The sequence below is a fragment of the Peromyscus eremicus genome, chromosome 12 (genome assembly GCF_949786415.1).
Source record: "Peromyscus eremicus chromosome 12, PerEre_H2_v1, whole genome shotgun sequence".
NCBI lineage: Eukaryota > Metazoa > Chordata > Mammalia > Rodentia > Cricetidae > Peromyscus > Peromyscus eremicus.
This window is the reverse complement of record NC_081428.1, coordinates 3,873,388-4,142,142: the sequence shown is the minus strand read 5'-3', so window position 1 is coordinate 4,142,142 and position 268,755 is coordinate 3,873,388. Positions and strand designations below refer to the sequence as shown.

General features: G+C 44.8%; 4 protein-coding genes, 1 long non-coding RNA gene and 1 other non-coding gene across 12 annotated transcripts; 4 read left to right on the top strand and 2 right to left on the bottom strand.

The window, feature by feature from the left end:
- The first annotated feature begins 37,107 nt into the window (after window positions 1–37,107).
- On the top strand, window positions 37,108–45,026 carry Ripply3 (ripply transcriptional repressor 3). Its single transcript, XM_059277826.1, has 4 exons — window positions 37,108–37,211; window positions 37,956–38,028; window positions 43,180–43,247; window positions 44,669–45,026. Exons 1-4 carry the CDS (start codon window positions 37,108–37,110, stop codon window positions 44,961–44,963), a joined length of 540 nt encoding a protein of 179 aa, XP_059133809.1. The 3' UTR covers window positions 44,964–45,026.
- Window positions 45,027–52,317: 7,291 nt separating this feature from the next.
- On the top strand, window positions 52,318–74,606 carry LOC131922577 (uncharacterized). The gene is made up of 4 exons (XR_009382331.1): window positions 52,318–53,443; window positions 54,558–54,723; window positions 57,170–57,320; window positions 74,358–74,606. It is a non-coding gene; the product is annotated as an uncharacterized LOC131922577 (long non-coding RNA).
- An 11,558-nt stretch (window positions 74,607–86,164) lies between these two features.
- On the bottom strand, window positions 86,165–91,911 carry Pigp (phosphatidylinositol glycan anchor biosynthesis class P). The gene is made up of 5 exons (XM_059277160.1): window positions 91,741–91,911; window positions 91,293–91,400; window positions 89,159–89,231; window positions 86,811–86,929; window positions 86,165–86,451 (listed from the first exon to the last, which is right to left on the bottom strand). The coding sequence occupies exons 2-5, from the start codon at window positions 91,372–91,374 to the stop codon at window positions 86,321–86,323; spliced, it is 405 nt and encodes a 134-aa protein (XP_059133143.1). The 5' UTR covers window positions 91,375–91,400; window positions 91,741–91,911; the 3' UTR covers window positions 86,165–86,320.
- Window positions 91,912–92,121: 210 nt separating this feature from the next.
- On the top strand, window positions 92,122–180,728 carry Ttc3 (tetratricopeptide repeat domain 3). 4 transcript variants are annotated; one of them, XM_059277157.1, is made up of 36 exons: window positions 103,539–105,992; window positions 106,297–106,339; window positions 106,734–106,884; window positions 107,326–107,413; window positions 109,515–109,607; window positions 110,476–110,596; window positions 112,529–112,614; window positions 114,095–114,189; window positions 115,362–115,424; window positions 126,320–126,374; window positions 131,553–131,715; window positions 132,680–132,725; window positions 133,836–133,959; window positions 134,963–135,026; window positions 139,200–139,260; window positions 139,485–139,566; window positions 141,518–141,652; window positions 142,154–142,234; window positions 144,547–144,659; window positions 147,529–147,649; window positions 149,859–149,981; window positions 150,881–150,982; window positions 152,290–152,382; window positions 152,964–153,028; window positions 153,944–154,080; window positions 155,660–155,986; window positions 158,171–158,422; window positions 160,524–160,570; window positions 161,896–161,952; window positions 163,209–163,279; window positions 167,890–168,051; window positions 170,232–171,273; window positions 172,197–172,262; window positions 176,202–176,351; window positions 179,499–179,638; window positions 180,228–180,728. In XM_059277157.1, the coding sequence occupies exons 1-36, from the start codon at window positions 105,849–105,851 to the stop codon at window positions 180,310–180,312; spliced, it is 4,848 nt and encodes a 1,615-aa protein (XP_059133140.1). In that variant the 5' UTR covers window positions 103,539–105,848; the 3' UTR covers window positions 180,313–180,728. The 4 variants fall into 4 exon arrangements, with proteins under 4 accessions (XP_059133142.1, XP_059133140.1, XP_059133141.1 ...); XM_059277158.1 differs by having other exon boundaries at window positions 103,540–105,992; window positions 109,515–109,568; window positions 167,887–168,051; XM_059277156.1 differs by having other exon boundaries at window positions 103,540–105,992; window positions 167,887–168,051.
- LOC131922996 (U1 spliceosomal RNA) lies at window positions 155,369–155,530 on the top strand. The gene has a single exon (XR_009382457.1). It is a non-coding gene; the product is annotated as a U1 spliceosomal RNA (small nuclear RNA).
- Window positions 180,729–214,016: 33,288 nt separating the features above from the next.
- On the bottom strand, window positions 214,017–242,448 carry Vps26c (VPS26 endosomal protein sorting factor C). Of its 4 annotated transcripts, none has more exons than XM_059277796.1 (8): window positions 242,127–242,443; window positions 232,851–232,994; window positions 231,191–231,340; window positions 226,027–226,107; window positions 222,305–222,379; window positions 218,675–218,825; window positions 217,321–217,473; window positions 214,017–215,028 (listed from the first exon to the last, which is right to left on the bottom strand). In XM_059277796.1, exons 1-8 carry the CDS (start codon window positions 242,181–242,183, stop codon window positions 214,946–214,948), a joined length of 894 nt encoding a protein of 297 aa, XP_059133779.1. In that variant the 5' UTR covers window positions 242,184–242,443; the 3' UTR covers window positions 214,017–214,945. The 4 variants fall into 4 exon arrangements, with proteins under 4 accessions (XP_059133779.1, XP_059133780.1, XP_059133782.1 ...); XM_059277797.1 differs by lacking the exon at window positions 242,127–242,443 and adding an exon at window positions 236,209–236,807; XM_059277798.1 differs by lacking the exon at window positions 214,017–215,028 and adding an exon at window positions 215,904–217,044 and having other exon boundaries at window positions 242,127–242,448.
- Window positions 242,449–268,755: the final 26,307 nt, after the last annotated feature.

Sequence of the window (268,755 nt, the reverse complement as noted above, 5' to 3'; positions counted from 1 at the left end):
GGTGGTGGCACATGCTTTTAATCCCAGCACTCAGGAGGCAGAGGCAGGTGGATCTCTGTGAGTTTGAGGCCAGCCTGGTCTACAGAGTGAGATCCAGGACAGGCAAAGCTACACAGAGAAACCTTGTCTAGAAACGCACAGAACCCCAGACTTTTAGTCAGATGGTATAGCAACAATAGATTTAACGGGAGTGTCCAAAAACAAATGACTGGGCTCATAAACAAGGTGCACGTCACTGAGAACAAGAAGACGGGGCTGGAGAGATGGCTCAGAGGTTAAGAGCACTGGCTGCTCTTCCAGAGGACCTGAGTTCAATTCTCAGCAACCACATGGTGGCTCACAACCATCTGTAATGAGATCTGGTGCCCTCTTCTGGCATGTAGGCAGAATACTGTATACATAATAAATAAATAAATCTTAAAAAAAAATAGATGAGGTCAAGCTGAAAATTTAAAAGAAGAAGAAGAAGAAGAAGAAGAAGAAGAAGAAGAAGAAGAAGAAGAAGAAGACAGACTAAGGGATGCAAAGAGTGCACTCCCCTAGTGGAAGGGAATTCCTGCAGGGAACTAGTTTGTGCTGGATAGTTACATGTCAACTTTATAAACCAGAGACACTGAAGGGAGCTTCAATTGAGAAAATGCCTTCTTAGGATTAGGCTTTAGGCAAGCCTGGAGGGCAGTGGTTCTCAGCCTTCCTAATGCTGCAACCCTTTAGTACATTCTTCAGGTTGTAGTGACCTCTACACACACATAAACTTGGGGAGGAAAGGGTTGTTTCAGCCTACGTCACCAACGGAAGCCAAGGCCGGAGACTGAAACGGAAACCGTGCTCACTGTCACTTACCGCGGCTTACTCTGCTGCCTCTCCTCTATGGCGCAGGCCCACTTACCCAGGGCTGGCACAGCCCACAGTGCCGTGCCCCCACAGAGCTACATCTCTATTCTGATTCGCTTTTATTTTTACTGTGTATTAAAAGAAAACACAGAGCTGACTGAAAATACTTTTCTGATCCCCAGATAAGAAAACATTAACTAAGATACCAAGAACACTGGGCCACCCAGATGACCTAGCCTGATGATCCGAGTTCAGTCCCTGAGACCCACATTGTAGAAGGGGAAAAAATTCTCATAATTTGTCCTTTGACCTCCACACATATGCTGTTGCATGTGTTCTCTCTCTCTCTCTCTCTCTCTCTCTCTCTCTCTCTCTCTCTCACACACACACACACACACACACACACACACACACACACTTAAAAACTACCAAGAACACTGATTACAAAGGAAATGGTGAATACACTGAAATTAAGATGGTCGGGCTGGAGAGATGGCTCTGCAGATAAGAGCACTGGCAGCTCTTCCAGAGGACCCGGGTTCAGTTCCCGCACCCACACTGCGGCTCACAGCTGTCTGTCACTGCAGCACTGGCAGCTCTTCCAGAGGACCCGGGTTCAATTCCTGCACCCACACTGTGGCTCACAGCTGTCTGTGACTGCAGCTCCAAGGGATCCAACACCCTTTTCTGGCTTCTTGGAAACCAGGTACACACCTGGTACACAGACGTACATGTAAGCAAAACACATACAGACATAAGAGAAAAACTTCTAAAAATAAACGTAAATCAAGGCCCTCCGTTTATTTAGAGGCACTATTAACAAGGGACACACTCTGACAGGAGAGGGAGCATCTAAACAGAAGTAATGGATAAAGGGTTCAGATCTGGAGTAAACCAAGAATGCCCAATTGTAAGAAGAAGAAGATAAAAGGTACGCTAGGCGTGACGAGCATGTCACAGGCAGATGACTGACAGCCTGATGCTCAGCTCCCAGACGTTGGGAAATACAATCCTGGTGAGAACCGGTTTAAACCCACCTGCTAGCCCTGTGAGTTCACTTCCGTCCCCACTGCAGCAGCACTGTGCTGACCAGGTTTTCACCAGACAATAGAAACAGACAGAGAGGACCCGCTGGAGCTTGGTGAGGGTGCAGGGGGCCAATGAGCAGGATGCAGACACCTCTGCCTAGAGACAGATGTGCAGGGCAGCCACTGAGAGCAGCTGACTCTGCCACCACCACAGGGCTGGGCAGAGAGAAGGGGCAGTCCCCTTAGCTCCAGGGCTCAGGTCACATGATGGAAATCAGAGCCCACCAGTCTCTCCAGAGGAAGCTGGAACTCCAGAGGACCAAGACACCAGCAGGGGAAGGACGGAGAAAGCTCCCTCCCTGTTCTTGTGGCCTAAGAGCCCTGTGACTACAGCTCCCTGGAATCCAATGGCGGAGGCTTTGGCACCCATGCAGTGGAGGCAAGGGCATGAGATGGGGGACAGCCAGCCTCTGAGCGTTCTGAAATGACTCCAGGACTCTTTCAACGTTCCAAGTCCCGTTTCTAGTCCAGTGTTTATGGGAACTGTGGCCATCCTAACTCATACACTGAAGTCCTAACCCTGGAACTTCACAAGTAGCCACTGTTATGCCCAGATTGCAGGGACCCCCAAAAGACCACCACGGAGACCGAATCCCACATGTAAAAGCAAAGAGCCTTTATTTCAAGCTCCAGAGCTTGGTCCCTCTGTCTGTTCAACACAGCAGTGAGAGCAGAGAGCCCTGAGCTCAGGTGGGGCAGAGTTTTTAATCATAGCAGAGGTTTGGGTGAGGGGATTTCTAGCTGACAATTGTCTAGGGGTATCTGTAAAACAGAAATAGGTGTGTGCTAGACTCAGGGACATCTGGTCACCTTATCTAATGGTTAGAATGTTTGGGATGTCAGGTACTTCCTCACCCCTGGGTAGATCCCTGGGTGGTGTCAGCTTAAGGCTTTTCCTGGATCTGGGTGTTTCCTGCCAGTAAGCCTGTCACAGAAGCTGTGTCTGTGCCCCTAAGTCTGTCATGGCAGCTGTGTGGTCAAGCTGTTTTGGGACCCCTCCACAGCCATATTTAGAGGTAAAGCCTGAGAAGAGGCAATTAAGGTAAAATGAAGGCATATGAGTGCCCCCCTAATCCAGCAAGTGTGAACAGTGTCCTTACAAAGGACATAGACAGGCAGAGGATACAGAGATATCATCTCTACCCAAGGAGAGGAGCCTCAGACAGAAATCAACCCTGGCTGCCCCTCCATCCTGGATTTCTAGCTCCCACACCCTGCGGTACTTTGTTGCAGCGACCTCGAAGATGGGTGCCTTTGAACCACCAGGCCTGGGTGAGTCTTTGCTCCAACCTCCCTCCCAATATTCATTATCTGCCTTAAGGATCCCGCCCACCCTGCTGGCTTCAGCCACCCCCACCCCCACCACCACTGTGAAGCTTCCTGTCCCAGGCTTCAGTGCCACATTGTCACCTCCACACCTGTACACTCGCATAGCCAGATGGCATTTCAAAGGCAACTTGAATGAAACCAAATGCATTTTTCTCCAACAAGTTGGCTCTTGATCTCTTCTCTGTAGTCTGCGCTTGCAATGGTGTAGTCTCCGTTATGCTATCGACCAGAATTTAGTCATGTTGGAGCCCTAACTTCCTCTTGCCCCCCATAACGTGTTTCTACAGCAGGATGGCGACCACGTTTAATCTTCCCACTCCACTCCTAGAAATGAACAAAACGGCACCTCCTTGGTGGTGCCCTTCTGCAGTCCTGCCACTTCGTCATCCAGCTAGCCTACATTTGACTTCCTAGAGAGCCGGCTCAGATCCTGCTGATCCCTGACCTCGGGAGCTCTGGCATTCAAGACCATACACTCCTGTTCATTCACTCGCCGCTCCACATTCACCTGTACCCACCACACACCTGGCGCTGTGCCAGTCATTTCATACACTCGGGCCTCTCAGTGAGCTTGTGCTGTGACTTGATGCTGTTTGTCCCTGAAGAGTCATGTGCTACAGCAGCACTTCTCAACCTGTGGGTCATGACCCCCTTGGGGACCCTTTTACAGGCGTCGCCTAGGACCATCAGAAAACACAGATATTTACATTATGATTCATAACAGTAGCAAACTTACAGTTATGAAGCAGCAATGAAAATACTTTTATGGTTGCGGGGGGTGGGGGTGGGGAGTCACCACAGCATTAAAGGGTCACAGCATCAGGAAGGTTGAGAACCACTGTGCTGGAGGCCTGGTCCCCAGGGCCGCAGTAATGGGGGCAATGGAACATTTAAGTCAGAACCAGCAGCATGCATGTCCAACCTTCTTACCTTGCGGCAGACACTTTCATCGCAAAGCTTCACACTTCAGAACTGGACAGTTACCAGGAAATAAAAAATCATCTCACAGTGTTGTCAGTAGTTTATGATTTTGTGTTGGGCTGCATTCATAGCTGTCCTGGGGCTGCAGGATGGACCTGCCCACCTAGAAGAAGGCAGGTAGGTCATGGGGGATTGCTATCCCCAGAGAGGATTAATGTAATGCCCACCGGACTCAGGTCAGCTCTCTCAGAGTTTGATGTTGCACATGCCTGTTTCCCTCTCTGTTTCCCAGAGAGCCCTGCAGAGGCCAGACTGACTGACGGGGCTGCCTAACCTTGGCCTTCAGACCCAAAACTGTCAGCTGAATAAACTTCATTTATTCATTACCCAGCATCCAGTTTTTGTTACAATAACATGAAACAGAGAGGCATAGTGACTCAAGCTGCATGGGAGGCTGAGGTAGAGGATCATTTCAGCCCAGAGGGTCAAGACCAGTTTGGGCACAGAAGGAGCTCCCTCCATCAAAAAATAAAATGAAATAACAGAAAACCGATATACTCTGCAAGATGGTTATTATGGCCATCCTCTTGCAGAGGATAAAAGTGGAATTTAGAATAACTTACGCCAGGTCTCAACACCCAGTGAGGAAGCTAAGGCATGAATTTATGGCTTTCCAGCTCCCTGGATAAGTGCCATCTGCGGGCAAAGAATGTGCTGCTGTACATGGCAACCCACAAAGACGAGAATCAACAGCCAAGAGCCAAGACATGTACAGTGGCTCAGGAGGTAAATGCACTTGCCACACAAACTGGAAGATCTGAGTTCAATCCCTGGAACCGACATAAAAGACTTTACCATAATCGTCCTCTGTCCTTCAACACATGCTGTTGGCACTCACAGTTGCTGACACACATGTATACACTTCATCATCATCCTCATCATCAAGATCCACAAGCCAACCTTACAGAAGGTTAGGGACAGCCTTTTGTATCCAGGTTAGAGGAGCTGGGACTGTCCCTAACTTGGGCACACCCAAAAGCTGTGGGTGGGAATTATCAAGGTCACCTGGGGAAACACTTAGCTCTGAAAGTGCAAGTGCATGCTGTAAGGAAGAGGAAGCCTGGGATGGGCTTTCTGTACAGTAGCTGCATGTCAGTAATTCACTACCGGCTGCAGGAACTTCAAGTAATGGGAAACTAAAGTTAAGAATTAAAGGTCTCGGCAGCCAGGAGTGGTGGCTCGTTGCCTATAATCCTACTGTTCAGGAGACAGGAGTATCACTGTCAGTTTGAGGCCAGCCTTGGCTACATAGTAAGTGCCCAGGTGGCCTAGCATAGAGTAAGACCCTGTCTGAAAAAGAAAAACTTTTAAATTAACTAATTAAAAGCTTAATGCCAGGCACAGTGGTATGTGTCTATGACCCCAGCACTCAGGAGGTGGAGGCTAGCCCAGACTACAAAGGGAGTGCCAGGCCAGCCTGAAACATAATGAGAAACTTGCTTAAAAAATAAGGCTGGCACAATGGCTCAGCAGGTGTGGTGGTTTGAATGAGGATGGCCCCCAGAGGTTCATATATTTGAATGCTTAGTCATAAGGGAATGGAACTGTTTGGGGAGGATTAGGAGGTGTGGCCTTGTTGGGGGAGGTGTGTCACTGGGAGTGAGCAATGGGGTTTCAAAAGCCTATAGGCCCAGTACCCCCCCCCTCTCTCTCTCTCTCTCTCTGTCTCTCTCTCTCTCCCCTCCTCCCTCCCTCTCTCCCTCCCTCCCTGTAGACCAGGATGTAAAGCTCTCAGCTATTGCTCCAGTGCCTGTCTGCTCCCTGCCATTATGGTAATGAGTTAATCCTCTAAAACCATAAGAAAGCCTCAGTTAATTAAATGCTTTCTTTATAGGAGCTGCCGTGGCCGTGGTGTCTCTTCACAGCAACAGAATAGTGACGAAGACAGTGACAGAGCAGCTTGCTGAGCAAACCTAGCAACTTAAGCTCAATCCCAGGAACCCACATGAACATGGGAGACGAGAACCAACTCCATAAATGTGACCTCTGACCTTCAAGAGCAGCGGCACATGGGTGCACACACATTAATTAATTAAATGAAAATTTGAAACACAATGTGGAATCCTGGGTTGGATCCTAGACCAGAAGAAAAGGACAGTAGTGGGGAAATTGGTGAAACCTGGAACCCGCAGTTCAGTTCATGTGTTGCACTAACATTATTGAGTTAGGATTGATCAATCATGATTGTGTAAGATGTCAACATTGGTGGAAGCGGAGAAGAGTTGAGAAAGGACTCTCAGTACTACTTTGGCAACTCTTTTGTAAGTCTAGCATGATTTCATTAGCACTCCTTTTCTGTTCCTAAATACTATGTGGCTGTAAGCAAGCTACTTCATCTGGCTGGGTCCCACTTTTTCACCTATTAAATTAATAATAATAATAATAATAATAATAGTAATGAAGCTGAGCCGTGGTGATGCATGCCTTTAATCCCAGCACTCAGGAGGCAGAGGCAGGGGGGAATCTCTGAGTTCAAAGCTAGCCTGTTCTACAAAGTGAGTTCCAGGACTATACAGAGAAACCCGGCCTCAAAAAAACAAAAATAAATGAAATGAAATGAAAGCCAGGCATGCTGATGGAGGCATGCAGTCTTACTCAGGAGGCTGAGGTGGGAGGATCAGGCATTAGAGGCCAGCCTGGGCCACAGAGATAGCCTCTCATCCTGAGTCAGCAGGACGGTTTCATGGGTAAAGAGCTTGCTGTGCAGGCCGATGGCCTGAGTTCAACCCCCTAGAACTCGTGTAAGGGTACAAGGGGTGAATGAACTCTACAAGGTTGCTCTGACCTTTACATGTACCACCATGGGATGCATGCACCCATGTACATTTTTTTTTTTAATTTATTTTTGGTTTTTCAAGACAGGGTTTTTCTGTGTAACAGCTCTGGCTGTCCTGGAACTAGCTCTGTAAACCAGGCTGGCCTCACACTCACAGAGATCCATCTGCCTCTGCCTCCCAAGTGCTGGAATTAAAAATGTGCATCACCACTGCCCAGCCATGTACATTTTTTGTAAAGAAATCACATGGGGTAGGAGAGATGGCTTGGCAGTTAAGAAAGCACAGTGCTCTTGCAAAGGGCCCAGATTCCATTCCCAGCATCCACATGGTGGCTCACAACCATCCATAACACCAGTTCCAAGGGATCAGTTGGCCTCTTCTGGTCTCTGCAGGAATGCATGCATGCTGTGGGATGGTCTGTATGGCAAATGTGTTGCTGATTGGTCAATAAATAAAACACTGATTGGCCATTGGCTTGGCAGGAAGTATAGGCGGGACAAGGAGGAGAAAAAAGCTGGGAAGTGGAAGGCTGAGTCAGAGAGACACTGCTAGCCGCCAGGATGACAAACAGCATGTGAAGATGCCGGTAAACCACACGCCATATGGCAAGGTATAGATTAATGGAAATGGATTAATTTAAGCTATAAGAACAGTTAGCAAGAAGCCTGCCATGGCCATACAGTTTGTAACCAGTATAAGTCTCTGTGTTTACTTGGTTGGGTCTGAGGGGCTGTGGGACTGGCAGGTGACAGAGATTTGTCCTGACTGTGGGCCAGGCAGGAAAACTTTAGCTACACATGCACATGACACACACATACATATATTCAGGGAAACACTCTTCACATAAAATAAAAATTTTAAAATAAAAGAAATATTACTTTTGGGCCGTGGTGGCGCACGCCTTTAATCCCAGCACTTGGGAGGCAGAGCCAGGGGGATCTCTGTGAGTTCGAGGCCAGCCTGGTCTACAGAGCTAGATCCAGGACAGGTACCAAAACTAGACAGAGAAACCCTGTCTCGAAAAACCAAAAAAAAAAAAAAAAAAAAAAAAAAAAAAAAAAAAAAAAAAATATTGCTTTAAAAAAAGAAAACCTCCCAATCTCAATTTTTTAAAGGAGAAACACAAACTTAGTTTCCAGTTGCTTCCCTCTGCACCCCCCACTCTGGCGCTCAGATCCCTACACAGCTGCAGGACGACTGACTCAGTTTGCTAGGCATCTTCACATCCCTGGCGTCTCCACACCCCTGGTGTTCAGCACTATGCCTGCACCAGTGAGTGCTCAACACAAGTTTCTGCAACTAAACCTCCATTTTTTTTTTCTCCCAAGTAGGCACAACTGACATCTCTTTTACTTACTCGGCTACTAGAAAGCAAAGTGCTCACAAAACTTTGTACACTGCAAGTAAATCCATCTTCACCCAGCAGGGGAGAGTGGACGGACCTTTACAACTACAAGTTGGCACCTGGGTGGAGGAGGGAGGCCCCATCCAAACAATCAGAGGGGACCTGGGGGTGCGGGGTGAACAGAACACAGCTTCCTGGTGAGAGCCCAGAGCTCACTTCCTCCTGCCCACCTTCCAGCATTCAAGGGTTTCCAAATCAAAACCCCCTTCGTGGATGGTGGATGGAGCTGAAAAAGGGTGAACCCCAATCCAATTTCCTCAACAGGGGTGAGGTGTCCCCCACATTCATAAACTGTAAACACAGGTGCCCAGAGAAGCTGACTACTGAAGAGGCAGAGAACATGATGCAGCTGGATTGAGCTGGCTTCCAGATTTTGGCCCTGAAAAAAATGATAGTATCCAGACCCGGTAGAGCAAAGCCAAAGGGTCCCCGCTGTGAAGAAATTATTCCTGTCTATAAATAACTCCCCCTACGGGGACAAACAGAAACATCAAAGGCTGGACACTCCAGCAGGAGCCAGGCTGGGCTGGCCGGGAGCCCCTGGGGAACTAGAAAGGGAGTGTGTCCCCAGCGGGAGCCACCGTCAGCAGGCAGCACGTACCTCTAAGGCCCGGGGGTCCACGGCCCCTCACGGGTGCTCCTGGCCCACGGTGCTCCTGGCCCACGGTGCTGCTGGCCCACGCTACCGGCAGCTCCAGAGCCGGTAAATCGGCGAAATGCACGGGAGTGGGGCGGTGCGTCTTCACCAACCACGACGCAGGTGGCGGCCTCGTGAGCAGGAACGGACCCTGGGAAAGGGCCAGATCCCTGTGGCCCCAGATCCTGGCCACACCCCAGCCAGGCTCGGGCAGTGCCAGGGCTACCTCTGGCCACTCTCGGCTGAGACTTGAGACACCCCCAGGGCCCGCTGCACACAGGGTCGCTCCTCAGAAGTGTGACCTGCCCTACAGGGGGGCGAAGGGTCCCTGCTTGTCCTTTAGGCTGCTGGCCTCAGAGGTCACAACGTCACCCCCCTGTGGGAGCCTGCAGCGCCCTACTGACCCTGTAATGGATCGCTTGTGCACCTGTGCCTGCGTGCCTTCGTGAGAACCCTCTGCGGCGGACGCTAGGACTGTTTCCCGGCACACTAATAAACCCTGTGGAAAGTTTTGCTGAACCGGTGAGGGAGAAGCCAGCCCCTCTGGAGAAGTTCCTCCTCCCTCCTCTCAGCTGAGAGGAGGAGGTTCTGACTTAACACTCTCCACCTTCCCCTTCTCACCCTAGGGATGGGGGGCCTGAGAGGGTCTTGATTCTGACCTCTGAACCCTGATTCCTTCATTTTCAGGTCAACAGTTTCAAGAAGCCCCCACCCCATGTTTCCAGACTCGAGAATTTTGTGTGCTACTACTGCTACTGGGAACTGAACTTCAGAGTCTCAGGCACCCTAGGTACACTGCTACTACTATACATACACACACACACACACACACACACACACACACACACAAACACCTTTGTGTTATTATTTTCAAACAAGGTCTTAACTAGGTGATATGGGGGACTATGGGGAGGGATAGAACACAGGTGATATGGGGGACTATGGGGAGGGATAGAATACAGGTGATATGGGGGACTATGGGGAGGGATAGAATACAGGTGATATGGGGGACTATGGGGAGGGATAATAGAATACAGGTGATGGGGGGAAGAACTATGGGGACAGATAGGAGAATACAGGTGATGGGGGGGAAGACTACAGGAAGGGAGGTTTAGTTGGAGAGGGACGGAGGGGTAGGTATGAGGAGGAGATGGGGAACAGAAAACTAACACTAAGGATATTTAGGAAACCCAAATGGAAACCTATTATTTTATGTATATTTGTTACTTTTCTGATAAAACATGTCTTCAGATGCAAGCATGAAGCAGATGGTGAACTGGAAATGGGGTGAGGCTATGAAGTCTCAAAGCGTACTTCCTCCAGCAAGACCACACTTTTTAACCTCCCCAAACAGCACCACCAACTGGGTACCACGAGTTCAAATACATGAGCCTATGAGGGGCATTTCTAATTCAAACCACCACAGTAAGCCTCGTGTGTGTGTGTGTGTATGTGTGTGTGTGTGTGTGTGTGTGTGTGGTGTGTGTGTCTGTCTGTCTGTCTGTCTGTGTGTGTGTGTGTGTGTGTTCCTCCTGAAGCCATAGGTTAACAAATAAAAACCCCAGTGCCAGGTACAGGACACCTCCCCTTGAGTTGTCGGTCAGAAGTGTCCCAGAGCCCCCCAAATGACACAAGCTATTGCTGTGTTCTTGACTGACCCTCAGCACCTGACGGTAAGACCCTATTGCTGAAGACGACACATAGTGGTCACTGGACGTGGAGAAATCAAGTTAGTACTGACCAGGGAGTTTACTCCTGCTAGCTGGCTTTCATAGTGCTAGAAGGTACTATGTAGGCTGCATAGGGGGAAATTCATAAATAGTCATCCCAGCTTCGAACCCTGTAATCTGTAATAATGAGCGGTGTGGCAAGATATACCCATGCATGAACTAGTGGCTCAGATGTTAGGGAGATAATTAGCCACTTTCTGATTGGATTTAAGCCAATCTCCACGGGAGGAAAGGTACACCTGGTACTGTGAATCTCACCAAGAAGCCACAGTTGAGAAGTCACAAGCCCCAGGAGTGAAGCGCTGGCTGCTATTCTGCTGAATGGAAATAGTATCAAGCCACCCTCCAAATTCTCACCCTGCACCCATAGATCAGAGCAGCTCCCAGACCTCAGAGTCGCTTCCTTGTGCAGTGGACAGCAGTTAATACAAAATTCACAAGTGGTCAAACAAAGTGCAGAGAGTAAGTGCAATGGAGTGCTCTACCACAAATGTGACGTCCATATACAGTACAGCGTATCACACACACACACACACACACACACACACACACACACACACACACGTATGAAGTGTAATGGCACACAGGACCTGAGAGTTAATATTAGTAATTAAGATTGCAGTAAAACACCTGTGAGGAGCTGGAACGATGGCTCAGCGGTTCAAGGCATTGCCTGCTTTTTGCAGATGACCCAGGTTCAATTCCCAGCACACACATGGTGGCTCACAACCATGTAACTCCAGTTCCAGGGGATCTTCTGGCCTCTACAGGCACACAAGTGGTGCACAGACATATATGTAGGCAAGACACCAAAACACATAAAGTAAAAATAAACAAATCTTTGAAAACAGACAAGAAGCCGTGACTGCAGCAGCCATCCAAGGAAACGTGGAGTACTTGGAAGTGCAACCAATACATGTGACATGGCTTTTGAATTTATTGTTATTCATACATTGTGACACTGTGGAAAGACAAACGGTACATATGCTCCTGACATCGAATGCTCACACGAAAATAATGCTCAACTCTTTTCCAAAGTATCAGCATTGACCCACATGCCCATTATCAGTGATCTTTGTTTTCAACTCAGTAATTTTAGGCCTTCCTGCCTCTCCTCCCTCCCCCCACCCCATGCGCCATTCAGATTTTAGATTTCTACTGATTTTCACAACTGCTCTGGAGACTGATGAATCTCTGCACAGAAAGCTTCACACTGTGGTGCTTGGGGAAATCTCATGGCAATGCACCAGCTAATTACAAATACCTCATTGTCCAAGCTCTAAATTTAGGTCAGAGCAGGCCCTAGGATAATGGCAGGCGCGTTATTAACCTGCAAAGTCTGATGTAAGCTGGGGGTGGGGCCTTCCTAGTACCACAGGCTCCTTTGCACAAAGCACACACCTGCTTACGGAGAGCATGGCTATGTGCACATCTCTGTTCTCACCTCCAGTGTTCCTAACCGCCTTGCGTTTAAATCAGCCCTTCTCCTCACAGACCGTAACACTTACACTTCTTTATTTGGTAGTCATAATCTAGGCACTTACCTTAAAAATGTTAACAAAGGAGTAACAATATTTTATTTATTTATTGGTTTTTCAAGGCAGTGTTTCTCTGCAGCTTTGGCTGTCCTGGAACTTGCTTTATAGACTAGGCCTCAAACTCAGAGATCCACCTGCCTTTGCCTCTGCCTCTACCTCCCAAGTGCTGGGATTAAAGGCCTGTGCCATCACTGCCCGGCTGAATAATATTTTTAAAAGAGGAATTTTCTAAGTTGGGGAATGTTTAAATGTTCAACATTGAGAATACGTTCTGCAAATGTTGGTGCATGCAGAATAGTACAGAATGATTTGAAATTAAGCTACAGAGATCATGACCCTTCATCCATAAGCATTCAGGGTGTATTTTCTAAGAATGTTTCTCTTACTCAAGCATGCTGCAGTAACTGAATTCAGATTTAAATTGCCCCACAGCTGACATCTGCCAGCTCTGAGATTTTCCCAAGAGTATCACATTGAGCCTGCTGTGGCTTGGAAGTAGCCCCCCCAAAGTCACTTGTTAATTCTCACTTGGGGAGGTGGTTCTTAAGGGGAGGGGTGTTAGGTCATGAAGACCCTAATGAAGGTCATAAAACTGTCCATTTCATGAATGGTTTTAGGCAGGTCTAGGGGGTGGTGCGGTTAGTTCTCCTGGAGGTGGCTTTTCTGTACAGTGACCTTTCTCCACTATACGGTGACATTTCGGGTTATACATTTTGGGCACGTGAAGTCAGTTCCACCCTCACTGGTAATGCTGACTTTGATCATACTGTGTAGCTGTATCCATGGGGTGACACTCTGGAACTGTGATATTCTTTATCCCTCAATTATCTTTTTCACCCGATGGTTGTCACACCTGTGATTTGTCTGAACCCACGACTGTCTTACTGAGCTGTTCCTCCAGCATTTCCTTGTATACATTTGTTTACATTTGTGTACATTTGTTTACATTTGTATACATTTGTTTACTATCAGTCAGAAACGTTTCTTCTACCCTGTTCATCTTTTGTTTTCAAGTTTCCTTTGCTTTTCACACTCACCCATGAGTGGTGGACTTGGTTTTCTTCTTCCATTCTAGTGGGGGGGAGCATTGAGGCATGTGGGGGGGAGCATTGAGGCATGTGGGTATGTCTGCATGGGAGGGCACATGCATGTAGGTGTGCCTGCACAGGGGGGCACATGTATGTGGAAGCCAATCCTCAATCATTCTTCCACCTTACTCATTGAGGAAGGATCTCTCAATCAAACCCAGGGCTCATTGATATGGCTAGTCTTCCTAGTCTGCTTGCTCTGGTGATCCCCTGCCCCTGCCTTTACCCACAAGGCCTTCACGTAGGATCTGGGGCTCTGGACTCCAGTGCTCGCCCTGGCGTGGCAAATGCATGACCTCCTAACCACTCCCCAGCCCCAGTCTTTTACACTCAGTGCTATTATTCAATATCGCCACCATTCAGTCTCATTCTCAGGCTGTGCCAGGCTGGCCCACGCAGGCTGGCCCACGCAGGCAGGCAGGCCTGCCCACGCAGGCTTGCCCACGCAGGCCTGCCCACGCAGGCCGGCCCACGCAGGCTTGCCCACGCAGGCTTGCCCACGCAGGCTTGCCCACGCAGGCTTGCCCACGCAGGCTTGCCCATGCCCTTCTAGACTCTCCCCATCATTTGTTTAGGCATCTCTGTGCTTTCTGGAAGGAGCCATTCCTGGCTCATCTCTCACTGTCCCTGAAGGAGGCATTTCTCCAAGGACCTCTGGCCCCTTTCCACAGACAATGATATTTAAAAACAAGATATGGGCCCAGAGAATGCCCTTTGCTACGGGTGGCCCTGTTCCCAGGCTCATAGAAATAGCTGCTCAAAAATAAATCCAAATGAACCGGGCAGTGGTGGCGCACACCTTTAATCCCAGCACTCAGGAGGCAGAGGCAGCCAGATCTCTATGAGTTTGAGGCCAGCCTGCTGGTCTACAAAGTGAGTTCCAGGACAGCCAGGGTTTTTACACACAGAAACCCTGTCTCAAAAAAGCAAAACAAAACAAAAAACAAACAAACAAACAAAAAACTTTTCCATTCCAATCTACAGGGTCCCCCTTTTCTCCTAGTGAGGCCCCTCGTTCCCAACACTATCATTCAACTTAATGGTTTACTTAAAACTTAATACACACACACACACATAAAAAAAATACTTAGAAAATTGCTGCATCAGACCATAACCAACTACCAAGTTCAAGGCCCTCTGCAGCTTTGTTGCCTAATTGACAATCAGAAGGCTGTGAGCACAAGTTCCTAGGAAAGATACATGTGTTGAAGAGTCTTCGGGCTGGTTGGTCAGAGCTTCATGGTTGTGGAGAGTTGGAAGGATATAGTTCAAAACCCAAAATGATCCTGGGCTTTTTTTAGTCCCTTAACAACCTTTTACCACACACCTGTTCTCCTACTGTCCTCCTGACTATGGTGGGACCTTTGGAATGTGCCGACTTAGCAGACCACCAGCTTCCGGCAACCCAGAAGCTAAAATCCCCATGAGCCAATCGGAGGCCTGGAGCAGAGAACTCTCCTCCGCTCTGTAGCCTGCCCACCCGAGGTCCCTGTCAGAACCTCTAGCACTCGGCCTCCTCCTCTCACATCAACTCTGTCTGTGTGGTGGAAGACATGTTGTCACCCCTGGAACAGTGCATAGATGTTTTGCAAATAGAGCTCCTTAGAAGGTAAGGCCCTCTGGAGAAACCTATCCACTTGGCAAGGACCTATGGATACCATACGGCCAACTCCTGCGCTAATCCTAGGGAACTCATGGGCTTCAGGCCTCTGTAACTTTCTTTATGCTTATTCTTACAGTAACTCTTAGTTTTGCTTTATTAGTTGTGATCGTGCCTGAGTTTACTGGGAACAAAAGCCCATACAGAAAATGTCTCTGATCTGTTACAGAAACTTGTTTCTCCAGTCGCCCCTGGCTGCCTGTGCAGTAATCCTGAGTAAGCAGGAGGATCTCACTAAGGTTAATGATTATTGCTTATTTAATTCCAACAAGAGATAAATATACTCTAAAGAACTTAAGAACAAGGAAAACAGTTTCTTAAAAGATGACATTAAAAACTTATAGGAACATATAAGGAAAAGATATAGGACATGAAAGGTCAGACATTTCTCTGGCGCCAGAACACGAACACTTAGATATTTTTCCAATATTATCAATAAAGGATTCTAAAACTCCCATTTCCCTTAAAGAAAAGTACAAGTAGAAACTGCCAGAAAGAATAAGAAATTTAGTCTCAATAGTTAAAGAGTTAGGTATTAATGATTACTATTTTGAGAACTTATAAAGAAGAGGATTATAACTAATTCACATAATAAAGGTGATATACAGATCACTTAGAAACTGGTATACAGGGCTGGAGAGATGGCTCAGCGGTTAAGAGCACTGCCTGCTCTTCCAGAGGACCTGGGTTCAATTCCCAGCACCCACATGGCAGCTCACAACTGTCTGTAACTCCAGTTCCAGAGAACCCTCACACAGACATACATGCAGACAAAACACCAATGCACATAAAATAAAAATAAATAAATTATTAAAAAAAAAAAAGAAACTGGTATACACCTGAAAATGATGTCCTAAGCATCAATAATATACTCCGCTGATTTCAAATTGTTAAGAACTGATCATAGGGCTTAAATCTCTTACTTTGTAATCGGATGTTTCCTGCTGGCTAGAGCACAGTATGAATAAGATGTGCCTAGCTAGATATAAATATTTGGCTTATATTGTAATGATATGGCGTAAAGGACAATGACATCAAGGAAGTGGGAAAAAAGAGAAACTAAAATGTTAATGATCCTTGGAAAACGATTAAAGAGAAATGATTTGAAACTGCTCGTGCTTGGATGCATTAGGACTTTATAAAGACAGCCTGAGCTAGTCCGGCCTCAGTCTCAAAGACAACAGGTGGTCAGACTCTCCGTTCTTCGCCGACTCCGTCCCTGGCACAAGAACCCGCTGGAGCTGGACTCCGGCATCTGTGCTGCCAGTCTCCTCCTGCTCAAGGCAATCTTGCTGTTTTTTGTTTGTTTATTTTTGTTTTTTCGAGACAGGGTTTCTCTGTGTAGCTTTGGAGCCTTTCCTGGATCTCACTCTGTAGTCCAGGCTGTCCTCGAACTCACAGAGATCCACCTGGCTCTGCCTCCCGAGTGCTGGGATTAAAGGCATGTGCCACCACCGCCGGGCTAATCTTGCTAATTTTTAAAATATTTATTTATTTTGGTGAGTGGGTTTGGGAGGAAGGCTGGAGGGGCGGGAGGAGGGGGATCTGTGATTGGTATGTAAAATGAATAAAAAAAAATTCTTAGAAAAAAATGATAGAAAAAACATTTATTTATTTTATGTATATGACTGACCAGAAGAGGGAATCAGATCCCATTACAGGTGGTTGCAAGCCACCATGTGGGTGCTGGGATTTGAGCTCAAGACCTCTGGAAGAGCAGCCAGTGCCCTTAGCCGCTGAGCCATCTCTCCAGCCCTGTGGGGCGTTTACCCAACCACCCCCACAGTTCCCCAGAGTTTTCTTGAGTGCGAGCAGCAGGAAATATTAGATAGAAGGATTTATTGCGGAGAGTATCGCGGAGATAAACAGATAGAAAATAAAGGATAGCCTCGAGAGGGCCTGGAACCTATTCCAACGGGCCCCGACTGTCTCTGCCCCAGGGTTTTTATAGAGACGCCAAGGGGTGGAGCAAAAGACCTCCTCCCCCAGCACAGGCAAGTGCAGACCATCTCAGACACCTGCACTCAGGCCCGTGGTCTAATCATTCTCTATGAGGACCTGCTGGGTAAAGCCACGAGGAACCCGAGAACGGGCTCCCACACAGCCCCCTATCAACCTTGCCACTTTTAGAAATGCCATGCATGCCTCACCACAAAGGACTGAAGGTAAGAGACACTGCCCCTCCACATTATGTTCCCCACCCTGTAGTCACACCCTTACTGTCACACCCAGCACCACTCAAGATGCCGACATCTAGGATACCTTCGCTTCCTCTGCAAACAGTTCCCTGAGGCACTGCAACTACCTGATCTAGCCTCTTTCCATCCATCCCGAGATGAACAGAAGCACAGCAGAGACCTGACACGCTGCAGTTCCAGGGGATCTGGTGCCCTCTCCTGGCCACTGCGGGCACTGCATGCATACGGTGTGCTCGTATGCTGCAAGCAAACACTCACACACATAAAATAAAACCTTTTTAAAAAGGAAATGCGCAGCCGGACGGTGGTGGCGCACGCCTTTGATCCCAGCACTCGGGAGGCAGAGCCAGGCGGATCTCTGTGAGTTCGAGGCCAGCCTGGGCTACCAAGTGAGTTCCAGGAAAGGCGCAAAGCTACACAGAGAAACCTTGTCTCGAAAAACCAAAAAAAAAAAAAAAAAAAGGAAATGCAGAGTTACCTGGACATAGTGGCACATGCCTTTAGTTCAGCATTTTGGAGGCAGAGGCAAGTGGCTCTATATGAGTTCAAGGCCAATCTTTTCTAGATATTAAGTTCCAGACTAGGCAAGGCTAAAAAGAGAGACCATGTCCCCTCCCATCTCTTGCAAAAAGGAGGAGAAAGAGGAGGAGAAAGAATGAAAGATAAAATGCGAAGGTTTTTTGTTTTTGTTTTTCAAGACAGGGTTTCTTTGTGTATCCCTGACTGTCCTAGAACTCGCTCTGTAGACCAGGCTGGCCCAAACTCTGAGATCCTTCTGCCTCTGCCTCCCGAGTGCTGGGATTAAAGGTGTGTACCACCACTTCCCAGCTGCAAAAATTTGTTTTTAGATGATCTTCCTTACTTACAAGCAAGGGCATTTTCAAACAGAATATGAAGTTACTTGTACTTTGTTTACCTCTCATTTTTTCTTTTTTTTTTTTAAGATTTATTTATTATGTATACAGAAGAAGGTGCCAGATCTCATTACAGATGGTTGTGAGCCACCACGTGGATGCTGGGAATTGAACTCAGGACCTCTGGAAGAGCAGTCGGTGCTCTTAACCTCTGAGCCATCTCTCCAGCACCCTCATTTTCTTTTTTTAAATGGTGTCTCGTCCCTCACCCAGGCTGGCCTCTGCCCTAGCTAGGTTTCTGTTGCCATGATAAAATATCCTAACTGTGATAGAATGAATGAAAGTGGCCCCCATAGGCTCATATATTTGAATATGTTGTCCCTAGTTGGTGGAATTGTTTGGGGAGGATTAGGTCTGGCCTTGTTGGAGAAGGTGTGTCACTGGGGGTGGGGTGAAGTTTTAAAAGAATGGAAGGATCCCCAGTGGATCAAGATGTGTGCTCTCAGCTCTTCCCTCTCTACCATCACAGACTCTAACCCTAAGACGCTGGAAGCCAAATTAACTGCTTTCTTTTGTAAGCATTTACAAATGGAGTTTGTAAATCGGTCATGGAGTTTTATCCCAGCAATAAGAAGAAACTAAGACAAGGACTTATTGTAGGGACTTAGCAGAGTCACTGTATGGGGCAGACACTAGAACAAACAGCTGCTTTTCAAAAGTACTCTGACCTTGAAGGAACCTTGTGGAAAACAGTGACTGTTTTGCTGAAGGAGCTTTGCGGCCATTCAATGGTTAGCATTCAGATCCACCCAGGCCCACCCAGCATCCTGATGTCACCCTACCTAAAGTCCCCTTTAACAAAAAACCTCCCTCTCCTCTTCTCTCTCCCTTTCTCTCTCTCACCATGAGGCAGCACACACCTCTTCTCTTCCTTTCTTCCCTTTTCTCTTCCTCTTCTCTCCTCAGACCCCGCCCATTTTCTCTTTCTCCTCCCCCCTCCCCCCTTCATAAAACTTTCCACATGGATGACGGGTCTGCATGGTGTGAGTAACTTCCCGCTGTGCCCCCTTGGCCACCACCTGCTGTGTCTGTGTGACATGTCTCTGTCACCCACTGTGGGGCACCTTGGCTCCACCCATCAGGGTCGCCATGCCATGACTTTGGTCACAAGACGCTCAGGCACACTTGATGCTCTTGATTAGTGTGGATTGCACACAATAAAAATAAAGGACTAGAGTCAGGGAGGCATGTGATGCTCTCCTTCAGTAAGACATGTGAATTAAGATTAGGGACCGTGGTATGAGGAAATACTCTATGCTGTGGGATGTATGGCAAATGTGTTGGTGATTAATCAATAAAACACTGATTGGCTGTTGGCTAGGCAGGAAGTATAGGCGGGGCAAGGAGGAAAATAAAGCTGGGAAGTGGAAGGCTGAGTCAGAGAGACACTGCCAGCCGCCACCATGACAAGCTGCATGTGAAGATCCTGGTAAGCCACGAGCCATGTGGCAAGGGATAGATTTATGGAAATGAATTAATTTAAACTGTAAGAACAGTTAGCAAGAAGCCTGCCACGGCCATACAGTTTGTAACCAATATAAGTCTCTGTGTTTACTTGGTCGGGTCTCAGTGGCTGTGGGACTGGCAGGTGAGAGAGATTTGCTTTGACTGTGGGCCAGGCAGGAAAACTCAAGCTACAAATGGCGTCCAACATGGTGGCAAGAGTTTCCACCTAAAACCTGAAAAAAGATTCTAAAACGGAGCTAAAAACAGCTTCCTAATTGTCTCTCTCAAATGAGCGGCAGCTGCCGGTTTGAGCTACTGACGGGTTCCTAGAGTGTGTGCTCGACCTGCATTCCCCTATGGCAGGAATGAGGCCTCTGCAAGTGGCACATTAAGCTGCATGGTGGAATTAGACTTTGCTGTACAAAACAAAAAAAGAGGTTTCTGGGCTACACTCTGCTTGGATAAAAGCATAGACCCACGATTGCTCCCAGGGCTGGTGGTAAAGTACCACCGCCATGTGGGGAAGCTGAGGTGGGTGGAACCAGCAGCCACAGCTGCTGCAGTTTAAAGCAATAAATTCACAATAAGACAGATTCAGATGTAATAGTTTACAATGTATGTAAAAATGTACGTAGGCTTGAAAGAGAGAAAAAGGAATATATACAGTTATATAAAGAAATAAACAGTTTTTAAAAATAAAGTCTTTAAAGAGACAGTAAATGTAGTATAAAAAAAAGCCACGTAAAAAATGGATATTACACAGAGAATCTGGATTGTGTTGTCTTTGGGATTTTTAACTGCAGAAAAACATTTGATTGTAAAAGCTGTTCAGTTATGCCAAAATGTATATTTTAAAGATACCTTGACTTCAAAATTTGGATATAAGGATATGTTACTTTGGAAAGGAGTCTCTGCTTTTGTTCCCACAGAAAGCCAAAGGCTATGGATTTGTTCAAGATTAAGATACATCAGGTTTGACCAGCCAAGACCCCCTGAAAGGTCTCCGATGACACCATGGCCCAGATGATCCAACATCCAGAATGGTTTGAAGGCATCTGGCTCAGACGATACAGCCTCATGGACTATTCCATAATTCTAAAATTTTCTTTGTTTCCCCATAAGATACAGCGCCCCCCTCCAGCAGGAAGTAGTAAGAGAAGCTACGCCCAAATTCCCAAATTATATGTAATTTTACTTTGTTAAGGTTAAAATCTTCCTTTTTGAAAAAAAAAAGGGGGAAGTGCTGTGGGATGTATGGCAAATGTGTTGGTGATTAATCAATAAAACACTGATTGGCTGTTGGCTAGGCAGGAAGTATAGGCGGGGCAAGGAGGAAAATAAAGCTGGGAAGTGGAAGGCTGAGTCAGAGAGACACTGCCAGCCGCCACCATGACAAGCTGCATGTGAAGATCCTGGTAAGCCACGAGCCATGTGGCAAGGGATAGATTTATGGAAATGAATTAATTTAAACTGTAAGAACAGTTAGCAAGAAGCCTGCCACAGCCATACAGTTTGTAACCAATATAAGTCTCTGTGTTTACTTGGTCGGGTCTGAGTGGCTGTGGGACTGGCAGGTGAGAGAGATTTGCTTTGACTGTGGGCCAGGCAGGAAAACTCAAGCTACAACTCTATGTAACAATCAATAGGCCTTTGTATGGCTGTTCAGGGGTTCAGTCCATCAGAAGAGTCTGGACCTTCCTACTGCCACATAGGCTTTAAAACTTCATCTTGGGAATGCCTTTTTTCTTCAACCGACCCGCAGTACATGGATGCACCCCAACAATGACCAAAAGCAACTTGGAGAGCAAAGGGTTTATTTCAGTTTACAACCCTCAAGTCTCACTCCATCACTGAAGCAGAAGCCATGGAAGGGAGCTGCTTGCTGGCTTGCTCTCCATGGCTTGCTCAGCCTGCTTATACAGTCCAGGACCACCAGCCCAGGGGTGGCACCACCCACAGTGAGATGGGCCCTCTCACATCAATCAAGACAATATCCCACGGTCTCGCCTAGGGGCCAATCTCATGGGGGCATTTTCTCCATTAAGATCCCCTCTTCCTCATAGGTCTACGTTTGTGTCCAGTACACAAAACCCAACCAGCACAGCTTCCAACTCACTAAGGAGCCAGGCTGGCCCTGAACCCCAATCCTGTTCCCACCTCCCCAGTGCTAGGATTGTACGCATGTTCATCTTTCTGGGATTAAATCTGCTCAAGCATCTAAATGTATAGCCCTAACTACAACACATCATTTCACAGAAACCAAACTAACATTTACAGACAATCACCAAGCCTTTGGAGCACTAGCCGACTATAGCATGCTGCAGAAACAAAGAGGAGTTCTAACTTCCCCTGGCCAACTTGTGCAAATGGTCAACAGAGAGTGGAAATGTTCTACATATTTGCCCAAATAATCAGCTATGTAAAAAAATATATATTTTAGAACCGGAGAGATGTCTCGGTGGTTAAGAGCACTGGCTGCTCTTATAGAGGATCCAAGTTTTGATTCCCAGCACCCACATGGCAGCTCACACACCTGTAACTCCAGTTCCAGAGGATCAGTCTCTTCTGGCTGCCACAGGCACCAGGCACACAATTTCAAAGCCCTGGCACCCACATAAAAAGCTGGACATGGCCACACAAGCACCCGGAACCCCAACATGTGGGATGGAGGGAAGCAGAGAAAGGAAGATGGCTGGAACTTGCTGGCTGCCAGCTCCAGATCAGTAAGGGCCCTACCTCAAGGGAATAAGGCAGGGAGTGAGAGACCAGGACACCAAATACCCTCCTCTGGGTTCCTTGGGAATGCAGGAGCCAGAGTATCCCACAGTGAGTTCCTGGGAAACAATGATCTAAATGAGTAAGAATTAAAACTAGACAAATGACTTTGTCTGTTGGTGGGGGAGGGGTCCCACACTGAAGACAGAACCCTAACAGACGGTTCTAACTTGTGCTAAAAAGCATCAGGAGGCAAACTCTATTTTTTTTTTTTTGGAGCTGAGGATCGAACCCAGGGCCTTGCGCTTGCTAGGCAAGCGCTCTACCACTGAGCTAAATCCCCAACCCCAGGAGGCGAACTCTTAGATTCCTATTTTTCATCTCAATTCATTGTGAGGGCATGGCCACACAGACATGAGAAAAGCTGGGTGATCCTCATCTTCAATTATATCGACAACTGAGAACTCCAAGCGACTGAACCCAAAACCCTTCTGGCAACATTTCTACAAATTCTGATGTTTATATCAATAAAAAAAAATGCTTGAGATATTTGGAATTTAGTTTATTTTCTTAAATAATAAAAAAAGATGATTTAGATAAAGAGGATGACATCACTCTCGTTGACAGTGTGTTGTTATAAATATTGGTACCCAATCCCCCTGCTTTATTTGAACCAATTCTTCATATTTGAAGAGACTCTAACCTTTCACTCTCTCTCATTGTTTTCAGTATAATTATTTTCTTTTGGGGGTGGGGTTATTGGGGACTGAACCTAGTCCGACTCACACTAGACAAGTCCTTCCCCACAGTTACATCCCCACCCCAGTATAATTGAGCTAAAGATAAATCCCAGGTTTTGGAATGGCAAAGGCATATTTTAAATCTTCCCTCCATTGTCTCATTCAAAATACTCCAAATTTTTACTAGTTCCCCCTTCTCACACAAAAATAATAACCATACAGTATCTGTGTATATCTAGTTTTCTTCCATTTGCCAGTGAAATCTAGAAAATCACGCTATGTCAGGTGATATTTTTCTGCACAACCAAATGGTGCTGCATTGCGGATTCATCCAACCAATCGCAGCTGTGCTGGCACAGACGCTACGCGCAGAGCTCGGGCCCTGCGGGCGACTACACTGCGAAACCAGATCCACACACCAGCCTCCAGGGTAGTAGAGGGTGAAATCACGAGAGCGGGTAAGTGGGCATAGGACAAATGCATACGAGGTGTGCCGGACACCACTAAAATTCCCTTTACGGGAGCAATTCCACCTGGCACCCGCACCGAGGGCTGAGCCTGTTAGCCGAGCCCCAGGGGTGTGGCGAAGCCAGACACCCGAGCGTCTTTCCTTCCGGCTCGCAGAAATCAGACATTACGTCATCGCATGCGCGTGCTCGGCTCCTGTGCCATCTCTTTAAATTGACTGACCCTCCGTCTTCAAGACCCATCTACCTACGAGGAACACTGATCCCTCATCTCTGACGCACGCTGAAAGTGTTTGTGGATCATTTACCAGTTGTCTTTTACATGACTGAGGGCTCTGCTCCCTCTGCGCAGCGGCTTTCTCCCTCTTTCGGGAGGGCGGGAGGCGCTTCCCAGCGACTTCCGGCCCCGCGGCTTCCCGCGCGCGCGCAGTGGCGGCGGAGCGCGGTTCCCCGGATGTGTCCCCACCGGAAGCCCCGCCCCTGCCGCAGTGCAGCCACATTCGCAGTGCTGTGGGCGGTGGCCCTCGCCTCCGCGCCGAGCTGCGGTGTCCAGGCGATATCCCGGCCCGGCTGGCCTGCCCGTCGAGCGACCTCAGCCCGCCGGCGAGTCCCCGCCAGCCGCCGGCGCGGCGCCCCGCTTACCTGGAAGCCCGGGGCTCGGCCGGCGCTCCGCACGGTGGTCGCGCTGAGACCCCGCTGCGCCCCCTGGCGGCCTCCGCGAGCAGCGCGCGGGAATGCGCACTGCGCAAAGCTGCCTGTGCCTCGGGGGCGCGCAGCCAGGCTGCAGTACCCGGCGCTGCGCCCTGCAGCTGCCACCTGGCTCCATAGCGCCCCGGACCCCGCAGAGCCAGCCTTGCCATTTTGCCTCCGGGTACCCTTCCCGCGGCGGCTTTTTTCCAGCACCAGAAGACAGTTGCTCAGTTTCCCCACAGCGTCTAGCGATTCACTTCCTAAGCCAACACCCACGTTATCATGTCCCAGCTGTTGGAGTTGGGAAAGCCCGCCCATTTCCGAGGGCAGCCCCAGGTGGCTGTCTGAGCTGCCCTCATTTCTGCCCATCCAGTTGGATTTGGGCGATGCCCAAATGAGATGCTCCCTCCTCATTTCCCCAGGCTTAAGCAGCTCCCTAGAACAGCGCATCCTAAACTGTTTCCTAGCCTGAACACATCACCCCTTTTCGCCTGAGACATTTTCCCAGAACCCCGGATGTATAGGTATATAAAGTAGTTACACAAATCAAACATTAACGAGCCAAAAATTTCACGGTAATTCTTTGGCATACTTGTAATTTTATCATTTTCTAAAGATGACGGCAAATCTGCGTACTAGTATGCTTGGTAAATCCTGACTGAATGTTTGATACTGTAGAACGTAAGAGTATTGTGCCAGTTAGGTTTCTACTGCTGTGATGAAGAGGAAAGGGTTTATCTCAGCTTGTAGCCCACCCTGAAGGGACGTCAGGGCAAGAAATGGAGGCAGGAATTGATGAAGAGGCCAGGGTGGGGGTGAGAAGTGCTCACTGGCTAGCTCTCCTTGGCTTGCTCAGTTAGCTTTCTAACAACCCAGGATCACTTGCCCAAGTGTAGTGCAACAGTAGTCGGCTGGCAGAGCCTGAAAAAAACGTCAGTCAAGTATATACCCCCAGGGACTTGTCTAAACCAATCTTCTGTTGTTCCGAGATGGTCACCTCCCTGAACCTGTGTAAACTGCCTGATCCTGACTGGCCAGGAGCTTGTTCTATACACCAGGCTGGCCTGGAACTCCCAGAGGCCCTCCTACCTCTGCCTCTGGAGTGCTGGGAGTAAGAGCTTGCGTGCATTATCATGTTCCCTCAAAAGGATTTGAACTATAAAAACATCATGAGCCCGGTATGGTAGCGCACACCTTTAATCCCAGCACTCAGGAGGCAGAGGCAGGCGGATCTCTGTGAGTTCGAGGCCAGTCTAGTCTACAGAGTGAGATCCAGGACAGGCACCAAAACTACACAGAGAAACCCTGTCTCGAAAAACAAAAAACAAAAAACAAAAAACAAAAAAAAAAGTCATGAAATGGTTAGCACATTGGAGCATTGTATTTGGGGCAACGGGACCCATGTTCACTCATATTTGGATCAGAAAAAGTCATCTGTTCCCTTTAAGGTAAGAGCTGAGTTTTACAGCCACAGTCCTTAGACCATTGAGGGCTGAGGGGAGGGCCCAAAACAACTTGACCACACAGCTGCCATGACAGGCGTAGAGGCCCAGACACAGCTTCTGATAGATGACAACTGGACCCAGGAAGAGCCATAAGCTGACCCCACCCAGTGGGGCCTGCATCTAAGAAGAAATACCTGACATTCCAAACATTCCCTATATCCCTAGACAAATGTCAACCAATCAAGGTTCTGAACCTGGAAATCCCCTCACCTCAACCTCTGGTATGATTAAAACCCACCCCACCTGAGCTCAGGGCTCTCTGCTCTTACCACTGCTTTGGACAGACAGACTAAGCTCAGAGCTTGAAAATAAAAGGCTCTTTGCTTTTACATATGGGATTCGGCCTCCGTGGTGGTCTTTTGGGGGTCCCCGCGATCTGGGCATAACAAGGGCATGGCCCTGAAGGGGACGGCAGGGTCCTAGTCCTTTCCCTGGCCTTCCTGGTTCACGATATGAGCGATGTACATGAACGTCCCACTGTTGCTAAGCAACACTACACCAGAGACCCAAAGCAATGCCGCTTCCCCATCTTGGACAGAGCCTTCCAGAGCATGAGTTATATAAACCTTTATACCCTAATTGCCTCAGCCATCTGATTGCAACGCAGAGCTAGTGCGGCCAGCCAGATCTTGTGAGTCCTTTCCATTTGGAGGACCCTGTGGATGAATGTCACTCATCACCTGTGAAAGCCAGGACAAAGACAGAATGATACCTGCTCTGGTGGGCAAGACTGAGAGGCAGGAGTATTTTGATCAGCCTTCATCTGGGCCCTTGGACCCTCTGTGTGCTGCTGGGGAGGAGAAGGGGCCCTGGGAGGAAACCAACTAGGGCCCTGTCCACAAAGGCTACACAGGGTGCGGAGGGAGCCGCGCTGGGTCTCTAGGAGGATGAAGAAGTTACAAGGTAATTTCCAAAACTGAGCCACATTCTCCAGCATCATGGGGCACAGGGTGGAAATCCTTGGTGAAATCCAAAAATACCCGCCCCCAAAAAGGACAGCAACTGTAAACCCTAAGAGCCAATCTTCCAGCCCAGGCCAGACCCCTCCCATCCTCTTCCCCTAGAACCTCACCTGCTGGCCATGAGGTCAGTGGAGAGCTACCACAAACCTTCAGCCTGTCACTTCCCACAGGTGGGCAGTTCCAAGCCCTGACCCAGTTGGCCTTGGGATAAAGCTGGAAAGAACTGGGCAGGCTAATTCTAAATTGAGAATGTGTTTGTGAGTTAAGGTAACCTTAGAGTCTGAAAGCAGAGACGTTGGAAGTCAGTTGTGTAACGAGTTGAATTGTTGAGGCCAGGTCACAGTGGCTCACACATGTAATCCGAGCATTGGGGAAGCTGAGGCAGGAGGATTGCCACAAATTTTGAGAACCTGTCTCAAAAACAATCAAATAAACAAAAGATTAACAAAAGCCTCTGGGCAGTGATGGCACATGCCTTTAATCCCAGCACTCGGGAAGCAGAGGCAGGCGGATCTCTGTGAGTTTGAGAAGAGCCTGGTCCATACAGTGAGTTCCAGGACAGGCTCCAAAGTTACACAAAGAAACTGTCGAAAAACAAAAAACAAAAAACAAAAAACAAAAAAAACAAAAAAAAAACAAAAAAAAAGCCCTAACCTCCAGCACCAAGGAGTATGACCTTTGGATGTCGGATGTCATGTGGCCGGTCATTCAACTGGCGTCTTTTGGTTTGGTTGCTTGGCTTCCTACTGTTTGTAGTACCAGGGTTTGGAAATTGAATCCAAGGCCTTGCACATGCTAACCAGTGCTCTACCACTGACCTGCATTCCCAGCCTTACCAGATGTGTGAGATCAAAAGGCAGCATCTGGAGAAAGCGTCTCAAGGCAGGTGTCATGCCGATCAGAGCGGGGAGAGGCCGAGATGGGGAAGGCTGTGGCCCTACCCAGGTGTGCAATGATGAGACTGGAGAAAGATCTCAAACCAAACAAAACCCCAGCTGAGCTTCCAGACATCCGGGGTGGAGTGAGATAGCAAATCCTACTGACAGCCAGATTTCACCTAAGCGCAGCGACTCTGCTCGCTCTAGGAGTATAATACACTCATGACTGCCTGCAGCTGAGATCTTTCTGTCGCTTTATCTTTGGCATTTATATTGGCATAAACACTTAATGCACATTTTAGTTTCCCAAGGTATATGCTAACTAGTTTGATTTTTCCCCCTTTGTCTTATGGTTTAGGGATACCTTGTTAGAGAGACTTTAAAAAGTTATAAAATTTAATAATCCTAAAAGTTCTGATCAATGAAAATATTTTGTTCCTTGTTATGGTTTGAATGTGTCCCCCCCCCCCAAATTCACTTGCTAGAAACTTCCCAGATCACCTGTTCCTGGCATTTGGAGTTGGAGTATATGCAAGATCGTTAGGTCATCAACGTGGTGGCCAGTGATAGAAGGTGTGACTCCTAAGAGGTGCAGAGAGACACGAGCTGTCACTCTTGCTGTGTGTGGCCATGTGACGCCCTCCACCTTCTTACGATGAAGCAAAAAGGCCAAACCAGGTGCTGGTGCCACTGGCCTTCCCAGCCTCCAGAAACATTACTCGGGCTCAGGTGTTTTCTTAGAACAATGTAAAATGAAGCAAGATGGTCCTTTATATGGTGCCAATTCACACCCACATCAATAATAGCAAATACATCAAGGCATGGTGGTACCGTCTGTAGTCCCAGCTACTCAGGAGTGAGGCAGAAGGATAGTGTATAGTCAGGGTTCTCTAGAGGAACAGAACTGATAGAATGAATATATATGCGGGATTTATTAGAGTGGTTTACAGGCTGGTCCAGCTAGGTCCAACAATGGCTGTCTCCCCACGGGAAGGTCAAGGATCAATAGTTGTTCAGTTCACAAGGCTTGATGTCTCTGTTGGTCATCCCTCTACACTGGAGTCCTGAAGAAGTAGGGTCTCATACAGGAAAGGAATGTCTCAGCATTGGGTAGATAACTCAGTAGCCAGGGGGCAAGCAGACAAAAAGCAGTTCGTCTATGGCCTTCTTATGGGCTGTCACTAGAAAGTGTGGCTGGTCTTCTGACCTCAGAAAAGCCAATCAAGAAAATCCTGCACAGGTGTGCCCAGCCGCAGGGCTTTTAGTTGATCCCAGAAATAGTCAAGTTGACAGCCACGATTAGCCATAACAGCTTGAGCTCAGGAGTTCAAGCTATGCTGGCCAACATAATAAGAACTTGTCTCCAAATTAGGGCTGGAAAGCCAAGTGTGGTGGCTTTAATCCCAGTATTTGGGAGGCAGAGGCAGGCAGTTCTGTGGATTCAAGACCAGCCTGGTCTGTGCAGAGAGTTGTAGGCCAGCCAGAACTGCAAGAGGAAACCCTGTCTCAACTGGGGGATGGGCAGATGATTCCATTTTAAGAGAGCTCACCGCTCAACCATTAGAACTGAGTTCAGATTCTAGCACTCACCAGAGGTAACTCACAAACACCTGTTAACTCCAGCTCCAAGGGATCTAACATGCTCTTTTTGTCTCTCAACAACTCATACACATGTGCACACAGTCTCACACAGACACATAGACAAGACACACACACGTAAATAAAATATGAATAATTTTTAAATATAAATTAATTCAATAAAGTTATCTGGATGTGTGGCTCAGTGGTTGAACACTTGCCTGGCATGCATGAGGCCCTTTGCTAACACTGCAAAAATATTTTTTTTTTTCCCAGACAGGGTGTCTCTATGTAGCTTTGGAGCCTGTCCTGGAACTCACTCTGTAGCCCAGGCTGGCCTCAAACTCACAGAGATCTGCCTGCCTCTGCCTCCTGAGTGCTGGGATTAAAGGCGTGCGCCACCACTGCCCGGCTGCAAAAATAAATGTAAAAGAACCTTACAGTTATATCTTTAAAGATTCCCACTGCTCTCTGGAGCAGGATAGCAATTCCACTCATATGTTCCTATTGCTAATATCCTCTTCCAGCAAGTATCTATTGAGCATCTCATCTTACAAGAGTGGATAGATTTCCAGATGTGTTCATATCTGTTCTGGTTGTCCTCTAGCTAGCATGTTCAGCTTGATAATGACTGTGCTTCCCAACAAATGAGTGTGGTCATGTGATCAGGTTCCCACTAGGACATAAGCAATTTGTGTCATCCCCAAAAATTCATGTCAAAGCCTGATTCTCAATGTGGTCACAGGAGGCACAAGGATCTCTGGGAGTGATTAATTCACAGGGCTGAAGCATCCGGAATGGGGCTAGTGCCTGTGAGTCATTAGGAGCCAAACTTTGGGCATGCCTGTGTGGGAATTCCAAGGTCAGGCTCATTGAGGTGGAAAGACCTGTCTCAGATGCAGATGAAACATTCCATGAACTCGGAACCAAGGCTGAATAAAGACAGAAAAAGAGCTCATCACAGTCGTTCACCTCTCTCTGCCCCCAACTGTGACAGAGTGTAACCCCACTGCACTCTCCTGCTGCCCTGATTTCCTCCCCACAATGGACTCACCACAGTGGAATGTACTTTTTATTGTAAGTCAAAATAAAAGCTCCTTCCTTATGCTGCTTTTGTGGAGCATGTGACCACGGAAACAAGAAAAGTGCCTGGTACTGTCCCTCATTGAAGAAACCCCGTGATTGCCTACCTTCCTCCATCAAAGTAAGAGCTGACATCTGTGGACAGGTTCTCCTCAGATATGGAAGCCAATGGCCCCTTGATCTCTTGATCTCAGAATTCCCAGCCTCCACAATTAAGAGAGTAAATTCTATTGACCATAAACCACCTAGGACACAGGGCTGAAACCATGAGCATAGACTTCCCTCACACACATGGATATACACACAGATATATACGCATATACACACACATACACCCAGTACACAGGGCTGAAACAATCAGCATAGACTTCCCTCACACACATATACACACATATATACACAGGGCTGAAACAGAGTGAGTGTAAATTTCCTTCGCACACATCTACACACAGATATATACACACATACACACACACATATACACCCAGTACACAGTGCCGAAACAGAGTGAGCATAGACTCCCCTCACACACATTACACACACCTCATACCACTTCTTGGAACATAGACATGGAAAAATGCCATCTTGGGTCACAAAGACAGTAGTTGCATCTTCCAAAGGTAGCATAACAAGACAGAAGGAACCTGTAGGCGGCATAGCCCTGTGGAGCCCAGCCTCATGCTACCTGTGGACCCTCCCCAGACTGTGTTTGTGATCTAAGGGCAACCAAACTCAGTCATATACAACACAGAGAGACTGTTCTGGGCTCTGGGAACAAAGAGGTCACACCCTATGTAGGAAGATAAGCACTTCGGGAAAGAAATGTCACCAAAGGCAGACAAAATGTAGACTCCATCATGAGCGTGTAGAACAAAACTCAGCTGTCAACTTGGTCCATCAAGATGGCTCGGTGGGTAGAGGTGCTTGCTGCCAAGCCTGACTGAGTTCAGTCTCTGGGATCCACATGGCAGAAGGGGTGAGTCAGGTCCTGCAAAAGGTCCTGCGACTCCCCACGTGAATGGTGCATCCTCCCTTCAACCAACAAACCAATAAATAAATGTCAAAAAAAAAAAATTGATGGAAGGAAATTGTGACCTACGCTGCAACATGCACAAATTGTGAGAATGTCATGTCAAATGGATGATAGACACCGGTCACAAACAGACAAACACCGTGTGATTCCACTCGTGAGCAACCCACTGAAACCTAGGCTAATCCAGTTCAGAGAGACAGAACGGATGGCGGGTGCCAGAGTTCGGGTGGGGAAGGCCTGGCGGTTGGTCACGTGGTCCACTGTCAAGCAGAGAACAGAGGGAAGTAGGGTGGGGCTATGACCTCAAAGCTTGCCCTCAGGTGACTCACTTGCTCCAGCAAGGCTCTGCCTCCTCAAGATTCTACAACCTCCCCAAACAGCACCACCATCTGGGGACGGAGTTCAAACACCCGAGCTCGGGAGTTTTGTAGCCAAAGCACCACAGAAGTTATTGTTTAAGAATTTCAGTATAACAAGACGAAAAGTTCCATAGGGAGGGGACCATAGGGAAGCAACAGGAAGATGTCAGTGTGCTTGCTCAATGGCACCTTGAAAGGATTAGGAGAGGAAATTTTAAGTTATATACACTTTTAAAAAATAATGTCACATGAAACATTTTAACCTAAAATATATCTCTTATTCCCATGGAACAAATACACTATTGTTTTTAATTTAAGAAAATTATGAGGGCTGACAAGGTGCCTGCCAGGCAGCCTGACAACTAGATTCAATCCCAGGGACCCATGTCGTGGAAGGAGATGAGGGACTCTCCAAAGCTGCCACCTGCCTCCACACAAGCACAGTGACATGGGGGACACACCCTACTCATAAACAGATAAATGGAGGTCAAAAATTATTTTAAATCTTGAAGTTAGAGAGTCACTCAGTGACTTGCTAGCATATATGAGGCCTTGAGTTTGATTCTCAACAGTGAAAGAAATAATAATAATAATAATAATAATAATAATAATAATAACAACAACAACAACATGACAAGTAATAATGTCATCTCACAGCTTCTAAAACAGCTTCCAGAACTGTGCAAGGCTCTGAAGAGCAGGTAACAGGAAATGAGGCTGAACCAAACAGGAGAAAAGGAAATTATCGCTTCCCTGCTTGTCTTCCACACTGTTTATGTAAAAATACTCCACCCTCTTGGATGTTTTGACTTTGGCATCCTCCTCAGAGACCTGCCGGAAACCCTCTGATGAACAACTTTACTCTTTGTCTCTAAGATCTCACTGGAAATCAGTATCTGAGCAAGAGTTTTTAATTAAAGATAAGAGAGCATGAAATAGAATCTCCATTTATTTCCTACTTCATCACCTGAGGTAGGATTGACATCCTTGAAATTCAATAGATTCCCCTAGATTATATGGCCAGGGCCCAGTGAACTTTCTGTCTCTTCTGCCCAATGGCTTCCTCGTGCATGAAGATCTGCCTTGGACTCAAAGTTTGGGAAGTTATTATACTCAGATACTCTGTAACACAAAGGCCTTTACATTCTCAACGACTTTAACTGTAGATTGTTTCTTTTGCTATAATTTATTTGGATATTCCACAGGACTGGGAATCCAAACACAGGGTCCACCTAGGGCCTCTTGAATGCTAAGCAACCTACCACAAAGCTATATCCTAGGCACGTTCTGTATTTAATCCCTGTGTCTGTAGAATGAACTAAAAAACAAACAAGAAAGATTGAAAAGAGGTGCTAGATCATGGCTCAAAAGTAAAGAGCACCGGACGCTCTTGCAAAGAACCCAGGTTCCCAGCGCCCACAGGGTGGCTCACAACCAACTATAACACCAGTTCCAGGAACCTGTCACCCGCTTCTGGCCCCAGTGGGACCAGTCATGCATGTGGTGCACAGTCACACATGGAGGGAAAACATTCATCATATAAAATAAAAATAATCCCTCATCAAGGAACCTTCTCTCTGCAACGGATGGAATCCACAATCAGTCAAAATACAGAGTTGTGCCCAGCTCCAGCTGAGGACACATCTACAAGCCAAGCCCTGCACATAAGGCTCAAGGATATTTTCAAAAGAAGGAGCAGACTGGAAGAATTGGAGGAACAGGGAGTTTGCTGTAAGATTGCTTCCCCTAGAAATGTCAGAAGCTACGCCCACATGACTGTCTAAACATGACCTGAACGCGATGACACCAATGGACATGCTAACATAAATGGGGGCAGGGAGCTCGTGAGGCCTCCACCCTAGACAAAGAACTACAGGCAATGTAAAGAAGGCCGAGAGAGGCAGAAATAGTCTTCCCTGGGGAAGAGCACAGCATTTGGTTATCCAATACCAAGTGGTCAGCCCTGAAAACACAAACAGATAACGTTTATAAATACTGAGCAGGTTATATTGATGTGTGTGTATGTCACAATTAAAGAAAAAGAAGTCGGCCAGGAGGTGGTGTCGCACGCCTTTAAACCCAGCACTCAGGAGGCGGAAGCAGGCGGATCTCTGTGAGTTCAAGGCCAGCCTGGTCTACAGAGTGAGTTCCAGGACAGCCAGAGCTACACAGAGAAACCCTGTCTCAAAAAAAAAAAAAAAAAAAAAAAAAGAAAAAAAAGAAAGAGAAGCCATGAATTTGAAAAAGAGCAATGGGTCCATGAGAGGGTTTGGAGGAAGGAAAGGGAAGGGGGAAATGATGTCATTATATCCCAGCATTCAGGAGGGAGAGGCAGGGGGATCTCTGTGAGTGAGGCCAGCCTGGTCTGCATAGTGAGTTCCAGGACAGCCAGGGCTATGTAGAAAAACCCTATCTCCAAACAAACAAGCAAACGAACAGTCACAACAACAAAAGGTGAACAGTCACAACAACAAAAGGCACATGCCGCTGGGCCGGCGCAGCGGCTCAGTGGGTAAAGCTGTGGGCTGCTTGCTGAGGCAAACCTGGCTCCACAGAGTTGCTCTGGAGTCAATACAACACCTACAGCACACAGAGGGTGAACTTGACTAGTGATGCCTGCCCTGAGAGGGCATCGTCTGCAGAAACCACTTGGACACTTGGACCTCGACTGTTCCTGGGTCTTCTCTGTCTTTCACAGATTTTCAAAGTTTCGTTTATTCAGCATATATTGATGTAAGGAAGAACTTGTGGGTATCTATTTTATACCTTGAACTATAAACAAACATTTTGTTACTCAAACTGTCCAAGTTTTGACCATGGAGATCTTACATTGCTCTTAGCATAAGTAAAAAAACAACAACAAAAGCCAGACGGTGGTGGCGCACGCCTTTAATGCCAGCACTCGGGAGGCAGAGGCAGGCGGATCTCTGTGAGTTCGAGGCCAGCCTGATCTACAGCGTGAGATCCAGGAAAGGCGCAAAGCTACACAGAGAAACCCTGCCTCGAAAAACCAGAAAGAAAAAAAAAAAAAAAAAAAAAAAAAAGACAACAAAAGATTGAAGACCACACAAGCCACTGTGCGCATGCTCCGTGGTGGAGCCTTTGCCTTGACATTTATTCTTGGTGCTGTTCAATCCTGGCTCTCTAACCAGTGATTGGCATCACTTATTTAATCTCTCCGAATGCCAGTTTCTTCTACTTTTTAAACTATTATGCTTGCCCGTGTGTCCAGAGGGCAGGTATGTGCCAGGGGGTACATGTGCCCACGGAGGCAGAAGAGGGCATTAGATCCCCTGGAGTTGGAGTTACAGCCTGCAGAGAACCACCCAATGGAAGTATTTGAAAAGAGCTCTGGAAGGTCAGTTACAGGCTCTTAACCACTGAGTCATGAGGATGAAGCCTCATTTGCAGGCATGGGGTGAGGAGGACAGCCTTAGTACATGCTTCACAAAGAAACACAGCGGCTACATTTATAGATACAGGAACTGGTGACGGGTACCAATGTGGGGGAGAGGACCTGAAGTTATGCAGCTTCCGCACAGGATGATGGAAGGTTCTGGAGATGAAGCAGTGTTGAAAGGCCAGATGAATGTACTTTACATCACCTATGTAAGTGTAGATTAGAAAATGATTAAAACGGTAAATTTGTATTCTATTTTGCCACAGTTAAAAAGTAATATATTCATTGTTGAAAATTTAGAAGACATTTAAAAATTCCTTCAAAATTCTTAGTTACCTGGGCCAACAAAATAACTCAGTGGATATGATGCTTGCCATCAAACCTGACAGCCTAAGTTTGATCCCAGAATCTCCGTGGGGGACAGAGAGGACAGACTCCCACAAGCTGTCCTCTGACCTCCGTATGCATGCCTTGCCCCTACAGATAAATAAATAAACGTAAAAACAAATTGATCCTTAGTAGCCCCTCAGAAACCACATCTAGTCTTTTTAAACCTTGTATCTAGGGGATAGAGAGGTGGTTCAGTGGTTAAGAACAATTGTTCTTCCAGAGGACCTGGGTTCAGTTCCCAGCACCCACATGGCAGCTCACAACTTCGAGTGGTACACAGACATAAATGCAGGCAAAACACACACAAAACAAAATGAATAAATTTAAAATAAAATTAAAAAAATTTTGTATCTATTTTCCCATAGTGTCCAGAACTCTGTAGAGGCCCTGGATTGTATACATAGTATGAGGATAGAAAATAAAGACCTGTTTGAATTGTTTATTTAGTTAGGGTTGGTTTTTTTTTTTTTTCTGTAGACCAGGCTGGTCTCAAACTCAGAGATCCACTTGCCTCTGCCTCCCCAGTGCTGGGATTAAAGGTGTGTACTACCACTGCCCAGTTTAACATGAGTGTATTTTTATTAGCTGTGTAAGTGACTATGATTAGATATATTTTCATCTTCTCTTCAAAAGATGCCTTTAGTGCTTAACTGAAGTCTAACTTCTGGGCTAACAGATGCACATCTGGATGTTTTGTTATTGAAAAAAGAAATCCCTGACACCTTACTGCACTCTCTTATCTTTTGCGATCCCCAAGAGTCCTCCATTGGACTCTAGTGTATAAAGTTTGTCATCTCTCCCTCTTTCCTGTTTGCCTGAGTTGGGGTTAAATATTTCTCAGATTTTAAAGAAACCATACGGGAAACATTTTATTCCCGGACTTCTTCGGCTTTTAAAAAGCAGTCACTTAATTTGAATAATGCAGAGCAAGCCTTAGTCCTCACAGGCAGTCACCTGGCACTGGGGAGCAGGCTACCAGGAAAGGGGGTGCCCAGGGGTCTCGGCTGGCGACTCCCCATCTTAAGGCCCCCAGTGGGTGCGGAGGCTGCACCAGCACCCTCCCCTGGCTTCCTCGGACCCAGGAGTGGCAGCCTCACTCGTGGGGCTGGCCTGGACCCTCGGTGTCACGAGGACTCTGCCCCACACCCGCGACGTCTCGCCGCGCGGAAAGGGAGACATTGGGGGACCCGGAGGGGCGCGCAGCGGGCCGAGGGGCAGGCTAGGTGGGATCATCCCAGATGGGATCGGAGCCCCGAGGGCAGTCACGAGCTGCTCGGCGGCGGGGACCACCTCCGGGGCGCACAGCCGCCACCCGCCCTCCTGGAGGGCAGTGTCTGCGGTCTGTCCGGTCCTGAGCTTCCCGCTCCGCCCGTGACCCCTCCGGGTTTTCTTTTGTCCCTTCTCCACTCTGGACACACACTCCTCCCCGCCGTCCGGAGCAGGCTCTCTTCCTTGAGCCTTCCTAGTCTTCTCCACTCCACCCTCTGCTTCCTCTGTCCCCCTCCCGCGGTCCCCGGCCCTCCCCCTCCCCGGTGGGGCTGCGCAGTTTCCCCGAGTCCCCTCCCCGCCCCGCCCCTGGTTTTAAACCTGGCGCGGTGCGAGCGGGTAGGTGAGCGCGCTCGGCGGGTGAGCGGGACTAGGCGCCGACCGTCGGGCTGCCGGACTCGCGTGCCGCCAGCACCATGAGACCCGAGGCGGCAGCCGGAGCCCCGGAGGCTCGGGGACGCCTCTGCCACTGTCCCGGGGATGATCCCGGGAGGCCACCGCTGCCGCGTGGGCCCGAAAGGTGAGGGTGTCCCCGCGGCCCCCGGTGGAGGTGTACCCAGACGCTGAGTTCCTTAGCCTGAGACCGACTACCGCAAAACTCCTGTCTGAAGTGCAGGGACACGGGGCAAGGAAATGGGCCGACGCTTGTGCGTATTGAGGATCTGAAACATGGGAAGCTGGGGGGCCCTGTGCAAAACTTGCCAAAGGATCCCGCACTCTATCACAACGTGGTTGTCTCTTTGCCCTGTAATAGGACTCAGTGTTTGCCCATCCCTGGGACCCAAGCTATCTTTAAAGTTATGAAGTTTAGGGAAATCAAATTAGGTGGGGAGATAGGGAGGAGGGCACTGCTTGGTGATGGAAAGACAGAGTGCCCTACAGAACGCTGTAGCATCAAGAACCTTCAGTGGCAGAGGTGATGTAGTTGAAACCAACCAGCTGTAATGGGAAATCTTGAAGTATCAATGAGAGAAAAATACCTCGACTAAGAAGTGCCCCAGGAACGGTGTTAGATTTAGAGCGCACCTTCTCAGAGTGTACTTGGGAGCAGAGGACAGAGACTTGAGCCGGAGACAGGAACAGGTAAGGCCCTGGCTGGCCCGCGGGCAGACAGGCCTTACGGGAACATGGTGTGTACAGGGCCTCTTGGTCAAGCATGGTGTGTACAGGGCCTCTTGGTCAAGCAGACACTATACTCTCATAGTAACTTTTTAGGGGCAGCAGAGATGCCCGGGGTTCAGTCTCTCCTGGTGCTTGTTTCCAGTTCCGTCCCAGCTCTGTGGAGACCGTGGATGCCGCTTCCTGCAGATGCCGAGCTGACCAGAACTGGAAGCCCGGTAAGCTAAACTGTGGTTGTTGTAGGTAACAGTCAAGCCAGAAAATGGCACCATGTGTATGGCGATCAAAAAGCAAAACAAAACAGGAAAGGTCTCCTCCACCCCACTTCGATCGGTCTTTTAACCCAGAAGTGCCTGGAGGTCTAGCAGGTATACCGAGCTTGAGCGAGCAGGGGTGCTAATGGGCACATGGGGCTCCTGATTGCTTCTCCATCCTTGAAAAGAAACCACGGCGGACTCAGCTGTTGCATGGTAATTACACAGAGGTGGTGTGTGTGTGTGTGTGTGTGTGTGTGTGTGTGTGTGTGTGTGTGTGTGTGTGTTGGGGGGTTGTTTCTTCTGTAAAGCAGTTGGTGGAGGAGGGAAGGGCAAACCCCAGCCCCCTTAGAGAAAAGCCGAGTGCACATTAGCGGGGCTGTTGGTGCCACGGTGCAAAGAAAGGCAGGCGTCTACCTCAAGTGCCCAGAAGGTGCAGCTAGAAGCCCCCACCCGGCGTCTGGCCCTTTCGGAGCTGATGTCTGTGCAAATACACTCAAGCAGAGGGCTTTGCAGGCAAAGATTAATTACCACAACTATTCCTTTATCTTTGCGTTGTCACTTCATTGCTTTTAACTTAAGGCAATGGCTTGCTTACACTTGTTGTATTTTCAAATATGAATTGACTTTTAAAACAAAGGCGGTAGCCTGAGGGAGGACCATGCATTTTATTTACTTAAAGCCCGTGGGATACAGTTTAATGTACAGATGTGTGTAAGCAAAGTTAGGTGTGGGAACCTAGCCCTCCGCTATTCTTTTGCATTAGTTATTTTCTTTAGATTATTGGGTGCTTTAATTTAAGGATGAAGCAAATAAAATATCAGTCTAATAAGTGATATTTTAGCCCTAATTATTACTGCTCCAAATTTCTAAATGATGGGAGAAATTATTCTTTAAGATTCAAGTTCTTAAAAGTCAGATTTTAAAGGTGAAGTTCACAGATTATTAAATTTCCCTCTAGGTAGAACATGACTGTGGGGTGGTTCGGTTGTGTGCGAATCTATAGGTACTACGTGGTGGCTTTTGCTTCTGTTCTGCCGAGAAAGCCCCTTGTGATGCTAATGTTAAAGCGCAGCCCTTTCTAGTTGACTGCATGTCACACAAAGCAGCTACCTCCAAGATTTGGGTGGGTGGGGGAAGCCTGGTGTTCTGTTGGGGTTGCAGAACTGGCAGCCTTCCCACACCCTTGTCAGGGCGGGACCTGGGATCCACCTCTGGGTCTTGTGTTGTCTCCAGGTTCCAGCTTTACTGGGAGCTAAGATTCCTGGTAAGAGAAAACTTGCTCTTTGTTGGGGTCACAGCCTGTCTCTCTGCAGGCCTCGGTAAATCAGGTTCTCCCAAGTGAGCTGGGTGAGTGTACCTATGACTGGGTTGCAGAGCTTCTAGCTAGTAACAGCCCCTCTTGGCCAGACAGGACAATTCCTCAGCCCTAGTCTCCATGCCATTCTATAGGGGAGTATGAGAGGTACTGAGGCTTGATAACCTGTCCCAGGACGCCCAACAAGCAGATCGAAATTATAATTAGATATAAATTTGATACAAGGCCTTGTTCTTTGATTGGAGGAGCCACCTGTACCCATTTGGTGCCCCTAGAGAGCTGTATCCTCCCCTGGACTGGGAAAAAAAGTAATAGGCCAAATCTTAAGAAAAATTTTTTTTGGTCTTGAGGAACCTGAGGACTGGTATATCTGATGATAAACATATGTTCTATCACTGCGTTGCATGACAGCCCTTAGCCTTGACGTTTCTTGGCCTCAGTGCATTTCCCTCCTGGCTACTTGTCCACACTGCCAGGGCCTAGGCCTGTCTACTATCCAGGCTTCCCACCGTAGCCTGACAGTCAGAGGTCCATGGCTGAAACTCTCTGCTCCAGCCTGTTCTTCTGAGCTTAAGAAGATGCACACGCCTTAAACACAGTGCTTAGCTGGTTTACCTTTCTAGTCCCATTTAATTGCCAAAGTGTGAGTGTTTCAATATTTCCCTCCATGAGAACCGATCTTTTATTAAGATCTTTCTGAAAGCCAGGTGTGGTTGGCTCATGCTTGTAATCCGAGCATGTGGGAAGATCTCTGAAAAGACTGAAGCCAGCCTGGGTTACACGGTGAGACCCTGTCTTAAAAAGTCAAAAAGGAAAAAGAAAACAAGGCGTAAAAGTTAAGAGCATGTATGTTTGTGGGGTTCTACAGCTCATGAACAGGTGTTGCACGTCCCCCAGTCTAGTCAGGACAGGACGCTTGAAGGAAGTAACCTCTCTGGTCAGATGAGCCCTGTGCTCTGCCATCTACCACAGCCTGTGCACTGTTGCCCGCCATGGCCATCTTCAGCTGGACAGGATTGTTTGCAGCGTGAATGCCTCAGTTTAGGGAATGTTTATAATTACAAACAGCTTAATCCAGAAGTTGTCCCCTGTCGTTCTGAAGAATCCACATCCATGTGAAGGATCGTGTTCCAAAGAATCTCGCTTAACTCTTCTTAGCTCTTCACGATGTTAGCATGGAGAAGAAACAGAGCTGACACACTATAATGTCTGCAGGGATATCTTGTAGGCCAGTTTGCTCACAGATTGTTGCACACACACACACACTACATACACACTCATGCACTCAGGTTACCTACAGGACAGAATGGCATGGGGAGCAACCGTATCAAAATCTTCTCCTCGTTGGCAGGCTTCGTCCTGTCCCTAATCTGGTTCTCACTAAACTGTGTGGAATCCAAAAGAACTTGGGTTTTCTTGCCTCCCTCAGCCCGTTTTAGCGCCATGACCCCCCCTGTAGAGCTATCAGAAACCCTAGCCCTTAGGACAGCCTGACTCTGCTTCAAGCCAAATCGGTTCAGGTACGGCGCCCAGAGTCTAGGCAGAATGGGGTGACTCAGGACCACCCCCTCAGCTTCCTGCTTACCCCAACTTATCGTGGACAAGTTCAGCTCCCTGCTGTCTCTGGTCCTCGTGTCCTTTGTCACCTGGTGCTCAGGGCTGTTTCTCTCTCCTCAGCTGCTTACCTGCAAATGGCCACAGGCTTATGGGATGCTGCTGAAGGGCTTGTGGTCACCCTGTCTCTCTTCCCCTCAGCTGTCACTTCTGTTTTTATCCTCTCTTACTGGACTGGTGCCTGTCAACCCTTACTTCAGTCTAGTCCATGTGCAGCTCCCAGCGGCCACCATCCTTAGGATACAGACTGGAGACTGGATTATTGAACCCCTGTCTTAAGAGTTGATCTCCAGAGTCAAACCCAACTATATTCATTAGTGCTCAGACATTTGCCTCTATTTGCAGTCTTCAGGAGCAAGCCCAAACTCAGCACTTAGTACTGCAGAGCTCTGGACTCATTCATTTCACCCTGGGCTTCCTTATCTGTGTCTTGTTTTCCTGCCCTTCTTCAGAGAGAGCAGGTCGATGCTTCACTTTACCAGGAAAGTCCCAGGACTCTACGAGAGTCACATGCCTGGGGAAAGACGGCTCATGTGTGCAAGTAACGTGGTATAAAGCGTGAGATGATACGACTTATCATTCTAAGTAAGGAGGAGGGCCGCAGTGGTTTGTAGTCAGGGATATCCATGACAATATGGCTAAGGCCCTATGCATTCCCATCTTTATCATCGTCATTATTTTGTTTGTTCTGGTTTTGTTTTTGTTTTGTTTTGTTTTGTTTTGTTTTTGTTTGTTTTTGGTTTTTCGAGACAGGGTTTCTCTGTGTAGCTTTGCGCCTTTCCTGGAACTCACTTGGTAGCCCAGGCTGGCCTCGAACTCACAGAGATCCGCCTGGCTCTGCCTCCCGAGTGCTGGGATTAAAGGCATGCGCCACCACCGCCTGGCTTGTTCTGGTTTTTTTTTTTTTTTTTTTTTTTTTTTATGTATACAGCATATATGACAGCAGGCCAGAAGAGGGCACCAGATCTCATTATAGATGGTTGTAAGCCACCATGTGGTTGCTGGGAATTGAACTCAGGACCTCTGGAAGAGCAGTCAGTGCTCTTAACCTCTGAGCCATCTCTCCAGCCCTTGTTCTGGTTTTTTAAAACAGGGTTTCTCTGTGTAGCTTTGGAGCCTGTCCTGGAACTCACTTGGTAGACCAGGCTGGCCTTGAACTCACAGAGATCCACCTGCCTCAGCCTCCCGAGTGCTGGGATTAAAGGCGTGAGCCACCACCACCCAGCTTATCATCATCATTATTAATTATTATTATTGCCATATACTCATTGTACATAGTGCTAGGTTTCATAATGACAATTTTTCCAAACATAAGATGTACATTCTCTTCCTTTTGTCTTCCCTATGGTCTCCCCCGCCCACTAGCATCCTCTCTTCCCCTCCCCTCCCTTCTGCCTTCATGTCTCATGTATATACATGTATGTATATATATTTACACACACACACACACACACACACACACACACACACACACGGTTTATATATCTATATAAAATCTAGGACCTGGGAGTTGGGGAGATGGCTCAGTGGGTAAAGTGATTGCTGTGCAATCATGAGGACCTGAGTTCTAATCCCCAGGACCCATGTACAAAGCCTGGTGTAGCGGTGCACCAAGGACTGAGACGGGAATCCCAGAGCTTACTGGCAAACAAGTGTAGGTAAATAGGTGAACTCCAAGTCCAATGAGAAACTCTGCCTCAAAAATTGTTGGAAAGCCAGGTGGTGGTGGTGCACACCTTTAATCCCAGCAGTCAGGAGGCAGAGGCAGGAGGATCTCTGAGTTCCAGCACAGCCTGGTCTATAGAGACAGCCAGGGCCACACAAAGAAACACTGTCTAGAAAACAAAAACAAACAAACAAACAAAACCCCTTTGTTGAAGAGGGACAAAAAATACTCGATGTGGACCTCTAGTCTCCACACATACTCATGAACAAACATACTTGCACACACACATGCACACAAATACACCATACCACACACATGGGTTTAAGGTCTGAACCCTAGACCATCGTGGATAAACATTCTAGGAAGCAGAACCTGTGACACTGAAATGTTTATAAACTCTAATGTCAGTACTACTAGCAATCATTACAGACTACTTAAGTCGTACCTTGAAAACTTCAAGATGGTACCACAGTAGATCCTTGACTACATCTGTCTTTCTACACATTTGTCTTTACAGTGTGAGCCTTGTGGGACCCAACAGACTGTAGGATCAAAGGGAGCCTTTGGGTTCCAGCACCCTGTCAGGTAATATACTACTTCATGGTAAAAAGCATGTGATTTCTAGACACTGGCACACATTAGCGTTTTCAACAGAGTGAAGTAAACATATTGTCTAGCATTATTTTGTTTCCTTACCAAGGAGTTTCAAGGATATTTTGTTATATTTCTGGAATCTGTTTGTGAGTTCATGCATTTAATGTTTCATTACAAGCTGGGACTGGCCACATGACAAATCCTATTTGCCCTTCCAACTCACTGGCAAATACTTCCATATAATCACCTAACTTTCACACGCACTGGCCTACACCTTGCTCATATTTCTGTTTTAGATGTGTTGATGCGTTTTGCACATGCTCTGTCTGCTGCAGGGCTCCTGCCATACTGGGCATAAGCTGGGCGGGACTGTGCTGTGGGGATTGACCCCAGGGTTTCTGGCAGCTCTCCAGCTCCTGCCCAGAAACACCAGGAGCTTCTCCTGAGTTACATTAATCAAAAATGTCTCCAAGTGTTGCCAAGGGTGTCTGGAGCTGGGGAGCAGGGATCCACTGGGACCTTAGGAAGCTAAGCATCGCCACACAGTTTATAACCAGCATGTTCTCTCTCCCTGTCCTCTGACCAGGAAAGGGGACACTAATTAAATCAGCAATCAATTGACAAACTCTGCTTCCTCAGAAGACCATGGGGGGGGGGGGCAAGAGGGGAGGAGCAAATGAATTAATAAGTGAAAAAAATTAAGAAATTATTGGGGCTATTTTAAAATACTTTTCATAATAACTGGAATCTCCAGTCTGCTAAAACTTGAAACTGGAGATTCCAGTTTTTATATATTTGAACTTTTCCCTTCCTCTTTCTCTCCCTTCTCTCTCCTGCTCCTGTCTTCTCCCTCCCTGGCATGTTCTCCTTTCTCTTCCTCCCCTCTCCTTCTTCTTCATCCTCCCCCTCCTCTTCCCCATCCACCTCTTCCTCCTTCCTCCCTCCCTCTCCCTCTTCCCTCCCTCCCTCTCCCTCTTCCCTTCACCTTTCCCTCTTTTCTCCCTCTCCCTCTCCCCCTCCCTTCTCTCTTTTCTTTCTGTGAGAGGGACCCACCCTCTCCTCCTCCTTTTCAGTCACTCCTCCAGGCCAGAATCTCAGGGGTTTCATTCCTGCCCTCCATGGTGTATGTGCGTGCACATGGGAACAGGACATTTAGGGCTCAGGTCATCCACCTGACGAGAGTGAGCCTTTTAAGATTGGAGCCCAGTCAACGTTAATGTCTTTGCTGTGGGTCTAGGTCGACTAGTGTGAGGTTTATTAGCTAGTCCCTCGGCAGGTGTCCACTTCTGTGTTCTGGTATCTTGAAAAGCACCATGTACACAGAAGGCAGAAATGGGGTATTGAGTGCTTCTGTCAGGAGCTTGGGTCCTTTTTTAGGTTGACTAATGGTTTATTTGTTTCTTTCATGTTAGACTTTACTTACCCCTTTCAAAGCGTCAAGAATACCTGCAGAGTTCTGGGGAAAAAGTTCTGGCCAGCTTCCCAGTGCAAGCCACCATTCATTTCTACAACGATGAATCTGAGTCAGACTCTGAGGAGGAAGAAGAGGAGGCCCAGCCCAGCCATCTTCAGAGCCGGGAGGCAGAAGGACAGGGCAGTGGTCCCGGGGGAAAGGGCAGAGCAGGGCTGACAAGCCTGTCGGAGGAAGGGTGGCTCCGGGGTAAGGGTCAGCTGCGTGCAGAGGGCAGTGAGCGCTCCAGCGAATGAAGTGAGTCTCTCCCGTGCTGGTTCCCTGTCCTGGGGACAGCCTTGCCAGGACTCGGCCTCTTGTCCAGCTTCCTCTGCTGGGAGTTCAGAGGCTGGGACTCCGCTCAGCACCTGCAAAGGCCAGGGACTTCACTTTTACTTTTAATTTTCCTGGTCATGCGTGTGTCTGTGTATGTGCGTGAATGTGTGTGTGTGTGTGTGTGTGTGTGTGTCTGTCTGTCTGTCTGTGTGTGATCCATACCTTTGGGGAAGGTTGTCTGGCAGAGACGTGTGTCAACACAGGCCGTTATCAGGAAGAAGGTGGTCAGATCTCATTCAGCTCTCACTCTGAAAGTTACTCCTTCATGAGCACACCACCCCTCCCTTGCCCAGAGACCCATTATCTAGCCATTCTTGCTTTCATAAAAATAGATATTAACTCCCATCTTAAGGGTTCATTTGGTTACTCAGTACCTGTCTGAAAAAAATATTTTTATTTGTGAAAAAAACCAAAAAAATCGAGACATTGAATAATTTCCACTGGAATAAGAACAAGAAGATACACTCCTTTTAGGGGATAAAATAGATGCTTCTGAGAAGTGGATAAGATCTGTGTGTGTAAGTTGTAAAGGGTTAATTTTTCTTACTTGGTGGCCAGTATGGTTTTGTTATTTGCATGGAATGACACTTTTTAATTAAAGTATCGCAGGTAAAATTACTTTGAATTTTATCATTCTGATAACCCCAGGACTGTGCTCCAAGACTCTCCCCTGATTATCTTAGCTGTCTTCTTGTGTATACCACTTTGTATGAATTTGTACTTGGAATAAATATTTTGCAAGATAGTTTGATAATATAAGATGTTCTTAGAGTGAATTAGTTCCTGTTCTAAAGTTTTAAAGATTTTTTAAAAATATTTAACTCTGTTGAAATGATGTATTTTCACAAATGCAAGAAGAGGCCGGAACAATGGCTTAGTGGGTAAAGGCACTTGCCACCATGCCAGAGGACATAAATTCCTGCTAGTTGTCCTCTGACCTTGAGGCATATACAGTGACATGAGCCCCCCTACCACACAGACAGGATGAATGAATGAATGAAAGCATATGATAACAAACCCCAATACTCCTGGCCTGTCATCCCAGCTTCTTAAGAGGCTGAGGCAGGAGGTGCGCAAGTTCAAAGCCTGCCTTGACTTCAGAGTGGGGTTAAGGTGAGCTGGGTACTCCATGAAACTTTCTCACGAGAAGAGTTAGGGATGTGGCTCAGTGGGACAGTGCTGGCCAAGCATGCCTGAGGCCCCGGGTTCAGTTCATAGTCACACACACACACACACACACACACACACACACACACCAGAAATAAAAGCCTTTTTTTTTTTAATAACCTACATCTTCACTGCCCAAATAACATATTACTATTTAATAAAATCCAAACAATGCAAGTACCATAACCAACCTAGCAATTCAGAAAGTTCCATTACAAGGTAAAAGGCATGCTTAGTTTTCTCCCTTCCCACCTTCAGGTAACATCAGATTGGTTTTACTGGAGACAGGCTCTCACCGTATCTGTTCGGTCTGGAAGTCTCCATGTACACCAGGCCAACCCCAGACCGAAAGACCCCTCGGCTCTTCCTCAAGTGCTGGGGCTAAAATCCCGCTCTGCTTCCCTGCCGAACGATTTTCATTTTCTTTCCTAGCTTTTTTAATTGTTCCATCCATTAAAAACAAATGTCTCTGGGAGCCCTTAAAAGCCAGACACAGACCCCATCCTCTCTCTCTCTGCTCCCCACCACCACTACCATCTTTCTCTCTCTGCCCTCCACATGTGCTTTCCTGCAGACCTGGCTCTCCTCTCCCCTCCCCCCACTTTCCTCCTAATAAAGCTCTGAAAGCTAAAAAAAAAAAAGTCTTCCCCCCTCCCTCCCTCCCTCCCACTCCACTATTCTCCCCCTTCTCTCTCTCTTTTTGAAGGGGCCTCTAGACAAGTGCTCTACTAATGCACTTAAAGTTTCTGAGTAAAACTTTCCCTTAAAGTTCTTTTTTTTTGGGGGGGGGGCGGTTTCAAGCAGGGTTTCTCTGTGTAGTTTTGGTGCCTGTCCTGGAACTCACTCTGTAGCCCAGGCTGGCCTTGAACTCACAGAGATCTGCCTGGCTCTGCCTCCCGAGTGCTGGGATTAAAGGCGTGCGCCACCACTGCCCAGCTAAAGTTCTTTTAAATTTATTTTTTCACATGTTCTGTAGGTGAATTCAGCACCTGACTTCACTGGTGACTGTTACATTGATTCACTAAATGAAATCTCTGGCCTGAAAACTCTATGCTTTTTATTTCTTTTTCTTAGTTTTATTTTATTTGTGTGTGTGCGTGTGCGTGTGTTTGCCTCTGTGCGTACTCACATGTGTGAGTGCAGGCACGTTCACGCCACAGCACAGGTGTGCAGGTGAGAGGATAATCTTGGCTGCCAGTCCTCACCTTTCACCTTGTTTGTGGGGTCTCGTTTATGCCTCGCACAGCAGGCCTGCAGCCAATTAGCCACTGAGGTTCTGCCTGTCTTACTGCAAGCATTGGATCACAGACACACTACAGTGTGTAGATGTATGTGGGTTCTGGGGATCCAAACTAGATCCCCACTGCTGCGGGCCGCAGAAATATGTAGTAGAAATTCAGCTGACTATGACAGGCTATACCTGGAAGAAGCCGAGGGCCTTTCCAGAGGATAAAGCCAAGACTTAAAGAGTCTTGGTGATAATTGGCTTTTGAATATTAGCCATTTCCTGCTATGAATTTCATGTGTGTTATTACAGCTTTCCCATTTGATTCTATGAACTTCTAACAGTGTGACTGATCATTCACTGGGCACAATTTCACCTATACAATTAAAATATTTGTATAACTTCTTCCAACTGTGCTAACAACAGACACAGTCAAGATCCCTAATTTCAGGGCTTTCTGTAATACTCCATTAGCAAGAATCCAGGGCAAAAGCATTTTATCTCAAATTCTTCTCAAACATCCAAGGACAGATGGCAGACAGATAAGCATTCCAGACCACCTGCTAGTCTCCCGAGTTAAGGTAAATACCCATACAGAGACAACTGCCGAAGCCAGGTGGATATTGGGTATATAGCTTTGTTTCTTGTGCAAATCAAGCTTAGATCCTCTTTCTTCCATAGCCCAAGTGGTACCTCTAGACTTCCCGTCTAACAACTAACTCAGATCAAAAGGGGCTTTCACATACCAGGTACATCAAGCCATGACGCAGGCTTCCTAGCTACCAAGCAGACTTGCCCCGCCCAACCAGAAAGTGCCAGAGCCAGAGGATTTCGGATTGCATGTGTATTTAGTCTAGACTGGGGAGAGAGGAGGGGGACGAAGATGGAAGGAACTTAGAACCATGAGAGGACAGGAGGGGAAGGGACAGAGAGGAGCTAAGGACGAGTACAGAATTGAAGCTGTGGAGAGAGACTTTGACTTAGAAGAATAAAGTGAATGGACTAAAGAGCTCCGTGTACTTAGACTGAGTCGACCTCCCTCAGATTAAGTCTCACCACTGGTATCATCTCTTCTGGAAACCCAGGGAAAGGATACTTAGGGGCTGGACACTGCTGCAGGAAAATGTGATGGAATTCAGCTATTACAAAAGCTGCTACTTGGAAAGGTCAAGGACATTTCCGAAGGTCAAGCCATGGCTTAAGAAGTCTTGGTGAGCCGGGCGGTGGTGGGGCACACCTTTAGTACCAGCACTCGGGAGGCAGAGGCAGGCGGATCTCTGTGAGTTCGAGGCCAGCCTGGGCTACAGAGTGAGATCCAGGAAAGGTGCCAAAGCTACACAGAGGAACCCTGTCTCAAAAGAAGTCTTGATGATATTTTAGCTTTTGTATATATATCAGCCGATTCCTGCAATGATTTTCTTGTATGCTATGTATGCTTCCAAGAACTCATAACAGTGTATTTTATCTGAAATACCTATCAAGCAAGCATCCAAGGCCTAATGATCTCCTGAATTAAGGTACATTAAGCTCAGACCCTCCTTTCTTATACAGCCTTAGTGGTATTTATACTAACATTATAGACTTCTAACATTTCCCTAACCACCTCTAGGAATGTAGTTTGAGCACATAAATTCCCTTTTTCTGATATATTAACCAATTTTAGCTCTTAGTTAACCTCCTCCCTTACCACTCCCCTTTTGGGTTGTAAAAGAAAGCCTAATGGTCAATGCCTGAGGAAAACTCTTGTCTGCTTTTATGACCCTGTAAGAATTCAAGCCTGGTGACCTTGCTTTAGCTAAAGTACTGCTATTGCATGGGTATATAACTGTAAACCTCAGAGACTGAGGGAGGATTTGAGGATTCTGACTGGAGAACTAGAAGAATGAGATGGAAGATGAGGAAGAGCCAGATGGGGGAGAACAAGATGAGAAAGACCAAGATGGGGCAGAACTAAGATGAGAGAATTAAGGTAGAACTTAGAGGGGACAGCAGATAAATGTAGAGAGAAATCAGGCAAAAAGGAGCTAGGCATGAGAGCAGAACTGTATCTGTGTAGAAAGAATTTTATCCCAGAGGAATAAAGTAGGCAGACAAAAGAGCTCGGTGTACTTAGATTCTTTGTTACCCCACACTTTCATGGCAAGCATTTTTCCATGGAGCATCTTCCCAGCCCCAAGTTCCACACACTATAACTATTTTATCACTTACTGGCATGTATAAATTGTACATTAGGGTTCAGTGTAGCATTACCATCTGTCTTGGTTTGGGTTTTTATTGCTGTGAAGAGACACTGACCACAGCACTGACCACAAAGAAAACATTTAATTGAAGGTGGTTCACTTACAGTTTCAGAGGTTCAGTCCATTATGATCATGGCAGCACACAGGCAGACGAGGTGCTGGAGCTTAGAGTGCTACATCTTGCAGGCCACAGGAAGTCAACTAACTGTCACACTGAGTGAAGCTTGAGAAGAAGAGACCTAAAAGCCTGCCCCCACAGTGACACACTTCCTCCAACAAGGCCACACCTCCTAATAGTTCCTCTCCGTTTGGGGGCCATTTTCTTTCAAACCACCACACCACCGCATGCACTAATCTGACCTAGCCTCTCTTTACCCACCACCCATTTCCCAACATTTACATTCAGGTGGACTTAAATTTATGCATGTACACACTCACACACTGATGTGCATACACACACACACACGCACACACACACAAGCATGCACACACACACTGGGCGGTCATGTGTACACATATGCATATATGTGGGGTGTGGAGGTCAGGAACTTGCAGGAGCCATTCTGTCCTTCTGCTCTGTGAGTCCTGGGGACCAAACTCAAGCTGTGAGGTCTGGTGGCAAGCGTCTTTATCTGCAGGCCCCAGGCAAACTTGTTCTAGCTTCTATATGTGAGAAAGGACATGTGCCTATGCTTGGCCTATTGCATGTATTAATGTGCTACAAATGACAGGATTTAATTCATCTTTATGAGTGAGTGATATGCCACAGTGTCAATATGCAATATTTTTCTTTAATTTCTAAAAATTAATAAATTTTACATGTAGGGGTATTTTGCTTACATATGTGTCCATACACCACACTCACACCTGGTGCCCTTGGAAAACAGAGAAGGCATTGTATCTGCTAGAACTGGAGCTACAGATAGTTGTGAGTCACCATGTGGGTGTTGGGAATCACACCTGGGTCCTCTGGAAGATCAGCCAGTGCTCTGATCTTCCGCTGAGCATCTCTCCCGTCGAACCTCATATTTTATTTACCCATCCTTCCATGGATAAACACCAAGGCTGATTTCATATTTCAGCTATTGTGAATCGTGCCACAGTCACCACGAGTGTGCAAGTATCTCTCTGCTATGATTAATTTCTTTTGCTTATATCTAGTATTAGATACTTTCACATAGCTGTGAACAGAACACCGGACAAAGACTACTATATGGAGGAAAGGCTTATTTTGTCTCATGGCTTTACTCCACCACTGCAGGGGTAGGTACAGCATCGACAGAGTGTGACAGAGGCTGTTCACACCACAAGAGAACAGGAAGCAGAGAGCACAAAAGGAACCATGGTTACGGGCAGTTATAACGTCAGAGGCCGGTCCCTAGTGACCAACGTCCATCAGATAGACCCTGTGTCCTAAAGGTTTCACAGTCCCAACCCCAAAACAAAACAAACACACAAAACCAGTGCTACTACCTACCTGGAGAACAAGCATTTAGAAATGAGCCCATGGAAACATTTCAGTCATAACATATTCAGTCAATAGGACTGCTGGATCACAGCGTGGGAAATGTGGAGAAAATGTAGTGTCTTTTCTACCAAAGGGTTAAATTCAACAAAACTCCATTTAAAAAAAAAAATCAAGAAGCCTCTTGAGGAGGGCATGGTGGTACATTCCTTTAATCCCAGCACTCTGGAGGAAGAAGTAGGTGGTTCACTGTTTGAGGCCAGGCTGTCTACACATCAAGTTTCATGCCAGGCAAAGCTACAGAGCAAGACTGTGTCTCAAAAAAAAAAAAAAAAAAAAAAAAAGAAAGAAAAAGAAGGAAAAAAAAAAAGGCATCTTGGCAGACTTTCAAACTCCTCCAGGCCTAACCTGACGGAGGGGCTGCATCATCATCCCACCGGCTGCAGGCGGCAGACACAGGCAGTAAAGGGGAAAATTAGCAGTCAGGCTTCCTCCGTCTCTGACTCTGTGGTGATGTGAGCTCCATTCATCATTTCTGGGCCTCCCTTCCTTAACTGGGGCAGTGGCACTCACAGGAGTCGCTCACCCAACCATGGGTCCCCGCCACTGCCCTTCCCTGCCTTTTGCTCCCACACTCACCAGTGTTTTTTCACCGGTTCACCCTGGGCCCCAATCAACAGACTCAGGAGCTTTTCTACTGGTTGAGGTCATCTGTTTATTTTGCCACCGAGGTACGATGTACCTAGCAAAGGGATATCTGCCCTACCGAAGCATTGATGCTTGCTGCAGGAGAGAGTCATGACTCATTTTCACAAAGCTGCTGATGAAGGATCAGCGCACATACACTCATTTGTGGTGACAACCATGTAAAGGGACAGGTCGTTAAACGCCGACGATGGTGTAACCGCCCTAGGAGCAGACTTACCGATAATCTAAAGTACACGCTATTTTAACATTCCATGACATCATCTCCCTGTCGTCATAGCAACTTGATTTGTTTCTGATGTTTTACAGGGATGCTGCACGGCCCCACAGCAATGCCCTGTTGCACTCGCTACAACAGCCATGGTTTTACTTACTTGCTAAGAATGTTACTTTAAGTTTACAAACTTTCCTACGTGTGTGTGGGGGGGGGGGGGGCACAAAGCGATGCCGTGACTTGTGGACGTGATGCAGAGTAACCAAATCATAAGCTAATGAACATAGCCATCAACTCAAATAGTTGTGATTTTTGTAGCAAGAACATTTTTAACTTCTCTTTTAGAAATTTTGAAATGTACAATGCCCTCTTACTGCTGTTTTTAAAAATATGTTTTTGTCTGTGGGTATTTGGCTTACATGTAAGTCTCTGCATCACATGTATGACTCTGCAGAAGCCAGAAGAAGTCACTGGCTCTCCTGGAACTGGAGGTATAAACGATCATGAGCTGTCATGTAGGTGCTGGGAACGGATTCTTGGTGCTCTGGAAGAGCGGCCAGTGCTCTTAACCACTGAGCCATTTCTCCAGCCTCTACAATGCTCTTTTAATAGCTATAGCCATCACATCACACGGGCTGTATTAAAGCCCTTACTCCCCTGTCTGAGGCTTTGCACCCTGGGCAATCATCTCCCTACTTCCTACCTCCATTGTCTAAAACCAACACTCTGCCTTCTGTTTCCATTAATTTGGTGTTTCAGACTCTACAGATGAGCACTAATCTACAGTATTGGTGTCTTAATAACTGGAGCATTTCCATTTTAGCACTGTTATCCAAATCCTCCATTTGTATTTTTTAAAATGAAAGAATGTCTTTCCATTTGCGGCTGAGTCTATGACCACACCTACCTAAATATGTCCAATCCCATCATTTTTTTAAAATAGAGATAAATTTAGTTATCACTATTTGTGTGTGTATGTGTGTGTGTGTGTGTGTGTGTGTGTGTGTGTGTGTAGGGGGCATGTGTATCAAGGCAGGCGTGCAAAGGTCAAAGAGCAATTTTCAAGAGTCGGTTTTCTCCTTCTATCATGGGTTCCAAGGATCAAGTTTAGATCATCTGCGTAGCAAGCACTTTACACACGGGGCCGTCTCGCCAGCTCCATTGACCTCATATGTGAAAGACTGAATAGTACTCCATAGTCAGAACACACACACACACAGTCTCAGCAGCACCTATCTGCTGATGGACACATCACTTGATCCTGTCACTTGGCTACTGTGGTATATGGCAGTGAGCATGGAAGTGTAGATGTCTCTACTTTGAACTGACCTCAGATCTCCTGTGTGGATATGCAGAAAGGGGTAACTGCATCTGTGATTTAAAGGGTGAGAAAAATCAACATTTGGAGGATGTGGAAAATTTAGAACCACATACTCTGATGAAAATATAAAATGGTACAATCATCTTGGGACATAGTTTGGCAGTCTTATTAAAAAGCTAAATATAGTTTATCATGCAACCTAACCATTTTATCCCTAGGAATCTCCCCAAGAGAAACGGAGACATTTTATACAGAAAGACATCCACATGAATGTCTTAAATAGCTCTGTCTATAATAGTCCCAAACCAGAAACAGTTCAAATATACATCAACTGGTAAATGGCTAAGTGAAATGTGGCATCCAAGTCCAAACGCTTTCCATTGTTAGTTTTGCTTTCCATGGTTTTGGTTATCTTAAAGATAGTAAATGGAGGGGCTGGACAGATGGCTCAGCGGTTAAGAGCACTGGCTGTTCTTCCAGAGGTCCAGAGTTCCATTCCCAGCACCCATAAGGTGGCTCACAACCATCCGTAATGAGATCCAGTGCCCTCTTCTGGCCTGCAGGCTGACATACAGGCAGAACACAATAAATAAGTAAATCTTAAAATAATAATAATAATAATAATAATAATAATAATAATAATAATAGGGGCTGGAGAAATGGCTCAGAGGTTAAGAGCACCGACTGCTCTTCCAGAGGTCCTGAGTTCAATTCCCAGCACCCACATGGTGGCTCACAACCATCTGTAATGAGATCTGGTGCCCTCTCCTGTATACATAATAAGTAAATAAATCTTAAAAAAAAATAGTAAATGGACAATTCCAGAAACAACTTGTAGGTTTTAAATTGAGTGCTGTCCTGAGTGTCATGATGAGCCCTCGTTCTGTCCTGCTGTGGTGGAAACTGTCGCTTTGCCCACTATATCCCACGGTCTACGCTGTTAGTCACTCAGCAGCCATCAGGCCATCAGATGCTGAGGCACAGCGGGGCTTTCACATAGGACTTGTGTCCTCCAAGGGTGAGGATGGACTATTGGACATTTATTCAATGAGATATTACTCTGTGAGAAAAGAGACTGGGGAGTGATTCATGAGTGGATGTTGAAAGCGTGCTGAGAGAACCTCTGGAGGCTGTGCAGAATGACTCTTTACATATATATATATGTATGTATACTCCAGACAGAGAGGGAGGAAGACAAGGCGGGGCGTTTATGACAGAACGGAAGAGTGGGCTGCTTGGTGCTGCTGCTGGGACACAATCCATCACAAACAAGCACAAGGACACTACGGGATGTGGATATGTCCTAAAACTGGATTACGGTGACTGCTGTACAAATTAACTAAGGTATTTGTATTATATGAACCAACAGCCAGATATATAATCTATAAATTACAGTCTGAAATATTTAAAACAGCCTAGACTCTTCTATTTAAACATTTTTCTTCAGACACTGAGCTATTTACTACAGATTACTCTTCCTTTTTCTTTCTTTCTCTCTCTTCTCTCTCTCTCTCTCTCTCTCTCTCTCTCTCTCTCTCTCTCTCTCTCTCTCCTCTCCTCTCTCTCTCTCTCTCTCTCTCTTCTCTTTCTTTTTCTGGCCATGACAGAATTTAAGTGTTTAAAAGTAGCTCTAAGGGAAACGTTCTAAACAGAGCATTTCCTAGTTTTGGCTCTGGGGTTTATTTATCAAGGTGCTGTCTTCCAAAGACTTGCAATGACCTCGGAGCCGTCCATCACAGAGAGGTAAAAGGGTCTCAGGTGTACTTTAAGGCTAATGAGTTCAATTCCAAAACAGAACATGAAGAGACGTTGTTGCCCAGTTCAGGTCATCTTGAGGGTAGGTCTTTGTGTCCCGTGTCCCATGTCCAAAGAACATGTCTTAGGTTACTTCAGACTGTTAAACATCATGGTAGGGCCAATATACAAATTTAAGTTAGGCATGAGATCGAGGATTTCTTGCATCAACAATGCGAAATGACAAGAGTCTCCGCTATCTCTTGGGCTCTGTCTGGACTCATCCTATGCCTGCAAATTCAATCATTTTCAAGTAGGGTTTGGTTTGGTTTTTTAATATGCTGCTTCCTTAAATACTTAGTCACTATACACATCATTAAATGATTTTAAAGTGTTTATCTTAAAGTACGCTTTTCATCAACAAAGGCAGATGTGGAAAAGTGAGGTACTCAGAACTGTCCGATAACTTTCAAATATAACGCACCTTCCAAAACCGGCACCAGCCAGCAGCCTCTTTTGGTCTCTTCATCACAAATTTCCAGTACCATAAATTTGCTCCATTTTAATTACATATAAACATCAGTCATGTTTACTCATTTGCATCTGGACTTCTGCACTTGACACAATGTCTGTAAGGGCCCCTCTCCGTGACTTTCTACTGAAGGAACATCGCGTCGCTTCTCCATCTGTTGGTGAATGTTCAGGTTGTCATGAATAATGAGACTATGACATTTTTGATACATCTGTGGTGCACATATGTGGAAGTGTCCCCCGACTGCCTGTCAGTATGGTTAGTTGTGGTAGAAATCATCCTCTTTTGCTAACATCCCCAAAGCCACTTGAAGTGGTTTCACTGTAAACAAACCTAAACGCAGAAATTTCCTGATGTAAACAGACGTTCATCCTTCAGAAGTGACTTGAGCAAACACCATCATAGGCAAAACAATTGCATATCAGTCACAAAGTTACTGGGCTGTGGTGTCTCACAAACACGGCTGCTTCAGAAGACCCCATCCTGTAGGGTTCCTCGGGAAATGCACCCCTGTGAGCTTCCCAGCCTTCCCTGAGGCTTCCATGGTGGAGTCTGATGAACATGGCTTGGACCTGAAAGAAAAAACATGTTTCATTTCTTCTTGAGGTCTAGGAATCTGATTATTCATTTATTTAAGAGTTTGTTCATGTGTGTGCACGTGCTCATGTGTGTACGCGCAGCATGTGGAATGCATACATCAACCTCAGGTGTTCCTCAGGAGTCACTCTCCTTGGAGCTGTTGTTATTGTTGCTTTAAGACTATCTTTTATTATTACTTGACAATTTCATACGTGTATAAAATGGGGTTTTGTTTTTTGAGACAGAATCTGTCAGTGAACCTGGAGCTCACTGAACTCAGCTAGACTGACCAGTGAGCCCCAGGAATCTACTGGTCTCTGTCTGCTTCTCCAGGGCTAGAACTGCATGCGCTTGCCTCCACATCTGGCTTTTTAAAATTCTAGGATCCACTTGAGGTCCTCCTGCTTGTGAGGCAAATACATCACAAACTGAATCATCCTCTCAGCCTGCTACAAATTAACTCATGCTTTGGCTGGAAAAAGCAGTCCAATGGGGCTGGAGCAATGGTGGTTAAAAGCGCTTGCAGTTCTTGCAGAGGGCTGGAGTTCAGTTCCTAGCAACCACATCAAGTCTCATTTCAGTTCCAGGGGATGTGACACCCTCTTCTGTCCTCCACAGGCACCTGCAATGGCTGTTCTTGGTTGTCAACTTGACTATATCTGGAATGAACTACCATCCAGAAATGGAGGGTATACTTGTGATCCAGAGCTTGAGGCAAGAAGACATCTTCTTTTGATCTGGATCTTGAGGCAGGAAGACACATTCCTTTAATTCAGATCTCGAGGCTAGAAGACATAGGCTTTTGATCCAGATCTTGAGGTGGGAAAACACACCTTTAATCTGGGCCACAGCTTCTGCTGGAAGCCTATGAAGGATTCTGCTGTAAGGACAACGGAAGGAGGAAGGATTCATTCCTTCGTCTCCTGCTTGCTGTTGCCTTCTCAGCACATCCAATCCTTCACTGGCATTGGAGCCTACGTCTTCAGGATTCCAGCATCTACAGAAGACCAGCTGAGACCCCCAGCCTTGTGAGACTGAGCAACTACTGGATTCTTGGACTTTCCACTCACAGTCAGCCATTGTTGGACTGCAGCCTGTAAGTCATTCCAATAACTTCCTTTTCTTGGGAGACACAAAATACACCTCTACTCACCCCAGATAGAGACCCTATGACGGACCAACGTATGGATACCACAGAAGTCCAGCTTGGTGAACCAATGAGTTTTATTGGGGTTACTTACAGGAATATGGGTGAGGGGTCACTTACAGGAGCAGAAATCACTCAGAGATAGGTGCATCACCAGAGCCCACCCCAGCATGGGTGACTGTCACAAAGCTGGGTACCGGAAGTATATTGCATGGCCTGCAGGGAGCTCAACAGGTTGGGGACTGACTCAATGACTCTGGACTTGAACCTCTTCAGGCAGCTCAGCTGGTCTCTGCTTCTTCAAGGCAGCTCGCCTGCCCTCCCTGCTCTGCTTGGCAGCTTGGCTTGTCTGAGAGGCCTCTTTGCTGCTTTACTGTTTACCCTGGCACAAAGGGGCACAGTGAATCTGCTCAGTTTCAGGGACTTCCTGAAGCTATTTTGAGTTGTTTAGCTCCCTGCTTAAAGAGCGTCCCTGTAGGATGGAATGTTTCAGTCTCCAAGAAAACTTATATAACAGGGCCAAACATTTATACACATAAAAATTTTTTTATTATTATTATTGTTATTGTTATTGTTTCATGACAGGGTCTCACTATATAGTTTAGGCAGTCCTGGAATTCAGTATGCAAACCAAGCTGGTCTCAAACTCATAGAGATCCACCTTCCTCTGCTTCCAAGTGCTCAGATTAAAGGCGTGTACCTCTATGCCCAGCTCTAAAACTAGTTATTTTTAAAATAACAATAAAAATAAACAGTTCAAGATAATGATTGGCACATGGGCCTGGCTGCCTTTAATTCCTGGGTGACACTTCTCTACTGTTTTATAACTTGGAGACTTGTGCTCTCACCAGGGCCAAAGCTCTTGACTATAGCCAGTTCTTGGGTGGCTATCTGTTCATAAACTACCCTGTGATTAGTACATCTGTGATCTGTGACCTTGGTGTCCGGACCTCAGCCTGGGCATTCTACCCACAATGCTTCAGGAGGGTTTCAATGCACAGGTGACTCAGGCATCTGTCTCAAACGGGCCAAACTTTGCAGGAATCTTTCCCCATCTCTTCCCTTCACAGTCACTGGACTGGGTACACACATTTAGGGAAGACTTGAACAAGGGTTCCTCTAACTTGCTGCCTCCCCAGGGGGCACATTCTGAGACCTCCGAGGCCTTTACACCCTAATATCCCGGGCCACAGAGAGCCCTGTGTTTTTGTTTTTTTTCAGAGCTCCCACTTTTTAGTCTGAACCTTAGGCAGCTCCCGCACCTTCTCCAAGTCTCCAGGGCATTTGCTAGTCTACGGTGCCTCTTGAGGCGCCCATTCATTGTCTTTGTATTAAGTGCTTAGCACGACATTCCCCCATGCCCTAGTGTTCAAATAGAGCACTGTAACTGTAGCTTTTCACAGGGGCTGGAGGGGTGGCTCAGTGGTTAGGAGGACTGGAGCTGGATTGCCAGCATCCACATCAGGTGGCTCACGACTTCCTGTAAGTCCAGCTCCAGGGAATCTAGACCTCTGGTCTCAAGTACCTGTACTCACATGCACAAACCTATCGGGGACTTCGGGGGTCCAGCCCCTCGATAGTCCCCTCCCAGGGTCCGGGAAGAATCTACAACCAGCTGATAATTAATCTTTGAAGAAAATAAATGAATCTATGTACACGAAATTCCTTAGTCCATACACTTTATTATTCTGTCAGTTCTCTCTCTTCAAGCTTATACTCTGCTCTCATTTTTAGCTCCTTTCTTGCCCAATTTCTCCTTACATTTATCTGTTGTCCCCTCCAGGTTCTATCTTAATTCCTTCATCTAGTTCTGCCCCTTCTAGGTTCTCATCCATTTTGTTCTTTCCCCTATCAGCTCCTCTCCCATCTCCTTTTCTCTCATCTTGTTCTTCCCCATCTGGCTCTTCCTCATCTTCCATCTCATTCCTCTAGTAATCTCTTCTAGCCCTTCAATCTAGTTCTTCCCCATCTCAGTTTGTTCCTCTCAAGTTCTTACCCATCTAGTTCTTCCATTCTCTTTTCTCTTCTCCGTCCCTCAAGCCCCGGAAGTCCCGGTATTTATACACTTACAATCAGTAATCCCTTGGCAGTGCAAAGCCAGGCTTCCAGGGTCAAATGGAGGGATGATAAGAATCACATAGGGAGGCAATAACCGTTAATTATCATTTGCAACCCCAAAGGAAGTGACCAATGGGGAAATGAATTAACTAAAGGCTAAATTCAGGTAATATCTAAGAAGAGGGATCTTATGTGCTCAACTATCGTCTTAAACGTGATTAGTAGAAAATGTTAAGAATCTATAAGTTGCTAGGTCAATGGGAGAAAATAAAACTGCCTTCTTTTTTCCTGTGGCTCCTATCTGTCCCAGCTATCTGCTGTTCATCTGCAGGGTGGGGGAAAGTGTGCTCGGTCGATAGGCAGCCTGTGCACAGCTAGATGCCTCTGGTGATAGTTAAAGGGAAGTCTGGAACTAGAGGTAAGATTTGGGAAACGAGGAAGTTAAGCTTAATTGGCACATCCGCCAGGCCTTCTCAGACAGGTAGTCTGGACACTCAAGTCTGTTCTTAGAGAGTACAGAGGTATCTCTGATAAGGTACTTTCCTCCCTCTGGGGATGGACCTGGCCGGATGCTGCTAATGATAATTACAGGGAGGCCTGAACTGGGGTTCTGGCCGTGCATAGCTGTCAGCGCACAAGGTTATCTAAATATTCCTTTAGTAGAGGGGAAATGGTGCCCAAATAATGATGGAAAAGCTACAATAACATACAAGAAACTCATAGCAGGAAATGGCTAATAATCAAAAGCCAAATATCACCAAGGCTCCTTGAGCCTCAGCTTGACCTCTGGAAGGCCCTTGGCTTCTTCCAGATATTAACTTTGTCATAATCAGCTGAAATCCTACTTTGTATATTTTTGCGACTTGTAGCACATACCCACCCACAGACAGTTTCCATATACATTATTAAAAACTAAAAATGAATATTAAAAAGAATGTACCAGATGCTTCTGTTTTGTTTGGTTTTAAAAGTTGCTGTAACATTTTTACTTGCTAGATGGGCTTCTAGCACCTGGCCGTGTGTGTGTGTGTGTGTGTGTGTGTGTGTGTGTGTGTGTGTGTCAGGGAGGAACGTATGCATGACCGTTGGTGCACACGCGACCCAGTGCGTGTGTCAGCGCGCTTCTGAAGACCACACTCTCTGGCCTTGCTGAGGTCGGGTCCGTCTTGTTCCTGCTGTGGGGCTGCACACTGACAATCTAGCTGCTCCCAGCCACTGGGTGACTCCCGTCTCCATCCACCTCACGGTAGGAGTGAGGGCTGAAGATGTGTGCCATTGCATCTGTTTCCTTACGAACTGGACTCGTCAGGCATGTGTGGCTAGTGCCTTTACCCTTTGCCATCCCCCCAGCCCCATTTATTCATTCATTTTAAGCAGTTATACTGATAGGATCCATAGACTTTAGAACTTATCTGAAGTACACAATTTAATGATTGTGTATTCACAGATACATGTAACTATTACCACAAACAGTTATAGAAACTTTTCCCCAAACAATTGCCATATCTTTTAGCTATCAATCTCCTAATCTTCTATTACCCCACTCTGGCCACAACTATACATCTTTTTAAAAATTAATAGAAATAACTTTAAAATTAATAAACAGACTTCATCTTTGTATATTCTCTGTCTCGTCTCTCCGTCTCTCCACCTCTCCACCTTAGGTTTTGAGACAGGGTCTCTCACTGAAACTAGACCTTCCAATTCAACTAAGCTGGCTTGCCAGTGAACCTCATGGACCCCTCTGTCTCTGCCTCCTCAGTGTTGGGATTACAGGTGGACCCACATGTCTGCTTGGCATTGTGTGTGTTTTGGGGGTGGACTCTCAGGTCTTCATCCTTATGCAGCAAGTTTTGTCCATGGAGCCATCTCCCTAACTCTATTCTTGACTCTTTCATATGAATGGAATAAGATACTATGCAGCTCTTGACGAATGAGGTTTTTTGTTTTTTTGGTTTTTCGAGACAGGGTTTCTCTGTGTAGCTTTGTGCCTTTCCTGGAACTCACTCTGTAAACCAGGCTGGCCTCAAACTCACAGAGATCTGCTTGCCTCTGCCTCCCAAGTGCTGAGATTAAAGGTGTGCACCACTACCGCCCGGCTGAATAAGATTTTTATACACAATGTTTTGAAGAGTCACACAAGTTGTAGCATGCATTGGTGCTTTGTTCCTGGGTCTGGCCAAGTAACAGTCCATTGTATTGCTTGCCTATGGATGTTTGTACTATTTCTCTAGATGACTAAAAGTGTGCTGGAGTTTTGCAATCCTGTTATTTCTAAACACGAGGTTACCCCGGCCAAGGGTGGCTAACACTCAGCAAGAGGATTGTCAACGGGATCTCTCTGTGTGCCTCTTCACTAGACTTTTGCGGAAAAAAAAAAAAAAAAAAAAAAAAAAAAAGAGCGTTGGGCTCTCACACTGGCTAGATCCTCCACATGCTTTCTTCTTATCAGCAAATCCTGAGAGAGGAAAGTGGCTTTTTACCTCCTTTAAATAAAGTGAGGAAACATCCTGCTTTCTTCCCGCTCTCCCGCCAGCTTGTAACAAAGTGGACCCTGACACCAGCACACTTATTTTCTGCACACTGGAAGCCACAGAGCTCATGCCATAGCAGTTTTGTTTGTCAGACTGTTTAGTATGATCGGACCTTCGCTAAGCACGTCACTGGAAAAGCTGTGTCAACAGCCTTTGTCTCCTCATCACAGTGTTTAAAATGTGACGAGGAGACAGCATTTGGGACTATGGAAGCCAGCCTTCTGTTTGAGCAACAAAATACCTGCTCTAAGAAGAAACAGTTCGCTTTGCTTACAGTTTCAAAGGTTTTACTTATTTGTTGTGTACATTTGTGCATGCATTTTTGTGTGGACACATGCACATGTGTGCACATACATGTGCAGGCCAATGGTCAGCTTCCAAAGTTTTCTTCCTCCTTGGTTTTTTGAGACAGGGTCTCACCTCCTGGAGTGCTTCAGTTAGGTTAGGCCAGCCAACAAGTGAGTGTCTGTACCCTCTGTCTCCCTAGCACAGGGATTTTGAGTGTACAGTTTCCCTCATGGTTTTGTTTTAACATGTGTTCTAGGGTTTGAACACAACTCTGTGTGGTTGCATGGCTGCTTTACCAACAACCAATATTAACTGAGTACTGAGGCACACTTTCTTAGACCTCCAGCCCCTAAATCATGACATGGAGACTTAATATGAGTTATGAATGCTCAGCCTTATCTTATGCGTGTCCCACTAGTTCTTATAATTTAACCTGTTTCTCTTCATCTACATTTTGCCTCGGGGCTTTTTACCTTTCTTTCATTCTGTATGTTCTATTTTCCATGTCTGACTGGCTGGCCCTGGGTGTCTTGCTGCTTCGGGCCACAGAAATATGAAGTAGGAATTTAGCTAATTATGACAAAAGCTGAATGCCCATGCCCAAAAGCCAAGTCAATGCCCAAGGAGTATTGGTGTTACTTGGATTTTTTCATATGGCAGCTGTTTTCTGCTATGAATTTCATGTGCACTGCCACAGCTTCCCCAATTGGCTCTTTTTCCTAAGAACTTCTAAACAATGAGGACTGATCATTCTTCAGGCACATACAATTAAGGTATTTGGATAACAGCCTCGCAGGCAAGGCTTCCTGCTTCCAGGCCTTTTGTTTCTCCTTTTTAGCACTAGAATCAGATATCTTCTTTAGCTACATCCAAGGATAAGTGACAGACAGAATAAGCATTTCAGAACCCCTGCTAGTCTCCTGAATTAAGGTAAATATCCATACAGAGACATCACCTAAGCCAGGCTGATGTTAGGTACATGGCGTTGATTCTTGTGCAACTTGAGCTCAGACCCTTATTTCTCACACAACCTTAGTGGCACCCCCAGTTTTCCCCTCCAGCAGTTAAGTCAGAACAAAAGGAATTTTTCATACCAGGTGCTATGAGGCAGGTTTCCTAGCAACTGGGCAGACTTATCCCACTCGACCAGAAAGCGGCAGGGCAGAGTATTGCTGATTGTAGGTGGATGGAGACGGATGGCGGGGAAAGGAGAGGAAGAAATGAAGATGGAGATAGGAATGAAGATGAAGAGGAGAACAAGATGAAAAGAACTTAGAACTATGAGAGGACAGGGGGAGAAGGGACGGAGGAGCTAAGGATGAGAACAGAATTGAAGCTGTGCAGACAGAATTTTTTTTTTTCTTGAGACAGGGTTTCTCTGTATAGTTTTGGTGCCTGTCCTGGATCTTGCTCTGTAGACCAGGCTGGCCTTGAACTCACAGAGATCCGCCTGGCTCTGCCTCCCGAGTGCTGGGATTAAAGGTGTACACCACCACCGGCTGGCTTGCAGATAGAATTTTGTATCAGAAGAATAAAGTGAATGGATTGAAGAGCTTGGGGTACTTAGATTCACTCCCTCAGATTATTTCTTGCCATTGGTAGCGTCTCTTCTGGAAACCCTGGGCAAGAACTATTAGAGGCTGGACCCTAACAACCCTTATTATCTCCCTCTCTTTCTCCCTTGTTCTTTCTCTCTCCTCACCTAAATTCTTCCATTTACTATTCTCTCTGCCCACCAGCCCCGCCTATTCCTCTACTGCCTAGCTATTGACCAATCAGCTTTTTATTACACCAATCAAGTGCCTTAGGCAGGCAAGGTAAAACAAATGCAGCACATCTCTAGTAGTTAAACAAATGCAGCATACACAAATGTAACACACCTCTACATAGTTAAACAAATGCAGCATACACAAATGTAACACACCTCTACATAGTTAAACAAATGCGGCATACACAAATGTAACACATCTCTACATAGTTAAACAAATATAGTGTAAATAAATGTAGCAGATATTTGCATAGTTAAATAAATGCAGCATAAACAAAAACAACACATCTCTACATAGTTAAACAAATGCAGCATACACAAATGTAACATCTCTACATAAACAAATGCAGCGTACACAAATGTAACACATCTCTACACAGTTAAACAAATGCAGCATACACAAATGTAACACATCTCTACATAGTTAAACAAATATAGTGTAAATAAATGTAGCAGATCTTTGCATAGTTAAATAAATGCAGCATAAACAAAAACAACACATCTCTACATAGTTAAAGTAATATTCCACAACACAGTACCTACTATCTGCCCAACATGGAGCTGGTTAAGGCTGCACGTAGACAGAAAAGACAGAGTAAGTGGTCAACCTTGGATGTTTACTTGGCCATTGTCTACCTTGTTTTTGAAACAGTCTCCCAAGTGGTGTTGGGAGTTCACTGATTCAGCTAGGCTGGTCGGCCAAGGAGCCCCAAGTATCCACTGGTCTTTGCCTCCACCACTGGAATTACAAGCCCATGGCACTATGCTTGGCTTTCTTACGTGGGTCCTGAGGATCAAACTCAGGTCTTCATGCTTGTGTACCAAGCTCTTTAATGACTTAACTGTCTCCACAGCTCCATCATTTCAGAGGTTATAGGCCATGGTTGCTTGGCCTCACTGCCTCTGGGGCTGAGATAATACAGAACATCTGCTGGAGAGAACGTGCTGGAACACGCTGTTTGCCTTGTGGTGTCTGGGATTCAATAGGAAAAAAAGAAAAGAAACAAGATGAGGCAGAAACCCAAAATCCCCTTGAAGGGCGTGTGCCCAGTGACCTAACTTCCTTCCACAAGGCCCTATGTCCTCAAGGTTCCACCACCTACCAGCAGCGCCATAGGCTTGAGAGTCAAGCCTTCAAAACAGCTTGTAAATATTCACGAGCCCCAAGATTAGCATGAGGTCTTATCTGTGCTCATTTTCTTACTTTCTTAGAGACAAGAATTTTTCTGTGCAGCCAAAGCTCGTCTGGAACTTGCTGTAAAGTTCAAGCTGGTCTTTGAAACATAATCTTCCAGCCTCAGCCTTCTGCATGCTGGAATTACAGGCATGCATTTTTTTCTCTATCAACCCTTGACCTGGTGGCTATTCAGAGCACACTCTCTTCAGATTTCAAGTTCAAATAGATTCTATTTAGTAGAAGAAAGCAGTGTTTCACATTAGTAAAAACAAAAACATAAATAAATAATAAAAACATGCCTTTGTCTCCTGAGATTGGCCGTGACAGTCTAACTCATGGCAGAACTCTGCACTGGCAACTTGTCCAGACAAAACAGTGACTCAGCTCTCACCCAGACATGAGCCCTGAGGAACCCCTGTCCATGGTCTCATGTGTCCTGTTGCAGGCCTTAGCTGAAGCAGGTGCCCTGTAGTAGTTTGAATTGGCCCCCAATAAGGTCATAGGGAGTGGCACTGTTAGGAGGTGTGGCCTTGTTGGAGTGGGTGTGGCCTTGTTGGAGTGGGTGTGGCCTTGTTGGAGTGGGTGTGGCCTTGTTGGAGTGGGTGTGGCCTTGTTGTTGGAGTGGGTGTGGCCTTGTTGTTGGAGTGGGTGTGGCCTTGTTGTTGGAGTGGGTGTGGCCTTGTTGTTGGAGTGGGTGTGGCCTTGTTGTTGGAGTGGGTGTGGCCTTGTTGTTGGAGTGGGTGTGGCCTTGTTGGAGGAAGTGTGTCACTGTGGGGGCGGGGCTTTGAGGTCTGCTATGCTCAAGCTACTGCCTAGTTCAAACCACTTCCTATTGCCTGGAGGTCAAGATGTAGAACTCTCAGCTCCTTCTACAACACCATGTCTGCCTGCATGCTACCATGTCACACCATGATAATAATGGACTAAACCTCTGAAAACGTAAGCTACCCCAGTTAAATATTTATAAGTTGCTGTGGTCGTGGTGTCTCTTCACAGCAATAGAAACTCTAAGACAGGCCCTCTCAGTCCTCTCTTCTTTTGGAACTATCCCTTAGCTCATAAGGAAAACCAAGCTGGGGACATGGCTGAGCCTATCATAGGAGTATAGAGGAGCTGGAGATGGATTGATTCATCTGGCTGTGTGGGGCTGGAGAATCTGCTGAAGTATGTAAGTATAGAAGATGTGGTCACAGAACAAAAGTGGTCACTAAGAGTTCTGTTAGTTAACAGTTCCTGATTCCTTTACATTTTTGATGCCCAGTTGCCTTCCTGTCCTGGGCTGTGCTGAAGGTTCTTGTGTCTTTCCAATGACAGCAGCAACACAGTAATATAATACTTTTTGAATCTTTTCTGTGCGCTGGGTGCTAGTTTGTGCATTTTGCTCATTTCATACCTGTATAGATCTGTGGCATCCCCCCTGACAGCCAAGAAAGTGAAGTTCAAATATGGATATTTGAACTCACATAGAAGACACTTGGAGCTAGCATCTTAGGGCTTCTATTGCTGCAATGAAAAACCATGACCAAAAAGTAAGATGGGGAGGAAAGGGTTTATTTACTTACACTTCCATATCACTGTTCATCACTCAAGGAAATCAGGACAAGAACTCAAACAGGGCAGTATCCTGGAGACAGGAGCTGAAGCAGAGGCCGTGAGGGGAGCTGCTTACTGGCTTACTTTCCATGGCTTGCTCAGCCTGCTTTCTTATAGAACCAGGATCGCCAGCCCAGGGATGGCACCACCCACCATAGGCTGAACTCTCCCGCATTGATCACTAATTGAGAAAATGCCTTACAGCTGGATCTCATGGCGGCATCTCCTCAGCTGAGGCTCCTTCCTCTGATGACTCTAGAGTGTGTCAAGTTGACACACAAAGCCAGCCAGCACAGCCAGTATCCAAGGCCCCGGGCTCTGTTAGTGGTACGGGAGAGGTAGCAGTGGTGGACGCTAAGATTCGGAGCAGGGGCCTGCAGCCCGAGGGAGGACTGCAAAGGAAGAAAGTGGGTGTGTCACTGGTGAAAAAGCATTTTCCCACGGGCAGATCTGTGCCACCACACTTATGCACTGCCACTGTGTCAGAACACAGTCCAAGAACCAAGTCCTACGAGGGGAATTCTGGGTGCTTGTGAGAAAACTCCAAGAAAACAAGACAAGAGTCTTGTGGCCTCAGTTTCTTCAAAACCACAGAACTGTTCTTGGAGTGTGCTTTCGTGGCCCTCAGGAGGAGCAGGTGGGGTGAGTTTACCTCAGATTATTTGTCACAACTGGCCATTGTTACTTGTTATACAGCTCTGTGGAAAAACATGTTTATACCACGTGAGGCTTGTCCTTGTGACTGTAGACTTTACTCGTGATTCTTCTTAACCCTCAGACTATAAATTGTCAGATGCTCTGAATGAAGTTGGCTGCTGCATGAGACTTTAGTCCACCTCATTTTTAAGCTCCACTCTCCCAGGTCCAGTCACCACTTCATCCCGACATCACTGGGGAGGAAAGGAAAATCTGGAGTCAAAAAACCGGAACAAAGTGATTGTCCTCTCCTCCTCAGGCATGGTGGGGTACTACTGGTATGAGAAAGGTGTGGTCAACGATGCTGTGCCAGAGATCTTAGGAACTTGTCCTATGTATGTCTGGTGGTGGGCTCAGCAGTTAGAGCTGTAGCCAAGGGTCAGGCAGATGGTATCTGCTACGTCAGGCAGCTCTGAGGCAGTTACATTGGGCATTTCTTCTTCCACAATAGTTGGTTAATTGGTTCATCTACCTAGGATGGCCAGGCAGCCTTACTCCCCTAGGGGTTACAGGGACATCAGGCTGGGGGTGATCATCTATTCAAAAACTACGATGCTCTATACAAAAATTTCCATCCTGAAAAGTTCTGAGGTAAAGCCACCATCAATTTCATTCTATCTCATACTTTACAGACATAGGTTTGTACTGAGCTTTGCACAGCTGTGTATAGCCATCTGCACATATGTGAGCCATAGGTGAGATGAAGCAAGACCTTCAGGTGCATGGCTTTCTTGAGAATGGGATGAGCCCAACAGACTTGGCATGCCAGGGCTTGATGAGGCATACAGCCCTTCTGAAAAGCCTGCCCAGAATTTCCTCCAGAGGTCATCCTTCCCACTTGCTCTTCCCAGCCCCTCTGCTTAGGGGAAGCAATTGGCTTTCTCTCTAAAGAGCTACCATCTCCTTCCCGAGCTTCAGGGATGGCTCTGGTCTGTACTCAGAAATCAAGGAGGAGGAAGTTTGTGTCCTTAGTTCAAACTGCCTTCTGCCCTGGATCCAAACAAAATGTGGAGCCACATGAAATTGTCATATTCTGACTGCTTTGGCCTCCAAAATGGTACATTCCCATAGACCAACTAAAACATGGGCCTCAAAAAAGATTTTTTTTTCCAGAGCTGAGGACTGAACCCAGGGCCTTGGGCTTGCTAGGCAAGCACTCTACTACTGAGCTAAATCCCCAACCCCAAAGATTTATTTTTATTTTTAATTATATGTCTGTGTGTGTCTGTGTGTGGGTATGTGAATATGAGTGAAGTTGCCCTCAGAGGCCAGAAGATGACATGATCCCCTGGACCTAGAGAACAGGTGGCTGTGGGAACCCAACTCAGGTCCTCTGCAAGAGCAGGAAGTGATCTTAACTGCTTAGCCATCTCTCCAGTCCCAGTACAGGCCTTTTTATTGGAAACATTTGTGGTAGGAAAAGAGAAACAAAATTAAGTAGGCATTTAATGGACCTCTCTAGAGACCACAAAGGGTGTGTGTGTGTGTGTGTGTGTGTGTGTGTGTGTGTGTGTGCAAGAGGAAAAGAAAGATTGATTTTCTGACTGGGTCTACCTATCACTTTTCTATTTAGTTTTTATTATTTTATATTTATTTTCAAGACAGGGTCTCATGTAGCCTAGGCTGGACTTGAACTTTGCTATGTAGTGAGGGTGACTTTGAAGCCCAGATGATCTTATTTTTGAAAAGATGTCTTAGTCTTATCCTTTATCCAAGTTCATTTAGAACTCACTACGTTGCCCAGGCAGGAGTCAAACTCGTGCCCCAGCCTCCTTACAGCTAGGGTTACAGTTGTAGCCACCACACATGGTATTGTCTTTCCTTGATTAATAGTGAACTCTAAGATGGCTGCCACACCATCTGGCTTAGGTGTCCCTAAGCCATGTACCACAACACATGGCTCCCCTCACACAGTATCCTCGCAGGTTTTTTTTTTTTTTTTTTTTTTTTTTTTTGAGACAGGGTTTCTCTCTGTAGCCCTGGCTGTCCTGGAGCTCACACTTTAGACCAGGCTGGCCTCAGACTCAGAGATCTGCCTGCTGGGATTGAAGACGTGTGCCACCACTGCCCAGCTCCCTCATGGTTCTTGATTTTGCTATGTTTTACCTGCCCTTGCCATAAGGGGATGTCCAAACAGTTCCTAACCTTTATTGTAGACTCAGCCCAAGCCGGCTCTCCCCCAAAGTCAGGTTCTCAAACAGCAGGGGCTCCTTTTGGAATCCCACAGACTTGCTGGAATGACCCCATTACTCTCTTATCTCCTACAATGTAGGAGCCCACAGAGACTAGTGAGAACTTACTCAGGGTCAGAGAATCTGAGCTTGCTTTACTCAGCAGGGTTGTGTAAGGGGATGATTTGGTAACAGGCGTGGTTACCAGGTGTTTGGAAGGGTCTACACCTGGCTGTATGTGTGCTTTGATCCTGTAAGGGATAGGTCTTTTGCCTCTCCCCTTGGCATATTATACAAAGCCATTTTCAATAAAGGACAAGGCTGTTGGGTATTGACCCAGGCCCTCCCAAGGCTATCTTGTGTTTCTGTCTTTCTTCTTGTCAGCTAGGTCTCTCTTTCTATCTGATATTTCCTCATTCCTCTCTCCTCCACCTAAGAACCTTTCCAAAAGTGGGAGCTGGACTCCCACACTACAGGAGTATGAGGTCCTTTTGGTCTCCCGACACCCCGTGTTTGGTCTCTGTGAGGCTCAGCTTCTGCCTCACTATCACAGGGCTCATGTTGCACACTTAAATACTGCCTCCTCAGTCTCTCAGTGACACCCACCTTTTCAGGTCTTATCAGTGGGCCTCCTTGGCATTTCCATTCTGGGCCTTCAGAAGAACTTTGGTCAGAGAGTGTAGGGGCCTCCAAATAGAGGAGGGAGCAAGAACTCTGCTGAGCTGTGCTGAGACAAAGCCTGGGCCTAGTCTCTCCTGACCACTGTGGTTTGAGTAAAGGGGAGGACTACCTGTGAGTCTCAGTGATGCTAGCATACTTCATGGCTCGCACCATCCACCTGGCCAACAGTGGCCTGCAGAGCCAAATGACCCTGCTGGTCCCTCTTTCCACACACCCTCCTTTGCTCATGGTTGCTTATTCATTTAAGCTCTCCTCATTCTTTGGGGATGTACTCACCCACCATCTGCTAGATACCATTCTAGGCTCTCAAGGCAGTAAGATGGTTTGTTGGGGTCCATAGAGGTTTCCTAGTGAGATCTGAGCTTGCTTTACACAGCAGTGCTGCATAAGGGCATGGACTGACCACGGGAGTGGTTACCGGGTGTTTGGAAGGGTCTGCACTTGGCTGTGCCATGCGGCATGCTTTGATCTAGCAAGGGGGAGGTCGTTTGCTCCACCTCTTGGCATTCCTTTAAAAGCCCTTTAGTAGAGATGGAAGGGGCTGGTGGGTTTTGACCCAGGCCCTCCCGAGGCGATCCTGTGTTTCTATCTGTCTCTCTCCTCTCTATATTTCTATCTAAATATTTCTCGCTTCTCCCTACTCAAGAGTACCCTGGGGGGAAAAGTGGGAGCAGGTCTCCCATAATGGCTCAGCAGCCAAAAGTCCTTGCTGTGAAGTTCTGATGGCTTGAGTCCAATCCCCAGAATCCAGATACAGGTGGAAGGAGAGAATCAGCTCGACCAAGGTGTCTTCTGACCTCTGCACACATATACCCCGTAGTACACACACACACACACACACACACACACACACACACCAAATGTTGAGGAGAGATGTTCTAAACTATACATTGAAATGTATCCCATGAACAGCAGGTTGGAGAACAAGGGGAACCCCAGCAGAGCGATGTCTGTTAACAAGAATACCAAGCCAGGGCAAAGGCCAGAGGAGTCTCCCAGGCATGTGGACAGCCCTGTGCAAGGGCCCTGAGGCAAACAGGAATCTGGAGAATGAGATGGAGATGCAGCCAGCAGGCTGAGCAGCAGCAGCAGCAGAAGGGAGAGTGGTGGGGAGATGAGGAGGCAGGGGGAGGCCCAGTCACGTGATGACGCAATGTTCACCAGGGCTGTAAGTGGAGAGGGCATAAGGTCTGTGCTGTGAGGCTCCCTCTGCTGTATGGCACAGTGAAGCTGGACAGTCTGGGAAGAGAGTTGGCAAAGAGGAACCTCACAGCAGTGGATGACACCCAGGAGCCTGGATGGAAGCTTGGATGTTTCTCACGGCCAAGACCTTGGGTTTGATGTACCAACAAAAGAAAAGAAAAATCACAAGACATACTCGGGACCAACACAATGGGGCTACGATGGTACCTGCTTCTGTCCTGCCCCTCTTGAAGCAAGCAAAAGCAGCTCTGCCCTGACCTTAGAAGACTCAAGGAAAGAAAGAGAACCACAGTAGGACATCTCAACCAGAGCCCAAGCCCAACCAGGCTTTTCAGAGTGGCTTCGGTGCAGAGGCCAAGCATACAAACTCTCTTGAAGGGATTTTTTTCTTTCCAGGAGACTTAACAACTGAGATAACATGTTGCCAAGATGGAATTTCAGTGGGGGCAAAAAAGGATTTTCTTAAAGACACTAACTGTGTAGCTAGTTGGGAAAAACCAAAGATGAAAAGGACCTTAATAATTTCCCTGAGGGGCTGGAGAGATGGCTCAGAGGTTGGGAGCACTGACTGCTCTTCCAGAGGTCCTGAGTTCAATTCCCAGCAGCCACATGGTGGCTCACAACCATCTGTAATGATATCTGGCACCCTCTTCTGGCATACATGCAGGCAGAACATTGTATGCATAATAAAAAATAAATAAAAAAAATAAATAAATAAATAATTAGAAAAAAAAATAAATAATTTCCCTGAGAATTAAGAGGTCGTAGAAAAGCTGGCTTTGACTGGCCTTCTACCAGCCGATGTTCACGGGCTGTGAACTAAGTGGTAAGGAGTGCTCTTGGCCATGAGCGCAGAGCTGCGAGTCTCCAGTTACCTGCGACTCTCCAAAGGCACAGAAATCAGGCTAGTTGAGGAGGTGTGGTCTCTGTTTTCTCTTTCTGAAAATGCGATGGAGGGGCATTAAACAGGACCCTGCAGAGGACTTTACAGTGTGTCAGCGTCTACAATCTCTCTGCGAGGATACTGTCACCACTGCCCACAGTCTTCGGGAAGCTACTGTGGATCATTCAGACAAGATGATTTAGACTGATCTGGAATTTGGAATTTGAACCAGTTTCATGGTCCTTTTCATTCTCAAAGAATTGGTCTGTGTAAAGAGTTTTTTAAATGAGTTGGAGTTTGAAAGGTAGTTTCTGCCTCCTGGGTGTGCCAGAAGCAGCTTTTACTAGAAGTTTTCTTATCAATTAAGTCTAAGTAAATTCCTAAGAAGTTATGGCTTCTTAGCTATCCAAACCATACTTTGTAACTGCCATGAATCTATTTTGTGATTCTGAAAATAATCACAGAAGACTCAATATGACTTTCTTGAGCAATTAAAGCATAGACTGTGTATTAAATAAGTAAATCATTGGCAATATTTGATTTTACTAATAAGAGTATAAAACAGAGGCTACATGCTTGTAATGCACCACATTTCAGGTGGTGTACACACCTATAATAGCAGCACTTGGAAGCTGAGGCAGGAGGATCATGAGGTCAAGGGTCAAGGTTAACATAGCAAGACCTCATCTCAAAAAAAATAACAATAAAAAGATGATAATGGAAAAAATGCAAAATTGAGGCTACCTTCCCAGGAATTTGGCAGTGGGTAGTAAGAATTTTTTTTTTTTTTCCGTTTTTGAGACAGGGTTTCTCTGTGTAGCTTTGGTGCCTGTCCTGGAATTCACTCTGTAGACCAGGCTGGCCTTGAACTCACAGAGATCCGCCTGGCTCTGCCTCCTGAGTGCTGGGATTAAAAGTGTGCGCCACCACAGCCTGGCTAAGAATTTTTGAAAATTTTATATTATCTTTCTAAACATCTTTCCTAAGGATATAATCATCGATTTTAATATAAAAATATTTTATAATATTTACAAAAAAATCTCAGATATAATAAGGACTTTAGGAAAAAATTACATTGTATCAATATGGACAATAGTATTGTGTATTGTTAAAAGCTCACGATTGTTGGAGAATATTATTTTAAGGTGTGTTACTTTTATTTATGTTGCATTTGTTTAACTCTGTGAAGCTGTGTTACTGTGCCTGTCTAAAACACCTGATAGTCTAATAAAGAACTGAATGGCCAATAGTGAGGCAGGAGAGAGAAATGGCGGGGCTGGCAGGCAGAGAGGATAAATTGAAGGAGAAATCTGGGAGGAGGAAAAAAGAAGTGGCCAGAGAAGGAGAAGGACTCCAGGGGCCAGCCACCCAGCTACACAGCCAGCCACGGGGCAAGACACAAAGAAAGGTATACAGGAATAGAAAAGGAAAAGCCCAGAGGCAAAAGATAGGCAGGATAATTTAAAGTTCAGAAAAGCTGGCTAGAAACTAAGCCAAGCTAAGGCCAGGCTTCATAATTAAGAATAAGCCTCTGTGTGTGATTTATTTGGGAGCTGGGTGGAGGGCCCCACAAAAGAGTAAAAATCAGAAACAACACACAGTGTAGTGACACATGAAGTTATATTTATCATATGACATAACACTTCATTAACTACACATACACAGATGCACACATCCACTAAAAAGTGTTTATTTTGGGATGATTTTAGTATTTCTGTTATTTACTATAGTTTAAATATCTGCATGACACTTCAAAACTAAGTGATGTTAACACTTGACCATGTAATCACATTGAGATTCAGTCATATTATTCTGTGTTCATTATCTCTCTATATATATACATATTTAAAATTCTATCATTATAAAATAACCTTTGCCCAAATCTTAGACTTTTAATCAAGTGCTCTAGGTTTTTTTTTTTTTTTTTTTCACAGTCAATCTGTCCACAGAACACCTTGACGGATTTCACTGTTATCTTTCCATCATCATCGTTATCTGGCTCATGTCGTTGTCATGAAGAACCCAATACAGAGAGTCTGATTGCCTCCTCTGCAGTAACCACCACTGAGGCTGTGGTGACAGGATAAGGATAAGGATCTTTCTGATAAGGAGGAGCCCAGGAGGTGAAAATGAGGGCAAGTTTGGGGATTTCACTTCAATGAAGCCCTTCCCTTTGAAGGGCTGGATATTTGATCTGATTTCCTTTACTTCAGATCTTTAATCCTGGAACAGGTGTGCTGGGGAGGGAGGGGGTTTAAGTCTGATAGCGGGGCTCTGCTGGATTGGTTTGGGGGCCACTTACTGACAGCAATGAACATTTTCTAAGTACCTAAATGAAAGTAGACTGTCATGGGGCAAGCAGGGGGGCAGGTTAACTTGGTTGTTTCTCTGCATTCATTTACAGGAATGTTTGCATGGGGGAAAGAATCCAAAATAAAACAGATTAAAAGTCACCTTTCAAACCTGTCATGCATCTGTGCCTGGTGTGTGGTCCTGCCCAACGTCCAGGATGGCTTAGGGAAGTTATTTCTTTTGGAAAATAAAGTTCAAAAAGGCAGCGATGTCATCAGCTTAGATCACACACTGAGTAACACTGGAGAACTGTCTGTCAGCAGGTCCTGACGTACACTCCTTGTTTTGGCCAGGAAGGGTAGATATTCTCAAGGTTAAGTAAATGTCACCTCTGTCTGCCATATGACTGCTCAGCAGTGTCGGAAAAGCAAAGGTCACAGTTGTTAACCTGGAAATTTCACTTACAAGACAAATGGCCGGGGCAGTCTGTCTCTCAGGTCACCTTGGGTACGTTTCCCATAGTTGTACCAGGTCAGTAGGCGAGTGAAACGCCAGATTCATCACTGATAGAATCTGTGCGAGGCTGACAGTCCTTTAATTTGGGTGCCTGCATGGCCCGAGGCCATTATTTTCAATTGCCTTTTGTCTGTAGCAGCCCATCTGTCTTTCACACACACACCAAATTTAATCTTCAAGGGAGACGATGATGAGATTTTTTTTTTTACCTGAAGTCACCATGACACTAGTTTCAGAAACTGCAGTAACTTCAGGAAAATGTTGACGTCAACAAAATCTGAAAGTCGTTGGGAAGTACTTTCTAGTAATTCTAGGCTATTGCAGGCTCCCCACACGGGTACTTCTAAATACCTGGGTCCTTACCCAATTTACTCCTTCAAATGTATAAGCATTTTTAACTCATCACAAACACTTCTGATCATTTAAATCAGAACTTCTGGACTTTTTTTTTGGAGAGGAGGGCTGATGGGAATTAAACCCTTAGGAGAGAGGCAAAGCTAGACATGAGTTAGCCCATCCAAGCAGACATGATGGAGGAGTACAGAATAGGGAGCTGTTGTGGAATATTAGTTTAAGATGTGTTACATTTGCTTAATGATGCAAAGATGGGTTGCATTTGTTTGTGTTGCATTTGTTTAACTCTGTGAAGCTGTGTTACTGTGCCTGTGTAAAACACCTGATGGTCTAGTAAAGAGCTGGATGGCAAATAGTGAAGCAGGAGAAAGGATAGGCAGGCCTGGTTGGCAGAGAGAATATATAGAAGGAGAAATCTGGGAGGAAAAGAAGAAAGAGCAAGAGAACAAGGAGAGGAGGATGCTAGGGGCCAGCCACACAGCCACATAGTCAGCCATGGAGTAAGAGTGAACGTAAGATATACAGAAGTAAGAAAAGGAAAAAGCCCAGAGACAAAAGGTAGGTGGGGAGTGTGGGGGGGATTATTTAAAGTTCAGAAAAGCTGGCAAGAAACAAGCCAAGCTAAGGCTGGGCATTTATAAGTAATAATAAGCCTCCGTGTCCATGTATTTATTTGGGAGCTGGGTGGCAGGCCCCTCAAAAGAGCACAAAACAAAACAAAACAAAACAAAAAAAACAACTACAGGGAACAGGAAGAGAGCCAGGTTCACTCTGCAGGTATGATATCACACCCATCCTGTCATCCCCTGATTTCGGACATGCTGTGTGTTTCTCTTCTCAGACTCTTAGCCAAACCTCTGTGAACAGGAGTACAAGAGCAGCTGAGGTGTCAACCTTCAGAGATGAGGCAAGCAAATGATGTCTGTTATCCCTCTACCCATCCTTAGAGCCAGGGCTCAGCAGCTCAGCATTCCAGATCGAAGGACCAAAGATGCTCTTCCTTCTCTCCCCAACCTGGGCTACTCCTTCAACCCCATGGACTTTTACCAGAGTTCTCCCACAGAGCTGGTATAGAACCAGTCTTGGAGACAAGAGGAGAGGTCAGACAGTGTCCTTGGCCTAGTTCAGCATGCACACAACAAATGTGAAATGACAGCTGTGAGAGATGTCCCAAAGATGGCAGGTTATGATCACAGGCTGGCACGGTCTGACAGCAAAAGCTGTCCTGAAGAAATCAAAGGTCTGAAGGAAGAAAGGGTAAGCCAAAGGAGGTGGAGGGGTATCCTAAAGAGATAGAAGGCCCAGCCCTGGAAGATGGAGCAGGGCATTTTACGATGCAAAGGAGGCCAGGCCTCCCTTAAAAAATCCTTAACAGTTTTATCTGTTTGCAATGTACAGACAAGAGCTGCTAACAGCTCTGAGAACCACGCAGACAGCCACGTGCATGAGGACCCTGACAACACAGACAACCACGTGTATGGAGGACCCTGAGAACCATGCAGACAGCCACGTGCATGGAGGATCCTGAGAACAATGCAGACAGCCACATGCATGGAGGATCCTGAGAACAATGCAGACAGTCACGTGCATGGAGGACCCTGAGAACAGAGCAGACAGCCACGTGCATGGAGGACCCTGAGAACAGAGCAGACAGCCACGTGCATGGAGGACCCTGAGAACCATGCAGACAGCCACGTGCATGGAGGATCCTGAGAACAATGCAGACAGCCACATGCATGGAGGACCCTGAGAACAGAGCAGACAGCCACGTGCATGGAGGACCCTGACAACACAGACAACCATGTGTATGGAGGATCCTGAGAACAGAGCAGACAGCCACGTGCATGGAGGATCCTGAGAACAATGCAGACAGTCACATGCATGGAGGACCCTGAGAACCATGCAGACAGTCACATGCATGGAGGACCCTAAGAACCATGCAGACAGTCACATGCATGGAGGACCCTGAAAACCATGCAGACAGTCACGTGCATGGAGGACCCTGAGAACAATGCAGATAGTCACGTGCATGGAGGACACTGAGAACCATGCAGATAGTCACGTGCATGGAGGACACTGAGAACCATGCAGATAGTCACATGCATGGAGGACCCTGAGAACCATGCAGACAGTCACATGCATGGAGGACCCTAAGAACCATGCAGACAGTCACATGCATGGAGGACCCTGAAAACCATGCAGACAGTCACGTGCATGGAGGACCCTGAGAACAATGCAGATAGTCACGTGCATGGAGGACACTGAGAACCATGCAGATAGTCACATGCATGGAGGACCCTGAGAACCATGCAGACAGTCACATGAATGGAGGACACTGAGAACCATGCAGACAGCCACATGCATGGAGGACCCTGAGAACCATGCAGACAGTCATGTGCATGGAGGACCCTGAGAACCATGCAGACAGTCATGTGCATGGAGGACCCTGCGTGCTTACATATACATAGCACATAGCAGACAAAAGGGGGTGTTAAGTTAGTACCCTGTCCTTCCCTCCCTCCTTTCTCTTTTCCTCACTTGCTCTTCCTGTTTATTCCTTTCTTTTCTCTTTCTCCTGTCTCTATTTCTTGTCCCACAGCCCTGAGCCGTAGCAGTGGGTGCTCCCAGGAGTGGGGTATTCAGTGTTATGGTTCTGCTGTTCAGATTCTGACATCTTTAATACACTGGCTTCATTCTTAGGTTTGAGGAAATAAATTACTGGATTAATTTAGTTAATTTATTTTGAGACAGCTTCTCACTATGTAGCCCTGGCTGGACTGAACCTTGCTATATAGACTGTTGACCTAGATTTATTTTTTATTTTTATTTTATTATTTTGCACTGTGGATTGAACTCATGATGAATGGACAAACAGTGTACCATGTGAGGTATATCCCCAACTTTTTTTTTAAAAGATGAATTGTAAATTGTGCTTTAGTACAATATTATAGTAAGCTGAAACAGTCTCGAAGATATCAGACCTTAAAACTGGTGGAATTTGTAACTGTTGCTGCCTGAGTTCCTTTTCCTGTGGCTGTGGTAAAATACTGTGACAAAAGCAGCTTAAAGGATAAAGGGCTCATTTTAGTGACAGTTCAATGTGGGGAAGCCAGGGCTGCTGGAGCCTGAAGCAGCTGGCCTCGCTGTACTCACAATCGGAGCAATGAATGCACGTTGCTGCTTGGCTCCCTCTCTCCGTGTACAGGGTCCGGGATCCTAGCCAGGAAATGGTACCATCTACAGAGGACGGGTCTTTTCATCTCAATTAATGCAATCAAGATATTCAGTGAACTGGCTCTGCCGGAGCCCACCTCCCAGGTGACTGGAGAGTCTATCACGTTGACAATGAATTCTAACCATCACAGTTACTGTATCAGGAAAAGGGGGCTTTAAGCATGTGATTGAGTACTATCCTGACAATGACATCAGCCTAGATTATGCAGGGACCCCTGACTCTAATCACGGTGTCCCTGGTAGGAGGAAGGCTAGGGACATTTGACACGTGCCGCAGTGAAGACAGCAAAGAGACCACTGAGGCACCACAGCTAAGAAATGTAGCCCCACAAGGGATGAGTGGTCCCCAAGGCCTCTGCAGCACACTCATCCTTAACCACTCCTTGGTCTTTGTAGAACTGCTCTCGGACTCTTGGTCTCCAGAATGCTCAAGAAGGTGCTGTGAGCAAGCTGCTAACTTCAGAGGACTTGTTAGGGCAGCCACAGGGAACTGGAGGAGACGGGTGAGAGGGGGTGACTATGAAGCGCAGGGTTTGGGACAGTGGTCCCCCACGAGGACAGACAGCAAGCATTCTGAGCCACGTGAGGGAAGAGAGGCTTTCAGCATCTTGTGGATTTCTTGTTCTCCAAACACTGTAAGGTGAATGTGGTTTCACAGACTAAGAACTTGAGGCTCAGAGAGGCAGAGTAACCTACAAAAGGTCACACTGGTGGAAGTAGTGGGGCTGGGTTTTTAACTCGGGCCTGAGAGAGCCAGACTTACACACTCTTTTTACTTCTCTCCTTGGAATTTAGCCATTTTAATGCATGTTCATTTGCTAGTTGAATAAACATGTTGTACCTCGTTATTATTCAAACTTCCAAATTAAAAGTGCATACTATTTCTTTACTTCCTATATTAGCATAAATGGTGATTACTGAGTCATTTCCTGACATTTTGCTCATTCCTTTATTGCTACAGATTGGCCAAAGAAGAAGTACAGTATCTCTGCACTCCCCTTCTTGGAATCACATCCCCAGGGTTGAGGTTTCTTCAGCACGGAGCAACACGTGTGTAAAGCTGGCACTCCTGAGTACAGGTATGTGTGTCTGAGGGAGCGGATGGGAACCGCTCAGGAAGCAACCTCTTGTGCAGATGAAAGGAGATCTGGAGCCTGGAGCCCAGCTCCACCCAGGCTTTTGGTTCTGAAGACCCCACTCACTCCCAGCACGTGGTCCCCAGCCTATCTCATGTCTCCAGGGTGTTTGTTGAAAGTGGAGACTCTAACACCTTCCAGACTTACGAGACCTAGGAACCTGCATTTGAAGGTCTTCTTACATACTTCTTGGCCACGTCAAAGTCGAGAATAGAATTCCAGGCCTTCCTGGAAGTTTGTGGGCTTTGTGGAATCATGAGGAGAGCTACATTAGTTTGGCTTTGTTTGGACTGTAATTAGACAAACCAAAAGGACAGTGGCTGCAGCAACAGAGAAGCAGATTCTGTCTTATCCAAGTAGGTGACAGGTTTTGGGCTCTGCCTTGTTGTTCTGTCTCTGCATGGCTTCTTTATGACATTCTGCAATCCAAGGAGGCATCTCAAATTCACCATTAAATCCACATGCCAGTGAGCAGAAATGAGAGGGCTGAGAAAGGACATGCCCCGTTCCATCTTTTTGTTTTGTTTTGAGACGAAGGCTCACTCTGCAGTCCATGCTGAACTAGAATTCATTCTGTAGCCCACACAGCCTTGAACTTACAACAGTTTTGCCTCAGCCTCTCTTCAAGAGCTGGGATACAGGCATGAGCTGCTGTGCCCAAGCACTCCACATAAGTCCCATGCACTATTTCCCCTTCCCTCCACATTCCCTGAAGAAACTGAGGTCCCACTGCCCTGCTGCAACAGAGAGGGCCTCTAGTTTGGGCTGTGGTATACCAAGTTTAAAATAGGGGGTTATTTCAAAGGGAGGTGGAGGGCAGCATGGAGATGCCAGAGGCCCCTAGACCCCAGCAGCAATCCTGGGTCCTGAGACTGAGGGGGGACAGAGGCTGAGAGAGTGAGTGTGAAGTGCCCAGGCTGGAGCCTTGACCAAGGGTGCTCTGCTGGCCACTACCGGCAATGAGCACTAAGCCTTGTGTCCTTAGAGAAAAAGGCAGTGGTGGACAAATGGGCCCCATGGGCATGCCAAAGTCACGGTGGCAGTGATGATGAACACCACAGACTGAAAAATGTGAACTGTCTTGCTGTGGGATGGTCTGTATGTCAAATGTGTTGCTCTGATTGGTCAATAAATAAAACACTGATTGGCCAGTGGCCAGACAGGAAGTATAGGTGGGACTAACAGGAGAATTGAGAGAACAGGAAGGCGGAGAGAGACACTGCTAGCCACCGCCATGACAAGCAGCATGTGAAGATGCCGGTAAGCCACGAGCCACGTGGCAAAGTATAGATTTATAGAAGTGGGTTAATTTAAGATGTAAGAACTAGATAGCTAGAAGCCTGAGCTAATGGCCAAACAGTTTAAATAATATAAGCGTCTGTGTGTTTATTTTATAAGTGAGCTGTCGGACTGCCGGGGCTTGGTGGGACCTGGAGAGAAAACTCTCCAGCTACACTGTCTTATTGTCTCAGATAAAATGAGCAAACACAACCCACTATTGGGGGGAGGCATGTCCCACAACAAATGATTCTGAAATTCTTGCCAACAGGGCACAGTGGGGCATCAAAACACAGTCAGATTTAGAAAAAATGCAACACTGTTACACTGCATCCCTCTGATTCTGAGGACCAGGGTATGCCTAGTAAAATCCCTGTGCTGATGCGGGTAAGTTGCCTAGAACCTTTGGAAGCTCAGTCTTGTGGCAAATTGTAGCATCTTACAAATACACTCTTGATCCTCTGATCATCCACTAAGACAGAGTCTGTTCAACAAGCTCACCACGCCAATCTTGGTTGGACTGACTGTTCAGTTTGGAGCAAGCAGGAGAGCACCCATGCCACGTGGCTGAAATACTTCTACCTTCTTGGGGACATATTGAGGGAGCCATCCCTGCCACGTCTCTATGTCACACTCTGCGCTCTTGGGAAGAGGTACACTCACCCAGAGGGTGACTGCACTACCAGCTGTTCCCTCCCAGCTTCTTCAGCACGCAGTGGTGGCCTACATCCCCAGGTGTGGCCCAGCTTCATGTCTAGATTAAAGGAAGAGGGCCTGATTTTAGCCTGAACTTCAGGCAGCATTTGGAACTCTGGCTGTATCAGTCATAAGGCGGGCATTGTAATTTCATCCCTGACAGATGTCTATGTCCTTCACGTAAGTGAGTGACTGAATTTCCTAAAGGTCGTGCCAACTCACGGAACAATGAAGAGTTGGCATGGGAGACCGATGTCACAGGGAGAAGGGCCTCCTAGGACAGCTGTAACAGCTGATGTGGCCGACTCACAGCTGCGTGCTATGGCAGGCCCATATAAACAAGATTTCTGACACAGGTGGACAACGTCACAAGTGACAACGTTGGCCACCTACATGACAAGTTTCATGTGGCAGGCACCGAGTAAGGCTTTATAAGGCTTTGGCTGGTGTTGTCCATCTCTGACCAGGTCTCCTATCGCTGTAATTTACAGAGCAAGGTTTGTTACATTTGCAGATACAATTCAAGACAGCTATTAAATGATTGGAGTTAATTCCCCATGTTTATGTGTAAGTCTTGGTCTACATACACACTTGATCCAGAACTATTTTTGTGTGGCCACTGTTCTGAATCCTTGGCTCTCTTGGTCCCTAACTATATTCCCACCACATTGCTGGTGCTCAGAAACTTGTGTGTTAGTAAGGCGTTAAGGTCCATGGCCATGGGCCACATGGGTAGTTATGGACACATCTGCTGTTCTTGTTCATGTGCACCAATCAGATCCGAGAGCTACCTCACAGAACCAATCTTAAAAACACAGCAAAACAAGCTGCGGTCATGCCAAGCCATGAAACCCTGCTAGCTTTATAGCTGGGCAATCTTCTATGTAGACTTTTGATTCCATTCTTCCTATGACTTTTAATCACTGGAAGGGTTTTGTTAACCTTTGTGCCTGGTGGTATTGGTGTTTAATCCCAGCACTCTGGAGGCAGGGACAGGCAGAGCTCTGTGAGTTCAAGGCCAGCCTGGTCTACAGAGTGAGATCTAGAACAGCCAGGATTACACAGAGAGACCCTGTCTCGAAAAACAAACCAAAAACCATTTGTAATATGCTTATAATTGATATTTTTTATTTGGAGTATTTTTATGTTACTTATTACTTAGGCTTATTGCAAAATGCTGTTTCTTGCGAACAGCTTTGTGTGTGTGTGTGTGTGTGTGTGTGTGTGTGTGAGAGAGAGAGAGAGAGAGAGAGAGAGAGAGAGAGAGAGAGAGAGAGAGAGGGTTTCATTGAACCCAGGCTGACCTCAAACTCAGCTAAGCATGACCTTGAACATGGGAATCCTGCCTCTAACTCCCCAGTGCTGGGATTATAAACATATTCCATCACATCTGGCTTTCAGATATCTTTCTTGAATTCTGACACATAGCAGGGGAATGAATTGTGCACCTCAGCTCCACAACTGACACACATCTTCACAAAAACGTCTCTGCTGAAGGTCCAGCTTATTGCAGAGATTTGTGTGTGGGCGGTTCATTGGAAAGCGACAGCAGGGAGCAGGAGTGGGTAGAGGAGGGAGCCAAGCAGCTGGAAGACAAGCCTGAACAGGCCTGGTGAGTCAGCACCGTTGCCATGGCAACCGTGATTCTGTTCTACAGACCTTCAGAGAAGCTGCTGGAACAGGGCTCAGAACTGTCTCCTGGGGGGAGGAAGGGGAGGGGGTGTTTATCTCCTGAAGTCTGTCTATTTTAGGCTTTAGGTAGTTCTGGAGGGGTTAACCCCTTCCTTCTAGGGTGGACTACAAATGGCTCCTGTATGGATCTGATCAAGGCTTGAACATAACTGTTTGGGGCATCGGTACCTGCGACAAGAGGTGCCATATTAGAATACTTGTTCAACCAGGCACAGTGCATGTGATAGACATGCTCTACCCCAGCTCTCCCTCCATTACAGTGCATGTGATAGATCATTCTGAGTATGCAGTTTTCCAGAAGGTTCCTGATGTGTGTTTAGTTCCCGACTGAAGAAGCAGGTATGAGACCCAGCTTCTTCCATAATCCAGGCATTAAAGAGATTTGCAAAATTCTAAGATGATTCTATTTGGGCCACAAATTCTGTGCTGGAAAATACCAGTATTTTTTATGAAGTACATGAGTGCGTGAGTGTGCATGCACATGTGTAGATGCAACCAACCTTCTTATTAAATAAGAAACACAGAACCAATGCAAAGAAGAAATCCAAGAGGTCAGAGCTAAGAGCTAAAACCTTACCCTTCCTCCTGCAGTGGTCCTACCTCTCCGAACTCACTACCCCTGTGTTAATGTCTTTATATAGTGTTCCTGTTCTGCCTTCTCATTGGTTGTAAACCCAACCACATGACCGCCTCGTCACGGCCTGTCTGTATAGGCCTCCAGGTTTTCCTTGCTTGGTATTGAGATTAAAGGCATGTGTGTCCAATAATGGCTGTATCCCTGAACACACAGAGACTTACCCAGCTCTGCATACCAAGTGCTGGGATTACAAGTATACACCACCACTGCCCTGCTTTCCTATGGCTTGCTAATAGCTCTGACCCCCGGGCAACTTTATTAACATACAAATAACATTTTAATACAAATAAAATATCACCATACACATGTGTGTGCATGAGGCCAGACACTATTATTTATTTTTGTTTTTTTGAGACAGGGTTTCTCTGTATAACAAGACACTATTATGTGGTAAGAATGTAATGATTGGCAAAATTAGCTTTACAACTAAAAAGAGATTGGCTTATTTATTTTTTGGTGTGTGTATGAGTACCCACACCACTGCCTGTGTGTGAAAGTCAGAGGACAACTTGTGGGAGTTGGTTCTCTCTTCATCATGTGGGTGGAGATCAGACTCAGGGTGGGAGGTTTGCTGGTAATTACTCTCACCTAATGAACCATCATCTCACTTCCTCTGGTTTATTATTTATAAAAGTAATATATAAAAATCACATGAAAGCTCTTTGGAGGGTTCACTTTTTACAAACTATTCAACAGGTCCTGAGATTATTTAAAGTGGAGAGAAGGCTCACTAAGTTTATCATAACCCTCAAAAAGAAATACAGCCCATAATGTGAAAACAGCCCCTTATAAGGTAGAGACAGAACGACAAGTCGATTTTGAAGCTAAGGTGCCGGGGAGTACTGTGCTTCACTCCCGTTAATTTAAAAACGTTGCCTGCCCATCACTGGTCCTTAGAGAGGACAGAAGAATATTGTGAACATGAGTGGCAGTTTTGATCACTTCCTGCTCTTTCCAAGGTAGCAGCCCCAGTCTTGCTGGACCACTGGCTCAGGGTGAGCAGATAGGACAGTCATTTGCAACCCTGGCTGCATGTTAGAAGACTCGGGAGACACCGTTCTTGGTTGCTTGGCTGTGTAGGGTTCTGCATACAAGACACCATTTATTTATTATTCTACAGAAGAGGGTTTCCTCAATAACCCAGACTATCTCCTTGTGCTTTCTAGAATTGTACACGACCTCAATGCTCTACACAGTACTCATTCAGACAGTATTTGCTTATCTATCAATCAACCTCTAAAAGCTCTTTAAGATAGATTTTTTTAAACATTTATTTATTTATTTATTTATTTATTTATTTATTTATTTATTTATTATGTATAGTGTTCTGCCTGCAAGCATGCCTGCACTGCAGGCCAGAAGAGGGCGCCAGATCTCACTATAGATGGTTGTGAGCCACCATATGGTTGCCGGGAATTGAACTCAGGACCTCTAGAAGAGCAGCCAGTGCTCTTAACCTCTGAGCCATCTCTCCAGCCCTTAAGATAGATTCTTATTACACCCTTCCCATGCTTAAACAGTCCCTGGTCACGGGAAGCACTAATATTTATGTTAGGTAGAGAAGGATGGTTTAGTGGGCACAAGTATATAGTCTGTAAAAGCCTGAGGACCAGAGCTCAGCTCTCCAGCACCCACATAAAAGTAATGACAAGATAGGACACAGAGACAGGGAGAGCCCTGGAAGCTGTGGGCTAGCCTGGTCTAAGTGGCGAAGTTAGGCCAATGGGAAACCCTTTCTCAAATAAAGTGTTCCTGAGGAGATAAGTTACCCTCTGACCTTTACAAACACTGTACATGTGTGCATTCCCACCCACAGGAACACGTGCATGTGTGTGCATACAGACAGACACAAAGTTGATTATAGTACAATGTGGTATTGTAGTCTGTCAATTAAAAACACAACTGAAAATATTTACAATTTTACTTGAACTCAATCTAAGAAATCAACTTTCATGTTTTTACATGTCAATATTGGGTATTAAAAGGAAAGCCAATATAATTATTTTCAAAGTTATTCACCCCAAACTTGTACATGCTTGGTGTTAGGATATTTACACACAGCTCAGTTCTGGGTGTTAAGTTCTCGAGCTCCAAGGAAGAACATCTTGTTTACTTCACTGATGGGAACATCTCTTAATGCTGGGATGGCATCTTCTTGGTAGTTCTTCCACTGTTGATTTTTAGCATAGTTATCTGCAAAAGAAAAGCTCCGCTGAGCCAAGCATTTTCCTTCTGTAATTTCTGTGGCTGGTTAAGACCGCTCGCACTGCCCAGCAGGCTGACAGGAGGCAATGATGAACACCACGCACCAGGAGTTACTCATCTCACGCTGTAACAAAATCCCTAACAAATGCAGGCTGCTCAGATATTTGTTTCCATGGGGATTCTAAGTCCCATCAAGTTGGCAATCAAGATTAACCACCACGCCATGCTTAATATGACAGATTCCTTTGTCTCAATGTGTTTCTGCAGCCTATTGACTGCTTTTCTGACAAAAGTATTAACATCTCACTCCTCTATCCCTCCCTAATTTGATTTATGTATAAACTTACCTGTGAGCGTATGAATGGAGTCGAGTGGAGAGGTACTCATCATGTTAATTCCAAACAAGAGTACATAACCAATGACAACAGCAATAAGAAGGTAGACAGGCAACGCAACAGCCCAGTATCTGCAGGAGCGAACATTAATGCAGGTTAACACATGTTAAGAGGTCGTAATTCCCAAGAGGCACTCACAACACATGCTTTTTGTTTGTCTTTTTCAAGACAGGGTTTCTCTGTGTAACAGCTCTGGCTGTCCTGGAACTCGCTCTGTAGACCAGGCTGGCCTCGAACTCACAGAGATCCACCTGCCTCTGCCTCCCTAGTGCTGGGATTGAAGGCGTGAGCCACCATCACCCAGCCCACAAAACATACTTTAAAAATTTAGATTTTTACTAAAGCAGCAGATGTACATGATAATCCTACAAGGGTTTAGGCTGCATTCACCTGTCTCAGCCAAGCCATCCCAACCCTGGAGTCCACCCAAGCAAGCCCTTTCAACATCTGAGCTGTGTCTTCTGGTACTTATTTCCATATAACATGCCCGCACGATTATTTCTTGATTTCATCAGCTTCAGACATTTTCTCTAGATGTTCTGATATGAAAACGAGGCCTTTCCTTCTCCCACATACGATCTATAGTTACACTACACTTTTATTATGTCAGCACTTAAAAACAACTGACTATATAAACAGCATCTGCAACTGAGAATCTCAGTGTATCTGTTTTCTTCTGGAATTCCAGGTTTCTGTCTGTTTTCCTAGTATCTTTCAATACTTCAGACTCAAATTCTTAATGCTTCTCAATTTCCCTCTCAATATAGTTAAGCTAAGTGCTCTATCTTGCCAGGTTTTACTTACTATTAAAAATCTCCTCCCTATTTTTCCCTTCCTAGAACTTCTAATAGTGTTTATACATTACACTTCCTGTTTTCCATCTCTGCTTTCTCTTCTACCATGTAACAATTGACTTTCTAGGTAGCATTTTAGTTTTAGCATGCTTATAACTTTTCAATTGGTAATTAAAAAAAAACATTTCCTTGGACAGCATGCTGCTCAGGAGCCTTTCTCATCCTTGATGATTAAACTTTTTTTCCTTCTGTAGCTGACATTAGCTCCATTTCCTTTGAGTCTCTTTCTTTTGCATTTGAGGACAGACTTTCTCCTAATGTCTGGGATTTATGACAGTCCATATTTAAGATCCAAGTGATAAGAAGTTGACAGGAAATAAGGTGTGCACATGGGCAGAGATGGCAGAAAGGTCTTTTACCCTGGTCAGCTCTCTCAGCAAGGCACCTCCCATCTTTCTCTGGGAGAGGGCGGTATAGAACTTGAAGCTAAGGGAAGGTGCTAAGGGAGGGACCGGCCCTGGTTATTTAGCCACGCAGATGTTCGCTTATTACAGGCCCCTGTGCTTCCTTTTTACAGGTAATCCCGGTGACCTCCAGACTACAGACTCTCCACCACACTTTCCATAGGATTGAACTATTCTCTGCAGGGGAGGGCAGGGGCGACCTCCAGGCTTAAGGTAAGGAAGGGGAGTCAGCAGGTCAGCTCTTTAAACACATTTCCTGTCCAACGCACAATTACCATTACCAAGAGAGGTTGATGTTTCCAAGATCTGAGGCCATTTTGGAATTCCAGGGCACAAATACTCTTGATGTCTCTCCTCTTCTATCTCAAAGACCATCCCAAAGTTTTGTTAGTATCTTTTGTCTGCTATTCTATTTTATCTCTGTATGCTTACACCTTTAAAAGATTTTTCAGCAACAGTATAACTTTAGAAAGATTTTATGGAGGAAATGGAGACAAATGTGTTTTCACCACCATCTTTAATTAGTGATATATTAATAACCTTAAAGAAACTTTCAGTTTCTGCTGGGGTATGGCTCACTAGTTAAAGCACTTGCCGCTCCAGTGTGAGGACCAGAGTCTGGATCCCCGGAGCGCAGGCACCTGCCGGGTATGTGTGGTGGCAATTCTAGCAGTTGAAGGCAGACACGGGATCCTGGAGCAAGCTGGCTAGCAAGACTATACTGTTTCACTCTGGGTTCAAGTGAGAGACCTTGCCCCCACGATTAAGGTGGAGAAGGATCAAGGGAGACTCCCACATCAACTTGGGACCATTACACGCACATGCAAACATGTTCACCTTCACACACAAATGTGGCCAAACACATGAGAACACCCTCCCACTCCACTACACCTCCCCGACACAAAAATAAAACACAATTTTCAATTTCAACACAATTACTTATGGATTTTAAAACAATAATGATTTAAGGTGTGTTTTAGAGAAGACTATGATCCTTCAAAATGGTACAGTTTTACCCTTATTAAAGAAATATTAAACTTACTTCTGAGGCCAGTAAGTCAAGCCTAGGGAGTTTAACCAAGATTCAGGAATGAAAGCCCATACAATATAAAGTACTGCAGGATAAAGAGGGTAGGGAAGAGAGAAAAGTTAGTAAGGCATAATCCAGTTTATATGGTTCAGATACAACAAGAATCCTCCCGAGGCATGCTCGACTCTCAGATTTCAGCATCTTTAGCTTCTTGTTTGTACCATTCTTGTAATACTTACCATAATTACCATATTAATAAGTTTTTAGTCTTAGTTCTCACACTGTATTAAACAGTCAAAGGACACATTGCTTCTTAGCAACTGCTATTTTTACAGCATCTAGTGAGTTGCTTCTACATGCTATACATTCAATACTTCTCCACAGGTCAGATGTCATTTCATTTAGTTGCTTAAAGGGGAACTTGTCCCCTCTGGTTCTGACTGTCTACATATGATCTTCCTTTCCTTAATACTGAGTCTATGGCCTCCTTTTTGGCTGTCTCTGTGTAGTGACAATACGCAGGCTCTGAACTTCTCTGCATTTAACCCTCAAACAGTCCTGAGATACGTGTGTAAATTTTATACAAGGGTTGTGGTAAAGACAAGTTTCAAACTACATCAGTGATGATGGGTCATTTTTTCCTTAAGAATAAAACATTACAGAGCTTAGTATGTCAAGACTGTGGAATACAATGAATCCTGAAGAGATTCTTCTGCTTTCCTTATGCATTGGTGCTGAACAAGGATGGTTAAACTGATCTTTTCCCTACACTGTGGTAAGTGTTAATGACTGGGCACTAAAAGACAGCATACAGTACAGAAGGACCTTCTTATGCTCCTTATCCAGACTCTCCAACCATGGATGAAAACTCAATGAAAGCAGACAAGGCTTGGCTGTTTTGCTTCCCTGGCTTGTAACACTGCCTGGAACACAGTAAGTGCTTAATAAATTCTTGAATTAATTTTTTGACACTCATTTAACTGGTTTGTATAGTTTCTAATCCTTCAAATACTCTTTGAATAGGTATTTACAAAATAGTAGCTAACACCTATTAAACATTGTTTCTTTGCATTAAGTACTTTACATAAAATACCCGAGTTAATACGAGAGTCAATAAAGGCAGTAAAGTCCACCAGTATGCCTGTGTTCTAATTCCAGTCCTACTGTTTATTAGCTTTGTGGCTTTGAGCAAGTTACTTAAGCCCAGTATTCTCATCTTCAAATTGAGGACACCAATACAGTGCCTACTTCTCAGGATCACCTCATGCAAAACATCAACAATGAACATTATCAATAACCTGAGTAAGTCAAACACTCTTAGGCCACACAAGGAATCCATGAAAAAGCCAGGATTTGAACTCGGTTGTAACTTCTTCATCCCACTGACTTATTCCACTGACCAGGCTGTACAGCCGAGCTAAAACTTTTCAGTTAAGATTTCAGAACGTTGTATTGTGGGCATTTAATTTTCTTCCATTTGGTTGCCTCATACTTTCCCAACATTTTGCGGAGGGACTTTGGTCCTCCCCGTGTGAGTTGGTCACGTTAGTTTTTTAAGCCAGCCTCCATGTTCTCATCTATAAAATGGGCCATTACGGGGATCAGAGTAGATGCAGCATGGTAAAGTGTACATTTTTACACCTGACTTCTCTAGCCACACTCTTCAGCTCCAGCATGCTGCCCTAGAACTATAAACCCCTCACACCCAAACCTTCCTAGGCCTCATTCAGGGACTCTCCCATGGCCATGCCCCATCACCTTATTCTTCTCTGATAAAATTGTCAGGGGGTGACCCGGAGGAAGCTGACCTGACTTCTCAGTCTCCCACTGCTCTCCCAGAGAATTCATCATGCTGCATTACTGTAGGTTTGCTATACTTCTCCACAAGACCGTGACCTCAAGGGCAGGGGCCAGGTTTTACTCACTTTAGTGTCTAGCCTGGTGCTGGATAAAAATCGGAGACTAAACCTAGTACTGGATACATAAACACTGGGCAAACAGCAGATTCCTCCCAGGGCTCCTTAAGAAGAGGCAGAGGTGGAAGGAATCAGCAGCTCACGTGTGCACAGTCTAAGAACACACGCGCATTCTTCCTGGTCCTCGAGGACTAGGAGATGCCCTGGCCATCCGTCACTCCAGTACTTACTGAAGCCAAACTGGGAGCTTAAGAAAAGAACAAAGCCATAAATCGCTCTTTCGGGCAATGGCGACGGGGAATTTTCCACCATCTTCCTTCCCTGTGGCCTGAGACCATCTGCGGAGAAGGAGCACAGTCGTCGTCAGACATCCCCTCCCTTCCCCACCGGTCCCTTACATAACCTCCTCGCAGGGACGCGGACACACTGCGGATGCCCGCGCGCCCCCAACCCCGGCCCCTCCGCGTGCACGCGCGCCCCTGCACGGGGCGGCGGGAGCGCGCGCGGCGGGGAAACTGCGCCGACTCGGGACAGCCCGAGGCGAGGACCAGGCCCGGGCCGGACCGGGGCCGGAATCATGAGGGGCTCGGTCCCCGGAAAGAAACGAGGCCCTCGACCTTGGCTCCTTCGATCACCCACCCACGCCCACCCTTCCCCCCCGCACCAGCCCCTCCGCACTCGGTCCTTCGCGCAGGCGCCGACCAGACTGCCGCAGTGGGAGCAAAAAATAAATAAAAAATCCCGAGGAAAAAGCGGGGGCTCGGAGGCGCCCCTCCGGTTGGCGCAGGCGCACAGCGCGGGGGCTAGCGCAAACTCACCACCCGCCCCCGCCGAGCCGAGGGGGCGGGGCGGCGACTGCGCATGCGCGGCCCCCCTCCCCGCCGGCCCACGTGACCCGCCAGCCTCCGGAGCGGCTGGCCGCTCGCTCGCTCGCTGGCTCTGCGGGTCTAGTTGACGTGGAGGGGCCGGAGGCTGCGGCGGCGGCGGCGGCGGCCCGCGTCCGGGGCTCGCGGGCTGCGGGCCCGGGTGAGTGCAGCTCCAGCGCGCGGCGGGGCTCCCGGAAGTGTCTGCGTGGTCCCGCCGCAGCCGAGATGCCGGGGCATCGGGGCGCTCCACACCTCCCCGCGTGGGTGTGTGGTGAGTGTGGGTCCGCGCGCCGCCGCGCGTCCCGCCGAGGCGGGCAGGCGGGCGCCCGCGCGCGGAGGGGGTGTGGCCGCCCTTGCCCCCCAGTGGGTGTGTCCCCTTTGTCCGGGGGTGGGGTGGGGGGACCCTCGGGTGTCCCGTCACGGTAGGAGTGGGCTTTGGGTGTGCGCATCCCCTAACGCGAGGGGATGACATCCCTGCCGGGCCGCCGGCCGCCGCGTCCTGGGCGCGCGGGGACGCGCCTCTGTGTCCCCGGCTGGCCCGGCTTTGTTCCTGGGCTCGCCCTCCCCTGCGATGGCGTGGGCGTCCTCGTCTCTGTTGGATAGGGTCCCCCCCCAACCTTTGTCACTACCTCCCCTGTGCTGTGCGCGCCCCCCGCCCCCCGGCGCGCGCCCGCCACTGCGGCAGCCTGCAGGGGCGGGCGCGCGGGTGCGTCCTCGCGTGTCCCCAAAGGTGCGCTGCGCAGGGGTCCTGCGGCGCGCGCGGGGTTTGGCTCGCGAGGGCTCTGCAGCGCGCGGGCGCGCGGCCCCCTGGTCTGTGTGCGTGCGCGCTGTTTCCCTGCGTTCTCACGCCCTGATATTGGGGAGGATCAGGGAGGGACGCAGTGCTGCCCCCCACCTCCAGGAGCCTTGGAGGAGCATCCTTTGCTCTCCAGACTGCTGCAGGGGCTGCTGCTGCTGCTGCGGCGCAGGGGTGGCGACGTCACTAAAGCCTGTGCCTCCGTGGCTTGGCGGGGAAGGGGCAGACTAGGGGGACAAAGGACCCAAATGAAGCCGAGTGTGGCCTGGCGCCCGTGCACGGTTGCTTTTGCAGAAGCTTCTAGCTTCTAAACGTCCTTCAGTTGGCCAGTCCTCTCTCAAGTGTACGCTTATGTCTTTTCACCAGGCGGTCTTGCAAACACTGAGTGGTTATTGTAGGGTGTTTTATGGCAGCCATATAAATCTCTGGATTCTGGCAAGGGAACCAGGGCTGAAATCGTACAGGTTTTTACTGCTCTCTCTCGTGCGGTTTTCTCACAGCCACAGCTCTAGTTAGAACACTTATTTCAAAAAAATTGTGTTTTATTGGAAGGAAAACGGGTTTGTTACAACGATACACGGAGAAAGAAAGGAAAAAAAACCCTTTAGGGACTGAATTGGTACTACGGTGCTTGTCAAGGGTTTGTGCTTTGCGCTGAAGGGCTGCGGTTTCTGCCTGTTTCTCTCCTGCTCAATTTCCTTACTGTTGCCTAATTTTCCGGAATACTTCAAAGATTAAACATAGGCAGATCTAACCAAGCCAGACATTTTCTTTATTATTATTATCATTATTATTTGCCAAATTTACTTCAAATCCTCCACAAAAAAACAAAAACAACAAAAAAACCAAAAAAAAAAAAAAACACCAAAAAATCCAAAACACTTGAAAAATTTTGGAGGTGCTGAGAGTTCTCCCCTCCTTACCTGGAGATAGCCACTGTGTTGAGGTTTCTGTGTGTCATTTCCATGCACAATTTATAATTCGGTAATGGTGAATATAAACAATACATAGTATTGGTTTTTAAAGTAAAGGGATAAAAATTGTGTTTTTGCAACTTGCTTTATCACTCAGCATTACATTTTGAGAGATATATATGAATAAATCGAACAATTGTACTTTCTTTGAATTATTATAATTGTTGGTGTAGCACTGCATTGTATGAATATACCATAATTTATTTTATAGTCTGTTCTCGATGGATTTTGGAATTGTTTACAGTCTTTACTCTTTAAAACAGTCCTGCAATGACTACAGTTGTACCTGTTTGTTATGAACACCTTTGGAGTTTCTCTAGGAAGTACACTTAGTCATAGTTTTGCTGGGTGGTAGAACATATGTGTCTTCCATTTAACCAGATATGATAGAGACGCTCTCAAGATGGTTGTACCAGCTTTTACAATCATTGATATTGAGAACATTCATCTCCTCACATGCTTGCTAACAAACTACAGTTTTTTCTTTTCTTTACTGACCATCTTCTTTATGACTTTAGCTTCCTGCTAAATTTGCTTACAGCCTGTCCTCTGTCTAGCCATGTGACAGCAAATGGGTTGATCTCTCACAGCTAATTGGTTCGGTCTTTATTGAATTTGGTCTTCATAGTATTAATTCCAACAAACATTTGTTATGTTATCTAATGTTGCTATGGTTGATGTAAAGATAGAATTTCATGGGATGTTATATGTACCTCTAGTAGCAAGTGAACTGATTTAATTAAAAGCGTTTTAAAGATATGATGTTTTTTTCTTTAAATTCTTTCCTCCTTGATGTAGTAGTTGGTGTATTCAGAATACATGTAACATGTTTGCAGGCTGTGGATTGAAACCATTGAACACTTAAAAATCTACCAGTGGGTCCAAGAGTCAGCCTGACCAGTATTGGATGTGCTCACTTTTCAGAGGTCATTATCCTGAATTCATGTTATTCTTGTATTTTAAACACTTTAATCAGATTTTTGTGTATCGTTCAACACTGAATTGTATGTATGGTTTTTATGTTTGAGTAAGAAACATTATGGGTGTGGTCTTCTGAAACTTGCTTTCACTCAATGCTATATTTCTAAGTTACTAGTACTCAGTGCAGATGTAAGTCATTAATTCTTCACTGCTTGTGTATTACTGGGTGAATAGAATGCAGTTTATGCATTTTCCTGTTGGTGAGCATTTTGGTTATTCTGTTTTCCATAAGAAAAGTAAACAGCACACCCACTTGGAAGAACTGTGGTACAGCTCCAAGTAGGAAAGCAAAAATAATTTAAAATGTTAATATACAATGTGGAAAAACCTCTTTTAATCCCAGCACATCTTCTATCCACTTATTCAGGACATCAGTATCATTGGTTTTTTTCTGTTAATATCAGTGTGTATAATTACTTTTATTCAACTCAACTGTATGGTAAAAGTAGCTATAATACCTAAAACATTTCGACACCTGTTTTTCTTGTGTGGAGTCTGCTGTGGTACATGCATGAGGACAGCGTGAAGTCCTCTCCTTCCACCATGTGCATCTGAGGGATTGAACTCTGGTTGTTAGGGTTGGTGGCACGTGCCCCTAACCACTGAGTCATCTTGCTGGCCCAGTTACACGTTTAGAAGAATCATAGTTTGACTTTAAAATGTCCTTACGATACTCTAGAAATTTATCCTTTGCAATTAAACTCAGTGCTGAACTTCTTTAGACATCCTAGCAGCATGTGGAAAGTACGTAATTTTAAAAAGCATTTTTGGTGCTTTGTGAACAAAAAATAGGGTGGAGTACACAGCATCAGAAGCTGTTTGCTAGGGCGGAATTGCTGGTCCTTAAGGATTACAAATGTTCAACTTCAGGAAGTGATTTCAGATCAGTTTTGAAGTGGTTGTACCAACTTGTGTTTTAGCTCATAGTTTTGTCAACTTACATACTTTGGTCAGCATTATATGAGAGTTACAGTTAACCTGCAACCTATCCAACACTTACCTTAGATTTCTTGTATTTGGCAGTAGTTTGTTATGGTGCATCATTGTGATTTAAATTTGCATTTATTAATGAGATTGAGAATCTTTTCATATATTTATGCATCATGTATTTCCCTTGTGTGAAAAACATGGCCATGCTTTTTTACCCACTTTTTTTTTTTTTGGTTTTTCGAGACAGGGTTTCTCTGTGTAGCTTTGCGCCTTTCCTGGAACTCACTTGGTAGCCCAGCCTTTTTTTTTTTTACCCACTTTTAAAAAATATTGAATTGTCTTTTAAAGCTGATGAATAGTAGCTTTTTTTTTTTTTAATGTACATTGAAAAAACTCAGGTCCTCATGCATTTGACAAAAATTTTCTACCACTAAACTACATCCTAGATCCCAATTCTTAGTTTTAATGTAATCTAATTGGAAATGTCCTTTGCTCTGTGTTTCTTTTTAGACTTTTTTTTAAAAGGTTTATTTTATTTATTCATTTATTATGTATACAGTGTTCTGTCTGCATGTCATGCCAGAAAAGGGCATCAGATCTCATTACAGATGGTTGCGAGCCATTATGTGGTTGCTGGGAATTGAACTCAGGACCTCTGGAAGAGTAGTCAATGCTCTTAACCTCTGAGCTATCTCTCCAGCCCTAGACGTTTTTAAAATGATGCCTTTCTTACTTAAACTCATTTGTGAATGAGGTCGAGTTAGTGATATGCATTCATTTCATCTCATGTGCTCATCCCCTCTGTTCTGTGTACTGAGTCTGCTTCTGCAGAGTCGCACCCCTTGCCTGCCTGCTGAGTTCCTGTGTATCGATCTGTTTCGGGGCTAGTCTTCTGTGTTTCATGTCACCTAACCCTTATCAGTATTTCTGTCCACACTCTCTTAGTTATTGTCACTGTAGCTTTACCTGAAATCTGTTTCTGTGTTTTGGCCAGGCTGGCCTTGAACTCACCGAGTGCTGAGATACAGGCATTCAGCATCACAACTGGCTAAAAACAAACAAACAAACAAACAAAAAAACAAAACCCATTTCTAATATTTGTTAAATGGTCTTGGGTCATTTAATAAATTGAACCTTGTCAGGCACTGTACCATTGAGCTACATTCTTAGCCCCTTAGTCATCTTCATGTATAGGAAAGTCTTGAGTCTTACCTGTTCTTGGACCTTTGACCTTTAAGAATCAGTCGTGAAAAGCCCTCTGGGGCTTAATTGAAAGCAATCCAATCAGTTCTGTGAAGAATTGAAATTGGTTGCTGTTATAAATAATAATCCCCCCACCCCCACCCCTCGTCAAGATTTACTGACAATAATCAGTAAATAAAAATTTACAGCATATTTTAAAATACTGGTTTTTGACTATCTGCTTTGTTTTTTATTTCTCATATTTTGGAATTTCATTGGATTTTCTGTCATTTGCAGTGGTGATGTTTATTTTTTTTCCCCTTTCCAATTATTTTCCTGTTCATGTGTGCAAGCATGTGTGTGTGTGTGTGTGTGTGTGTGTGTGTTCTGGCATACTTTCAAAATTGTGTTCAGTGGAAGTGGTTATGAGTGTTCATTAGAATTGATTATAGTGCACATACAGGTCTCATTCCCAATTTCAAAGGAATTGTAGCATTTGTTGGGAGGTTTTGTAGATAACTATGTCATGTTAGGAAAGACTGCCATTTTTTACATGCTTTTCTGTATTTGTTGAGATTTTGTTTCAACCTTTCTCCAAGCCATTAAGTGAAACTGATTACAAATTATGTTTTTTTTAATATTTTTATTTTATATGTATGGTTGTTTTGCTTGCATATATATCTTGTGTACCACTTCCATGCCTGGTGCCCACAGAGGCCAGAAGAGGGTGTTAGATCCCCTGAAACAGGAGTTACAGGCAGTTATGAGCCACCATGTGGGTGCTGGGAAGTGAACCCATGTCCTCAGCAAGAGCAGCACCCCTGAGCCTTCTCAGGCCTCCAAATAATGGACTTTTTTTTTAGGTTTTTCAAGACAGGGTTTCTCTGTGTAATTTTGGTGCCTGTCCTGGATCTTGCTCTGTAGACCAGGCTGGCCTGAACTCACAGAGACCCACTTGGCTCTGCCTCCTAAGTGCTGGGATTAAAGGCATGCGCCACCGCCGCCCAGCCGCAAATAATGGACTTTAATTAATTTTTTTTTTTTAATTCTTTCTGGAAATAGATCCAAATTGGCCTTAAGGTTTTCTTTTTAATGTACTGCTGGGCTGTTTGATAATGTTTTATTTAGTATTTTGCACCGTTCTATAAACAGATCCCCCCCCCCCCCCATTTTTGAGACAGGGTCTCACTATCTAGCCCTGGCTGGTCTAGACCTCTTGATATAGTTCAGGCTGGACTCAAACTCACAGAGCTGCGTGCCTCTGCTTCTTGAGTGCTGGGAGCAAAGGTGTGTACCCCCACACTTGGCCTCTCATTTTCCTTTTTTGACTGACTGATTTTGATATTAAGGTCACAGCAACCTCCCAAGTGAGGTACTGAGTAGTTAGTTTGGATTGGAGCCATCAGTTTCTTAAAAATTTGATGGAATTTACTTACACAATGACTGAAGTATATCCTTCTTGTGTGTGCACATTTAGCAGCAGCTAAACTGCAGTGGGATTGTTCATGTTTTCTATTTCTTTCAGTTCCCTTTTGGTAGTTTCAAAAATTTGTTTATCCATCAAAAATTTGAAGTTCATTAGTGTCAAATTCATGGCATTTTAATCACTTAAAGATTTTTGCTTTGCATGTCCTGCCTTTATCTCTCTTCTCATTTTGAATATTATCTATACTGCCTCTCTCTCCCCTTCTCTTTTTCTTTTGTTTTGATGACACTGGGGCTTATTTTGTATCCTGTGCTGTCCTGGTACTTAGATAGTCCAGGCTAGCTTCAAACACAGGGTAATCCTACTGCCTCAGCTTCCTGGGTTCTGAGATTACAGGCCTGAGTCACCATAACTGGCTCCTTTTTTTTTTTTTTTTTTTGATTAGTCTTGCCAAAAGTTTATCTACCTTATTAATTTTGGCAAAGGAGTAATTTATCTTTGGCTTTTATTTCATTGTTGTTAAATATGCTGATTTTTTTCATTGTTTTGATTTCTTAACTATATTGTCAGAATGTGGTCTGTAATTTACCTTTCTGAAAACAGTTCTTACTCATGTTTTATGGTCTTGGTAATGTAGCATTTAATAATTGTTTATGAATAATTTTAATGTTTTATGTGCATGTGTGAAGTCTGCATTCTGTAATTGTTATAATCTGTTAGATATAAAGATTAGAAATTGGATTGTTTAGTCTTTATTAGTTTTTGTTCATCCTACTTACCCAAGACTTCTCATGTCTCTTTAGTGTGCCAAACTAGAGTCAAGCTGACCAGGGTTGTCTTTACCTGCTCGTTTGACCAAGCTGATACTTGGCTGCAGTTACTGGATAGTAGTTAGGAGACGAAGAATATTATTAATCCAGGACTTGTTAATGGTCCCAACAGTTTTCCTGTTGTGGATGCTGAGACTCCTTTATTAGATGCATGCAAGCTTGGTTTCTTAGTGTGTTGGACCTGTACCCTATCGTTGTCCAACCTTAAATTGTCTTTAAAGTCTCTCTTTTGGTAGAAATTACCCAGGATATTCTTTTTCTTTTACTTTATTTTAGATTCTTTATAGTTTAGGTGCTTCTTATAGAGAATATATTCTTGGGTTTTTCTTTTTTAGCCTATCAGACAAGATATCTTTTGGTTGTTAGGTTTAGAAACTCCTATAGAGTTCAAATCTCTTGATTGGTGGTCTACTCATTTTTTTTAATCTAAAATCATTTTTATTTTACCCTTGAATTAGAGAAGTCATTTTTATGCAGTTCAAGGCTCTTACATCTCTTATCTGTTAGTATAACAAAGATGTGCATTCTATTGCCAGTTTTATTTATACTTTTTTGAAGAAAATATTATTTTACTTTAGCTGCATTTGATTGTCTATCTTTAGGAGTGTCATTTTACTCCTAAGTTTATTTTTATTTTTTATTTTATTTTAGTTTTTGGTTTTTCAAGACAGGGTTTCTCTGTGTAGCTTTGCGCCTTTCCTGGATCTCGCTCTGTAGACCAGGCTGGCCTCGAACTCACAGAGATCCGCCTGGCTCTGCCTCCCGAGTGCTGGGATCAAAGGCGTGCGCCACCACCGCCCGGCTGGTGTAAGTTTTAATACCAGCAAAGGAGTGCCTTAGCAAGAGGAGAGGTGAACTTGCCAGCTCGAGTCGGGGCCAGCAGGCCAAGCAAAGGCCTTTATTTTCCTTTTATGTGGCTCCCATCAGAAGGTGTGGTCTAGATTTAGGATGGGTCTTCCCACCTCAGATGATTCAAATCAAGAAAATCCCTCACAGGCTACCCAGATGCTTGGATTTTAGTTAATCCAGATTTAGTCATGTTTACATCCAGGATTAGCCATCATTTTTTTTTTTTTTTTAAGATTTATTTATTTATTATGTATACAGTGTTGTGCCTGCATGTATGCTTGCACACCAGAAGAGGGCACCAGATCTTATTATAGATGGCTGTGAGCCACCCTGTGGTTGCTGGGAATTGAACTCAGGACCTCTGGAAGAACAAGAAAGTATTCTTAACCACTGAGCCATCTCTCCAGTCCTAGCCATCACTTAAAAAAAATAGTTATTTGATTTTTTTTTTTTTTACATGTATGTGCTTGTGTGGTGAATATATGCCACATATGTTTACAGGTGCCTTGGAAGCTGGAACAGGGCATTCAGTGCTTTGGTGCTGGCATTCCATTCAGGTGATGTGGATGCTGGGAACTGAACTCTGGTCCTCTGGAAAAGCAAGAAAGTGCTCTTAACCACTGAGCCGTCAGTCTTTCTATCTCTTACTTTTTAAATAAACAGTTTTGATACATGGTCTGTCTTAATTCTGAATTTTGCCTTTCATTAGATCTAGAAGATTGTGAGATTCAAAGTCCTATATTATTTAAATAATGTCTGATTTTTATCTGTTCTTCTGAAGTTTTAACAGGACATATGTGTATTAATTTTTTTCGGGGTCACTTTTCCTCTTTTCATTTCTCGTAGGTGCTAGATAGTTTTAATGAGTTTATCTTCTGATTAACAAGTTTTCCTTTTAACTGCTAGTCTTTTTAATTTATTTTAATTTAACTTTTAAATATTTACATATATATATATATATTCGCTTTTGGCACCTAGCTACCTACTTACCAGTCATCTGTCTATATTGTGTTTGTTGAGACAAGGTCCTGTGGTGTAGCTCTGGTTAACCTTGGACTTGGATTCTCCTACCTCTCCCTCCCGAGTTGCTGAGATTACAGGCATGACCATCATTCCTGGCTTATTTTATTTTTATTTATTTATTTATTTATTTATTTCTTTCCTTGGTTTTTTGAGACAGGTTTCTCTGTGTAGCTTTGGTGCCTTTTCTGGAACTCACTCTGTAGTCCAGGCTGACCTCGAACTCATAGAGATCCGCTTGGCTCTGCCTCCCGAGTGCTGGGATTAAAGGCGTGCACCACCACCACCGCCACCACCACCCAGTAGCTTATTTTATTTTTAAAAGTTCTATGTGATTTCCTTTTCAGTCATATTTAGTCATTCTTTTAGTCTCATGTTGTGTGTTCATTTTTAAATTTGTAGCTGTTCTGTATACTGGATTTGGCCATCTCTTGTCTGAAAATTTGGTGGGGGGTTTCTAACATTATTGCTTCTTTTTTTCTGTTGTCTCTCATGATGGATTGCTCATCCTTGTTTGATGATGATTGGTTTATGAACAATTTGATTCATCTTTGAGAATTTTGAGTCTAACTTGGGAGTACTTTATTTCTGAAAGCATTGTATAAGTTTTGGCTGGGAGTCAGGGAGATTAACTGGACCCATTTTCAAGTTACACACTGGGCTCCTGGTCCAGGGTTTCCTTTCCGGATCCATTATATCTTTTGGTACCACTGCCTCTAGCTTTTAGGTGTCAGTTTAGTTTCTAACTTGAGGTTTTGTTTCTTTTGGGGGGAGAGGGTAGCTTTAAATGTTTTCCTCTATCTATGAATAGACAAAACATCATCATCATCAATCATTAAATCAATGATCTGCCAGACCTCAGGTCACACAGCATTAACCCCAGACTTTGGGAGGCAGAGATAGGTGGATCTCTGTGAGTTCAAGGGCATCTTGGTCTGGTCTACATGATGAGTTCCAAGCTAGGTAGGGCTGCAATAGTGAGATTCTGTCTCAAAATAAAACCACTTTTTCTCCCCATTGGTAGAGTTCTTTAGTATCTAATAAATTCCTTTATTTTAGTATTTAACTATGCTAGTTTTAGTTTGTATTAGAAAAAAATTTATATTAAAACAAGTTTAAAATTAAGCCATAGGTTAAGACATTCTAAAGGAAAATATTAAATAACTCTATAATGTGTTGAGTTTGTTACAATTTATCCTCTAGACCCGTAGTGATGTAACAGATAAATAAGCCTATGATGATCAAGTAATAGGAAAACTGCTTCCAGTGATGTGGGCATGGTTGCTCTAAGCTTACAGAGCAAAGGTGAACTTGGGGGGACCAGGAAATACTTCCTGAACTGAGTGGAACTAGTGGGCATTACTGTGGTTGCAGAATAAAGTTGCTAAGGACTGAACAGCAGCCAAGTGTGACTGAGTGTAGGCCATGTGTCATTGCGTGACGAGGTAGAAGCAGGAGCGGGGTTATAGCAGGTCTCGTCCTGTATATTGTAGGGAAAGAGTGCTCTTTGATGCTAAGGAGAGGCTGTTGAGTGGACCTACCAGTGAGGTGACAGGTTCAGCTTCACGGGATGCTGAGGTGAAAGCAAGCCACCACTTAGGAGATGGCTTGTTGTCTTCTTAGTTCAGAGAAGAGATGAAGGTCTGACCAAGGCATTGGCATTGGGCACAAAGGACGTATGTGGTTCATTCAGGTGGTTTTTGTTTGTTTTTGTTTTTAGAGAAGTAGTGGTGTAATTAAGTTGTGTTGAAATGTTGGCAGTCAATATTACATGCATTTTTGGTTTCCTCCACACTTTTGGTTTGGATAACTATTTGGCATTTAGAGCAGTTAATTGATAAATAGTATATAGAAAGAGGAAAGAACTTGGCTCCTTTTGAGTCTTTTTTTCTTTTGAGGAAAAACAAGTTTGTCTTTGAACTTCCTGAATCTGAGGGGCTTATGAGACATTTTGGTTACGATCTAGTCGCAGTTGACATGGATGTTCTAGAAGTTGAGAGATGTGGCTCAGCCTGGAGAGATTAAGGAATCTTTAGCATTTGGAAATTTGGAATCCAGTGTTTCCTATAGTAGTACTACCTGAGCTAATTTAAATGGTACATAAACATCTGAAGGGTTTTAGTAGTAATCTAATGTGTGTGGAAAAACTTGTATATCAAACCTGTGATCTCGTAGACATTATTGTTTAGGTCACATAAACTCTGTGAAAGGGAAATACTAAGTGAAAATACATACAATGAATGGAAATGGCAAAAACTGGTGCCGCCTTGTAAACGATGACAGTTCAGAAAGTGCTGGTTTGAGCCGTGGGCGTGGTGCATAAGGTCACTCAGAGAGAGAGTGAGATGAGAAGAAAAGAGAGTTGACATTGGGTGGCGGGAATGGAGAAGAAGAGCCCGTGAAGGAGACTGAGGAAGAGCAGCCAGACGAATAGGAGAACCAGAAGATGGTCTTTGGAGTCCATATGAAGAGTGCTCACAAGGAGGAAGTGGTCCACAGTGTCAAGTAAGTTGCAAGCTGAAAAGTGCTCTTTGGATTTAACAATTAAGGTAGACTATTTAGCTGGAATCATCTAAAAATAGATTTTTAAAATTCATCTCCAGTGTTTGTTAATAACAGCTAGTATTTATTGTGTTTCTTAACATGCCTGGTATCGTGAAAGCACTTTACATGTATTAACCGATTAGTCAGGAAGATAGTATTTGTTATTCACACTTGGTGTGTGAATAAACTGAAGCACAGAAAAGTTAAGTAACTTGCCCAAGATCACACACCTGGGCAATGGGAGCATCAGGGTTCCAGTCCACTCAGTCTGGCCCCAGAGTTCACGCTGTTAACCGTTTTGCCACATTGCCTCTCTAGTTAAACAGAATGGAACATTAGAAACCTACACCAGCATTGTAATCACAGTACAGTTGTTGCTGTGTGTGTTACCATGAGATCTGCTGGACTTCAATGATTAGCATCATGTCAGAGTGGCTTGAGTCTGCCGATTGTATTGTAATGTACACCATGGTGGTGACTGTGGGTTATGACAGTTCTTGTCTCTTTCTGTATTCATAGTAAAAAAAATGTGAACTTAAAAGTATATGTTCTGAGGCTAATATATTCCATATTATGTGCCTTATTTTGGGTACTGTGGTGTCTTTATTTTTTCCAGCTATTATGTAAATTCCTTAAACTCTGGAAGTGTTGTTCATGCAGAACAGGTAAATTTCTCAGGTGTTACAGGTGGCCATTTTATTTGTAGTTAGTCATTAATGACCTTATTCAGAATAGAGCAGTTTCCTTCAAATGGTAGAAATGGAACCAAATTGTAGGAACCCAAAAGTGAGTGAAAATGGAGGACTCAGTAGAAAAAGGAAGAAAATTTCTTGGGTAGGTTGAAGAATAGGAGACAATGGGAAAGAAGACAGCTGTAATGATTGCTGGTGTGGTCAGAGAGGAGTTGATCAGTGAGGATTTAAAACTGGCTTAGACAGTCGATACTGGTGTGAGAAGTGGCCCTGGGAAAGAGGAGCCTGGTGAGGTAGGCAGTAACACTCTGAGAAGGCATCATCAGCATAGGCCTTAATATGGCTGGTATGGTGGACTTGGAAGAGGGAAGACTGATTGCCAGTGTTCTTGATAAGGAAAAGTAGCTGCGGTGAATTACTGTGTGTGAAAGAAGAGATCGTGAGGCCAGAGCACTGGGGTTGAGTCTTCCCTCATTTGGTGGCCTTGAGCAAATTACTTAATGGTACTGAAGTGTTTTCCTGTTTGTACAGTAGAGATGGTGATGTGAGTCTACTGTGAAAAGTGACTGTGAGGATTAGTGAGAAGTTGCCTTTAGTATAAAGCACTTGGTACAGTGCTTGCTCTTCACTTTTGATATTGTGAGGTTTTCACAAATCAAACTGAACATATTGCTTGATTGAAAAAATATATGTGTGGATGGTCTATTTAAAGATAAACCTAATAACAGTAGAGTTGGAAGAGACAGGGGAGGGTATGATGATGATGTTGGTGATGGAAAGGAGAGTGTGATTACTTGTCAAGAACTAGAAGTGATGAAATGCTGAGTTTTCAGTGATACTGTAGCTCTAATCTGAAAAATCCTCATTATTGAACTTTCTTTAGGGGAAAAAACAGCCTAAAACTTCACACTAGTCTTCCTCTTCCTCCACTGAAATACATATTAAAAATGTCTTTTGCTTTCTTTAGGGGAAAAACAGCCTAAAACTTCACACTAGTCTTCCTCTTCCTCCACTGAAATACATATTAAAAATGTCTTTTGCTAAAGTGAAGTAGGAGCACTGGCTGTGCTTGTAGTAGTTGAGAGAGTAGCAAGCAGGGATTCTTAGGATGGTAGGTCTGGATGCGTCCGTCCATGGAGAGCAGAGTGTTACAGTGAACCACTCCAACTTTGCCCTCTGCCCAAGAAGAGATTTACTGAGAGATGAATAGGAACTAGGGACATATGAGCAGCTGACAGGAAGTGGTTTCTCAGTAGAGTCAGGATGGTTGAGAATATAGCAGTTTGTATGCTGTGAATGGTTTATTTTAGGGTATGGTATGTAGCGTGTACGGAAGTACACAGTAGGAGAATGTCATTTCTACCTTCAGCAAACACTTTTTAAAGGCATAGTTTGCTAGGCACATACAGAGTAAGATGCCCTTCTACCTAAGGGAGACAGGTATATCATGAGTTCAGAGTAGAGCTGATGAATATGTGAACCTAAAGAAAAGAGAAGTAGAAAAGAAGACGATTAAGCTGTTTAGAAAAAGAACAGTGGATTAGGGATGAGACCTCAGTGTTCTGATTGGAGTTACTTCCCTAGGATACAGGCCCCAGATATTTTTCTGATATACCACAGGGAAAACTGCTGCTGCCCATGCTGCCTTAGGCGATGGTTGATCTGAGTGTGTGTTGTCTCCTTAGGACTGTACACCATGGATGATTTTCCTGAGGGAGACTTCACTTTGGCAGATGATACCTTGTTGGAAGGTTGCCCTTATGAGGATGACTGTATCTGTGCCCCTGACTTTACCACTGATGATTATGTCCGAGTGACTGAGCTCTACTATAATGGAGTGGTAAGTAGGCTTGTTGAAAGTTTTATGTCCCAAAGGCTTTCTACTTGAGAGGAGCTTTTGTGGCATATGAGTATGTGCAGGAAGGTACACATGCTTCTGAGGAGGTGATTTCAGAAGGGAAGGGAAGTAGAGAGTGGAGGTAAGAAGTAGTTGTTTTGACTGGAGATTAACCAAGCTCCTGAGGAGGAGCTGTAGGGACACTCTGCAAACCCCATGAGAATGCCTACAGGAGTGCAGAAACCACAGGTCATACATACTTTCACATTTTACCAGATAAAAATCAGAATGAATTTTCTTCTTTTAGGGTATGCAATATAAAGATTATGCCCAAAGTGAGAAAAATTTAGGTGAGTATGTTAATACTTTAATGCTAATTTATTGAAGACTGTAAAGGGGAGTCTGGCCATTCAGTCACAGCAACATAACAACTTATGATGTGTTTTTAGTTTGATTTGGTGATACAGGCCTGTAATCCCAGCACTTGGGAAGGAGGCTGAGGCAGAGGGATTGGAAGTTCAGGGCCAGCTTTGATCAACATGCTGAGACTCTTGTCTCAGATTAGAAACTGTGATCTTTTTGTTAAGCTAGAATTCAGCCATTACTTAAATATTCTTAATATCTAATAGATTGACTATTTTATTCCTTTAGTTTTTGCCTTTTTATACCTATTTACTTTTTCCCTATTAATGGCATTGATTCATTTGTAAATACTAATTTTAAACTTTTTTAATTTTAATTAAGAATATGACATCTGCAATATATGGTGTAGTAAGCCACTTTCTATCCTGCAAGATTACTGTGACACCATTAAGCTATATATCTTCTGGCCACTTCTTTTTCAACATCAGCACAGTTCTATAATATCAAGATTGCATCCCTGTGTGGAAGCCACGTAAGTTACTATGGAATAATTTTAAGAACTGTGGTAGCACATTGTATGAGGAATATCAAGGAAAATGGGAGGCCTGGGCCTCTTTCTTGAATGCTGTTTAATTTTTTGTTTAGTTGGATAGAAAAAGTAAAGACTTGGGATTTGAATATAAATGAATAATTATTACAGTTTAATGAATTATTTGAATAGAATAGATTGTAAACTTGAAGCTGAGTAAAAAAAAATTAATAAGCTTATTTATAAATACCGTGTTACAGGAAAGATGAAAAGATACAGTGTCTGGTTTGTTTCTTGAACACCTGATGTATTGTTACCTAGAGTAAAGAAAAAGAACTTTCCACATAGTTTAAATAGAACTATAAATATAAAGTTCATATAAATGTAACAATCAGTAAATAAGTACATTTGGGATCCTAATCTTAAAAAAAAATTGTCTTTAAGCCGTTCTCGTGCCGCCGAGATAAGTTTGAAGAAATTACAACATCTTGAGTTGATGGAAGACATTGTGGATTTGGCAAAGAAAGTTGCAGTAAGTGGTAGATGTGGTTCCCATTCATTAGACTGTAAATGATTAGGAGCTGCAGAGACGGTTCAGTGGGTAAGAGTGCTTGCTGTGTGGACTGGGGGGGCCTGAGTTTGGATCCTAACCCCCTGTAAAAAACGTGGCCCTGTAACCTCAACACTGTGGTGAGGGGGTGGAGACAAGAGGCTCCCTGGAGTTTGCTGGCCACCAGCCTACTTCCAGATTCAGTGAGGAGAGACTGTTTCAAAGGTGGGAAGTGATAGAGCAGCATCTGGTGTCATCCTCTGGCCTGCATGTATGCATGCATGTGTAGGTGTGTGCACCACCACACACAAGCTCATGTATCAGACATCTGTGTGCTGTACTGTGTTCCCCCACACACACATGAAAGGAAAAGAGATGAACAGACAAATACAAGGATATAAATACATGATGTTTGTCCTACGTTTCGAGTTTATAGCAGTTAGCAAGACAGTGCTTTATTTTTGTGTCCACGGACATGCTCAGTATTGAAAACGATAAAGCTGATAGACTGGATCCATGCGCCCCAGTGGGTATCAGGATTGCATCTTGCTAAGGAATAGAAGCTGGAACTCATTATAAATGACTGTGAACCCTGGTATATGAATCCTCTGTCATGGGCTCTGAAACTAATGGTGGTCTTTTGACATGAGTACCACGTCAACAGGTAATTTGCATTGGAGATTCTGTCAGGGAAGACTTGAGGTGGCATTCTGTACTATGTCGTGGATCTTCCATATGATTTTTTTTCTTCTTGCAGTTTTTGGTACTGTTCTAGTTGAAGCTTACATTTGGAAAAGGTGTTTTCTGCTAAAATCAGTTGTAATAATATACAGCTGATGAACGAACATTTATTAAAAATCTAGGTGTAATGAACTTCAAAAATCTGTACATTTTATGTTATATAATTTTTTTTTGAGACAGGGTTTCTGTGTGTAACTGCCCTTGCTGTCCTGGAACTCACTCTGTAGACCAGGCTGGCCTCAAACACACAGAGATTCACCTGTCTCTGCCCCCTGAGTGCTGAGATCAAAGGCTTACGCCACTAACGCCTGGCTTACAGTATAATTTTTAACTAGAATCTGTATGGAAGACTATTTCTGAATTATGTTAGAATCTTAAAGGGACCAAATGTCAGTGTTTATGGCAAGTACATTGCTATGTATGTAGAGTAGTGTAGTGAGAAATCACTTAGTGATTGGGGTGCATTCTGAGGACTGAGTCATTAGCTAGATTCACTGTTGTATGAATCTTATAGATTGCACTTAACACCAAGCAAGATGATATTAGCCAACCTCTCGATGTAAACATGAGACAGGGTAAACATGGTTGTATGAGACTGCTGCCAGTACAGTGTGCATACTGTTCTACAGCAGTCTCTCCTTCGATGAGTAGAGTGAGTACTCTAAAATAATTGTAAAATTGTATGGTAGAAAATACCCAACCTAGTAACACGACTGTCCATCATTGTCGAGTACTGCGTGGTGTACTTGTACAGCTGATAGCTCAGGAAGTTTTACTCAAGCATGAGCACAGACTTGTGATCAACGCACTAGGAAATCACAGTTGCTCTAATGTAGTGTAAGTGATAAGTTTTCAGGTTGTTATAGTCTTAGGGAACTTTTGTCCTATCTGTGCTTCCTTGTTAATTCAGACGCCACTGTGTAGCTCATGACCTTCCCTAAAATGTAGGGTTTTGTTTTGTTTTATTAGAAACTCAGTTCCAAGGGTGGGAAGATGGCTCATTGGGTAAAGTGCTTGCCATACAAGTGTGAGAACTGAAGTTTAGCACTAATGTAAATAATTGCTGGGACAGTGTGGTGGCCAGCTTGTACTCTTAGCACTTCAGGGGGCAGAGACTGGATCACCAGAGCAAGCTGGCTAGCTAGATTAGTGAAATGGAGAGCTCTGGGTTTGAGTATAAGGTGGAGAGAAGTCAAAGGAGACATACAGTGTCACCTTCTGGCCCCCACATGCACACGTGTACATATACATGTGTACATAACACACATGCCACCCCCCAAAAGAACTCAATTAAAATTGACAGATTAAAGAAAAATGTGTGGTTTTGTTCTTTATTTTGCAGAATGATTCATTCCTTATTGAAGGTTTATTGAGAATTGGTTATAAAATAGAAAATGTAAGTGTTAAAAATGAGACCCCAGCACACCCATTACAGGTGAATGATAGTCATTCTTGTTGCATGTTTCCCAAATAATGTCTGTATATATCCAGTCTTTTACATGTAGTATTTGGTAATAGCAGTTTCTGCCTATTATATAAATAATCTTATTTTATAGATTTGCCTCTTTTCCCTTTTAAGCCTATCACAAGTTATTCATTTTGTCTTTAGATTATTTGCCTAACATATATTCCTCCAATGAAATTAAGTCCTTGGTATGGGAATTTTTTTTTTTTCAATAATTGCTAGGTAACATTCAGGTGCAAAGATAAGTCTATTTGTAATGTTATTGGGACAGGAATGTCTATATAGTTCCTTCAAGCCTAATACCAACATTGGCAATTCAGCTATTTAATTTCTGAAGTTATTTCAGATCTTAAAAAAAGTAACCTTCTTGTGAACTCCTGAGGAGTACCATTGCACTGATGGTCCTTTTGCCCAGCCATGTGCTTATGTCAGTGTTTGCTGCAGATCATGTGGCCCTGTTCTGAACCCTGTTCTGTGCCTCGAGACTTTGTGCTCAGGATAGGTCCCTAGTTGACATGTGACCCGAGAATCCTCCTCTGCCTTTGTGTTACTACATTCTCCTGCTACCTCAGCAGCCCAGGGTTGTAGACCTCAGCATCCATGTCTGTAACCATTGCAGAAACATTCTTGATCTGCAAGAGTAGCCTAAGGGAGTCTACGTGACTGTTCCTAACTTGTATATTGGAGTCCAGCTGTTCTCCATTGCATGACAGAGTAATGAAAATAAGTATACAAGATGTTTATTAATGATCTGAAATACTGTAGAAGGTAAATTCATAATGCTACATACATTTGAATTAATAGCCATATTCCCTTCTTCATTCCTCTTTTGAAACAGAAAATTTTGGCAATGGAAGAAGCTTTAAATTGGATAAAATATACAGGTGATGTAGCAATTCTACCTAAATTAGGATCAGTTGACAGTTGCTGGCCCATGTTAAGTATTTTCTTTACTGAATGTAAGTATAAGTGCTTTAAATGTTGAGTCTGGTTTAAAGAATATTATTTGGAAAGATAGAATGTGTACAAAGATGATACTTGATTTATCTTAGGAATAGTTAAACATGTTTTTCTTCTGGTATAGTGCTCAAATAAGAGAATTTTAACATTGCAATTAGTCTATTCTCTTATTCTTGTCTCACTGGTTTTGTGCATTATGCTCTTAAAGCTACTACTCCATGGATGTCTTGTTATTATATATAATACTTGAGAGAAAGAGCCCACAGCTGGGGTTCTCTTGTATTGTCATTCATCAGGGAAAGTACAGATCCTAACATGATTTTCATTTTTCTGGTACATCCACTCTTCTTAATGTAAGGTGGAACTTTCTTAAATACTTTTACTTTTAAAGGTATTTTACTGTAAGCATTTGAATATTAGCAGTGTTTTTATGATATAGTTAACAGCCTGAAGACAGGAAACCCGATGAGCAGAAACCTGTTATCTGCACTGAAAAGAGTGCATATTTGTCAGTGGGTTTAGATGCTTTTAACCTTTATGGTCGAATTGTTAAGACACTGGGGGTATATGACATCCAGATGTTTAGGGTTTTGTCCTCATTGCAGCTTTGAGGACTTGTAATAACAGGGAAGGAGCCAAGCATCTGGTTATCATGTATTGGGCACCAGTGTGGGCTCATTACTGATCCTCTCTGGTGTCTGCAAGGTGCTATAGTTGTTCTTGTTTTCAGTAGTAAAGTCAGAATTGGAGGGTTAGATCAGTGGTTCTCAACCCATAGGTTGTGACCCCTTTGGGGTCAAATAACCCTTTCTCAGGGTCGCCTAGGACCATGTGCATATCAGATATTTACGTTATGATTCATAACCAAAATTACAGTTATGAAGTAGCAACAAAAATAATTTCATGGTTGGGGTCACCACAACATGAGAAGCTGTATTACGGACAGGGTCACAACATTAGGAAGGTTGAGAACCACTGGGTTAGGTGATTCTCCACAGTCTAATGAGTACTGGAATCTAGACGAGAACTTACTCATGTTCTCTGAAATCAGAACACAGGTTTTTTTTCCCCAAAAAACTCAGCTCTCTTTCTTAATACTCTGTTTGGTGACCATCCCAGATCTTGCTTGAGTCTTAAATGTTTAAGTATTTCTTTAATCTTGAAAATTAATGATTGGCTAGATAGAAGCTTAGCTATAATTTTGGTGTAGTAAATTTTTAAATCAGATTCTTACAATCCTTTTTATATCGTAGCTTAAAATGCTGAAAATGAGGCTTGATTAACCTGTGGACACAAAGTTGGTTTATCTATTGCATTTTTATTAGTTTACTAAGTTTTTTATTAGAATAGTAGATCATATAACTTCACACTAACTTTTTTTTGTGAAGTCAAATATTAAATAAAACCTTTTAAATACTTCATATGTTACAGTAAGTACATTTCAGAAAATAGTTTTTCAGGTTTTTGTTTTTACACATTTTTATTGAACATGCTCTCTGGCACATTGAAAGTACTTGATACTGTTTGTTAAATTGGCTTTGGTAATTATGGGCCCTAATCACAGTATATTATAAAAGAAGGAAGAGTATTACTCCACTAAGAATATAATAATAAAAATTTAATTGCTAGAAATAAATACAGGTTTATTCACAAAAGCAATGAGTGGTTTTCTGTTATTTTTTACCATATTGATTGGTTGAGGATAAATGTGTATCCTTATTGCTGGATCACTGAGCTACATTGCCAGCCCAATTTTTTATTCTTTAACTATTTAATATATATGTAAGATTACAAAAACATACAAACTATTTAAAATGTTTAATAATAAAATGAACACAATGGACTTACCTGTTTAGCGCAAGAATTAGAGTATCATCAATACCAATTTAGAACTAATACTCTCTTTCACTTTCTCCCGATACAAATCTCAGATAAGTATCATATTACTAAAGTCGTAACTGAAAATTGCAACTTGCTTGAGGAATTTAGAAGGAACAGTTGTATGCAGTGTGTGAAGGTAAGGATACTTACCTTAAATATAGTTGAAGATTTATCTGTTAAAACTTTTTATAGGCATGAGTAATAAAACTAGAGAAAGTAAAATAATGAACTACTATAAAGTGACATGCATAAGGGGAAACGTTAAGGAATTTTGATCTAGAATAGAAGAAATAGTATCTTAATACAGTGAAGAAATACGATTTTCTTTGGTAATATCCCTTACTGAGATGTAAACCATGTGTCACAATTCACTCAGAGAAAGTACTGATTCTTAACTCAATTTTAAAGAAAATATTTAGGAGATGTTTAGTGTTCTATAGAATTTTATAATTAAAGCCATTGGTAATAATTTTCATTAATTAAAAAATATGAATATCTAAAGTAAAAAAATTTGGCTATACTTGTAGCCTCTTTTATATATATTCTTGCTAACCTGTGATGGTATTCTTCGCAGTCAGTCAATATTACCTGTGAGTGTATGATATATATATATAGTATATATATATATATACAATATATATAAAATATATAAAAATATATAATATATATAAATGTATATAATATATATAATATATACAATATATATAAATATATAATATATATATACAACATATATATTATATATCATCTCAATCAATCGAGATACCAAGGATTATTGGATTATACTACACTTGCTAATAACCCAAAGCTACAATTTTACCATTCATCTTATTTTTAGACCACTATACCTTATGGATAAATTTTATTTAAAAGTGTACCTACTATAAAATACTATACATAACGGAAAATTGTTTTATTAATTATTTATATTATGTTGGTTTTAGCTTCAGGTTCAGTGAGAGACCCTGTCTCAAGGGAATAAGGTGGAAAGACATAGAGGACATCATGCATGTACGCTCCTCCACAAGTACACACACACACACACACACGCACGCACGCACGCACGCACGCACGCACGCACACGCACACATGCAGTAACAGTACACATACTTGTCCTTTCTAGATTCCCTCCTCTGACCTTTCCATGCTTGCACAAGAGCATGTCTGTGCATATACTTCCCAACATATAGACACAAATGCATACACTGCACACAAGATGACAGACACATGCTCCTCTCCTCTCCAGACTCCTTGTAATACCCAGCACAGTGTAACGCTATGTGTGTTAGTTGTACTATATTTTAGGGGATAATGACAGAAAAAAGTTCGTGTTTAGTGCATTTTTTCTCAGGTATTTTTATCTGTGCAAGATTGTATCTGCAGATTCAGAAACCATGGATATAGTTTCAGTAATAATGAATATATCAGAATAGTAGAGATTATATTCTCATTTTCTATGTAAATAACCCCATGGTACCCTTAATAGCAAGGATATTGAATATCCTTGAATAATATTGAGTAATAGTGAGAAGATCCACTTCTCCTGGGGGTTGGGTTCTTTTTCTCGATTGTCTTTGGAGGTAACTGATGAGTCTTCTCTCACTTTGGTTTCTCAGCAAGGAGAACTAATGAAAATGAGAGGAAATGAAGAGTTTTCCAAACAGAGATTTGATATAGCTGTTATTTTTTACACCAGAGCCATTGAATATAGGTAAGAGCACAGTGGAACAGCAGAACTCTTCTCTGTGGTAGATCCAGGTAGAGTGTTAGGAGAAGTAGCAGCGAGATGAGCTGTAGACTGTCTTCCATTTGCCATGCAGAGTAGGTTTTCTCTTCTGTAGGTATTAGTAGCAGTGCTGACACCTGAGTACGTGAACCAGCAGGTGTCTCAGGCACCTCAGGCAGGACAGTCCGCTGTTTTCCACAGACTGACTGGAGTCGTGTCTGTTTCCTTCTGTATCAACTACTCCTGCTATACTATTAACTGACTATAGGGAGGGGTGTTTGGACCTCATACTTAAGAAGTTACCGTGTAGGAAGCTTTGCTTTCTTGGGGGAACTTTTTGTTTGTTTGTTTTTTGTTTTCTTCAAAACAGGCTTTCCCTGCATAGCCTTGGCTGTCCTGGAGCTTACTCTGGACTAAGTTGGCCTTGAACTCACAGAGATCTGCCTTCCTCTGACCCCCGAGTGCTGGAATTAAAGGCGTGGACCACCACTGCCTGGCTCTTGGGGAACTTCTAAAGAAAATAGTTGTAGTTGTTGAGAGGGTAGATGTATGCACTCTCTACATACGTTACTCAGAGGCTGGATCATTATGGCTTTCCTCCTGATATATCTTACTCTGTCATTACTGCTCATCTGAGCTGGGCCACCTTATATTTTAGCAGATTTTAGGGGTGCTCTGCAGATTGCCCCTTTCCTACTCTGTTCTTCACAGGGATTGAGGGAATCCAATTGCATGTCATACCTAAAGGCTACAGAATCAGACAACGAAAATTAACAAAATTTGAAAATATCTACCTACGATTATTACTGTTGTGTTTTACAAGTTTCTTTTGTTTGAGTAAAGTCACAGTCCTGACTTAGATAAGTCATCTTGTCTTTCATAGTTGCATACTTTGTAGTTGGGTGTTATTACTCACTTCTCACAATAGTCCTATGGGGTAGATACATTAGTAATTATCTTCATTTCTTCTGAACAAGGTACTGAGAAAGTAAAAAACCTGAATTTCAGTCAGTTAATATTCTAAATCCTATATTCTTTCTGCTCTGCCACATAGTTGTAAAGTTTAAGATTTTTTTTTTGTCTTAGGTTTTTTAATATGGCTTTTGTTTGTTTCAGACATAATGTGTCTTACTGACTAAATGTTACTTCTTTTTAAGACCTGAAAACCATCTCCTTTATGGTAACCGAGCTCTCTGTTTTCTTCGTATGGGACAGTTTAGGTAAGTCGGTTAAAGTGACCTAATTACTGAAATACTATGCCCAGTACCTATTTTAGGGAAACATTTATCTGTCTTGCAGGTGTGCAAGACAACCCCTTTGTCTTTGTCTGAAATAGTTAAGTGGGTAAAGGAAGAGGTTTCATGTAGCAGAGTGCAAGCATTTGTCACACATGATTTTAAGTACTTGACATGTATTCTCAGTCTCACAGCACCCTTAGGTACGTTATGTCATTCTCCACATTTTACTCATGGACAGTGCCTACAGCTAGTGAGTGGTGATGCTGAGGTCCAGAAACAGACCTGCTGATAACTTCTACATCCTTGTACTTCTATGATCTATTCCGTCCTTTTGCTCTATCTAACCTACATAGAATATTTTTACTGTTTGTTTGTCTTGTTATATAAAATTAAGTAAATATTCTCATAAGTGAAAGAATGCATAGAAATTTAATGGTATTAATGGAATAGAACCATAGTTAATAGAGTTCCTTATATTGAATTTGAAATTTGCTCTTATTTATGAGTTGAGAAAGACTGAAAAAAAGGTACTCTACTGTGATTAGATTGTCCTTCATTTAAAAAATTTTAGTATATGACTTATAAGTGTTATTATTAAACAGTATATATTGTTGTATTCAATCATGCCCTGTCTTATTGTAAGCGGGTGGGTCCAAAAATACATCCATACAGAGGAAAATATTCAAAACTCATTGAACTAGGAAACCAAGTTAGAGCCTGGGACCCTCAGAACAAGGCTGCGTGGCCAAGGTCGTACATAGATTTTAGTTATAATTCACTTTTGCCTTTGACTTTCTGTTACCTAAAATAAAAAAGGAAAACTTGAAAAGTCATGAAATTTTCATTATTCATAAACATTTATAGCAGTTGTTTGGTTGAAAGTGGTTTCCTCATGCTTAACCTAGAAATTATTACGTGGATCACTAGTAATGTTAACTAAGTGATAGAGAAAAATTCCAGAAACAATAGGAAAAACTCTGAAAAATACAGTTTGGAGTTTCACAAATAAGTTTTTTTATGAAGTCATGAAAACTGAGAAATCCTATGCCAGTTGTTATTTTAGTAAAAACACTTCCCCGGGAATGTGGGAGAGTGGGAGTGGGGGAAGGTGTAGTATCTTCCAAGTATGTAGCGTTTAAAAAAGTAACATTTATTGTGTTTCTCTTTTATTATAAACAGAACACATTCTCATGGTAGAAAATTTGGAAAATACAAGAGTTTAAAAAGAAGAAAATAAGTATCACCAGTAACCCAACCACCTTGGAGAATACCGCTGTATTAACGTTATGCAGCTTTTAGATGGCTTAAGCCGTGGATAATCCGAGGCTATCTAGACTAGAGGAATGGATGGGCTTGACACAGTCTTCCACCAATACTACTGTTCTCAACTGGTTCTGACAAGAAATGAGCTGCAAATGTCTAGGTTATTGTTTCTGGCTAGGTCCAGAGTTAACAGATAATCTGTACTGTTTGAAGGTGAATTTGTATGCTTCAAGATCAGATAAATAGGTTTATGACTTGGCTAGCCTCTTGTGAAAATTGAGGCAGAGGGTCATCTACTTTGCAGCTCTGAGAGCTGAGAGGCAAAGCAGGGTGGTTCCGTTCTTACGAGTATTTGAAAGATAGACACACGAGGAAGATCTTCCTAAAGCCCCGCAGCAACAGGAGGTGAAAGTAGAATCCCAACCTCTAGACAGTGTGAGGTGAAGGCTGAGAGAGAGCAGGGACCTGTCCGTGCACCCTGTTGACGGTCTAGCTTGTAATTGAACACATCTGGATTCACACAGGCAGGTCGGTGTACTTGAGGGTCACTGGTTTCTATCAGGCAGTCACCAACATGGATCTGATGCTCCTTTAACATAGAGAACTATGCTACACTGGTTTTGCTGATGCCTCTTAACTTCTCACACATTGCTTATCTGATTTTGCTCAATAATGTAGAGGTGAGGTTTTCAGGGTCTGTACCTCCTGAGTAGATGATGATACATAGGAATGTGCTTCCACTGGTGGAGCTGTGCCTGGACACAGGAGTACTCTTGCTCTGGGAAGAACTGCTTTAGCTGGATTACCGAGGTTGAGATGTTGTGAAATTCTCACATCAAGTGGATTCCTTCCAGACCTGTCATGGGAATCTGGCCAAGCAGCTGCAGGGACAGCTGGAGATAAAGGCTCCACCCAGTGACCCTGGGAGACAGCGTAGTCCCTAGTTCTCAAGGCCAGACTTCCTATTTGTTGTTAAAAAGCAGACGTCAAAGTATAAAAGAACTGAAATGGAAAAAGATCAAGGCTTGAATGAATGCTAAAATGCATAAGTGATTCTGAAATACTTTAATCCTAAAATATTAGAAAATGAAAACATTCAGTTTTAAAAATAACTTTGGCAAGATTACTCTGAAAAGGTAAAAATATGTACATTGACTCTTGACAGGCTCTGTCCTGAGTACTTTATGCATATTTATTCCTAAAAACCTTCACAACCATGGGGGTAGTTGCTGCTGTCTCTTTCAGATGAGAAAATGGATACAGTGAGGCCCATCAGAGTGCCCAGGATGCTTAGATGGGTGTGGTGCAGACAGAACTTGCACCCGGTCTCCCTGGATGTGGTCTCGACATCAGTCACCTTGGGAAGGTGACAATAGAGTACAACGGGAATGTGAACATCGGAAAATCTCTAAAACAAATGATCCAAATAGTCACACATTTATGAGGACCTGCCTATCCTTACGTAACATGCAGATTAAAAACTACAAGTTTCTCTTTCATACCCATCAGATTGGCAAAAACTTAAAACCTTCGTAATATCAAGTATTTGAGAGGATGTGGAACAAAGGCAACTTTGATACTCGGCTGGAGAAAGTGTTAATTGGTACAGTCACTGTGGAGAGCGGTCTGACAAGGTGAAGATGTGCACACTCTGCAGTCCACCTCTAGAGTCATCCCTTCCCAGCTGTCAGATGTGTGCCCAAGAAGACATGTGCAAGCCTTCACGTAGCATTGTTTGTGCGAGTAGACGTGGAAACAACGGAAATGCCCATCAGGAGGGGCATGGATAAATGGATTGTGGTATATTCATACAAAGACATTTTAAAAAGCACTTAAAAGGAGTGCAATGTTGAGTGTCAAGCAAGTTGCAGAATGATTTGTACAGTGTGATGCCATTTGTATACTGTTTAAAGACATGCAAAATAATGTGCATATTCATATTAATATGAAGCATGAATTTCAAGTGTTTTTAAAATGTGTGGGCATGTATACCAAATGAGTGGCTATCTCTGGGGAGAGAAGGGGAAAAGGGTTTGGACATGGGAGAGGTGGTGTAGTGGGGGTCAGCTGCAACAAACCTGCAAAAGGAGCTGGAGTGAATATGGCAAAGTGTGTATTTCTTGCTAAGTTGGTACATGAGTGTTCTTCATGGTAATGTTATGGTCTCTGAATTGTGTATACTTGAAATCCTTGATAAAAAAGTAAAACGAGTATAATGTAATGTACATAGAAGGAAAAAAAATACAGCAGTGAAACATCAAGGTCAAAATGAGATGATTTGGAAGGAGAGAGACACCGTGATGTTACGGTTAGTGGTCCAAGGAAGAAGGCCAGAGATGAAGGGGTGTGAGCTGGGAAGCAGATGCTTCACCCTGAAGTGATGAAGGAATCTGTGGTGGTTATAATGTTGAAATAAACAGATTGTCACTCAGAGAGAGACCTTTGAGAGGACACAGGTGAGGCCAAGAGCCAGTATAAGCCCTCTGGGCTGGATGTTGTACGTGGGAAGTAAAGAGCTGGGGGATTGCACCATTACTTTTCTTCAGGCTGCTGCTGCTGCTTTTCCCTTGGAATCCTTGAAGCTTAGGAGTGTGTTCCACAAATCCCAGGACTCCGGGATTGCATGAGATTTTACTTTATTCTGATCTTCTAGAAGCATGCTTTACAAAATGCAGTTTGTAGCCATAGGACGTTATTAGAGTGATGGTTGTGATTGATTCAGTTTCATATGTAGGAAAAGGACTCAGACACGTCTAATTTCGGTGGCTACAAAAGCTTATGTAATGTACGCAAGTAGATTTTGCCTGCGCTGTCTCACTCATTTTGTGGAATTCCTATTTGGGAAATTTGAATCCTTTGTGGGGGGTATAATGAACATTGCTAAAGGGAAATGTAATTGGAAATGGGGGACATGTACCCTGGAATATTCTCATCTGCTCAGAAATCCTTAACCTTTTTATATTTCTTTACCTATCTTGCAATTATTACTTCCCATCAGACCCCAACTGTGATTTGTATAGCAGAGAAACTAAGTCCTGTTGATTTGTTTTCTGAATTTCTGAGATCAGAGATACAGCAATTTAACCATGCTTCTGTGAGAATTACCCCCCTCCCTTGAGTAAGTGAGACGGAGAGAATGCACTTTTGTGAGGGGTCCACAGGTTTAGTTTTAGTGTGTGCTGTTTGCATTTTTCCTGGTGTTTCTCTTAATCACATGGTCTGGTTTTGTTTAGAAGCACTGAATTTGCTCTTGACAAAAACATAGTTGCCAGTTGTTTGGGGGGGCGGTGTCCTCCTTTTTAAGAAGATGTAATTTTATTTTATATGTACAAGTGTTTTACTGTGCATATGTGTATGTATGCACCATATGCACATAGTGCCCATGGAGGCCAGAAGAGCGAGTCAGATCTCCTGGAATTGGAGTTAAAGACAGTTGTGAACTGCCCTGTGGGTTCTGGGAACTGAAACCAGGTCCTCTGCAAGAGCAGTCAGTGCTCTTAACCGCTGAGTCATCTCTCTAGCCCCGTTACCACCCCCCACCCCGTTTTTAAAAAGAAGAAATAGGTGCACATGATAAAATTTTGCACTGAAAAGGTTTCACTGACAGCTCTTGTGTACTCATTCATTACCTGTTCTCTTCGGATCCTGTTTCCATCATACCTCGTGTCTGTAGACGTGCTCATGTCCACTTTATATATCCTGGTACAGGCAATTTGAGATGATTCAGTGAGACATACCTTTTAAAAATCACGAGTGGGAAACATACACTGCACATGCTGTTGTATAATTTGCTTTTTAAAGATTTATTTATTTTTATGAATGAGTGCCTTGTCTGCATGTACAACTTCATGTCAGAAGAGGGCATCAGATCCTGTTCTAGATGGTTGTGAACCACCATGTGGTTGCGGAGAATTGAACTCAGCACCTCTGGAAGAGCAGCCAGTGCTCTTAACCTCTGAGCCATCTCTCTAACCCTAACTTTCTTTTTTAAAAATGTTAAGTCTTAGAACTTGTATCAGTGTGTATCAAGATCTTGTTCTTGTTTGTAGGCAACATTTAATTGGGTAGATACTCAAGTGATCCATCAGGTTGTATTAATATATGGTTGAATAGACTATTGGATTAGTTTATAGATTATTTATAATTACAAATCATTAGAATGTAGATTATTTTCACTTAAGTTAAATAAATACAGGTTTTTAATGACTCCTTTTACTTATATTCAGTGTTCAGGTGCTAATATCTCTGTAGGATAAATTCTTGATAAGCTTTTGCTCTGTTAGATGAAGGAGCATGAAGAGGTTTAAACTTAGGAACTTTGATTTAAAACATTTTAATTCTGTTGGTGGTTGTTAGTCACTATGTATTAGTCACACAGTATCTGAGTGAATTATGTTTCATACTTTAATAGTAACATTAAGCTACTTGGGGATTAGTTCATTGTTTCTTTTTTAATCTAGTAGGACCTTGAAAGTAATGATAGATAATACAAGGGGAAGGGTCCTTGAAAACCAACAAAGTGCTTGTATACTTCACTGTATGCATACATGCTGTGGTTTGAGGAGGTCAATAAATAGCGTCTCCTTTGCCCTGTCCAGAATCAGTTAAGAGATGGGCGTGGAATGTATGCTAATGATGACCAAATACCACCTTCCTTACAGTTGTAGACATTGGGACTGGGGGCCTTAAGTCTGATTGTTAAATGGTTTATTACTGATTCACTCACAGTCACATACAGAACTAAGAAACCAGAGCCTGTGAACTTTAAACCTAGAAGAAAAGGTCATCTGACGTTCTATCTGTGCTGGAGAGATGGCTCAGCATTAAGACCACTGGCTGTTTCTTCAGAGGATCTGGGTTCAATTCTTAGCACCCACATGGCAGCTCACAACTGTCTGTAACTCCAGTTCCAGGGGATCTGACATCTTCACATCAATGCACATAAAATAAATTAAATAAATTATTAAAAAAGATCCCAGAGTAATAAAAAGAAAAAAGCAATATTATATGTGAAGCATTAGATTGGGGTTTGTCTGGGAAAGTAAACACGCTTTATGGTAACTGTAATAAGTCGGAGCACTTGGACTGGAACAGTCCTAGGTAGTTAATAGCAGTCGACATCTCTGTCTTCCCACTCTCACAGACTCCTGCTCACTTGGCTGCAGTGGTCTGGAGAGCAGCCCTGTAACCTACTCTGTTCACTTGGCTCCAGTTGTAAGATGTGGCCACGTGCTAGAAAATCTACTAGTTTAACTTCAGTTCATGCATCACCAAATGGGTTATTATACTATATGCTGCTCAAACAACTGATATATGTTATGGTACCACTGTGTTAACACCACTCAACCCTGATTCAACAAGTCATACCAATGTTCTAGTTATGGCTGATGCCAGAAATGGGCAGAATAGACAGAGTCCTGCATTCTAGCCAGTGAGCCCGTAGTGTGGAGCCTCAAGTTGGAAGTGGTGTGCTGTATTCATGGAACTGATAGTGTGCCACATGCCCGCAGTTACAGAAGGGAGAGTAGGTGGTTAGGGTCTAGACTTGGCAGGTTACGCAGTAGGGCTGTTGGCCATTAAGCAGGGTGGTAAGATGCCAAAGAATTTCAATGAGTTGAGGCTGTTACCCATAGTTAGTACCTTTACAGGCTTACTCTGGTTACAGGCAATTACTTTGAAGGAGCTGCAGGAAGGCTGAGGCTGGGGAGGCTGCTGGAGGACTCCAGGCTGGAGAAGGTAGTGAGAACAGACATGGAAAAGTGGAAAGAGTCATGATACTCAAGAGGCGAGGTTGACAGGAATGGCTTCGTGCTGGGACTTGAGGGAGGAGACTGTGGTTTGTGTCCGTAGCAGATCTTTGGATTCTGGGCCCACTCACTGGCAGTGGGGGGTCATTGGAAGAGGAGTAAATTTGTTGGAGGTAGAATCTGACTTTATATGTAAAATCATATACATATAAAAAATCGTGTTTGTGTATGTACACATACATTTATAAATATAAAATACACTGAATACACACGTATACTGAGTGAAAATGCCTGGGAAGCATCCAAATTGGAATATTGATAGAGGTGAATTATGTGGGTCTGGAACTAAAAAGAGTAGATGACATGTATAGGGTAGATGACCAAGAAGCTTGAAGTTGGAGATGTAGTTGATATTGCTAAGGAAAGTAGGTTTCACCCTTGCCTGCATATTGGAATCATTGAAACTTTGAACCCAGACATTCTAGTTTAAGTAATCTCGGGTAAGCTTGCAGAAAGGGCTTTTTGAAGCTTCCCCAGTAATATTAGTATGTGAGCAAGACTGAGACAACCTTGAAGTCCTTTAGGAGAGCACAAGCTAAGATAAAAGAGGAACCAAGTGGAACCTCAAAAATATCGATTAGAGAAGGGCGAAACCTGGCCTGGAGACTCCTTACAAATATCCAGAAAGGCAAGAAATAGTTGTGTGCGAAGAAGTGAGAACATTGACTGCCAGGATGTGTGAGAGTATTTGGATTTAGCAATATGGACCATATTCTGTAACCAGAAGAGCTGTCAGTGGAGCCTTTGAGCAGAAGGTGGTTGGTGTGAGCTGAGAACTAAGGACGCAATAGGTGTAGACAACATCTAAAAATGTTTAGGGGAAGAGACTTGGTGCCTTAAGGCTGTTTTCGGTAGGTAACAGATTGAACTGGCTTAAGTGGTAAAGAAATGTAATTCCCAGGTTCCAGAAGAAGGTGGCTCTAAGGTGTGTGTGATGGCTCAGCACTGTCATCTCAGACCCAGATTTTCAGCCTGAATGACTTGGTCAGAAAGCTGCCACGCCATCCCTGTGGTGGCAGGGTGACTCCTGTGACTTTGCAGCTGTCAGGCCCGCTATTCATTCTCCAGCAGAAGAAAAAGCCAGGTTTGTTGTGAACTTTTCAAAAGGATCTTAGAACACATCCGAGGGAATACGTTTATCACAAGGGAATAGACTGAATTCTCGGAAGTCAGACAATTTGAAACAACACCCAGATCTCAACAGTACCCAGGCATCCCTTGTTCTTACTTCCAATCGCTGTCCACCTCTCTTCCCAGAATATTTTCCTAGACTTACATTAGGTAGTTCTATGCAGTGTAAATGGGGTCATGTATGTGCTCTTCTGTGTTTGGCTCTCATCACTGTTTTGGGGGTCCATGTTGTTGCATGTACTTGTAAAGTATTCGCCTAGTGCATGAATATACCATGGTTTATCCATTGTATGATTGATGGGCATTTTGGTAAGTTTCTAGTCTTTGCCTGTTAGTGCTACCAGTTTCTGCTGAGTGTGCAATCAAAGACAGAGGGCATGCTTATATTCAGCTATAGTTCATAGCTTTCCTGTGATGGTATCATTTCAGTCTACTGCAGAGTATAAGAGTTTCAGTCCACGTCCTCGCCAGCACTTAATTTGTGTCTTCCATTAGACATGGTGGGTGTGGAGTGGTATAAGCCTAGTGTTAGGCTGCATTTCTGTAAGTTGGTTAAGGATACTTGAGTATTTTTTCATATGCTAATTGCCTATTTGGGTGTCCTCTTTTGTGAAGTGCCTTGTTTGTCGTTTGTTATCCCCTCCCCCCACCTCCCAGTTGAATGCCTGTCTTTTGTTTGTTTGTTTGTTTGTTTTTCGAGACAGGGTTTCTCTGAGTAGCTTTGGAGCCTGTCCTGGATCTCGCTCTGTAGACCAGGCTGGCCTCGAACTCACAGAGATCTGCCTGCCTCTGCCTCTCGTGCTGGGATTAAAGGCGTGCGCGACCACCGCCTGGCTGAATGCCTGTCTTTGTGGCGCTTGTTTTGTGGTCTGGATGTGAGTCACTGAGACACAGTATTGCAAGTGTCCCCACTCTCAGTGGCTTACCCTCCAGTACTTGCTGGTTGTTTTCTTTCCTCCGAAAGCTGTTAATTCTAGGGATGGTGGAATGGTTCAGTGAGTGGCATTTGCCACCAAGCTGCAAAACCTTGAGTTTGGTCCCAGGTTGCACATGGTAACTGACTCCTATAAGTTGTCCTCTGACCTCCACACTCAGCCTCCCTTCTGCAACACACACACACAGAAGCTGTTAATTTTAGTATAATGCAATTTATTAGTTTCTTCCTTTATGGTAAGCACTTTTTGTGTTGTGTTTGTAATCTTTGCTCTAAAGCCACCAGAGTGTTCTATGTTTCTTCTAAAAGTTTGACTTTTTTTTGTTTTTTAAAAAGATGATTAACATTGCTATTTAGATTCACAGCCTCCTGAGCTTGGTTTTGCTGTTGAGCGTGAGGGAGCGTTTGACATTTGTGTGAATGTCTAAGTGGTTTAGCACCATTTATTAAAAGTATTTACCCCATGCACTGTGCTCTCACTTGTCATATGTCAGTTTGTGTAGAGTCTCCTGCCCATTCCTCCATCCTTTTCTGTTGATCTAATTGTCTCTCTTTAGGAGGTTTTGTTATTTTGTTTTTTCTTCTTTAATATTTTAGTATATACCTTTAGTAGGAATTAATGTTTGATGGTATACTACCTCATTTTGTTTTTTTTTTTTTTAATTTTTGAAGTATGGTGAATTGATGTGTGTGACTATGAGATGATGAACTAGTGAATTCATACCAGACATTTAAACTAGGGAAATGAAAACAGAGTGAGTTGGACACTAAGAAGGAGTGTGTGAGCTTATAGGAAAGAGTAGGATGTCTGAACTGGTGCTTTATGCGTTTGGGCATTTTTGAAAAGTGCCGAGTTCCTACGTGGATGTGGTGAGGACCTGTGAAACAAGCTGTTGGGGGTGTCCTTGAAGACACAGATACCAGGAGACAGACTAAAGTGTGGGTCTTTTAGTGCCTGACAGTTTCTAATTTAGTATGTACCTCAACAGAGCAGCCAGATCAGTCACCATCCCCCTCTATAGATGAAAGAGTGGGTTCAGAGCCAGTGACCTCCTGCAGGCTCCAGGAGAAGCCGTGGTCTAATTACACAGCTGTTCTCAGCCTGTGGGTCACTGACCCCTTTGTGGGGTGACTTGTTACATAACTCTCATATAGAATATATAATGACCCTTTCACTGGGGTCACTTAAGACCATCAGAAAACACAGATATTTACATTCCATTTATAACAGTAGCAAAATTACAGTTATAAAGTAGCAATGAAAGTAATTTTATGGTTGGGGGTCACCACAGTATGAGGGGTTGCAGTATTAGGAAGTTTGAGAAACAACTGTTCTAGAGTCTATGCTCTGTTCAGTGTAGCTTAACTATCATGTTGTGGGAAAGGCTTGGGAGCTACCTTGTTGAGAATCAGAAGTTTTGTGAAAAGACAAAAATAGTATAGAAAATCATGTGAGTAATGAGTCTAGCGTAGATGTTGGAGAGACACCTAAGGAACGCTCTAGAAATACTAAACCTAATCCTTGGTAGTTGTGATGGGATCAGATAACTCCTCCCCTTTGTTTTATTTTCCTGCAGTTTTCTAACTTTACTACAGGGGACGTTTATTATATGGATTAAAATTTTTTGACTAGATTATATTCATGGAAAAATAACAACATAAAAATGGGTACATGCTTTATAGTACTTTTACAGTAAAAGAATGGAATGTTTAAATATTTCGTTTCTTGTTTTTCTTTTTAGAAATGCACTTAGTGATGGAAAGAGGGCCATTGTTTTGAAGAACACCTGGCCAAAGGTAGGCTTCTTCTGTACTGTACAGTGAGCACGCCCTTGAACCTTACCCTTGTGTGAAAACCGGTCTGTGGGATAGCATCTTTGTACATAAAAATGCTAGGTGATGTTCCAGAGAGCTCAGGGACAGAAAATGGGTTCATGAGTTCACTGTACGTTCAGGGCTTGGCTGTGAGAGGCGGTGAGCAGTAAAGCAATCCATCCCTGCAAGTCCAAAGTCCTTGCCTTAGTGGAAGAGAAGGGAGTGATGGGTTGGAGGGGAGAGAAGGAGGGAATCAGAGGGAGAATGAATGAGAGACTCCTTTTTGCCTCAGGATTAGAAAGGCATTCCAAAGCTCCTCCCAAGTTTTAATTCTGCTTTTATTTAGGCACAACAGTGTACAAGTATTCCCTCTCACCCCCAGCACCAAGTTTTCTTGAGTAATGTAGTGCACAAAATCAACAGCAGAAAACTTCGTTATACACAAGTTTGTCAAGACATGAATGTGCTAAGTGGCTAGGGTGAGATCACTTGTTACATAGCTCTCATATATAATTGATAGGACTTAGATACTGAATATGCAGAGTACTCTTAAAGGAAGTAAGAAACCTGAAAAGAGGTGGACCATGAAAATGAATAAGTTTTCATAGAAAACTTATCCCGAATGGCAAATAGAAATGAGAAACCTGCCGGGCGGTGGTGGCACACGCCTTTAATCCCAGCACTTGGGAGGCAGAGCCAGGCGGATGACTGTGAGTTTAAGGCCAGCCTGGGCTACAGAGTGAGTTCTAGGAAAGGTGCAAAGCTACACAGAGAAACCCTGTCTCAAAAAAGCCCAAAAAAAAAAAAAAGAGAGAGAGAGAGAAACCAAGGACTGGAGAGATATCTGTGGTTAGGAGAGCTTGCTACTCTAGCAAAGGCCGGAATTCACTTTCCTACACCCAAGTCAGGTGGCTCACAACTGCCTATAACTCCAGCTCCACAGGATCTCATCCCTTCTTCTGGCCTCCCAGGCACCCCACACATATGCACACACAAACACATACATATAAAAACATTAAAAATATAAGTAAATCTTTTTAAAAATGAGGAACTTGGCTCTGTTTCTAATAAAGTTATAAGGGATAAAGATAGAGAAGAACCCAAATGAAACAGAGGACCTAAGGAACATAGACCCACATAGCCACCAGCAAGTAAGGTGATGTGATGGTGCTTACGTGAGACTGAGGGTCCTGAGTGATGTACTCATTGGGTAGTAATGACAGGAATTCAGTTAACTGGTAGGAATGTGGCTTGCTTACAACTAACTTGGGAAGAGGTAGGATGTCCACAGCCCACGATTACTGTATTCTGTGTGCACTTGATCCTGTGTGTGTGTTCCCTAATGGTTACCTGATTTCATGTGCGTGCACCCTAGACATTTTTTGCATATCTACACATGGTAAAATGTACAAAATCATTGAAGCATTTTTATTTTTTTCAGTTCTGATTTTATACTGATTAATTGATTGGTTGATTGTGGTAGTGATGATTGAACCTACAGACTCAAATACTGACAGTAACCCTCCCACTGAGCTCTGTCCCCACTCAGCTTTCTTTTTCCCTTCTTGCGACAATAGTTTCATTACCTTGCCCTGGCTGTCCTTGAACTCACTGGTCCAGGCCTTGAACTTGTCACCTTCCCACCTTTCTCCTGAGTAGCAGAGATTATTGGTCTCTGCCAGAAGGTCTGTCTTACAGCATTGTTCTGGCCTAATTGTCTAGTGGTAAAGTAGTAGATGAATGTCGTATTTTCACTTGATCCAAGTTGTTACTTTGGTTCTTCTGATGTGTTCACATCTTGAACACCCTTCCTCTCCCTCCTCAGTCTAGCTACTCTTTCTCTGAGTCACTCTCTTGACCTTTTGGCCTCCTCCCTTTCCCTCAAATGGGCAGGACTCATCCCTTGTTTATTCTCTCTATCTTGAATGCTTTCTTCAGCATTGACCAGCTATTTTATTGCTGGTCGTTCTTCACTTCATGTCCCTTAGTCAGCTGTTTCCTGGTCACGGCCCCCTAGGTATTTCCTAGTCTCTTCTTTGCTTCCTTTCTCCCCTTTTTATCATGTAGCTTTTTTTTTTTTTTTTTTTTTTTTTACAACATACCATGTGTCTAGTTAAGTACCATTCTAAGGCAAAGGTTCTGTGATTTACTCTGGAATCCAAACACTCTTGACACACTGGAGTTCAGTTGTAGGGCAGCAGTGACAGATTAGACACCAACAAAGGAACCTCCAGAACACAGTGCCATGTAGTCATAGCTGACGGGAGTGACATGAGCAGGCGCTTGAGTGCTGTTGCTGGTTTAGTGAATAAATCATCAAGTACTAAATTGTGTTGGAGACAGGTTGGCTGACTTACCAACATTTATGGATTTTGAAAACAGTATTAAATGAAAAGAGTCAGTAAAAGCAAGCATTCCATAGGTTAGGAGACTACTTACTCTGGATGGTCTTTGCTTCTGGGTAGGAGAGGAAAAGGAAGTTAGCAAGTTACCACGGAGATTAGTCATGTCTGTGGTTTTACTGAAGAGAATCTGAAACATAAGTAACTGTTAAAGCATAGTTCTCTGTGTTCTGTTTGTCTTTATAATTTATTTTAATGAGGTTTCAGGGCAGCTGAGGTGGACCATCAGGTAAAGCGCTTGCCATGCAGTCCTGGTGACTGACTCCTGAAAGTTGTCCGCTGGTTTCCACGTGTGCACTTTGGCATGTATGCATATGTGTACACACACAGGCACGTGAGCACACACACCTCATAGTACGTGTTCCAGATAAGACATTGTTTGGGGCTAGATTCAGTGCTAGCTGGTGCTTGTGTAGAGGGTGCTCAGCATCTTGATGTTTTCATAGTGAGTCAGTCTTTTGCTTGAAGTAGAATCTTTGTTGACCACTGAAACTTGCATTTGATGAGTATTTAATACTTGTAAAATAAGTGATAGAATTCTTAGTAATAAAACCCAGATCATATTAGTTTTCCAAAGATCTTTTGTAAATTTTTTATGAGTATTAAAACTTCCTTTTTTAAAAAAAAACTTTTCTTAATGCTCCCTTATCTATGAAGTCCCAAGGAAGATCTTCTGGAATTCTCTCTCTAGACTCCTGCTGTTCTGTTCTTCCTGTCGCTTGCACCCTGTCTCCCAGATTCTTCCTCCTGAGCTGAGGTGGAGGGACTCCGTTGAGGAAGTTGGAGCAGTCTGAGGCTTGCATATTCCTCCTCTCTCTTGGATCATTCTGTTCCGTTGCCCACAGTCAGTGTTACTGTTTTTGTTTTTGTAAGCCACGATTTCTTTTTGTCTCCATTATTATTATGTTATTCCATCTTAGCTGAAAGTATAGAGTCTAGGCTCCTTGATTTTACAGACTTTTGCCATGCAGTGAGAGCCTTCAAACCAACAGCTGTTGTCCGGGGAAGAAGAACTCCCCTCAGTTACCGATGTAGTTAATCTGAGGTGCACCCTAAGGTGGTCGTGGTTGGGTTAGTGCATGCCTACCTGTAGATCAATCACGGCTTCCTGGATCACTCACGCTTCCACTCAGCTGTATTGCCAGGGTAGGATACTAGAATTGATGGTTCTGCCAGACAGAAGAATTAGAAGTGATGGCTTCTAGTGGAAGGGATGGAGGTAGGCCAGCATTGGGGGGCTTCTTCCTAATGTCATAGATAACCAGAGTTTCAAAGGCAGGGCAGAACTTTGGTACTTGGTTTCAAAAAAGAGATAATTTTAATTTAATCTTAATCCAGACAACCTCAGCAGAAAGATCTGAGAAAATCCTCGTCAGTCATTAGGAATTGCACTGAATGTTATAGAGTACAGGAAAAGGACCCAATAGAGGGTGAGAATAGGGGGGTGGCAGGGGAATGAAGAGAAATACTCACTGAGAGTTTATGGCCTGTCGTTTCTCATGCTAAGCTGTGTTTCCCTCTTTCAAGGCACTTATCCACACTCTGAAGTTGATCAGTGTCTAGAGGTAGGATTTTGACCTTGTAGTGTATCTGAGGGATCTCAGCTGTCAGGAAATAGAGCACTCACCGTTAGGGACAAGCTATGTTTAATGAGGCACCGTATGAGTCAGTATCTTTGACCTAAGACTAGACAGTGTGCTAAACTTCTGTAGAACTCACAGACAGGCCCCAAAGACACAGCACAGAATCTGCACACACACACACACACACACACACACACACACACACACACACACACCGCTGACTTCTATTAATGAAAACTTAGTTTTTTAAAGGAACACTTTTTTTTTTTTTGGATTGTGTTTTCTTTTGAATTCTTGTTAAAAAGAATGTTCTCTGTAAGATAAATTATAAATAAGGAGTTCTGGACCAGTATGATGAGTCAGGTTCTGTGCTTTGTTTGTGTGACATGCTGCAGGTTCCAGCCTCATTGGCTGCTAATCATCCTCTGGTAGATTTGTTCCTAAAATGGGAGTTTGATGTGTGGGTAGCTCAGAGAGGGCATTAGTTCCGTTAGCTTTCTAGAGTCAAAAGCTAATGTTTAGAGCGAGAAAGGGTTTTTTAATTTTGTAACAACTAAAGTCCTTAACACTGGAATTAAGAGTAAATAAAACCAGTACCTTTCAGACTTCTCTTGCGTCTGGAAACTGTATTTAGAGGTAAAACACAAGCTGACCAGAGGGAGAAGCGGTCCTGAGAGGTCGCCGGCCGCAGTTCTCACTTGTCTCTGTGCCCTTGGAAGTGTCGGCAAGATGGCGTAGGTGCAAGTGGGTCCCTCCAGTTCCAGGAACCTTTGACTTCAAAGCACAGGGGTGTCATGACTTAGAGACTGACTGCATTCGAATGGTTTGAAAAATTAAGTTGTTTACCTAAAACTAATGACTTTATACCTTATTTAGTTAGCTAAATAATTATTTTGTTCCTTAATAGTAAACTATATCAAAAGTTAAATTATTTTCTGGGGGTTCAAAAACTTTAAAATACTGGTTTTTAGGTTAATTATTAAAATTACTTGCTTATTTATAACTTTTTACTTAACTCATTAGCCACTTTATTTTCTGGGATTTTAGTATTTTAATTTATTTTTCATTGATAGGCCTAAAGTAATCCATTTCAACCAGAAAAGATTTTCCTTATCTATCTTCTCTAACCTAAGCGTATTTTTTGAGAAAAAATTAAATTTATCTTTTTGGAACAGGGTCATTACCGTTACTGTGATGCTCTTTCTATGCTGGGGGAGTATGACTGGGCCCTGCAAGCAAACGTAAAGGCTCAGAGACTCTGTAAAAATGACCCTGAGGGAATCAAGGATCTAATTCAGCAGCATGTAAAGTTACAAAAACAAATAGAAGACCTGCAAGGTATTTCACCTAAGATTCTTTTGGTTACAGTCGAATTCCCTTTAAAACTTTTGAAAATGGATTTCTTGGATTAATGGAGGACCGTACCAATTCTCACTGGTTTGTACTTCTGTTATGCTGTCTTGGTGAAGTCTCTTGAGTACTGTCTCTGTGTAGAATTATGATAGTGTTGTGTTCAGCTAGGTGATTGAAAGTGATTTCTTTATTTGAAACACAATAATTGAGTTTTTATTTGTTTTGTAGAAAAATACCCCTTCCTGCACTTTCTGATAACTTTTTAAATTTGTTTTTTTTTTTTTTATTAATTTCCTAAGAAAAGGCTCTTTAGTATTGTTTGATGTTTTTGCACCAGCTTTGCAACTAATTATATAGCATGTTGAACATCTGTCATTATCTGTCTATCAATCATCTATCACCTATCTATTATCTATCTGTATCTATCATCTATCCACCCATCCATCCATCCATCCATCTCAGAAATCAGCTTTGCAGATTAGGAATTTTGAGCTCTCACTCACAGTTATTCATTTCTGTCCTTGTTTTCTTCCCTCACTCATTTTTCTTTCTCTGATACTTAAAATTCCTATGTTTACTTCCAGCATATAGATCTTTCTTCTCTTTTTTTTTTCCTTTGGGTTTTTAGTGTCTGTATAGTCGAGCTGAGCAGTTCTGTTTGTCCAGTGTAATGTGATTCTCAGATTGTGAGCTCCTTGCAGACAGGTACTACCTGGTTCACATTTGTGTGTGGCTGGCATCTTATTAGTGATCATATATAATGGGCTATCTGACAAGATCGTGAACTTTGTTGGCACGTTGAAGCATCTAGAATTGTAAAGTGCTAAGATTTATCTTTCAGCTTTCAAACTTTTAATGTTTTCAGCTGTCAGCTTAAAAGAATTATTGAAGTATTTTTAAAGTCTGTGCTGCTAGTCCATTGATTACTGTGTGTGGTTGGCTTTTATAGGTCGGACATCAAGTAAGAATCCAATTAAAGCTTTTTATGAAAGCAGGTGAGTTAATATCAGGTTAGTGGCTGCTACTTGGAAAGGCTTTTGCCATGAATTTAAGAATCACTGCCAATTTAAGAGCTAATAGCAACTTTTATATGTGGTGCTGGGAATCAAACCCAGGGCCTTACACATTCTAGGCAGGTGCTCTACCACTTAGCTATATACTCATTCCCATAGTGGCAACTTTTTTTTTTTTTTTTTTTTTGGTTTTTCGAGACAGGGTTTCTCTGTGTAGCTTTGTGCCTTTCCTGGGACTCACTTGGGAGTCCAGGCTGGCCTCGAACTCACAGAGATCCGCCTGGCTCTGCCTCCCGAGTGCTGGGATTAAAGGCGTGCGCCACCACCGCCCAGCTATAGTGGCAACTTTTAATTAAGGATGAAAGAGAGGCTTGTTTTGTATGTTTGAGGGGTGTGTGTGTGTGCAGGCAATTGTATTCCTGTCTTAAAACAGGTGACTTGGGAGTTCATTATTCAGCTATTTTTCCGGACCTTTTGAATATATGTAGCCTACCTGTGGGAAAGAATAAAATGAGATTTTAACATTGCCTGGCTTGAATGGGGACCAGTGTAGCCACGTGGGTCCTGGCCAAGGAGCACTGGGATGGAGTGTGTGCCTGTCACTTCCCAGTGTCTTTCGAAGGCTGAAGACAGACGGACTGTGGTTATAGGTAAAGACAGTAGCCAGAGGTCTACATTTTGTCATTGGCAGTTTAAATAGATTGGGGAAGGGAAGGAATTTGATCAAAATATACTGTATGAAAATTTAAAAATACTAAGAAATGTAATAAAAATTAAAGTAGATGAAGCTTTTTCTAAGGCTTGTTTAGATACATTGGATGTCAAAGCTATTAAAACAGGAAGGTTTAGTTACCTTGCTAATAGAACCAGATCCAGTCTTAGTTATATTGAACCAGGCTTAGTTATATTGGCCCAATTTCAGATTGAAAGTACTATTGATGTATAAAGCCCGTCTTAGCAGTGGAGATCTTTCCACAATGTGATACTTGGCTTTCGAGAAACAAGGGCTGTGATGCTGCAGCTTGTTAACCACTTCAGATGTGCGTCAGCTTAGGAATGACATGATGGTTCGATGTTATTTATCACCCCCAGGGCTTACATACCTAGAAATTCATCAGCACCTGCTTTTAGAACATCACTTAACTTTGTGGAAACAGACAGAGGTTTCAGAAAAACTAAGTACAGAATGGCAGATGGTGGCAATCACAATCTACAGGTAAGCTTAGCTAAAATCTCCGATTATTTCAGGTATGAACGGCCTCACTTTTCACAGTGATGCTTTGCTAGTAGATGCTTTGGTGCCCTTTTCTCTATTACTACCAAGAAAACGATTGGCTCACATCAGGCAACCTGGCCATCTCATCCAGCTGCATAAAGATAATGTTCAACTCTCACATGATTTACCTTGAAACCGTAGTTGTGTGTCTTAAAGATATTTTGCCAACACTGTTTGGCCCCTTAGTTTGCCTGTGTGTGTGTTCTCCGTGTCTGTCTCTTGGGGATGAATGACAGTCGAGTCTAGTAGCCGAGTCTTCACTGCTCGCTCTTCACAGTGACAGGTTTCTTCTGTTCTTTCCTTTCTCTTGTGTGCACTGTATTTGGTTACTGGTGTTCTGCCGACCCACCACCCAGTGGTTGCTCGGGTTCACTTTGGTTACCCTTGGCAGCCATGATCCCAGCCTTTAACTCAGTGCTGTGTTCAGCAAATGTTGTCGTCTAAGGTTTTTTTTCTGACACCACAGGCCTCTAGCCTGACTCTATCATCAGATGTCTTGGAGTATACTAAAAGCTGAATTCATATTTACATTTTGCTTCCAGATTTGAAGAAGGGAATGGGGGGGGGGCGGGTATTGGTTGAATGATAGACAGAGAAGGGAATTTTCCAAATCCCATATAGTCATTTTGTGGATAATACAGAAAATATTTCATTCCGTTAGAAGGAAAAGCGAACAGGCATTGTTCAACAGTTTATATATCAGGCATCACACTAAGCATCAGAAAGAAGATTGTTATTCAAGAATTTGTCATTTATCTTGATTTCTTATTTTTAGTCATCATGATGTTTGCTTGTTTATACATTTAGGCTTCATAACCAGCTCTGTATTTTAGGTGCTTGAGTGAATCCTATTATATTCTAGTTTAAATTCTGTTTCTTAGTGATTGCTGACACTTTGGCTATATTGCTTTTAAAATCTCACTAGTGTTATTTTCACGGGCAGGTGGCAGATGAGGCTTTGAAGGGCGATGATTGTGACTGTCATCCTGAATTTCTGCCACCTCCAAGTGAGTAGTCTCTGACTCGTTGTTGCCACCCAAACCTCTGTGCTTGAAAGGTCGTGCGAGCCTCACTTGGCTGTGTTCTTGTTCCCTACGTGATAAGACTTCAGTAGCTTTAATTCTGAAGTAGTAATCTGCTCTCAGTCACCTTTTGTCTCCGTAGTGAAGTACCTGACACAGGTTAGCTATGTAGTAAGACAAGTCTGTTTGGGCTCAAGATTCTGAAGGGTGGTCATAAAGCATGCTGCCTATGTGGGCTCAGTTCTGCTGAGGGCTGCTGATGGCAATGACCAGAGTGTGTATACAAGCAAACTGCTCGTGTCTCAGACCAGGAAGCAGTGAGAGCAGGGGCAAGGCTGAAGCCCCATAACATCTCTAGGAGGGGACCCACTGTGACAGAAAGGCCTTTCCTTGGGTCCCACTACCATAAAGCCTTCACAGCATTCCCATCCTGCCACCCTGGGAACTGGAAACTAACTGTGGCAGTTTGTTTCAAGAAAGCATTGAGGGGCCTGGAGAGAAGATTCAGCAGTTAAGAGTTCTTGATGCTCTTGTAGAGGACTCAGATCTGGTTCATGACACCCATTGGTAGCTTCAGTTCCAGGGGCTCAGACACCTTTTCTGACCTTGGTCAGGTACTAGGTACTCAGGTGATGCACGTACATCCATGCAGGCGAAGCACTCATATGCATGAAATAAATCTTTATAAAAGAAAAGACAACATTGAGGTCTAGGAAGATGGCTCAGTTGGTATACAGGGTTCACTAGAGAAGCAGAATGGAGTTGGGTGAATATATGCCAACGGGATTTATTATTACATTGAGTTACATGATGTGGTCTGGATATTCCAGTGTCTGTCTTCACGCTGGAGAGGCTAAGAACACAGGAACCTTCAGTCCTCAAGACTGGAGGCCTCAGCAGTCCCAGTCTGCAGCTGGAGGCCTGAAGATTCCTGGAAGCCACTGGTCTTCGGTGGACCTTGGATTGCTGAAGACGCTGCGTCTAATGTTAGTGAACAGTTACTAGTATTAGCAGCAGCAGTGGTAACAGCAGGGTAGATGACGTTGCCAGGGTGACAGGAAGGAACGTGAAGGCAAGCACATCTCCCTAGACTGCTTTTTTCTGACTGCCTTTGGAAGGTGCTGCCACAGTTAGGGTGGGTCTTCTCACTGATAAGAATATCTTTTACAAGTACACCTAATAACTCTGTCTAGTTGCTGACTCCAGATCCACCAGTCAGGTGACAGTCAAGATTATCTGTCACAGTTGGTAAGGAGATTGTCGAACTAGCATAAGGACCTGAGTGTGATCCCCAGCACCCAAGAGCCAGGAGTAGTGGCACATGCCTGTAATACTACACCGAGAGGCAGAGACAGGATGTCTTCAGATCACTGACTAGCCAGTTTAACTGAATATAAGGTCCAGGTTCAGTGAGAGACCTTGTCTCAGAAAACGATGGAGCATGGTCGAGGAGGACACCCAGAATTCACTGCTGGCCTCAGTCAATTCTGGAACGTGAACACACCTACAAATGAAAAGATATCACTGGACATTTCAAATTAATTCTGGCTTTTCATATTTTTAATAAGTTTAATTTTGTAAATCCAATAAAAGTAATATAAAGATAAAGCACATTGCTCTTCCTTGTCTCCCCTTAATTTCCTTTAGGCCATTGTTTCTCACTATTGAGAGTTTTTACTATTATCTCCTCTAACAACAGGAATCCTTTGTAAGTATTTTTCCCTTAATTGGCCTCCCTCATAAAATTTAACACCACAGGAATTACTTTTGATTTTTGAGACAGGGTCTTAGTCTGAAGCCAAGATTGGCCTCACCCTTTCACACTCTAGGATTATGGGAGTGAGACCCCACGTCAGGCTTGCATCTGTATTTATTTATTTATTTTTTTAAATTGATTTTCAAGACAGGGTTTCTTTATAGCCCAAGCTGCCCTAGAACTCTCTATATAGACCAGGCCGGCCTTGAACTCAGAGATAGCCTGCCTCTGCCTCCTAGTGCTGGGATTAAAGGTGTGAGCCACCACCACCCAGCTTAGATCTGACTTTTATATATAAAAAGTACTGTTTGTTGTTCTTCTATCAGAACATCTGATTTTGACTCTGTGTAGGGGTGATTTTACCCTGTTGAGAAAAGAGGTTTTTTCCATTTGGAATACTGCAACAACAATTCCACAAACTCGGTAGTTTATTTCTGTAGGCTGAGCAATCCACTGTCCTGTACCTAGCAGATTCAGATTCTAATGAAGCTCTTGTCCTGGTTCATAGATGGCTGTGTTCTTGTTGTGTGCTCACCTGGTGGAAGGCTGAGGCGTCTGTCCAGGGACTCCTAAGACCACTGGGGTGAAGCCATTCGTGATCTGAGCACTCCCTTGAAGGTTCTACATTCTACCATTTAAGTTTTCAACACTTGACTTGCACAGAGCAGGGCATTCAGGCCATACCTGTGCTTAGTTTAGTTGTGTGCGTTAATTATGTATGCTTGTCTGTGGATGAGATGTGAATGTGCACGCATCACGTATTTCTGGATCTCCTTCTGTATTGTATTTTGAGGAAAAGCTTCCTAAGGTGGGTTTGTATCCATCTCTGCTTTTTACACCCGAGTCTAAGGAAATACAGATTCTCTTGATGGTTGAAGGTTATTTCACACCAGTTACTTACCTCATGCTTTGGTTTGAGTGTCCCTTCCTTTCAGGGTCGTAGAGATGGGACTCTTGGCCTTGTAGTAGTGACACCACGTCATCCTCTTCTCTTTTCCCTGTTGGTTGGTTTTTCTTTTCAGTGGTTTGGCTTCTGTCAGCCATTTCTGTCTTTCCTGCCTGCAGTTCCATCTTCTCTCGGCTCCATTTCCATGTACCTAGTCACTTAGTGCTGGGGAGTTTCCATGTGGTTAACATGCTAAACTTCAGAGTGTTGGGAATTCAGACAATGGTCTTACCCAATGGAACCAGCAGCATGTGAAATAGCTATAAGGATAATGCTTTAAAAGCTTTTAAAAAGTTGTTATTGGATAGCACATGTAAATAATTTAAATCTTGTCCATCCATCAGCATTTATATTCAGGCAAAGAATTTGAGGTCCCAGAGTTAGTTTCGTAGCTTTGTCCGTGCCCGCACAGCAGAAGTCAAGTTCCCAGTACCCTTGTGGTAGTTCCTAACCATTGGTAACTCCAGTTTTAGGAGCTGCAATTCCTCTTGCTGACTGCCGCTGGCACCAGGCACACGTGCTGCACACACATGCGGGCAGAGCACTCCTACACATCAAATAAAAACAAACAATTCTGAGCATTAAAAAAAAATCAAACCAGAACTCTGCTTTTCCAGAAGCTTTTGTATTTGAGGACATCAAGGCTCTGTTCTCTTTATCTGACATGCCTGTCACTATCTCCCCGGCCTTCTATCACATACACCCTGTCCCTCTTGCCGTACTCACTCCCTAACACAGCTTTGAGGATGTCACTCTCCTGACTTGCAAAGAGGCATAACTTCCTTCTCCTGCCAACGGAATCAAGACTGGGCATACAGAGCTGGGGGTCTGCAGGGAAGGTCTGTAACTTGCCCCTATACCTGCCTTTGTAGTGGACTTTGGCCCTTCCACCCTCGGGAGTTCTTTGGATAACGTATTTACCTAGTATTTCTGAAATGAAGGCCAATCTTGGGTTGAGTAGTTTTTCCATATTTTGCTTGTTCTTTGAAACCAAACAGCTTTTCCAAAATACTCTGGCTAAAGTGATTATTCTCCCTTCTGTGAATTAGAGAGAAGTTACTGACTATGGAATTAATATATATATCAGCAATTTAGTGTCTTTTTTTTCTTTTGGTAATGGTTTGTTGCTAAAATGACTTGTGTTCCTTCCGGTCTATCTTAAACTGCCTGAGAGCAGGAACTGTTGCCTATGTCTCTGTCTGCCTAGACCCAGACAATGGCTGTCTAATTCTGATGGATTCTCATAGTCACACACCATCACCACTTGTCTTGAGTTAGTGAAGTTGCATTCACAGACACTGTTGCTTCTTTGACTTTCTTATTCAAGTTTACATTTTTGTTGTAGTTTTATTTTTTGTTGGTTTTCTGCAATCCAGTTAACATGCACTTTATTTTTACTCCTAGTCTTGGAGGTTCTGTGTACAGGTTTCAGGAACAAATACTTTTATGTTCACAGGTCAGCCTCCAAAACATAAAGGAAAACACAAATCACGAAACAATGAATCACAAAAGCCCAGGTTTGTTTCTTCTCTAATTTTATAGGGATTTTAATGGCGACCACATTGGTTATAATTCGGAGCGGAATCAGCATGTTGATAATATTTCTGTTCAGTAACTTGGGTCATTATCTGTTTACTCAATATTTGAAGTGAGTGTCAGTTAATATACTTTTTTCTTTATGTAAATAAAACTGCTTTATTTTTGACAATGTTTTACAATACATGCTTTTTTTCTCCTTCAGTTATAATGCACAAGTGACTTTACCAGATTTGAAAAACATTTTGGAGAAACAGTTTTCAAAATCTTCTAGAGCTGCACACCAGGTAATAGAGAAGGCTTTTTCTGTAGAAAGAGCAGATTGTTTCCCAAAGATTTAATAATAATGCTAACTTCAAATATTTCTTAAGTATTTAATAAGATTTAATTGCTTGCAGTTTCATTTTGCCTACTGTAAAATCATTAGAGCCCACTTTTCTTTTGAATGATTTAACGTGAGTCAGATAAATGTGATATATAAACAAAGTAAACTTCATATAGAAATTCTGTTATATAGTGATGAAAATGACATATTAACATAGCTGAGAATATTTTCCTAAATATGTGGGTTAGTTAAAAATTCGGTTATTTTAGATCTACATAACAAATCTTATAAATGACTGAAACAAATTTCTAATTGTTAGAACTTTCATCTAACAGATTTTAGTTATGTGTTAACTGATTTTTACTAAGTATACAAAACATGGAGGACTTGAAGCAGACAAAAGCTTTTGAAGATACAAAAAATTACTTAGACATACACTATAGTCACTGAGAGCCCAGTTTGCTCTTTCAACATGCTTGTGTTAGAGCCTATGATAAGAAATTGGGTCTGTGGTAAGAAGGTTCAGCCTGTTCATTGGGCTTGTCCAGTCCAGAGAATCCAAATTGGGAGTGTATTGAGGGAATAATTCCAACAAAACTGTCTTGCTCTATTGATCTGTTTTGTTTTTTTGTTTTTTGTTTTTTTTTGGTTTTTCGAGACAGGGTTTCTCTGTGTAGCTTTGCGCCTTTTCTTGGAACTCACTTGGTAGCCCAGGCTAGCCTCGAACTCACAGAGATCCGCCTGGCTCTGCCTCCCGAGTGCTGGGATTAAAGGCATTCGCCACCACCGCCCGGCTGATCTGTTTTCTTAAGTAACAAAGCAATTAATATTGGATCAATTCCTACAAAGCAGATAATGGATATTTTTGGGAGAACATCATATTTCATACTGTTAAGTTCAGACCTTAAAAGTAAATACAGTTTTACATTGTATCTTAAATACTCTAACAAACACCAAGTTTATACAAAAAGCCCTTCTTTTCCTTGTGTAATTTGAGAGGAGATTCTCTTAAGTATTGGGTGGAAATCACCAGGAAGCTTCCGTCATGTGTCATCAAGGCTTTGTAAGATTGCACACTGAAAACTTGTCTTTTCTGTCCGGCTGACTGGTTTATTGGCTTACTGTGATCTCACCCCTCCACTCTATGGAACTTATACCCATTGCCATGCAATTAAAATATAATTTTAAGCTGGGCAGTGGTGGCGCATGCCTTTAATCCCAGCACTCGGGAGGCAGAGGCAAGTGGATCTTTGTGAGTTCGAGGCCAGCCTGGTCTACAGAGCGAGATACAGGAAAAGGCACAAAGCTACACAAGAGAAACCCTGTCTCAAAAAAAAAAAAAAAAAAAAAAAAACAACAACAACAACAAAAAAACTGAGTGTGATCAGTACATAGATTGCTTGTTCTAAAGTGTCCCAATTGTTTTAGTCTCAGCTACAAAACTCACCTGTGGAAGAGGTGGCCTGGTCTTAGTATGTTGTTAAAACTTCAAAATACTGTGCTGGGTCTGGAAAGTTAAACAGGATCTGCTAAAAGGAGCCACCCTTTCTTGTCATGGACAGTGACAACGTGGCCGGTGAAGGTGATGACACAGCACCTTTGAAAGTATATTGCCGAGAAGGGATTTCATGATAACGGGGCAGTTTAGGTATTTGCTATCGTTTATTAAACATTACTGGTCATAGCAGTGGGATAGCTCAGTGGATAGAGAAATGACTCCTGCAAGTTTTCCTGTGACTTCCATGTGGGTGTACTGACAGGTGCACTCACCCACACAAAATAAATAATCGTCATTAATTTTTTGAAAATTTTTCTTATTACAGATCAACTTACTGTCTTAAACTTTAAACTAACAAGGTACAGATTTGGACTGCTGATTTTTTTTTTTTGTTGTTGTTGTTGTTTTTATCCAGGATTTTGCTAACATCATGAAAATGTTAAGAAGCTTAATTCAGGATGGGTACACAGCCTTGTTAGAACAGCGTTGCCGCAGTGCGGCACAGGCCTTCACAGAGTTACTGAATGGTTTGGATCCTCAGAAGATAAGGGTAAGTGTGATGGACTGCAGCTTTGTAAGCTTCAGTGATGCACCTCAGATAGGTTTAGAAGAGGACCTGGCTTTTGCTCCTGGAATGTACCCTAGACCCATGAGTCAGGTGACTCCTCCCAGTGTGGGAAGAAAGTAGTGGTCCCAGTTAATGTGGGTACTCACTCCTTGACCATTGTTCAGGTTTATTAGAATTCCTGGCCTTTGTGAAGCTAAGCAAGGTTTTAAGGGCAGACACCTCAGTCTCTCTTTAGGCCCTGTTACATGCAAAAGAGTGCACCCATTCTAGTCCATTATGAATTGTGCATCATGGTTCTCTGAGACACTAAGTCTGTGTGTTAAATAGTTACACGCAGTGGAACGGCTTATTTTGCAAAATGTATTTCTAATTCATTTGTTCTGTCAGTAAGATGTCAGACTTGTGTTGTAGCTAGAAAGTTATTCTAATGCAGAGTGGACAGGATTATGTTCAGATTATTAACTAGTGTATTTTTATTGACAGCAATTGAACCTGGCCATGATTAATTATGTATTAGTAGTCTATGGACTTGCTGTTTCTCTCCTTGGAATAGGAAGACCTGAGGTAAGCTTTGAACAGAGATAAACAATGAATTATGAATTGAGTGTTTGAGACCTGCCTGGACCAAGATCTTGTCTCCAAAAAAGAAAAGAAAACTTTGTTTATATTCCTCCTAGAAAAGGGCTATACTTGGCAGTTACTAGGAGTCTCCTTTATGTACATGTCATAGCATGGTAGGATAGGTCATCAGAAACACACTGTCAAGGGAGAAGTGTCATTGTGCTTCTGTTGTTATGTATAGTTTTGTAAATATCAGCATATTACTTATGGATATCTGAGTATGCAATCTGTAATAGTAAAAGTACCCCAGACCATCTTTAGATCACTTCAAGTTACCATTGCGTATAGTGATAGAGGGTGGAATGGGTCTGGGGAGGTTAGAAAGAACATGTTAGTATAGTAGTGTGATGATTGATTAGAAAAATCAAAAATAAGAATGAAGGGCTGGAGAGATGGCTCTCTCCATCACTGTTCTTCCTGAGTACCTGGGTTCAATTCCCAGCACCCACATGGCAGTTCACAAGTGTCTGTAATTCCCGTTCCAGGGGATCTGACACCCTCATACAGACATACATGCAGACAAAACACCAACGTACATTAAATAAATAAATCTTTGAAAAGAAAAAGAGAATGACCTTGCTAATAGTATTTAGATCTGGGTGGAGTTGGGCTTCCCATAGCTGCATGTAAGGTTTGGATGGGACTCGCTGGGATCACGTGGCGTATGCCTGCTGCACATTCTGGGGATGCTTACTTAGAGTGTGATTTGGTTTTATGGTCTCCTCTTCTCTGAATGCTGAATTGCTTGCAGATGGGTTCAACATTTTTGACATTGCAGCAAGAAATTGAGATTTAAACAGTCTCATAATATGATTTCGTATGTGGCTGTTTTTATAGCTGTCCTTGTTTGCATGTGGCCCCACAGGCTGTAGATAGCATCTGCTTGCAAGAGTGACCTTAATTATAACATGCACACATAACATGCCCTTTCTGCCTACCTGGCCTCTAAGCTTCCCTAGTTACATGCAAGTTTAAATTACCACTTAATTAAAATAAAAATGTATGATTCACTTCCAAGGGCTTGTGGTACCTAAGGTCTTCTTTCTTTGTTCTTAATGTGATAGCTGGATTGTCTTCCATTAATGCATAACTGATTCCATTTTCTAGTAGGTAGTTGGAGACAAGACTTTGTATTTTTAACTGTATCGTGGTAGAATAATACCATGTTTTAGCCGGTCAGTGGTGGTGCACACCTTTAATCCCAGCACTATGGAGGCAGAGGCAGGAGGATCTCTGTGAGTTCCAGGACAACCAGGGCTACACAGAGAAATCCTGTCTTGAAAAAACAAAAACAAAAAAGAATATAATGTTTTGCTTTATCAACATTGAACAAATAGTTTTATTGCATCTGTGATTTACTCTAAAAATAGGAAACTGATTCTAAAGAAAAAAAAGGTATAGTAGAAGTTACACATTCCAAAAATTTTCACCAGACTGATGTTCCTTTTTTTCCTTAAAAAATTAAATGTAGCAATTTTAACTCTTAGACTTTTCCTGCGTGTGTGCAGTGTATTTGGATCATATTTACTGCACACACTGTCCCTCAGCTCCTCACAGCGCCCTTCCCGGAGTTGCTCTCAGGAAGCCTGGTGCAGCTGTCCGTCCATGCATTCTTGGATTATCCTCACAGCACCTTAGAAACTCCATTTGTCCAACTTCTCTTCAGTCACAATGGTTGCTGTTGTTTCTCTCAGCTACAGGTCTTTTTGGTTTCTTTTTTTTTTTTTTTCTTCAATAGTAGAATTATCTAAAGCACAGAGATTCCCTTTGTTGAGAATGTTAAGAATGTACTCTGAGTTCTGTTAAGTTTTTACCATGGGGTAGTGTGTTTAACACAGATGCCTTTCTCGTTCTGTAAAGCATCATGGCAATGTCATTGGAAGGGCAGTTCTTCAAAGGGAACAGCACTTAACTACCATATGTTCTATGGTGTGTCTCTACCCACATTAGTTGTTTTTAAACCATGAATTCATACCTGTGTGTGTTGATAGTAGGCCTATGCATTTGAGTAAATGTTTTTTGATTGGTGGTCTGTTTTCAGCAGGATTAGTTTTGATATTATCTCTGAATTTCCCTGGGTGCCACATTGATCAGAAATGTATATAATTTATAAGAAAATGAAATATAAAAGGTAAAGTTTTGCAATAGGAACTTTTTGACAAAGTGTTTTTTTAAACATCAGACAAGAATCAACTTTGAGACAGTCTGTATAAGCCGTTCTCTCATGTAAGGAACTGTTCTCCCTGTTTTTGAAGGAGCTGTCTGAAGCTGAGAACCAGTTCAAAAGGATCATCGAACACTATCCCAATGAGGGCCTTGACTGCTTGGCCTACTGTGGAATAGGAAAAGTATATTTGAAAAAGAACAGGTTAGTAGGAACCATGGTAAGCTACAGTGTGGGGTCTCTGTGATGATTAAATCATTTTATAGAAGGGAATTTGGGGAGGTTTGTAGTTTTTTGGTGAGCCTATGTGTACATACATGTAGGCTAGAGATTGATGATAGGTGTCTTCCTCTATTTTCACATTATTATTATTATTACTATTATTATTACTTTGCTGTTGTTCGTTTGAAATAGTCTCCCTTTGTAACCCTGGCTGACCTAGAACTCACAGAGATCAGTCTGCCTCTGCTTCCTGAGTGCTCTCCCACCACACTTGGCTAAATGTTTGTTTTTATTTTATGTGTATGTGTAGCTAGAGTTTTCCTGCCTGGCCCACAGTCGGGACAAATCTCTCTCACCCGCCAGTCCCACAGCCGCTCAGACCCAACCAAGTAAACACAGAGACATATATTGCTTACAAACTATGTGGCCGTGGCAGGCTTCTTGTTAACTGTTCTTATATCTTAAATTAATCCATTTCTATAAATCTATACCTTGCCACGTGGCTCGTGGCTTACCAGCATCTTCACATGCTGTTTGTCATTGTGGCGGCTGGCAGTGTCTCTCTGACTCAGCCTTCCACTTCCCAGCTTTATTCTCCTCCTTGTCCGGCCTATACTTCCTGCCTGGCCACTGGCCAATCAGTGTTTTATTTATACAGAACGATATCCACAGCATGTACGGGTGTTTCGCCTGTAGTAATTCTGTGTACCACATGCATAAAGTGCCTGAGGTGGCCAGAAGATAGTGTTGGATCCTCTGCAACTGGAGTTCCACATGGATGCTGGGAATGGTTCCTTGTTTTCTGCAAGAGCAGCAAATGTCCTCAACTACTAAGTTACCTCTCTAGCCTCTATTGTTTTGTTTTTTAAGTTTTTTATGGTCTCAGCATATAGCCCCAGCTGGCCTGGAACTTGCTGTGTAAACCAGGCAAGATTTGAAGCCACAAAGATGCACCTGCTTCTCAAGTGCTGGGATTAAAAGCATGTATCATCCCACCCAGCTCCATCATATTTCTTTAATTCATTGTTACTGTCTGTATGTGCCTACTGTGTGTTACAGCACCTGGTGCGCACTTTGGAGAACAACTCGTTCAGTTCTGTGCATCCACATTGACATGGGTCCCAGGTGCTGAACTCCGGTTGCCATGCTTTTGTGTTAAGTCCTTTATGCTCTGAGCCCCCATCTCTCTGGCCCTTCCACTTCACTTTTTGAGACAGTCTGTCACTGAACCTGGAGCTTGCTGTTGCAGCCAGTCTGGGCTGGCCAATGAGGCCCCAGGATCCACCTTTCTCTCTCCACTCCTATCCCTCGCCCCAGCACTGGGGTTCTAGACTTTTACTGGTGCACTGGCCATTTATGTGGATGCTGGGAACCCGAACTTGGGTCTTCTTAGATTACAAATATCACCACAGGGGCTGGCTTATAGTTGAGGTTCAGTCCATTGTCATCATGGCAGGAAGCATGGCGGCATGCAGGCAGACATGATGCTAGAGAGATAGCTGAGAGTTCTACATTTTGATCTGCAAACAGCAGGAAGAGAATACCACACTGGGTATGGCTTGATCATCTGAGACCCCAGAGCCCACCCCCGGTGACACACTTACTCCAACAGTGCCATACCTATCCTAACAAGGCTGCATCTCCCAATAGTGCCACTCCCTGTGAGCCCATGGGGGCCATTTTTATTCAAACCACCACAATGATAATGTGACACATACTTTGCTCAGCTGTCTCTCCAGAACCAGGTTGGTTTACTATCTTGCGTGTGGCATGTTACCATAATTGTGATTTGCTTAAGGAGCTGGCAGCCAGCCTCAAAGAGTATAGTGATTGAGAGAAGGACCGTGTCCAGAGACTGAGTGAAGGAGAACCTGCTCTCTAACCTTTCTGTAGTTGCAGTGCTTGCCCTGAAGGTGACAGGGTAGCTGTTCTCTGGGTGTTTCCCAGCTTTCAGTCTTGTCCCCCTAAATTGATTGTAGCCTGAGGGAACAAGATTTAGCTTAGTATTTAAGAGCAGTCTGTTTGGACCCTTGGAGTCAGAGTGTGGATTTATTAGGTTACTTTATAGGGAAAAAAAAGTAACTTTTGATAATTGAACATCATTCATAATGCTTAATTAGAGGAAATTTTATGATATTCATGGTATCTCTATCTTAGCATGTGCCCACAACTTCTTTGTGGGTTTTTCAGACAAAAGAAAGTTTTTTTTAGTTTCTGGTTATTGTCTGTCTGGGATCAGGTGTGTAGGGGATTCTGGGACAGAGATGTGCTTTGTTTACATTACTGCAACAGGAAGTAGCATGGTGTCTTAGTTTCTATAAAGAAAACATATTACATTGAATATTTATGTCTATTGATTTATCATATGTGGTCTTTTTTTTCATTTTTATTTATGTGGGTTTTTATTATCAGCTTGATACAGTATAAATTCCTATCCTAATAGTGAAATGTTTCACTGAGGCTTGCCCAGTGATTGACTAATACCAAAACTTAATTATAAGCCACAGTCATCCTAGGGTCCCCCCTGCTATGTAGCCTCCCTGGTTCTGTGGGTTGCAGTCTGATTTTTCTTTGCTTTATATCTAGTGTCCACTTATGAGTGAGTACATACCGTGTTTGTCCATCTGGGTTTGGGTCACCTCACTCAGGATAATATTTTCTAGTTCATTGTTTTTCTCGGCTGAGTAGTACTCCCTTGTGTAGATGTACCACATTTTCTTAATCCATTCTTCAATTGATGGGCATCTAGGTGTATGTGGTCTTTTTAATAGGTTTGAGGTCTTGGTGAATTTTACTGTAGAGTAAAATATCACATCTCTAACATTTTCTTTCTTCCCAATTATGGCTTTAGATTTCTTGAAGCTCTTAATCACTTTGAAAAAGCAAAGACTTTGGTCTATCGTCTCCCTGGAGTTCTAACTTGGCCCACAAGTAATGTGATTATTGAGGAGTCTAAGCCAGAAAAAGTCAAGGTAACTTAATTTTTTCAAACGTCTCACTCTGGCTAAGAGCCTGTCTGTATAGAGGACAGATAGCAGTGCTGATCACTGAATGCGTTGGACGCTCCTGTGTACTGTTCTTACAACTTGTGTTTATTGTTAGTTTTCCTTAAAGCAGTCCTGTGATGGGGGATCATGACCGTTCCTATCTCACACACGGGGAAGATGGAGTTTGGAGGGCACAAGGTTAAACTGCAAGGAAGGAATAAAGTATAAGTAGTACTGTGTACCTAGGTGTTGGTATGGTGTTGGTATTTTATTAGAGCCTCTATAGTTATTGATACACTGTAGTTATTGATACACTAGTTATTGATAACACTATAGTTACTGATACACTAGTTATTGATACACTGTAGTTATTGATATACTGTAGTTATTGATATACTGTACTTACTTACTGATACACTAGTTATTGATACACTGTATTTACTGATACACTACTTATTGATACAACGTAGTTATTGATATACTATAGTTATTGATACAACGTAGTTATTGATAACACTATAGTTATTGATACACTGTAGTTATTCACACAGTACTTGGCTCAGAAAACAGAATCAGTGTCATGTCTGAGACCATAAGGACTCATTGCTGGATCCAAAAAGACTAAACCACACGTGAATTTGTGAGCTAGGGCTTTACTTGTGAGCTCCCTCGTGCACTTAGAACTTGATTTTGGGTGAATCTTTTAAAATCATACTTAACTTTTAAAACTCAAGAAGATAAATAATTTAAAAAGTAGACAGGATTTTAATAGATATTTTTTGTCAAGAAAATATAAAAGTTGCCAACTAGCACAGTGTCAGTATCATGGAAATGCAAATGAAAACCAGAGTGACAAGCCACTTTGTACCCATGAGGCTGTAGCAAGGGCATAGGAAAAGTAAAATGTTCATGCATTACTGGTTGTAATATAAAACCTATAGTTGTTGTGTAAAAATAACCTGACAGTTCCTCGAGAGTTAAATACAGAGTTACTGGATGCTTTAGCAGTTGTATGCCTAATATGTACAGAGAAAGGAAAGCATACTCTCTAAAGAATTTGATTTGTGAGTATTCATTCTAGCATAGTCTGTGATATCCTGAAGGAGGTGGGTCTGGAGCCTTGTTCCATTGGTTAAGAGCATTTGTTGGTTTTGGAGGACTCTGGTTCAGCTCCTAGCCCCATACATTGGTTCACAACCATCCTTAACTCCAGTTCCAGGTGTCTGTCTTATCTGAGCTCTGTGGGCACACAAACGGTGCATGTACACACATGTACATAACATAAAAACAGAGACAGATTTTAAAAATTTTATAAAAATAGGCTGAAGGGGGAAAAATGGCTCATGTGTCTGTCACGTGATGAATGGATAAATAAAAAGCACTAGTACAGGTCACAACATGGATGAACCTTGAAAACCTGATAAGGTAAAACACACACATAAGGGGTTGGAGATTTAGCTCAGTGGTAGAGCGCTTGGCACAAGGCCCTGGGTTCAGTCCTCAGCTCTGGGGAAAAAAAAAGAAGACAAAATAACAAAAAAACACACATAAATTTGAATGGTACTTTTATGTGAATTGTCTTGTGTATAAGTTATAGCTTAGCACAGAGGGTAGAGAGGAACAAAGCCAAGGATTGTTAAGTTTTCCTGTCTTCATTCAAGACTGGAGACACAAGAGCGAATGATCACAAAAGCCAGCACTACAACCCTTGCACAGATCTCTCAGGGGCTTCAGTAGCAGTGGACTAATCATTCAGGGTGTAAGTACAAATACAGAGGAGTTCAGAGGGCCAAACAGAAGTGTTGATTCTAGATGAAGTGATGAAGTTGATTCTGGATGTCTCCTCCCTTCCCGTTCCCCTGGACTTCTATATACCTTTGTTATATTACATGGACACGCAGAGTTCAGAAAAAGGAGGAGTAAGTCCACAGGGTCATCAGGAGGTCTAGGCTAGCATCCTTGTAAATTGTGAACTGAGGTTTCATGGGTTACAACAGTATAAAGTTTAGATGCTGACTGAAATTCTAATATTTTTTTCCCCAAACCTATACTGACTTTTTTTTTTTTTTTTTTTTAAAGAAAAAGACTTACTAAACATTTATAGTTTGTTCTTAGGCAGAGGTTCTTGCCACCAGAATTTTGTTGATACATTTTGTGGCAATAGTTATCATTTTTCTTAACATTTTGTTTTCAGATGATGCTGGAGAAGTTTGTTGAAGAATGCAAGTTTCCCCCAGTGCCAGATGCTGTTTGTTGCTATCAGAAGTGCCGTGGATATTCCAAAATTCAGATTTACCTAACTGATCCAGACTTTAAGGTAAGTAATGAATGTACTATTTTGCAAAACTGTCTCAGAATTAATTCAGAATGGATTCTATGAGTGGAGCTCCCAGGTTCTCTGGCTTGATAGCATTTTTATGTCTCCTTCCTTCCCATTCCCCTAGACTTCTTTCTATTTATATCTTTGGTTTTTTGTTTTGTTTTGTTTTTTGTTTTTTTGTGCGTTTTTTTTTTTTGTTTTGTTTTGTTTTTTGAGACAGGATTACTTGTAGACGAGGCTGGCCCCAAAATCACAGAAATCCACCTGCCTCTGCCTCTGCCTCCCGATTAAAGGTGTGCGCCACCACCACCCAGCTATATCTTTGTTAAATTACATGGAAAACCCAGAGTAACAAAAGTAAATGACGTGGGTTGGGTTGGTGACCTGAGAAAGCACACTATAACTGGCTCCATCTTCTCCTCTAGCCACTGGAACATAGGAAATAAAGTGTCTGTTCCCTCTGATTTGTTGCATTTTAAATATGTGTAAAATTTGAATATGAGAATTTAAAGGCCATTGAAGTCTGAATTATCCCTTAGGGACCTGATTCAGGACAAGTCTATCACTTAACTGAATGATTAAGTTATTGGTTTACTTAAGAAGGTAGTAGCTGCCCACTGTCCTGCTGCCTCTCATTAGTAGGTCAGATGATGTTCATACAACACGTCATATGTTAGGAAGGAGAATGCATTCCTTCTGTAAAAGTAAAAATGTCAAGTTCTCTAGTCCTGTTGCTAGGCGTTTTGGGGAGCAGAAGTATATCACTCCATAGGGAAATACTATGCCTAGTTATATGGTAAAAATAAGATCTCGAGTTTTCTCAGTGTATATACTATTATGAATGTATTGCTATAGACATGTTTTAAATGTTTATTGTTGTTGTTTTTTAATCCCAGGGTTTTATACGAATTAGCTGCTGCCAGTACTGTAAGGTAGAATTTCACATGAACTGCTGGAAAAAGTTAAAAACAACAACTTTTAATGATAAAATTGACAAGGTAAGGCATAAGGTTAGATTTTTGTATTATGCTTGTACATTAATTCCCCCCCCCCTTCCCGGAAATTTTCTTTAAAAAAGTCTTTACCAAAGTATATTACTTCCTGGGCATTATGGCCAGAATTAGAATGTTTACATTGCACTAATAACAATGAGTGTAACGGCAATTACTTCACTTTTACATTTTTATCATTGTTATGAAGAGTAACCATTTCAGTACTTGGTTTTAATGTCCGTATCTTAAGTTATGCTGTACTATATTAGTTCTCCAGAGATTGTCCAGTTAGTCACCAGAAAGTATTGATGAACAATCAAAGTCTGAAAAAGTCTACTCCTTACCAGAATTTAAGAAACCAACTTAAAATTTGTAATGTTATTTCTCTTGCGTGGGGGCTTCCAATTATCAAGAACACTTTGAAAGAGGGTATAATTTTATGGTCTAATTTGCATCCATAAAATGCACACATAGTCTGTATGGGATTAGCCTAAGAAAGCCTTTTCTCTTGGGGGAAAGAAGAGGCTGTCTTATAACTTAGCAGTAGAAGTTACTCCAGTTTGGTAGAAGCCGGTTTTCATGTAACTAGAGAGAACGCTGTGACTCAGAACTTGCTGTAGAGTTACTTCTGCTCTCCTCTTACTAGCGTACCTTCTCCAGCCGTCCCCTTCCTTTAGTGGTCTCAGACATTTCCAGACTTGAAGTGCCCACTACACATCTTTAGATTGCTGTCTTGAGAATGTCGCCTCCTGATTATCTCCTTAAAAGTGTTCAGTTGTTGGTCAGGGCTGAGTGACACAGCTCTGTCCTGGGTGTCTTGTTCTGTTTCTGAAAGCAAGGTGAAGAGTGGCCTTTCTTGGAACATGCTCCTGTTTCAGGAGGGAAGGGCAGTGGGAAGTCCATGCAAGGACTGAGCTGCTGCCTGGACATGGTTCATGTCATGTGAGCTTTGCTTTGACCAAAGCAAGTCATATAGTCAGAACCACACTCAGAAGTACACTCTTTGAATGGTGGCATTAGGACTTGCTGAAGGAAGCTGTACACTATGGTTTTTTGTTTGTTTGTTTGTTCGTTTGTTTTTTGAGACTGGTTTTCTCGTGTAGTTTTGGAGCACGTCCTGGAACTGTGTAGACCAGGCTGGCCTCAAACTCACAGAGATCCACCTGCCTCTGCCTCTTGAGTGCTGGGACTAAAGGTGTGTGCCACCACTGCCCAGCTAATACACCATGTTTTAACAAGTCTTTGTGGTTATAATGGTGCACATGTACTGGTTTATCCACTGTACACATAACCTTCTTCTTTTAAATCAAAAGGATTTTCTACAAGGAATTTGTCTCACTCCTGACTGTGAGGGAATCATTTCTAAGATTATCATCTTTAGCAGTGGTGGTCAAGTTAAATGTGAAGTAAGTATTCAACAAATTACAAGCTTCATCCACGATACAGTTATTACACCTTTTGCAAACATGGCTTAACCGTGTGCAGCTGTGTGATTGGATCTGTGTGTTGACAGTGCAGGGGTGTCGTGGTGTGCACTGCAGCGAGGTGGTCTCAGTCATTGGTACTTTCTGGGAGGAGGGCTTTGTGTTTTAGTTCTATTGTTTCTGCTCTTTGATTATATTTTCTCTTAAGTTCCTCAAACTTAAGATTGATGGGGATGTGGGCTTTTAGGGAACAGGAAGAGTACCTTAAATTATTTTGAACTTCGCATCCTGGGGGTAACAGCAATACGTAGCTGTAATAACATTTTTAGTTTCTTGGAGTTTCTGCTTAGTTGCAATTTTTTAAAACTTTTTCCTAAAGTATCTCCTGTTCCTTTTTGGTAAATTACTTCACCACAGCTTTCTGGCTTTTGGGGGGTGGGAGGTCAGCTGCTGTCGGTTGAGCGCTGCCTGGGTGTGCTTCCGAGACACTAGTTACTTGTGTTGTGGTGCTCTGTGTCACGGCAGTATGAGAACAGTTCTGTATATCTTTGTTTTATTTCAAGTTTGAACACAAGGTCATCAAAGAGAAGGCTCCTTCTAAACCTGTTCTGAAACAGAAGTGCTCCAGGTAAGACTTGACATCAAACAGTAGTTGATGATGTAGTCTCATAGAAGAGAATTATATCAAAGTTGTGCACACAAAACAAATAAGTATTGAAAATGACTTTTATACATACTTAAAAACTAAAAAGAACTAGCCTGGAATGGTTAAATACTAAAAACTTGAATGAAAATCATTATTGATTTATGGTTAAAATTATGACATTTCACATTGTGATGTATGTTTGTTAACAGATTTGGCACTTAGGTAGAAATGATAAATTCACTCTTGGTTGTTTTAGCTTTAATTCCAAAACATTTAAAAAAATTTTCATGCATTCAGCAAACATTTTCACCCAGTAGCTAGTTCTTACCTTGAAATTCTCAGTGTATTATCTGAACTATTTATCTCTATGCGTCTTTGCTCAGAACAAATAATTCCAATCTTTTTTTCTTTCTGGTCCTGCTTCTTGTTTTTCATTCTAAAAATGATCCTTCTCTCTTTTATTTGTATCATTTGTGACCAAGAAAAACAAAAGAAAAGAAATTATTTGTTGGAAATATTCCACTGTAACCACATCAACAAAATTATCATGTTGTAGGGCATTATTGGTTTATTATGTGATGGGGCTTTGAAATGAGAAGTTACATGTGATCTTGCGGACTTCTCTTTCCTTTTGTACTCACCACACAGTCGTTGTACACCTAGATATAGCATCCCATCCGTATGGTTCCATTTGTTGCATCCTTAGATAGAGCACTTACTTGTTGACATGCTTGTTTTCATAAAGTAAATTCCTTATTTTTACTGAATTGATGTTGTAGGTCAGTAGTTTTTGTGATGAACCTATTGGTTGGAGAATGTCTCTATGCCAGACAAAGGAAAATAGCTCACTGAGTTCATAACAAAGATAAATTGTCACTGACTGTAACTGTCTATCAGCCTAGAGAAGTTAAGACTGAAAGAAGACAAAAAATTGAAGAGAAAGATCCAAAAACAAGAGGCCAAAAAATTAGCACAAGAACGAATGGAAGAGGACTTAAGAGAAAGCAATCCACCCAAAAATGAAGAGCCAGAAGGTATTCAGAAGTGCAAGTTGTGAAAATCGTGTATACCTGTCTCAAAGTACAAATACGAATTCTCATTTTATATGTCTTCATACTAATTTTTACTGAATCGAATATCGATTTTAGTTAGAGTTAATACTCCAAACCAGATTTTTGTTAGTATCTTAATACTGCCCTCTACTAGCCAAATGGTAGATCATACCTGCAGTCCTGGCATTCAGGAAGCTAAGGCAGGAGCATTGCCATGGCTTGGAGGGCAGCTTGGAATACATAGCAAGACTGCTTCAAAAAAGCAAACCCAAAACCAAGTACAGCCCGCTATTACTCTGGACAAGTAGGCTGGTATGGAGCAAACTTACTCGAAAGCAAAACCCCAGGGAGCCGGCTCCAGGCAGACCACTTCTCTAGTGATGGCGGCATCCCTGAGCTGCTGCTTACCATGCGTGACAGGGCACTGTGAGTTGTGCTCAGTGGATCTCAGTTCAGCGTCCTGAACGAAGTTAGTAATTATCTGGACTAATGTTGAGTTCTGAGAGTCAGCTCTTAAGTCAGTTCGGCAGTTCAGCCTTTTAGTTGATTCTCATTACTGAGCAGCACAGGAATGTCTCACAGGCGGTTTTCCTGGTCCTGGGAATAGCTCACACATTTATTTTCAGTTTTGAGTTGAAATAGTGTTTCCCCATTTTCTATTGTCTATTCCTCAAGTGGAATATTTTCCATTTGCTGTTTGAGTTTTCATCTGCCTAGTATTTGGAAAATGCCTCAAAAGTAAATAAATCAAAATTATCTTGCATACTGAATTTTTTCAGCAATATATTAAGTTTGTTTGCTTCTTCCACACTAAACACATTACATCTAAAGTTTATTGGCCAAGCTAGGTTAAAATATTTGAGAGAAGAAAGCTTATTTTAGAGGGAATAAGGTTTTAAATGCTGTTACCTGAGTGATATGAGAAGAAGATCGTAAAGTATTTGCTTTGGGAATCTGGAGTGTGTGCATTGAACCCAGGTACCTGGCAAGTGCAATGGGCAGGGCTGAGCCCAACCCTCTGCTTAGTCTTTATCTGAGGCCGCTTCACTCAGCTGCTCAGCTTGGCCTTAGCTGCTGATGCAGAACTTACACAGTGAGCCTTGAACTCTTGGTCCTCCTGCCTCAGCCTCCCAAGTAGCCTTTTTTTTTTTTTTTTTTTTTTTACTCATTTTTTGGCTTAATTGAACTTTGTTGCCTTTTCAGAGATACTATTAAATATGTGTATACCAAATATAAAGTTTCCTGAGTTGTTCATGTCAGTAACAAATCAGACCTTACCAGGTCAGGGAGACACCATAATCACAAAGTTGGTTTTTCCAGGGCAAGACTGATCCATTGCCATCTGGATGTGCTCATCCTTCTGATTTCCCCAAATGCGGGAAAACTGACTGCATAATCTGTGTTAGTGGGGACTGCATTCACCATCTCTCTCCTGTAAAAACAACCACAAACCCCAGAAATCATCTGTGCTTTATGTTACTGTGCATGCTACATTATCTTTTTGCAAGTTTGTATAATTGCAAATTAGTCCTACTTATCCCGTTACCTTTGTTTTCCATAGAAACTGTAGACAGCGGTCAGAGTTGTCAGTTTCTTGATGATAGAATCCTGCAATGCATAAAGCAGAATGCAGACAAGATTAAATCTGGTATATTGAATACTTCGACGCTTCTCAAAGAGCTGCTTTCTTGGAAGGTTCTGAGCACAGAAGACTACACAACATGTTTTTCTAGCAAAAATTTTCTCCGTGAAGCAGTAGACTATGTTATCCGTCACTTGGTTCAAGAAAAGAACAGAGTAAAGACACGGATATTTCTGCATGTTTTGAGTGAGCTTAAAGAGGTAGACCCCAAGTTGGCTCCCTGGATCCAGAGACTTAATAGCTTTGGTATGTACCTTTAAATTCTAGAGTGCTGTTGTTTAGAAGGAAGGGTAAATGCAGGCCTAAGACCCCTTTTTACTTTATTGTCTTATTACTTATGATGCATGACTGCATTTTTATATGGTTAAAGATTCTCTCCCCACACAGGTGTTTTTAGGTTATACTATAAACAGGTTGTAATATACTCTTTCAAAAGATGAGAAAAGTCAAGGCGGGCTTAATTAGGTAAGCTATTTGTGACTGTGTAAACTAAGTCAGAAGTAGATCGAAATGCATGCAAAAGTGTACTGTGCAGTCTGTCAGTACAGTGGTTGTAGTGTGTGCAGAAGTGTACTGTGCAGTCTGCTTTGCTGAGAAACAGAAATGGAAAATTCAGATTCCATGGGAAAAAGTTTAAAAGAACCAGTAGGTAGGGCTAATTGCCAAGAAACTGGGGCACTGTACTTGCCTGTTGTGAATGGCAGGGTTGTACAGTGCTTTCCTTCTGTTCTGACTTTGCTGATTTGACTGAGAGAAGGAAAAAAGAGGAAACCTTCCTCAAGTGCAGGCCAGAATTGTAGATGCCATGGTTGCTTGACACCAGGTGAGGATGCTCTTGGCCTTAGGAAGGCAGGGTTAGGATGATGTCTAGGATGGTGACTGGTCAGGCACAATACATGATTAGTTAGCAGCTGTTGATAAAGACTAGGAAGGGAACCCTCAGAAAAGAAAACAGTGCCTTTAAAATAGGTCCAGGGGTACGGCCTGCTTGGCCTCTGACGAAGACCTAATGATGTAAGGTCTGTGCTGGAAAGCTAAACACCTCTGTTTGCTTAGGTCTCATTGGTTTGGGGTCCCAGAAAATTGTTCCTAAATGATAAGGTTGTCACTGGCGTCTATCAGATAAGCAAATTAGGAAGTCACTGCTTACATTATTTGCTATAGAGGATAGACTCAAGAGTTGAAGAAGTAGTCTGATCTGGGTTATGCTACAGAGGCTAGAGGACCAACCACTATTCTTTGTTGTAAATGCATTATTTGAGGTTTGCAGCTCCTCACTAGCAGGCAAATCCAAGTTCTTTTGATGTAGTCCGCGTTTATTCTGAAGACAGTAAGTATGTACGCATAGTTTTACGTTCTAAAGTGAGCTTAAGCTCTTTTTCTAACCGTTACACATTTACTTAATAAAGTAAAAAACACATTTACTTAATAAAGGAAATAATTTCCAGTTCATGGAATTTTACTTCCTTCTCACAAAAGTCCATATAATGGAATCACTCATGTGTATGTTTAATTTAGAAGCCAATTTATTTGATCAGTGAAAAAGGGATGAAGGAAGACATAGATTGCAATGAGAGAAAATGAGCTTTGCATAGTGATACTGTCTGCTTACATTCACATGATTTGTCCCTATCAGAAACTGGATAGGGCATGTGAGTGCATCTCACTGGTAGCTCTCTGAAAGTTTTAGAAGGTATAGTTTATGCCACCATGGATTCTTGTGTTTAAAGATGCAGATTTCTCATATCACATGACTTCAATAAGCTAAGTATTTTGTCTAGAGGAATCAGCCACCAGAATAATTTTAAGGGAATGATCTCTTGTTGACTTGACACCTAGGCCTATGATGAGGGTGCCTATGATGAGGGTGCCTATGAGGTATGAAAGGAAGTTGGAGGCATTAGTAAGGAGTGGGCATCCTTGTCACTTATGTGGAGTATACGGGGTTGCGGGAAGAGGGTGAGAAAAGCCTTGGTATTTTGGAAGATAAGAAGCAACTCTTGGAAGTGTTAGAGGAGTCTATCCAAAATAGTTCATTTCAAGGCATTTGGGAAGATTTGTGTATTACTGACATCTTGTTGGTATGAAATACATACAGGAAAACATTGTAAAATCTTGGCAATTCAATTAGAAATGAAAGTCAAAAATTAGTGAAAAATACATTTTTAAGGGAATTTAGTGTCAATCATATTTTAATGATAGAACTCTTTGGTTCACCTTCCTCAACTACTAAAGAATTGTTATAATTACCATCTCAGTGTTAAATCATGTTTGTGAAATGCACAATAGTTTTGACTGATTTATCAAGTATTTACATATTTTCACTGAAAATGTATGCAGACTATAAATAGAACTGTTCAAAGGATGTGATGGTTGAGGATTTTGCTGAGGAAGTTTAGCCTCTGTGATTTGGGCTTTGTTGTGTTGCAGGCTTAGATGCCACAGGACCGTTTTTTACTCGGTATGGAGCATCTCTCAAGGAACTTGATTTTAGCGTCATGACTTTCCTCTGGAATGAGAAATATGGCCATAAACTGGGTTCGATAGAAGGAAAGCAGCTCGATTATTTCTGTGAGCCAGCGTCAATGAAGGAAGCCCGCTGTTTAATATGGCTGCTGGAAGAGCACAGAGACAAGTTCCCAGCCTTGCACAATGCTCTGGATGAGTTCTTTGATATAATGGGTATGTGAAACAAGTTTGGGTCTGTATTATCTCCTGGTGTGGGTTGGGAAAAAGCTAGGAAGAACCTAGCTTATTACATACTTAATGTGGCTGAGATGTTTGTGTGTTCTTGCTGGGTGGAGTGAGAGTGGTTGAGAGTCTTAATGGGAGGAAATGGGAAGGATGCTGAGGACGTCAGATGAGGTCCTGCCTCGGATTCTTCCTCTGCGAAATCTGGAATAGGGCTAGTCTGAGGGGGGCTGCGGGTGTGGAAGTGGAAGTGGACAGGTGTGTGTGGAGCTTAGAGACTACAGCTGTTGGAAATGGACTAGAGTTAAGGTTGGCGGAACAGCCAGGTAATGTCTGTGGGACATCCTGTGGTAGTGGTTGTTCTCCCTTTTCTCTTAGCCTCAGAGTCTGTACATTGTTAGGCATGAGCTTTCCGGCTCCCTGCTCTTTGGTTTTGAGTGCGTTAGGACACTTGTAGGACTGTCGTGTGTCCGAAAGTTTAGTGCGGTGCAAGGCACTTACTTATGTTTGGGGTTGGGGGGGCGGGGTGTTGTTTGTTTGTTTTTTGAGACAGGGTTTTTCTGTGTAGTTTTGGGGCCTGTCCTGGATCTTGCTCTGTAGACCAGGCTGGCCTTGAATTTACAAAGATCCTTAATCCAGCCTCCCGAGAGTGCTGGGATTAAAGTTGTGCGCCACCACACCCAGCTTATGTTTGCTTCTTATTAAAGAGTGTCCCGTCCTGACTGAAAGAAATACAATATTTAATAGCCCAGACTTACTGCCATTAGTTCAGGGCTTGTAATAGCAAAACAGAGCTATTACAAATAGCTCACAGACGTGCCACACAAGACCAGCAGCACGGGTCCCTCTCGTGTACCTGACACACGGAGTACACCTAGCTGCCTGTGGCTCTGTCTGTAGTCACAGAGGAGAAGACCATCCAGTTTCTGGCCATCTTACCAAGTCTGACAGCTCTACCTCCCTTTCTCACTTGAGAAATATTTTAGTTTTCTCTCATCTTGTTAAAACTTTTCAAAATCCATTGGTCTTGTGTATCAGGATATTTAGTATCTTTACCGGTGCTACAGTAGCGACCCTCAGCACTCCTGAACAGGCACGCATACTTCAATATGGAATTTTATACAGATAACCAGAAGCCCCTTAAAACAAACATGGCTGAACCACTTTCCTTATGGTCTCATATTTATATTGGCTAACACATTGCTGTATATCTAAATTTTAATCAAGAAACTTAGAATCAGTCTTGACTCTTTTTTATTACTATTGTTACAACTACTTTGTCCCCAGTCCAAATAAACTTTATCTTTGACCTGTCCTTTCCTGTTCACCTCATTTCTGTAGGCCAAAACCTTCGTTATGTTTTCCATGACCAGATTATTACAGTAGTCATGGCACTGGCACCTACATTTCTAAGCCCATCATATTGCCTCCGGTAACTCCTGTGGAAACAGTAACTGTTCCGTGTGGGAAGCATTGGCTGATGTTGCCTACATGTTACAGTCCTGTCGTCCTTCCCTGTGCCATCTAAGCTCGTCCTTCCTGGACTGACAGACCTTTCCCTCCATCTGACATGGCTACAGTGTTTCTCTAGTCATCCTTTCGAGTTGCCTGTTCACTTCAAGGCTGACCTACATACCCTGTCCTCCTCAGTATCCTGTCCTCCTTAGAGCCCTCCCTGGTCCTCTGTGGGCTTCTTCCCAAAGCCTTACTCATCTTTCATCTTCGTTGTTGCTCTATTTCATTGTGGTGTCTGTAACGCTGAATTATAGGGTTGTTTTGTCCTTTTCTTTCTTTGGGTAGTAGACCACAAACTCACCGGCACCAGGCGTCTCTGTGTTCCCGCGTCCTGGCGTAGATGGCATCAAATAGGCACTCAAAATATGCTGCTTGGGTTGGAGCTTGTGCGCCTCTGGTTGATTTCTCATTTAGTTATCTAGCTCTTGGATTTTAAACTCAGTTGTGTCAGAGCCAGGTGAAGAAAGAGCATAGGCCGTGCTGATAGTCCCAGGGTGGTTCTGTAAGGCTTCAGTGTGGGATTAAAACAAAAGTGCAGATGGCTGAGTCACCGCACAGACTTCTGTTCTTCCTGCAGATAGCCGATGCACTGTGTTACGGAAGCAAGACAGTGATGAAATGCCGGTAAGTTCTCGACTCTCAGGGTGTTCTTTATGTTAGACAAAGGAGCAGAGGAGAAGCCAGGCCAGTGCTTATTTACGTCATGGGTAACATCCAGACCCAAACAGAGGACTTACCATTAGAGGGGCCGGAAATGTAGTTCACTTGGTAAAGAGGTGCCCAGCATGCACAAAGACTTGAGTTGCATCCCCAGCAGTGCGTAACTGGGAACGGAGGCACAGGCCTGTAATTCCAGCACTCGGGAAATAGAAACAGGAGGACCAAATGTTCAAGGGCATCCTCAGCTACATAGTGAGTTCAAGGTCAGGCTATTCATGAGATCCTGTCTTGACGGTCTTCATAATCTTCAGGTTAATAAATGTTCATTTTAGAAAGAGGTAAGGAAACGTTTTTGAATCAAGAAAGATGATAGCAGCTGGGCGGTGGTGGCACACGCCTTTAATCCCAGCCCTTGGGAGGCAGAGCCCAGCAGATCTCTGTGAGTTCGAGGCTAGCCTGGGCTACAGAGCGAGATCCAGGACAGGCCTGTACCAAAACTACACAGAGAAACCCTGTCTCAGGAAAAAAAAAAAAAAAAAAAAAAAAAAAAAAGCACAAGGAAACTTGCTCCAGGAGCCCTGTTGGTGTAAACGGAGGTGGTGCAGAGCGGCCTTTCCTCACCGACTGTGCCTTTTTTTTTTTTTTTTTTAAAGATTTATTTATTTATTATGTATACAGAAGAGGGTGCCCCCAGATCTCATTACAGATGGTTGTGAGCCACCATGTGGGTGCTGGGAATTGAACTCAGGACCTCTGGAAGAGCAGTCGGTGCTCTTAACCTCTGAGCCATCTCTTCAGCGCCCTGTGCCTGCCTTTTATGCTCTCTGGATAGTGAGGAGAAAAAGTCATGTTTGCCAGTGATGAGGATCATCGCTCCCTGAAAAGTGTCTTAACTTCTCTGATCGATAGGTCTTGCCAAATGTGGAAACACAGTGAGCAAACCTATGGGAGTGAATGCTGCTTTACTCACTTGTGAAAGGAGTCTGTAAAATGCTGTCATTGTATACATCAGAATTCCCCAAAGTCTGGTTGGTTATTTGAAATAACATCAGCCTGTTGAAATCAAGGTTAAAACTGTTGGAGCAATTTGATTTTAGTTATGACATGAAGTGTCATTCAACCTTTCCTCAGTAGCTCTTGGAGTGATGTATTCCACTGTATGCACTCCACCACCGTGGCACACTAAACCTTTAGTGTATGACTAGTATAGGAAATGGATGTGATGGTTTCCGTTGAGATTTAAGACTCTGCTATTTGAGGATTCATTGATGTTCTTTTTCATTTTTTAGTTTGGTTGTATCAAAGTAAAAAACAAAGGCAAGAAAAAGAAGCCAAAAGATTCAAAGGTAAGGAACGTCTTCTGCAGTGATTCTTCAGTCTCCAGTAACTAACTAGAATGTGTTAGTGAGAACAGTCTGAAATCCCTTGTCTGAGACTCCATGAAGGTGTCATAGAACAGAGTGGGCAGGGAGGCTCTGGGGTCAGAGAGGTGCCCAGCACCCATATAAATACCCAGGTGCAACTGATACCCTGAAACTTGCCAGCCAGCCAGCCCAGCCTAACTGGGGTACTCTACCAGCAAGACACTGGAAAATAGCTGGCCAAGATACCTGATGACAACCTGTGGCCTACACACACACACACACACACACACACACACACACACACACACACCACACACACACCACACACACACACACACACATCACACACACATCACACACATACACATACACACACACCACACACACACACATACACACACACATACACACACACACCACACACACACACACACATACACACACACCACACACACACACATACACACACACACCACACACATATACACACACACCACACACATACACACACACACCCCACAGATTTCATGCACTTACAGAAAAAAGTTAACAGCTCTTTAGCAGATACACGCTTACTAAAATACCACTTGACTGAGTGTTACGAACAGATAAGAAAGAATATTTGTTTTATAGTATTTAGAACTTCTGTGAAAGTTCTTTCTGCTCGATGTCTATTTAAAGTAGTCAGTGATAATTCAGCATCCGAATGACCTTAGGATTGCCATCATCCTTTTCTTCTCCTCTCTTCAGCCCCAAGCCCAGGAGCCAGAAGAGCATTCGTGATTTCACATGTTGAGGGGAGGGGCTGGTGGGAGACGGGGTAAGAAAGAGTGAGCAAGTGCTAGAGAGGGGTACAAGCAACATGGAGTTTCCGCACAACTTAGCCTGGCTGGCATCTTTGATGAAAATGGATATTTTAGCTACTTTAAATTACAGTCACATTTTTTTGAACATCAGAAACTACCCTAAGTTTTAATTTTCAATCTATTTCTGGCTGTTAAAATTTATTATGCTATATTCTGTTTATAAGAAACTTTGAGTAGGTTCTTCATTATTCACAGTTGGCATGTATGTGTTTATGTAAATTCTCATTAATTTCAAAGTTGAGTTTTTTCTTCCATGGAATTTTAGAGTGAAATAGTGTCATTTTTAAGGTGGAATATTTTTATCATTTACTGTAGAATCTCATCATTTTTAGGATGGGAATATTATTCTCACTTTTCTTTCTTTTAAACCAGCCAATGTTAGTGGGATCTGGACCGACATCGGTGACAGCAGGTAGTGAGACTGTCACTCCTGAAGACCATAAGTAAGTATACGTTAGTAGTTTACCACAGCATAAGGCAAACGTTTGCACTTTGAACAGCCATGCCAGCTCACTGAAGACTTGTGTTTCCTTCTGTCCTCCCTCCCTCCCTCCTTTCCTTCCTTTCTCTCTTAGAGATAAGAATCCATTATGATAATCCATATTGAGTTAATGTCATGGCTATAAAAATTATAGCCTTAAGAATTTATTCAAGCTGTATTAAAGTCACAGGAATAGGGGAAGGAGAAACTAGGGTAAAATAATTACTGAGACAGATAAATCCAAAATATGTGATATGAATGTGTGAAAATGTGCAAAATAATGGAAACCCATTCTGCAGAATTAATGGGGCTGAGTTGGTAGGGTGCTTTCTGTGTGAAGAAGCATGAGGACATCTTTAAAGTGGGGATTGTTTTAATTTGAACAATAAGAAAGAACCTGTCATGGTTTATTTGGGTTGTCATGACAAAATGCCCTAAAACCAAATGCTTAAAAACTATAGAATTCTGAGCTGGAAAGATGGCTCGTGGCTAAGAGCACTTGTTACTCTTGCAGAGACCCAGGTTTGATTCCCAGCACCCACATGGTGGCTCCACAACTACCCATACTCCAGTTCCAAGGGATCTGAAGCCCTCTCCTCACTTCTGAGGGCACTAGGCACACACTTAGTGTACATAGGTGTGCCAGCAAAACATTAATATACATAGTAAATCTTTTAAAATTAACACATTAAAAACAAGAAACCTCCCAGCACTTGGGAGGGAGAGGCCAGCCTGGTCTACAGTGTGAGTTCCAGGACAGCCCTGTCTTGAAAAACCAAAAAGAAAAAAAAAAAAAAAATTCACCAAAACAGTATACCCCAAACTGAGTAGCTTACTAATAATGAAGTGTTCCTCACAGTTCTGGAGCCTGAAGTCTAGTATCAAAGAGGCTGCCTACTTCCCAGTACATACATGATTGGCACCGTCTTCTTGAATTCCCTCTTATATATTTTCCTAAACTTAATACAAGCACAAATTCTGTACTGAGGTGTACATCCTCATGACGTGATCACTTCTGAAAGGCCCGTCATCCAGACACCATCACGTTGGTGATTCAGTTTCAACATAAGAATTTGATAGTTGGGGTATCACACATGAACATTTAAATTAGGCCATGGCCTTTACTGAAACTGACATTTACCAGTTTCTATTCTAGGTCTTTAGACATAGAACTCATTTAACCCACTCATCTGCCACAGGACAGGTAGTATTACTATGTCCGTGTGAATAGGTATGGAGACTGGGGCATAGTGGAATGGAGTGACTTACCCAAGTATAAAAAGCTGGCACATGACAGACCCAGTATTTAAACTGCACATTCTGACTTTGAAGCCCACATCTAAGCTGTTATGTCTTCTTATAATGTTAAGAATCTAAACCAGACCCGAAGCCTAAAAAGGCCCTACAAAGAGGGAAGAGGAAGTACTGAAGGAAAAAAGAAAGGCATTTCTGGCAAGGATGGAAATACTACAGAAAACAATTGCAGAAACAGGCTAGGCAGAACAGCGATGGGTCTGATCTTCACCTAGAGTGGCAGTCCGACTCACTTAGGTTTAGTGTTGATGAATGCTTGCTTACTTCCTAAACCAAACTGTATACAGCTTTATTAAAGATACTTTTCATGAACAGTCACTGTGTTTCAGGAAGAACATTATATAACTTTCAAACCCCTTCTAGGAGAGCCTACCAAAGTCGGAAAGCCATTGTGAAACCCATGAAGTGAACTGTACATGGTAGTCTTAGCTCTCAGGAAGCTGAATTTGAAGCTAGATTGAGATACACAATGAAATAAGTTCAAGGTCATCCTGAGGTACATAGTCAGACTCTGTCTTATAGATACACACACACACACACCAGCAGAGTTCTCATTACATGCTCTAGATAGGGAAAGGCTAGCAGGACTTCTCCTGAGTCAAGCTTGAAAATGAAGAGAAAACAGAATGATGAATCTGAAAATCTACAGTCTGGAAAAAGAACTGCTGTTTCAGGATGACCATCTTGATGTCACTGCAAGGTCCCCACCGCCTGACGTACAGGCCAAACTAATTTTGTGGGGTCAGGTTCCGAGAGGCCTCTGGCTTTAAGGGAGTTTGTGTTTTTCCATGCCAAGGAAGCTGCGCCAAGGTGGCTGGCTACATTTGTCAGTATGGGGAATCACGGTCTCTTAGAACTGTCAAGGAAAAGTAAAGTGTGTTCATCCACACCCGTCCAGCTTTGGGGACATTCTGTTAGTGATAGACACTCTTTCTCTGAAAGCAGCAGAGTTCTTACATTAACAGCATGGTTTTAAGACTTGTTAAAGCCAGCCAGGAATGGTGATGCACACCTTTAATCCCAGTCCTCAGAGGCAAGCATGGTCTACAGAATGAGTTCCAGGACAGCCAGGGCTACACAGAGAGATCTGTCTTGAAAAACAAAAAACAAAACAATTAAAAGTAAATTTTAAAAAGCCTTGTTAAAGCCTTGTGTGGTGGTAGTGCATACCTACTTAGCCGGGCTTAGTGGACTACAGGAAGACTGCCAGAAGTGTGAGGTCTGTCTGGGCTGCAAAAAAGATCTTGTCTCAAGAGCAAAAGTTTTTGATAAGAAATACTTTAAGCTGTACAGTTACTGAAATACTGTAACAAAAATGTCCACACTTCCTTGGCCTCTCCAGTCTGTTTCTGCAGTTCTGTTTTCTAGTTACCAGCTTTTCTTTTTCCATCAGTGCCTCTCTTCTTGCAGGCATCATCACTTTAGACTCAGGCTCTGGCTTGTGGAGGAGCACATTTCTCTGTGGCTGTTCCTTACCTTGGCCCTGTCTCCTTTTGCATCCCCTTCAGCCTGTCTTGAGCACAGAGGTGGTCACTGCAAGGTATAGGCCCTGAATTCCCATCAGTGTTGGTTCTGGGCTTGCTTCCTCCTGTTCTTCAGGACGTTGCTACATACTTTTGTTTTCATTTTATTTTTTGAGACAGGATTTCTCTGTGTAGCCCTGGCTGTCCTGGAACTCACAGAGATGCTGGGATTAAAGGCGTGCCCCACCACCACCCGGCTTATGGGTTACACACATTTTAAAGAAATGTTTTTTATTAGTACCTTTAATTTTGTTAACCTTCCTTAAATGAGTAGCAGTTATAAATCTGTATTTGTCTCTAACTCTTCAATGAGTTTGAATTAATGCAGCATTGATATTGTTTGTTTTCTTTGAGACAGGGTCTTTTTATATAGTCCTGGCTGTCCTGGAACTTGCTATACACAGTGAAATAGCTTTGAACTCAAGAGATTCCCCTGCCTCTGCCTCCTGAGTGCTGGGGTTAAAGCTGTGAGCCACCATGCCCAGTCTTGATTTTTCTGCTTCAAATATGGAGTTTGAAAATAATTGTGCTCTTAGTAAATAGAAGAGTTTACTCAGAACATAAACTGCCATGTTTCCTGACCATAGCTGTAGGTTTATTTGTTTTGTCAGTGTTTTGCCAACCTATATATGTCTGCACTGCTGGTGCCAACCTATATGTCTGTGCACTGCTGGTGCCAACCTATGTGTCTGTGCGCACTGCTGGTGCCAACCTATATATCTACACTGCTGGTGCCAACCTATATGTCTACACTGCTGGTGCCAACCTATATGTCTGCACTGCTGGTGTCTACCTATGTGTCTGTGCACTGCTGGTGTCTACCTATGTGTCTGCGCACTGCTGGTGTCTACCTATGTGTCTGCGCACTGCTGGTGTCTACCTATGTGTCTGCGCACTGCTGGTGTCTACCTATGTGTCTGCGCACTGCTGGTGTCTACCTATGTGTCTGCGCACTGCTGGTGTCTACCTATGTGTCTGCGCACTGCTGGTGTCTACCTATGTGTCTGCGCACTGCTGGTGTCTACCTATGTGTCTGCTCACTGCTGGTGTCTACCTATGTGTCTGTGCACTGCTGGTGCCTACCTATGTGTCTGCGCACTGCTGGTGTCTACCTATGTGTCTGCGCACTGCTGGTGTCTACCTATGTGTCTGCGCACTGCTGGTGTCTACCTATGTGTCTGTGCACTGCTGGTGTCTACCTATGTGTCTGTGCACTGCTGGTGTCTACCTATGTGTCTGCGCACTGCTGGTGCCTATGGCCATCAGATCCCCTGGACCCAGAGTTAGGGATGGTTGTAACCCATCATGTCCTCTGCAACATCAACAAGTACTCTCAGCCGCTGAACCAACTCTCCAGCCTGTTAATTGTAGCTTTTCTTTTCTTTTCTTTTTCCCTCGAGATAGAGTTTTTCTGTGTAGCTTTCGAGCCTGTCCTGGAACTCACTTTGTAGACTAGGCTGGCCTCAAACTCACAGAATTCACTTGGCTCTGCCTCCCGAGTGCTGGAATTAAAGGTGTGTGCCACCACTGCCCAGCTGCAGCTTTTCTATATTAAATTTTCTGGTAATAAATATTTGTAGCACAAAACTGAGATTATTAATTTTACTTTGATTATTTTATTTTAATTACGTATTTTTCTATAGGTTATTTGATTTCCCTGTGCTCTAGTGTCTTCGCCTGCAATTAAATATTCCTTCCCAAAAGTTTATTCACAAAATTGTTTTGAACCCAGCAGGCGCAGTTCAGATTCTGCAGGCCCGTTTGCAGTGCCTGACCACCTTCGGCAAGACGTCGAAGAATTTGAAGCTCTTTATGACCAGCACAGCAGCGAGTATGTTGTCCGAAATAAGAAGCTGTGGGACATTAACCCCAAACAGAAATGTTCGACTCTGTATGAGTAAGTAGCTTAGCATTCCTACAGCTCACTGAAGAGGCTGCCAAGTAAGGATCCAGGCTGTTTGGTTGTGTCTCTTACATTTGTCAACGTGTTTACCATCTGGTTCGCCTCTGTCCAGAACTTTTACCATGTACTTCACAGAGTTTATTGAGGGTTTTTAATGACTAAATTTAGAGTCCGGATCATAATTGGTTTGTCAATTTGAGCTGCTGATGCTGATAGTTTCTGCTTTTAAAACTGTCCTGCAAGGACTGGTAAACCAGGCTATCAGCCATGGGCTTGGGGGTTTTCAGACAGTATCTCACTACCTAGCTCAGCAGGCCTTGCTTGATCTTGCAGCCCTCCTGCCTTTGCTTCCAGAAACCAGGTTTGCAAGTGTGCGCCCTACCAGTCAGCCACAGTGTGTGTAATTGTGAATGCCAAGGTTCTCCCTAACAGAGAACACCGTCGGCTGTTCTGTCTCGTCCTCGTACTGATGGGCTGTTGGCCTCTCACGGCTGCCATCATAGGTTAACCTAGCTTGGAGAAGTGTTGTCCTTTTCTTGAGAAAGGATCCCTGTATACCGCTGCAGCCTCAGCTCAGGTGTGACTGTTGAGCTACAGTGATAGAAAACCCGTGTCCGCGTGCCTCTGCCGTGTGTTGGTGACGAAAGAGAAACGTGCTTTTCTTCTTAAAGAACTTCTGACGTGGGTTACTTGAGGATTGAACCTATGAATGTGAAATTTAACAGTTAAGTGTGACTGACGTAAGTACAACAACCTAGTATAAAGTCCAGAAAACTAAGGAATACCAGGCCATGTTGAGCTTCACATTAGTAAGTTTCATAGTAGTTGAGCCTCTCTTTTAAGAAATTTGGATAAAAATCTGGTGAAAAATTAATGCAAAAGCTAACTATTCGGAAAACCTGTTATTCATCCACAGTGTCATCTTTTCTTTACTTCACTCCATTCCATCGTTATTGTGAGTCTGTTTAAACAGTCCTAGGGCCCGCTTCAGGAAGTTCTTTTCTTGAGTTGAAATACTGAGCAATCTTGTTAAGAGAACTCTTGGGTGGCAATTTAGAAAGAGGTACAAAATGAGATTGATATTTCTTAAAACATGGTATAATTTCCTTCAGGCTTTTATAAACCAAAGCTAAAGAGTTTCACTTTCAGTAATTCTTAGAGAATTTCTACTACAACTAGGAAGACGTTAAATAAATTTATGAGAAGGATTAAGCTGATTTGTTTTTACCTTTAGATAGAATTTATATCTTACTATACTAGAAACAGACGTTACAGGAAGATATATCATCTATATGTAGTTCTCTGTATTTCCGGAGGAAACACATAACAGCTTGAGAAAGTGTTGTGTTTCATTGATCAGTGTGTGACTGAACACAAAGATTGAACTCCCATGTATGAGAAGAGTAGAGAAATGTCAGAGAAATACTGAGATTGTTACTACTAAGTAACTTTTCCTAGACTTTAACTTTTCACCTAAAAAAAGAGAAAATTGACCTAATTTTACTGGTCTCTTCAATTTCTAACATTTTATGATTTAGGTAGTTTAACCAAATTATTTCTAATAGAGTTTTTCCTACTAACACTTCAGTGGTATTAGCCAAGATTTATTCGTCATATAAAATTGTGTAGCCTGCAGCACAGCAGAAGAGCTAAAGTGATGTTCTTGGGTTGCAGTCTGTTACGAATAAATGACATTCTGGAAAACAGATCATGAGCATGAACAAAATGGGGTTTTCAGAGGAGCTGTCCTTTGAAATGCCCTCCCTGCCCTCCCCTTGTGCTGGCCGTCACCGCACTGCAGCCTGTGAGTCCGTCTGCAAACACTGCAGACTGTGACAGGTTGCACGCAGGCAGCCGGCGTTGATAGCGCTGGTACGTTGGCTTTATCAGTACCACTTTTCACACTGCCAAATGCAGTGTGCTCATTTCTTTGCCTCTGGTTAAATACAGGAATATCTGTCGGTTTCAAATCTAAGGCTTTGAAGGGGTCATAATGGGAGAGCATAAAATTCTCCAAACTCAGCAAAAATGGAAATGGGCATAAGCCTGTGGTCTGCTGTTAGGTTCTTTCCTCTCTCCTGAAGAGCCGTGCTAACACTGGTGTGTGCCCTGTTAGGAAAAACAAACCTAGTCCTTTCTTGTAGTAACTCGATGTAAATACTGTTTTCTCCAAGTTACTTCTCTCAGTTGTTGGAAGAGCATGGCCCCTTGGACCTGAATGACAAGGTGTTCTCTGAAGAGGATGAGTTCTTCCCTGAAGAAACTCGACAGATGCTAGAGAAAGCAGGCGGTTTGAAGTCTTTCCTCCTGGGATGTCCTCGATTTGTTGTGATAGACAACTGTATTGCGTTGAGAAAAGTTGCCTCAAGACTCAAGAAAAAGAGAAAGAAGAAAAACATTAAAACTAAAGTTGAAGAAATTTCAAAAACAGGAGAATATTTACGAGTTAAACTACCACTAAATCCAGCTGCGAGGGAATTTAAACCAGATGTAAAGTCCACACCAGTGTGTGAGGATGTAAAGTCTGCACCAGGACCTGCTGAGTCCCCAAGACCAGCTCCCGAGGACCTGAAGCCCCAACTGGACTCTGATAGCTCTTGTGGTTCAGCTTCTGAGGACAGCAGACTGGAAATGGCCTCTTGTGACTCGCCCCCACCACTCTCTGAGGATGTGCATCACAGACCAGCTTCCTCTCCTTCCCCCACACCAGCTCCTGAAGATGCCAAACCAACATACTGGACTCAGTCCCACTTGGTCACAGGATTCTGCACATACCTTCCTTTTCAAGGATTTGACATCGCACAGTCGAGGCCTGCATACATCAACGTGGTACCAAGCCTGCCCCAGTTCGCCGGCATCTACACACCTCTGGCCAGCATTTCCTCTGAGTATGCCATGCAGAGATCCATGCCAGTGGTGCCATCTTTTGTAGCCAGCGACAGAGCAGATAAAAATGCCACTGCATATTTCGAGAGTCATAATTTGAATACTGGGAATGACTGTGGTAACCAGATTGCCTCTGAAGCACAGATCCTTGAGGATTCTTTGGGAATACCTGTGAAGTCCCAGAGCAGCCCATGTGATCTCGATACAGCTCTGAGTGAGCCTGACAGAAACAGCAGGCATGGTGGGAGCCCCGATAGCCAGTGCGAGGTGTCTCTGGAAAGTACCAGCAGAGCAGCAGACACTCCCCCTACAGCAGTGCTTGCCGTCCAGGTAAGGCTCAAAGAAAAGGATATTTAAAAGAAACATGTCCATTGTCATTTTGTGTGTGTGTATATGATGTGTGTATGCTAGTGCAGGTGCACACGTGCCACAGCACACATGTTCACATTAAAGGACAACTTTAAAGAGTCAGCTCTCTCATCCGTGTTCCCCTGCCAAGTTCTACACTGATAAGAAATAAGGTAATAGAGTCGTCGACAGGTGGAGCCAGAACATCACTTTGATGATTAGTAAAGAAAAGAGGAGGGAGTTTGTGGCTACTTCGTGGGGACGCACACACACTGCTAACTACAATAGCGTTATCTATCACATTGGCTTATGCAGCATTTACAGCACAATCAGAATAGAGGCCCCTAGTCCGAGCTGACCCTGAGAGTCTGAGAGTGTGGCTCAGTGTAAGAGAACTTGTTCAGCATGTGCAAAGCCCTGGGTTCCCGGCCAGTCACATAATAAGTAATGAATACATAAGAAAAAGGGAAGAATCTGGGCTGCACGTGCCCAGGCCCTGCCAGACCAGGAGGTGGGAATGAGAGCTGTGCAGGAGACGACCAAGTGGGGAGAATTGAGTGGTTTGTCTACGTGCTTTCCTGACAAGCGTGCAGACAGATCAGGTTCTCTGTAGTTGTCCTTTGGTGTGAATTCACTAAAGTCCCTGTTGAATTGTGCCCGCCCTTAAGTTTTCTGCTTTCTAGCAAGCTTGGGGGAAAAAATGTTAATACTACTGAGCTAGTATTAATTTTGGTTATATTATATATAATGTTTTCCTAGTAAAACTTATTTATAAAAGAAATAATCTAAATTAAAAAAACTCCTTAGAAAAATTGTGGGCATGTTTTAAACTGTTATACAGTGCCCTTATTTTACTAGTATAGCTGAGATCAAATTAAGTTTTAAGCAATTGTTTTGTCCCATAGGTGTCTAGGAGTGTGGTACATCAGGAAGTCAATACTGAGCCATATGTACCTTTTGAGACACAGCAGGTGAGTCAAAAGTACACTAAATTGTTCAAATATTTCATTTTTTATTAACATATATATGAATTGGAGCCAGCTAATCTTAAAGTTACTGTGGAATAAGCTTTAGACTACAAAAAACAAACAAACAAACAAAATAAACAACAAAACTTTTTTTGTTGAAATTTGAGAGGAAGAAGCTAAGAAAAAGGTTAGGTTTGGTTTCCCTTCGAGCACTAATTCAAAGGATAATGGCGTTCTTTTAACTGGTGTGGTGAGCATGCACTAATGTATAAATAAGGTTATTTACATGAATGACATCAGAAGGTACAAGAATGGTTCAATTATCTTGTTTCAAGGTAAACATCAGTAGTAATTATTATTCTAGAAATATTAACTAATAAAATTAGGTATGAGAAAGAAAAAAAGGAGGTATGAGTATCATTTATAGAAATTAAGATCAGAATAATTGAAAGGTTATTACATACAAGATACTTGACATATACTAAGACCAGCTTACTAAGAGAAAATACCTCTTTTTGTTTGTTTGTTTTTTGTTTTTTCAAGGCAGGGTTTCTCTGTGTAGTTTTGGTGCCTGTCCTGGAACTCACTCTGTAGACCAGGCTGGCCTTGAACTCGCAGAGATCTGCCTGGCTCTGCCTCCCGAGTGCTGGGATTAATGACGTGCGCCACCACCACCCAGCTGAAAATATCTCGTCTTTTTTGTTTTGTTTTGTTTTGTTATTTTATAATTTAATTTTACATATCAGCCACGGATTCCCCTGTCCTCCCTCCTCCCACCCTCTCCCCAGCCCACCCCCCATTCCCATCTCCTCCAGGGCAAGGACTACCCCAGGGATTGAGCTCAACCTGGTAGATTCCGTCGAGGCAGGTCCAGTCCCCTCCTCCCAGGCTGAGCCAAGTGTCCCTGTATAGGCCCCAGGTTCCAAACAGCCAGCTCATGCACTAAGGTCCCACTGCCTGGGTGCCTCCCAAACAGTTCAAGCTAATCAACTGTCTCACTTATCCAGATCTCGTTTTTTAGTGGCAAAAAATCCCTTTCAAGATAGCTAAGCTGCTATTGGGAGACTTACTGAGGAGAGGAGGTGCCCATGTACTTGATTGGATAGGATGTAATGGAAACATTGATTTTTTTCCCCCTAGTTTTGTTTCTTATTGCAGGATAATCTAACTACGCCTGGAGACCTTAAACAGTGTTTAATACTTCTCTACTGAGACAGGCAGTGGTGGCACACGCCTTTAATGCCAGTACTCTGGCGCAGAGGCAGGCGGGTCTCCATGAGTTCAAGGCCAGCCTCAAGATCTCGTGGCTTCAAATAACAGCAAACAGTTTCTCTTGGTCAGAAATCCAGGAGCTGCCTGGGAATTCTGGATCTGGAAGAGTAAATATTCTTAAAAAGGTTTTCGAATCAGTAAGAAAAAGACAGCGTGTCACAAAATGGGAATTGGCGTGAATATACAGCCATAGTAAAAGAAATGTTCATGGTTTTTAGGCGTTCACAAACAAACCAGTTCCATATGCATGGTATTGAAAGCAGTAGAATGCAGCCGTCTACAGAAAGCAGTGCAGAATTGCCTGCCCTCAGCTAGGTGTGTGAGACCAATGGGCAGATATTTAAATACATGTTTTGTTCATAATTCTAACAGCCAAAAATTAGATACTATTTAAATTTCCACCACTGGCAGCTGGAATGTGTGTGTCCATGTATTGAAGTACTGTGCTGTTCCTTTTTTTTTTTTTTTTTTTTTTTTTTTTTTTTTTTTGTTTTTCGAGACAGGGTTTCTCAGTGTAGTTTTGAGGCCTGTCCTGGATCTAGCTCTGTAGACCAGGCTGGCCTCGAACTCACCTGGCTCTGCCTCCCGAGTGCTGGGACTAAGCCACCACCGCCCGGCCTACTGTGCTGTTCTTGAGCACTGAAGCAGCTGTGGTTGAGCAGACAGAAATGTGGTACTTCATAAACTGAAGAGCCTTTAAATTATTTTAAGTGTATGTTACTAGAAATTTTGAGAAATTGAAAATCAGCTGCACTCATCTTACCCATGCTGAGTTTTTTGTTTGTTTGTTTGTTTGTTTGTTTGTTTTTGAGATGTGGCCTTGGCTTGCCTGGAACTCAGTATGTAGACCAGGCTGGCCTCAGATTTATGGACACCCACTGCCTCTGCCTTTTTAGTGCTAAGATTGAAGGTGTGCACCACCACACCCAGCCCAGGCTAATATTTTGGTGTGCAGCCTTACTTGATCATTTACATATAGTTAAGTGATATCTGGAAATGGAATTCTGTTCATACCTGTTAGAGAATTACGACTTGTTTGCTTATTTCTTTACAAGAATATGTGGCAATTTGATGTCTTAATTGTTGAACACATAGAATGTGTCTGCTTTTTATGTAGACAGTGCTTGAGTAAACTGGTCTCTGTTTAACACAGTATATACTTAGTAGATGGGCTGTTGTTAATTCTTATTTTTTACTTAGCCCTAAATCAGGTAGGCTTTGTCATTCAGTAAATCAGTCAGTATTAGGAATATTCACAAATGCTGTGTTAAATTAGTTCTTAGTTTCAAGACTTTGAGATAAGTCAAGGTGACTGGTGGCTTTTCAGCCATTGAATCCTCAACTACTATTTTTTTTTCTGGGACTTAGAGAAGTTGCCACACATGTCTTATCCTTGGTTTTCTGACCTATAAAAGGCAAAATTTATATATTTCTTATGAAAAATGTGGTTAATTTTAAATATAATAAATAAAGCTGCCATTTAGTGTCCCAGCTGTCTCTGTTGGTGACTTGGATGTAGAAGTAATAATACCATATTCACTGTGATTCTTTTGCCAAATTGAGAATAAAATGGAGATAATTGAAGTCTTCACCGTCTTGCTTGTGTGTCACAGTAGGTGTGACAGTTTCACTTACCATAGTGCTAAGTCTCAGTCTGAGGCCCTCCAGACTGGCACGGTTTAGTCTCCTTGTGCTGGCTGTAATTCAGTGTTGTAATAAGTTGTATAATTTTGATTGCTTGATTCCTTGCCTTTCAGTTGCACAGTGCTCGGGTACTGGGGAGGGGGGGCGAATAAGTTGTTCAGGATGGCTCAGGTTTGTGCCACTGGGATCGATTCTGCAGCATGACTGCCCCAGGAGGGCAGGCCTCTGCTCCTCGGAGGCTCCATATCCCACAGTACTTTCTTCAGACACAGCAGCACTCCTAGCTGAGTGAGAGCTTTTTAAAAAGCATACACAGAGTGTTGTTTGTTTATCAACATTTCATAGGACAGTATCCCATCTTGCTTTTCTGTTTGTTTTGATTTTAAGCTAATCCATGGTAGATAACAGAAAGCAATTCACTGGTAACAATTTAATTTGTCTTTTTAAAATTACCAGCAACTTACCATTTGAAACACTTAAGAGTAATAGCAACACTAATCTAATCTACTTACTTGCCTTTAAAATATGTGTATGTGCAACCTTTAAAACCCTAACAATAGTTCCTGATGTTATTTATAGAAATAACATTCACATCAAATTCTGATCTAATATTATGCCCTTAGGAAACGAATTTTCAGAACTAATTATAGTTTACAGATTGAAGTTTTATTACAAATTTCAATAGCAAAATGATAATGTTAAAAAGAGCTGGCTCTTCCAGGAGGCAGTGACAACATTTACCTTTAATCCCAGAGGCAGGTGGATTTCTCTGAGTTCGAGGCCAGCCTGGTCTACAAAGCAAGTTCCAGGACAGTCAGGGCTACACAGAGAAACCCTGTTTCCAAAAAAAAAAAAAAAAAAAAAAAAAAAAAAGGCTGGCTCTTCTGCATAGTATTTAGAGGTTTTCTGGATTATTACATTTCCCATATAAATGGGAATAAATACATCACCCTCCCTTGAGGCAGTTCAAACGACATCACAAATTTTAAACAGCTGTTAACTGATGCCTCTGTGGTTTACTCTTAGGGGGACCTTTCCCAGACTGAAAAGGAGTACTGCCTGTTAAGGGACCAACTTAAGGCCGCAGTGGAGAACTATGAGCAGATCAAACTCAGGAGCTCAGAAGAGACCAGGGACCTGGAAGAGAAGCTCAAGAGGAACGTAGAAGAGAACAAGGTGACCCGTCCGACTGCGTGATTCCGTGTGGCAGGAGGAGGGTGGAGGAGTGTGAGGGCAGTGTTTCTTGTGTGGTGTGGAGCCTTCCACACTGCTTGTGAGAAGAGGACTGTGAGTCTGGGGTTGTGTTTATCTGTAATTGAAGTTCCAAGAAAAATTCCTAAGGCAGTTCACATGAGAGGTCCTAGAGTCAGGCTTGGTTCTATCCTAATAGTTCTGCTCAGAACTATTCTGAGAGAGCAGTTGGGTTACTTAATGTCACCGAAGTTTAGTTTGCTTTTCTGGAAAGCCTGAGGAGTAATCGCATGTTTCCTGAGTTTACCTGGTCAGGGCTTAGGAAGTAGTGGTTCCACGACTGTCCTTCATCTTCTTCCTAAGTCAATGTCAGAGTAACTAATGGAGCCCTGCTGTGTGTCAGTGCCCTGGAGGATCCGGTTTAGATTCTGTTAGTCACATTGACCATCAGTTCCATATAGTGGAGTGGCATCAGTTAGGGAAAGCCTGGCTGCTTCAGTGGGCCGTGAGATCACAGATGTGAGAAAATGATGTTCCTTTTTAAAGAAACTACTGCTTCCTATTCATAAAGGGAACAGAGAGACTAACCCATTTAAGAAGGAAAAAAAAATTGTTTGAGCAGTCTGAATTAACAGCTGGAATAATACATTAAATAGTAGAAATACTCTTTATTGAGATTCAAGTGTCCCTGGAAGAAAAGGTTGGTTGGTCAAAGGGGACTGGTAACACTCCCCAGGACCCGTTTGCACACAGTTGGAACTAGGACACTCCAAGGATGAGAAGAGTTAGTCGTTCTCCTCACTGTCTGTCTGGGAAAAATAAAATAGTAAAAGAAAAAATTAAACCCTACTCAGCACATGACACACAAGATACAAGCTTGAATAAACGAGAGATGTAGTAAAATAGTGATACAAATGTGGTATTGCCTCAGGAAGATTTGCACTGTAATCTACGTGGCCTGTGTGAATGACAGGCAGATTCAGGCACATAATCACTTCATGTAGTCATTTGGTGAGTGACATTTGTAACAGAGACCTCTGCAGCTTCACAGCCTGGTGGTCAGACTGGGTACTGTATTTGTACAGTCCCCCATGCTGTGTGTACAGATGACCTCTGTTCTGGGGATATGACATGCCCAGTGTGGGGCTGTGACAGAACAGAGCTTGGCTGCGACTCTCTGGCTCTCAAGTTTGAGGTCTTACCTTTTGAGAGAGGATCTTATTGCGTCATCTAAGCTGGGCTCAAACTCCACGTCTCTGCCTCGTGCACGTTGGAGGCATAGGCAGGCAGCCCTGTACCAAGCTCTTCTGTTGTGTGGCTTTGGATCTGGTGTCACGTGATTGTACTCAGGAACATGGTGAGTCCAGTGATTCCATCCCTCAGGACAGGCTTGTCCAGTTTGTAGACTTTCTTCGTGAATTGTGTACTCTCTTAAATTGTGAATCTGAGTTTCTTTGGTTGTGTTTACACACGTAGGTGGGAGTTACTATAATCATTTCCTTATTAATTTTGAAGCGGCATTGTCATTAAAGGGAGGTGAGTACAAACAGCACATGAACTCGGGTAGTAGTTTTGTTGGCAGACTGTGTATGTGTGTGCGTGTGCGCCAACAAACATGATTATAAATCTTTATCCTTTGTTAACTGATCTCTTGGAGGTGCCTTTGCCCAGTAGGTTCTCAGGCCGTAGCATGAACTTGTGCTTGCACATTATCTCCCTTTCAAGACGCTAGGTCCAAGGTGAGCATTGGCTCAGTGTGAACAAAGTTGGCTTGGCTTCCAGTTGCACAGCAAACAGATTTCCCTTGATGGCGGAAATAGAAGTGACCATGTACAGTACAGGAGCTTATAAGTGTGGTAGGCATGCGGTCACCCGAGTCACAGTAATGACATGGCATGTTTGGAATCTGCAAGATTTTATTAGCAAGGAAAATGTGGACAAACACCCCTCTTCCCCCAGCCTGAGGGGGAACCACAGAACTTTTGTGCTTCTGCTGCTTTGGAAGAGAGAGCCTATGCATCACATCCATCTAGACCAGTCCCTGAAGTAGGACCCAGCTCTTACAGGAACTTGACTACTTAGCAGGTTCATCTCTAGTAGCATCAAAATCCTTGGTGTCTAAGGCTGAAGAAGGAAGAAATGGCCTCTTCGTTCATATCATTTTTGAGTTGAAGTCTATTACTTCCTATTATATCTGTGTAGGTTTATTACAGGGTGTGGTGTTCTTTCTGAGAGAGAAAGCCCCATGTTTCTGTAGCTAATCCTTGATCTCAGCATGTTCTGATCCTAAGCAGGAAGTTTAGGATCAGAAGCTCAATTAAGAACTAAGAAATTAAAGTCTTTCCCTAGCAAATAGGAGTACAGAATTTCATTAAGCAGGTGTTGATAGTTTCGGAATTTGAGACTGGGCACTATTTAACTTATTTTTAGTTTTTTAAATAATGCTTGGATTCTCTGGTGCACTTCAATGATTAGAAACAGTCAATTATGCAATGTTGTACTTGCGGTTGGTATTTTATTTACAAAGGTACCCTACCCAGATGCCTTACACCCCCTGAGTGGATGATCCTTCACAAGTGACTGAAAGCGTTTTTCAGATATTTCAAAAAGCAGCAACTAAGTAAGGGAGCCAAGACATTGGTCTGGGGTGGCATTGACTCTTACCTCCAGGGGAAGGGAATTAGCACTGCCTCGAGAGGTTCCCTGCCATATTGCCTGGACTTCACACAGATATTCCGTCCGGATGCCTTTAGTGATCAGTCAGAGATGTCACATTTGTCTTTCTAGAAGCAAACAAGAACTGTTGGATTTGCCAGCTAAAACATGTGCAGGTTACTTCTAAGTTAGGGAGCTGTGTAGACGAAGACTGAAGTGTGAATCCCGTGGGTACACAAGGTTCTCCAGAGGACTTCCTGTAGCCAGTGCCCTCAGTGGTTAAAGTATGGCTGTGCTGTGTTTCCTGAATCCGGGGCTGCAAGTGGTCTCGTGCCCGCCCCAGGGGGCCGGCTCCCCTGAGCTTGAGTTATTGTGAATGCTAGGACACTGTCACTGTTCTAGGCTGCCGGGGTCTTATTTTTCCTCCCAAAAAAAGTATTGCCATGATTATTCAAGTATTTTCTAAAATGCTTTTAGATCTCAAAGACAGAATTAGACTGGTTCCTCCAAGATTTGGACAGAGAAGTTAAAAAATGGCAACAAGAGAAAAAAGAAATCCAAGAAAGATTAAAGACCCTGAAGAAAAAAATTAAGAAGGTTACAAATACCAGTGAAATGTAAGTAACAGTTGAAGAATGACGTTAATGTTTTAATATTCTGGGGTTTCTGGTTCTTGTCAGATTCTTTGTATTCAATGTCAAATGTACATATCAATTAAAAAACGTTTATAGATATTGTTTTCACAATTGTTTACATCATTTAAAAAGCATCCATTGAAAAATTCTTTCACCTAAAACTTCGTCCGAACTGGCATGTTTTCAGATCAGTTACATAAAAATGAGAGTAGCCTGGATCTGAGTCAACAAGGCCCCGTTGCCTTTAAGATTGAACATCATTGTGAACATTCTTACTGCATATGCCATGCTGGCTGGCTTACTTATTAATGTATTTTCTTATTTTGAGATGGTCTCATCTCACTGTATAACCCAGGATCTTCCTTAGAAGTGTTCCTGAAGAGGTGGGATTCCAAGCATGTGCATTCCTGGAAACAATAAGTAAAACTTGCTCTGAGCAGCACAGCATGACAGCAGTAGCTGGGCAGTCTGAGTTCATGGGGAGCTTTCATTGATGTGGGTGCAGTTCACTGTGTGGAGTTGTAGTGAAAAAACCTGGAAGGTAATGAAGGTTTTGTAACTGCTTTTCTAGGTCTGCCCAGAAAATTGAAGGCTTGGATAAGGAATTCGGATCACTTCTGGACCAGTCCCCGGAAATCAGGCAAACCAACTTTTAATTATTCTTAACATCTTTCACTACAATCTCATTAGACTCTTAAGTGTATCATTGCTTATCTGTCTCTTAAATAATTCTCAAAGCTTGAATATGTATATATCCTGGTTTCTACTTCTGTCTTCCATTGTCAGTATAAAAATGCCTCAATGTATTGCTATTATTTACTCCTTTTCTTTCCTTTTTATGAAGTAGGGTCTCACTTTGTACACCAGGCTGGCCTCGAACTCACATAGATCTGCCTGCCTCTGCCTCGCAAGTGCTGGGGTTATAGACATGTGTCACCTTTCCTGGCTCTTTTCTTTTCTTTAATTAATTTCAACTACAAATGTACTCTTCTGCCGGGCGGTGGTGGCGCACGCCTTTAATCCCAGCCTGGTCTACAAAGTGAGTTCCAGGAAAGGCACAAAGCTATACAGAGAAACCCTGTCTCGAAAAACCAAAAAAAAAAAAGGTACTCTTCTGAGGTGGAGTGTGGCTCAGTAGTGGAAACACCTTTTGTGCACTTGAGACACTAGTCTCACATGGAGTTGTAGTGTATTGATGTTACTACAGTTTGTCATTGTTACAAAACTACAGTTTTCATTGTGAACCTGTAGTTTCCTCTAGTCCTTAGTAATGGACGACATTGTGGTGTTATGTACACAACCAGGTCTCACCGATCAGCTGTACTTTGCTTTATTTTGTTTAATGCCATTTTGCATAATCTTTTCTGTTCCCATCGTCTTCAATGGCTTCCTTGTTGTTACAATGTGTGACCATGATGGAACAGGAAATCACAGTAAGCAAAACAATCCAGACCTACAAAAGACAGGAACAGTGTTTCCTTTCGTGCAGACCATAGACTTTAGTTTTCATGTGTGCGTGTAGGTCATGAAACCATGAGAGAAAGCAGACATCTTCCAGTTTGAAGAGTAAAATATATTTGATACGAAAACAAAAGGAGAGTGATGGTGGGGAAGGGTGGATCAGCAGGAGGAGGGTCAGAGGTCTGAATGCCGCAGTGAAACACAGTACTTGGTGTGTTCGTTTAAAAAGTGTGGCTGTGAACAGCTTTGTCCTGTTCACATTTTTCCTGTTTTTATAACTCTTTCATAATGGAATTTCTTTCTCGAAATATAGAAATTTGGTAATTTGAGAGCAATTACCAGTTTATCTTGGTGGTACTCCTCATGTCCTCAGAAGCCAGTGAGCTGGAGCTGGGGGAGTGGTTGTCAGCAAGTGCTTGCTGCGTAAGGACCTGATTGTATCCCAGCATCCGCAAATAACCGTGGGTGTGGTGATGCTACCTGTAACACCAGGGCTGTGACGGAGGTGGACACGGGAGGATCTCTGGAGCTCACTGGCCAGCCATTGCAGCACTTTTAGTCAGATCCAGATCTCAGTGAGAGTCCTTGTCTCAAATAAAGCAAAACGGACGGCTCCTGAGGAATCACACCCGAAGTTAATTGACCGCTGGTCTCCAGACACCCACCTCCACCCCCTGTGCCCGGATGCATGCTCGAACACACACACATGCGCACGCACACCAGCAAACTGACACAGTGCCCTCATGTGTTCCTCTGCCCTTCTTCCAGATACTCCCTTTTGATTTCTTGTCTTCCTTTGATCACTTGTAAAATGCAGAAAGCGCAGAGTCTGAATTGTTTGGTAGCACACGAGGCAGAAGTTACTCTAGAAAATGTGGTTCCAAAGCTGGCCTGGCGTCTGACGCGGCTGTGATCTCACTGGAGGGACTTGTTCTCAGGGTTTTCTCTGATCTTCACACAGCGCGCTCACAAGTGAGAAGGCGGCAGTCGAGGAGCGCATCCGGAGAGGGACAGAGCACTATGAAGAGAGTCGGCAAAGGGCGGCGGCTGCAGAGGTGAGGCCAGGACACTGCTGATCAGCAAGGGCAGAGTCCGCTGTTTGCTTTGTGGTTTTACCTGTTAGAGTAGTGCCGTTATATAAACTGGGGAATTAAGGAATAGACTCTCATCCATAATTAATTTCTAAATAAAATAATTGTTTTTTTCTTTGCCTAAGGATTTTTCATTTTCATTCCTTCTTTTCAGTACTAGGACCTCATGCTCGCCAGGCATGCACAGCACTGCAGTATATCCCTAGACCTGAAGTTTATACTTGTTTCAGATGTGCCCATAAATATATTTTATGTTTGTCTTCATAAATTTTCAAAATTTATAACTCTTTTTCTTATTTAACAAAATAATTTAGTAATTTCTCATGCTTTTCATGGAATGTCTTCATCAGACTTAATCAAGTGAGGTATGTCAATATTTGCCCATCCTTGAAAAGCAAATTAAAAGAACCCCCGGGCTGGGGAGATCACTCTTTATTGGTAAGTGCTTGTGTTTTCTGAACAATGAGGACCTCAGGCCCATCCCAAAAATCCTTTTTTTTAAAGCTGACATTGGGAAGTTAGGGACAGATGGAACCCTGGGGCTCACTGCAAGTCAACTTCTCCTACTTATTAGCAAGTTGCAGGCTAGTGAAAGATCTTGTCTTAAGTAAACAAACAAAAAAAGGTTGAATGAACCTGAGAAATGACACCAGAGATTGTCCTCTGACCTCCATATCTGTGTACATGTGTGTGTACACACACACACACACACACACACACACACACACACACCAGAACCTACTTAATAAAATAAATTGCAAGTCAACCACTGCTACTGTGTTGGTGACTCATAATTCTAATTTCAGATACACCAAGAAGCAGAGATGGGGGAATCACAAGTTCAAGGCCAGCCTACCCCTAAATACAAAAGAAAAAGAAATAGAGGTGTATGTGTGGGTGTTTTCTTCAGTCCCCTAGAGAAATGCATATTAATGTTGGCATCTATGTGAGAAGCTGAAACAAAGAAAATGGCTGTGTGCAACACCTGGCTTTATTTATTTGTTTGTTTGTTTCTAAAATGTGATTTCCGGTACTTATTTGAGAAACAAGTTCTAGTTATTGTCACATGTATCTGTGGTTTCTCTGGAGACATGAGAAAAGGATTAACTTGGACCGTCTGGAAATAGCCTACGTCCCAGTTACTTGTCAACCATGCAGCTGCTTCTAAGAGAAGCTGAGTAAAGAGCTAGTGTGCTGTGCTCTGCTGGCCTCTGATTGCCTGGCCTCTTCAGTTCACTTTCTGTGTTATTTGGTAGCAGGGTTGCCTGGAGGGCCTTGTCCAGGTTATTGACACCTGGATTAAAGTGAGGCTATTCCACATCACCTGCACTGATTCTTACACAACAACCTTGTAGAGAAAGCTGAAATCATGCCCCAGATGTGAGTGCTGAGAGAGGCTTAGGACTGAGGAAGTGCAGGCCTCTGATCCTTATGCAGCTGGAAGGTGGGTAGTGTAAACCCTCCTTATACTCACAGGGAACCTGGCTCTGTGCCTATGTAGTGATACAGAAAGTCATGGAATCTCATGTCACTAAGTAGATGTTTCTGGTGTCACTTTTCATTCCTGCTCACCTGACGAAATTACAACATAGTCATGTTCTTACGTGTCTGCCATCGTACTTTATTTCCGGAGAAACTGGAAGGTTTTTAATGTTTACATGTAAACTTTTCAAGTAGATCTTCATTTGTAAATATTTGTGTATCCTCTAATGTCTTGACAGCTGTCTGTCCTGGAAAACTGGAAGGAGCGAGAAGTCTGCAAATTACAGAGTGTGGCGTCTCAAGCAGAAACCTATCTTAAGAATCTCAAGCTGATGAGCAGGTACCGTGGCCTCCCAAGTATTCTTTCCAACATACATTGGGGAAATTAAGTTAGAAACACTTGAAGAAAAATATGTATTTAAAATGTTTTTTCTACAATGTATTTTGATCATGTTTTTCCTCTCCCTCAAGTCCTCCCCACCTCCCTGCACCCGACCTTTTGTCTTTTCTGTCTCTCTTTAAAAAAAAAAAGATGTAAATCAAGACAAGACCAGCATCTCTCACACACACACACACACACACACACACACACACACACACACTCTCACTCTTTCTCTCTCTCTCTCTCTCTCTCTCTCTCTCTCTCTCATACACGGCAAAAAAAAGCAAAATGAAACAAAAGGTCCAAGAACAAAAGTTCATTTTGTGACGGCCAACTACTCCTGGGCATTGGGTGTGGAGGCCCACAAAGGTTTCCTAGTGAGATCTGAGCTTGCTTTACCCAGCAGGCCTGCATTAGAGGATGGCTTGACCACGTGCGTGGTCACCAGGTGTCTGAGATGTTCTATACTTGACTAAGCTGGGGGAGGCCTTTTGCTCCACCCCTTGGCATTCCTATAAATAGCCCTTTAGAAGAGCCAGAAGGGGCTGGTGGATTAGGATCCAGGTCCTCCCGAGGCTATCCTGTGTTTCTGTCTCTTTCTCTCCCCTCTATTTCTATCTGAATCTCTTATCCCTCACTCCTCAAGAGTACCCTGGGGTAAAATGTGGGAGCTGGTCTCCCAACTGGTTTCCCACAATTGGGCCTGCCCTGAAGTGTGGATGAAATACCATTCGTTTTCCCTTTGACATTGGGTATAGACTGCAAATAGCTTCTTGGTTAAGGGTGTCCGCTTCCGCAGTGCAGAGACTAAAATATGTACCGCCACACCTGCTCCAAGATTGACAATTTCAAAACATGCTTTTGATTGTGGATTTGTTTCTGTTTGCCTTTAAATGCTTTTAATTTTTCCAGTCAATAAAGTGGGTATTAAGCAGTTTTCTACTTCTAAAATTTTCCAGTGATTCTGCATCATATCCTGACATGGAGTGTGATACACTCTCATGGGAATTGTTTCTTTCTAATGTAAGAGAAGAAATAGAGAGCACAAAGGTAAGCTAGAAAATTTGTCATAATTCTACCAAAATCATTCCTTTTTTTTAACCATTGTCAGTGTTTTTTTGTTAAATTACTAGGAATTTTTCATAAAATTTGTGACATTTTCTTAATTATCTTAGAGCGTTTGCTTAGCATGCCTAATGCCCTGGGTTCACTTCTGAGCACCAAGAAAAGGAATAGAAGGAATTCCAGGAGGCTTCCCAGTGCTCAGATGACAAGGTCCTTCCCCAGCCCCCTCTCCTGAGAAGCACTTGTCTTGCTTTAGTGATCTTCCGGCCGGGGAGGTCTTGCCCGCCAAGGGTCAGAGCACACTGAGCTCTCCAGTCTTGCCACCTCAAGCCTCTCAGTAAAATGGTGTGACTTTCTTAGAAAGGTGACTTTCTTAAAGCTTTAATCACAATCTCCCTTCTACCTACAGTCTCAGTTTGAAGATCAAATCAAGGCCATTAAAGATGGTTCTCGGCTCAGCGAGCTTTCCAACGTGCAGATTTCTGAGCTCACGTTTCCTGATGGTACAACGGTGAGTGAGGAGAGATACATGACCACTCTTTCTTTCTTAACTGTCCACAGCACTCTGTTCTTTCTGTTCTCTGAACATTGGGATAGGCTTGTCCATATTGATACTGCTTGTAGCTTTTTTTTTTTCTCTGTGTAACAGCTCTGGCTGTCCTGGAGCTCGCTCTGTAGACCAGGCTGGCCTTGAACTCACAGAGATTCACCTGCCTCTGCCTCCCAAGTGCTGGGATTAAAGGCGTGCGCCACCACCACCCGGCTATCTTTTTACATTAAAGTGCGTTTTAGAAAAGCAATGATTTTATTTTGTGGGCTTTGTAGAAAGGCTAACCGTGGTTGTCACTTTTTTGGACTTGGAGGTACCTGTTTCTTGGATTTAGACACAGAGGAGACTTAGAATTCCAGGCCTCTGTTGGATTTCAGAGTGTTTGGCATGTCCTTGTAACCCTGGTTACTGCTTTCCCAGTGCCCGCCTTGTACCTTCTTGCTTCGACACGTCTCACTGGACTGTTCTCCTAAGATGCTGTGCTGCTGGGCTCCCTCTCCCCCTTCCCCACCTCTGTAATGTACAGAGGTCACCGCAGTCTAGATGCCTCAGTGCCTTACAGCCTGTCAGCTCCTCCCGAGGACTTGGCTTTGATTCCCAGCACCCACATTGTGGCTCACGGCATCTGCGACTCCAGTTCCAGGGCATCTAACGCTCTTTTCTGGCCTCTGAGGATATCGGCCAGTCACACAGTACACAGATATAAAATAAAATGAATTTTAGTTTCTTAGGAGTGGAAGGTGTGGCATCATGATCTGCGCTTCTTTCTGCATTGACCTCAGTAAGAAACGAGTCCTTAATGACACTGAAAAGTCACTTCTCATTTTTGTTTTCTCCCAAGTTTCTACAGCAAATGTGGAAGGAAAAAATTTTGACTCTTAGAATATTTTATTGTTGCAGTTTTATTTTTTATAATTTTATAACTATTCAAATATTTCATATTCACAGTTATGAGGCCTCTCAGTATATCGGGAACTTGTGTAAAAAAGTTTTCTTACAGGCTGGAGAGATGGCTCAGAGGTTAAGAGCACTGGCTGTTCTTCCAGAGGTCCTGAGTTCAATTCCCAGCAACCACATGGTGGCTCACAACCACCTGTAATGGGATCTGGTGCCCTCTTCTGGCCTACAGGCATACATGCAGGCAGAACACTGTATACATAATAAATAAAATTTTAAGTACCCTTAAAAACCATTTATTGCCTTAATCTCAGCACTCAGGAAGCAGAGGCAGGAATATCTCTGTGAGTTCAAAGCCAGTCTGGTCTACAGAGCTAGTTCCAGGGCAGCCAGGATTACAAGAGAAACCCTGTCTCCAAAAAAACCACAAAAACAAAAACACCAGCATTTATTTTGTGCCTCGTTTCCCCCTCATCAAGATTAAATGTGGCCTGGGCTCTTAGAGTACTGGGGGCTTGGGAAAAGACACTGGCATTTTTCCTGCTGAATGCTCTAGCGACGTAAATCCTCATCTAGGGTTGGAAAGGGATGAGAGGGTAGTGTTTGGGAAGAGGCGGGGTTGCTCAGAGGGGTCTGGTGTTGCATGGACAGAGCACATGCTGGGAGGCTACAGTCTGTTGTTTGGGAAGGGACATCAGGAGCACTGCAGAACCCTCCAGGGCCAGGCAGAACAAAGAGCGCCTCGCTCCTGAAACTCCCCCAAAGGTTGGGCTACTCCTTAGGTCACTGGGAGGCTGTGATTTAGGTTTTGAGTCAGGGAAGATGAGCTGGAGGAGGAGGAGGGCACCCGAGGCTGGAGGGGTTCCACTTGGCTCCCTGCCCTCAGCCGTGTGTGGAGGGCGGAGACTGTAGGTGGGGGTGGTACGGGAGATCTGTGAGGTTGTGAGAGGAGGCAGCTGCTGCTGAGCCTGCTGCTGAGCCCTTTGAGTGTGGTTCCCAGATCACCCGAATGGATGTGCAGAGAAGAGTCTCCGGACATAGTCTAGTCGAAGTGGGTGGTGGACTGGGGAGAGAGGGGCCTCGGGTTGAGATTTGAGCCTCCAGCAGTGTGGACAGAAGGTAAGAACTACCAGGAGCTGCAGAGTGGAGCATTCAGAGAGGGGTGTGGCTGCACTTGTAGGTCTCCCTGTGTCCTAGGTGGGTAGAGGCAGCTTTGGGGATGATAGGGCAGGTAGTTCTCATGAGTTAGCAATAGCTCAGCTACCAGGGCAGAGGTGTGATTGGGTAGAGTGGAGTTAGGCATTTTTTCTGATTTTACAGAGAAAAATGACAGTTGTTTACAAGTCACAGACCTAGTATGTTGTAATGAGAATTTACAGTTATTGACTCTTTAAAAATTAACTTGCTGTATTCACGTCTGCTGAGCACTGTCGTGGGCATGCATGCTCATCAGTTCATTTCTCCTTGTCACTTAAGCCCTAAGTGACCTGACCATTGTGGATTTTTTGTCACAGATTCATCCTCAGTCACCTTCTGAGTCTTCAGGCCATGAGGACCACGGGCCCATGACTTCTGCAGCAGTCCACAAGGATTCTCCCACGGAGCCCACTGGTGACTGCCCAGAGGAGGTTCCTGCGCTGTCACTAGGATCGCCCACCCATCAGCCTGAAGTTGCTCAACAGTTAGAGGTCAACGTGGCTAGCCAGCTGTCTCCATCAGAACAAAGCCCTGAGGCTGATGAGAAACGACCTGGACAGGCTACTCGGTCAAGCCAGTCTCCAAAGAAGCCTTTCAACAGTGTCATTGGACACTTGTTAGTGCTGTTCCCGACCTATACCAGGTATGAAGAGCTGCTTGCGACTGTTAAGTACTTCATTCACTGTTTCTTTGGGGGCTGTTGCCGTCACTGTTTTGAGACAGGTTCTCATACTCACTGTGTAGCCCTGGCTATCCTGGAACTCACTGTGTAGACCAGTCTGGTCTCACTCAGACTCACCAAGATCTACCCGCCTCTCCTCCTAAGTGCTGGGATAAAAGGTGTGCACCACCGCGCCTGGCCATTGAACCGTTTCTTTTTTTTTTGGGGGGGGGGGGGGGTTGAGACAAGGTTTCTCTGCGTAGCTTTATGCCTTTCCTGGAGTTTTGGAGACCAGGCTGGCCTCAAACTCAGAGAGATCCACCTGCGTCTGCCTCCCGAGTACTGGGATTAAAGGCGTGCACCACCACCGCCTGGCTGAACTGTTTCTTGATCACATAAAACCATGGCCAGCCAGATCAGTGTGAAAAGGACTGTGTTAATTGTTTTTCTGAGAAAGACGTGCACTTCCCTTCATGCTTCTTGTTACCATATAGTGTGGTGCTGGCAACTAACCCAGGGCTTTGTGCATGTTAGCCAAGGCTCTAACACTTCAACTACACACCCAAGCCACGAGGAAATGTAATGGTCATATCAAGATTGAAAGGCTGGGCTTTAGCCAGGCTTGGTGGTGTACGCCTTTAATCCAGCACTGGGGGGGGGGGGGGGGGAGGGGCGTGGGGAGACAGAGGCAGGCAATTCTCTGTGAGTTCCAGGACAGCCAGGGCTACACAGAGAAGACTGTCTTGAAAAACCAGGAGAAAAAAAGATTGAAAGCATTGACCACTGAGTAACCCAACAGCAGGACCCATAGTAATTTGCTAAGACTTGACGAGATCTGTAACACTCCAGCGTTACTTGTTATGGAGTCAGTAAATGAGCTGTAAAATAAGTTATGTGTCATTCAGCAAAGGACACACTAACATCTTAACATTTTGTAAACAAGAAGTCTGATTTGTTAGTGGTGTGAGGAGAGAAGACCAAATTGAATTCAATACTGAGACGTGTGTGCAAACTGTGAAAGGATCCCTCCCTGTGAGTCTACTGAGACGTGTGCAAACTGTGAAAGGATCCCTATGAGTCTACTGAGGTGTGTGTGCAAACTGTGAAAGGATCCCTGTGAGTCTACTGAGGTGTGTGTAAACTGTGAAAGGATCCTTGTGAGTCTACTGAGATGTGTGTGCAAACTGTGAAAGGATCCCTCCCTTTGAGTCTACTAAGACGTGTGTGTGTGTGTGCAAACTGTGAAAGGATCCCTCCCTGTGAGTCTACTGAGATGTGTGTACAAACTGTGAAAGGATCCCTGTGAGTCTACTGAGACGTGTGTGTGTGCAAACTGTGAAAGGATCCTTGTGAGTCTCAGGAAAAGCTGCTCGTGAAAGCCTGAGTCAGCAAGAGTTGTTGATTCCTCAAGCTGAGTCTGCTGCGCACACTTGAGTGTCTGCTCCTCAGTCAGTGCAGAAGTGGAGGCAAGGCTCCAAGACAGCTAACGAGAGAGAACTCTGTACACATGACCCTTTGTACCTGCATTGTGTTCTCCGGGAAACTGAGACTTAGGAATAAAGTAGTGCATGCTTGAGAACCCAGGATCGGATCCCCATCACCCTCATAAAAAGGCAGGAAAAGCTGCTAGCTCTGGAATCCTGGACAGCAGAAGCAAAGACCCTGGACTCGCTGGGCATCCAGTCTGTCCTTTCTCAACATAAGCTGGAGGATGATTGAGAAACACGCCCAGTGTTGACCTCCGGCCCCACGTATGTGCACACACAGACACACGCAGTGACTGGCCAGAAGGACTGTTTCCTGTCTCAGTGCAGTCCTGCCCTAAGAGACAGAGCGGTATGTACGCTTTAACTGCTGAACCACCTCACTGCTATACTGAAAGGTTGTTAGTTACTTGGGAGGAATCATTCTGCCTTAGATGGTTCTTTCTGTCCGTTAACTGTGGTCGGGGTGACAGATTGCCTTTGGGGGTGAATTGACACAGTCATTTATTCACTTTTCTCTTTCAGCTCTGAGCTTGCTGGTTTTGTTAAAAAAGTTCGAAACAAAAGCAAGAATTCACTCTCTGGGTTAAGTGTTGAGGAGAGTGTGGAGAGAGTAACCGAGCACATTCTGGAGGAACAGAGAAAGAAGGTAAGATGGTTGTCTTCCTGCCTGTCATGAAGTGTGAGACTAAAAAGCTTCGAGCCAAGCCCCAGTGAGGGCAGTGGACTAGAAGGTGGCTTCAGTAACTGCATTTGTCCCTCGTCCCCACCTCCTCCCCTCTGCAGGCTCAGTCTGCTGCTGCGGTGGCCCCCCAGAGTGCACCCTTGGCCGTTGGTGGACCGTCGTCCAAAACCAAAGGCCAGAAGAGAGATGACGTCTCTGTGAACCCCGTGAGTACCTCTCAGTTTCCTCTCTAATGAGCAGTGGAAGGTCGCAGTTTCTAATCTTGAGGTAGACCTGTCACCTGGAGGCTCACTTCATTCGAAACTAAAATTAGGAACCAAGTTTTGCTGTATTTGAAAATACCTTCATATCTGGGACCCAGGGCACAAGTGGACTGTCCTGAATATAACTGGTCAAGTGTGTGGATCTCATATATCTACTGGGAAAAACAGTTTTTGGATAATGTTACTCTTTGTAAGCAGGAACTTGGTTCTTACAGACTAGCTTGCATCACTCAGCACTACCCTGAGCTTGGCTGACTTGTGCTGCCCAGGCTGTTGCTGGATTCAGTGATGCTATGGAGTAGCCACACTAACTTCATCCATTGATGGGATACTGAAATGGGCTGAATGTGCCTGAAATTTGACATGGCTGATTTAAGTAAGATTGTTTATATTTATATAGTGCATGTATTGAATTGTTGGTATAGCTATATCTTAAGTTGGTATGGTTCTGTAATTGTCCATATCTTACAATAAAAGATTCAAGGCATGAGTGTGAGCCTGTCAGCATCCACCTGTTTGAAGGTGTGGATGTCTTGCTTATCAGGCAGCAAGCAGTCCCTAGTCCTTGTCACACTGACTGGGTAACGCCAGAGGACACACTAAGGACACACAGGTGACTGGGGGAGTGCCTGGTTTTGGTGTAGAACATCTTTGCCCACTTCTCCTGCTGCGATGTGAAAATGTGGGTGATGTTGTTAGAGTTTCGGGCCCATAACATTCTTACCAGGGTCAGCTACACAGAGGGTGCAGAGTGCTAGTTAGTTTTGCCTAGTGTTGAGTCTGTGAGCCTGGCTTTATTCTCTTGCCCTGGGGCACTTCTCTACCCACCACACACACACACACACACACACACACACACACACAGCTCACCAAGGGTCACATCTCTCTACCCACCACACACACACACACACACACACACACACACACACACACACACACACACAGAGCTCACCAAGGGTCACATCTCCACTTACCTAGTGAGAAAACTCCTGGGCGTATAGGGCATTCCTGTAAGACCTGCTCAAGTCAACTTCCAGGGGTTTAATGAGTCACATCCTCTGGTATCCTCCAGGCAATGGGATTCTCAGGGCATTTGTGTTTTTAGGGGGAGTAGTGGCCAACCCCCCTCAAAGAGTAGACTAGGTAGCCATGCCTTATACAGCAAGTTCTAACCTACTGAACCATCTACCCAGTTCTGCTCTACCGTTTTAAATTTCTGTGTTTTTACCTTAAGAGAGCAGAACAGGCTAGAATGGAAGATGCAAACTGAAAGGACATTATACAAACTCTAAAGCTGGGGTGGCATTTTATACCTGTGATCCCATCTGTTCAGGAGCCTGAGGTAGGAGGATTACAGTTTTGAGGCAGCCTGGCTCCTGTCTCAAAAATAAACCCCAAAACTACACTTAACCAGTACTACTACCACATTGCTATCTACTAAAGTTGACCAAATGTTTGTGTTAGTTTTGCCAAAACTGATTATTTCAGGTCCCTGTGGGGTGTCTCAGAGATCTCAGTGCCTACATCAGGTGGTGTACTGACCACCTCTAACTCCAGTCCCAGGAGCCTTACGCCCTGCTCTGGCTTCCCAGACACCTGCATGGACTTGGTACACATGCGTGCACGCATACCATAGATAAAAAGTCTTTTAAAGACGAACCCTTCAGTCTCACTTCTTATGCCCTTGCTGTTTTGTTTGAACTTAGAAGTACACATCTTTCTACACTGGGAGTCGGGCAACTACAAGTCTTTCCAGGTAAACCTGGATCTGAGCTCTTCAGACCTTACTCTGCTTCCTAGGGCTAACCCTTCCATTTCTTCCCTGACCCTCGAGTCCTGGACAGTGAACCTACACTGTGCCACCTGTCCCTATCAGTCTGGGCCCTGTCAGCACCTCAACCCCGTGAGGCGGTTCAAGGTCTGCAAAGTTTACAGGCTTTGCCTGCAGCTTGAGCTGTGATCTGAACACCACCGCAGGGCTCTTCCGTTCAGTCACTTGCTGATGCTTATGGATCAGCCTGGGACCATGGTCCTTACTTGTTGCTAAAACCCCATTGGCAAGACTCACTTCTTGATTCTGAGATGCTCGAAATTAAGAAGTAAAATAGATGTTTGTGTCCACTGCAGGGTTGGTGCTTTGAGCTACAGGCACTGCCTAGTGGCTAAGGTGGACTTGGGAGTCCGCTGTCCTACAGAGAGCATTGTGTGCTCACCAGACTCCGATACAGGGGGTCAGAGGCCTGTCCATCCCACGCCCAGGGCTGCACAGTCTCCTGATTGGCATTTCCTGCTTAGCCACAAGTTTGTTCTGTTTGGATTTGTGCTAATAATCTATGCTTAGATAAGCCTCAGAAAAAAGCAAAGGAAAATTAAATCACATTTTACATTTCAGAATCTTTTCTAGGCCCATCATAGATACATAGCCTATTTGTTTTTTAAAATTAATTATATAATAAATACTGCCATAACTGTATTTATTCAGTGATCTATTAAGACCCACTTTCTGTGTCACTTTTTTTTTCCTTTTTTTTTTTTTTCCTTTTAGTTTTTAGATACAGGGTTTATCTGTGTAAGTTTTGTTTCTGTCCTGAATCTCACTCTGTAGACCAAGCTGGCCTTGAACTCACAGAGATCTGCCTGGCTCTGCCTCCTGAGTGCTGGGATTAAAGGTGTGCGCCACCGTTGCCTGGCACTTTTTTTCAATTCAGCATTGTAGTTGGCCATAGACTAGTCTGCTGTATATGGATATGCCATAGTCAAGTCTCTCACTGATTTGGAGTGTTTTATACTGCTACATTTTAAATATGGGATGGATATGGATAGTTACAGTATTTATTTTTTTTCTGGCACTTCATTAGGTCTTGAAACAGTTGCCTCTGAGAAAATTAGAGCTTTATACTTTTCTTTGGTGGAGGCGAGTGCATGTGTGTTTTGGGACAGGGTCTCTGTGTGGTCCTGGCTATCCCGGCTATATAGACCAGGCTGGTCTCAAACTCACAGAGATCCTCCTGCCTCTGCCTCCCAAATGCTGAGATTAAAGATGTATTTACTTTTTGTTATTTTGATGTTTTTCTTAGAAACTATTTTTCTGTTGTATTGTTTTGATTTTTTGAGACAAGTTCTCTCTGTAGCCCTGACTGTCCTGGAACTCACTATGTAGACCAGGCTGGCCTTGAACTCATAGAGATCTGCCTGCCTCTGCCTCCTGACCACTGGAATTAAAGGCGTGTACCCCTCTGCCTGGTTTTGGTTTTTAGTTTTTTGAGTTAGGGTTTCTCTGTGTAGCCCTGGCTGTCCTGGAATTCGCTCTGTAGATCAGGTTGGCCTTGCACTCAACAAGAGATCCTCCTGCCTCTGCCTCTGCCTCCTGAGTGCCACCACGCCTGGCTAGAAATTATTTTAAAACAAGCTATTTTTCACTCTGTTCAACCATAATTGAAAAATAATCTGCCACCTTTTGTAGCAAAAAACATCTTTAGGCTACTCGTGTACTAAGTCATGCAAGCTCATGTCATAAAATGTGAGTTATGTTATTCAAATGTGTTTGTTTCCAACAGGCACCAGATGCAAATTCCTGTGAGCTATGCCACGAGATATTCAAGTCCAAAAACATGCGTGTGCTGAAATGTGGGCACAAGTTTCACAAAGGGGTAAGAATTATCTCTGACTGCCTATCAAGCATTCTGAAAATAAAAATGGAATGGGGGGAATGTGAGTCTTGTGATTCCGTTCTCCTGTGTAAACCTGCACATACAGTGTTCATTGGCCTGTGTGAAAACAGTGTTTGGGAAGGGGGAGGGGTCTTGGACCAGGGTGTCTGAGGCTGTGTTGACTTCTGCTCATCATTTCATGGGTAAAGAATTACAATTGACTGCACACCTGTGTTGTCTCTGGGACTGAAAGCAATATTAATTCCTTGAAAGGTGAGTTCTTATATGACTAAATAAATAAATAATATACAGTGTCTGGGTTCACATGTTAAAGTCAACATCTTGGCTGGATTGGAGCATCTGTTCATGTCCTTCTAGGACTTGAGTACTATTGGTGTTCTGGGCACTGCTGGTTTAGGACAGATCCATTCTCTCCTGACTTAGTTTATTAACCCCTAAGAAAGGGGTAGATAGAAACACTCACTAGCAGGAATTGAAAAGCTTGCAGAACCTCCTTCAGAAAGTGCACCATGTGTTTTGGCCTCCCAGCCCAGCCAGGTGACAGAGGGTGCCAGCCAGGAGTAGCAACGGGAAATGTGGTACCCTGGCTGGTGAGGCACTCAGGGACCAAAAGCCAGGAACCGGCGGCATTGAGTGGCTTTATGGCCACAAAACTGACAGCGTGTACAAGTCAGTGAAGGAAGCTGGAAGAGCTTAGACTGAGTCCAGGATGTAAGAGAGGACAAGGCCCTTCATGAGATCATGAGTCTGAATCTGGAGCACGGTTGTTTTTTCCTGGGGTTTCATCTGTGCTCTGGCCCTGAGCAGACATTGATCTTTAGTACTGGGCAGCACCTGACTGGGAAGTACCGTCAGCTGTTTCCTGACAGAGTTGAGGGGCTGAGAGTCCCGGCCCTCGGTCCTGCAGGCACTGACTGACCCTGTCTCTCCCTTTCAGTGCTTCAAGCAGTGGCTCAAAGGGCAGAGCACTTGCCCCACCTGCGGCTGTGGGGACCTGCTGTCACAAGAGTAACCTGCTGCACCGTCCTTGCCGACCCAGCCCGAGGGGAACCGCCTTCCTGTTGCTCTAGGAAGTCACTCTTCACTAACGCACCATTCATTGCGTGACGCGTCGTCGACATAACAACAGCATCCTGTTAGCGGGATGAAAACAGACACGTGAAAACTCTTACACTGTGTATCACAAAGCTAACAAGTGGAAGCCTTGAATGTAATCCATACCAAGTCCCAAGCAAGTGACAGCCGTGTGTGAGCCTCTGTGATGCTGTGTCACCCCATTCGTGCGTTGTCGGGGCTGCTGCAAGGGAGCGCTGAGATGAGCAGCTTCCTCCGGAAGAGCTGTGACCCCTCAAAGCAGTGCTCCAGTTGTGAGGACGCTTAGCCGCCTCTTCCAGACCCTGGAACTGCTGTAGGGTCTGCTTCCTTAGTGTTTAGAGTGCTTGTGATCCAGTTGATCCACATTTTGGAAGTCAGTTATAAAATACTTTAAGTTAGTTTTGAGCTGAGACTTCTTTTACCCTGGAACAGGCTACCTGTTCTCAGCAGACCCACGCTTGAGGCTTGCACTAAGATTTCTGTGCTGGTCTCATGAGCTAGTCAGCCAGTGCTTGGAAGTGTCCACTAGCTAGTGCTGAGCACAAGAGCACTGTGTAGAACCAGTGACCATCGTTCTCCTTCCTTAACCTACCACCAAAAAGAGAAATCTACCAGACAGTCCTGAGGGGTTGGTGGTGTTAAGTCGTTCTGTGTTTGACCTTGTGTAAAGTAATGCATGCCGTCTTTTGTTGTGGTCTGAAAACAAGCTAGCTGCATTAGAAACTATTCAAAAACTAGGTATTTTTAGTGACCTGTATGTAGGCAGTGGCAAATACAGAAACTGGATACATTCCATTTCTCTCAAACAGAAAAAAAACAAAAAACCTTTCCTGTGTGTTCTCTGTTGGAGTAGCAGGGTTTGGTCGCCTTCTGTGTCCGTGTGAGCTGTGGTGTCCAGTGACTCAGGCGATAGCCGCTCACTCCCTCTTCTGAGACGTTCTCCACAGCGGTCCCTGAAACATGGTCTGCATGCTCTAACAGCTGAGAGCCATGCACACTGAAGTGCACAGGCCAGGCTGTGCCGGGAAAAGGAGAGTAGCTGTTGAGAGCATGAACTTCTGTGCTTCATTTCAGAGCCTGTGAACATGCCTTATACTTGTCCAGTAGCTGTCAATAAAAACATTCTGAAAGATCAGCCGTCCACTGTCCTTCTTGTCCATTCTTTCCAGGTAATTTAAAATTTCATTCTGCTTGAAAATGTAGGGCTCTGTGCTGACCAATGTTGAAAAGGTGACTTCATTTGAAGACCGGGTATGCTGCATCTGAGGAGTTTTGACCAAAGATCTTGGGTAATTTTAGAGCCCAGATCAGAACATTCCCTTGTGCCTAAACACAGCTTGCCAAGCTCAGCTGTTGAAGCTTGTGAATAGAAGGTTTATGCAGAGATGATGGAGCGTTGACTGTTCAGGCTCAGTGGAGAGCTTTTTCCTGTGGACACAGGGGAAGATGCTGAGGACGACTGCATTTCTTGGGACATTGTTTCTTAGGCCGTTCTGGGTTAGTGAGCCGCTGAGGCTGATCGATAACGGTGGCTTTTTAAAGGCTCTTTTGGATATGCTGAGCACTAACAAATTATTTTAAAAAAGCATAGTTTATTAACAGTTTTATTAAAAGGTGTTGAAGCTCCTGTCGGACAGGCTAATGATACCAAGTGTGCCCGCCTTAGAACAGAGTTGTCAGGCACATTCTTCGGAGTGTTTTCCTGCCAGAGGTTGCTTTCAGAATCTTGAGTTGATGGCGGGGTTCTGATACTTAGGACTCACAGTCCTCTGAGGATATAGCCTCCTGAGCTGCTGCAGCTGCTGCCAGCTCAGACCACATTCCAGCACTCGGCTCTCAAAATGCCGGGGAACGGACACGGTGCACACGCCCTTGTGGAAGGCACAGGGTGCTGTCGGTCCATGGTGGGATATGGCTCCTATTGGACAGTTATCAACGCTCCTCCCCCATCTCCACCATGGCCACAGTGAGAAGCAAGCACAACTTTAAACTAATACTCATTCAAGTGTATTGAAGCAGTAGCATTTAATTCAAACAATATATGACTTGAAGCAGTGGCTATTCCTTAAAATTTGGATTATTTTTCTCTGAAGTGCTTAATCTGTTATGATTAATGGATAATTAATGTCAAATTGAAGTGACGCCCTAGCAGTACAAGATGTTACGTTTGTAAGGTAATGTGAAAGACTGCGTAGCAGAAGCAGGTGGTCAGGATCTCCTACCACAGCTCGAGATAAAGCTGGGTTAGTCGTTCCTCAGTCATCCTCTCTGGAGAAGTGGATTCAAGGACTCAGAAGAGAATGGCAGAGGTGGACGCCCTCCCTGGTGAGGAGGCATGCAGGCAGCATGGTGCAGGGTGGTCGTGAGGACAAGACCCAGGACAGCTCTGCCAAGCACTGCGGAGGAGACGCGGCAGTGCTCCCGTCCTTAGACCTGGGCAGCAGGCTTGGGTAAAATGCCGACAGGGAGGAGACGGGATCAGCTGTGCCTGGGGCCTTTTTGTTTTCTCCATCTTGACACAGTGGCCTATGCGTCCACCTTCGTGCAGTGGCCTGTCTCCCTCTGGACAGACAGTGCAGCTATGGAAACTGGACGGATCACTACAGAGCGTCTTGAACACCTGCTGCGTGCATGGCACCGAGCTAGACATTTTGATGTGGTAGTGAACAAGACAATCCCTGAGAATGTGGTCAGAGTATGGTGTGTGCACGTAAGAAAATGTCACAGCACTCTTCTGTACAATTTGCACCTACTGGTGAAGTGTATACAACAAGACATGGCCAGATGAAACTTGTCTTTCCAGTGAATAAATAGCAAATAATGTAATCATCTGAGGCACACAAACCTTTGATAAAGGGGAACTGGTCCTTGTTAGGTTAAAAGCCTCTGGATTGCATGGGGCAGGCTTGGTCCTGTAGATAAGTTTCGTTAGATGAGGTAGTAGCACTTTACAGCATAGTCAGAACCAGAACTAGATCAAATGTCTCAAAGCCATTTTTGCACTCCTGAGCCCAGAACACTGTGATCCTGATCTTTTCTGTAACAAAGGATAATCTCAGCCTTATCTGTCCCAAAGAGTCTGTGAGTGCTTGAGTTAGCCTGTCCTGTTTACGTGTTTAGGTTGAGGGAGGCGTTTGAACTGGTACCTTGGAAGGGCTTGGGCAAGGCTTAGAGTGAGAACTGTTATTCACCCTGTCACTGTCTCTGCCTTGTGTGGTCTCACTGTCCCCCACTTTAAAGGGGAAAAAAAGGAAGAAATGGGTCCCGTTCTTTCAGGACAGCAAGGGTGAGGTCTTTAGCCAGAAGGTACTGGAAAGGAGTTAAACTGAAAAATCACGAATGAACTATTAGTCTAGGCAAACTGATAAAGATCAAGTCACAAAAAAATTTGGCTACATTAATAGTAATGTTGGATGTCCCTATTGGAAACCTTTAACCTGTCAACAGTACATACAGACCAGATCGACCAGTCCTAAATACAAACAGATAGTGTTCTTCCACAAGAAAAGAAATTCTTAGAAAATGATAAGGAAGTTGGGCAGTGGTGGCACATGCCTTTAATTTCAGCCTTAGGAGGCAGAGGCAGGTGAATGTCTGTGTTTGAGGCCAGCCTGGTCTACAGAGCTAGTTCCAGGACAGCCAGGACCACACAGAGAAACTCTGTCTTGAAAAACTTTAAAAAAAAGAAAGAAAGAAAAAAAACATAGGATAAGAGGCTGGTAAGTTGGCTCTTCATTGTTGAGCTTCTGAGTACGTTCCCACTAACAAGTGAGAAGACAGGCCATGAAGGTAAAGGGGACAACTGCTCTACAAATGGCCCAGGTGGTCCAGACACTTCTGATACGAACTAAAGCCTTACGAGGACGGTGGTGTGCGTTGTCCTAAGCTTGCTGGGTACCAGCATGAGGACCATCTACCTTTGTGAGGGCGAGGGTCTAGAGCCCTGAAGTCCATTCCATCTAACCCAACCAACAAGTCAATTGGTGTGTTTCAGAGGTTCTGTGAACCAGTGTCCAAATACTACATTAAAAACAAAAGCAATTACTCAGTATAATGTTTTACCCATGTCTTTGGGTTGTTAGATAGGATACTACATAATGAGTTCTGTGTTCGGTGGTGTCCCGGTGGGAGTACAAAATCATTGGTGGAGGAGAGAAGTAGCCAGATGACCTCAGGGCCTGGCTGGCGTGGAGGAGACGCAGCTGCTCTGATGGGATGATGACTGTAGGTGCCCCTTTCACACTGAAAATGGTGACTAAACCCCCCAGCACTGCACGGTGATTCTCGGCTGAATGAATGAACTTTCCGGCACCCTCCGAAGACCTCACCCTTGCTGCTGGAAGGACAGGGCCCACTAGTCACTGAGCCAGGCTCTTCAGAGTTCCTTGGGAGCAAGAAGCTTCTATGTGAGTGTGTGATGCTGACCCCACACTGAAGGTGACTCAACTTGTCCCCTGAGAGGGTAATGGGCGAGGCCCTGTGCCTTGTCAAGAACCTTCCAAGCAGAGTGGAAATTGCCATCTTCTATGGTCTGGGCACTTCAAAAAGAGAACCTTGCACTTTCTAATGTGCTTTTGTGTCAAACAGAGGTATCATTGTTTCCAGCAAATACCTTGAGGCTCTGGTGAATAAATGTCGTCTGCCTGCTCCCTAAGGTCTTTCCTCCTCTGTGTTTCAAAAATTATGTATAAAGGCATTCTGCTGAATTCCTTTAGTGTCTATTTCAGCTTCTATTTATTTGGTGTGATAGAAAGGTCTTAATTTAGATCTTCCTGCCACCGCTTCCAAGAAATCCACCACCAGCTCCAAGTTTCGTGTCCTGAAGTGCCACGCCATTCCAGTGGGGTGAGCCAGCAGCCTCCAAAAAGAGAAAGCCGTAGGACAGATGGCCATTGTGCTTCCAGACGCTGGCTGCTGCCCAGCGCCAGCAGGACTCCGGCTTGCTCTGTCCTCTGGGGAGGCCACATTGCTTTGGCTTCCAGAGGCACAGCTACCAGTCTCTGACCTGCCAGACCGAAAGCTGAAGCCAAGCCATCCGCACTTCCTGGGCTTTCGGGCACCGAGGGAGGATGTCCTTCCTCTCCTGATCCCACTCTGCTCAGACGTGTCCTGGGTCCTCTTCTTGTATGTGCCTTGAGATAACCTCCCGGGTTTCCCTGGGAGCAAACCAAATGGCCCTGGTCCCCATGGTGGCTCATTGACCTGTCATTGCTCATTCATGAATCCATCAAATCTGCCCCAGGCAGGCCCAGTTCTGGTGCCCCAGTTACAGTAGAATAGATGGGAAGGAAGGACTTGGGCACTCCGAGAGGGGAGGCTGACGTCAAGTAGGACAGTACAACACATGATACGCTTGGTAATCCGGAGAAGAATGGAACCAGGAAGGGGATGGGGGAGTGCGGGGGACAGTAGGGTGAGGTAGAGTTCCAGCTTTGGACAGAGGCCAGGGTAGACAGCACTGGGTAGCAGCCTAGAGGAAGGGAGGAGGGGGTAGAGGGGATGGAGTGCGCAGACCTGGGGACATTCAGGCAGCTGCCGGCACAGCAAAGCCTGCTGGTCTATTTAGCAGATTCTGTAGAAGTGGGAGCTGCTGTGAGGGACAGAGGGGGTGCTGGAGCACTGTGGCCTAACACCAGCAGGATGGAGGCATTTCCACAGTTGGTTGTCAGCTTGCTGCGGATAAGTATCAGCACTGCATGTGATCTTACACTCAAGGCACTGTGCCCAGCAGGCAAGCAGAGAGCATTTCTGATACTCTTCTAGTCCTTTCTTTCCGTTGCTTGGATTCTGGACCTGCCGTGTGCCACAGTTGGTCTTGGAAAACTCACATCACCTGTCATGGCCGCAGCCTCCTCACACGGGTCTTAGTGTCCACAGCTAGTGCCACAGTGGCAGCCAGCGCCCATCCTGCCACACTGTCCTTTCAGTGTGGGGCCTTCACAACCCACCTCACCAAGCACTGGTCTTCACACTGGTGCAGACAGAAAACACATGTCCCTTGCCCAGAGCTGCTCAGTAAACATTTCAAAGTACCCACATCACACCTGACTTTTCTCACTCTGCCGGACTCAGGCTCTGCCCCTCACTGTCTAACAACATCATTTTAACTAAAACCGTTTGGGGCTGCTGAGCCCACTGGTTACAAGCATCGTGGTGTTTAAATCCCCTTTTCGTACCTGTTTTACAAATGCAGAAGCAAACCTCAAAGTTGAAGTAACTTACCTGAAATTGTCTGAGTCCAGGTTCGCACCTGCTGAGCGAACCCCATGCCCTAGCTGTTCATCTGCTTACCACTGCTCCCCACCAAGCCCAAATTCTTCTCTGCCAGGTACAGCAGCTGCATGGTGCACACACAGCTTCCGTGGTGTCTGCTCTGTACAAGGCTTTCTGCATGCCTAGGGAGGGACGGCTTCCTACTGTCTCTTCTCAGGCTGGTTTGCGTTTTTCCTGAATTCCTGGCTGCCTCCTCTTCTCTGCATGTGCATTCTTGCTTTATACTTTGTTTTTCCATGTGTGCCTTCAGCTTGTTCTCATAAGCTCCTTCCAGCCTCCAAACCAGACTTGCCTTTACCGCTCATCCCAGATTGGAGCTGGACCTTCCTCACACGCATGCTCTCGTCTTACTTGGTTTATAACCCTGCATCGCTGGAGTGCATACTCTAGGGACACCGGGACATACTAACACTTACCCAGGAAGCCTTGGGACATGCAGTAGGTGCTGTCAGAGCACTCTGTGTGGACATTCTGCTGAGCTCCAGTGGGTATGCAGCAGTATGTCATCAGGACTTTTCTTCCCATTTCCTGAGACTAAGAATACTGAGCATCTGTTTTTGGGCCCATCTGCAGTCAATGTCTTTGTTGAAGTAACGGTTTAAATCTTGATTCATGTTAAACATCAGGTTCTTAAAATGGAGTCCTAATGGTTCTTTATGCATTCTAGATACAAGTTGTTTGCTGGATGTATGTTATGTACTTTTTCTCCAGCTCTGTGGCATGCATTTTCATTTTTCACAGTACTTTGATATTTTTTTAAAAAAACATTTATTGTATGTGGGGTGTGTTGCACACGTATACATAGGAGTATGCTCACATGCACACACGTGTGTGCATGTGGAGGTCAATGGCAGCCTGTGGTAGTTGATTCTCTCCTTCAAAATGTGGGTCCTGGGAATCTAACTCCAGTCACCAGACTTGGCAGCAAGTACCTTTACCGACTGAGGGATCTTGCTGGCCCAACGTTTTTGCCCTTTTTGTTGTTGAGTTATTGGGAATTTCATACAATGTATTGATCATATTCATCCCTCCCCCGCTTCTCCCAGATCCACACCTCCTTCCAAACCCTTGAAACTTTGTGTCCTCTTAGTACTAAAAGCCACCCAGCCCAGTTTGCACTGTCCATGTACTCTTGAGTACATGGTTATCCGCTGGCATGCAGTCTACCTAGCTGGGGACACACCCTTTTAAAAAAGGACGCTCCCTCTCCCAGCGATCAGTTGCCAGTGGCTCCTCAGCTAGGAGAGGGACTTGTGCTCTCCTCCCCTCTCCACTCTTGAATTTGGTCTGGCTTGAGCTTGGGCCGATCTCGTGCACACTGTCACAACCACTGTACAGTTGTGCGGCGTCCATGCTGTGTCTGGAGAGCACGTTCTTAGAGTCAGCACTGCCTCTGGCTTTTACAGTCTTTCCCTCTCTCTTCTAAAACGATCTGTAAGCCTTGGGAGGAGGGACTGAGATAATAGATGTCACATGTAGGGCTGAGCATCTGTAGTCTCTGTCTCTACACCTTGACCAGCCGTGGGTCTCTGTGTTGAAGGTTGAGAAATGCACTGGTCCGTGGTGATAGTAAGTCATTAGGAGTTGGTTTAATGCTATATCCATCTCACAGATTAATAGTGGTAGGTTCTCTCCTAGCCCCTAACCTGTCTACTCACAGATTCCTGGTCCCAGTAATGGTGACAGGTGTCGTTTCATCTTGAGGGACAGGCTTTCCACCCAATCAGAGAGTGGTTGGTTACTCCCATGACATTGGTGCCAGTACTGCACCAGTGGGTGGGTCCTGTCAGGCTGGTCAATCTCAGGTTTACAGCTAGGTAAGATGAATGACTTTTTACAGGTACAGTGTGTGTGTGTGTGTGTGTGTGTGTGTGTGTGTGTGTGTGTGTGTGTGTGTGATGTTAGGGTGGGGCTCCAGAGTGGAAGTCAAATGGCAACTTGGAGGAGTGGGTTCTCTCCTTTACTGGGGGTCTCTGGGTTTGTGCTTTAAACACACATTACCTGCTGAGGCACCTATCGAAGCTCTAAAGTATTTTGAAGTCCTAAGAAAAACAGAGTTTTGAACGTTTGAAAGTGCTTTTTTGTCTGGAGGAGGATTTTTTAAATTATTTATTAGAGAGTATGGCATGCTTGTGGAGGTCCAAGGACAACTCGGTGGCATCCCTTCTGGCCCTCACCTTCACGTGAGTTTGGGGTATCAAACTCAGGTCACCAGGCACGTAAGCGCCCGTGGAACCGTCTTGGCCCTTGGGGAGGTTTTTATTGTTTTTGTGGTGCTGAGGATGGAGCCCAGGGCTGTGTGCATTCTAGGCACACACTCTGGCCTGAGCTGTACTACCAGCCCACGTTACCAAAATTGGTGGGTTTTGTTCTTTTATGTTTTGTATGCTTTTGTTTTCCTTTAGACCAAATTTGCCAGGCAAGGGCTGGGGAAATGATTAAGGGTAAAGTGCTTGCTGGGGGCCCGAGTTTGGATCCCAGCAGCCCTGGGAAAAGCCCTGAGTACGTCCTAAGAAAAGCTAGCTGTGACACTGCGCATGTGTAACCTCAGCCCTGGGAACAAAGACAAGCGGATCCTGGCAGCTCACTGGCCAGCCAAGCTAGACAGTTAGTAAGGTTCAGATCTCATTTCAAAAAAGGCAGAAGCTGGAGAGAAGTTCAGCAGATAGCTGCTGCTCCTTGAAAGAGGACCCAGGTTCAGTTTCCAGCACCCACACCATGGCTAACAACTGTCTGTAACTCCAGTTCCAAGGAATCTGACCCCATCTTCTGATCTGTTGGGACACCAGTCAGGTATGTGGTGCACATATATCCATGCTGAGAAAGCACTCCTGTACATAAACTCTTAAAAACGAGTAATAATAAAGGTAAAAAGCAGTAGAGGGAGGAAGGCTGGAGAGATGGCTCAGTGGTTAAGAGAACTGACTGCTCTTCCAGAGGTCCTGGGTTTGATTCCCAGCACCTACATGGTAGGTCACAATTGTCTGTAACTCCAGTTCCAAGGAATTTGACCCCGTCTTCTGATTTGCTGGGACACCAGTCAGGTATGTAGTGCACATATATCCATGCACACAAAACACTCATACACGTTTTTAGACAAGCAATAGAAGATGCCCATGTCGACTTCTGACCTCCACATGTGCACACGTGGGCACTGGCACACACCATAACATACACAACACACATAAATACATACAAAAAAATTTAAATCTGACCAACCACACAAAGCCAGTGAGATTTATATAATATTTTTAATAATGAATATAATTGGGCTGTGCACATAGACATTTTCTTAAACTGTTCACAGGTACTTAGGCCTTATTTGTTACTTTCTCCGTGCTGCAGTCCTGTCTGAAAACTGAGGAAGGTTTGATTTGGCACACAGTTCAGAAGGAAGTGGCATGCGATCTACCTACCTGGGGTCACACCTTCCATCCTGGTGGAGAAGGCCTGGCAAGGCAGTTAGTTCTTCCCGGTACATCTGCAGCAGCAAACGGGGTGCTGGGGCCCAGCTCCATGTCACTTCTTATTTAGTCCAGGACCCTCGAGTGGTACCGCCCACATCCAGGATGGTCTCCCTCTTCAGTGAGACCTTTCTGGAAACAGCCTCGTAGACACACCCAGAGGTATGTTTTCATGATTCTAAACTCAGTCAAGCTGACAGTGAGGATTACCCATCACTTAGGCTGACCCACAGCCTGGCTGTTCTGTATGCCACAGTGAGCATGGGCGTGGAGATTTTTCTGTTGTGTGCTGACTTTTGTTCTTTTGGGTACACACTCAAGAGTAGTATAGCATGATCATATGGAAGTTCTAGTCTTGGTCTTTGTGGGGGACACGCTCCCACTTTTTCCCCAGGATACTTTTGAGGAGTGAGGGATAAGAGTTTTTAGATAGAAATATAGAGGGGAGAGAAACAGAAACACAGGATAGCCTCAGGAGGGCCTGGATCCTAATCCACCGACCCCTTCTGTCTCTTCTAAAGGGCTATTTATAGGAATGCCAAAGGGTGGAGCAAAAGACCTCCCCCTAGCACAGCCAAGTGCAGGCCCTTCCAAACACCTGGTGACCACGCACGAGGTCAGTCCATCCCCTTAAGCAGCCCTGCTGGGTAAAGCAAGCTCAGATCTCACTAGGAAACCTCTGTGGGCTCCCACAGGTCTTAGGTACCTCCATATTGATTTACATAGTGGGTTACCTCATTTGCATCACTACCAACAGGGTACATACATTAAGACATGCGTATGTACACACATGCTAAATAAGTGTGAAGAGAAAACTAAAACAAGCAACAGATATTGGGGAGGAAGTGTGGAAAATGAACCCTGCATACAGAGTGGAGAAGAACTGAAAACTCAGGAAGACTGGTGCTCATTTATTCAATGGAATGCTCCCACTGCTACGAGTCCACAGTGCTAGCCCCTTTCAGCTCCTGAATATCTGAAAGACCATTTCACGGTTCTATTTTTAGGGTTTGCACCGCGGTCTCCCATCGGTGTTCGCCTTCCTGGGAATATCCTATGTTCTCCCTGGCTGCTGTTTTGGTGTTTCGAGACAGGGTTTCCCTGTGTAACCCTGGCTGTCCTGGAACTTGCTCTGTAGACCAGGCTGGCCTTGAACTCACAGAGATCCGCCTGCCTCTGCCTCCCGAGTGCTGAGATTAAAGGTGTGCTCCACCGCCGCCCCGCTCATGTTCTTTTCTTAACCTATAGCATGCAGTCCTGCTCGTGCTTCGGTATCTTTGTCTAATTCTGTCACCTGTGTTCTTTCTGGTCAGTGTCTGTTGGCCACGCCCCTCCCCATCGTCACGTGGCCCGTTCCCTGCCCCTTTGTGACTTTGTTAGTGTGTCTGGAGCAAGGAAAGAGAAACTCTGACCGAGCTGGCCATCGGAGGACTGCTGATCGCTGTGTTCCCCAACCTAACACACCCCACTGCAGGTTGTCTTACGTGTGCCACGTGAGTGAATGAACCATGTGAACATTCTCACTTCAAAGGCAAAGGGAAGCCTTTGCTGTGTGACTTGCTACTTTTATCTCGTGGTCAAATGACTTTAGATTTGTGTTGAGTTCTGGTCTCAAGTTCTCTCTATCCTGAATCATTCATTCCCTTATGTCGGGTCTTAACGGAAGGAGGCCTTTTCTGCCTGGCGAGGCACCTGAATGCCAGGTCAGTGTGGCCGCCCGGGTGCAGGTCATGAAGCTGTAAGAGCTGCTGCTCTGACAGGGCCACCAGCCTGAGCCAGGGCAGAAAAGAATGACCACACAGATCACAGTCTTCTGCTGCCCTGAACCAGAGCCATGCCGGGTCTGCCTGCTGGGGACAAGCCCTGTGAGTGTAGAGCCAGTGGGGACTTTGCTGAGGTGCTGGGGGCCGGGAAGGAGGGAGGACGGACGGGAGGAACGGTCGCTAGGCCGCTGGTGCCTCTGCACCCACGTGCCTTCCTCTCATCCGCTGTTGTAGCCTTCTCCCGGCCCGCTCCTTTCCAGAATGACAGGGAGGAGCCCACGGAGCAGCCCCAGGTTATCGGGGACAGTCCAAGCCCTGCCGGGACATTTCTGGCAGGCCGATCATGGGGAGTAGCTTATAGACCAATGCCTCCCTAGAAGATAAAGAAATGAAGCTGGATCAGGGGTTCAAGGCCAGCCTGAGCTACTTAAGTGAGTTACAGACTCTCTCAAGGGACGAGAGGAAGATAAGCCCATGTGTAGCTAGAGTTTTCCTGCCTGGCCCACAGTCAGGGCAAATCTCTCTCACCTGCCAGCCCCACAGCCACTCAGACCCGACCAAGTAAACACAGAGACATATATTGCTTACAAACTGTATGGCCGTGGCAGGCTTCTTGCTAACTGTTCTTATAGCTTAAATTAATCCATTTCCATTAATCTATGCCTTGCCACGTGGCTCATGGCTTACCGGTATCTTCCCATGCTGTTTCTCATCGTGGCGGCTGGCAGTGTCTCTCTGACTCAGCCTTCCACTTCCCAGCTTTATTCTCCTCCTTGCCCCGCCCACATTTCCTGCCTAGCCAATGGCCAATCAGTGTTTTATTTGACTAATTAGCAACACATGTGACAAACAGACCATCCCACAGCACCCATGTCTCGGATGAAACAGATGAAACGCTGATAGTTTCATGGCCGTCATCTCTTGTCTGTGGTCACCACCCTGATCCTGACCGCTTTGCTGTTGACTCTTCCACACACAGCACTGGCCATGACACCTGAGCTGGTGTATGGTGAAGCCTCCGGGCTGGCACACCCCAAAAGCTGAAGCATGCAAACCCGGGGCTTTAGAGTGAAGGAAGTCGGGGGCTGGAGAGATGGCTCAGTGGTCAAGAGTTGGCGCTGCTCTTCTAGAGGGTTCAGTTCCCAGCACCCACATCCGTGGCTCACAATGGCTTCTAACTCCAGCTCCGGGGAATCTGATGTCTCTGGCCTCTTCAAGACACCGGCACTGAAGTGCACAGACATCACACACACATAATTAAACAAATCTTCAAAGTGAGTAAGATCACTGCCATCAATCTGAGGGAGAGCGGGTTGTAGCTGTCAGACGGAATGCTCTGCCGGCAGCAGGGGAACGCTGTTGGCGCACGCCCAGCCAGAGGGGCTCTGGCTCTGCCCGGAAGGAGGCAGAGCAGCACCACAGCTGCGGTTTCCAGTGTGGGGGGCCACCCCACCCCCACTTTCCCCCAGGGTACTCTTGAGCAGGAGCAGCAGGAAATAGTAGATAGAAATATAGAGGAGAGAGACAGACGGAAACACAGGATAGCTTCGAGAGGGCCTGGATCCTAATCCATCAGGCCGACTGTCTCTGCCAAAGGGCTTTTAAAGGAATGCCAAGGGGCGGAGCAAAAGACCTCCCCCAGCAGAGCCAAATGCAGACCATCCCAGACACCTGGCGACCCTGCCTGAGGTCCAATCATCCCCTCATGCAGCTCTGCTGTGTCAGGCAAACTCAGATCTCACGAGGAAATTCTGTGGGCTCCCACACAGAAGTGGGAAGACTCTGCTCTCTTCCCTTTTTCAGATGGAAGCCACAGCCACAGCCGAGAGGAGCAAGCCCGAGACAAGTCCAGGTGACGTTACAGCCACGGTCTCCAGCACAGCCCAGTCACCAGGTACGATAATTAGTTCTTCCTAAAATAACACCTTTGAAATATCAGCTCTTTTTGGTCTGCACTTTGGAGTTCTGTGTCTGACCTTGGTCTACTCACATCTACCATGTTCCCGAGTTCCCCGTATTGAGGTTTCCCTCTGAGTCCCTTCAGGTTGAGCAAAGCAGTTAGTGCTCTAACAGGCCACAGATCTTTATACACTTCCCAGAAAATACACTCTGCCCCTTCTGTTCCTCCGTGACACAAGGAAGAAAGAGAACCATGCTTTAGTACGACAAAATGAGATTTACTTTCAGAGTATTGCAAACTTAACTGGGGTGTGTGAAAGCCCGCTCACTTTCTGTCTTGTTGGCGTATGGTACCCTAAGGCAAGAAGCCAAGGAGAACGCAGCCCTCTTCCCCAGCACAGCGGCCACCCCTGGCAGCGAGCACCCTGGGGATCACACTGCTCCCGTGCTGGAGGACTGGACCCAGCACTTCAGGCCCAAGCCCTGGACCAAGTAGTTGAGTTCACACAGCAAGCCTCCAAAGCTAAGGGTTCTTCTTACAGTTAAGGATTTAGCTTGTTGTTTGCCGGAGCGAGGTCTGGTGCCCTCTATGCCATCTCTGACCAAATGTGGGTTGAGCTAATTTGGGTTGTAACCTCCTCTACTTTTCCCAACACTATATGCATTGGGCAGTCCTAACCACAGGCTCATGGTTAGAATGGCTCATTCAGAATTATGGCCTGAAGAAACTCCCTGGGTTTCTTCAGGCCATAATTCTCCTTCTAGTCGCCCAACACGTATTTGCTGAGTCCCTGTTCCATGAAGGCCCACAGCCAGACAACACAGAAGACATACCTGCCTGCCTGCAATGCGGGTCCAAGGGGATGAGTAACCTTGTTACCCTGAGTATTGCTGTGTCTGTGAGGTTGCAGGCTGGTCAGAACACACTGTCCTCACCGTCTGCCATAGCTGAAGTGCAAAATGTCCTCTATGTCCCGTGTGCTTGATTAGTTGGTTCCCAGACCTTTGGAGACCTTATAGAACCTTCTGGACTCGTCCACCCTCACAAGTGAACATGGGCCAATAGTGGTGTGCCTGTGGTATCTGTAGCCAAGCCCTGCTCCCGTGCTGTGTGTCCCGGTTGGTACCATGCTGCAGGCCATGCTCTCACAGATCAGGCTGCTTCAGGTGCCATGTCTTCCCACCATAAAGTATTTCCTGGAACAGTGAACCAAAGCAGACCTCTCCCTGGAGTTGATTCTGTCAAGCATTCATCTCAGTGATGAGATGCCACAGGAGTTCCTACAAAGGCCATGTCCTGAAGCTGGGCACTCTGGAGTCACCGTGGAGCTCTAGCACGAGGCTCTGGCCTGGCCTCAGGCTCCTCGACCAGTCCCTGGGAGACAGTGCCCACCTTCAGGCTTTCAGGGGCTACAGTACTGAGCGAGCGCCAACAGAGCAGAGTGGAGACGCAGGGAGGGGGTAAGGCAGAGGTGTCTGCACAGGACATGGGTGCCACAAGTCAGCCGGCAGCTGGCCACGTCCCTCTTGGCATCTTCTCTGCCACAAGCGGATCAGCTTCTTTTGCTTGAGTTTTCTCCTGTTTATGGAGCAGGTTGATCTGGAGTCCACACATGAGAGAAACAAGTCACGTCTCTGAGCCTGGCAGCTTTGCTTATCTGGTGGACTCTTTACAATACCCTAACTTTATTCTTTACGAGTGGGTGAAACAGCACTGTGAACACACACTGCAGAGTCCCTACTTACTCATCTGTTCAGACACTTACTCTGGCTTTCTAACTGGCCATGGTGAGGAGCACCGCGGTAAACATGGTGAGCAGGCATGGCTGACTTAGCTTCCGCTGGGAACAGCCCCCGTAGCGGTCTGGACGGATCACATGATGGTTGACCCTCCGTGCTGAGGGCAAACGTCTCTCTCCTGACATATCCCAGCCAGCGTTCCCTGCTCTTTTTTCCTGAAGGATGGGCATCATGACAGGGGTGGGGTGGGGATGGGGGGTCCGATGTAGCTTTCATTCACATTCCCTGATGACTGGGGATGCTGAACGTATTTTTATATTTATTGGCTATTTGTGCTGCATCTTTTGAGAACTGAGAACTGTTTATTTTGTAATTTTAAGTAGGATTGTTAGGGGTTTAATTTTGTAAGGTTTTTTTTTTAAGATTCATTTATTATTATGTATACAGTCTGCATGTACCCTTGCAGACCAGAAGAGGGCACCAGATCTCATTACAGACAGCTGTGAGCCACCATGTGGTTGCTGAGAATTGAACTCAGGTCCTCTGGAAGAACAGCCAGTGCTTTTAACCTCTGAGCCATCTCTCCAGCCCTAATTTTCTAAGTTTTTATACATTCTAGAGACTGACCACATGTTACATGTGTCTCAGCCAGGGTCTCCAGTTGCTGCAATACACACCACACCAAAAGCAACTTTGGAAGACAAGGGCTTATTTCAGCTTACAACTTGGGTCACAGCCCTGCCACTCAGGGAAGTCAGGGTAGGAATTCAGAGGAGAAACCTGGATTTATTTTATGTATGGATGTCCTGCCTGCATGTATGTAGGTGCCCCTGACATGTATGCAGTGTCCACAGAGGCCAGAAGAGGCCTCAGATCCCCTGGACCTGGAGTTGTGGATGTCTGTGAGCTGCCCTATCAGCTGGGAACCAAATCCAAGTCAAAGAGCAACAAGTGTATTTAGCCGTAGGCCATCTCGCCAGCCCCTCTAGGGGGACTTTTAAAGATTTTGGCATTAACTTAAGGTGGTTTTGTACTGGTTACTGTGCACAGGGAAGGAGGGACCTGGTCATCCCCTCCATGGAGACGCCAGTGTTCTGAGAAGCCCTTGTTGCAGAAGTTGTCCTTTCTTGAACTTTATTTTTTTGGTTTTTTTTTTTTTTTTAGATTTATTTATTATGTGTACAGTGCTCTGCCCACATGTACACCTGCAGGCCAGAAGAGGGCACTACATCTCCTTACAGATGGTTGTGAGGGACTTGAACTCAGGACCTTGGGAAGAGCAGCCAGTGCTCTTAAGCTCTGAGCCATCTCTCCAGCCCGGTTTTTGGTACTTTTGTTTAAAAAAAAAAAAAATCAGCTGGCTATATCTGTTTGATTATTTCTTATCATCTGTTCCACTTCATTGGAATACATCTGCCTTGGGGTTGGCGCCATGCTGTCCCTGTCACTGACTCCAGCATCCTGACATGAGTTGTTCCCCCCCACCCCCCACTGCTCTCTTCACTTAGGAGTGGCTGTCTACTCAAGGTCTTTTTTTTTTTTTTTTTTTTTTTTGGTTTTTCGAGACAGGATTTCTCTGTGTAGCTTTGCACCTTTTCCTGGAACTCACTTGGTAGCCCAGGCTGGCCTCGAACTCACAGAGATCCACCTGGCTCTGCCTCCCGAGTGCTGGGATTAAAGGCGTGCGCCACCACCGCCCGGCTACTCAAGGTCTTTTATGCTTCTCAGTGAGTTTCAGGATTATTTTTCTTTCTTTTTTTTTTTTTTTGGGTTTTTCAAGACAGGGTTTCTCTGTGTAGCTTTGCGCCTTTCCACCCTTGTGTTTCTCAGTGAACACTCCAGCCACTCCGGTAGCCAGAGTGAAGACACTGCCCTAAAGACTTTCTCACATCCACCTCTCAGACTCACAAACGCCATTTTCCTCCTATTACTGTGGTTGGCTTTGACCTTGGGACCACAGAACACTTAGGTCGAAAAGGCCTTGCTTTTAAACGTGTTTTCATAGATGGCAAAAGGAACAAGCAAGTAGCAAAGCTGTCACTGCCTCAGTGACGCCCAAACGAAGGGACCGTGGTGCTTGTTCTCCTCTGCTCACATCCACGGCCGGGACAGACCCAGTGACCAGCCTGCGTGCCTCTGAGCAGAGCAGAGTGCATCAGCTGCCTGGTGCGAAAGGCTTTAGGCCTGAGGAGCACCTTCTGCAAAGTCAAGGCCTTTAGGGACCATCACCACAGTGTCATAGCCAAGGGCGCACAGCCGGGGACACACAGGGTACATGGGTGATGCTGTCATTACGGAATATTCTGGGTGCCGAGCGACTCCAGCTCACTGGAGATCCAGCTCTTGACACCAACTGTGGCCATGTGGAGGTGCCCCCACTTCGGTCAGCGTCATTGGCAATGGTGGGGGGGGTCCAAACCCCTCCAGTCCTCGTTCAGAGGGCGGCTGAGAGCGTTACACAAGCCAGTGACTGTTTCCGCTCAACCTGCTCTGCTCTGGCAAGGCCTGGAAACACGGCAGCATGCTAGCCTGGAGCTCCACCTAAACAGCCAAAATCATTTAGTTTTAGATTCTCCTGTCTTCATCTCCCATCCCTTCCCACTCTTGGTCTAACTGGAGAATCTAGCAACCTTGAACCCTGGACACCCTCACCTCCGGCCAGCAAGCTGCTGTCCAAGTCAGCCGAACATGTCAGGTTTGGTCAACACCCTACGGAGACTCAGATCAGGAGGCGGAAGGAAATGGCCAGCTGGAGGCCTGGCTGACCTGCTCGGTTGAATGCAATCATAAAGGGTAGCAGGGCAGCCGGTAGCGCTTCAGGTAATGATTACTGAGGAGCATGCTCCCTGTATTTCTAAGAGTTTACAAAGAAATTATATAACAATATCACTCCACACCACTTTAAAAAGCTGCTTAGCATTCTTTATTTGTTAAAAAAAAAATTGTCATTAAAGATGACTTTTCCTTACAAACTGATCAGAAAGTATGGCCTCCATTTTTGGTGACTAGATTTTGTTTAAATACATCAAGGATAGATAAGTATTGTGACATAAGCATAAAAAATTGACAAATCAAAAACACATTGTCTGGGAACCCAATGTCAGGTGACTCGGCTGGTCTCCTCAGTTTCCCTGGGGAGCCCCAGTGCCCATCAGTGGTCACAGGACAGGGCAGTGCAGGAGACTGTCACTCAGGGCCGGCCTTGCCTAGGCCTGCCCCCCGGAGCTGTGAAGTGTGCAGAGTGCTCACTAACTGTGGTCCACACGGTCTGACCCACAGTGCGGCTGAGGGAAAAGACTGCAGGCCAAACCCCTGCTCAAAGCACAGGTCCCTCAGGGTCAGGAACAGGCCAAGTCCATATCCTTCCTCAGCACGGTCTCCGGTCACTCAGAAATCACCTAGTAAGGAGCAGCCAATATGCATTCTCCCCCTTCTGCGACCACCCTGCCTTTCCTATGTCCTGGAATACGGCAGCATCAAGTGTGCACGTCAGCTCGACAGACCACAAAACTCCAGCACCAGCCACCAGCCACAGATTCCCTCACGCCTGTGAGAACAAGGGCTATTTGTTGTTTTTTTCCTAGTTCCCTAAAAAAATTTGAAGTTCTAGTGAAACATTATCAAGAGCTCAAGAGGTTTTGAAAAAGCTCCACATTTCCAGGGGAAGTCACTGTCTCCTTGGAGGGCATCACAGATTCAACCTATGAGCCTGCCGGTTGCCAGCCCTTCGCTGTCAGGAGTCTGGGCAAGCTGGAGAGGGGTTCCTTCTGCTCCCTGGTCTCACTGGCCAGCAGCTCTCACCTGCAGACACCACTGCTTTACTGAACCTAAAGAAGCAGGCACATCTGGAGCTGTCGGGAAGATTTCCATGACCTTGCAACACACATGAGGAAATCCTGTTGCATTCCAGAGGAGAGGGCTGAGGCAAGGCACCTGAAGGAAGCAAGCTTTGAGACAATGAGGAGAAATCATGAAAATATATGCTGCCAGGGATGGTGTCCAAGCAGATGACTCGTGTGACATTCATGTGTGAGCAGATGACCAGATAGACGTCCATGTGTGAGCAGATGACCGGATAGACGTCCACGTGTGAGCAGATGACCGGATAGACGTCCACGTGTGAGCAGATGACTGGATAGATGTCCACGTGTGAGCAGATGACTGGACTAGGTCCGGCAGAGCTTCAGTGGGAAATTCTCCGTGATGAGGTGATCAGCATGAAGAAGGACCACCACATTAACCTCAAACTCTGCAGGAAAGAGAGAGACGCTCACTCACACTGAGCAGTGGAAACAGTCTCACAGTGAGGCAATGTCCAGGTGCTGCCTGGGATTCAGTGTCTCCCTGGACTCTCTGTAGACCCTGTGAGCCCCATACTGCATGTGACTGCCACTATAAACTTCTCTACTTAACTGTCTTGTCAGCCCACAGTGTGAGCCTGACAGAGTGGCCACACCTACAGTTCCAGCACTTGAGAAGCTGAGGCAGGAGGAAAGCAGTGAGCTTGAGGCCAGCCTGGGCTAGAGTCAGTTCCAGTATGGCCTATGCTACAACAAGACCCTGGTGGTTCTGTTGTGTTGAACAAGGAAAGCAGCAGACAGTTGGTTCAGCTGCTGTGCCGTGGAATCGGCTGAGGAGACATTTGCTGAAACACTTGGTTCTTACACTCCTGCAGTCAAGCTTTCCTTCACTGGTTTTTCACTCTTTACAGGTAAAAATCACAACACAGGGGATGAATGAGATGAATGTGAAGAGGAAGTACCCCAAACAAAATTGAGCCCCTGTCTTTAATTTTGCTGGTATGGGCAAAGAGATCCTGGCACCACACTGCAAAAACTCAGCTCTGGGCAGGGTTTTGGGGTGTACATACTCATACATGGACCCATACAAATACACGTAATTAAAAATAATAAGTTGTGGCCGGGCGGTGGTGGCGCACACCTTTAATCCCAGCACTCGGGAGGCAGAGCCAGGCGGATCTCTGTGAGTTCGAGGCCAAGTGAGTTCCAGGAAAGGCGCAAAGCTACACGGAGAAACCCTGTCTCAAAAAAAAACCAAACCCCCCCCCCCCAAAAAAAAAAATAAGTTGCATTAAAAAAAAAAACAAAAACATGGAGAAGTGTTTTCCCAGGGTCAGTCCCCAAGGAGCACAGAGGCCACCACATCTGTGGTAGAAGGAGGCCAGAGCTCAAATCAATGTGGCAGCAGTGTCCACACTGGCTTTATGGGTATGCGAAATGCTAAGGTGATGGTGTTACAGAAATTTGTACAAGTGTTTCAGAAGGCCAGAGGCCAGGCGGGGCATGCCAGGGTCAGCTCCCTGCAGGAGGCCCTGAGAGAGACCACTGTGGAGCTGTGAGGTTGTACCCAAGGTGGGAAGCCCCAGAATGTTGGAGAAGCAAGGACTGAGAAACTTCTGCCAAGGAAAGCTGCGGGCAAGAGAAGTGGGCCAAAGACAGCAATTCCATTTGCTGCACTAGCACTGGATGGGTGGGGCTACCCAGAGCTCCGGGAGCCCCGCTGCCAGACATGGTGACCAGACTTGGTATCTGACTGACCTGCTGGGCTTCAGTACTGCTTTGGTTCAACTTACTTTCTCTCTCTCTCTTGCCTTGGCCTGTTGTTACTCTTTCTGAATGGCAATGTTGGTTCTGTGCCTATGTTGAGAGCATGCTATTTGTCTTTTGATCTTACAAGGACTCACAGTTGAGTCTCGGAAGCAGCTCTGGTCTTTAGATCATGGGACTTCTGAAGCTGAAATGAAGGCTGCTGTTGTAGGATGATGTGTTCTGAGTGCACTGTGGTTGACCTTTATTGTCACCTTGACTAGATCTGGAGTCATGTGAGAGACACATCTCCTGGTATACCTTCAAGGGAATTTCTAGAGATGTTTAGCTTAGGAGGGAAGACCTGCCTTGAATTGGGTGGCACCATCCATGGCGTGGGGTCTTGGCCTTAATAAAAAGAAAACAAGAAAGCAAACCTGATACCAGCATTTATCTGTCATCTGGTTCACCTAGATGTGAGCAGGCAGCCTCCAGTCGTGGATTTTCCACCACTAAGGATTAAACCCCCCAATCGTGACCCACAAGAAACCCACCTTCCTTTACTGTTTCTTGTTAGGTATTTGGTCACACACTACCCACATGACAACTGGAATGGCTTTTTCTATAGAGCACGGTGTCTTTGCTTGGCTCAAGTCTGACTTTGAAGGGGGCCTTCAGTGGGCTTCAGTGTCCTGCATATGCAGCTTCTCACTGAGGCACTGTTGAGAAATCAAAGAGCTGAATGGAGTAGGCTGTGACTACGGCACGCCTGTGTGCAGGGGGCCTGTGTGCAGGGGGCCTGTGTGCAGGGGGTCTGTGTGCAGGGGGCCTGTGTGCAGGGCGTCTGTGTGCAGGGCGCCTGTGTGCAGGGCGCCTGTGTGCAGGGCGCCTGTGTGCAGGGCGTCTGTGTGCAGGGCGTCTGTGTGCAGGGCGTCTGTGTGCAGGGTGCTTCTTCCCTAAGGACCACACCCTTTCCCTGGCACTGGACGGCTTACCCACTTTGAAGTTAGTGGTCTCCAGGGTTGGGCAGGTGAACAGTCTGGGAAAGACCATGTACAGAGGGACAGAAAGGTTTCTACAAATGTCCCCATCAGCGATTTGAATATTCTGAATCTCTGTGGCATCACGTGCGTAGCCTTCTGCACACCCTGGGGAAAGAGGAAACAGCATGGGGTCAGGACACCTCGACACCAAAGCAAACTAGTCAACAAACCCGTCCAATGCTGTGCCAAGGAGCACCAACACATTTACCAACACAAACCCAGTTTGTTCCTCGGGACTGGGAGTTCCCTCCCTGGCACTTCTCACTTCCTCAAACATCACCACACTGGTTTGACAGTGCTCCCAAGACTTCGGGGGCTGGGAACCTAATGCCCCAATTACTATTTCAAGGATTATCTGCAAGTGGGGTCTTTGGGGACGAGTAGGCATCGGAACAGCTTGGTTACGAAAATGAGGTCTCCGGCACATCTGCTCTGTTATGATGCAATGTCCCCGACCATGTTAAAACTACAGGAAGGGAGGGCTCAGTGGCTGACAACACTTCCTGCTCGTGCAGTGGACCCAAGTTCTTTTCCCAGCACTTACATCAGGCAAATCACAACTGCCTCTTAACTCCAGTTAAAGGGATCCAACACTCCTTTATAGCCTCCCAGGTACCCAAACACATATGTCACAGACACACCAGAGTGGGGGACAGAGACCTGCTCAGTGTCTGATGACTTTGTGCTGTATCACAACATGGCAGAAGCTATCACATGGTCAGGTACAGCTCGCCAGCCTGAGAGCTCCATATAACAGTGCTCTCCTGAGACAAGCCATAACCATCATGAAGACAGTCACTCCCCAAAGCTCTCACTCTCAACACTGCTGTGCCAGGGACTAAGTTTCTGATACACCGCTTTTGGGAAGCACATTCAAAGCAAAAGATATGTCTCTGTGGCCCAAAGCTATTCAAATTTCCCTAAGCAGCCTAAGCCCAGGAGCCTGGCCATCATCAGCAAATGAGGTTGCCATATCCATGACGTGTGGCGACAGCCCTTACTTCACTGGTTTTCCATACGGGGTCTGGGAACCTCCTGTACCACTCCCAGGAATCAAGGGAAGCGTTTTTAAAGCCCGGATCCCCTGGTTCCCCGGGACCACTGCACATCTGAATTAGGATCTTTGAGAATGGAGCTTAGGGGCACGCACACACCAGCAAGCTCCAGGAGAATGAGCACAAATGAGCGTGAGAGCATCCACCTCACAAGAGCAGAGACTTCTAAGGGGAGCCTCGTGTGTTAAACCACCCAGCACCTCCATCCTCTCCAGGACTGCCTGGGGGTGACAGACAGACAGAAGCCTTACCACAGGTCTCCACCCGCACCAGCTGAAGCTCTATGCTCCGGATGGCAGCATCCGAATGCTCCACCACCAGCTCTCCTGTCAGGGGCTGCGTGATTGCACAATTGGTGGAGTTGAGATGTCCTCTGATGAGGAATTTGGGAAGTGAGGCCCTCTGCACAAAAAGAGATAAACAAGACCTCAGGAACAGACGGAGAAGAGCCGTTAGTTATCCCAGTGTGTCAGTACAAGGAAGAACTGAAAACCAGTTGGGTAATTGTTCTGTAAAGTACCGATACCCTGTTTTACAGAACAAGGATAGTAAACGGTGTTACCACCGGCCAGTGGACACCAGACCGATCCTCAACCACCCTGTAGACATAAAGGACAAACAGACATGGCCAGCTCTGGAAAATCAACTCACTGCCTACACTGACTGAAAAGCTCCTTCACCAGGCAACAAGACATAAAATGTAAAAAGCCTGGGAAGTCGACAAGGGTGATTAAGGACAACCACTCCCTCAACCCCAAGCTGAAATAAATAAATAAATAAAAATAAGAAAAGAAAAAAAGGTTTAAGAAAAAAGAAAAAAGTGTTTTACACTGTTTTACACTGTTCCCAATGAGGCAAGGTTGAAGGCAGTTGTTTTTATTTCTGGGATACTGAATGAGCGGCTTTTCTCAATGCCTGATGAAAAGCTTTGGGACTTTCTCTGCATCCGGAAGCTGGCCAAGGGGAACTGGCAGGTGCTGAAGGAAACAGTTGGACAGCTGTTCACGAGTCTTCCTCTGTCTTGTCCCACTATCCAGTAGAAGCAATATAAGCCAAAATTTAACATCACTTAGAGTCTGTAATTGCCTATGAGTACAATTTAAACTTCCTGGCAGCCACACTAAAACTTTTTAACAGTATATCTAAAACGTTATCACGTCTGCATACAATCGATGAGAAGTATGCATGCTATAGCTCAGCTAGAACACCACTCGCCTGGCAGGCAAGGACTCTGGCTCCAAACAGGCACAGAAGCAAGTGTCTGTCATCCTAGCACTCAGGTGGCGGCAGGAGGGTCACAAGTTCAAAGTCATCCTCAACTAAATAATTCAAGGCCAATCTGGGACACATGAGGCTGTCTCAAAAAAAAAAAAAAAGTCTAAGTGACGTTTTGCGTTCGTTCTCGTGTTCAAACCGCGTCTCTGGGACGGGGCGGGCACTCTCAGCCAGCCGCATCTTGAGTGGCCGTGGTCACCCAGGGGTGGCAGGCGCCAGACTGGTGCGGCTCTCAAACACCAGCCATTTCTCACCCGACGAACCCTCTAGACAAGTTTGGAAACACAGGAAAAGGACCTGATTTCAGAAAAGTAGACAGCAGCAGAGACTCACCCAGCCTCAGGCCGCTCGTGAAAGACTGCCTTCCAGTGTCGTTCTCCAGAGTCCTGCAGACACTTGTGTCCCTCTCCCCAGAAGTGATCTATCACACGCACACAGTGGTGATGTGCCGCCACACGCACACCGCTGCACGGTGGTGATGTACCACACGCACACCGCTGCACGGTGGTGATGTGCCACACGCACACCGCTGCACGGTGGTGATGTGCCACACGCACACCGCTGCACGGTGGTGATGTGCCACACGCACACCGCTGCATGGTGGTGATGTACCACATGCACACTGCTGCACGGTAGTGATGTATCACACACACTACTTTTAGCCTCATCTCCTGCCTTCCTATATTTTCTGTAGACTTCTTATTCTTCCCCCAAATTCCTTTTATTTACTTAGAAAAGAAAAATCACCAGTTATTTTATAAATAACTATGTGTTATACAAGGTTTTTAAAATATAGCATGTGCTAGGCGGTAGTGGCGCATGCCTTTGATCCCAGCACTCGGGAGGCAGAGGCAGGTGGATCTCTGTGAGTTCGAGGTCAGCCTGGTCTACAGAGCGAGCTCCATCAGCATTGTTACACAGAAAAACCAAACCCTGTCTCAAAAAAACAACATAAATAAACACATACACAGAAATAAAATAGAGCACGTTTTTCTCCTTGTCCAGTACCAGCATGAGTGTTTCTGTTGTGACAAACGCTGTCACCTAGAACAGTGATATGGCCAGAAGAAAGGCACCACACACACCGCCACTCCCGTAGGGTACTTTTGACAAAACTCAGTGTCCACTACACTCGGGAGACAGTCTTACCAGGGCTGGTGGCAGACGATCTTATTAATAAATCTACACCCCAGATCCTCAAGTGCACACCAGAACCATTGAAGAAGATAAAAGCAAGGGGCAGAGGACTGCAGAGGAGCATGTGAGACGGGAACAAGGCCGCTGTGTCTAGAGCAGAGGGGAAGGGAGGGCCCAGGCCGAAGGAAGTACTTCACAAGGGGTAGAAGAGGCAGGGCACAGGAATCTGCCTGGCCTGGGGACATGTTGGCTACTTCCTTCCAGAACCTTCTGAAAGGACTCCCTATGACACACCCTTGCAAAGAATGGCATCAGGCTGGGCGGTGGTGGGGACACCTTTAATCCCAGCACTCGGGAGGCAGAGGCAGGCGGATCTGTGAGTTCGAGGCCAGCCTGGTCTACAGAGCGAGATCCAGGACAGGCACCAAAACTACACAGAGAAACCCTGTGTAGAAAAAACAAAACAAAACAACAAAAAAGAATGGCATCCGTCATGACTCCAGTATCCCAAATCTCCCAGACATGCCTTCAACCCAGCTACGAGCATGAGCAAAATGCAGACTTGAGTAAAGCAGCCAAGTTCTAGGCAGAAAAGAGCTACAGACAGCACTGCTTGCTCTGAGACAGAATCATTTACTAAAAACCAAAAAACTGGCCGGGTGGTGGTGGCGCATGCCTTTAACCCCAGCACTCAGGAGGCAGAGGCAGGTGGATCTCTGTGAGTTTGAGGCCAGCCTGGTCTACAGAGTGAGTTCAGGAAAGGCGCAAAGCTACACAGAGAAACTCTGTCTCGAAAAACCAAAACCAAAACCAAAAAAAAAAAAACTGGGGAAATTTTCTGGTAGTGGGGCAGAGTGCTAACGCAAGAAGGCTGGCCACAGTAACTAACTGCTTGGTGCAGGTGGCCCAGCAGAGGCCTGCGGGGAGCTGCCTCCAAGATCCAAGCGCCCTTTGGTTCTCACGCTACGAAATCTGCTGGTGCTGCCCTGTCCCGTGTCCTTGCTGTCCACCCCACGAACAGGTCTCTGACTGGAATGCCAGTGAGAGACTGCAAGCTAAGCCTCAGCAGGGACGAGAGGCCAAGGCCCAGTGCAGACCAAGCGTACCACGGGAAATAAAGGAGCAGGAGTAGTGGCGCTCAGTGCACAGGCAGGAAGAGACCAGCCGGGTGCAGTGGTGCATGCCTGCGGCCCGGGACAATGGCTGCAGGAGGCCAGCCAGGGCAATGCAGTGAGACATCACCATGGCACGAGAACGAGGTCACGAGCATGTGAGGAGTGCTAAAAGGACCGTCTTTTTTCCCCCTAAGTGGTTATTGAGCTCAATATGAAATCAGTTTGAAAACCCCCCTTGGGTACAAACGCCATCAGAAACCTCGGTCACTGACCCCTCAGTTCACAACTGGGCAGTGAACTGGGTCAAGTTACTAGGAAAGCCACAACACACAAGTGTGGGTGAGGAATGAGTACCTCTTTGACGTTCTGCAAGGTTTCCGGAGTGATCGTGAAGTCAACGGGACTTGGAGTCAGCTTCCCCTTCTGAGGCTGAAAAGGAGGTAAAACCAGTCAGCAGGGCGGACCTGGGGGTGAGCAGCTTTTCCTTCCTGACAGAAATGAATGGCGGCACAGGACACTAACTGGAAGGACGTGGTGGTGAGAAGCAGGGGATGTGATTCCAAACAAACCCAGGTCCACCCTCCCCCAGTACTGTTTCATCTGTATGCCAGGGCCAGATGTCTCCATCTGGGACCTTCTGGGCTCAGAACTGAAGTCACACCTAAGGAACAGAATGGTGAGTCTGGGAGATAAGAACTGCTGCCACCTCACACGTGACACAGAAGTACATGGAGCTCAAGGACTTGCTCACTCTGTGCAGAGTTGAACCAGACTGGCCAGTGCTGCTTGCCATTAGCTAGAGAGCTTTCTACTAGAAGGAACATTCCAGAATCCATTCACACGGCCAGGCTACACGGAACCTGCCTGGCACCACAGCCAAGGGCCAGGATCCAAAAGGCCAGCAAGACCCAAGACCCAGAGATGCAGAGAGGGCGCAGCCAGTGTGCCAAGTCCACTCACTTCCCAAAGGCTTATTCCACAGAGTTCTCTTCTCCATGCACTCCAGCTCAACAGGTTCACATGCCAAAGTAAACTGTAGCCTTGCTGTGAGGCCTCCACTAACAGTTCTTCTTTGTTTCTTTTTCCTTCCTTCCTTCCTTCCTTCCTTCCTTCCTTCCTTCCTTCCTTCCTTCCTTCCTTCCTTCCTTCCCTCTCTTTCCTTCCTTCTATCTATCTATCTATCTATCTATCTATCTATCTATCTATCTATCTATCTATCTACCTACCTACCTACCTACCTACCTACCTATTTTTGAGGCAAAGTCTCTCCACATAGCCCTAGCTGTCTTGGAACTCACTATGCAGACCAGGCTGGCCTTGAACTCACAGAGATCCACCTGCCTCTGTCTCCCAAGTGCTGGGATTAAAGGCGTGCGCCACCACACCCAGCCGCCTTTGGTTTTTTTGAGACAGGATCTCACCACTGTCACAGCACAGGGTGGCTTTGAGCACACCTATAGCCCAGGCTAAAGCTGAATTCCTGGGGACCATCCCTGCTGTGGGATGTTCTGTGTGGCAAATGTGTTGCTCTGATTGGTTGGTAAATAAAACACTGATTGGCCAGTAGTCAGGAGGAGGAAGTATAGGCAGGACAAGGAGGAGAATAAAGCTGAGAAGTGGAAGGCTGAGTCAGAGACACTGCCAGCTGCCACGATGACAAACATCATGTGAAGATGCCGGTAAGCCACGAGCCATGTGGCAAGGTGTAGATTTATAGAAATGGATTAATTTAAGCTGTAAGAACAGTTAGCAAGAAGCCTGCCACGGCCATACAGTTTGTAAGCAATATAAGTCTCTGTGTTTACTTGGTCGGGTCTCAGCGGCTGTGGGACTGGCGGGTGAGAGAGATTTGTCCTGACTGTGGGCCAGGCAGGAAAACTCTAGCTACACATCCTGTCTTCTGAGCACTACAGTTACAAATGTGAACTGCAGTGCTTGACTAACAGAATTCTTGAAAGCCCTGTGGTGACAGAATACCATGAACACAGATGGGCCCTGGACAGAGCAGTCACTGCTCTGGGCCTGATCATCTTAGGAGGGCTCTGTACTCACAGGGTAGGGACTTCAGAGAGGCCCTGGGCTGAGGGCTGAGTTAAGACTCACTGTTCTTCACAAAATGTAAAGCTTTCCATATTATAGCCATAAAAGGCTCTAAGTTTGTTTTAGAACATAAAGCCCCAAACACTTTAACGTAGATTACTTAAAGGCCTTTGATGGAAAAAGAATAGCCATCTTTTAAAACATGTAATTTTCAAAACGAAAACAACTTAATCATATTTTACATAAATTAGGAGCTGTAAGTAGGTAACTGCAATACTAGGGTCCTAAAATGTCACTCAGATAAAGGGATGCAAATGAGGGCCTGGTGACAACTTTGCTAACATCACAAGGAGACTCCAATCCTGCACTACGACTCACTTTCAAAGCATCCCAAAGATGTCACATCACAGTGTGACACAAATCCACGTGTGACCCTCCTGACCCGCCAACCACCCTCACAGACACCCACCTCGGTGGGATCCAGTGGGCTGGGTCCAGCACCAACATGGTGATGGTGTACGGAGTAGGCTGGTCAGAAATGCTCATGAGTGGGCACGGCACTGTACCCCTGTCCTGTCCACAGAGCTCCCGCAGAGGTTGTGGAGCAGGCCTTTCCAGCTCCCTGAAGGCCTCAGAGCAAGTTCCTCTGGCTGACACTGTTCAGCAACCCAGCTGCGCTATCCCAGGTAGCTCTCCAGCCAGGTTCCTCCAAGGTCCCTCTCAAGGATCCTACCTCAGTCCTGGAACTCCTTGGACAACCAGTCTGATGGAGGGAACAGCAGGATGTTGAGGAGACAGATGACCACTGGCCAGGGTTAAGAGTGGTGCTCCCAGGACACAAAGGCCAACATGTGGCTGCCTCTGTGACATTAGCCTTAGTGAGGTCTGAGAGACTGTTCTGAGGATGTATCTGTCACCACGTCACACCAAGGGGAAGTGTTGCCACTGTTGATTCTTTGTGATCACGCAGGCCAGTGGTTCCGACCTCCCAATGGGGCGACCCTTTAACACAGCTCCTCCTGCTGTGGTGACCCCCCCCCCCCAGCCATACAATTATTTCTGTTGCTACTTCATAACTGTAATTTTGCCACTGTTATGAACTGTAATGTGAGTATCTGTGTTTTCTGACGTTTTTTTTTGTTTTTTTTTTTGTTTTTTTTTTAAATTTATTTATTATGTATACATTGTTCTGCCTGCACGCATCCCTGCAGACCAGAAGAGGGCACCAGATCTCATTACAGATGGCTGTGAGCCATCATGTGGTTGCTGGGAATTGAACTCAGGACCTTTGGAAGAACAGCCAGTGCTCTTAACCTCTGAGCCATCTCTCCAGCCCGTTTTCTGACGTTCTTACATGACCCCTGTGAAAGGGTCATTGAGAACTGCTGATGTAGGTTATGGCCTACATCAGCCTACTTGTTATGAACTCCCCCAAGTTACTGCAGCAGCGGTGGCCAGGGACCAACTACCCAAGATGGCACGGGAAGGCATTTTTTTTTTTTTTTTTTTTTCCCCGAGACAGGGTTTCTCTGTGTAGCTTTGCGCCTTTCCTGGAACTCGCTTTGGAGACCAGGCTGGCCTCGAACTCACAGAGATCCGCCTGGCTCTGCCTCCCGAGTGCTGGGATTAAAGGCGTGCACCACCACCACCCGGCCATGGGAAGGCATTTTTAAGAATCTGTTACTGCAAAATCTAGGCACAGAGTGTGAGGATCGGAAAGAGACAGGCCTGCACATCCCATGTTCTCACAGGACACCGAGTGCCAAGCATGAAAGCAATCTGTCTCTGGTGTTTGCCACAGCAACCTGAGGGCCAAGGTGGGTGTCTCCTTTGCAGAGACAGAACAGTGTGCTTGCTGCTTGTCATAAAATAATGGGTTTCCTGAGGTGCAGACCCAGAGGTGGGTGTCACTGAGCTACAGAATAGTGTATGGGGCAGCCAGTGTCCCATCAGGGGCCTCGCGTCCCCGCCGGACCCAGCTTACTGGCTTGTGAACAGGTGCTATCCCACTTCTCACAAGAGAGCCTAGGGCTTACCACAGAGTGAACGATGAATTCGCAGGTCTTGGTCAGGTCCTTGGCCAGCAGGGACCGCCGCATGTCACAGCGCAGTGTGTACTAGAGGAGAAGCAGGAGAAACAAACGTCATCTCAGTAGGCTTTGCTTTTATCTAGACACAATGTCCAAAGGACAAGTAGTCAACATATTTTAAGGACCTTTAGCCAATGGATGTGTTTCATGTGGTTGATATACCTGAGAGGAATTAATGTGCAAAATACGGGCATTTCTAAACGAAACACACGCAGCTGTTCCCACAGGCAGGGTGTGGGAGGTAAGAACAGGTAGCAGAGCACAGGGGCTTGAAGGCTCGACGCAGCTGTCCACCTCCTGTGTGAGCCCAGACACAACACAACCCCTCTGAGCTGCAGCTTCCCTCTGCAACCCGGGGATATGGAGGTGGACCTGTGACGGGATCCATGAGCTCCACTCTGGATGCTAAGTGTGAGGGGCCAGAGCCAAGTTCAGCCACACTGTCCTGAGGAGTTTTTCATTTACCAACAAGAAGCCATGGATGATAACATGAAAAAAAGAAAAAAACAGAACTCCAGGGAATCCTACAAACTATTTGTGTGTATTTTAAAGAAGAAACAAAGATGGTATTTTTAAAATTTTTAAATTCAGAGACATATAGAAGTAAGAAGACTGGATTAATGTTCATGTCCACATGAGCCACCACAGAGCCAGCCTCCTTTCCCAGCGGTCTTCTCAGCCCTGTCCATCAATCTCCAGATGGAGCCCCAGGTGAACCAAAGGGCGGGAGAGAGGGGCACGGGAGACGCTGCCTTGGCCTTTGGCTTGGTCACTTTTCTGAGTGTGTGGCGGCTTTGCTGAGCTTGTCACTGCTAGAGGAGTTCCTGCTGTGAGGAGCCTCTGTCCTCCTCAGGAACTAGGCACTGCAGTGTGGCCACTAAGCTTACCTGGTTGTGGCACAGGAACTGTGGCCTTAAATCAGGCAGCCCAGAAACCATTTCAGTTAACTTACAGTACTGATGTATGAGCTGTTACAAGGGGTGTGGAGAGATGGCTCAGTGGTTAAAAGTACTTGCTGCTCTTGCAGAGGACCTGGGTTTGATCTTTATTTAACTCCAGTTCCAGGGGATCTGATACCCTCTTCTGGCCTCCATGGTCACTGCATGCATACGGTGCAGACACACACGCAGGGAAACACCCACATATGAAATAAACTTTTAAAAACAGTTGTCACTAGTGCGGACAAAGGCAGAGGCAAGTGGACCTCTGTGAGTTCGAGGCCAGACTGGTCTACATAGTGAGTTCCAGGACAGCCAGGGCTGTGTCTCACAAACAAACAACAAAGGAGTTGTCACAGGGCTACTGTAAGGACAGTCATCAACTCCTGTGCTCACCACTCAGCAGACAGTCACTGTGTGACAGTCTGTGTGACAGGCCTGTGCCCAGCTCTTCATGTCATTCTCTCGCTAATCTTCTAGCAGCAAGGTTAGGTAGGCTGCTGGAGGAGGTTCAGAGGTGGGATCTGAACTGACCCCCGCCCACTGCCAAAACCTGTACCAAATCCTTGCACGGTGTGATGGCAGCGCTGTAACTCAAGCCCAGATCTACCTGCTCTAAACCCTGCATCATCATCATCATCATCATCTTCTTCTTCTTCTTCCTTTTTTTCTTTTTCTTTTTTTTTTTTTTTTTTTTTTTTTTTTTGAGACAGGGTTTCTCTGTGTAGCTTTGGAGCCTGTCCTGGAACTCTGTAGCCCAGGCTGGCCTCGAACTCACAGAGATCCACCTGCCTCTGCCTCCCGAGTGCTGGGATTAAAGGCGTGCACCACCACCACCCGGCTCCTGTATCTTCTTACTCTATAACTAGCTTTCCCAGATCCTAAGGAACCAGCAAAGTTATCAAGAGATACAAGGTCAGATTTTTCTTTAAGGTTAAAAATTATGTGACTGGGTCTGGAGAGATGGCTCAGAGGTTAAGAGCACTGGCTGCTCTTCCAGAGGTCCTGAGTTCAATTCCCAGCAACCACATGGTGGATCACAACCACCTGTAATGAGATCTGGCGCCTCTTCTGACCTGCAGGGATACATACAGACAGAACACTGTATACATAGTAAATAAATAAATCTTTAAAAACATGATGTGACCGTGTATGGCTGTCTACATGTACGTATGTGCAGGTGAAGGAGCTGCCCATGGAGGCCAGAGGCATGGGGTTCCCCTCGAGCTAGAGGTACAGGTGGCTGTGAGCTGCCCACTGTGAGTTCTAGGAACTAAACTCTGGTCCTCTGTGAGCAGTGAGTGCTTTTAACCACTGAACCATCTCTCCAAAACACACACACACACACACACACACACACACACACACACACACACACACAGTATTTTTAACTGTGAAAAGGGAGACTAGAATTTTTATAAATTAGTTCTGGATAGGAGATTTTAGCAGACATGGTGGTACTGTTATATGTCTGCGCTACAATATAAAATTTTGCAAGTATGGCCACGAGCAGAACTCAGTAAGAAGTAACAAGCAAGCCTCTGCAAGTCAGGAATTTAAAATAGGTTACGCTTTCAACCCTTAGTTTTGTCTCTGATATTTACACTACACTACTACAATACAACTCAAATTATAATGAGAAAGTTTCTTGTGTCTATATAATTTGAGAAAGTATTAGGATTTAACAACAAAGCTTTTGCCATGTGGTGTTGGCACACACCTTTAATCCCAGCACTCTGGAGGCAGAGGCAGGAGGATCTCTGTGAATCTGAGGCCAGCCTGGTCTACAGAGCGAGTTCCAGGACAGGCTCCAAAGCTACACAGACAAACCCTGTCTCGAAAAACAAAAAACCAAAGTAAACAAAGCTTTTATTCAAGGTAACGTACCTATGTACATTAAGGTAATCTTCAGAAGAGCATGCAAAAATAGGCGCATGAGTGACAGGCTGGGAATGCCCATGCTGAGATAAGCCATGTGGCCACAGCAAGTCACCATCCTCTCTAGATGACACTTGCTTACTGACAGAGAAGCTGGGGAAGACCTGCCAAATACAGGATGGATGGATGGATGGATGGATGGATGGATGGATAGATGAAATGGAGCAAATAATCCTAGACTCTACTAAGTAGATTTTCTCAGGAGAAAATGTACACTTGCATATGAGCTATTTGCGAATCCATGATCGTTTTGATAAAAACGTTCAGTAGGATTTAGTGTTGTCTCCAGGTTTTGGAGATGGATGCTGAAGTCCTGAGACATGAAGTGCACAGAGACTGTGCAGCTGACTTTCAAATGACTCAGAAATAAACACAGATGAGAAAGAATGGCCAGGCTGGGATGCAGCTCAGGGATGCACATATGCCTAACACAGCTGGGTTCCAACTCCAGCTGCGTGGAAAAAATATTAATCACTGGTAAGTGGTGATAAGCCTGAGGCTCAGGTAAAAAGAAATTGCATCTTTACAAATTTTTAAGATATTTGGGGCTAGGTACAGTTCCATATTGTAGCTGAGGTTAACCCTGAAGTGGGAAAATCTGATGACCAAGAAGAAAGTAGGGTGGGGGCATCATCAGCTCTGCCAGAGAACTCGGCACACACTCACACTCTCATGCATCTAAGAGGTCCCAGTACATACACAGTCAGGGAACACACTCTACATTTATACTCTTAGTAGCATTTGGAAAAGGATGAGACTTCCAATCTAACTTTAAATAAATCAGTTTTTTTTCTCTTAAGTGACAACAAACAAAAGAGACTATGACCAGAAAAACTGACCTTATTCCAGTAAGTTTCCTTTTTAATTTCTTTGTGTGTGTGTGTGGTGGGTGTGGTGTGCGCCCCAGTGTACATGCAGAAGTCAGAGGACTACTAAGGAGCTGATTCTCCCTTCCATCATGCAAGGCTTACAGACAGAACTCAGGCTGAACTATTAGTGCCAGCCCTCCACTCAGGGTTTCAAATTATGTAGATGTGTGTCTTTGGGTATACACATACCCACTGAGGTACCCTCATGGCGCTGAGTTCCAGGTACTTGTGAACAGCTTCACGTGGGTGCTGGGAACCAAACTTGGGTCTCTTCAAGAGCAGTACCCAGTCTTAACCGCTGGGACCACTTTCCAGCACCATTTTTGTTTTTTAGATTTATTTTTATGTGTGAATGCATTCATGTGCTAGCATTCATGTGTGTGTGTGTGTTATTACTTGAAACAGGTGTATGAGAAAGAGGGCTGAAACTTTTCTTTCATAGAAAGGTAGCTTTTGCAATGGAGTACAGCATCCTATGTCATTCACCTTGACAGATTTTCAAGCAATTCATGAATTTCACATAAGACTAAACCTTTAGTTAACACTCCCAAAGGTTTTAAGTTGTTTTTTTAATGTGCTAGATTTTAAGCGGATGAGTGGTATTTACTAAGTCCGAATGTGATTAACTGAAACCTGATTAACAAATCAAGCAACTGTCCAATCTCTTGCTTTCTTGTGCATCCTAAGACTCAGGGTTTTCTCACTTAGCAGGGGAGCCGCTGCAAGGCAGACTACACAAAAGTACCTTTCTTCGCACTCAGGGAAGGAAGGGGCTCTGGCTCTGGCTGAGTCATGACTGGGCTCTGCTCCTGAGACAATAGCAACTGTGAAAGCCATCCCTCACAGCAGAGGTAGACAGGAAGTCATAAATCCACATCCCCTCATTTACAAGATTTTCTCAATGAAGAATACAGCCTATGTTGAAGCGGCAGCCTTTGGGTATTGCACAAAGAGATACTCATAAGAATAAAACAGACAAGTTAGTGCTGCCAGAAAGAGCCTGAAGCAGATCTGTGCCCCTGATGGTGTCACTGTGGCCTGAGAAAAATGCAGAGAACAAAGGAACTTTAAGGAAGAAGTAATAACCATCGTTCCTACTCAACACAAGGGTCACAGGGCTCAGGGTGTAACTTTGTGTTGCAGCGTGTGTGAGGCTCAGGGTTTAATCCCTCACATTGCAAAAAGAGTATGTCATACATAAAAGTAGTTAGCAGGACAGAGTAAGAAACTGATACAGCATATACATGAGCAGTCTTGGAATTAATCATTATTAGGGTTTGAGTTCAACTACGTCAGTAAAGGAAAACGGTCAAGCTGTCTTCAGCAGAGAAACAAAGGTGTCAAGTATGTGGGGCAGGAACTCACCTGAATGTTCACAAACACGCCGTGGTAGGTCTCATACAGGACTTTGCTGCCCTTGACGTGCAGAGGAAACTCAAAGGGAATCTCAGTCTTGCCACTGGGGAGCTTTCCTGGCTTCAGCACATCTATGGTGCTGTTAAGAATCTGGATCGGCTGTCAACACAAATCAGCTTCAGCCATCAGCACACACTGGGTCTGTCTGTACCTGTAGTCACGCTAGCACCGGGACACGAATACTCCTGCTCCTGCTGTGTCAGAAGCACAGGGCTGGGGCTGGACACAGACAGCAAGTTGCTTCCGTCTTCAAGGTCTGCACATTGGTTCCTTTTTTTTTTTTTTTTTTTTTTTTTTGGTTTTTTGAGACAAGGTTTCTCCGTGTAATTTTGGTGCTTGTCCTGGATCTCGCTCTGTAGACCAGAATTCACAGAGATCTGCCTGGCTCTGCCTCTCGAGTGCTGGGATTAAAGACATGTGCTACCAACCGCCTGGCTGGCTCATTTCTTTAAAAATTGTTACTACATTTAGTTAGTTTAGTGTGAGTGTGAGTGTGTGTGTGGGGGGGGGGGGGCGCACACATGCCACCACAGTTTGCATGTGGGAGGGAGTCAGAGGACAGCCTGTGGAGCTCAGTTTGCTCCCGCACTGTGTAGGTCCCAGGGATCAAATTCAGGCTGTCAGCTGTTGAACCACCTCCCTGCTCCAACAATGGTCCAAACCCAGGCCACTGAGGTGCTGTGCACAGTAGGAGCTGAGCTCAGCTGAGCCTGTTTCCTGCTCCAGCGCCTCACTGGACTGTCCTGAGAACCCTATGTGGAGAATAAGTAAGCAGGCCTCCCACGAGGCTGCCTGGCCGGGCTGCCCGACATGTGGCCCAGGACTCCTCCATACCCGGCATCTCTCAGCACTGCTACCCAGTTCCCACAGCCCTCAGCCTCCTCTCAGTCCTCAGCCTCAGCACGGCAGCTCTGGGGCAGGGGAGGCTTCTCCTCCAGCCCCGGCTCCCCACATAGACTCCTCAGAGGGGTCCACAGAGAGGAAAATAGGAATATCATTCAGGAAGCCGAGTTTTTACAATCTCTATTTTATTTTATTTTGAGATTGAGTCTCCTGTATACTGCAGACTGGCCTCAAAGTTCAGATTCTCATTGCCCCTGCCTCGGCCTCCAGAGCACTGGACTGACTACAGCACGGACCTTCACCTCCAGCTGCTTCATGTTTTAAAGCTTTGGTTTAACATCACCCCAGGAAAATTCCTAATGAATTACAATTAGACAGATGCAAAAACCTAGGTCACCACTAAACCTAAGTAAGTTCATGTGCTCCTCCTCACAGCTTCTTCCTCAAATAGAGCTCACACAGCCTTCAGGGGAAAAAAAAACCCTAAGTTTGGGGAGCTTTCTAGAATATAAACTCTACCCTACAAGAGCTCCCTGCTCAAAGTGCATCTCAGTGTGAAGTTCAGCAGGAGCAGTGTACAGAAAGCATGATAAACAAGGCAAGAGCCACAGGCCACGAGCACTTCTGAGAAGCTCTGCCCTTGGGCGGCTCAAGTCACCCAGCACCAGCCGGGGTAGCAGCCATGCAAACATCTGCTAGCAGGACCCAGAAGCAGCACAGCCTGACTGCACACGGTGAGTGCACAGCATCAGCGCTGGGCTCTTACCTTCACGGAGTTGTAGAAGGCTTCGAACACACCCACACTTTTGGCACTCAGCTGGAGGTTGACAGTCCCTTCCATTGTCAAAGACACTCCCTGATGCTGGACAGAGTCCTTGCTAGAGATGACCACCACACCAGAGAGCATTTCCTGGGGACAAGAGGCAGCGTCCAGTCAGAACAGCACCTCTCCCTGAACAATGCTCTTTAGAGATCCACACGTCTATGCAGATGTCACAACCCTTCCCACCCTCTCCAGCAACAGTGATGTCAGGCCTGGACAGAGGAGGATGCTCTGAGCCCTTCCCCAATGCCACCTTCCAGATACCCCCCCCCCCAGGCCTGGCTTGTAAGATTCCACCTGAAGTCTGATTCAGAAATCCTGCCAGCAAATGGTACTGCGACGGCACAAAGCCGCTCACAACACACGAACAGCGAAAGAGAGACGGTAGTGGAGGTCAGGCCACCCCGACACCGGAAGACAGTGTGCCACGTCTCATGCTCTGTGGGGTTTCGGGGGCAGGGTGAACCTGGTGTCTATGAAATGTACTAAGTATTTGTTTCCACTACCTACACCAGAGCCCTAAAATCCACCTGAGAACAGGGCCAACAAGATGGTGCGGTGGGTAAAGACACTTGCTGCCAAGCCTCGTGGCCTGAGTTCAATTCCTGGGACCCACATGAAGGGAGAAAGCCGACTTCCACAAGATGTTCTCTGACCTCCACATACCCAATCACATAAATAATATTTCTGAATAATCAGTATTGTCTCATTTTATTTACAATCAAAGCCTTTTACATCAGACTCCCAGGAGAACTTTATATTCTTAGAACATAAAAATGCCATAAGCAGATTTACATGAAAGTGCCTCTGAAATAATTTAGCTTCTAAATTTAATTTTAAAATAATTCCAGGGAGGCCTTTAATCCCAGTACTCAGGAGGCAGAGGCAGGCAGATCTCTGTGAATTCAAGGCCAGCCTGTCTACAGAGTGAGTTCCAGAACAGCCAGGGCTACACAGAGAAACCCTGTCTTGAAAAACAAAACAAAACAAAAAACAAATCAAAATTAATACTAATTTGTTGATAAATCAGGCATTCTTATAATATATACTATGCAATTTGTACTTTTTAAAAAAGCTCTCTCCCCACTCTTACCCAGACACTCAAAACAAACGAAAGGAAACGCATAGCTCTGGAGAGCATCCATGCCTTACGTGGACACTGGGCAGGGGCCTTCAGCTGAGGACATCTCACAGAGAAACCCCTACAGGTGTGTGGTGTTTAGGGAGAAGAGCCATGGCCTTTGCCGTCCTAAGAAAGCTGAGATAACTGGGAACGAGAAGGAGCGAGAACGCAGCTCCATGCTGTACGTATGCAGAAAGCATAGACGGCGGCGGAGGCGGGCAGAATGTCCTAGACTATACACCAGACCCTCTATGTGTGGTCTTCTATACCTGTGTTCTTCATCAAAGTAGGCAGCATGGCCGCCTCACTGACCTGGAGAAAACTCAACCCTTCCTTGAGGCAAAGGGCCAAAGTGCCAATCCGCCACCTATGGCACAGGGGTTCAGCCTCTGCTCTGGAGACACTGGAGGTGGACCAGGACCTCAAGCCCACCCTTAACCAGATCCCCGGATTAGCCTGAGCGTGCACACAGTGAGAGCTTCCTGTTCACCCCTGGCCTCTCAGCCTTGGGATCACCTTTGACCAAGAAGACACTTTCTGTCAATAAAATGTAAGAGGCCACTCCACACTGCACGATGATTCTTGTTCCCAGAAATAAATGGCCAGACCATAATTGGGACTCTGTACTGAAGATGAGGAACAGTCACACAGGGACAGCTGGGGTTTAGAAGTGTGCCAGAACATCACTGTGTGTACACATGACATTTCCTTACCATTCTTCTGTCAACAGGCAGACTGGCTGATGACGGCATACCTTGGCTATCATGAATAGGGCTGTAATAAATACTTTTAAAGTTGTATACTGCCCCAATTTTTTTAAAAAAGGAAGTGCTGGGGGTGATATTTGTATGTGATTTCTTGTACATGCAAAACACACTTTTGAAAAGCTGAGAAGCTGACAGATGTGATTACCCAACAGAAGGGATGGAGGATGGTGGATGGTGGAATGTGACCTGTTCGAACCATATGAACTGGTGACCTATTACTACAGTAAGTTCATTTTAAAGTAAAATAAAATTCCAGAATGGATCACCTCTAAGACCTGACTGCATAGTCTCTTCAATCTGGTAACTGGGGGAGGCACATTCTCCGAAGACTGCAGGCTGCAGCATTCTATTTGGACTCACTGGCAAGAGAGCAAGACACTCAGCTAGACCCTTTGGCCACGCTCCCTCCATGCCAACAGCACTGGCAGCATGATGAACAGCTGTCAGAGTCCACTGTTCTAAGCGCTCTGCCTTCCCTCCCAACATTTCACTAACATCCTCACAACCACCAGGACTCCTAAGCAGTACTTGCACCAAGGACCTTGTAAACCAAGAATGAACTGCCTTTTTGCTGTCCAGTGTGGAACTGGGTCACTACGAGTTAACTAACAAGTAAACAAACCACAGTTAAGTTACTGAGCTGGGTGGGGAAGTATGAGTGAGGCAATGAACGAGCTCTACTTCCCAGGAACACTCTGGCTAGAGAACGGCCATCAGAACTGGAGAGATTTCAATTTATTGCCCGTTCCGTTCCCACAGCATGAACAGCAGCATTTCCATCTTGTTTGGAAAGTAGGATAAAGAATCGTCAGGCATTTCTCCATGTAGTGAGTAATGGCCAGTGTGGGGTCTGTTTACTGAAGTTCCAGGAAGAATAATTTTGAGGAGAACGTGCTGTTGTGAAACATCAGTAAAAGTGAGATTGTGCGGGGCTGGAGATGGCGCCACAGGAGGGGTTCACTCTCCTCTCACAACCGCATACAACTCCATTTGGGGGATTCAATACTGAGGGCCTCTGCAGGAGGCTCATCCATCTAGGATTAGACAACTCAGCAATAAAGAGTTGAGAACTAAGCCAGGGGTGATAGTACACATCTAAATGAAAAAACTGAGAGGGGGTGTCAGCTGGGCAAGAGGATTGTGAGTTTGAGGCCAGTGTGGGCTACATAGTGAAGCCCTATAGGAAACTGTTCAGAATTCTTCACTGCACAAGAGCAGTTCACAAAAATCCCTCCGCTCCACGTCAGTATGAACAGTCAAAACTCCCTCCTCTCCACGTCGGTATCAACAGTCAAAAATCCCTCCTCTCCACATCAGTATGAACAGTCAAAAATCCCTCCTCTCCATGTCGGTATGAACAGTGTCTACAACGCAAACGTGAGGAGCAGTGCAACTTCCAAATGCCACCTACCAACAGTTGATCCAGAAAATGCTGCGGGAAGAAAAATCACCCGTAGCCACCTGGGTTTGGGGACCTGTACAGTGGCCTGAGTGTGCATAACACACCCCAGCATGCAGCTCGAACAAGTCATGCTGTGTCCAACTGGGCGCATGGGGCTAGCACACCCATCTCCCACCAGTGCATGATGGAGGTCATGTCTGCAGCAGCAGCTCCCTGCACCATGCAGTCTCTCCCCAAGACGTCAGCGAGTGTCTCCACTGCATGCTGCTGTCAGGCCCTGGGTTGTTTCTGCTCTTCTGGAGCAGTGACAGCCCTCATATGAGATGGGAGGGAAAAACAGGTGACTCCTCCCAGACCACCAACGTCAGCCTTAGGGCTGCCAGATGTTTCAGCAGGTAAAGGCACCTGCTACCAAACCTAACCTGGGGCATTGTTGGGTTACTGAGAGGGGAGGAGTCAGCAAAGGGAGGCTGTGGTGATGTTTACTGATTGTCAACTTGACAGGATTACCTAGGAGACAAGCCTCTGGGCGGGCCTGTGAGGACTATCTAGATTAACTGGGGTAAGGAAACCCACCCTAACTACAGGAAAGAATGAAACTGAGAAAAGTAGCTGAGCACTGACATTCTCAGCTTCCTGGCTGCAGACACGATTGGACCAGCTGCCTCAAGGCCCTTCACCATGAATTCCCCCAGCGGACTGTGAGCCACAATCAACCTTGTTCTCTTGAGCTGTCTTTGTTGGGGCATTTTATCTCGGCAATATGAGAAGTAACTAACACAGGGACCACCTGCCAAACGGTCCTGGGCTGGCTCTCGACACAGCTGGGCATGAAGCACAGCAGACTACAGCCTAGGGAATGCAGGTTTCGGATCACACAGAGGCCTAGAGAGCAGCATGAAGAGAACTCAGGGTGAAGCTGGAGCGGGAGGAAGATGGGAAGAACCACCAAGGGCTCAGCAGGGAGAAAGCAGGGCTCATCACACTGATGTGCAGGGTGCAGGGCATGCTTAGACCTACCCAGCTGCAGAGCCTAAGAGAAACAGCCTGCAAGGGCCAGCAGGCAATCCAGTGTCCGGGCCAGCACAAGAGCAGCTGTGACCAAGCACAGAACCATAAAGACAATTTTGCTGCAGCCCAGTCTCCAAACAGGCTGGGATAATTCTCAAAACACCTTTCATATATTACATGAGGACTAGGTTATGAAATAGGAAAAAAGCCTTTTCAGGAGTATTAGGTTACAAGTGAGAAGAGAGGTCCACTTACAGTTCCTAAAAGGTGCAGAACCCTCCACATGACCCTGCAATCCCTCCCAGTTTGAAGATGTCCGTCTTATACTCTCACAACACTACAGTTCATTTGTTAGGAATCTAGCAGGACAACTGTCCTGGCCACTCACTGTTCTAGTACTGTGAAGAGACACCATGACCAAGGCAGCTTACAAAACAGTGTTTAATTGAGAGTTTGCTTACAGTTTCAGAGAGTGAGTCCATGACCACCAAAGTGGGGAGCATGGCAGCAGACAGGCAGGCAGGTGCTAGAGCAGTAGCTGAGAGCTTATATCCTGATCCATAAACCCAACTCAGAGAGACTGAGCCTGGTGTTGGCTCCAGAAACCTCAAATCTCAGTGACACACCTCCTCCAACAAGGCTTCCCAACCAATTCCACTTACTCCGGACCAAGTATTCAAATATGTGAGCCTATGGGGGCCATTCTCATTCAAACAACCACAATAATGTAGCACAGTTACGCTTTCTTTCTTTTTAAAGATTTATTTTATTTTATGAGTACGAGTGTTTTGCTGCGGGATGTTCTGTATGGCAAATGTGTTGTTCTGATTGGTTAACAAATAAAACACTGACTGGCCAGTAGCCAGACAGGAATTATAGGCGGGACTAACAGAGGAGAATTGAGGGAAGAGGAAGGCAGGGAGATAGACTGCAGCTGCCACCAAGACAAGGAAGATGTAAGGTACCAGTAAGCCACGAGCCACATGGCAAAGTATAGATTAATAGTAATGGGCTGAGTATAAGAGTAAGAGCCAGACAATGATAGGCCTGAGCTAATGGCCAAGCAGTTTAAATAATATACGGGTCTGTGTGTTTATTTTATAAGTGGGCTACGGGACTGCCGGGGCTTGGCGGGACCCACAGAGAAAACTCTCCAGCTACAGTGTTTTACCTACATGTATGCCTGTGCACTATGTGCATGCCTGGTGCCCTTGGAGATCAGAAGAGGGTGTGGGATCCCCTGGAACTGGGATCCTGAGCTGGCTGTAAGCCACTAAGTAGATTCTGGGAATCAAACCAGGATCCTCTACAAAAGTAGCCAGTGCTCTGAACCTCTGAACAACCTCTCCAGCCCTGAGCTTTCATTTTTAAACAGCATTTCAATTTTGCAAATTTTCCTTATAAATAATGAGCTGTTGTGTATAAAGTTTCTCCTATGTATGTATGTATGTATGTATGTATTTATTTTGAGACAGGGTTTCTGTGTGTAGTTCTGGTGCCTGTCCTGGAACTTGCTCTGTAGACCAGGCTGGCCTTGAACTCACAGAGATCCACCTGGCTCTGCCTCCTGAGTGCTGGGATTAAAGGCATGCACCACCACCACCCAGCTCTTCTCTTTTTTAAGAAGTTACATCCATGCCAAGTAAGGCGAAATGAACCGAGTTCTGGGGTCTTTTGGGGGGAGGTAGGTAACAGTAACCAGCCCATAGCACAGGAATCCCCTGTCATAATAATCTGGCTATGCTGGGAGTATACCTCCTTTATATTTCACAGCTCTAATATTCAATGGTGTCACTTTCATGAGTACATGTATCGGATTTAAGAATAAGGCATTCTGAATTCATAAAAACAATGAGTTATATTTACATTACGGGAAGATTTACTGCAGGGTTCTTCTGGCCAATAAGCTCGCCCAGTGCACCAAAGATATAACGTAACTCACAATGTCATACACATTTTTGTTCAAGTACCTGTTACTGCACCACACAAAGAATAGAGGATCACCACCTTGGGGCTCAAAGGTGCTAGAATCTATACACCCTGCTTGGATGCTGACCCTTAGTCCTCCGGTCCACAGCAGGCAGGGATCTGGCAACAGTGCACTGCTCAGCAGGCACTTGGGATGCCACTTGTGGAGTATGCGGCCATATTCACATCATGGCAGAATAGTTCTAGGGTGAACAAACTACAGGGTGTAGGGAAAAAATAGAACAATATGACCAGTTAGCATCTGAGCCTCTACCATGGGTCAAATTTATGGTTAGCCCGGAAGTACCATCTCTCAATTCTGAAAATACAGCATTTGAGTAGGTGCTGTTTCCTTCCTACAGATGAGAATTAAGACCCAGAGTCCAGACTTAGGAATAAAAGGATGGTGACTCCTGACTGCAATCCCAACACTCCAGGTGCTACTACAGGAGGACTGCTGCAAGTTCAAGGACAGCCTCAGCTACAGTGAATTCCAGGTCAACCTGTGTGACAGATAGACTGAAAAAACAAGGAAGTACCTGACGCCAAGTACTACCCAAATTTGATCCCCAGGACACACGTGGTGGACAGGAAAGTGGACTGACTCAGTGTCTGTCTCTTACACACACTAACATACACATATAAATAAGAGCTATTATGAAATAGTACTAGTTACATACTCCCACAGAAAATTAAAAATGTTGGTGGAAATATGGAATTAGACCTTTAGGAGAAGGTGGCCTGGGAACAAGGCTGCGAAGGCCACATGTCTTGGGATGAACACCCCAATTTATTCTTTGTTCCCCAATTGCAGGGAAAACCTTATTTACAGGAATCCTAAAATCTCTACCCCTATATTTATTTTAGTCATCTTCTTAAGAATGACTAGTTTCAAAATTAAAGAAAAAATAATAATAATAAAAAGGTCTTTGGCCAGGCGGTAGTGGCACACACCTTTAGTCCCTTGGGAGGCAGAGGCAGGTGGATCTCTGTGAATTCGAGGCCAGCCTGGTCTAAAGAGACAGTTCCAAGACAGCCAGAGCTACATAGAGAAACCCTGTCTCAGAAAAACAAACAAACAAAAGAATGACTAGTATCTAGAATAGTATTCATACATATAAAGTAGTATGTACATATGTACAGGTACAGTATACATACTGTACCTATATAGTTCTTTGCTGATTAATGCCTATAAAAATCAATTAACAGTTTTTCAACACCTATTAAGTAGCAGGTACTGGATACAAAGGTTAAAAATAAATAAGAGGGGCTATTTCAGGCTGGGTGTGGTGGCCCAAGCCTTTAATCTCAGCACTCTGGGAGGCAGAGGCAGGTGCACCTCTGAGTTCGTTCCAGGGCAGCCAGGACTACACAGAGAAATCCTGTCTCGAAAAAACCAACCAACCAACCAAACAAATAAATAGAAAAAATAAAGGGCTGATTTTTGCTGTATCCAAATTATATCTCTAGTGTGTGTGTATCTGTATATAAATTTTATCTCTACAAAACTATTACCTGGGGGGAAAAGTACAGCCACACAGCTCTCAACTGGACTCAGAACTGTTAGGTTTTTTGCTACATTTACATTTGCTACATTTGGTCTGTACACACAGGCAGGTACATATGTACACCCACACATATTATGGCTAGACCTTCTGAGTTACTATGGCAAAGTTCAGCACATGGAAGGGGCTCCCTCATAACTAAGATACACTTGGGAAATTCAACACTGATACAAAATTACTGCTTTACAAAGTTGTGCATTGTATTTTGGTCATCCCCTTTAGTGTAGTTTCATCTTAAACAACTTTATTGCCTTACCTTTTAAAACTATTTATTTCAAATTATGTGCATACACTTGTGTGAGTGGCTATGTGCATGTGAGTGCAAGTGCAATCAAAGACCAGAGGTGTCAAGACTCCCTGGAGTGGGAGTTCCAGGTGGTCGTGAGACGCCTGACATGGATGCTGGGAAGCCAACCTGAATCCTCTCCAAGATAAGTACCTGCTCTTAACAGCTGATCCATCTCTCCAGCCCTTATCTTTTCTGAGACAGGATCTTATGGATCCTAGGCTTGCATCAAACTCAATATGCAGCTGAGGATGCCATGAACTCCTTTCTGATCCTCCTACCTCTAACTCCCCAGTCGTTAAGAGTACAGGCACCCACCACCACACCTGGTTTTACACAGCACGAAGACTGAACCCTGGGCTTTGTGCACGCTGGCAACTATTTTACCATCGGAGCCACTTCCTCGGCCCCAGGTTTTCTTAAGAATGTGGCAACAGTTTGACAGTGTCCCTGAACTGAGGCAGGCCAGACTGTTTCCTTTATGAACTGATTAAATATTTTGGCAGTGATCTAGCATCTTGCCGTTGAGTCCAGAGTCCCTTTTATCAGGGGTGATGGTACCTTGATGGCGTTTGGGTTTTTGGTTTTGGGGGGAGGGGGTCTTGGAATGTTGACAGCTGGACAAAAAAACAAATGTCGCTTTGTGTCCAGAGGGTGGAAGTGGGGTGGGTCACCGGAATCTTTATAACTATCAGGTTTCCAGTTTTTAGCATCCGTTTACGACGTTCACCGGGATGTTTCCCTTTTCGGCACCGCCTTGCTTTTTGCATGACCAGACCCTGCACTGAACTGTGTGCAGACGCCAGCCGGATGTTACAATCGCTCGTGTCTCCGCGGGTAGAACCAGGGCGCTCGCACTCTACAACTCTAGGGCGACGACTTCTGACGTGACGACAGGCCTCGGAGGAGCGTTTTGCATTAGGAGCGACCAGGGCCCGAAGCACACCTTGCCTGTTTTCAAGGCTCTTCTGCACCGGCTCGGGCCTGGGCCCCGCCGCCCGCCCGCAGACGCGCCCCCGGCCCCTCACACACGGGGCCGCAGGGCACGCGCGCCGTGCCGGGGACGGCGGAGCCCGCGGCCCGACCCCTCCACTTACCCCGGCGTGGTACACTTTATTCGCTCGTTTAATCTTGATGTCCAGGGAGGTCCCCATCTCGGATTATCCGCAGAGGCCGCAGCGTCCCGGCACTCGTGACCCGGCCGCCCCGCCCACTGCCCCGCCCCTCTCCCGCTCCTTCCGCAGTGGAGCCACGTGACCCTCCCTCCTTCCGGTACAGGAGCGGGACTTAGTGCGAACAGGGGCACGGAACACACACACACACACTCACACACACACGGGCACGGAACACACACACACACACACACACACACACTTCCGGGAAGGCTGTCGGGAGCTCGCGGTTCTTCCGGCGTGCCCCGCGGCGGGGGGAGGGGGCGAGGCCGCTTCGCGGCGGCGCTTTCCACACCGGAAGGCTGCTTTCCCGTCAGGCTATGCGCGGAGGGCTGCGCGGTGGAGGTGGGTTTCCGGAAGCGGCAGCAGGAGTGTGTCCCCGCCTGTCAGCGGCTTCCTCCTTCCCGGTAACGACGTCCGTTTCCTGACATTCGGAGGCGCCCGCGCCCGGGCCCTCGCAGCGGGACGCTCCGTGCCAACCGCAGGGGCGTGGCCCCGCGCTAGCGGCCCGCCGGTCGCTGATTGGTGGAGGGCTCCGGCCACGCCCCCGGTCACGCCCGCGGCGCCCGGCCAAGGTCTGGGGAAGCGCCGGGTGACTCGCTCCGCCGCCGGCCGCGCGCTGGGTCCCCGCCAGTCGGGCTCGCGGCCGGCCGCAAGGGCCTCTGGGCAGTCCCCGGCGCTCGCCCTGGAAGCGGTCTCGGGGCGCTCGGGGGGGCACCCCGGCGGCTGCGCCCGCAGGAAGGCCGGCTTCCGAGCTGAGACGGACCTGCGTGCTCGCCTGCCTTCCAGCAGCCTGCCGCAGTGGACGCCGGAAGTTCAGGGAGGCTACTTCCGCCAGCCGGCGGTTCGCCCGCGTTCGGGTTACTGAATTCCGAGCTCTCGTCAATGTGTAAACTGGACTCTTCCAATAAGCAGAAGGGCAAATCTTAATGTTTCGTTACCTAAAGTGATGTGGTGGGAGAAATGGCATTGGTTTAAATTCCTTGATTCTGATTTTCTTCGATATAGATCACTTTTAAGATAACATGTCTCTGTAAAAAGGTTTCGTGAATGTCAAGAGCCGTGCTCTTGAGGGGTTCCGTAGGCCGAAAGTGATGTACGGCGGCTGCAGTTGCTTTTGAAGGTTAAAATGAGATGTCTCTGAGTGTTAAGGGCCCCGTTTTCAGCTCTTCCCCTACCATCAGGACCTTCCGTGTGTCTTAAAGACTTTCCCAGCGATTCTAAAACAAGTCGCTTGGGACTTATAATCAGAGTCTAGAGTATTTGCAAATCGAGAAGTAGATCCTGGTTCTCCCAGACTCAACCACCATTTTCAGTTTGTGGGATGGGGGAAGTCTCAGTGCAGGGAAAGGAAAAGAAAAGCGTCGCTCTCCGTGTATCCACATTCCAGGCTTATTGCAGCAAACAGGCTCCGTTCTCATACAGATTCTTGTTCTCCAGGGCAGGCGTGCCAGATTTCCTCTTTGAAGGCTGCACACATGATTAAGTACTGTAAAGATCTCCTTCCAAGAATTACCTGTGTTATTGAGTCTTATGCAGTGGCTTCTGAACAATCCTAAGTTCATTCACCCGAGCACCAATCTCTCTTGAGTTTTCTTTCCATCCCTTAATCTCACATTAGGTACCTAAGACCGCTTTGGGTCAGCTTCAGCTACTAAATATCATCAGACTATGCCAAAGTGACAGTCTTGTGACCCAAGTGGGGCCCTAGGTCCTTTGCAGGAGTAATAAAAATCAAAGTTGTGATTGTGACTTGGAAACAAAGAAGAGGAAGGAGGCAAGCATCCTAGCAGACCACAGTTGCGACCCTCCGAACTGACCCCTGCTTTTCTGTATAACGGCTGGTGTCTGAACCCAGACAGTTTCCTGGGAGATCTGTCTCCAGCTTGTCTTTTCTGTCACTCCACTGCCAGCATCCAGCAGTACACCCTGTGGAGAGCTATTCCTGAAAGATGGTTCAAGACCATTTATCTTCCACGGGGTTCTCTTGAGCTCAGTGAGTAAGGGCACTTGCCACCATATCTGTTGACAACCTGGGTTCCATTCCTGGTGAAAGGAGAGAACCAACGCCCACAGGTTGTTCTCTAACCTCCACATGTGCACACATAGTAAATAAAAGTTTATTTTTTAAATATTACACATCTTGCAGCACAGGAGACTGTCTTGTGACTGTTCCACACTGCCGTCCCTGTGTGGTCATCTTGTTCTCTCTTGAAACACGAGAGTAAGCTAGCATGGTGATGACACCGACTCGCCTGCCAATGAGCTCTGCTGGTGCCTGTGAAAGATCATCCTCCCATACTGGATCGCTTCCCACCACTAGATCACAGGGCCCCGGTCTCCTTGTGTTCACTCCTGGGCCTTCCTATCAACCAGGGAGAGGGAGGATTCAGAAGAAAATCGGTGGGAGCAGAATTAGATGTACATCTTTTTATTAAGTGTTGGAAAATAACTCCCCCCCCCCACCCCACCCCCGGAGCTGAGGACCGAACCCAGGGCCTTGTGCTTGCTAGGCAAGCACTCTACGACTGAGCTAAATCCCCAACCCCTGGAAAATAACTCTTGATTGTAGACATCTTTCAGGGATACTATATCTTAGTTCCTTTTTAAGTTTTTGTATGTTATGGGTCTTTTGCCTACTTGTATATCTATGCACACCTGTGTGCCTGGTGCTCATGGAGGCCAAAAGGACATCAGGTCTGGAACTAGAGTTACAGATAGCTGTGGTGCTGGGATTCTAACCGGGCCCTCTACAAGAGCAGCCGGCGCTTTTAGCTGCTGAGCCATCTCTCCAGCCCCTGGTTTCCTTTGTCACTGTTGTGATGACGTCAGGAAGGCAGGTACAGTCCATCGTGGTGTGGAAGTCACGGCAGCCGAAGCTTGAGGCAGCTCATCACATCCACAGTCAGGAAGCAGGAAGAGGGAAACTGGTAGTTAACTAGCTTCTCCTTCCATACCGTCCAGAACCCTGGCCAGTGTTATATTTTGTGCCATCTGCACTTAAGGGAATCTTCTCACTTCAATTAGTCTAGAAAGTCCCTCACAGACTCGCCCAGGGATAAATCTCCAAGGTAATTCTAGAATCTGGTCAAGTTTACAATATTAACCATTACGCTAGTGTCCAGTTATTAGCTTCCTGGCAATTCTGGGTCAACAGCAACAGTCCCACTGGGCATTTTTAACTAGGTTCTCTCCTTTGGGCCCTCGTAAGGACTGGAGGACAGGCTTCCTGAGCTGCTGGTGATTTAGTCTCAACAGCTCTCAACTATATCACTCTTCAAAACTTGCCTGTAACTAAAGTGAACTTTCCCCAAGGTCATACTTCCTTTTCAAAGGCAACCTATGTCTGATGACTAATGGACTTAGGATATGAAGACCGTTCCTTTTTCCCCAGTTCAGGACAACTCTGAAGGACTGTTCAGGTCCAAAGCTCCCTCTACTATCAAGTGTGGCACAACAAATTATCGAGTAGTTTGAAACAACAAACATTCATAATATTGAAATGTGCAGGCCAGGTACAACTGGATGACTCTGGCCCAAGGTCTCTAGTAATTTGAGTTAAGATGTTGGACAGGACTACAAACTTATGCTATGGGAACATTACAATCTTTTCACCCAAGGAAGGGAATAACAAAATGAAAGTACTTTTCCTAAGGTTTGTGAGAGTCTGGCTGTCACCCCTCCCAACTCCAGAGATGACGCAGGTCATCTGATCACCGTGCTTTGTGCTCACTGTAGTTGCCGGGATAAAGAACTGCCAATCAAATAGGAAAGCAAGCAGGGGTGCAGTGTCATAGAAAAGGGCGATTTAAAGTAAATAGAGGTGGGAGTTTCATCAGCTGACAATGAAGGTGGGTCATCATCATAGGCTACAAACTTGAAACGCTGTCAGGAGGGTTGATTGTCTTTGAGGACGGCGGGGGGGGGGGGGGGGGGGGGGGAAGAGATATATATATCTGTACAAGGCCTTTCTTGTTGGCTCTCTTCCTGGGACTCTACATGTTTGTTTGTTTTGATTTTTTTTTTTTTTTTTTTTTTTTGGTTTTTCAAGACAGGGTTTCTCTGTGCAGCTTTGTGCCTTTTCCTGGAACTCACTTGGTAGCCCAGGCTGGCCTCGAACTCACAGAGATCCACCTGGCTCTGCCTCCCGAGTGCTGGGATTAAAGGCGTGCACCACCACCGCCCGGCTGTTTTGATTTTTAATACCTCTTTGTTGTCACATGCACCCACCCTCTCTACACTTGCCCTCTTAGTAAATACCCTAGCCCCCCCTACTAAGACCTACACTAATGACCACTTTTTAACTTAATGATCTCTATAAAGACCTTATTTCCAAATACAATAACATTCTGAAGTCTAAGATTCAAGTCCTAGGGGTTAGGATTTGAATTTGGCAGGGGCACAATTCAACTTAAATTTGTAGCAGTAAAATATATGTAACAGAAATATAAAGGTAAATGGGCTGAGACAATTGGTAGATTTTAACACTACTCAGTTTTCCATGGTGGATTAAAAGTGAAGGCATTAAGAGCTCCAAGGAACTGAGTAAGAAGTGAAACAAATAAGCAAGACAGCCTAGCCTACCTGGTGAGCTCCGCCAGTGAGAAGTACAAAGTAAACATAGATGACCAGCACTTGGCCTCCAGAATCAGCATTTGGACACACACATGCAAACAAAAATGTTGATCCTTATTGAAGGTGGGGTAAGGACTTTTGTACACACTTGAATTTTCTCACAGGAGATAGGATAAATCACTGAGTCAGGTGACATTTTTTTAAATATAAGCCTAAAGTATTTTTAATTCTTATCATTCTTAGTAGATTCCTCCCAACTCTCGAACATACTTTATCTAAGATCATAGAATGTGTGATGAACAAGATGACCCACCAAATACTAAAAATGCCAGTCTAAAGGAAGGACTATAGAAAGAAGAGAGAGAGAGGAGGTCCTGGGGTCACATCTGACAGCCCCTGTGGAGTCAGTGACCCACCTGGGGATGGAGGAAGGCAGGGCTGCAGAAACCATGACGGGATGCCTGAGAGGCTGAGAGAGGAAAGGAAAGACTGATAGAATCAGCTAGGGTGAACTGTGGGCTGACTTCGCTAATGTAAGGTTCCGGCCGGAACCAGTCATTCTTGTAGCTTGTGGCCCACGCACTTGTGGCCCACTCACTGCTCAGCTAGGCATGGTCAGATAGATATCCAGTAAACATGGCCTTTATCCCAGGTGGAGAAGTCAGAAGACAAGGAGACGGGATGTGAAGAGAGACATCTCAAACGCTTACCAGTTGAGCTCCGGCTGGTGGCAAGAATGATTTTCCCTCAGCAGAAATGGTTACTGGAAAGCCAAACTGGGTTAATTTATAGAGAAATGACTGCCTTTTTTTTTTTTTTTTTTTTTTTTGGTCATTTCTGTGTTGTGCTTGTGAATGTTGAAATAACTATATATACAAAAATCAATAGGCCTTTCTAGTTACAGCAATAAGCAGGAAATGAAATGAAGATAGCGAATACATTCTCAATAGCAATAAAAACATAAAATATTTGCAGTCATTGGAATGTGATGTATGCTGGAGCCATATGAATAAGGTCGCAATGCTGAGCTGAGCCATTTCACATGGAGAGGTATACAGTGTTTCTGAATAGGAACGCCAAACATTTTAAAATGTCCAATTATATTGTTTAGCTCTAATTAATTCCTCTGACTGCCACAATACAATTTGAATGAGAAAAATTAATAAAATTATTTTAAAATTCCATCTGGAAAAAATGTTTTTAAATGATATGTCTTTTTTTTTTAGTTGATAAACTGGGCATAGTGTTTCAAACCTGTAATCCTGGAATTTGAAAAGCCAAGGCAGGAGGACTGTGAAGTTGAGGGTAGCCTTGACTGCATACCAAAATGCTATCTCAAAATTTTAAAAGGAGATTAATAAAAATTAGAGCAAGGAGCCTGGTGGTGGTGGTGACTCACTTCTTTAATCCCAGCACTCAGGAGGCAGAGCCAGGTGGATCTCTGTGAGTTCAAGGCCAGCCTGGTCTGCAGAGCAAATTCCAGGACAGCCAGAGCTACACAGAGAAACCCTGTCTCAGGGGGAAAAAAAAGTACTGGCTGCTCTTCCAGAGGACCTGAGTTCAATTCCCAGCCACCACATGATACATCACAACCATATATATATATAGATCTATATATATAGATCTATATATATATATAGATATCTCACAACCTTTTATAATGGGATCTGATGCCCTCTTCTGGCATGCAGGCATACATGCAAATTGAGCACTCATACATACACATACATACATACATACATACATACATACAATTAGAGCCAGACAAGGTGGCACACACCTTTAATTCCAGCACTCGAGAGGCAGAGGCAGACAGATGGATCTCTGTGAGTCTGAGGACAGCCTGGTCTACAGAGTGGGTGAGTTCCAGGACAGCCAGGTCTATGTAGAAATATCCTGTCTCAAAACAAACAAGCAATTAAAGTTGTATTATTCTGGAATAAAATCAACAAGACAGAATAGAATGTTCAAACAGGAGGCCAATGTGCATCATGCTTTCTATTATTTTATTGTACAGGTTTAAGTTGGAAACAATATTTTTCCCACAAGGCCCAGTTTTGAATTCAAGATGTAGCTGACCATTAGCTCCTCCATCCTCCTGCCTCCGCCTCCCAACTGCTGGGGTTACAGGCCTGCACTACATGTCCAGCCATGAGATGTTAACATTCAGTAAAAGAGGTGTCGCAGACTCGGAAAACAAAGGGATGTCCACCCAATAAATGACCTGATAGAAGAAAATTGAGATTCTGTCATCACCCCGTAGGGACAGCAGGAAGAGAGAGAGTGAGGGGAGGAGAGATGGGTGAAGGAATGCTGCCAGGTCTGCTTCTGTGAGCTTATCCTGGGGTCCCACATGGTAGAAGGAGAGAACCGCCTCCTGCAAATTGTCCTCTGACCTCCACATGTGCTGTGTCACACACAGGGGACACACGCACACACAGACTAGCTGGATCCAGTTTCTTCCTCTTCTGCTAAGACACGGATCAGTGATGCAAAGGCTCTCTCTTTAGATGACACAAAACACCTTGAGCTCCCCACACCAACACATGAAATTGTGGCTTCCCAAAGTTTATCAGCAATATGCAAATTATCCAAGCAATAATGCTGAAGTCACATTTTTTTTCTTGTAGATTGTTAATTCCTTGAACAGAGAACTACCCACGTGTGTGCTTTGTATGGCAGGGGGCATACGATGGTATTGAAATTTCTTTCTAATGAACAGAACACATAGATCATTGCCTTATACCTGGCATCGTGCCCTTTTTTTTTTTTTTTTAAAAAGCACTTAATAAACGTGCCAAATTTCCTGTGCTGTCAAAATATTAGTTAATCTCATTTTTAAAAATGAAATAAACAAACCGCAGGCCCCCTGAACTGAATTCCCAAGCGACTAGATGCTCTTTCCTCTTTGGGCCAATCAGCTGTGCTGCTAGAAATGGAGGCATCAGCTATTCTGCAAATACCTTGGAGTGTCGGCTGTGTCAGGGTGTGGAGAATGCCTCAGAAGCTGAGGAAGTGCTTCCAGAGCAATAGACAAATGAAGATATCGGAACCAAAGACCTCACATTCTGAAGGGAAGCACAGAACACCTGCACACAAGGTCACATTTGCACCAGGTTCAGGAGCTGCTACTGCCCAGTGATGAAGGTGAAGCGGGAGTGCCACAGCCTGCTTCATCTCCGTCTCTCTCTGGTAATGCCAGGCACTTGTCCTACCTCTGAGCTACATGCTTAGCCCTTGCCAGTTGCATCTGCAGCTGCTCACTCTACCTGGTACCAGTTATCTTACGGAAAAAGCATTTTAAGCTCTTAGGTAGTCCATGACATTAGCATGTTGCAGGAAAAAAAAACAATTGGATTTAAAAAATTATGCATTCTGAAAAAGAGATGCAATGATTTTCCACTAAGAATAGACATCATTCATTGAGGTCCATTTGGGAGGCTGAGGTGGGAAGATCACTTGTGCCTGGGAATTTGAGGCTGGCTGGAGCAATGAGACTTTATTTTGAAAGAGAAGAGAAAGGAGGGGAGGAGGAAAAAAAGGGGGGGCAGCAAGATGTCCCATCTTGCTAAACCTCAATTTGTTCCCCAGGATCCACATGGTGGAAGGCAAGAACTGACTTTTACAAATTGTCCTGTGACTTCCGCATGCAATTCTGTGTCATGATCACACCGCACCATACACATCACACACACGAAATAATAATAAAGTAAAATAATAATACAGCAGACAGGATCTGAGTGTTGAGCCGAATGGCTACACCGAGGAACCCCTTCCCTCCCTCACCAGTCAACATGGTGCTGAGCTCACCACACCCAGCCCCAAGACACCCCCTAGGTTTGGAGCTGCCGAGTACAGTTCTATTCGGTCCACGCAATAGGGAAACATCGGGTTTTATTTCAGAGACTTCAGAGGGGATCAAGGAAGGTCCCACGAGGTGGAATACTCCTCTGCCCTGGGAAGAATGATGGCAGGTCTATGCTGCAGCACAGGTGACCTCAGGTGAGAGGAACCAAACCCACAGTGACCCACATTGTGACGCTTGGATTTAGGACCACACTGTTGGGAGCTGGCAGAGCGTTTAGAGATGGAGAATTCTAACCTGTCTGCTTTAAAGGCTTGACATTAGGATCATGCAAGGCCCTGAGACTGGCCCTTTCCTCTTGGTCTTTCACATCCTAGCGCCTGATAAGCCAAGCAGGCCCAAAAGGTCCTAGAAAATCAGCCGTGGACTAGGACCTCTGGAATTAGGCGCCAAAACAGACCTTTTCTACTGATAAGTTAATCATTTCAGGTGCTTTGTCATGAGATGGATAACTCTGTTCATATGAAATATCTAGGAAAGGCAAAACCATGAAGTACATTAGTGGATACCGGCCGGAAGCGGGAGCCACCACAGAAGAGCAAGGGGAACCTTCTGGGTGCTGGAAATGTAAGTGTGTCAGTTCACTAAAACACAGCAAGTTTTACCTTATGATTGGTGACATTTGGGGTATGCAAATTATACCTAAACTGAAGCTGGGTGTTTTTGTTCATTTTTTTTTTTTAATTTAAAGATTCTTTCAGGACCAACCTCTAACTGCTCAGTTGTGATATTCACAGAAACCATCATACCTCCCGAGGGTGGGAGATGATACTATATGTCAAGCCAGACTAGGAGTCCTTCAAAAACTAGAATATGCAATTTCTAAACATAATTCTTACGTTAGCTCACAATACCAGTTCTGGGCCAAGAATATTAGCATGTTAAATTTAGGGCAACAAATGGAGCACTTGCCTCATTTGGGGGGATGGTGATGTGCCTGGGAGCCCGCAAGAGCTCTGTGAGCTTTTCTTGACTGGGCAGCTGTTTGGGGCAGCTCCTGGCATGAGGAAAGGTATTCAGGGTGTAGACTTAAATGCCTTCCTTAACAACTGTAGCATTGCTGAGTGCACACCACTATCACCACAGAAATGCAGGCAGATTATAATAGGAAAATACGTCTTCAGAGGCTAAAGGGAGGATGGAACATTCTGGAACTAACATTTCTGTCCATAACAGTTGGCTATCAAACTTGGGTGAGCATCAGATTCTCCTGATTTGTTAGCTAGGTTCCTAGGCTGGGTCCATGGAGCTGAGGCATTGAATTTCTGGAAACGAGAGTCTGAATCTATATCAAGCCCCAGAGAGGTTAAGCCGACACCCCCGAGGGAGCACAAGGCCGCAGATGAAGGTAGCTTATGGGGGCTCTGCTGTTTCAGTCCTGGGGATCACTCATAGCCTGGTCTCCCTGCATGCTTCACACGCGCACGCACACGTGCACGCACACGCACATGCACACGCACAGCTCTTCCTCCTAACAACCCCCCTGTGGTGTTTTCTGACAGTTTCTGAAGAGTTTCTCTTGCAGGAACCCCCAGCAGGATAGGCTGTACTACAGACACTAAGCGTTTGCCTGTTGGCTGTAAGGTGGTTTTTACTTGGGCCTGTGGAGGAGTCTGGAGAGGTCCCTGGTTCAAAACCCTGCTGAGGTGGGGAAGGAAGCCTGATTTGACTGAGTTTGATAACTCAGTCCACTGCAGAACCCTAATAACACCATCTTTTTGATGTCACATGGGAGAGCAAACTATTGTTCTTTCTGTAAGACCCTGCACATAGCTGTAGCCCAGAGGTAGCCAGTGGTGACCACTACCTTTTTCTAAGACCTTTACTGTGGTAGTTTGAATGAGAAATGTCCCCCAGGGGCCCCGTGTTTGGACACCCAGTTCCCAGGTGCAGGTGCTGTGCTCAGGAGGACTTAGTGGACCAAACACACCTTACAAAGGCCGTTACTGGTTTGGTGTAGTCTCCAGTGTCGGAGAAGGAACCCAGGGCCTCATGCTTGCTGAGCAAGAGCTCCACCACCGAGAGACCCATCTCATCTCCAACTCAGCTGTTGTTTTGGACTAAGCTCCTCCACTGGGCCCAAAAATTCCGGACTAAAAATAAAAATGAGGTCAGCCATGCCAAAGTTCACATCAACAAACAGACCTTCCAAGAAATCAGCAGTGAGAGGTGGCAGCCAAATTTCTGAATCAGGCCAGTTTCAGTGTGTGATATGATGGAATTTACTCTGCTTCATCTTTACACAGAGGTAACCTGATGTTAGGCTGTTAGTTGTTTTTCTGTTGTTCCTTCTCCAGGACACCGCCTTCTGTGAGTGAGATCCAGGACAGACACCAAAATGACACAGAGAAATCCTGTCTTGAAAAAAATAAAAAATAAAAAATAAGGACTCTTACTTAAGGTGAAATAAGAATAAGAAACTTTCCTTTTCTTTTGGTTTTTCAAGACCGAGTTTCTCTGTGTAGCCCTGGCTGGCCTGGAACTTCCTCTATAGACCAGGCTGGCCTCGAACTCAGAGATCCACCTGCTTCTGCCTCCTGAGTGTTGGGATTAAAGGTGTGTGCACCACTACTGCCTGATGCTCTAGTACAATTTTAAAAAATACATTTTACATTAAAATAAAATTGGATCACTTTCCCCTCCTCCCTCCACCCGCCCTTTCCAGCTACTCTTCCCTCAGCCCCTCCCATGTCCTCCCACTCTCTTTTCTTTGATCATTATCTTACATGTACGTGTATGTACAAATATATATAAATACATACATACATATATATAAAATACAACCCAAAAATTACTTTAAAAAACTAAGAGGCTGCTGTATTTGCTTTTTGACAGTAATACAGGAATCTAGATGAGCTGGGTGAGCAGAGGGAGACCTTCAGGCTCTTCAGTCTTCTGCAGAGCCCAGGTCTGGACTCAGTGCCATGGCATGCCCTGGTGTCACTGAATGAGGGTCTTCTGTTGTTGCTCCACGTCTGGCCTGCAGTCAGAGTCCTCAGGAACACAGCTGGTATAGTTCTCTCTGCCCTCTTCTCATCGGGCGTGGCTTCTGGAGACAGCAGACCACATTGTCTTCCTTACGATGCAGAATCAAGCCTTGCCTAGCATGTGGATTTGGTTTGAATTGTTAACTGGATTTGGCGAAAGTCTAAAATGTATTACAAAGACATAAAACTGGAGTTTTGAAAGTGTTCTATACTGAAATGTTTGTCTTTTATAATGACATATTGAAACACTTATATGTGAAATGATTTGGAGTCAGGATTTGTTTCAAAACCCCACCAGAAAGTAGGAGGCCAAGGTTGTAGACGGACCGAGGTTGACTGCGAGCAGCCCCTAATCATAGAATGTGGGTACGGAAGGTTCACTAGTCTGCCTCCTTTGGTATGTGCTCAAAATTGTTGTGCTGGGGAAGGTTAATTGTCAACCTGACACAATCTAGAATCACCTGGGGGCCACTGAGCATGCCTGGGAGGGATTATCTTGCTTGCACTAATTGCACTAATTGAGGTAGGAAGACCTGCCCACTGTGGGTGGTGCCATTCCCTGGCCGAAGCCGAGCAGCAGTGTGCCTGTCCTGCGCTCTGTGAGCAGCTGCCTCAGGCTCCCGCTGCCTTTTACTTCCCCGCCATGATGGACTGACCCCTTGACCTGTAGCCAGAATAACCCTTTCTCCCCAAAGCGGCTTTTGTCAGAGTGTTGTGTCGTAGCAACAGAAAAAGAAACTAAGGCACTTAGTTTTTAAATACCGATTTGGGGGCCTTCTTCTGGGATAACACAAAATACCAGCATTCTGAAGTAAAATGAATCTTCTTTGTTTTTAGACCCAGTGGTGACATTCCAAAGGTTGTTGCCAGGTTGAGGCTGGGTCTTGTACTACTTGGAAATCAAAACATAGAGTGAGTTCTGTCGGGGGTGGGAGGGTGGGGGGATAGGGGGTGGGGGTGTGTGTGGCGCATGCCTTTAATCCCAGCACTCAGGAGGCAGAGCAAGGCGGATCTCTGTGAGTTCCAGGCCAGCCTGGTCTACAGAGTGAGATCCAGACAGGCACCAAAACTACACAGAGAAACCCTGTCTCGAAAAACCAAAATAAATAAATAAATAAATGAGTAAATCCCCTTTCCCTTGCATGACATTGGTGACTTGGGTGTCATGTTCAATTCACCTTTTGGGATGTGATCCAAATAGTCTGAGATCTGCAGGTTTCTTTTATAAATTAACCCCCCAACACACACAAAACCACATAACTGTGTACTTGATGAGTTTTATTTAGTTAGAAGTTATTTGGCAGATTTAAGAATAAGAGAAAGTGCCTCAAGGAGAGCATTTTCCTAATAGGTTGAAGGCATACATCTTGGGAGTTCTCCAGCAGCTATAAAAAGCCCCACAGATCCATGCAGACCTTCCTATTTAGGAGTAAGTGGGAGGCAGGAGGTGGCAGATACTTACAGAGCACCCAAGAGCATCCAAATACACTTGTAATGTATGGATTCATGTGGTTAACAGTGGTCTTTTCTAGGTGCGGGTCTGGGAGGAAGTGTTACATCCTCCTTGGAAGTCATGATTCCCAGACCTATGCATCCTCTAGGTGGTCAAGGTCTGCTCTCTGCATCAGGACCGAAGGAGCCGTCTGCTCCTCGTGAGACCCCTGCTGCTCTGCTCCGATGACTCCCACAACAGAAGGGACATGGAGGTTAACTCGGAGACCAGGGTCCCCCAGCCACGCCTTGTTCGGATTGCCAGTGTCCATCCCTTTTCTTGGTGGTGTGTCTTTTCTCCTTGCGGTGGTTAATCCGGTTGTCAACTTGACCGGATCTGGAACCAACTAAGAGAAAGGCCACTGGCACCCCACGATGGGTTTTCTTGGTCAGACTGTCTGACGGGAAGACACACCCCGGATGTAGATGGCGCCTCCCAGAGGCAACTCAGGTACAAGGGGTGTGGAAAAGGCACCATTGCCCGCTTGCCTTCCCTCCTCAGCTAGCAAGCTCATCTGTCCAGCTGCTCATTCACTACTCCACTGATATCGACTCAGCTTCTCCAGCAGCGCCCGGGGCTGCCGAGGCATCGAGCCTTGTGGACTGAACAACTACCAGATTCTCAGCCACTCTCACGTGAAAAGCCATTGTTGGACTACCCAGACTGTGCCATGTAAGCCAGTCTAATCAATCCCTTTTTAATATATACTCACTCCATCAGTTCTCTCCTCTAGAGAGCGTGACTAATACGCTCTGAAGAGCTCTCGAACAGGTCCAAACATCGCTAACCTGGCCCGGACAGGTGTTGCCCTTTTCTCTTCCTGCTCCCTTGCTAACTCTTAGATTGCATTCTTTAAAGCTAGCCCCCAAGGTCTACTCCCTTATTTGGTCACTGACTCATTCCTGAGACTAAACACCAAGGTCCAGCAATCAAAATTCATTATTTGGCTACACAGCTAACCTGTCCAATCAGGACTTACCAACTCACTCTAGCACAGACTTCCCCTTTCTCCTTAAAAACCCACTCCTGCAGAAACACCTGCTGCTTGTTGATGGCCTTTGCCTGATTCAGAGGCAGCCCCCTCCCCACTTGTCCCTCCGAGGGAATAGATCCCCTTTGTGCTGAGAATTTGGTGTCTGGGTGTGTCCTATACCGACTCTGAGGGGCACTCCAAACCCCTTACATGCTCCATTAGTTCTGTTTAACTTTCCCTCCGTGCACAGCACTACATCCAGGTTAAGGCTCTTGTTCATGGCTATGGTTTGAAGTTCCCCTCCAAGACTCAGTGTTAAAGCTGTGGGGACATTTTCTATTTTTTTTTTGTTTGTTTGTTTTTTGTTTTGAGACTGTTTCTCTGTGTAGCCCTGGCTGTCCTGGAACTTGCTCTGGAGACCAGGCTGGCCTCGAACTCACAGAGGTCCACCTGGCTCTGCCTCCTGAGTGCTGAGATTAAAGGCGTGTGCCACCACCACCCGGCTGCTGTGGGGACTTTTAGAGTTGGACTCAATGTATTTTTCATTGTACAGCCGTGAGCTTACAGGGGTATGGAATGCGGCGGTTTGAATGAGAGACACCCCCATAGGCTCGTTGTTTTTGACACTGGCTCCCCAGTTGTTGGTGATGTTCGGAGAAGTTTAGGAGGTATGGCCCTGCTGGAAGAAGGATGCGACTGAGCATGGGCTTTGAGACTGTAGCTTCCTCCACTTATAGTTCATTCTCTCAGCTTTATGCTTGTAGTAAAACATGTAATTTCTCAGTTTCCTGCGCTGGCCTCCTGCCGCCATGCTGGCCTCCTGCTGCCATGGACTATCTAGAACTGCTAGCTAAAATAAATCCACCTGTCTGTAAGTTGCCTTGGTCATGGTGTTTTAGCCCAGCAATAGAAAAGTGACTAAGGTATGTGGTCAGTATTAAGCATTGTGTTTGTTAACACGAACTATTTGTGCCACAAACAATGAAGCAAATGATACAGCTTTATGTATAAATGACATCTAATATTTATTAATAAACATCCAAAAAGACACTACTCACTGAGTCTATTCTACTATTTTTACCATGTTATATAGAATATTTATTATTATTATGTCAAAGGCTTCTGGGTATGCTCTTCAGGCCTAAAACATTCTCCCTCCCAGAGGCAGGAGGATCATCCCTCAAGGACTATCAGGGCACAAAATGAGTTCAGTGAGGTCGGTCAGGACGATTTGGTGAGCTCCTGTTTCAAAATAAAGTGTAAAAAGAGGGCTAGGAATGTAGCTCAATGGGAGAACATTCACCCAGCATAAGCAAGGCCCTAGGTTGAATACACACACACACACACACACACACACACACACACACGCACGCACGCACGCACGCACGCACATTCACACGGGAAGATAATAAAGCTAAAGGTTGTTTGTTTGAAAAGATCAATAAATGTGAGTAAATTCTGGCCAAATAACGGAGAAAACACGTGTTTATGTGGCATTAGAAATGAAAGCGGTGTTTTAGAACAAATGTTCCCTGAGCAAGACAGACATCATAGTCAGCAGAGCAGCTGTGACTGGCAAGCAGGTCTCTTAACTGTTGATGTTCCCTCAGAGGAGGAGGGGTTGGGAGCTCACTGGACCCTCAACTGAAATTCCTTCTCCCTCCAGCCATTTGTACACAGTCTGCCCTCACTGTATGTGGCTTCCAGACCGTGGGAGGCGCGGGAGTGTGGGAGCTGAGGGAAGGCTAACTGAAGGGGGAACTCGTCTGTGCAGCTGTGGGGGGCCATCATCCAGGCTGGGTGAGCACTTTCCAGCTTTGGAGTCCACACCAACCCCTGATCCCCTCCACCCCACTGCCCCCCAACCCCCACCCACCTGCAATGTAGTAGAATATTATTTTAAGGTGTGTTGCTTTTGTTTATGTTGCATTTGTTTAACTCTGTGAAGCTGTGTTACTGTGCCTGTGTAAAACACCTGATGGTCTAATAAAGAACTGAACAGCCAATGGCGAGGCAGGAGAAAGGATAGGTGGGGCTGGCAGGCAGAGAGTATATATAGAGGGAGAAATCTGGGAGGAGAGAGAGATCTAGGAGCCAGAGAAGGAGGAGGACTCCAGGGGCCAGCCACCCAGCTACACAGCAAGCCATGGAGTAAGAGTAAGATTTACAGAAGTAAGAGACCGGGAAAAACCCAGAGGCAAAAGGTAGACAGAGATAATTTAAGTTAATAAAAGCTGGCTAGAAACAAGCCAAGCTAAGGCCGGGCATTCATAATTAAGAATAAGCCTCTGTGTATGATTTATTTGGGAGCTGGGTGGTGGCCCCCCAAAAAAGAGGCAGCTCCTAATCCGTGCTCTGTAAACACAATAAAAACCATTGGTTCCCAGTGGGAACCTGGGTGGAATTGAACTTTGGCTTTGTTAGGTCTTAAACCCAGGACAAATGGCTGAGGCACCTATTTAACATACCAAATCAGATGCTGGCCTCCAGGTTCTCCCTGCATCCCTTAGTCCCTCCCTGTTCTGTTGGGGGTGTGTGTGGCATACCTGTCACCTACCCTAAACTCCAGCCAGGAGGCTGGGCATTCCTTCTCCCAGCTGCCCCTCCCTATATAATCCAGCCATTTTTGGCTATGCATCTCTTGGCCCAGGCTGCCCCTCTTGTTCAGTGGCTCCTCTCCCTCTCCTCACATGGTCATGTCCACTCTGGACTCTCCAAGATGTCCCTGCCTCTGGCTATGTCTCCCTTTTATCTACAATAAACTTTCTCCCCCACCATACCTAGGAGCAATCATGTCCTTCCTTTTTTATTCTCTCTCTCTCTCTCTCTCTCTCTCTCTCTCTCTCTCTCTGCCTTTCTTTTCCCTTAATTCAGGCTTGTCATTGAAACCTTTCCAGGGGAGGAATGGTCACAACAAATGGTGGGCTTTAAGAGCTTTCTGTGAGCTTGACCTGTTCAGGGCAATAGTAAGTATTAGAAATGATGCACTACCCCACTGAACCCAAAGATAGTGAAAAAGTGAAAAAGATCAAATGCTAGATCAAGATTTCAAAAGTTTCCTGAAAGAGGATACAGAAAGCAGGTGAATCTGTCCAGGAACTGTGAAGGAAACCCAGCATCCGAGGAAAAAGCAAGTGAATTTGAGGAGAGAAAGTCAGCAAGCAAAGAGATTAGAAATGGAAAACTGCGTCTGGGCCACAGAGATGCCTCAGTGGTAAAAGGGTCGGCCATCCACGTTAGTCCAATCCATCAGTATGGGAGGAGAGAACTGAGTTCTGAACTTTCTCCTCTGACCTACACACATGCACTGTGGCGCAGGCACCCTCATTCATAAATACACACAGGCAACACTACAGTAATGATGATAAAGTAAAAATTAAACTTAAAAAACCCCAAACACAGTGGGAACATCACCAACCCGCTTGACCAAGCAGCAGAGAGAATACGAGATGTGGAGGACAAGGCTAAGGAAGTCCACATCCAAACATCAATAAGGAAAAAATAGCATGCACCTAAGAACTCAAGGATGTGAGTGAGGAACAAGCCTAAGATAGCATAAAAGGAGTTGACATTAAAACTGAACACCTGAGGACTCTAGTCAATGAAATAACAGCAGAAATTTTTCTTTTTCTTTTTTTCTTTTTTTTTCCCCCCAAGACAGGGTTTCTCTGTGTAGTTTTGGTGCCTGTCCTGGATCTCACTCTGTAGACTAGGCTGGCCTGGAACTCACAGAGATCCCGCCTGGCTCTGCCTCCCGAGTGCTGGGATTAGAGGCATGCGCCACCACCACCTGGCTCAGAAAATTTCCTAACCCTAGAAAAACAAATGGACATCCAAATACAAGAAGCGTTTAGAACCCTAAATAGGCACAGCCATCTTTGTGATGTATTACAATATTAAAAATACAAGGACAATAAACAGCATTAAAAGCTGTGAGGAACGAAACAGCAGCTCACCTACAAAGGCACACACGTCGGAATAACATCAGATCTACCAGCAACACTAAAAACTCGAAAGCATGGAACAATGTATTCAAGCCCCAGAAGTAAATGACTGCCAGCCAAACCGTTGTATTTCACAAAATTAGTTTAATGAAGGGAAAAGGACATTTCTGGACAAGAACAAGCTTATGAGATTTTATGCCCACCAAGCCATCAATGCGTCTGGTGCCTAACGGAGCACTATGCACGGAAGAGGAGGGTCTCAAGCATGAAAGCACAGGAAACGTGAGTTTCATTTCTTGGGGAGAATTGATGAACAAAGAAGATTATTTTGCAGTAATTTCCTATGAAGGGCCTTAAGAAGCTCTAAAGCAGGCTCCAGACTCAGGCAACTCCAAAGGCAAACTCATTCTTTAAAGGGAGGTTTATTAAGACTCAAGAAATAAACTGGGCATGGCGGCACACACCTCTAATCCCAGCACTCGGGATTAAAAAGCCAGGAAGATCTCTGTGAGTTCCAGGCCAGCCTGGTTTACGTAGTGAGTTCCAGGCCAGCCTGTTTTACATGGTGAGTTCCAGGTCAGCCAAGGCTGTGTGGTAAGACCTTGTCTCAACAAAACAAACAAACAAACGAAGACTCAGAGTCTTAGGAAGTCCCTGAAACTGAACAGCCGCACAAGGCCCCTCCCTCCTTCAATTCATAAAACCAGTAGGGACTCCTAAGGAGGCAGAGCGGAGTTGCCTGGAAAAGAGAGACAAGACAAGCTGCCTAGAGGGCCAGAAACTAGTGGCTGAGCTTCCTGTAAGAGACACTCTCTAACTGCCAGCCATCTGCAGGTTGTGCAGTGAACCCTGGGGTCTGGCTTTCATGAAGTAGGGTGGGCTTTTGGTGATGCTGAGCCTTTGAATTGTTCCTGCTTCTATTAAGGAATCATCACCCATACTCTGTGGTGGTATTGTGTTCCCCAAAATATTGTGGACCCTAATAAACTTATCTGGGGTCAGAGAACAGAACAGCCACTAGATACAGAGGCTAGAAAATGGTGGCACACACACCTTTAATCTTAGCACTCCAGAGGTAGAAATCCCTCTGGATCTCTGTGAGTTCAAGGCCACATTGGAAATAGCCAGGCATGGTGACACATACCTTTAATTCCAGGGAGTGATGGCAGAAAGCAGAAAGGTATATAAGGTGTGAAAACCAGGAACTTGGCTGTTTAAGCTTTTAGGCTTTGAGCAGCACAGTTTAGCTGAGAGGCATCCAGTCTAAGGAAACAGGATCAGCTGAGGAACTGGCGAGGTGAGGAAGTTGTGGCTTGTTCTGTCTCTCTGATCTTCCAGGTTCACCTCAATACCTGGTCCCTGGTTTGTTTTTATTAATAAGAACTTTTAAGATTCCTGCTACAGTACTCCTGTAGATAACCCCAACGAAAATCATTACTTCACCAAGTTTGTCTCTGTCTGGGGTGAGGAGCCGTTTATTCTATCTCCTCAGAAAGTGTTATACAACAGGGAGCTGGGAGCAATCTATCATGGTTAACATTGAAAGCCAAAAAACAACAACAAAAACAACAACAAAAAACCCTCCAATCCTAATAGAAGAAGAACCAAACCAATGACCAACAGAATGAAATGAATTATTAAATATTGTTCAATTATAACCTTAAATGTAAGTGGGCTCAACTCACCAATAAAGAAATACTGATTAGTCGACTGGACTAAAGAGGAAGGTCTGTTTTTAGACAACTCTCTGCTGTCTGTAAGAAACAGACCCCACTGGCAAGGATTCCACAGACCAAGAATCAAAGGGTGCAAGTCCATATATCAAGAGAATGGATTCTGATATCCGATAAAGAAGAGCACTATAGTATAAAATATATGCACGGAATGCTGAGGTTCCAGCTTCTTTCTTTCCTGCTTCTTAACACTGGGGATAGAGCCCAGGGGATTTCATTTTTAAGACACTAATGTGTATAAACAAACCCAGCCACGGAGGAGAAAGATCTCTACACTAAAGAAGTTGAAGACAGGAGATGAGGAGACCTCTCGTGCTCATGGACAGACAGAATCAGTATCCTAAAGATGGTTATGACGCTGAAAGCAACCTTTAGATTCAATTCAATGCGTATCAAAACTCCAAGATCACCCCTCACACAAAACAGGTAAAATAACCCTAAAATTCGTGTGAAAGCACAAAAGACCCCAACTAGCCAAAGCAATCCTAAACAGAAAGAGTAATCTAGAGCAGCCCCTTTGTGTCTGTGCTGGAACATTGACTGGATTGATCCTGTGCGGGTAACCACAGCTGCTGGTTACGAGTGTATGAGCGCAACAGCCCTGCCATGTCCAGAACACAAAACTTCATAGCACACACCCCCCAGCCCCGGTCTGAAGTGTGAACCTAATTAGTCTTATCAATAAAAACCAGGAGTCAGACATCTGGGTAAAAACTGAAAGATCAGAGAAGCAGATGAGCAGCCACCAGTGACTTCTTACCTCTCCAGATCCTTATCACTTCCTGTCTCCTGTCTGTCCAGACCTCTATGGTTAACTAGTGGCTAGCTCCGCCCTCTGATCTCCAGGCAAGCTTTATTTGTCAGAACACAAACAAAATATCACACAGCACCCATTCTCCATCTCTCACATTCCGTTTCTTCCTCTTCCATGGTGTCCACTGAGCCTTGTGTAGAGGGGTGCATATAAACGTCCCCGTTAGAGTGGAGCACTCAACAGTCACCCAGTCTTAGCCCTTTTCCAGTCATGTGCCTCTCCGTTGACTACTGCCCACTGCAGAGGGAAGCTTCTCTGACCAAGGCTGAAAGGAGCACTAATTTATGTGTAAAAACATAAATATTTAGCAGGCAGTTTGCCAACATGTCCAGTTATCAAAGCAGCGATATTAAGTCCCCTCTAGGGATGAGCTCCCCAACCATGGGCTTTTGACTGTGTTTACGGCACCAAGCAGGTTCCCTCCTGGGGAGTAGGCCTCAACTCCTCATTTTTAAGTGTTTTTTTAATCAGTTAGTGACCTCCCACAGTGACCATGCCACTATCGCACCCATAGATCCATCTTGTCTTGGCGTTGGAGCACGTCTCCACCACTGGGTAGGTCTTCTGTCGGCCTTTCCCCCCATTACCTCATATGGTTCCCTCTGACACTGTAAAAGTGGTCAGTGGAGAGGGAGTTCCCCACCAGTCCAAGATGGTTGTTTTTATTTGTTTGTCTTATGACCCGAAGGCCGAGTGTATGGAGTCTTCAGCAATAGGGATGTGCCCTCTGAGTAATTGTGGACAACCAGGAGCAACAGCAAAAGCCTGTGCTGTCTAGACGGCCTCTAGGGTGTCTCTGACCAATAATAACTCACAGGGAATTTTCTCATGCCTGGCCCTAAGTAAGACTTGCATTTTAGAACCCATGATTTTGAGGCAAAGCATTGTCTACCCAGGCAAGATATTTCTGTTCAAACTTCTTTTTAAAAAAATAATAATTTTCATTAGTTTACAACACTGGGTTTCTGTAAGACTTTTTCATGCACCCTTCCCATGCCCCTCTCCTCTCCTCTCCTGCATGCCCCCATTCCCACCCTGCTTAACCCTTGAATTCCAGTATCCCTCCCCACTAGATCCCCATTACAGGTGCTATACCAGCCTCTCCCTCTTTGAAGGATTCTCCTCCTTGCCTCTCACAGGACTTTCTAGCTTCCTGACCTCCCCAGACACTCCGAATTAAACACACAAGTCTTCAAACTTTGAAGATAGGATCCACATGTGAGAACATACAGTGTTTGTCTTTTCCAGGCCAAAGTTTCTTCTCTTCATACACTATCTACCAATCCCATCTACTTCCCTGCAAATTGCTTGATTTGTTTTTTTTCTTTATAACATTCCATTGTGTATTTGTATCACATTCTCATTATCCGTTCATCAGTGGGCTATGTATGCAATTCTTGGTGCGTATGCCAAGGAGTGGTATAGCTGGGTCTTATGGTAGTTCTATTTTTAGCTTTTAGAGAAAATTCCACATTGATTTCCATGTGACCACACCAATCTACACTCCCCCAACAGTGAGTAAGGATCTCCTGTCCCTACACCTTCACCAGCCTGTTGTGATTTGTTTTCTTGGTGGATAGCCATTCTGACTGTTGGAATCTCAGATAGTTTTAACTAACGTTGTCCTGATGGTTAACGATGTTGAAAACTTCAAAGTGCGTGCTAACTATTTGTATTTCGTCTTTTTGAAAACTATGTTTGAGTCTGTAGCACAGTTTTTCATTGGATTGTTTGTTTCATTTAGTTTCTTGAGTTCTTTGTATATTCTAGATACTAACCCTTTGTCAGATGTATAGCTGGCAAAGATATTCTCTTATTTTGTAGTCTCTTCACTTGATGGTCAAGTTTCCTTTGCTATACAGAAACCTTTTAATATCAGGAAGTCCCATTTGCCCATTACTAGCCTTATTTCCTGAGGGATCAGAGTCCTGTTCAGGAAATCTTTGCCTATGTCTCTATCTTGAAATGTACTCCCTACTTTTTCTCTTAGTAACTTCAGAGTTCTGGGTCTTGTTGAAGCTTTTGATCCATCTGGAGTTGAGTTTTGTGAAGGGTGAGATATAAGGATCTAATTTCTTTCTCTTACATACAGCTATTCAGTTTCCCTGGCACCATTTGTGGAAACTGATAATGCCTTTCCCTCAGTGTGTATTTTTGGCATCTGTGTAAAAAAAACCAGGTGGCTGTATGTAGCTGGAGTTTTCTCCAGTCCCACCAGGCCCACAGCTGCTCAGACCCAAATAAACACACAGAGGCTTATATTAATTATAACTGTACGGCCTAATGGCTCAGGCTTCTTGCTAGCTAGATCTTACATCTTAAATTAACCCATTTCTATAAATCTATACCTTGCTACATGGCTCGTGGCTTACTGGTATCTTTACATCTTGCTTCTCATGGCGGCAGCTGGCAGCATCTCCCACTTTAGCCTTCCTGTTACCAGAATTCTCTTCTCTCCTTGTCCCGCCTATACTTCCTGCCTGGCTACTGGCCAATCAGCATTTTATTTATTAACCAATCAGAGCAACACATTCACAGCATACAGAGCGATATCCACAATAGCTGTAGTTGAATGACCTTGTGTCTGGGTTCCCTGTGCTACTCTGGTGATCTATGTGTCTGTCTTGTTTTGGTGCCAATGCCATGCTGTTTTTATCCACTACGGCTCTGTGGTAGAACTTGAACTTAGGCTCAGTGACTCCAGTCACGGTGTTCTTCTACTTTGGAATAGCTCTGGTTATCCAGGCTCTTCTTGGCTTCTATATGAATCTTATTTTTTCCTCTCCTGTGGAGAATGTCGCTGGGATTCTGATGGGGATTGCACTGATTCTGCTGACTGCTTTGGTAAGATGACCATTTTCAAAATATCAATCCTCCTGATCCGTGGGCAGGAGAGGTCTCTCCATCTGATGGTGTCTCCTTCAATTTCAGCATTTAAAATTTCCATTATAGAGGTCCTTCTCTTCCTTGGTTAGGGCTATTTCAAGGTACTTTATTTTTGAAAGCTGTTGTGAATAGGATTATTTCCCTGGTTTCTTTTTCAGTATGGTTGCCCTTCTTACAGAAGAAGGCTACTGATTTTTGTATGTGAATTTTGCATCCTGCTACTTGGCTGAGCATGTCAGTTCTATGAGTTTTCTGATAGCCTTTCAGGGTCCCTATGTATAAAATCCTGTCATCTGCAAATAGGTCCTTGGGCTTGTTTTCCTGTTTGTATACTTTTACTTGTGTCTCCCGTCTTTCTGTTCTCGCAAAGACTTCCCGTGCTGTTGGATAAAAGGGGGAGGGTAATGGGCACCCTTGACTTGTTCCTGATTTTAGTGGAAATGCTTTGAGCTTTTCCCTATTTAATATAATGTTGAATATATATATATATATATATATATATATATATTCATATATTCCTACATTATTTTGAGATGTTTTTTCTATTCTGAGTTTCTTCTGGACTTTTTACATGAAGAGGTGTTGGAGTTTGTCAAAAGTTTTTTCTGAATCTATTGAGATAACCACATAATTTCCATCTGTTTGTCCTTGCCACCACATAGGTAATTTATAACAGAGAAGCGGTCAACAAGGGCTTCACGAGGGCAGAGGCAGAGAGCTAATGCAGATACAAAGAGAAAAGGTGATTAAGGAATCCAGTCAGGGGTCATTGAGATGTGCCAGCCATAGGAGGCTCTTGCTTCCAACCAGAGTTAGATCCTGGGACCCTGTGGTGGAAGGAGAGAGAGGACTTATTGGTTGTTGTCTGGCCTGCACCTATGTGCACACATGTGGAGAGAGAGAGAGAGAGAGAGAGAGAGAGAGAGAGAGAGAGAGAGAGAGAAATGATTACATGTAAAGCATAGAACTTGTCATAAAGTTGTTGGAAGTGTGTGCAGTTCCATTTGAATGGACCACATCAGGTAGTGTAAACCACCTGAGCTGAAGCCTTGGGAACACATGGGGTGACACATGGACCACATGGATGCGGTGCATGGTTAGATGACAGGTCAGGGGGCCCTGCTGTTTCAGGGATACAACACACAAAGCAGGGCTTGAATCTTTTGTTACTTGGGTGTGTTTGATAAGCTCACCAGCCTGGCTCTTCTGACATGTTGTTGGTGTGTCCTCTGTGGTGGTTTGAATGTGAATGGTCCTCATAGGCTCCTGTATTTACATGCTTAGTCCCCAGTTGATGAACTATTTAGAAGGATTAGTGTGGCCTTGTTGGAGGAAGTGTGTCACTGCAGATGGGCTTTGAGACTTCAAAAGCCAGGCCAAGTGTCTCTCTGCCTGGTGCCTGGGGATGAGGATGTGAAGTTCACAGCTACTTCTCCAGCACCATGCCTGCCTGATTGCCACTGCGCTCCCCACCATAATGATAAGAGACAAACCCTTCTCAAACTGTAAGCCCCCAATTAAATACTTTCTTGTGTGTCTGTGTCGTGTGTGTGTGTCTGTGTGTGTGTGTGTCTGTGTGTGTGTGTCTGTGTGTGTGTGTGTCTGTGTGTGTGTGTCTGTGTGTGTGTGTGTCTGTGTCTGTGTGTGTGTGTGTCTGTGTCTGTGTCTCTGTGTTTGTGTGTGTGTCTGTGTGTGTCTGTGTGTGTGTGTCTGTGTGTGTGTCTGTGTCTGTGTCTCTGTGTGTGTCTGTGTGTGTGTGTCTGTGTCTGTGTCTCTGTGTGTGTCTGTGTGTGTGTGTGTGTGTCTGTGTGTGTGTGTGTGTGTCTGTGTCTGTGTCTCTGTGTGTGTCTGTGTGTGTGTGTGTGTGTCTGTGTGTGTGTGTGTGTCTGTGTGTGTCTGTGTGTGTGTGTGTCTGTGTGTGTGTCTGTGTGTGTGTGTGTGTCTGTGTGTGTGTGTGTGTGTCTGTGTGTCGTGTGTGTGTGTCTATGTGTGTGTGTGTGTGTGTCTTTGTCTGTGTCTCTGTGTGTGTGTGTGTGTGTCTGTGTGTGTGTGTGTGTCTGTAGGCCAGAAGACAGCTTTGACTGTCATTTCTCAGGTACCGTCCACCGTTTTTCTTTGTTTGTTTAAGACAAGGTCTCTTACTGGCTTTTAAATCATTGAAAATCAAGGACAATATAAAGATGTCCTGCAGGGCCGGGCTGTGCACGCCTTTAATCCCAGCACTCGGGAGGCAGAGGCAGGCGGATCTCTGTGAGTTCAAGGCCAGCCTGGTCTACAGAGTGAGATCCAGGACAGGCACCAAAACTACACAGAGAAAACTCTGTCTTGGAAAACCAAAAACCAAAACCAAACAAACAAACAAAGATGTCCTGCATCAAAACCATTATTTGGAGATTTTGGTTTATGCAGTGTTGGGGAGTTGTATGCGGATGTGCATGGACAGGGCTGAGATCAAACTCAGGTGTGGCTCCTCTGGAGCCGTCCTCTGTGTTTATTGAGACTGGGTCTCTCACAAGGGCCAGGACCTCACCAACCAGGCTAGCTGGCTGGCCAGTGATTTATCTCTGCTTCCTTGAAGCTGGGGTCCCTAGTGCCAGCTTTAACGCGTAGTCTAGAAATTGAACTTGGATCCTCAGTGAGTGGAAGCCACACTTAGTTGCTGAGCCAGATCTCCAACCTGTTTTCATTTTTACTTTTCTCTTGTATAGTAAGTTATGTTTGTGTGTCACTCTTTATTTTTCTTTTCTTTTGTTTTTTGGTTTTTCGAGACAGGGTTTCTCCACGTAGTTTTGGTGTCTGTCCTGGATTTCAATCTGTAGACCAGGCTGGCCTCGAACTCACAGAGATCTGCCTGGTTCAGCTTCCCGAGCACTAGGATTAAAGGCATGTGCCAACACCGGCCCAGTGTCATTCTTCATTTTAACTAATTCTTTGGGAATCTCATACGTTGTATTTTGATCATAACCACTCCCGTCCCCCAACTCTTCCCCGATTTACTTCATTTCTCTACTCACTCAACTTTGTGTCTTAATTTTTGTTTGTTTGTTTGTTTTTTTTTTGATTTTGGGTTATTTTTTTGTTGGTTTATATTTTGAGACAGGGTTTCTCTGTGTAGCTCTGGCTGTCCTGGAACTCCAGGCTGGCCTGGAACTTAGAGATCTGCCTGTCTCTGCCTTAGTGCTAGGATTAAAGGCGTGTGCCACCACTGGCTTGATTTGTCCCTTTTTTTCAACTTTCCTTTGGGTATTTAGAAAATTATACATACCAATCTTCTTCATCTGTTGT

Excerpts from the sequence above, each read along its gene's own strand:
- Ripply3 (XM_059277826.1), top strand. The coding sequence starts at position 37,108 with ATGAGACCCGAGGCGGCAGCCGGAGCCCCGGAGGCTCGGGGACGCCTC. Across the intron at positions 37,212-37,955 it reads CTGCCGCGTGGGCCCGAAAG|TTCCGTCCCAGCTCTGTGGA; the intron begins GTGAGGGTGTCC and ends GCTTGTTTCCAG. Across the intron at positions 38,029-43,179 it reads TGACCAGAACTGGAAGCCCG|TGTGAGCCTTGTGGGACCCA; the intron begins GTAAGCTAAACT and ends TTGTCTTTACAG.
- Pigp (XM_059277160.1), bottom strand. The coding sequence starts at position 91,374 with ATGGTGGAAAATTCCCCGTCGCCATTGCCCGAAAGAGCGATTTATGGC. Across the intron at positions 89,232-91,292 it reads AAGCTCCCAGTTTGGCTTCA|TACTTTATATTGTATGGGCT; the intron begins GTAAGTACTGGA and ends TTTATCCTGCAG. Across the intron at positions 86,452-86,810 it reads CTCCATTCATACGCTCACAG|ATAACTATGCTAAAAATCAA; the intron begins GTAAGTTTATAC and ends TTTCTTTTGCAG.
- Ttc3 (XM_059277156.1), top strand. The coding sequence starts at position 105,849 with ATGGATGATTTTCCTGAGGGAGACTTCACTTTGGCAGATGATACCTTG. Across the intron at positions 126,375-131,552 it reads TGAAGAACACCTGGCCAAAG|GGTCATTACCGTTACTGTGA; the intron begins GTAGGCTTCTTC and ends TTTTTGGAACAG. Across the intron at positions 155,987-158,170 it reads CCAGAGACTTAATAGCTTTG|GCTTAGATGCCACAGGACCG; the intron begins GTATGTACCTTT and ends GTTGTGTTGCAG.
- Vps26c (XM_059277796.1), bottom strand. The coding sequence starts at position 242,183 with ATGGGGACCTCCCTGGACATCAAGATTAAACGAGCGAATAAAGTGTAC. Across the intron at positions 222,380-226,026 it reads AATTCATCGTTCACTCTGTG|CCTCAGAAGGGGAAGCTGAC; the intron begins GTAAGCCCTAGG and ends CCTCCTTTTCAG. Across the intron at positions 215,029-217,320 it reads GACCACTAACTTCAAAGTGG|AGTTTGAGGTTAATGTGGTG; the intron begins GTAAGCCGTCCA and ends TCTTTCCTGCAG.